General features: G+C 41.7%; 8 protein-coding genes and 4 long non-coding RNA genes across 17 annotated transcripts; 1 reads left to right on the top strand and 11 right to left on the bottom strand.

The window, feature by feature from the left end:
• Window positions 1-18,088: 18,088 nt before the first annotated feature.
• LOC113014404 (uncharacterized) lies at window positions 18,089-31,145 on the bottom strand. 2 transcript variants are annotated; one of them, XM_080292395.1, is made up of 11 exons: window positions 30,528-31,140; window positions 30,267-30,439; window positions 30,011-30,151; window positions 29,514-29,652; window positions 28,886-29,066; window positions 28,456-28,597; window positions 27,897-28,040; window positions 26,692-26,744; window positions 26,577-26,609; window positions 25,513-25,589; window positions 18,089-18,356 (listed from the first exon to the last, which is right to left on the bottom strand). In XM_080292395.1, the coding sequence occupies exons 1-11, from the start codon at window positions 30,717-30,719 to the stop codon at window positions 18,249-18,251; spliced, it is 1,383 nt and encodes a 460-aa protein (XP_080148521.1). In that variant the 5' UTR covers window positions 30,720-31,140; the 3' UTR covers window positions 18,089-18,248. The 2 variants fall into 2 exon arrangements, with proteins under 2 accessions (XP_080148521.1, XP_080148528.1); XM_080292402.1 differs by lacking the exon at window positions 26,577-26,609 and having other exon boundaries at window positions 30,528-31,145.
• LOC113019411 (uncharacterized) lies at window positions 19,705-25,459 on the bottom strand. 2 transcript variants are annotated; one of them, XR_013903085.1, is made up of 5 exons: window positions 25,217-25,459; window positions 23,626-23,888; window positions 23,361-23,532; window positions 22,856-22,976; window positions 19,705-22,551 (listed from the first exon to the last, which is right to left on the bottom strand). It is a non-coding gene; the product is annotated as an uncharacterized LOC113019411 (long non-coding RNA). The 2 variants fall into 2 exon arrangements; XR_013903084.1 differs by having other exon boundaries at window positions 23,626-25,459.
• Window positions 31,146-47,063: 15,918 nt separating the features above from the next.
• LOC113019412 (uncharacterized) lies at window positions 47,064-64,592 on the bottom strand. Of its 2 annotated transcripts, none has more exons than XM_026163131.2 (12): window positions 64,529-64,592; window positions 59,780-59,916; window positions 59,500-59,693; window positions 59,215-59,355; window positions 58,915-59,053; window positions 58,535-58,715; window positions 58,178-58,319; window positions 57,424-57,567; window positions 54,222-54,274; window positions 54,076-54,126; window positions 53,029-53,099; window positions 47,064-47,545 (listed from the first exon to the last, which is right to left on the bottom strand). In XM_026163131.2, exons 2-12 carry the CDS (start codon window positions 59,897-59,899, stop codon window positions 47,435-47,437), a joined length of 1,347 nt encoding a protein of 448 aa, XP_026018916.2. In that variant the 5' UTR covers window positions 59,900-59,916; window positions 64,529-64,592; the 3' UTR covers window positions 47,064-47,434. The 2 variants fall into 2 exon arrangements, with proteins under 2 accessions (XP_026018916.2, XP_080148540.1); XM_080292414.1 differs by lacking the exon at window positions 64,529-64,592 and adding an exon at window positions 60,045-60,232.
• Window positions 64,593-82,054: 17,462 nt separating this feature from the next.
• On the bottom strand, window positions 82,055-82,749 carry LOC145421721 (uncharacterized). The gene is made up of 2 exons (XM_080292419.1): window positions 82,700-82,749; window positions 82,055-82,605 (listed from the first exon to the last, which is right to left on the bottom strand). Exons 1-2 carry the CDS (start codon window positions 82,723-82,725, stop codon window positions 82,179-82,181), a joined length of 453 nt encoding a protein of 150 aa, XP_080148545.1. The 5' UTR covers window positions 82,726-82,749; the 3' UTR covers window positions 82,055-82,178.
• Window positions 82,750-82,803: 54 nt separating this feature from the next.
• On the bottom strand, window positions 82,804-85,818 carry LOC145423370 (uncharacterized). The gene is made up of 7 exons (XM_080295742.1): window positions 85,629-85,818; window positions 85,330-85,467; window positions 85,030-85,168; window positions 84,607-84,787; window positions 83,920-84,061; window positions 83,300-83,443; window positions 82,804-82,813 (listed from the first exon to the last, which is right to left on the bottom strand). The coding sequence occupies exons 1-7, from the start codon at window positions 85,667-85,669 to the stop codon at window positions 82,804-82,806; spliced, it is 795 nt and encodes a 264-aa protein (XP_080151868.1). The 5' UTR covers window positions 85,670-85,818.
• A 4,696-nt stretch (window positions 85,819-90,514) lies between these two features.
• LOC145421715 (uncharacterized) lies at window positions 90,515-92,945 on the bottom strand. Its single transcript, XR_013903078.1, has 5 exons — window positions 92,818-92,945; window positions 91,795-92,034; window positions 91,180-91,268; window positions 90,895-91,067; window positions 90,515-90,731 (listed from the first exon to the last, which is right to left on the bottom strand). It is a non-coding gene; the product is annotated as an uncharacterized LOC145421715 (long non-coding RNA).
• Window positions 92,946-101,399: 8,454 nt separating this feature from the next.
• On the bottom strand, window positions 101,400-107,326 carry LOC113019413 (uncharacterized). Of its 2 annotated transcripts, none has more exons than XM_080292335.1 (10): window positions 107,119-107,326; window positions 106,846-107,033; window positions 106,453-106,593; window positions 105,501-105,639; window positions 105,181-105,361; window positions 104,767-104,908; window positions 104,038-104,181; window positions 103,287-103,339; window positions 103,076-103,158; window positions 101,400-102,996 (listed from the first exon to the last, which is right to left on the bottom strand). In XM_080292335.1, the coding sequence occupies exons 1-10, from the start codon at window positions 107,245-107,247 to the stop codon at window positions 102,922-102,924; spliced, it is 1,275 nt and encodes a 424-aa protein (XP_080148461.1). In that variant the 5' UTR covers window positions 107,248-107,326; the 3' UTR covers window positions 101,400-102,921. The 2 variants fall into 2 exon arrangements, with proteins under 2 accessions (XP_080148461.1, XP_026018917.2); XM_026163132.2 differs by having other exon boundaries at window positions 105,181-105,358; window positions 107,119-107,322.
• Window positions 107,327-117,987: 10,661 nt separating this feature from the next.
• Window positions 117,988-154,485, bottom strand: LOC113019248 (uncharacterized). The gene is made up of 34 exons (XM_080292383.1): window positions 154,383-154,485; window positions 145,160-147,702; window positions 143,637-143,698; window positions 143,292-143,330; window positions 142,771-143,181; window positions 142,347-142,570; window positions 141,896-142,065; window positions 141,554-141,688; window positions 140,853-140,951; window positions 139,883-140,750; window positions 139,594-139,695; window positions 139,459-139,493; window positions 138,756-138,908; window positions 138,447-138,575; window positions 138,189-138,227; window positions 136,118-136,246; window positions 135,513-135,639; window positions 134,600-134,770; window positions 134,491-134,525; window positions 134,091-134,255; window positions 133,837-133,971; window positions 132,816-132,854; window positions 132,594-132,734; window positions 131,892-131,971; window positions 131,746-131,769; window positions 131,156-131,504; window positions 130,728-130,781; window positions 127,601-130,237; window positions 127,433-127,511; window positions 124,483-124,593; window positions 120,063-120,350; window positions 119,230-119,346; window positions 119,022-119,143; window positions 117,988-118,934 (listed from the first exon to the last, which is right to left on the bottom strand). The coding sequence occupies exons 2-34, from the start codon at window positions 147,419-147,421 to the stop codon at window positions 118,860-118,862; spliced, it is 9,606 nt and encodes a 3,201-aa protein (XP_080148509.1). The 5' UTR covers window positions 147,422-147,702; window positions 154,383-154,485; the 3' UTR covers window positions 117,988-118,859.
• Window positions 154,486-157,913: 3,428 nt separating this feature from the next.
• LOC113014294 (uncharacterized) lies at window positions 157,914-199,414 on the bottom strand. Its single transcript, XM_080295738.1, has 33 exons — window positions 197,921-199,414; window positions 197,213-197,389; window positions 195,696-195,757; window positions 195,351-195,389; window positions 194,773-195,240; window positions 194,349-194,572; window positions 193,939-194,108; window positions 193,592-193,726; window positions 192,890-192,988; window positions 191,920-192,787; window positions 191,631-191,732; window positions 191,495-191,529; window positions 186,900-187,052; window positions 186,616-186,747; window positions 186,285-186,332; window positions 185,617-185,757; window positions 185,024-185,150; window positions 183,407-183,577; window positions 183,298-183,332; window positions 182,940-183,104; window positions 182,686-182,826; window positions 181,674-181,712; window positions 181,452-181,592; window positions 178,745-178,824; window positions 178,597-178,620; window positions 178,007-178,355; window positions 177,274-177,327; window positions 174,520-177,054; window positions 174,352-174,430; window positions 166,365-166,652; window positions 158,533-158,649; window positions 158,325-158,446; window positions 157,914-158,236 (listed from the first exon to the last, which is right to left on the bottom strand). The coding sequence occupies exons 1-33, from the start codon at window positions 199,412-199,414 to the stop codon at window positions 158,162-158,164; spliced, it is 8,889 nt and encodes a 2,962-aa protein (XP_080151864.1). The 3' UTR covers window positions 157,914-158,161.
• Window positions 199,415-202,099: 2,685 nt separating this feature from the next.
• Window positions 202,100-222,263, bottom strand: LOC145421718 (uncharacterized). The gene is made up of 2 exons (XR_013903081.1): window positions 222,165-222,263; window positions 202,100-207,517 (listed from the first exon to the last, which is right to left on the bottom strand). It is a non-coding gene; the product is annotated as an uncharacterized LOC145421718 (long non-coding RNA).
• On the top strand, window positions 219,732-221,694 carry LOC145421716 (uncharacterized). Its single transcript, XR_013903080.1, has 2 exons — window positions 219,732-221,374; window positions 221,506-221,694. It is a non-coding gene; the product is annotated as an uncharacterized LOC145421716 (long non-coding RNA).
• A 4,595-nt stretch (window positions 222,264-226,858) lies between the features above and the next one.
• On the bottom strand, window positions 226,859-272,293 carry LOC113019247 (uncharacterized). Of its 2 annotated transcripts, none has more exons than XM_080292374.1 (34): window positions 272,200-272,293; window positions 266,142-268,551; window positions 264,626-264,687; window positions 264,327-264,365; window positions 263,546-264,223; window positions 263,107-263,333; window positions 261,804-261,973; window positions 261,459-261,593; window positions 260,758-260,856; window positions 259,792-260,659; window positions 259,503-259,604; window positions 259,368-259,402; window positions 256,151-256,303; window positions 255,868-256,002; window positions 255,536-255,583; window positions 254,861-255,001; window positions 252,915-253,041; window positions 251,222-251,392; window positions 251,113-251,147; window positions 250,713-250,877; window positions 250,459-250,593; window positions 245,364-245,402; window positions 245,142-245,282; window positions 242,424-242,503; window positions 242,278-242,301; window positions 241,688-242,036; window positions 240,920-240,973; window positions 238,058-240,700; window positions 237,890-237,968; window positions 231,046-231,156; window positions 228,529-228,819; window positions 227,478-227,594; window positions 227,270-227,391; window positions 226,859-227,181 (listed from the first exon to the last, which is right to left on the bottom strand). In XM_080292374.1, the coding sequence occupies exons 2-34, from the start codon at window positions 268,269-268,271 to the stop codon at window positions 227,107-227,109; spliced, it is 9,780 nt and encodes a 3,259-aa protein (XP_080148500.1). In that variant the 5' UTR covers window positions 268,272-268,551; window positions 272,200-272,293; the 3' UTR covers window positions 226,859-227,106. The 2 variants fall into 2 exon arrangements, with proteins under 2 accessions (XP_080148500.1, XP_080148503.1); XM_080292377.1 differs by lacking the exon at window positions 272,200-272,293 and having other exon boundaries at window positions 238,058-238,162; window positions 238,265-240,700; window positions 266,142-269,085.
• Window positions 272,294-288,358: the final 16,065 nt, after the last annotated feature.

Raw genomic sequence — 288,358 nt, 5'->3', positions numbered from 1 at the left:
TGGCAAAGTCTTACACTTTCATATTCAATTCAGCTTCTCCATCATGTACTTTTAGATGTGTCATACAGGGTTCAGCATATTAGTTGTTTTCACAGGTGTGCTCTATATCTCAACAATGGCTCATAATAAGACGACAGTCTTTCACACAGGTCAAGTGCCTCTATGCACTTCATTAGTTTAAATATTTATCTATATCACTTCACCTCATATGTCATTGTACTAAATTTGAGCAACTTTTAACAATTATCCACCTCAATTAAATTTATGGTCTGGAGCACAGGCTGTTGTCGATCAGGGCAAGCTAAAGAATAAACATTTTATGTCAGCAAGGGGTGGGGGAAAGCCATTCACCAGAGCATATCTTAAGTGATGTGGACTGGCCTTCTCCACACGCTCTTCAAGGCTGGTGTGTTTTCTGAAAACTTCTGACATTTGAATCTCTTCCATTTATAAGCCTGCGATTAACCGCACGGCTCAGGTCCACGTGAAACCCGCGCGACCGTGCTCGCGTGAACGCGCGCAGCTAAGGAGCCGTCGCTCTCTCTTTTTTTTTTTAAATACTTTGTGCTGCCAGGAGCAAAGTCCAGCATAAACATCTGTCACCCTCTGACATCCACTTTCTACATTAAAAATGTCATTTATATATTCTATAGGATACACTTTAACGTTGAGACAATGTAAATGTCCAACAGTACTTTGGAAATGTTTGGTCATGCCTAGACTGTCCCAAAGGTGAGTCATAGCAGGGAAAATGGTAGATGTACAGCGCTGTCCAACAGTATGTTATTGTCACACTGAAGCCTGTTTTTGGTTTTTATATTTGGATAAGGAACTAAACTGATGAATGTCAACAAAAAACAATGAACAACAAAGTTCTAAAAAGGTTATACAAACAAATGTTTGCATAGCTCTTTTCTATGACAAAATGTTTTAAATACTTTAACCTGCCATCAATGTTCTGAAGACAGTTAAACTTGTCAGGTAGTGATTTCCAGCAGGTGAAAATCCAAGCTGCATGAACACACACAGCTGTGGATTCCAGCTGTTTCAACGTTGCATTAACTGGCATTAACTCAGCCAGTTCTCGAGTCTACGGATGTATCCGTGTATTTCTGTGGTGCTGATGCTGTGCGGAGCGGACAGCTCCTGAAGCTTTTGAAGTGTCAGAATGTGGAAAGCTAACAACGACCCTCTCACCAGTAGGCTAAGTTATTTTTAGCCAATTAAAAGTTGAATCTGGTAGTTGGGGTTGTTAGCTAAGATACAGTCATTAAGAAGAGGCACAACTAATGTGTCTATGCGAGCTAATTTGCGATGTGCACCGCTGGTGCGGCCATTTATTTTTTAATGCACCTTCTCAGATTAATTCACTGCGTGTCGTGCCCAGGGCTGGACTGGGACAAAAAATCGGCCTAGAGACCGGCCACCCAGGTATTAAAGTCTTAAAGCCTTTGAATGAAAACAAACACTGTTGTGACAGTGATGTACTGTCTTGTTGGTATATGTATGATTTCTATACATTTTACATCAGATAAAAACTTTGGTTGTAAGCTTCAGATAATTATTTAATGACAGCCAGACATTTTAAATGAGAATAAGAAAGAAAAAGTATTTCTTTGTGCCCCCCTTTCCCTGTTAATGCCCTACCTGGCCCCTGGCAAAACTTTGCTAGACCCGCCCCTGCACAGTTACCAGCTGTCAGCTACTTAGAAAAGGATCCTGGTGCTATTTATCTCTCAGAAACAGTTCATAACTTCCCTTCAAATCATTCATGTCACCTAAAAGGTAAACCTGTTTCTCCATCACCTGTTCAGCTCTGATGATTCAGTAAGGACATCTCCTGGTATCATCTTCATGTTTCCCTCTCACCAGATATACAAACCGATATCATGACCAGCAGCTTTACAGCTGTGGCTCCAGCAAACATCAGCTGATACTAGAAATTAATATTAAATAAATTCTAACAACAGCTGATCAAGCTTAAAAGTGCTGCTGTTGTTTAAGTGCGACATCCGCTGGTTTCCTCTTTCTGGCGCAAAGCGGGCGATAAATTAAAAAAAGAGAAAAGCCGATCAGCTGATCATTGATCACTTTCATGATTGAATTAGCAACAGGAGAGAGAGAATGAGAGAAGATGCAGCAGCTGACAGCGCAACGACAGAATAAATCCAGCTTTGTGTCTTTTTCATTCCAGCTGAAGTACGGGGCAAACTGTGTTCCTTTTCAGCTCAATACGAAACGCATAATATTTTCTCTGAATGCGGGACGATTCCGTCTTTTTACGGGACGGTTGGCAACTCTACTAATTTATGAATAAAATAAAGTTCATGCTAGCTAGTAGGCAGTACAAGTTATTGTAACTGACTGTAAAAAGTCAGCAGAACGAAAATAAACTCCACCTAAACTTGGTTTATATCTGACCCAGATAGACTGCAGGTCATAACTTCTTACCAGAAGTTCAGTTCACCTGACACTCGGACAGGTGTTGTAACAGGCGGCTGCTTCGAGTCTCTCCTCTTGCCTCCCCTTTCTCTCATCCACCCGCTGGCCTCCACCACTTGCTAATGTTACTGAATCTAAACAAGAGAGAAAAGGAGTTCTCTCTTGAAATTTGTATAAACTATCAGCCTGATATTATACAAATAATATCAGGCTGATTCTGCCACGATTTGTTCCCCAGTTCCTACAGCTGTTTATGTTTTTAAACCTATTTTGCACAGAGAGGCATTTTTGGAAAAATGCATTGATAGCAATGTTGAATATTATTACACAGGAAAAAAAACAACTACATGTAAAATAATTACACCGTGATGCCTCTGCCTTTCTAAATGGAGGGACAGTAACTGCGTGTTTATATGTAAGCGTGTAAAACCTGAAGATAGATTAACAGTAACAGTATTTTGTCTCTATCTGCCATTCTGCAATTCATCTCATGTAAACAATAACGTGGCGCAAAGCGTGACGTTAAAAAGGCACATACCTTTGATGTTGCATGACAAACTCTGTATTCCTCGTCCACACGTAAACGCAAAGGAGTTTTAAAAAATCTCAGTTTTCGCTGATTCGAAACGCCGTTCACGTGTGGACGAAACAGCTGCGTTTTCAAAAATACCCGTGTAGGTGCGGACGTAGCGTAAAAGAGTTAGTAGTTTATTTTATTTCTACCTGTAATTTATTGCAGATTACTTTTTATTTGCTTAATTGTTTACTAAATGTTTGAGGTGTGAAATGAACCGCAATGGAGCAAAATATGGTCGTGTGTGGTTGGAGGATGTGTTTGTGCGTGCATGCGTGTGCACGCGCGTGGGGGGATGCGAACATTTTTCATGTAAAACGAAGGGGGGCCCAGGGGCCGGTCTCTAGTCAAAATGCCCAGGCTGATTTTTTGTCCCAGTCCAGCCCTGGGCACGACACGCATTGGATTAATCTGAAAAGGTGCATTAAAAAATAAATGGCCGCACCAGCGGTGCAAATTAGCTCGCATAGACACATTAGTTGTGCTGCTCCTTAATGACAGTATCTTAGCTAACAACCCCAACTACCAGATTTAACTTGTAATTGGCTAAAAATAACTTAGCCTACTGGTGAGAGGGACGTTGTTAGCTTTCCACATTCTGACACTTCAAAAGCTTCAGGAGCTGTTCGCTCAGCACAGCATCAGCACCACAGAAATACACGGATACATCCGTAGACTCGAGAACTGGCTGAGTTAATGCCAGTTAATGCAACGTTGAAACAGCTGGAATCCACAGCTGTGTGTGTTCATGCAGCTTGGATTTTCACCTGCTGGAAATCACTACCTGACAAGTTTAACTGTCTTCAGAACATTGCAGAGTCCTTATTGACAGTATTTGGCTCTACATATCTGTGTGAGCAGATTTTCTCCCACACAGTGGGAGACCAGAGATCACATTAACGTGTATCCCTGTATTAACAAACATGACATATTGGCCCAGTTTATTTTTCTTGTCATTGTTGTGAGGAGACTATAAATAGCATTTGTATTTTCTGTTGTACAGTTCATTTGCTGTTTTGGAGTTCTTGTTATGAATAAAAAGTGTCTTTTTTTGTTTAAAAAAAGCTGATAACTATTCGCTGATAGCTGCAAACATCTGCGAACAAATATAATTCTATAAAGTTCTTCTATATAGTGTGTAACTGTTAATATAGAGCGTTATTAAATTTATTGCTAATGCAATCATATGGCACACTGACTTCTGAGGAAATTTTAGAAGGCACTCGTCATCAGAAAGGTCTACCCCTACCCCTGCTGTAAACAGACTCGTCTACTAGCCAGGGTCTTTAAGTTTTAGTGCACGTTCTCATTAGTTTATGTAATGATTACTGTGATAACCCTACCATCACTGAAACGTGCACAGTTGCTGCATTCAGAAAGCGTCTGAACTTTTTTAATTGAGAAAATAGTTCTGTCTGATGTCAGTGACAGGTTAGGCTTTAGAGCAGGGATGGTAAACTCAAGGCCTCAAGGTGTGACCTTGATCCAACACAGCTGATTCAAATGGTTAAATTACCTCCTCAACATGTCTTGCAGTTCTCCAGCGGCCTGGTAATGAACTAATCATTTGATTCAGGTGTGTTGACCCAGGGTGATATCTAAAACCTGCCGGACACCGGACCTTGAAGCCTGGAGTTCTCCACCCCTGCTTTAGAGGGTTTAAAGTAAATGCTGCCCAGAGAGTGAGCTACTTGTTTTTCAGCTGTTTCAATGGTAAATGGCCTGTATTTGTATAGCGCTAGTCCCTAAGGACCCCAAAGCGCTTTACACATTCAGTCATCCACCCATTCACACACACATTCACAGACTGGTGAAGGCAAGCTACATTGTAGCCACAGCTGCCACAGTGATTTTAACCTGTTAACACTTGGAAAATACTGGTTCTAGTCATTTTTTAATATTGAGTCACCAGCAAACAGTGGTGGAATTAAACTCTGTGGGAACATGAAAAACCTGTACCTGTTATGGTTAGTCTGCAAGACAGGAATTCTGACATTTGAGAGGAGTGATCTGTGTACGGCTTTCTGTCATGTTGTCTGCAGACAATGTGAGTAATGAGGAAATCTTTCTTTTTTTCAGACTTACAAGAACTCCAAACACAGGTGTTGTTCTCAGTGCCAACATACCAAACATGCAGACTGTAAGGCAGGAGTGTCCAACTCCAGTCCTCGAGAGCTACTGTCCTGCAGCTTTTAGATGCATCCCTTCTCCAACACAGCTGAATCAAATGATTGAATTACCGCTTCAGGATGCCATCAAGTTTGGCAAAGGCCTAGTAACAAGCCATGCATTTGATTCAGGTGTTTTGAAACAAGGATGCATTTAAAGCTGCAGGACAGCTCTCGAGGACTGGTGTTGGACACCCCTGCAGTAAGGTAGTCTGACCAAAGCCCAGATCAGACAGGAAGTCCAAACATTCTGTTCATCTGTTCATCAATCTGCTAAAACAGTTGTGGAGCTAAACATTACTTACATTAGGACACAATTTAAGTTTTGTTCAAAGTAACCTGTCCTTCAACAACAAGAATCCATAGGAAATATATGGTCTTAACAAAAACTTAATTACTTGCTGTTTTCCCTCTTGGTTTCAAGCAACTTAATTTGTCTTTGTCTGTTTAATCCTAAAAATGGGCACCAACATCTTCAATTTAACAATTTGAATTATATTTTTAGTTTTTCTTTACTTGCTTTCATCTGGTGGAAAAGGGTTAAAATTGTCTTGAGTGCCACAAGAATACCTTTATTTAAGCAACATCATAGTTTTATGGTCTCTGCATTGCATTATCCTGTTTTTATTCTAATATTACAGATTGATATTTTTTGTAGAATATGTCACTGTGGTTCAAGGGGACCTGCCCATGCTTGTGATTGGCCTGTGGTGCTGCATTGTACTTTTTATATTAATATGTTTGATGCATTGACCTTTTGAACTGATGACCACTTCTGTGTGACTGCTTATCAGTGTTAGTGTAAGTGAAGCCAGATAAGGAAAGGATATGCAGTTTGTGTTGAACTTGCTGTACAGTACGTGCCCCTGAACAGAAATGGTGTCACGGTCTGGCTGGCAGACCGTGGGGGGTGTAGGGAAGGAGGACCCAGGCGCGGTGCTCTGTGTGCGAACAGTGCGTTTATTTACAGTGGTGTAAAACCAGACAACAATAAATCCCCCGTGCGATCCCAACTCCTGTCCCGTGTCTTCTCCCTAACCCCGTGCTCTGTCTCCGTTCCCTGTGTACTGTCCCTGTGCTGCCTCCTGGTCGCCTCAATTCCTCCTGAGGAAACATGCATACAAAAGGCAGCCGTGAGTACAAAACCTAACGACAGAATTGCACTAACCTTGCACATTAATCTAAGACTGACGGGAAGTCACTCAACGGTCCAGCGTCAAGGAGCTCTCAGCCACAGTGTCTTGAAGCTCCCCTGCCGAGGCTTGATCGGCGCCAGGTGTGTGTGGATTCCTGGGTGTGACCAGTCAGCTGGCAGGGCCACACCCATCACCATCATGCACACACCCATAAACACCTGACAGTACACAAACACGGAACACAGGACAGCAGAAAAAACCGTAAAAATAATAACAACAATAATAATAACAACAATAATAATAACAACAATAATAATAACGACAATAGTAGTCCAAACTGCTCATGGACCCCGAGTCCTCGGAACCGGGTCCGTGACAAATGGTTTTGTTGCCACTTAGCTTATTTAGCTATATATAGATCCAGAAACAGATTACACAGTGTAAATAACATTGATTTTGCTGGACTTATACAGGGAGTGCAGAATTATTAGGCAAATGAGTATTTTGTCCACATCATCCTCTTCATGCATGTTGTCTTACTCCAAGCTGTATAGGCTCGAAAGCCTACTACCAATTAAGCATATTAGGTGATGTGCATCTCTGTAATGAGAAGGGGTGTGGTCTAATGACATCAACACCCTATATCAGGTGTGCATAATTATTGGGCAACTTCCTTTCCTTTGGCAAAATGGGTCAAAAGAAGGACTTGACAGGCTCAGAAAAGTCAAAAATAGTGAGATATCTTGCAGAGGGATGCAGCAGTCTCAAAATTGCAAAGCTTCTGAAGCGTGATCATCGAACAATCAAGCGTTTCATTCAAAATCGTCAACAGGGTCGCAAGAAGCGTGTGGAAAAACCAAGGCGCAAAATAACTGCCCATGAACTGAGAAAAGTCAAGCGTGCAGCTGCCAAGATGCCACTTGCCACCAGTTTGGCCATATTTCAGAGCTGCAACATCACTGGAGTGCCCAAAAGCACAAGGTGTGCAATACTCAGAGACATGGCCAAGGTAAGAAAGGCTGAAAGACGACCACCACTGAACAAGACACACAAGCTGAAACGTCAAGACTGGGCCAAGAAATATCTCAAGACTGGTTTTTCTAAGGTTTTATGGACTGATGAAATGAGAGTGAGTCTTGATGGGCCAGATGGATGGGCCCGTGGCTGGATTGGTAAAGGGCAGAGAGCTCCAGTCCGACTCAGACGCCAGCAAAGTGGAGGTGGAGTACTGGTTTGGGCTGGTATCATCAAAGATGAGCTTGTGGGGCCTTTTCGGGTTGAGGATGGAGTCAAGCTCAACTCTCAGTCCTACTGGCAGTTTCTGGAAGACACCTTCTTCAAGCAGTGGTACAGGAAGAAGTCTGCATCCTTCAAGAAAAACATGATTTTCATGCAGGACAATGCTCCATCACACGCGTCCAAGTACTCCACAGCGTGGCTGGCAAGAAAGGGTATACCAGAAGAAAAACTAATGACATGGCCTCCTTGTTCACCTGGGCCCTGTGCTTCGTACGTCGCTTACTACATCCAAGATCAAATGAAACATCCAAGACCAAACCATCGCGCTAACCGTGAGCGCGCTAATCCGGTTCCCCGAACACACCTGCTGTTGACGATTAGTACAGCTGGACGCAGTAATGTGACATCACTGGGTGTCGTAAAAGGGGCTACGCATCGATAGTAGAAACATTGATCGGCAACCCTTTGATTGGTCGGCGAAAATGTCGACGGAGCGCGCTCGGCTCGGTATTTTTCGGCAGCAGAGCAAGAACTCTTGAGTGAGGGATTTCAGGAGTTTCAGAGTTTAATCAGAACGCAAGGGAACACTGCAAAGGCTGCAAAAGCAAGGAGCGAGGGCTGGCAGGAAGTTGCTGACAAATTAAACTCGTAAGTAATTTAATAATAACAATAATAATGGAGTGGATTGATATAGCGCTTTTCAAGGCACCCAAAGCGCTTTACAATGCCACTATTCAGTCACTCTCACATTCACACACTGGTGGAGGCAGCTACAGTTGTAGCCACAGCTGCCCTGGGGCAGACTGACAGAAGCCAGGCTGCCATATCGCGCCATCGGCCCCTCTGGCCAACACCAGTAGGCGGTAGGGTAGATTTATTATATTACACTATATTATCCAATATTATATTACATTATATTATAATATGTTATATTTTATCCTCTTTCACATTAGAGCCACGACAGGACCCACTAGAACATGGGAACAGGTAAAAGTGAAATATAAGAATATTCTACAGAATGGTAATATTTATCACTTATATTGCTTTTAGTCTCTTGGAAAGAGACCCTGGAATAATCTGTTTGTTTATAACAGCAACCAAGAAAAGGGCAGAGCAACAAAAGACAGGTGGTGGTCCTGCACCCCCTCGTCAACAAGTTGGTTAAGTAAATAATACCCTCACGGGAAAATCGATATCTCTCTATGAGCACACTGTCGCGCTGAGCTAAAGGATCCTGTCTGTCCCGCAATATACGCTGAATTCTGAGGACTCTCCTTATCAATCTTGCACCTTCCACAATGGGTTGCTCGCGTATACGGACAGGACATGGCTGCGACAGACTTCCCAAATCCACCTTCGCTTTTATAGCCGTGGTCTCTCATCTTGATTACACGAAGTAATTTACAATTGCTACTCTGAAATATGAATTAAATCTGTAATAATCACATACATGTAATAGAATGTTAATAGTACATTTCCCTTTTTTAGGAAATGACCTGTATGTATCTGTGTGAAATCAATAAATGGATCAGGTGCTGCATTGTCTTTAGTTACATTGATGTTATTTATTTATGGTGAAACAGTGGTGGAATATCGCTGTTGCTTTCGTATGAATGACGCGGACATACCTGCGTGGCCGCGATCTAATCCTGTTTACATAAAGTAAACCTGCTCCCCAGCAGGTTTACGCTTACGGCTCTGTTGCTATGACAGCAAGTCCCGGATGGGCTTCGGGGAACCGAACGATCCAGGATCACGCGAAATCGTCAACAATCTCATCCAGCTAACTCACTTAGCGCGGTACGAAGAACAGGCCCCTGATCTGAACCCCATTGAGAACCTGTGGTCCATCATCAAATGTGAGATTTACAAGGAGGGAAAACAGTACACCTCTCTGAACAGTGTCTGGGAGGCTGTGGTTGCTGCTGCACGCAATGTTGATGGTGAACAGATCAAACCACTGGCAGAATCCATGGATGGCAGGCTTTTGAGTGTCCTTGCAAAGAAAGGTGGCTATATTGGTCGCTGATTTGTTTTTGTTTTGTTTTTGAATGTCAGAAATGTATATTTGTGAATGTGGAGATGTTATATTGGTTTCACTGGTAAAAATAAATAATTGAAATGGGTATATATTTGTTTTTTGTTAAGTTGCCTAATAATTATGCACAGTAATAGTCACCTGCACACACAGATATCCCCCTAAAATAAACAAAAAAAAACTACTTCCAAAAACATTCAGCTTTGATATTAATGAGTTTTTTGGGTTCATTGAGAACATGGTTGTTGTTCAATAATAAAATTATTCCTCAAAAATACAACTTGCCTAATAATTCTGCACTCCCTGTAATTCTCTTAATGATTTTTGAGTCTTTATAATGATTTTTTCTTAAGTGTTTCTGCTTGTTATAGGATAACATTCAAATTGTTTCCAAACTACACACCTACAAATAAACCAGTGGTGCCAAAATGCTAAAGCAACAAGAGCACCACTATGACTGGAAACTACCTGGCAGCAGACATTATTCTCAAGCGGTTTTCATTCCCAGGAGATTGTTATCTCTCTTTTTTTGCTTTGATGATTATACAACTGACAGCTGACAGCTTGTAGTGTTGCTGTCTTGTCAGACCAGTCTTATGTGGGTGTTTCATAACACCACTGAGAAAATCGACTTCCTCTTCATCTGATCACCTAAATGTTAGTAAACCCTTGTGGGTATGCCCTGTTGTTTAACCAGAAACGGTCGGGTGATTCTCTTTTTGCGGCAACATTTTACCTTCATAACTTTTAAAAAATAAAGATTTATGTTTTTTGTAACAATTGTCAATGCTGACATGTTTAACTATACAGGGAGTGCAGAATTATTAGGCAAGTTGTATTTTTGAGGAATAATTTTATTATTGAACAACAACCATGTTCTCAATGAACCCAAAAAACTCATTAATATCAAAGCTGAATGTTTTTGGAAGTAGTTTTTAGTTTGTTTTTAGTTTTAGCTATTTTAGGGGGATATCTGTGTGTGCAGGTGACTATTACTGTGCATAATTATTAGGCAACTTAACAAAAAACAAATATATACCCATTTCAATTATTTATTTTTACCAGTGAAACCAATATAACATCTCCACATTCACAAATATACATTTCTGACATTCAAAAACAAAACAAAAACAAATCAGCGACCAATATAGCCACCTTTCTTTGCAAGGACACTCAAAAGCCTGCCATCCATGGATTCTGCCAGTGTTTTGATCTGTTCACCATCAACATTGCGTGCAGCAGCAACCACAGCCTCCCAGACACTGTTCAGAGAGGTGTACTGTTTTCCCTCCTTGTAAATCTCACATTTGATGATGGACCACAGGTTCTCAATGGGGTTCAGATCAGGTGAACAAGGTGGCCATGTCATTAGTTTTTCTTCTTTTATACCCTTTCTTGCCAGCCACGCTGTGGAGTACTTGGACGCGTGTGATGGAGCATTGTCCTGCATGAAAATCATGTTTTTCTTGAAGGATGCAGACTTCTTCCTGTACCACTGCTTGAAGAAGGTGTCTTCCAGAAACTGCCAGTAGGACTGGGAGTTGAGCTTGACTCCATCCTCAACCCGAAAAGGCCCCACAAGCTCATCTTTGATGATACCAGCCCAAACCAGTACTCCACCTCCACTTTGCTGGCGTCTGAGTCGGACTGGAGCTCTCTGCCCTTTACCAATCCAGCCACGGGCCCATCCATCTGGCCCATCAAGACTCACTCTCATTTCATCAGTCCATAAAACCTTAGAAAAACCAGTCTTGAGATATTTTTGGCCCAGTCTTGACGTTTCAGCTTGTGTGTCTTGTTCAGTGGTGGTCGTCTTTCAGCCTTTCTTACCTTGGCCATGTCTCTGAGTATTGCACACCTTGTGCTTTTGGGCACTCCAGTGATGTTGCAGCTCTGAAATATGGCATCTTGGCAGCTGCACGCTTGACTTTTCTCAGTTCATGGGCAGTTATTTTGCGCCTTGGTTTTTCCACACGCTTCTTGCGACCCTGTTGACGATTTTGAATGAAACGCTTGATTGTTCGATGATCACGCTTCAGAAGCTTTGCAATTTTGAGACTGCTGCATCCCTCTGCAAGATATCTCACTATTTTTGACTTTTCTGAGCCTGTCAAGTCCTTCTTTTGACCTATTTTGCCAATGAAAAGGAAGTTGCCTAATAATTATGCACACCTGATATAGGGTGTTGATGTCATTAGACCACACCCCTTCTCATTACAGAGATGCACATCACCTAATATGCTTAATTGGTAGTAGGCTTTCGAGCCTATACAGCTTGGAGTAAGACAACATGCATGAAGAGGATGATGTGGACAAAATACTCATTTGCCTAATAATTCTGCACTCCCTGTATGAAATCCATTATGATCAAGCTCAGGGATAGATATAATAGTAGTTACAGGTAGTTCTCTTAAACATCGCCTCTGAATGTGTTCCATCCTGTTAGGGGCATTTACATATAGACCAGAAATAGTTAAACATGTAAATATTGATCAATTGTGACTTTTTCTTGGCAGAGTATGTCCCTTTTGTTAATATAATGTTTTATACTTGAAACCGAAACAGGTACAGTAATTTAATTACAAATACTATAGGTCTGTGTTATGCAAAAAACAATTTGTTTTTAACACTTTTTTTTTTCTGAGGACATTGAAAATACTTGCAGTCTTAAAAACATATACATATTTGTGCATTTTAATGTTCCTGAGTTCTCAACATGGCACAACAAGTTTCAGAAGATTTCTGATTCTGCTCAATTATTTAAAAAAAAAAAAGTTTTTCCAAACAGGGTGGAATTGAACATAACAGGATGGAACAGAGTATAACAGAGGTGGCAAATCAGTGTTTGTAATTATGAAATCTGAACAAACATCTACAGTTCATTTTTGCTTGTTATATATTTTTTAATTAAAAAGTAGATCTGAATATAAACATTATGACACACAACATAGTACCACTTATAAATTCCCTGCTTGCATCTGTGGGCGGTCAATCCTTCAAGCTTTGGTCCTCTACCAGAGGCCTGGGAGCTTGAGGGTCCTGCGCAGTATCTTAGCTGTTCCCAGGACTGCGCTCTTCTGGACAGAGATCTCAGATGTTGGTCCCGGGATCTGGGGAGCCACTCGCCTAGCCTGGGACCACTGTTACCTTCACTCTCCACATTTTCTTGAGCTCTTCTCTGAGCCCTTGGTATTTCTTAAGCTTATTGTGTTCCTTCTTCCTGATGTTACTGTCATTCAGAACCGCTACATCGATCACTACGGCCGTCTTCTTCTGTTTGTCTACCACCACTATGTCTGGTTAGTTACCCACCACCATTTTGTCCGTCTGTATCTGGAAGTCCCACAGGATCTTAGCTCAGTCATTCTCCACCATCCTTGGGGGCATCTCCCATTTTGACCCTGGGACTTCAGGTTATACTTGGCACAAATTTTCCTGTATACTATGCTGGCATCTTGCACCCTGCTGTTATGTGCTGGATTGTCTCTGGGGCATCTTTACACAGCCTGCACCTGGGGTCTTGCCTGGTGTGATAGACCCCAGCCTCTATGGATCTTGTACTCAGAGCTTGTTCTGGTGCTGCCATGTTTAGTGCCTCTGTGCTGTCTTTCAGTCCAGCTTTGTCCAGCCACTGGTAGGATTTCTGGATATCAGCCACCTCCTCTATCTGCCGGTGGTACATACCGTGCAGGGGCCTGTCCTTCCATGATGGTTCCTCGTCTCCCTCCTCTTTCTTGGGTTTCTGCTGCCTGAGGTATTCACTGAGCATGCTGTCATTTGGGGCCATCTTCGTGATGTATTCGTGGATGTTCGTTGTCTCATCCTGGACTGTGGTGCTGACACTCACCAGTCCCCGGCCTTCTTTCTTCCGCATAGCGTACAGCCTCAGGGTGCTGGACTTGGGGTGAAACCCTGCATGCATGGTAAGGAGCTTCCGTGTCTTGATGTCAGTGGCTTCTATCTCCTTCTTTGGCCAGCTTATTATCCCGGCAGGGTACCTGATCACTTTTAGGGCGTAGGTGTTGATGGCCCGGATCTTGTTGTTACCGTTCAGCTGAATCCTCAGGACTTGCCTGACCCTCTGCAGGTACTTGCTCTAGACTAACTTTTTGCCATGGGCGCACTGGTGCGCCTAACTCGCACAAAAGTTAGGCGCACTCAAATTTTTCAACCACATCGCTTAATACCGCAGTTTTACACGTGCACTTTTTTTGGGGGGGGAATTGCAGTCCATACAGACAATATTCATTTCTAAATTATTAACCCTTTAGAGCCGATCGGAGCGGGCACGCTCTGTTTTGCGTAACTATTTTTAAATCCCGGTAGAACTGCAACCACGTAAGCTAGCGCAAAAAATTTTTTTGCAGATGAAACCGAAGGAGTTGTACTTACATCTTATGCCATCAGCTTGTCCTAGGTCACGGTTTCCTTCCACATAAAGCTTTGCAAAAACTGCATAAAAAGCGCTTGCAGGAACAAAAACATAATATTCCAGAAACACGCTTTGCCGATCCAATCAGCTGTTCATAACACTTCCTATGTTGGAATAGACGTCAGCGCGAACTTTTGCATTTCCGCCATTACCTGCCCGAAACTGGAAGTGACGTCATTTTCGCGGAAATGTAGTCTTTTTTACCATCAGGGCCTCAGGGCCTATACTGGTCTTTTTAAAAGTTATCTTTGACTTTATGACTTTCTGTGTCGTTTCTGGGATGCTTAGGACTCATATTGCACTGCTGGAAATAGTTTATTTTGATGCATATGCTGCTTTTTTGCAAATTTGCAGTATAATATTTATTTTTGTTTTTCCTGCAGTGTATAAAAATTGGTGTATTTCAAAAATAAAACTATGAAGAAACTCAAAATAAATTTCCTGTGGTGGGAAACTATTTTGTGCAACTTTTTTGTATTTACAGTTTTGAGGGATAAGCCTCTTAAATTTCTCTAACTAGAAATATATGTTAAAAAAGCAAAAACGATTTTCAATTTTTTTGTAGTTTATTGCACTTTTTTGCAATTTATGTAATTACTATGCACTTAATGAATACATATTATTAAAATCTGGGCTATAATGGTTGTATTGATGTATAGCAACTTGAAATGCTCCCAAAAATGGCTCCACAGCATGTAAAAATATAATATAAGCTCTGGCGGACTTGGTTCTATGGTAGGTCTTTGTCAATATTGTAGAAAATGTTAAACTTAATCATCATCTCGGTCTCCTCTGACGACCTGTTTGCTGTTGCATGCTGCTGAAAGGCCGTGGGGAGAGGGGACACTTGGGCAGTGCATTTATTGCAGCATATAATGTGTTTTCTGGATACACTGTGCTTTTTCAACGTTCAAAGATTGATGGCACCGTGTGAGAGCTGGCTATGAATTTCAGAAGGATCAGGCCTTAACTTAACAAAAAGTTATCAACAGTTCTTTTCATCTTTTCTTATTACCCACAGCTACATCCACTTCTGTTGGGCCTAGGCTGCTCACTAGGGCTGCGTATCATCACTGATTTCTATAATCCATTTGATTTCGATTCGATTCAATTTAGCCTCAGACAGTCAGAAATATTATAATTCTGATCATTTATCAGTACTGACTTCATCAGAATTGTGAACATCACAGCAGATGCTTTTGTGTCAAAGTAACTGAGAATAAAACAAAGAAAAACATGAAGGAGATTTTTCTGGCCTGGCTTTTTATAGCAGATAACCTTAAAAATATTCTGCAATTTTGCATAATTTTAAAAAGTTTAAATTTCTTCAGTATTTAACAGCAGAAAAAAATAGGCTTTCTTGTCCGAGGTCATTTAAGTGAAAAAAAGAAAAATAAAAGAAAAAGACAGCAGCCGACAGCGCTGTAATCAACGGTAGACTGGTGGGTAATAAGCGAATGAATAATGCAGAAAACAGAGATTGGAGACGGGAAACTGTTCTTTTTTTTTTTTTTTTTTTTTTTTTTTCTTAAATGACATCAGAAACAGCAGTATGCAACATTACGTGATGGCAGAGCTTCAGTTCATCCTTTGTCATTTTTTTTTTTTTTTTTTTTAATAAATAGGACAGGGGGAATGAATGAGAGAAAGAGGGGGAGAGAAAGAAAGAAAACCAAAGGGGAGAAGAGACGGTGAGAAGGGGGGGAAGAGAGAGAAAAAAAAAAAAAAAGAACTCCTGGGTCACCTGTATGGAGAAAAAAAAAAAACAAACAAAAAAAACAAACAGAGGAGACAGCAAACAACAAAGAGCAACATAATAATAGAGAAAACAAAGCACCATCACAATAAACTAGCTAGTCATAGATATCAATATTTACTAAATAATAAACGATATTGTGCAGCACGCAAGATAGACAGCGCACAGTGTGCTTTGAGCGCATGCATGTCTTAAAGCCAAGAAAGCTTTAGTCCGCGTCTGTGAATACCCATGTGTGCATACCTGTGTGGATCAGCATGCTTGCATTCCAAAGGTTTCTCCATGTAATGATCTGCTAGGGAGTGTGGGGGGGCCACTGCCCCGTCCTCCAGGGTGTGAAGCAGGTATGGAGGAGATCAAAACTCCAGACATCCAGAGGCCCCCAGAACACAAGAGACCATGGAAGACCAACAGAGGGGCAGCCGCGCCACTGTTCCAGTAAGAGCTGAGGAGAGTCCCAGATGAGGGCTCGCCCAGCAGCCGCGGAGCAGAAGTCAGGGGGAGTTGCAGTGACGCGCCCGTGAGCTCCGCCGGCCCCCAGCTGTGCCTGAGTGACCGAGCCCCAGGCCGAGAGGCCGGGGGCACCCCACCTCCAAAGGGGCCCGAGCGAGCCCCAGGCCCCAGGCCCCGACAAGCGGCCGCCAAGGAGTGAGCCGGTGTGTACCTGGACGCCCACCCCCAGACACAAAGAACCACCAACGCACCGATGTCTGAGGGGGTCCGCCACTGGCAGGGGAAGTGGTGGTGGGTGGAGATAGGCCTCCAAACCTTGGAGGGCCTGAGATGTCCCCAGAGAGGTGGTGCCTGACACCCAACCTGACATATAGACACAGACATACAGGCACACACAGATACAAACATCCATTCCCACCCTCATGCTCTCATATGCACTTACTCCACACTCAACCAACGTGGAGACATACATAAAGAGACGCTGTACACACGATCACACTCCCCAAGCGTACTCTACAAACCGGGTCTAGGTCTGTCTCGATCACTCTTGGCATACAGCTTGATGTCATCCATGTACAGGAGGTGGCTGACATCTTCGTCGTTCTGTAGTTGGTATCCGTAGCCAGTAGGGCCATATCATACCGTTCACAGTAATACCAATATAATGTCGGGCAACAATAAGAAAATGAAATATCACGATAGAATATGGATAAAACGCGCATGTGCAATGCCTTTGTTTTCATACGCACATGGCGGGAAAAAAGTGCCGCCGACAGAGAATGAGGAGGATGAAAGTGGATCGTTGAATGAAACGGATGAACCAAAATTGGTTTGTAAAAATGCTGCAACTTCAGTGGTGTGGGAATAGTTTAGCTTTCGTCCGTCAGATATACAACAAAGCACTATTTTTGGTAGAGCATGCACACTTAAAATCAATCCTTTGATTTTTCTGAAAATTATGTATGAATTCTGGCAGTGCAGGCTCATCAACCTAGTCTTGCAGTCTAGGCAGACTGCTTGGTCTACCAGATATCCTTACATCTTACGGTTTGGCTAATTTGCATTGCAGCAGGATTTTTAAATTGAAGTTGAAAAATGGGAGCCACATATAACGATATTCGTTTAAAATTTTGATAGAACAGTAGCAATATGATGTCCTAGTAAGTGGATATCAGGACCTTGCTGAGCAAAATTGAGTATTTTGGTCTAAATAACCCAAAATGTCATGTGTGGATGCCAGGTCCTAGGAGGTTAAAGCAAAATGATGTTAACTGACCGAACTTGTTGCTTCTGGGCTTAATAAAGTTTCTGAAATCGATAAACACAAACATAGACACTTCTCTGCAGAAAGTTAAGCATATTTGGTGTTTGTAGTTCCTCTTTTCTGATGTTTTTTCACCTGGTAAAAGAAAAATAAAATTTTTGCTAAAAAGAAATGGATGCAAAAACTGTTTTTCTTAACTCTGTGAGGTCTAAGTCATCAGTGATCCTAAGTCAGATGTTAAGTCTATGTTTTAGAAAACAAGAAAACGTTTGATTTAATTTGTAGGAAAAATAATTTGAAGTCAGAAATGTGACTGAGATTGTTTTTTTGTTTGTTTTTTCATTCCAGCCACTGGCTGCTATGACTTCGAAGAACAGCTTTCTAAAGCCAAACAAATAAACACGACTGTATAAGAAACTGATTCACCCAAAACCAGTTTACAAACCTTACACTCATGTAAAAAATATGATTAAAAAAATCCTCCACGACCACTTGCATACAGAACACAGCCCACCAGACAAGGATATTGGAAGAAAGAACAAAGAAGGATTAATCAATAGTAAACATAAATTTCAACCTTGAAAGATCCCTTTAAAAATTTAATATTATAAAGAATGTTATATGACAGACCTGTTTAGTGCAAAAATATCTGTTATAAGTAATATTTTTTATTATCTTTCCACATAAAAGTCTTGAACTAGTAAATACACAGTGAAGAAAGAGCATGCAGACGCAGGACTTCAGGTTCATGTTGTAGAATTAGAGGACACAGTTACACCAATCTGTGGCACACTGCTTATGAGGCGCAGACTGATGTCATCAGGTAGTCCGTATGACTGCAGTTTCTGTTTAATCTGAGGAGGAAGAAGGAACAGTGAGAAAACATCACCACACTCTCAGGTGTGGTTTTTCTTTGGAAAGTGGATTGAGAAACAATTCATCTACAAAACAGTTTTACTATTTTACACTGAGAAAATGTATATTTTGTAATGTATATCTTGAGTGAACAATTCAGGTTTTCTTAATTCTTGAGCATAAACAGGTGAAAGTCTAAAAGATGTAAAGCTAGATTCTCCCTCTGATTCTTTCACATTTAGATGCTACTTTATAGTTCTGCTAACTGTTTTATCTAAGAACAGTTATCAGTCCTAGATACATATGCATATATAAAGCTGAAGAACAAAGCAAAGACATTTAATTTTTGGGATTAAGATCCTACATTTCAATTAATTACTTGCATTCATGAGGAGACCAATTAGTTTTCATTGTTGATTTTCATGCTTGATTAATTTCAGATTTCTCAGAGAAGTTGGAATTGAAAAATATCAATCCCGATTTGCTTAATGAATAGCAATATTAATTTTAAACACATTTTGTTTTCTTGGTTTTATGACTGGTGGTCTAATACAATTGTTAGTCACTGTATACATGAATACACCACATTTCCTAAACATTTGTGCTGCAGGAAGTCAGTTAGGACATGGCTCAGTTTAGCCATGCAATAATTCCACAGGTAATTCTGATGGTAATTATGTAATTATTACAGTTCACAGTCCTGCTCCTCTCTACAGAAATTTTAACAAATTTAAAAATACTGAATTTGATATTTCAACTCAAAGTGTTTGTGCTGCCTGAATGCCAAAAAACAGCAAGTGAAGGCAAACAAAACAAAACAAACGTAGACAAAAGTTCAGACACACACTGTGATCTGAACTTTTTTTTCTGTAATCACTCACAGAAGCTGTTTCTATCGTAATGTCTACAACTGCACACAGCAAAATCGCCAGTGTAAAATTGACACTGTGAGTGTTAAATTTAACACTAGAAAAGTGTCTATATGTGTCCACTCTTTTGAGTGTTAAATTAACACTTTTCAAAGTGTTATATTTTTAACAACGAGCTAGTGTTATTTTAACACTGCACAGAGTTAAAAATTAACACTGAGTAACACTGACCAGTGTCAAAAATATTCTACACTGGTGTTAAGTGTTAAAAATTAACACCGAATAGTGTTGGTGGTACTTTACACTAGCCCTGGTGTTAAAAAATTCAACTCTGAATAGTGTTAATTTTCTAACACTAACACTAGTGTCAGTCAAATCATTAATACCACCAGATTACAATAAACTCCCATTAATCTCTGATATCTCTACTGCTACAATTAACCCCCAACATCCACCCATTACAAAGAAATACAAGACATTAACGTTCCAAAATACTTTGTATTCAGATACACCACAAGTAAACAAGTCATACAAAATTACAGTATGGGACAATGTACATTTTGTCATCAGTGCCATTTGAAAATTGCCTATCATAAGGTCTATAGTACACCAGATCATCTACAGAGATCAGTGCAAAGACATCTAATCCATCCTCAATAACAAATGCATTTAAGTGATCATTGAAATATACTGTTGAGACCTTACAAGTTAGAAGATAAGTATTGAAATCGCTAACAATTATACTGACAATCTTACTGAACAAAGGCATCTCATTTTCAACACCAGAACAAACATACATCGCAACTTGATATTCTGTACCATAACTTTTGACCCAGGAAGTTGTAGAAACAATAGAAGAAACATCAAACATTTTATTCAGTGCTTCACTGCCTTTTAAGCTGCTGGCCAAGACTTCATTAATGGGGCCGAACTGTAATCTTTTAAAATAAAAATTTTCAAAATGAAAGGCTAATTGATTCTGATGTTTTTTTACTAGTGTTTTTGTGATATTTTTAAAGTTCTTTACAGATCTTTTGAAGAACTTGTGCTTTGCTTCAAATCTCATGCACCACATATGTATGAGTGGCCCAATTTTTCTAATGCAGCGTGGGTAATGGATCATTAGGTGGTGCTTTGGAATCAAATTCCGTTCTGGAAAGAGAGATTTGAAAGCCTTGTGATGATCGGCAATCAGATGTTTCAAATAGCAAGTCATGCCATGAGTTATAATGGGTGAAAAAACAATGTTCACAATTTGAACTAACAAAAGTAGCAAGTTCCAATGTCCATCATTTCTGCAAACGATATCTCCAAAAATCAATGGGCTATTCCGCAAAAGACACCATGACTGCACAGCATTAAGCCCAAGATCTTTGCTGTTGTCATCCAGTTTTAGCCCACCTGGCCTGTTCCTTCTCTGTGCATATCCGTAGTTAAAGCTTATAATTCTCTGTGACAATGAATTCAAGGATATCAAAGAGGTCTTAATCAAGTACTGAAACACAAGCTTTAACTCATACTGCACCACTCCCTCTAGTAGATCATGCATTATGTCTACAGCATAGTTGTCTGAAATATGGAACAGCCGAAGTGAATTGAGTAAACAATTTCTTTTTACACCAAATGTTGAGCCCAAAGCAGGATTTTGTTGAATGGCACCACAGTGTTTGTAATGAAGTTCTTTGGAACGCAGTGTTAAGCCTACATGATCTTCACTAAAAACTGACTGCAACTCTGTCTTATCAGTTAAACAAAATCTACAACAATAGTTTGCACTAAATGATTCAACAAAACCAAAAATGCTATGTAAAGCCAAGTTGTCACCTGTAATCTGAAAAAGCGAACCTCTCACAGGTGTGGCTGAAAAGGGCACTTGCATTCCTTCAGTCTCTAAAATCTTTAGATCATCAACAAGTGGCTTTAGGATAGGATCAAACCCATATTTTTTTAAGTCTTCTGAATGAAAAAGGGCTACAAGATGAATGTTCATCACCACAGAATTTAACTCTGGTGGCAAATTTCTCAAAACAAAATAAATACAACCAAGTTTGTGCACCCCCTTTTTTGAGCCTAAAGGATTAGCAGTTTCAAAATCGTCATAGTAGAGCTGGATCTGGAGAGCATGTTCTTGTTGTGAGAATAAACTGTGATTTTTGAAGTAGGAGCCGTCATTTAAATCTCTGTACAATCCCTCCATGTTTAGTTTTTTTTTCTGGAAACTGCTACAAAGTTCACTGTTTCGAAACATAGATGAAAGGGATCCCATGATAGGAACGTACATGAATTTATCATTGACAGGAACTTGCCTGTATGTCCCTGTTGTTCTATCTTTGCGTACATCAAAACGCACACCAAGAACATGCTCTATGGGTTCAACTATTTTCCATTTTTGCTCAAAATATCTTATCCTTTTAGATTCTGTGTTAAGACATGAAAATGGATTTTCAAGCTGATCAAAGCAATCCTCAACTTTTTCTAAGGTTTCTCTTGATGTATCAGTTGACAAACAGTCGACAACAGATTGTTTTGCATGTGCATGGATGTCATTAACCAGTTCCTCCAATGAACCAACTAACTGTACAGTACTTTCAGGAACTCCTGATGATTGTACTTGAGCAATAACAGAGCTGCACATGTTCAGTATTTGCCTTTTTTCAACTGGAACCGGTGTAGTTATTGTCATGGGATGAGCCACATTTACAGGCTGTGAAACAGAGGTTCCATCGTTAGGTACAGGCTCAAAATTGTTGATGACCTCAGAGTGAACGCAGTCTCCATGTGCTCGGAATAAGTGCCGCTTGTAACCAGAGTACGTGTGAAAGATAAATGAACATCCAGGCTCTCCACAGGTCAAACGTAAAAACTTTCCTGGGTACAAACCATGCTGGAACTTCAAATGTCTAAATAACACTGAGCAACTTGTGTGGTGTATCTTGCAAATGTAACAGATGAACATTTCCAGTCAAAGTGCTGAATAGTGGATATCTTTAAACCGTACAGTGAAGACTTCCTCGTTTCATTGACCCGAGGACTGTCCTTCACGCTGCCAACATCAATGCCATACACTTGATGGTCTGGATGAATGTGTAGAAGTTGTCCAATGCCTTATCAAAGGACACGGCAAATTAAAAAATGTGCCTTGAAAAGTTTTGCCTTGTCAAAACCTGCATCTCCCATCTGTGTCACACAGGGAATGACCTTTTGATCTAGGACAATGTAGAAACTTTGGGTAGAAACTTTGGATGATGTTCTTTCTTTCTCCAACCCACAGGACGAATGGCTGAGTGGGGCCAGCCTTAAGAAAAGCCTCTGTGCTACCTCCCACCTGAGGGAGAGAAAGAAACCAAGTGATTCACATTAAACAAAATTGATAATCTGATGTTGAGGCATTGCTGTTTGAAATTATGACAATATTAAAATGTTTCACTCCGCGCGCACAATTATTTTTGTTTCAATGTGTACATTTAGTTTTAATAGAAACAATGACATGTCAGTCCTGCAACACCAAGCTTGTCTGGGATAGATACATCTGCTGCAGGTTGGATCACCTTGCCATCTTAAAATATCAGCCGTTGATAATTTGCATCTGTTCTCATCAAAAGAGAAATATACAATTCTAAAAAGCATACCTTGATGAATTTCATTAGGTGGTGAGCAGCATCTGATGTGCTAATCTTTGAAGACGTCCTTCCCTTAGATGATGGAGTGAAGTGAAGCAGCAAAAGAGGGCAGCCGCCTCGCAGTCCCAAACTACAGAATAGAAATTAAGATCATCACAATTACTGTCATTTAAAGGACCACAGCAGTCATTTTTCCACGTTATGTAATACCATGATGACATTTTAGACACCTGATAATTTTTCTAATAAGGCAGTTTTCCAGCGCCTTGGTATAAAAATTCATTTCTAGAGACTTAAAATCTTCTGGCCACCAAGTGAAGTAGATATCGAGTCATAACAATAGTAAGATTATGTAACTTTTTTTGTGTTCAAACTACATTAAATGTCATTTCAGGTTTAACATGTTTGTAAGCTTGTTTTCATACCATACAGAAATGAGTGATATATTGTGTTGTGGGAATTAAGCAAATGCTGTAAAGGCATGCAAAATCTACCATTTCCAACTTACACTTACCAGCCTCGTTAGAGTAACGCTGTGCAGAAATGAGCAGCTCATCCAATTCTGTACTCTGGGACAGATTTTTGCAATCTTTGATGATCCTTGGCTTGAAGAATGTTGGCCACTTTGCAAGGAACTTACCAGACACTTCCTCCCCAAAAAACAGCATTGTGAAGTCTTGGTCAATCTTAAACACAAAGTGTAACAACAGAAACAACACATTAACAAGAAAACAAACAAAGGAACCACAAAGCAGTCATTAAATTATTTTATGCCTTACCAAGCCAGGTGTATCCAGAAATCTTGGGAAAAGGTCCAGGACAGTAGAAGCTATGGCAGGTTCTTGAACCACTTTTTGCCTATGTTGAAATGTCACCTTCATGTTGTCTTTGACATGTTTCATGTCAGTTGAGTGCCTCTTCCTTGCATTTATCACCTGACAACGGCCTCACATTTGAACACAAGTTGCGAAGAGTCTTGGGGCTGTCTTGAAAAGCTGACTTTGATTAGTTCATCTCTTCTCGGGAACCAGCATATCACCACCTGCCAAGAGTAAAATAAGGTCCAGCATATAACACCATTTCTTTGCAAAATATCTAGCATGTCTAGTCCCTTTAGACTGAGTTAAAATTAATTTTGTTAAGAAAAACATCCTTGATCCATTTTTTAAGTAGTACAAGCTGTGTAACATGACTGCAATACAGTATTCTCTCAACTATCACAGGGGTTAGTAGGAACCATATTTCTATTTTATTATTTTTTATATATTTTAAGCGATAAAAACCCTCCCCACAAATATTCCTGACAATGTAGCGTTTGGTTTGTTCGTTTTTAAATTTCAAATATTGTATAACAAGACAAAACTGCAAATATGAACGCATCCCCCCCTCTCCCTCTTAACTAACCGATGCCTTTAATTGAACTACCAAATTAACACAATGGTCCTCTCTTTCTGGTCAGACACTTTGCAGCACTTCTGCTGTAATTTTATTCATATTTAACAAAATAAAAATGCAGAAATAAGTGTACACATTAGTTTTTGACTCTCACTGAACTAACAAAGCCAATCCCTCCACATGTTTGTACTCTCTTGTTACCTCGGCCAGGTCCGCGGCTCTGAACCGTGGTAATGACACCTCTGGCCAATACGCTGGGTTGTCGGGCTTGTAGCTTTACTGTCAGCGAACACAGTGTACAGTCGAATCTTAACAGCTTTCTTACAACCAGGCACTCATTTTGGCGGCAGTGGTTATTATTATATTTACATGCTCTCTTCTTCCATTTCTCATCGGTAACAGCTCTTACTTTCTCCCTCTCTCGCGCTCAAACACACAACGGGAGGGGCAGTTCCACACGTTCTCCCCGCAGCACGGACTACACTACCCATGAGGGCCGGTAACACTCTGCCCTCATTGCCTTTATATTAAATCATTTTTGGCTAATGACAAAAAAAGTCACTTTAAGGGCCAAATTGCATTATACTTCTTCACCTCACCTGACGTGGGCCGCAAGTGGCCTTTGGGCCACGAGTGGCCTCTGGGCCGCGAGTTTGAGACCACTGACCCTAAGGCTTTGGCAGTTTAATTCGAAAATAAATAAAAGGCATTTAATAAAAACTGTGAAATATATTAACATGTAATATTCATTACAGTCTGCCAATAGCCAGATTATGCTAAATGAATATTAGGAAAGAAACTGGTACTTTGCAGAGTTCTAGCTAGCAGTAGCCCAGCTTAACAAAAACAGTTAAAATTCAAATATGACACTTAAAGATGATGTATTTTGATATAAATACTATTTCTTTTACTAGTTATCATGTTACTTGTTCTAACATCAATCTAAAACTTAATATTTAACCGAATAAAACTTACCGCATCAGCAAGAAAAAATGGCGACCGAAGATTCTGGATTGCGAAGCTCCACAGGAAATGAAGGTGTGGTCTAATTTAACACCCACAGTGTTAAAATGCAGTAACGACTAAAATCTACACTTACACTTTTCAGGAATCAACTCCCGATGTGTTATTTTAACTCGATTAAGTGTTGAACTAACTCGGAACTCTGTTGAAATCTACTAACACTGAAAAATCAACACTGGCATTTTTGCTGTGCAGGGGTGTAGTTCACTGGTACGCTTATTTGGTTTCTGACTGGATATAAGTCTGACCTGATTTAGGAAGACATTGGTATTGATTTTAGATAAATCCATCGACGAGGAAAACTTCATTTTCAGCGCTGCAACATCTAGAAACACAAAGAATGTTAGAATGTCTCTAAACCAACAAGAATGTTTTTCTGACTTGATTTGTTTGAGTTATCTAATCATAACATTTCCTTTACAACTTTATGTTCATGTCATTAGAGATGGGTCATTTTTGTATTTTCAAACATAGTTTTGTAAAACTAATACAATTAGTTTTCTACAATATTTGTTTTTATTTATTTTCTGTCACTTTGTTTATCATTTCACAGTGTTTTTCCCATTAAGAGTACTGAGAAATTAAGATAAATTTTGTAAGAGTTTTCTCAAGGTCACTTTTGCTCATTTGGCAGCCCTGGAGTAAGTCATCTTACTCCAGGGCTCAACACTGAAATGCAGAACACTTTGCAGTCACAATCAAGTCTACTTTGTAGTTGTAATAAACAAAGTTCTTGACTACAATGTGCACTTGAGGCCATTGACTTTCATGTTCAGAAGCCAAACTTCAGAATTAAATTTAACATTTTTAAACCTGGTACAAATAAACACTTTGGTCTACAGCATCAATAATTAAAGGATATAGAGTTCTGCATGTTCTAGCCTATCCAAGAACTTTATGTTTGGCTTGAGGTGAAATTCTAATATTTTATTGGTCTCTTACATATCAATACATACATACATATCAATAATTACCAGGTGTGTGCATGTAGCCTTTTAGCTAAGCTTGCTAGTGCTAGTGGTTTAAATGCCACTCTGCCCTCTAGTGGATGAAGCTGAAAATTAAATTTCTGCAGTTAGTGGGTGGTTTGAAAGTGAGCAAATGTTTACCAAAGTTGAACTATGCAAAGAGCAATTATGCAGCGATTCCACTGGAATGAGGGAAACTATCAACAAGTTCTGGGTTTTTGGTTTGACTCATCCTTAACACAAGTACGAGATTTTATTCTTCTGCTATTTTCTATTTATTCACTAAATCTATCAAATAAGACTAACTTTGAGTGTTAAACATCACTCCACGCTTTTATACTCACACTCTGGTGTATTGGGTGATGGAGTTGGCAATGCTGTAAAAAGTCAAAACGGCGGTTACTCATGAACTGCATCAGTTGTGCAGTTGTTAGTAGTGGATGTTAATGCACTGCTCACCTTTTCTAACGGTCACAATGACACATCGAAGCTCAGAGTGGTACTTGGCTGCACTGTGAAAATAAATCAGTACAATAGAGCCATTATTAAATTGTGTTTTAAATTAAAAAAAAATATTTTCAATGTTTTAGTGTTGTAACCTGTTTAAATGATCTTTTTTAATGTTTAGAGAGTTTAACTTGTAGATATTTAGTTTGCTACAATTTGATTTATTTTGATTTTAAGTCAAACAACAAGAAAAATTAGTACCTTATGATTACCTTTTATAATTAGCATCAGTAACTTTACAAGTATAAGAAACACAAAAATATAATCCTTTGATGCAGTCACAACATCAAGTCTACAAACCATTGAACTTTAGTATCTTTGTTGGAAATGCTCTTCCGGTGAAGCAGGATTTCAGCAGATAAAATGTGTCCTCAGTACCCTTCAACCCTTAGCAGTCATGATCATGAGACACTAACAAAATAGTGTGCACCAAATAATGAATCAGCTATGAAAGGAAAGATAACGTGTATATGCCCTATTAAGGGGATATGTGTATGATGCTGTGGACTTGTTGTCCTACTGGTTTGCACAGACTGAATAATGACATTTTTAGCATTAAATGAGTTATAATTTGTCAAATTAACTGATATTCTATTTAGTACTTAAAGGTTTAAATGTGGAAACTGACTTGGCCAGTCTTAGATCTTCCTGTTCTTGTCACTAATAAAAGCTTTGTTTTGCAGCTGGACTATATATGATATCTGGACTCATTATGTTGCTCTTCTTTCTCTTCTCTTTTTCCTTAATCTTTAACTTGCTGAGGCAGCTCTTGGTAAAAAAAACAAAAAAAAAACAACAACAAAACATTGCATTTTGCAGTATTTATCTGTTTCTGCTCTACTTTCAAAACCAATCTTTTCACACCTACGCAGGTGTCTGCTGTTATGGAGTTATTCCTCAAAGGTATTTAAAAAACATATGTGTTCTGTCTTCAGTGAATTTCAGTTTCTCGCTATGTCTGCTTTGTGACTGTTTTGATGCTACAATTATAATGTCAGAGTGTGAAAAGGTTTACAGGAATGCAGTTTGGACACATATCATGAGTGAACAAAAAAGGGCAACATATTCAGCAAATTACAGTTGTTCCATTTCACTTTTTTTAATGTAAATTTCAATAGTTTTTGTATAGGATCATATTTATGAAACAGGATACTGACCCTAAAACTGCCTGGACAACAAAACAAATGGGGTGGCTTTGTTCAGCTACTGAATCAGATGGTGTCCACGTCAGTGTGAACTGTCCTGGGCCTGTTTGATTTTGAGTTACTGTGTGCGGCGCGCTGAACAGCAGCTCAGAGATCCTTTAAGAAAAAAAACAAAAACAAGAAAAAAGTTAGTTTCTCAAAAGTTCCCCATCTTCAAACAGAAAAAGGTATTTACCTGTGACATGGTTCAGTTTTGGCTTAAAAGATGTTTATTTTTATTCTTGTTTCTCTTTAATTGACTTAGCTTAACCTAGTGCTAGTACATCCTAACATCAGTATAAAACCGGTTGGGTTGCTGGCTTATCAAACCTGTCTGTAGAAGCGCAGTTAGAAGTGCTAAAGTTACACAACTCAGAAGATAAGATTCATGATCTGATTAAATGAAAAACAGGTTTGATTTGCGCATTAAAGCTACATTTTAATTTTAGAAACTGTCAGTGCTGCAGGATGTGTTAATCATTGGTAATTTAACAAATAAAGCCTTTAATTCTATATTTAGAGATCTACTTACGTGGAGTTAAGTGTCTGTGCCTTGATGCTGATAGCCAGAGTCTGATTGACGTAGGTGTAGAGCTGGGTTCTGTGGGCTGGGGTTGGAGGCAGGAACATGGGTAGAAAGAGTCCCTCTGTGCACGATGGCACTGCAGGATCCACTGAAACAACACACAAAGCAGTGATGACAATAATAAAGACTTTTTTTTAAGAACAGAAACTCTAACTGGTCCACCAGGATTGTTTTTCTCATCTACAGGTAGCCAAGCGAAAGCTTTTTCCAAGTTCATAAGCAGCCAAGTTGTAAAGTAAAGATAAGTTGTTTAAATCTTGACAAATTCTGGGTTTCTTGCAGTAAGGATAAAGTAAACGTTAGCTTCATGGTGGCCAAAATCAAAAGGCCAAAATAACAGGGCCATTAAGCAGGAGCCAGGAGAAAATATTTGTACCTCTCACGACAAACTGAACTGGCATTTTGCTGATAGCGTCGTTGGTTGTTATTATTGTTTGTGTCCCGTTGGTTTGAGTCAACGTTATGTTCTGTCTGGGAAAGTCCTCTATCATCAGCTGTACCGCATACGGACCTTCATCACTGCTGTTTGTGGGGCTGAATGACAGAGTACAAGAGGACTGCAAGAAGACAAAAATTGGGCCATGAAGACAAAATAGCACAAATATTTCCTACTTACTAAAAAGCAACATTTCACATAATTTACACTTATCTAAATGAACAAAAAGCAGGCTTTTTTTGTTTGTCTTTGCCAGATATATTGATCTGACATGATGAACAAGCATTGTTGTCTATGCCAACATGTCTCATCTTGATGCATGCTCAATCATCCAGGTAAGTAAATCTCCAAAAGTTGATTCTGTTCATCTGGACGTAGCGTTTCGTCACTCATCCAAGTGACTTCTTCAGTCTCAGCTGACTGCAGGTTTCTCCGAGCTTATAAACAGTACATTTGCATAATGACTGAAACCAGCCCAGTGAGGAACAATGGGCTGGGAGGTCAGTTCGTTAATCTGACACTGGAGCCAACATGTCTCCAGTGACAAAAAAAAATAGCTGTTACTTACTGGTGAAAGGCTGAGGACAGACGGTGGTGTGCAGGGACTACACTCTGAGAGTGATGCATCTCCATTTCTGCATTTCACTATGTCTCCATCAGGATCAAACATCAACAGGCTCAAATTTCTTGGACAGTTTGACGGAACTCTGAAAGAAAGTTAAAAAACCAAACAAACTCATTTTCCATTATTTGCATTCATTTCCATGAAATATCTGACACAATTTTTTATTCATTTTGATAGCTGCTCAGTACACCCACAGCCTGGATGCTGTTCTGGGTTTATGGTTAAAGTTTCACAACTGCAAAAATTAACTTGGACCAAAGATTAATTTTCACTTGTAGCATTCTCTATCTTTCTCCTTCTCTATGGTGAAACTTTCCATCTTAAAGCAAATTAGTCTGTGAAAAGCAATGAAAGTGCCAGACGTGACACATAAAATTGTATGAATGCATGTATCTGTGTATAAATACTAAAAAAGGAATGGAGGCACAAACAGGGCTGACCTGATAGCTGGTATGATAGTGGTCTGTGGTGATGTGTTGGCTTTGCCGATGTCAGAGCGGATCCTCAGTTCCACCAGAGCCTGAATTTTAAATGATACGATGCCATTTTTGATGCCAAAGATCCAGTCTATGCCAGAGACCCTGTGATAGAAATGAATGACTTTTCAGAGGAGGTTTTTTAACGTTCATTCCCCCTCAGACAACAAAAAACATATTTATGCATGTGTAATTATGTACAGCGTATGTGTGCACTCACGGAATTGAAAATATAGAGTTGCTGGAAAAAAGCCGAGAGATGACTCCTTCAGTTTGGCACCATTCTCCTATACTCTCCTCGTCGACCTTGTCTAAAACAAGTGTCTGACCACCGATGGAGTAGGGCAAACTATACAAGCAGGAGCTGTAGCCCAACTTGTAATAAAGGATGCCCTGCAGATTTACAGTGAAGATGTGTTTACTTAAACACCTTCAAAATTCACAAAGTAAATATACTTGTCTTTTGAGAAAGTGTACTTACAGTGGAAGATCCTGTTGAAACATTGCCACGTGGATAGTAGTTCACCACTATACTGTAAAAATTAGCCTGAACACTGCAGACCAGCAGCATCAACACCAGCGCAGAGAGCGGCATGATAAATGTGAGAACGTCTCTGCACAAAAGAAAGTCATAGTAGGCTGGGACATGTTGTAGTATGAGGAAATGTTTCATGGTTGTCTGTTTGACAGTAATTTGCAGTGAAGACAGGGCTAACCGGTTTGCCAGTAACAAAGAAATTAAATTCCTTTCCACATCGTACTGGGACTTCAAACATTATCTTTGCTCTGCATTACATTTGTCAAGTTTTTTTTAATTCTATATTTTATTTTTTTGTTAACATTTTCAGCAGTAGTTGGTGATACATGTCAGTGTGAGTTTTCTGGATGGATTAGTGCAGAGGTCGCGCTGTGTCCAAAACATCCGGGAGAGCGAACGAAAGCACACAAGGGGAGGCGAAAAGAAGGGAGACTACCCAAAACACAACACACAGACAACAAACATATTTACAAAGAAACAAGCCCTGGGTCCCAAGACTGCCCCTGGAGGAGAGAGAGAGAGAGAAAGAGAGGGAGAAAGAGCAAAAACAACAAAAACACATGTTGCCCAATACGGGATCAGCTGGTGAGACCATGACAATATCTTCATTTCAGCTAATCCTTGATCCCGCTTCTCCATTAAGAAAAAATTACAAGCACCCGTCAAATATCCCTTAAATGTGGCGCCTGGATGTGTTCCACTTTCTACAATAGCCCCCCTGTGAAGGTGCAATAAACAGGAGGCCCACTTGTGATAACATTCTACATGCATACAACTGGTGACAACATGATTCTACTATTGCTATAGTGAAATTGTTAAAATATGTGATCAATATATGGAATAAAGAAATCTGCCGTTACATCAGCCTGTGGCTTTTCGTCAGACTCTGTGAACGAGACACTCTCATGACACATCGAGTGACACGCAGCGTCTGTATAAAGAAAGCCAATTCAGACTGTATTTCCTCAGGAGGCCGAGGTCTTTCAACATCTGCTGGACGCTCCTGAGGATGTTTTATCTGTTTATCTGGGGGCTGGCGCCTATCCTAGCTACCATAGGGTGAGAGTCTGTCGCAGAGCTAACACAGAGAGACAGGTAACCATTTGCAACCATTTGCAATGATGTGATATTTTGGCATTTTGGTGTGAGCACCCCTTGAATTCAAGCAGTCTCACACTCAAATCTGTACTGAATATCCCAATACTATGGACTCAGTGTTTGCTATATGCTACTTCTTTTCATCACAAGTGATGTAGTAACTGGTGGTGTAGTTGATAAAGACTTGTAGGAATAGTAATTGGTGGCAGTTTGTTGTAGTACTAGTAGATTCAAAGGTTAGAATCATAATGCACCTTGACACGACTGCAATACAAATGAAACTAGACTGAATTTACGAAAATACGTATATTCACTAACCTAATGCAGGTGGGACACAATGAGGATTGGCTCTAATCACCACCTCCAATGCTCACATTGATGCAAAATATGTTAAAATAAATTAATATGGTAGCTACACTATTGACATTAAAACAAATGTTATTTATATAGTCTGTAGGATAAGCTTTCATTTTTAGACAATGTAAATGTCCAACAGCTCTTTGGAAATGCTTGATCATACCTCTACTGTGTCATGAACTGGCTGTGCGCAGCAGGCAGGATAGGACCCAAAAGCAGACTCACAGGCAGGGCTGACTCTCAAAAACACAACTTAATTACAGGCGTACAGGTTATACAAAATGAAACAAAACTAGAATTGCAAAACCTAAATATACAGCGAAACACACGAAGAAATACACATCCATGAATGAGGGAGAATGCGACACTGGACTGAGTGAAACAGAGACGAGAGAGACATGATAGGCGGGGGAACATGTAATGACACACATTATTTAGATACACTCAACAAAAATATAAACGCAACACCTTTGTTACTGCTCCCATTCCCCATGGGATGGACGTAGCGACCTAAAATTCATTCCAGATACACAATATAACCATCCCTCCCAAACAGTGGTCACAAATCAGTCCAAATGTGTGGTAGTGGGCACATCTGCTATATTGAGATAATCCATCCCACCTCACAGGTTTGCCACATCAGGATGCTGATCTGACATCATGAGTAGTGCACAGGTGTACCTCAGACTGCCCACAACAAAAGGCCACCCTGGAATGTGCAGTTTTGTCTCACAGCAAAATGCCACAGATGCCACAAGCAATGAGGGAGCGTGCAATTGGCATGCTGACAGCAGGAATGTCAACCAGATCTGTCGCCCGTGCATTGAATGTTCATTTCTCAACCATAAGCCGTCTCCACAGGCGTTTCAGAGAATATGGCAGCACATCCAACCGGCCTCACAACCGCAGACCTCGTGTAACCACACCAGCCCAGGACCTCCACATCCAGCAGGTTCACCTCCAAGATCGTCTGAGACCAGCCACCCAGACAGCTGCTGGAACAATTGGTTTGCACAACCAAACAATTTCTGCACAAACTGTCAGAAACCGTCTCAGGGACGCTCAACTGCATGCCCGTCGTCCTCATCGGGGTCTTGACCTGACTCCAGCTCGTCACCGTAACAGACTTGTGTGGGCAAATGCTCACATTCGATGGCGTCTGGCACGTTGGAGAGGTGTGCGCTTCACGGATGAATCATGGTTCACATTGTTCAGGGCAGATGGCAGCTGAGAATGTCCCAGTTCTTGCATGGCCAGCATACTCACCGGACATGTCACCCATTGAGCATGTTCGGGATGTGCTTGACCGGCGTATACGACAGCGTGTACCAGTTCCCACGAATATCCAACAACCTCGCACAGCCATTGAAGTGGAGTGGACCAACATTCCACAGGCCACAATTGACAATCTGATAGACTCCATGCGACGATGTGTTGCACTGCATGAGGCAAATGGTGGTCACACCAGATACTGACCAGTTCTGGGTCCCCAGACCCCCAATAGCGCAAAAAACTGCACATTCCAGGGTGGCCTTTTGTTGTGGGCAGTCTGAGGTACACCTGTGCACTACTCATGATGTCAGATCAGCATCCTGATGTGGCACACCTGTGAGGTGGGATGGATTATCTCAATATAGCAGATGTGCCCACTACCACACATTTGAACTGATTTGTGACCACTGTTTGGGAGGGATGGTTATATTGTGTATCTGGAATGAATTTTAGGTCTCTACATCCATCCCATGGGGAATGGGAGCAGTAACAAAGGTGTTGCGTTTATATTTTTGTTGAGTATAGATAGATAGATAGATAGATAGATAGATAGATAGATAGATAGATAGATAGATAGATAGATAGATAGATAGAAATTAACAGGAAATTTATTTTGAGTGTGTTCATAGTTTTATTTTTGAGATACAGCATTTTTATATACTGCAGGAAAAACGAAAAACAATCCTATGATGCAAATCTGCAAAGAAAACAGCATGTGCATCAAAATAAACTATTTCCAGCAGTGCAATTCGACTTCTAAGCATCCCAGAAACTATTCAGAAAAGCATAAAGTCAAACATGACTTATAAAAACACCAGTATAGGCTTTTAAGGCCTAAAAGTAAAAAGAACTACATTTTCCGCAAAAATGACGTCACTCCCGGTTTCGGGCAGGAAATGGCGGACATGCGATTGTTTGCGCTCAAGTCTGTTTAAATGGCTGTATCCCAATTCAGGGTCTGCAGCCTTAAAGGTCGCATTTTAAGGCCGATTACGTCACCGTGACGCAACGAAGGCTGTCCCAATTCGAAGGCTGCTCGAAATGCGGCCCTCAAATGCGTCCTTCATTTCCCTGAATTTTAAGGACGTGGCTCTGTATACTTCGTGGCCCAACATATCCCAGAATGCATAGCGCCACGGTGGGTGTGGATAATTTTGCCGGAATAAAACGGCGGATGGGGGGCGCCTGAAGAGTAAACTTTAAGTAAGTACTGAATATTATGTCACTTATTTATGTGCAAATGTTTAATAACGAAGAACATTAGAACATTACTGTTGGCCACATGTCGGCAAAGTTATGTGACATTAGTGACGTTTGCACTAACTTGGTTTTAAAGCCTTTACTTTAAAATATACGCCGTTCAATAGCTGACCTTAATTAGAGAATGATCAAAGCTCATGTAGAAACAAACAAATGAACAAAAGATTTTCTCCTTCATTTCTGTCAAACAAAGCTGTATGAAACGTTTCCAGCTGTTAGTATCATGGTTGCTAGGCAACCTGGGCAGCGCGACGGAGGCTAGACCGTCCCATTACACAAGCCTCGCACTTCTGGCCTTAGCGGTCTTTAAGTATGCGGCCCTTGAGGATTGTTGAGGCTGCGTACTTTAAGGCTGCAGACCCTGAATTGGGATACAGCCACTGTGAGAAGTGTTATGAACAGCTGATCGGATCGGCAAAGCGTGTTTCTGGAATATTATGTTATTGTTCCTGCAAGCGCTTTTTATGCAGCTTTTGCAAAGCTATATGTGGAAGGAAACTGTGACTTAGTACAAGCTGATGGCATAAGATGTAAGTACAACTCCTCTGGTTTCATATGCAAAAAAAATTATTGTGCTAGCTTACGCGGTTCCGGTTCTACAAGGATTTAAAAATAGTTACGCAAAACGGAGCGTGCCCGCTCTGACCGGCTTTAAAGGGTTAACCAGAAGTGGTCCTGCTGAACATATTGAACCTTTAGTGGTTTTAATATATTTTTCATTTTACTTCTGTGGATTTTATAAATTTGCTGATCTGCTTGACAGTGTTTTAGAATAGAGTGCTATTGGCTGCGGGGAGGGAGTGTTCGCCCAGGGCACCAAACAGGCTAGGACCGCCACTGGTTCAGGGCAACGATTATCTTGATGCTCTTAATTCTTCTGTTGAGTTTTAATTTTTCATGGTAATTCAGTAAAGTGTTTATTCACTGTTTTATCATCTTGTTCATGTTGTTATTGAAAACATTACCTTCATGTAAGGCTAGGTACTTGTTCCGTTAGCGGTATGAGTGGTTTACTTATTGTTTATTTATAAGGAACCCCATTAGCTTCCACAACAGTAGTTGCTAGTCTTCCTGGGGCCCAAACCATCAAATACAATCTACTAAAATATTACACAATAAAGTGGATGCAAAATGTCTGGATAATTTGGCTCTTGCACTAAGTACTTGGACCCCTGGATTTTCCCCTCACTGTATATATTCTGCACTGGTGTTGTAAATAAACTGCTTTTGGAAACGTCAACTATCGACCGTGACACCAACCAAGTTCCCATCATCTAGATGTTTATACCAGTTATCTGTCATAGCAATGAGTGCTGAGCTGGTGGAGAGACGCGGTTTGTAAGCATGTTGAAACTGAGTAGATGATTTTCTGTTAAGTAATGTTGAATTTGCTCATAAACAATCCTCTCCATAACTTTACTTAGAACAGGGAGTAGACTAACAGGTCTGCTATCAACACCATTAAAAATGTCATTCCTGTTTTAAGGAAAAGGAATTATTTTCTATTCTTTCCACTGCAATGAAAATCAAATCAAATCACTTTTATTGTCACATCACATGTGCAGGTACATTGGTACAGCACATGTGAGTGAAATTCTTGTGTTCGAGCTTCACAAGCAACAGAGTTGTGCAAAATACAATAACGTAAACAAGCAAAATACAAGAATGGCTACATCTGAAACTAATAAATATATGTACAATATATAATAGTATATGCATTTCTGGATGTGTATACTAAATATTTTTCTATGTGTGTGTGTGTGTGTGTGTGTGTACACATATTTTACAAATTAAATAGTAAACAATAAAATAAAATATATAAAAATATACAGAGTTGAGACATGTGCAAAACAGTGGCATTACTGTACAGTATGGAGTGCATAATGTTGAAGTTCCAGTAGTGAAGCTCAGGTGTCTATGACGTGTTCAGCAGTCTGATGGCCTGGTGGAAGAAGCTGTCTCTCAGTCTGCTGGTTCGGGACCGGATGCTGCAGAACCTCCTTCCTGAGGGAAGTAGTCTGAACAGTTTATGGCTGGGGTGACTGGAGTCCTTGATGATCCTCCCCGCTTTCCTCAGGCAGCGCTTCCTGTAGATGTCTTGGAGGGAGGGAAGCTCACCTCCAATTATCCGTTCAGAGCACCGCACTACTCTCTGGAGAGCTTTGCGGTTGTAAGCGGTGCTGTTGCCATACCAGGTGGTGATGCATCCAGTGAGGATGCTCTCAATGGCACAGTGATAGAAGGTCCTGAGGATGCGAGGGCTCATGCCAAATCTTTTCAGTCTCCTGAGAAAGAAGAGGCGCTGCTGCGCCTTCTTCACTGTTTTGTTTATGTGTACTGACCACGTAAGATCCTCAGCCAGATGTACACCAAGGAACCGGAAGCTGCTCACTCTCTCCACAGCAGCGCCGTTGATGGTGATGGGGGTGTTTACTTCTCTGCACCTCCGGAAGTCCACTATCAACTCGTTGAGGGTGAGATGGTTGTCTTGACACCAGTGGGTCAGGGCACTGACCTCCTCCCTGTAAGCCGTCTCATCACCATTGGTGATAAGACCCACCACTGTAGTGTCGTCCGCAAACTTCACAATGATGTTGGAGTTGTTAGTGGCTGTGCAGTCGTAGGTGTAGAGTGAGTACAGGAGAGGGCTCAGTACACACCCATGTGGAGCACCAGTGTTCAGTGTGATGGGGGATGAGGTGATGCTGCCCAGTCTGACCACTTGGCGTCTGTCAGACAGGAAGTTAAGGATCCAGCTGCAGAGGGAGCTGCTCAGTCCTAGATCCTGCAGTTTCCTGTCCAGCTTCGAGGGAACGATGGTATTGAATGAAAGAAATTAATGTCCATATTTATACTCACTGGGTAATGTGTTAGCAACAAAAGGACAAGACATTGTTTGATGGAAATTAAAATGATCCACGTAGATGACCTGCGGCATCCTTTAATGGTTATGCCTCCCAAGGTCATCACGTAGCACTCATAATTCTTATTCTCATGTATATATGTTTGGCACTGATCACCACCTGCACTCATGTATATATCTTTCTACGTAGCACTCATAATTCTTATTCTCATGTATATATCTCATGTATATCTCATGCACATATCTTTCTTTCTACATAGCACTTTAATTCTTATTGTCTGCACTGAAGCACCGCAGCAATTTCCTAATGTTGTAAACCTCAACATCTGGCAATAAACCCATTCTGATTCTGATTCTGATTCTGATTCTGACCCACCAACAAACCAGTCATGCAGAACATTTAACAGTATTTCCTGAAAAACCTGTTTTCCTAATAACATTTAAATTTAAAATAATAGATTACACAGCAGTCGGGGACAGATTTCTCTCTGAAAGCACTTTAAATAAGTCTAAGGATATAATTAATTCACTGTTATCTTCAGTACCAGCACAGGGCAGAGCAAATACCTGAATGCTACTCCCATAGAGATTATCTCGTTAATAAATTTCCTTCTTCACTGCATATGATACATGGATCCTGTAGATCCTGTGAAAAAGAGAGCCTCAAATCAGAAATACTTGTCTCTATTTCTCAAACGGGCACCAAAGTGCTCATGACCTGTAAGGTGGAGAAGAAATGTTATCTCACTAATTTAGAAGAACACTTCTCCAACTCCAACCCCCGACGCATGTGGCAAGGACTCCAGACCATCACAGACTACAGGACCACCAAACCCTCCCCCGCATCCTCCGATGCCTCAACGAGCTCAACAACTTTTATGCTCGTTTTGAGCGAGGGAACCCCACAACCACAACCAAAGCAGACATGACGCCAGACCACCAACCTCTGACTCTCTCCCCCACCGATGTAGGAGTGGTGCTGAGCAGGATCAATGTCCACAAGGCTGCAGGCCCTGATGGCATCCCCGGGCGTGTTCTCAGAGCGTGTTCTGGGGAGCTTGCAGGAGTGCTCACAGACATATTCAATCTGTCCTTGGCCCACGCTGTGGTACCGGCCTGCTTCAAATCCACCTCCATCGTCCCGATACCCAAAAACTCCAACCCATCTTGCCTCAATGATTACCGCCCAGTAGCACTCACCCCCGTCATCACTAAGTGCTTAGAGCGACTGGTCCTAGCACACTTCAAATCCTGTCTCCCCCCCACCCTGGACCCCCACCAATTCGCATACCGCCAGAACAGGCGCACAGAGGATGCAGTCTCCATCGCAATGCACTCTGTCCTCTCACACCTGGACAACAACAACACCTACGCCAGAATGCTGTTTATAGACTTCAGTTCAGCATTCAATACAATCCACCCCTCACAACTCATCAGGAAACTGACAGACCTGGGCATCAGTTCCCTCATCTGCAAATGGTTACTGGACTTCCTGATCAACCGCCCCCAACATGTCCGGCTGGATAACCGCTGCTCATCTACCATCACAATGAACACCGGTGTACCACAAGGCTGTGTGATGAGCCCTTTCCTCTACTCCCTCTTCACCCACGACTGCAGACCTGCTGATGGTTCCAACACCATCATTAAGTTTGCAGATGACACCACGGTGATTGGCCTCATCAGTGACAACGATGAGGCCGCCTACAGGGAGGAGGTGGATCGTCTGGCTGAGTGGTGCGACAGAAATAACCTGCTGCTTAACACCGAGAAGACCAAGGAGCTCATCGTGGACTACAGGAGGAATGCTGACCCACATCCACCCATCCACATTAAGGGGACGGCTGTGGAGCGTGTGAGCAGCTTCAAGTTCCTGGGAGTCCACATCTCCGAGGATCTCACCTGGATGACCAACTGCTCCAAGCTGGTCAAGAAGGCTCACCAGCGCCTCTTCTTCTTGAGGACTCTGAGGAAGAACCACCTGTCCTCAGACATCCTGGTGAACTTCTATCGCTGCACCATCGAGAGCATCCTGACCAACTGTATAACAGTCTGGTACGGGAACTGCTCTGCCTCGGACCGGAAGGCGTTGCAGAGGGTCGTGAAAACTGCCCAGTGCATCGCCGGAGCACCACTTCCTGCCATGAAAGACATCTACAGGAAGCGGTGTCTGAAAAGGGCTGGGAAAATCATCAAAGACCCCAGTCACCCATCGCATGGACTCTTCACCCTCCTGCCCTCTGGGAGGTGCTAGAGGAGCCTCCGGACTAAGACCACCAGGTACCGGAACAGCTTCTTCCCCACAGCTGTCAGACTCCTGAACTCTGCCTCCTGACATCTGACCCACGTTAAACTGATGGACTGAACATACACACACCCACAATGGACAACTGTACCCTCAAACACACAATAATAACATGGACTGAACCACCACTCACAACCACTAGCACTTTATATAGCCTCTGTAGAAACTATCTACACCCTCACTTTGTCATGATCCTGGGTCTGTTGACCCAGCGTTTTCAGTTTTAGTTTATGTAAGCCCGTCAGGTTTCCTAAGTTCATTTGTTATCATGCCTAGGTGTTTCTAGTTCTTATTATTTCCCCCTCGTGTTTCCAACTATGTTAAATCTCCCCTGCTCTTCATTCGTTTCATGTCTGTGTCTTACGTTGTCAAGTTCGGGTTGTCATGTCTATGTCTCTTTATGTTTCCTGTTTTATTGTGAAGAGGTCTGGTGTTTCTGTGTTCATCGTGTTCAGTTTTACTCTCCCACGGTGACGTCATTATGTTCATATGTGCCAGCTGTTTCCCCATGTGTTCCCACTTCCCTCATCATCCTGTGTGTATTTAGTCCGTGTGCTTTCAGTCATTTGTTGTCAGGTCGTCTGCTCATCCATGTCTCATCCCCAGGTACCCATGTCAGTTCACTATGGTTAAGCTTTTTCATGTTTTGTTATTAGTTCACCCAGTTTAGGTTATTGTTTAGTTTTCACCGATGCCCGATTATTTTTACCCTCATTGCTAGCCTCAATAAACGGCTTGTTTTGTTTATCCACACTACGTTTTGGTCTGCGTTTGAGTCCTCCTCTGCAACACATACGGTCTGCCCCAGCCAGACCGTGACAGTACGACCTGACCACTATGGACTCAGCAGACCGCGAGCTTTACGAGCGTCGGGAGGCAGCCTTCGCCCAGCTGGAGGAGGAGCTCCGCTGGAAGCCGTGGCGCGCCCCCAACTATGAGCGGATTTTCCACGGGACTCGGCTAGCTCTCGGAGGTCCCAAGAGCTGCCGTAAGTCCCCGCCTGTTTCCAAGCCTCGTCCGCTTCAAGTGGGAGTTTTTCGCGTGGCTACAGGCGCTCACGCTCCAGCCTCGTTGTCGCCGTGTTGTGCACCGGGGGCTCAGTCGCTCGCTCCGCCGGCTTCCTCCGCTCGAAGGAAGCGGCGCGCCCGTCGCCATAAACTGGACAATGCCGAGCTCACGGTGGTGAGTGACATTGACTTTTATTCTCACGTCCCGTCTGACATTAAAAGTAATCAGCTCACTTCTGATCCGTGGGGAACTTCCCTTATGGATGACGACGTGGACTGGGAAGAATCGTTTTGCTTTGCTCCCTCTACACAGGGAGAGATGAAAAACAATACCCGCTCGCCTAAGTCTGCACATGCGGTTAAAGGGAAAACTGTGAACCACTCTACCAGGTCAAACACCTTCAGTTCCGGTTCCGTCTGTTCGGGTTTTGTCAGGTCCGGTTCAGTCACCCCCGAGTCAACCCGCTCTGCAACTGTTAACCCAAGGATTTTGAAAACTGTTAAAACTAAGACTGCTATTGCTAAGACTGCTAAACATGAAGTGGACGGCGGGCTCATTTTTGATAGATCCGTTTTTGTCGACCCTATATATGTTGACCCTGAGCCTGCCGTTTCTGCGACTGTTTTATCTGAGCCTGCTCCCGTTCCTGCTCGTGTTTCTCCTCCCGGGGCAGCTCGGGCCCAGCGTACCTCTGCACCCGTGTCTGTTCCTCGGGTGGGGGAGACTGAGGCCCAGTTGGCTCCCGCTCTGGTTTCCAGGCCGGCTGAGGCTCTGACCCTTTCTGCACCCGTACCTGCTCCTCGGGTGGGAAGGGCAGTTGCCCAGCCGTTGCCGGGACCTGTTCCAGTCCCCAGGGTGAGGGCAGCCAGGATACAGCCCGTCTCCGCACCCGTACCTACTCCTCGGGTGGGAGTGGCTAGTGTCCAGCATGCTCCTGCACCCGTCCCTGTCTCTACTGAGGGCTCAGGAGAATTCGGTCTGCAATCCACGCCGCCATCGCTACTGCATGCCTTTCAGTCATTAGCTCAGTCATTAGCTCTGTTAGCAGCCCGGTCCGTAGCTTACATTCCTGTGCTTCCGTTAGCCCAGCCCTTTACCCACTGTGCAGCTCAGTCATTTGCTCCATCACCTGCTCAGCCTTCTGTCCAGCCGGTGGTCTCTACACCTGCTGGTCATGCCTCGACAGCTGGAGGGCCTGAGGGGCCCGCCCAGCCTCATGCCTCGTCAGCTGGAGGGTCCGAGGGGCCCGTTCAGCCTCCTGTCTCCGCTGGAGGGTCCGAGGGGCCCGTTCAGCCTCCTGTCTCCGCTGGGGGGTCCGAGGGGCCCGTTCAGCCACCCGTCTCCGCTGGAGGGTCCGAGGGGCCCGTTCAGCCACCAGCTGCTCCACCGGCAGCCTCGTCCACGTCTGCTGCAGCTCCAGCCTGTGCTTCGTCTGCTGCAGCTCCAGCCTGTGCTTCGCCTGCTGCAGCTCCAGCCTGTGCTTCGCCTGCTGCAGCTCTTGCCTGTGCTTCGCCTGCTGCAGCTCCTGCCTGTGCTTCGCCTGCTGCAGCTCCTGCCTGTACTTCGTCTGCTGCAGCTCCAGTCTGTGCTTCGTCTGCTGCAGCTCCAGCCTGTGCTTCGTCTGCTGCAGCTCCAGCCTGTGCTTCGCCTGCTGCAGCCTCTGTGTCTTCAGCCTCGTCTGGCCAAGCCTCCGTGTCTTCAGCCTCGTCTGGTCCAGCCTCCGTGTCTTCAGCCTCGTCTGGTCCAGCCTCAGAGCCTTCAGCCTCGTCTGGTCCGGCTTCGTCAGAGTCTTCATCTTCGCCTGGTCCGGCTTCGGCCTCTGCTACGCCTGGTCCGGCTTCGGCCTCTGCTACGCCTGGTCCGGCTTCTGCTTCTGCTTCGCCTGGTCCGGCTTCTGCTTCTGCCTTGTCTGGTCCAGCCTCGGCCTCAGCTCCTGCTTCGCCGTCGCCTGGTCAAGTTTCAGCCTCTGCTTCTGTGTCGGCCTCGCCTGGTCCTGCAGCTGTGTTGCCGCCGCCCAAGCCGCGTTTTGCCCCTTGGAATCGCCGGCCGCTTTCCGGGCCATTAGCTGGACATTGTTGCCATTGGGGTCGGCCGCCTGAGCTGTTGAACTGTGACCTGTGGTGCTCGCGACCTCCGGGTCGGCCCCCTGAACCTTGGAACTATGACCTGCTATGCTGTCGGCCTCCGGGTCGGCCCCCTGAGCTCGTGGACTATGGACTACTGGACCGTCACCCTCCAGGTCGGCCCCCTGAGGAGTTAGGAACTGTTCCCTGCGCTTCTGTGTTTTTGATGGACATTTTGTTTTTGTGGCCTTGTTTCTTTCACCCAGTTTAGGTTATTGTTTAGTTTTCACCGATGCCCGATTATTTTTACCCTCATTGCTAGCCTCAATAAACGGCTTGTTTTGTTTATCCACACTACGTTTTGGTCTTTGTTTGAGTCCTCCTCTGCAACACATACGGTCTGCCCCAGCCAGACCGTGACACACTTATCTTAACTGCACTACTGTATAGCTCTGTGTAAATAATCATTCTGTACATTCGATAATCTTTAATCCTACAACTGTTTACAACTTGCATAGTTCCCATTTCTGTATAGCTGTATATCTCAGATTCTGTAAAGTTATTTATTTCATATTCTGTATAGTTTTTCATATTTATATCCTGTTCATATCCTGTACATAGCTTGTACTCACTACAGCCTGTACATACTTATAGTTATAGAATATTCACAACATACTTCATACCGTGTACATTATAACATACCATAATAGACCCATTTCTGTAATATACTCACATATCTATATTATTGCTAATATATATTGTAATATATCTATATCACTAAAGCACTTCTGGATGGATGCAAACTGCATTTCGTTGCCCTGTACCTGTGCATGTGCAATGACAATAAAGTTGAATTCTATTCTATTCTATTCTATTTAGAAGATCATCATTTAGACTGGAAATATAGTTTGAAGCTTCATTTACAAAGCCCTCTGTAAAAACATATACTGGTCAAAATAACTCCAAGATTCCTAGATATATTCTGAGATACTGGAGCAAATAGAATATGGGATATCCAGGCTATTAAGTCTTTAAGACATAGCTGTAGCTTGATTGATTTATGTAATCTGGCTTCATGGATAAATAAAGCTGGTTAGCAATTAAATTCATAGCGATGATAAATGTATGCTATTCCTTCTAATTATACTGCCTAAGCAGGCGTGTATATCATAAACGGAATTGGTCCTAGCATGGAATACTGAGAAAGTCCTAACATTAATGTGTGAAGACTATCCATTCACATGAATGAACTAGAATTATCTGATAGATATGATTCAAACCATTGCTTTGCATTTTCTTTAATCCCTACTGTGTGTTCTAAGAGCTGCAATAAAACATTGCTTGATACTGTTGACCAATGAGAAAGTTGATATTGGATATCATTAGCTCCCACATGGACTACAATCCACTTCAAAAATTCAAGTGCCAGGAAAACAGTAAGTCTTTTCCATCTTCATCCTGATATTCCAGATATGTAGTCCTCCACAGAAAAGGTTGTGGAGCATGATGGTGTGAGAAACAAGACGCGATTAGCTGCAGTGTCACAAAACTCCCTGGCTGTGGATTAGAGCACGGCAGTGCTGGAGGCACTGAGTACAGAACAATAAAGAGTTTTTATTTACAGAAGCACCAGTTGATCTATTTACAAAGTGGGGAAAAGACGGGTTCTGGGAATCCACACACAAACAGGGGGGAAAGACACTTGCAGTCCACACACACTCCAAAGACCACACTCCGTCCACGCCTCACACTCCTCTTCATACTCCACAAGAAACACAAAAGCTCGCTCCAATCCTCACACACTTGATCTAGGGGGCAGGTCCACGGAAATCTATTCACAGCGATACAAAAGGTTACTATAGGAAGATCGCCAGGGAAACACGACAATAAACCGAGCTGGGGTTAACACTGACGAGAGTCGGCAACAGTCCAGCAACGAGAAACACAGAGCTGCCATCTTATAAAGGGACTGGAACACTGTTTGGTGATGAGCCACAGGTTTGTGATTATGACCAGGTGCGTGGGCCAAGGGCAAGAGCCCACAGGTGCGCTCCGCCCAGGCAGTGAGAGAAGGAGGGACAGAGCAGGAACACAATCAAAACAAAAACACATGTAGCCACACTGAGCCGACCGGGTCGACACAGGGACCCTGACAGTCTTTTACTTTTAAAGTGAATGTTCTCTTTTTCCTTTACTGTGAGCATTTAAGTCAAAGCAGTTTTAGTCTTTGAAGTATTTACTTTTGCTTGGATGCTGGAGTTTCATAGCACAAAATATACAATCACATAATTGACCGGGGCCCTATTTCAGGAAGCCGGTTTAGTGCAAACTCTGAGTAAGTATACCCTGAGTTAACGAAAACTCTGGGTTTTCGGTTTCACAAAGCGAGTTTAGATTAATTCTGAGTGAGTTACTATGACGACACACTCCGTGAAGCTAACCTGCCCCCTAGCAGGTTTACTTCAACTAACCCTGACTTTCTCTGCCTCTTTGTCGGAAACCTGACTGTAGGAAGTGTCAGACATGGCGTGTCCCTTCCTTGAAGAGCCAGTAGATGTTGAAGCCCAAATTCTCCGCAGAGCTCTCCGCCGGGAGAGAGTGATTAGAGCACGTTCGGACATTTTATCATTTCCTGATGATTTTCTGTGTGAACGTTACCGTTTTTCAGCACAATCTACAATTTATTTGAATAACATCCTCAGGCCTAATATTGCTCATGTGACACATGGCGGACATCCTCTCAGTTCTGTACATATTATTTGTATCGCACTTCGGTTTTTTGCAAACGGGAGCTTTCTGTATAATATTGGTGACGCTGAGCACGTTTCCAAGGCTACCGTCTGTCGGGCAGTCAGGAATGTTACAGTTGCACTGAAACGTCTCCTGTACTCGTTTGTGGTGTTCCCCAGTCATAGACCCACAAGATTTATCAAAGAGGGATGCCACAAAATTGCAGGTATCAGGATGAACGAAACTTAATTTATGATGTGGTGATATTTGAACTAGGCCTACTACTTAAATTTTACATTTATTTTCACGGTTCCCAGGCGTGATTGGCTGTACAGATGGCACTCACATTCCAATCATTGCTCCTTCAGTAAATGAAGGAGACTATGTGAACAGGAAGTCTTTCCACAGCATTAATGTACAGGTACATAGTTCCCTGTAGCATTTCAAACTAACAAATTATTTCATTATTAGTAATGGATGCTAATTTGTGTTCTCTGCACTGTGAATCATATGTGATGCTGCCAACATTATCACAAATGTGGAAGCCAAGTGGCCAGGCTCTGTGAGTGGTGGTGGTGGAGGACCCCCACCTGTTTTTCGGGCCTCCGCTTTTTTTCTAGTGGCCATAACGGGTCACATTTGAGCATACAGAGTAAGCAAATATGTACTTGTAATGCTCAGATAATTTCAATAAGTGCTTACAGAGGGGAAATTAATGTAGCCTCTAACTGCAATTGATTTACATCGGACAAACAGACCAAGCACTATGGCTCATAATACAATTACACCTTACCTGTTTGGACTATATTTTTATATTTCATTTTTACTTGCTGCCAGGAACGTTTGGGGCCTGTTGGGTTGCACCTGCGCTCACATCACATCACAAAATAAAATGTATGAAATAAAAAATAAAATATAATAAAATAACGTGTTAAATGGGTGGAAATCCCTAGATCAATGTTTAAATTAACACTCACGCATTGACTCTGTCGGCTATGTTTTGCCATGCATGCTCACTTTCTTTTGCAGCTGAGGCTGTGTTACTTTTTTTCTGCAAAATTTGCACGTTATCAGCATATGCTGCCATCAGAATTTCGGCCTCAAGCGCTGTAAAATACATTGACCGCGCCTTCTTTCCCTCCGTCTCCATGGTGACTCGCTTAATCTGTGCTCCACTAATCAGGGCTTTATGTATCCTCGTGCGCGCGCTTAACTTGGGGTTAAAGCAACTCCGCGTTGACTGAACTAATTGTTATCAGCCTTTCTGAAACCGAATATTCCGAGTTGGACAGTTCGGGGTTACTCAACCCTGAGTATCGTTTTTCACTCTGAGTTTTCTAAACCGGCTTCCTGAAATAGGGCCCGGGTCAACTGACGATATCCAAAGATGTTTGTATTTTGTGTTTGAACAGAGGCAGTTCTGCAGGATGTGATAAAACCTTAGTCCTTTTCCATTGTGCCATTTTAAAAGTTTCCTTTTAATTACCATTCATTTTAAAAATCATTCATATTAAATAACATTATTAACATAAATTATATCTTTATTTTCATATAACACATATCAAATCCAAACTGCAAATTACTTCAAACAGAAATTATAAATCTCAAAAAGCGTAATGAAAGTATATTGCACACAGTGAAGAGAATAAAATCAAATTTAAACAATTATTAAAATAAATAACAAAAAATATTTGAATTATACCACTTGAATAAAATAAAATGAGGATAGTAAAAAATAACACAGTACAAATTACTTAATTTTAGATCATAGCAGTGAAAAATCAGGTTCAATTTTTGCTTTTAAAATCTACTCTTAAGTTATTTAAAGAACAGTGAAGACAAAACTTCATTCAGCAGATGAAATTAAAATGTTCCAGAAGTTGTCAGTAGATGTTCATGTTGTGCCAGTAGAGGGCGCTGCAATTGCACCAATCTGTGGTTTGCTGCTCATGAGTCGTATGATCATGTCTTGGGGCAGTCCGTTGGATATCAGCACATTTTTGATCTACAGAGAGGGAAAAATGAAGACAGATATTCTCACTGATTTTTATTATACATGTGAGGGTTCTTTAGAAAGAAGCAGCAAAGGTTTTAAGAAACTGTGCTCGCATAAACAGTTTTTATGATGAAGGGTGTGCCTGTGTGGTTTTGCATGTCTATCATGTGTGAACAGTTTAAGATATGACCCCATACAGTCATTTCTCCCAGTGGGGTACTGTAGACCAGGGGCGTCAAATTCACTTTACATCACATTCACTTTCATCTAATGCGGGCCGGATCAGTGAAAATGTCGTGTTTACACTGTGTTTCTTATTTTCTTCATGGTTATTTCACTGAGTTTCATATTCTTTCAGTTTACACAGTGTTCACAGTCTTCGTTGTTTTCTTAGTTTCGTGTTATGCTACTGCTTACAGCCAAATAAAGGCTCGCCTTTTGTTAACTCCCACAAACTCCTCTCTGCGTCTGCTTCTGAGTCTTAAAAACAAACAGACCGGCGTACCCCCGCTGTGACAGCAACTCTGGTTTCTGTCAGTCTAAAAAGAAGTTAATTATTTTATTGGTTTTTTTGGATGATAAAAAAAACAATGCAGTGATGACAAATAAAAAAATTGTTAGCATTTCTGGACTTAAATTGGAAGAAATAACAACTCAGTCATAGAGTGGCAGACCATGTAAATGTACAGAGCAGGGTTATCAGATCAAATCAAATCAAATCAAATCACTTTTATTGTCACATCACATGTGCAGGTACATTGGTACAGCACATGTGAGTGAAATTCTTGTGTGCGAGCTTCACAAGCAACAGAGTTGTGCAAAATACAATAATGTAAACAAGCAAAATACAAGAATGGCTACATCTGAAACTAATAAATATATGTACAATATATAATAGTGTATGCATTTCTGGATGTGTATACTAAATATTTTTCTACGTGTGTGTGTGTGTGTGTGTGTGTGTGTGTGTGTGTGTGTGTGTGTGTGTGTGTACACATATTTTACAAATTACATAGAATAAACAATAAATAAAATATATAAAAATATACAGAGTGAGACATGTGCAAAACAGTGGCATTACTGTACAGTATGGAGTGCATAATGTTAAAGTTCCAGTAGTGAAGGTGAGGTGTCTATGAAGTGTTCAGCAGTCTGATGGCCTGATGGAAGAAGCTGTCTCTCAGTCTGCTGGTTCAGGACCGGATGCTGCAGAACCTCCTTCCTGATGGAAGCAGTCTGAACAGTTTATGGCTGGGGTGACTGGAGTCCTTGATGATCCTCCCCGCTTTCCTCAGGCACCGCTTCCTGTAGATGTCTTGGAGGGAGGGAAGCTCACCTCCAATTATCCGTTCAGAGCACCGCACTACTCGCTGGAGAGCTTTGCAGTTGTAGGCGGTGCTGTTGCCATACCAGGTGGTGATGCATCCAGTGAGGATGCTCTCAATGGCACAGTGATAGAAGGTCCTGAGGATGCAGGGGCTCATGCCGAATCTTTTCAGTCTCCTGAGAAAGAAGAGGCGCTGCTGCGCCTTCTTCACTGTTTTGTTTGTGTGTACTAACCACGTAAGATCCTCAGCCAGATGTACACCAAGGAACCGGAAGCTGCTCACTCTCCACAGCAGCGCCGTTGATGGTGATGGGGGTGTGTACTTCTCTGCACCTCCGGAAGTCCGCTATCAACTCCTTTGTCTTTGCGACTTTGAGGGTGAGATGGTTGTCTTGACACCAGTGGGTCAGGGCGCTGACCTCCTCCCTGTAAGCCGTCTCATCACCGTTGGTGATAAGACCCACCACTGTAGTGTCGTCCGCAAACTTCACAATGATGTTGGAGTTGTTAGTGGCTGTGCAGTCGTAGGTGTAGAGTGAGTACAGGAGAGGGCTCAGTACACACCCCTGTGGAGCACCAGTGTTCAGTGTGATGGGGGATGAGGTGATGCTGCCCAGTCTGACCACTTGGCGTCTGTCAGACAGGAAGTTAAGGATCCAGCTGCAGAGGGAGCTGCTCAGTCCTAGATCCTGCAGTTTCCTGTCCAGCTTCGAGGGAACGATGGTATTGAATGCTGAGCTGTAATCTACAAACAGCATTCTCACATACGTGTCTCTCTTCTCCAGGTGTGACAGGGCAGTAGTGTCAGGGCTATGGCATCATCAGTGGACCTGTTGTGGCGGTATGCGAACTGTAGAGGGTCCAGTGAGTCGGGTAGTGCAGAGCAGATGAAGTCCCTGACCAGCTTCTCGAAGCATTTGCTTACGATGGGGGTCAGGGCTACAGGTCGCCAGTCGTTCAATGAGGAGATGGTGGAGGATTTGGGTACAGGGACGATGGTGGCCATTTTGAAGCAGGCTGGGACTACAGACTACAGATGCTGAAGCGCATAGTGTTAAAGGGACTGCATTAACATCTGCACAAAAACTGTGTACCTGGAGCTTCATGTCATGGGTTTTCTTGGCAGATCAGCATTTCTAATGCGTTAGTGACCCAGTGTTTTTGCCCATGTAGTGTAATAAGGAGCCTGCCCTCATTCCCTTTATCATTATGTGTCAGTGGTCATAATAGGTGTGTTTTAACTCAGACCACCATCTTTTCTCTTTTTGATAGATAAACGAAAAACAGAAAGTAAAGCAAAGCTCAAAACACAGAGTTCCCAAACTGGATATATATACCTTACATGGCCAACACTATTTTAATCTTTAAAGCAGGATCTTTTGTTCTCTATATGCAGTATTATAGCAACCTGTGTGCTGAGTCAGCAGCTTTGTCAAAATGTCAGAATTTGGCACCCTGGGAATGAGAATGAGTTGGACAGTACAAGGATTTTAGAAATTAGAAGGACTGAATGGGCTCTGAAACAGATCCAAAGACTCGTTTACAATTCAGCCAGTAGCGTTTTTAGTGGGAAAAACGTTTCATCCAAGTAACTTTATCGGTCACTTGGATGAGTGAACAGGACAGGGAAGAACGCTGGTTTGAGTGGGGAGTCAAGGAGGTCTTTTATATGAAAAGGGAAATCTCTGAAACAAGGAGATCTTACATCATCATGCAATCACAGCATCTTACAATACTGTGATTACAGCCATTCCCCAACTCTCTGCGAATGGTACTCGTATCCATTGATCAATGAGCATTAATCAGTGGTTGTTGATCAATGGTAACAACAATTTGCATATTAATGATCAAGGAACTGACTAGAGGTGGCATGATACCACTTTTTAATGTCCGATACCGATTCCGATATCATAAATTTGGATATCTGCTGATACCAATATGAATCCGATATTTTGTAATCAATAAAACTTTTTTTTATAAATATCTTGCTGCATTTTGTAAAAGTTCATAATCAAGTTTTAAAAAACAAGAGACTGAAGCTATCCTGTCATACCTGTATGCAAAAAATACACTGCACCCAAAACATTTTATAGTTCAGCAATACTGATCAATCTAATAAATTTAAACCTACACCATCCCCCCTATTGTGGTATTTTAAAGAGTACTTAGTGGAAATATTAAGCAACCTAACTAATAGGGTTGCCAACTCCCAGCAAAAATATTAGGGAACCACCCCCCGCCCTCCACCTCATGATGCTTAATTGACTTTAACTTTAATTTAATGCAAGTGTAAGACAAATGCACAGAAATCAATTATTTTTCTACAATAATTAAATAGATTCAACATCTTTCTTCAACAGAATTGCAGACTTCACAGATGGTACCTTCCCAAAGGAAAAAGTACTATAGCTTACTAAGGTGTATATATGACTTATTACTTACCATATACAATAATGGATTTCTATACATTTAATGAGATGACCACTTTTGTTGTAAGATTCAGATAATTATTTATTCAAAGTTTTTAAATGACATAACAAAGAAGAGTATTTCTTTGTGCCCCCCTCTCCCTGTTAGGACCCGCCCCTGCACAGTTACCAGCTGTCAGCTACGTAAAAAGGGAGCCCGGTGTTATTTGTCTCTCGGAAACAGTTCATAACTTCCCTTCAACACACCTGTTCAGCTCTGATGATTTAGTAAGGACATCTCCTGGTTTTATCTTTAGGTTTCACTCTCACTACATATCCAAACGGACATCATGACCAGCAGCTTTTACAGCTGTGGCTCCAGCAAACCTCAGCTGATTCTAGAAAGTAATATTAAATACATTCTAACAACAGCTTATCACACTTAAACGTGCTGCTGTTGTTTATCCGCTGGTCTTCTCTTTCTAGCGCAAAGTGGGCGATAAACAAACAAGAAAGACGGACTTGCGGCAGAAAAGCCGATCAGCTGATCATTGATCAGTTTCATGTTTGAAGTAACAGGAGAGGGAGGGGGAGAGAATGAGAGAAGTAGATGCAACTGCGCAGCAAAGACAGAATAACTCCAGCTTTGTGTCCTATTTTTTTTTTTTTATTCTAACTGAATTACGGGAAAAATCGCTTCCCTTTCACCTCAGTATGGAACTCCAATGGCCAGTCCAGCTGAGGCTCAATATCATTTGTTAAGCTTAACGTGGAAATACTGTGCAAACATTCAGGGAACTTACACACTTGCTTTACTTCTCTGGGATAGTTTTCGCCGAGATGAAATGCCGCAGTTAGGAAGCATGTAGCGAGGCTCCAAGTGCTCCAACAGACCGACAGGTCTCGCAGACAACAGCCGCTCTATCACGTGACACATACTGCGCCGATGCGCCGAGCTGGGTTACACCAAGTAGCGCGTTTTGTGAGGCGATTTTGTGATACTTTGGATCGGATTACATTTTTTATGTATCTCCGATATCCGATCCAGTAATTTAGGTCAGTATCGGACCGATAGGTAATATCGGATCGGTCTATCTCTAGAACTGACCTCATATCCCGTTGTTATCCAGTTGTGCTAATCATGCAAATATTTTGTTTATAAGGTTGGGGAAACCTGCAGTCAGCTGAGCCTGAAGAAGTCACTTTGACGAGTAATGAAACATTTGTTCCACTGAAAACGTTCCGGATAAACAGAATCAACTTTGAGATTTCCTTACCTGAGTGATTGAGCATGTTTCAAGACATATTAGCCCTTTAAAATTTGAGCCATGAAATAACTGCAAGACATCTTAATTTTTTTGATAATGGAGTGTTTGCTGAATCTTTAGACAAAATATATAAAAATCTATCAATTTTTAATCTGCATATATACGAGTTTTAATTTGTATCATGTTTGCTACATATGCCATATTTTTGCAATTTAGTCACTAAAAATGTGTCACGCAATTTATATAATTTTTTGAGGATAAAAAAAGTCAAGCTGATGATCTAGAAGTCTCAAAACACATGTATCAAAGACAATACCCTGGGCGTTAAAGGGTTAAAGGGTAAATTTGAACAAACACGTTTATAGTCGAAAGGGTTAACGGTTTTGATGCTTCCTTAATTTGTTGTCGATCAGCTGTTTCCATACAGTCCATATGGTGCAGCTGTTTGACTCTCTGATGGGATTTCTGAATAAATACAAATATACTTACCTGTGTAAGTAAGTAATTTCTATCAACTTTTGACAAGTCCACCAAAGAGGTAATCTTCAATTTGAGAACATCTAGAAACACAAAGACATTGTCATGTATGGCTGTGTATGCTGGGGAAAAAAATCCACAAAATAAACTTACGAATAACAAACCAAAACTTGAACATGGAAACTAAGAAGTAAACATTGGAAACTAGAAACAGAAGCACTAGGAAACGAGGAGCATGAAACTAGCAACGATGGAAACAGAAACACAGAAACTTAGAGACATGGGACGACGCGATTGACTGGAGATGCACAAACAGAGGTCAAGGAGAAGAGACAGGAACTGTGTAACACAGGTGAGGCAACAAAACAATACCAAAGAACTAGAAATCACCAAAAACTAACTAAAAGAAAGAACATCAATAATAAAAACATAAACACTGGGTCGCCAGACTCAGGACCATGACAGACATGTTAGAATCCAATAGAAATCACTGTACTCTATTCAGTTCTCAAAGTTTTCAAGCAACGTCAAGTCTGTTGATGATTTTTTAATTCAGACCAAATACATTTTTTCTTTTTTGTGTTAGCAAAAAGAAATATGCACTGTGAATTTTAAGATGGTGGTGTAAAACTCATGTCAACCATGTTGTCCTACATGAAACATTAAGGTCCTGTGTTTGTCCACCAAGGCTTAGTTAGCTTTACTTAATCATCTATTTACTTCCTGCTGGCATTTTCGATCATCATTCTATATTTCTTGCTTTGCTGAGTTTGTTCACTAGTTCACACTGTTGATTGCAAAGGCAACCATTGGGTTTTGTGGCCTGGTGAAAATCACATCTTATCACCTGATGACTTTATTTTGGACTTTGGATTTTGTATGCAGTTAGTCAATACTGCAAAATTCACTCAATATACCTCAAAAGTATTTTGCTGGTTTTACAAATTAAGAATTGAGAGTATTGTGTAGTGATATAAAATTGGCATAATAATATGAAGTGAGAGTAATATATCTTGTACTGAGACAGTGTAAACATCATGTCATTTCATTCATACTCACAAGATGGTTCACTGGGTGTAGTCGTTTCGGGTGTTGTGGTTATTACTGGTCCTGTAAACAGTCAGAATTAGACCTTATAACTCTGTTACACTGATCCAGTAAATTAGATTTAAAATGTGGCTGAAATGATGACGGACTCTACTCACCTTTTACAATGGTCACAGTGACACATCGAAGCTCTGAGTGATACTTGGTCCCACTGCAGAAATAAGTCAGTGCAATAGATCTGTTATTAAGAGTACAAAATGATTCTTTCTGTAGTTTCACATCATCTTTCCTTTTCAAGTATACCAGTATACCTCTCCAACACTCCTTAATGATCATGCTTACACCACCCAAAAACAAGTATAAGCAGAAAAGTTGACACAGACACACTTAACAGTAAAGAGAAATCTGAGAATAAAGAGAAATCTGATGATTTGATGTTTTAAATGTGATCAAAATACAATAAATATGACAAAAATCCGACTTGTAGTCTGTTTAGGAAATACCTTGACTGAAAGATGTCAAAGCAAATAATAATAAAGTCTAATGTTTCATTATACAGGCGTCTGATTCCATGATAATTTGAAGTACCTTAACCACTGATACTTTGTATCTTAATTGAGCATGCTTTCATAACATTTTTTTCTTAACAATCCAGCAACTTTCTCCTTGTTATTCCTAGAGGTACTAGTTTAGGACAACCCCGTAAGTTGGCTCAGGTGGTACAGCAGGTCATCTACCAATTAGCAGGTTGGTGGTGGATCAATCCCCAGCTCTTTCTGTCCATATGCCACAGTATCATGATACTGACTCAGCACTAGGGCTGCCACGATTAGTTGACTAGTCATGATTACGTCGACTATCAAAATTGTCGATGACTAATTTAATAGTCGACGCGTCATTTGAAATTTTTTAAGCTCCCAAAAGACGCAGGAATAAGTGGTAGGATTTAAGAGTAATAACGGACTGAAACAGAAGATGGCAGCACTACATGTACAAGGATGCCAGCTGCCGTTAAACCCCGAAGAAGAAGCTGTGTCCCAGAATTCATAGCGCAGCCCAGCTCAGTTTCCAACAATGGCGGCAGCTAGTTAGTTTTAATATTACTCTTATTATTCTTTCTGGGTCACAGAATACACGTTTAACATATTTTCAGGCGAGAATGTAGCTGTGTAAACCTCAAATATCTGCTCAGTTTATCAAGACACCACATATGTCTGTGAAGGTTCTCAGTCATCCAGGTCATCGTAGTCAAAGGAGCTTGCAAAGAAAAGCGTCTGAACTTCTTTAAGTTACTTGAAGATGTTTCACCTCTCATCCGAGAATGATAAGGTTTTCGCATGATAAGGTGGGGCCAGGTTTCACAATGAACTCACCCGAAACTCTGGCTGATTGGGACCCACATCCAGTTTCACACCTTGGCTCAGGCGATTAGAGGATCATCAGGGGGTCCTTTTGTCCCTCTGTGGGGGGATACTCTCACTAGGTTTATATCTGGGACTCTCCATTTGACCTTAGAACTGAAGAAGCTTCTCGGATGAGAGGTGAAACGTCTTCAAGTAACTTAAAGAAGTCCAGACGCTTTTCTTTGCAAGCTCCTTTGAAGACACTACATATTTTCAAAAGCGCTCAGACATTTTCGGAGATGTCTGTTACCCACCACCTCGATAGCTAGCCGGGGTTCAAGGCTCACTAGAGCCGTGAGAACACCGGACTCCCGGCAAATCGTTTTCAAACCCACCGCCGTCTTTCGCTACTCATGTTAAACATGATATATAAGTAGGGTTGCCAGCCGTCCCTTAAAAAACAGAATCGTCCCGTATTTAGAACCACTGTACTTTTGTTTCTAAATACGGGATGATTCTGTTTTTCAAGGGACGGTAGGCAACCCTACATATAAGTCACTTAGATAGCTTAAAAATGTTATTGTTTGGCTTTTTTCAGTATTCTATTTGTTCCTGGCTAAATCGGTTTGGCTGAGATTAAAGTTATCATTTTTACGCAGCTGAATAAACATCAAGCAGACAACTGATTATCAGAAGTGTGAGATGCTCGAGAATATACTCCAGTGTCCTGTTATATTTTAGATAGCCAGGAGCAGACGACTGAGTTTATTAAACTCCAACGAAACAATCTGCAAATTTCATCTTGTCTTTATTTTTAGTTAGCACATACCTTAAACACTTAAAGCTGTAAGCTAATGATAGTTATATAAGAGCAGGTGCATGCTGGTGCAATAAGCTGTACGTTTTACATCCAATGGATGCATGATCTGATTAGTCGACTAATCGCAAAAATAATCGGTGACTAGTCGACTATCAAAATAATCATTTGTAGCAGCCCTACTCAGCACATCCATGTAAATGTTAGATAGAAAGTAATTTAGGTACAATATGTTTGTATAACACATGTCTGTCTGTATGTGTGATAGGGTGAATGAGACTTGTACTAGAAAGTGCTTTGAGTGCTCAAAATTGAGTAGAAAGATGTTATATTCTTCTTGTTTTAGCTGCACCTTTTACTACAGCAGAAGATTTACATTCATCTCACTCTGTTTCTAACATCCTCATCTGTCACACCAACCCTTTGGATGTCCTCCTTCACTACATCAGTGAATCTTCTTAAGTCATATCTCTCTTCTTCTCTTTTGATTTAAAGTCCCCAATGAGCATCATGATCCTCTACCCAGGTTCTTAGTGTCTTTTCCATTTTTTCTCTCTCTTGTTATCAGCTTTTTGGTTTTCATTTTGCCTTCTGCAATTGTAATCTCAAAAGACAAAAAAATATTTGTTGACTCAAAGGAGAGCTAACTACCTTTTAATGATGGAACAATCCTTAAAACAGGAAACTTGTAAGGCAACAAGTTAAAATTTTACTTTGAAACTTTTTCATTTCAGGAATTTCGAGCCCGTTCTTACTCCCGAGGCGTAACATGCGGATGTTTTGTCACGTCCCGCGGCGTTCCTGAGGAACGCGAAAGGGTTATGGCTGAAATCCAATGCAATGACGCTCCTGCGGTAACAGACGTTCCAACCTTGTATTCCAGCCCTAAACCTAACCTTATCCCTAGCCCTAACCATAACCTTTTTCCTGACATTAACCAGGACTTTAATGATGTTAAATAGTGTGTTTCTAAGCGATTTGAAGAAAAAGAGCGAACATGTGTAGATTGAGTCCATACGGTTCTGATATTTCCTCATTTTTCCGAGGTCATCATTTAGGAACGTGGTGGGTAGCCGAAAACGTAATATGTTGACGATTTGTCACCTAGCATAAAATGTTACGCTTTGGGAGTGAGAACGTGTTGGAATTTCAACTGCTGCAACTTTCTACAGAGTCATTTACATGAAACATGAGACTGACCGAGAAACTGCCTGGACAGCAAAACAGATGGGGAGGCTTTGTCCTTCTTCGCTTTCAGATGGTGTCCATCTCAGGGTGAACTGTCCTGGTCCTGATGGACTGCTGATTAAATTGTACGGCCCGCTGTAGAGCAGCTCAGAGACCCTTCAACAAACAGAATCAAAAATTCATCAACTTGTGTGTGGGGTTTTTTTTTTGTTTTTGTTTTTGTTTTTTTCCAAAATCTCCACATCTGCAAAAAGAGCATATTTCTTTTGTTTCCCAACTAAAGCACAGATTTTATCCGGCCATGTTTTATTTCTCAAACCAACCAACCTTGGAAGCAGGGGCGCTTTTAGCCCATTTTTAGGGGTACTGAAGCACATCAAACATCAATCAATCAAGACTAATGTTGGATCAGTGTTTCAATATTTATATCTTTTATTAGATGTTCATGTGGTTTACTTTTGTATTACCTAATCTTTTTGCATTCATGTCCTTACATCTGTGTGGCATTGGCTGTTTTATTTACTGTGTCGTCTAACTTGACTTCTGACTGTAATCTTGTACATCAGCACTGGAGATTTGTAATAATAAAGATCATCTCACATATGTAACCTGATAACCTGAAACATATGTCAAATTTGCATGTCACTCATTTCTCTTAGATTCATGACTTTGAGGCCTATATTTCATATCTACCCATAGGCTGCTCTGAATATAATATTTAAACTTTTATATATTCAGACAAAGTCTTTAACTGTGTTTTACTTACGTGGAGTTAAGTGCCTCTGCAGTGATGTGAATTTCCAGAGTCTGACTGACATTGTTGTAGAGCTGAGCTCCGTTGGCTGGTGTTGGAGGAAGAAACTTGGGCAGAAAGAGTCCTTCTGTGCAGGATGGCACTGCAGGATCAACTGGAAGAATACAGAGAAATTAAGGTGATTCTCACAGGATGCAAAGATGATCCACAGTAAAATATCTGCTGGACAGATTAATATTTGTTGGTCCAGAGAATCAGTCCTGATGACACTGGTGGTCAAACATCTCTGTACATCAGGCCGAGCACTAAGTTCATTGTCAGCAGCTCTTTAGTGCTTTCATTGTAAGATAATGAAACGTATATTGGTACCTTTCAAAGCAAACTGAATCGGTATTTTGCTGATGGCATCGTTGGTAGTTATTGTTGTTTGTGTCCCGTTGGTTTGAGTCAGAGTGATGGTCTGTCTGGGGAAGTCCTCCATCACCAGCTGTACTACATACGAACCTTCATTACTGCTGCTGGTGGGGCTGAATGACAGAGTACAAGACGACTGCAAGAGGACGAAAATGGGCTTGAAGTCAAAATAACCAAAATGTTTTCTGTTGCAGAAAAAACAACTTTTTTGGACAAACTTTCACTTTTGCAAAATAAATTGATCTGAACTGTAACTCAGTTAAAACCATTTAATCACTTTCTGTGCAAAATGTTTGCTTGTCTCATCTGACATGAGAGTAACAGTCATTGCTCACCGATGAGAGGCTGAGGACAGACGGTGGAGTGCAGGGGTTACACTCTGAGAGTGCAGAGTTTCCATATCTGCATTTAACTTCGTCTCCATCAGGGTCAAACATCAACAGGCTGAAATCTCTCTGACAGTTTGAAGGAACTCTGAGAGAGAAACAAAGATTGTAGCTCTATTTGCTGTATTCATTTTAATGTAACGAACGGGTGATAAATACTTTGTTAAATACATTTTAATATGAAAGGGATGAATGTAAAATATGAAATATATAAGAATACAAACATAGACGCACATTAAGTGGGCTTACCCCACAGCTGGTAGGATGGTGGTCTGAGGTGATGTGTTGGCTTTGCCGGTGTCGGACCGGTTCCTCAGTTCCACCCGAGTCACAGCTCTCCATGATGAAATGTCATTTTTGACGTTGGATATCCATTCACTACCCTCCAACCTTGATAGAAAATTCAGTTTTCAAAGTCTGAACATAACATGTTTTAGTCAATTATTAGTTTACCACGAGTGACCCATTTTTGTCGCCCTTCAGTGACAATTAAAAATTGTTTTTACAAATGACTTTTTCCTGTTGTACACTCACCGAAGTTCAAACGGAGCGTTGCTGGGAACCTGTCGAGTCATGATTCCCTCTCTCTGACACCAGTCTCCACTGCTCTCCTGTTTTACCACATGTAGAGTGTAGGTTCCAGTCCCACAATCACCACTGAGGCAATTCCATGTTTCATCATTTATGCAGGCAGCTGTGTGGAAGTTCAGTTTATACCGAACGGTCACCTGTAGAGTTACAGCCACAAAGTGTTTACCTAACATTTTCAAGTTTTCAAGTCTGGAAAATTATTTTAGATAGAAAATGTACGTACTGTGACAGATCCATTTTCAAAAGTGTCCTTTGGGTAGTAGGTCATAACTGTGCCTAAAAAATGTGAAGCCTGAGTGCCGCAAACCATCAGCAGGACCAACGATGTCTCAGAGAGCAACATGATGAAAGTGTGTGTCTCTGCACAAAGGTAGAAATCACTGAGAACACGAATACATGTACTTCCAAAGACAGCCTCACTTTCACTCTCTGTCCTTTTGTCTGATGTTTTTTGATTAGTTTATTTAGTTTGTAAACATGAAAATTACCTGGAATGAGCAAACACCTATTAGAAGATTACAATCAGATGGTGGTGGGTACTGAATGCACTTGTCTTATCCAACTTTAAGAAACACAAACATCAGACTATTTAAAAAATCGTATTTTCAATGAAGTTGTTTTGAATAAATCAAAACTTTCTTAAACTATTTTTTCATATTTGTTTTTATCTTTTAGTTGCAATAGTTCATCAGTTTATGAAACAGAAATCACTTTTGCTGCCGGGGGATTCCCATGATGCATTGAGTTTTTCCTTTTCAGTCACCTTTCTCACTCACTTTGGCTGTATCCCAATTCAGGGTCTGCAGCCTTAAAGTACGCAGCCTCAATGATACTCAAAGGCAGAAAAGTGATTTCTGTGCACAACAGATCACAGAACATTTATGCTTCGTTTATGTCTGTCTGCACATTTGGATGCATGTAAGAATATATGCATTCTAATATGCTTTCTTTAAGAGGTGAAACATGCCACACTTAATAAAAAGTCTCCAACATTCCACATACAAGAAGTAATTGTGTATTAATAGTATTGTCTTAATTTAGAAATAGAAACTTGACGGTTGGATTTTATTTTTTCAAGACGTCTCCTGTTTAACTCAGTTGTGCCATCTGGCTTTATACATGTACTGTTTGATAATAATTCAATTCAATTTTATTAATATAGCCCCAAATCACAACAACAGTGGCCTCAAAGCACTTTATATTGTAAAGGTAGACCCTACAATAATACATTCAGAGAAAAACCCAACAATCATATGACCTCCTATGAGCAAGCACTTTGGCGATAGTGGGAAGGACAAACTCCCTGCTAACATGCTAACTGCTAGCAATGCAGAGAGGTCTATTAACACATAGGCTGTATCCCAATTCAGGGTCTGCAGCCTTAAAGGCCGCATTTTCAGGCCGATTACGTCACCGTGACGCGACGAAGGCTGTCCCAATTCAAAGGCTGCTCGAAATGCGGCCCTCAAATTCGTCCTTCATTTCCCTGAATTTTAAGGACGTGGCGGTGTAGACTTCGTGGCCCAACATATCCCAGAATGCATAGCGCGGCGATGGGTGTGGATAATTTTGCCGAAAAAAACGGCAGATGAGGGGCGGCCGAAGAGTAAACTTTAAGTACTGAATATTATGTCACTTATTTATGTGCAAATGTTTAATAACGAAGAACATTAAAACATTACTGTTGGCCACATGTCGGCAAAGTTATGTGACATTAGTGACGTTTGTACTAACTTGGTTTTACAGCCTTTACTTTAAAATATACGCCGTTCAATAGCTGAGCTTAATCTTACAGAGAATGATCAAAGCTCATGTAGAAACAAACAAACAAATGAACAAAAGATTTTCTCCTTCACCTTCATTTCTGTCAGACAAAGCTGTATGATTTAGTATCATGGTTGCTAGGCAACCTGGGCAGCGCAACGGAGGCTAGACCGTCCCATTTCACAAGTCTCGCACTTCCGGCCTTAGCGGTCTTTAAGTACGCGGCCTTTGAGGATCGTTGAGGCTGCGTACTTTAAGGCTGCAGACCCTGAATTGGGATACAGCCAAAGTGAGTGAGAAAGGTGACTGAAAAGGAAAAACTCAATGCATCATGGGAATCCCCCGGCAGCCTACGTCTATTGCAGCATAACTAAGGGAGGATTCAGGGTCACCTGATCCAGCCTAATCTAACTATATGCTTTAGCAAAAAGGAAAGTTTTAACTGAAACTTAACTGAAGGCTCTCCCTCCCATTCTACTTTTAAATACTCTAGGAACAACAAGTAGGCCTGCAGAGCGAGAGCGAAGTGCTCTAATAGGGTGATATGGTACTACAAGGTCATTAAGATAAGATGGACCTGATTATTTAAGACCTTGTATGTGAGGAGCAGGATTTTGAATTCAATTCTGGATTTAACAAGAAGCCAATGAAGGGAAGCCAAAACAGGAGAAATATGTTCTCTATTTCTAGTCCCAGTCAGTACTTCTGCTGCAGCATTTTGGATTAGCTGAAGGCTTTTCAGCGAGTTTTTTGGACATCCTGATAATAATGAATTACAGTAGTCCAGCCTGGAGGTAATAAATGCATGAACTAGTTTTTCAGCGTCACTCTGAGACAGGATATTTCTAATTTTAGAGATGTTGCGCAAATGGAAGAAGTCAGTCCTGCATATTTGTTTAATATATGCATTGAAGGACATGTCTTGGTCAAAAATCACTCCAAGGTTGAATAATAGGACGAATAGTAAGATGTTCTGGCTTTGCAGAGAACACCTACAATAATTATTTTATCTGAGTTGAGCACTAAATCAGATAAAAAGTCTGAGAAATCAGACCGAAACTGTCATGGTCGGCTGTGTGGCAGGCAGGCAGGAGTGGTGGATCCAAAATGCAGGATTCTCAGGACACGAGGTTTAAACAGAAAATGCAGCTTTATTGCTGGAGCAGAACATCAAGATAAAATAAAACTCACAAAAGCAAACAAAACTCTAAACAGAGATGCAGGAGGACTGGAAATCCTAAACACGCAGCAAGTGAGGGTGAACAGCCGTTAACGACACGACGCTGACACAATGACACACTGGGCTTAAATACACTGAGGGAGTCATCAAGGAATTAGAGACAGAAGGGGGACACAGCTGGGAGAAATAAGACCTAACGAGACAGGGGAGAGGTAAAACTGAACACACTGACATGAGACATGAACTTTCAGAATAAAACAGGAAACTTAACAGACACAGAGAACCAGACAGGACACTGAACTTGACAGGCAGACTCATGAGCAGACACAATAACACCATGGACAGACAGAGGGAACACAGAGAAGTGGGAGCAGGCAGGCAAGGAACAGAAACCTAACAAATGGCAAAAATCACAACAGAATACACATTTGGAATGAACAAAAGCATAAGGAAATACAAAACACTGAGTCCTCAGACTCAGGACCATGACAGAAACTCTGTGTAAGGCCCAGGTGGACGATAGATGATAACAAGTAAGACTGGTTTCTGAGTTTTACAGCTGGGGTGGACGAGGCTAAGCATCAGGCTTTCAAATGAATGAAAAGTTAATAATGATATAATCAGCAAAACAAAAACAGACAATTTAAACATAAAATATTAACAGGTTGCCACCAGTTCATCACAAATCATTTAGTATAGATGGTCGATTCACAGACAATACACATTATCTCTGAAATTATATCTGAAACTGTTCTGATGAGAAGTTGAATGGTATTAATCGTATTATTCCTCATACCACAAAATACATTGTCAGAAGTGTTTCTGCTTCTATGCAGTGATTCCTGATGCTAGCTTTTTTGGTCTTTTGCGCAGAAACTGGGAAAACAGCCTACAGGGTGAGAGATTAAATGCAAAGCATGTGGGAACTATCAATAGAACAATGAAAAGCCTCTGCTCAGTACTGAGCAGTAGCCTATCCAGCCACTATTTTCTTTTTCCAACCTTCTGCCAGAGGTTTCTTGTTGTTAAAAGAGAGTTTCCCCTTCCCACTTTTGCCAAAGTGCTTGCTCACAGCGGGTCATCTACTTGTTGGAGTTTACATGTAGTACTGTCTTTACCTTACATTAAGTTCCCTGAAGTGACTGTTGTTGTCATTTGACATTAAATAAATAAAATTCCATTGTAAAAAATATTCACAAACTCTCACTACACAAATAGTGAACCCAGTTCACACGGGATTTTAGGGTCCCACTCAAGTCCTAAAGGAAGTTACTGTACCATCTTTAGCCCATACTATCTTGAGCATGGGTCCACAGGAAACCTGCTAAGATACCAGAGCTTTTCTGGCAATATGAGAGTCTGTATATCCCCATCGGGAGATGGAAAAATGAATGTGTCGAAGAGGACTTGACTTTACTCTATTCTATGACCCTGATAACATCTCTGATAACATGAGTGGTTATCTTAAAGCAGAGAACAGGGCTCATCTTAAATGATGAGAGTACTGCATCACCCCCTTTATTAGGGAGGACAGGGGGCTCTGACAACTGTAAAATGCTATTTTACAAAAAAGCTCACAATGCAGTTTTACTGTGTAGCCATGTATTATGAGCTTGTTTTTTCTCCTGCAGCTGGTATTGTGGGCTCCTCTCTAAATTTCAGGCATTGTTATAAACAGCATTTTCAAAATACTGAAATTTTCTGTTGTTTCTTACAGGAAAGTTCGAAACATTAGTACCATTTCAAAAAATAATTTGTATTTACAAATTAACTTTACAACATATTTCTGTTTACTATGTGATTAACTTAAAGATCTTCTAAGTAAATTATCTCTCACTAATAACTCTCAAGACACAGTGAGGCATAACGGTCCTGCTACAGTTTTAGAAAAATTGATCTATGTTAGATTAACTGATCCAGTAAAGTAGAATCAGGTCACATTACAGTCTTAAGCTCGGGGAACATTATACTCAATATTTGCTGTGAATTTAATTTCTAAATAAAGGATTATGAGCATGTTGTACTCACTAAGTTTGCTGTCCGGTCTGGAGAGCTGTTCAGAGAGCTATTGTCAGTGAAGAGCTGAGCTGATGGTAAATAATACAGAGCTGCTATATTTACACTGTCTGGCTGAAAATTAATCTATATGCAAAACGTGTAGCCAATAAAAAATGAAAATGTCTTCCTCATCAAGTGCAACAGACCAAACAAGAAAATAACCAACTTTAAATCAAACATTATAGATGTCTGGATGATCTCACCTGGTGAAAGCTGTGACCAGATGATCCATTTGTCTTGAATTAGATAAGCAGTCAAGAAAATGAATGAGTGGAAATTGAGTTATAAACTAAAAACAACAGGTTACATACAGATGCTGTTCGATACTCATAATACAACAGCTTAATTGCAGAAGAAAATTTAATTTACATGCTGTCTTTTTTAAATTTAATTTTACTTTTATTTTTGGCTACTTCAGCCTTTACAGGACAGTACAGAGAATATCCTAACATCACTGTACAACGCTTAGCCCAGCTACTGTTCTTGTCACAGCAAGCAGTGAACAGTGCCAGGATAGTGTTCCTACATGAAGTGCACTTTGCTTCCTCAAATATGATTTGCATTAAATACTCATGAAAATTGCAGATATGATGCTTCTCTGAATTGCAGAATGCTGTTAAGCCACTGACACAATGAGCTGTTTATAAATGTGACGCACACACCAGCAACACAGACCAAGGTTTGTACAAACTGCAAAATGTGGCTACAAACCCAGCACCACAAGAGAAACTGATAACTGAATGTGTTTGTGTGACTTATGTCTGTGAAGGTTCTCAGTCATCCAGGTCATCGTAGTCAAAGGAGCTTGCAAAGAAAAGTGTTGGGACTAAATTGCTTGAAGACGTTTCACCTCTCATCCGAGAAGCTTCTTAAATTCTGAGGTCAAATGGTGGGGAGTCCCAGATTTAAACCTAGTGGGAGCGACGCAACAACATTGTCATCCCCTGTGTAGCCGGTGTATCAGAAAAACTCAGGAGAGTTTTCTCAAAGCATGAAATCCTGGTGTATTTCAGACCCAGCAACACGCTCAGACAAAAACTGGTTCACCCGAAAGACAAAACTCCTAAACACAAACTTAACAATGTGGTGTATGCTGTACAGTGTAGCGAGGAATGCCGAGACCTCTACATTGGAGAGACCAAACAGCCACTTCACAAGCACATGGCACAACATAGAAGAGCCACCTCCACAGGACAAGACTCAGCAGTCCATCTGCATCTTAAGGAAAAAGGACAAAGGAGCTTGCAAAGAAAAGCGTCTGCACTTCTTTAAGTTGCTTGAAGACGTTTCACCTCTCATCCGAGAAGCGTCTTCAGTTCTAAGGTCAAATGGTGGAGAGTCCCAGATATAAACCTAGTGGGAGTATCCCCCCACAGGGGGACAAAAGGACCCCCTGATGATCCTCTAATCGCCTGAGCCAAGGTGGGAAACTGGGCGTGGGACCCAATCAGCCAGAGTTTCGGGTGAGTTCATTGTGAAACCTGGCCCCACCTTGTCATGCGAATTCCTGAGGTCAGATGGCCCAGGATGTGAGTGGGCGTTAAGGCGTCTGGGGAGGGAACTGAAAACTGGATTATAGATGGCAGAGAGTTGGTGTCGTAAACCCCCGCCTCTGTTCAAAGATGGTCGTTTACAGTGGACATAGATGGCTTCTTTCACTCCTCTTTCAAACCATCTGTCCTCTCTGTCCAAAATGTGAACATTGGCATCCTCGAAAGAGTGTCCTTTATCCTTAACACTAGATTTACTAAACCTGCGCAAATTTGCATAACTTCCCTAAACCCAACACCCCCTAGAATTACTTGTTTTTTTATTTTCTGGTGCAAGTCCCGAGGCACCCCTGCTGAGATTTTCACAGGTCATGTTGTGCAAACCACCCATTATCCTTGAGGTCTGGCACATTTGCATTTGCTCACTCAGAGTTGCTCAGATCCAAGTCAGTCCAAACCTCTATGTTACAACTTTCAGAAATGCCTGCCGTACCTATACAAAATATCCCACACATTGACTGACCTGCAAATATAAAAGACACACATTCACACCTTCCTTGACTCTCAGCACAGATCTTCCATTGTTCCATTGTCACTGTGTATGTGAGGAAGTGACATTGCTTGACTACAGCACAGTGCTGTGCATAAAAGCAGACCGACCCAGACGGGAGAATGATTTCTTGTTCCCATTTCTGAGAACATCAGGATGGCCTCCGTATCACCGCCACGCAGGAAGAACCTCTCCGCGCAACAGGCTTTGGCCTTGCTTCAGGAAATGGACGAAGCAGATTCTGATGGAGGAGAGGTTTCATTTGTCCAGCAGGCCACTGATACCTCCTCAGAAGAATCTGAAAAGGAGACGGAACAAGAACCCAACATGCCTCCTCGGAAGAGGCCCTGTGGTTCTGGGAAGCCCAGCCAGAGCCACACGGCAAAAGACGGCACTGTGTGGGTTGAGGAGGACATTGGAAAGCCCAGTGCAGTAGCAAATCTTTCATGCTTCACTTCACTGTCCATTCACACAGTATATTGCAACCAAGCCAGACAAATTTGGGATCAAGTTCTGGATGGCCACGGATTTGGACACCAAATATGTCTGCAGTGCATCTCCTTACTTGGGAAAGGACCCCAGTCGTCAGAAGGGAGAGAGGCTGGCAGAGAACGTGGTCATGAAACTGATGGAGCCGTTTTTGGATGATGGGAGAAACGTCACAACGGACAATTTCTTTACTTCACTGTCACTGTCGCACAGACTGCTGCAGCGCAAAACAACGTTACTGGGCACGGTGAATAAAGTCCAGCGTGAACTTCCTCAACTTGCAAAAGATACTGCAAAGCGAGAGGTATTCTCCACTTCAGTGCTTAGAAGTGGCGGTGTCTCCTTGACAATTTATGCACCTAAAAAAACCAAGACTGTGTGTGTTCTAAGTTCCATGCACCAAGACGTGATGATCGGTGACGGCAGAAAGAGGAAACCCAACACGATAACAGACTATAACCACATGAAGGTATGTGAATGTGTGTACAATTTTACACCAGTGCTACAATGTTTTCTGATGTGTGTTATACAGGCCTATAGAAAAAAAACATATACTCATGACTCTCTCTCTCTGCTTTTACAGTGTGGTGTAGACGTGTTGGACCAAATGGCGTGGATGTATTCCGTAAGAGCAGCAACACGCAGGTGGCCAGTAGCGGTTTTCTACAATATGCTGGACCTGGCGGCGGTGAATGCCTACATTTTGTACAAGGCATGTACAGGGTGGACAGGCAAAAGAAGATTGTTTCTGAGTCTTCTAGCTCAGCAACTTCGTTGCCGATTCATGCAGCTCAAGGAAATATTAGCACAGAGGCAGGCTGCTGAAGCTGCTGCAGCTGCTGTGCCAGGGACTGTAAAGACAACGCAGTGCCAGGTGCAAGAGAGCTGCAACAGGAATCGCAGCAGGTTTACCTGTGCAACATGTCAGAAATTCACCTGTACCAAATGCAGGGATGATGGACACTGGGTCTGCAAACGCTGTAAATTTTGAAACACTTTGAAATAAAACAGACTTGTGTACCCATATATTGTGAATGTGTGTCTTTTGTATGTAGGTTGTAACACAGAGGTTTGGCCTGCTTGGATCTGAGTAAACAAATGCCAATGTTGCACAAACACACACGCACGCACGCACACACACACACACACACACACGCGGGCGCGCGCGCACACACACACACAACAAATCTGCATTTATTTGTCCCACAAGTGGAAAATCTGCATTGTCATTGCAAAAAAGTGGACAGTGCAAGACAAAAGCAGCTAAATAAAAACTGTACAAAGAGCACGGTATAGAAAGTGCACTATACAAACAATCTGGAAACACAAATATGGACACGTGTATTCAAAAATATTGGTGTGTGTACACACACATGTAGCTATATAAATGTATGTACAACTCTGTGTATATATGTTTATGGACAGGCATGCAATGTAGTGACAAGCATTGACAAGAACTAATATTGCATATGAAAAATATTGCACATAGAAACTAACATGGTCTATTGTACGCTGCAGGTAAGGAAGGAAAGTAGCCTTGCAGGGAAGGAAAGACCTGAATCTGTCTTGGTTGGGGGTTGGGGGAGGGTGTCTTTGCACAACAAAAGCAGGAGAACAATGGAGCTGAAGACCTGTGAAAATCTCAGCGGGGTGCCAAGAGGTGTTAGGGTCGGGGGAATTTACGCAAATTTGCGCAGGGCTGGTAAATCTAGTAGTAGGGACTTGCACCAGGGGAAAAAAAAGGCTCAGTATTTCTAGTGTTAAGATGCAGATGGACAGCTGAGTCTTGTCCTGTGGAGGTGGCTCTTCTATGTTGTGCCATGCGCTTGTGAAGTGGCTGTTTGGTCTCTCCAATGTAGAGGTCTGGGCATTCCTCGCTGCACTGTACAGCATACACCACATTGTTAAGTCTGTGTTTTGAACAGAGGCGGTGGTTTACGACGCCAACTCTCTGCCATCTATAATCCAGTTTTGAGATCCCTCCCCAGACGCCTTAACGCCCACTCACATCCTGGGCCATCTGATCTCAGGAATTTGATGATAAGGTGGGGCCAGGTTTCACAATGAACTCACCCGAAACTCTGGCTGATTTGGACCCACACCCAGTTTCCCACCTTGGCTCAGGCGATTAGAGGATCATCAAGGGGTTCTTTTGTCCCCCTGTGGGGGGATACTCCCACTAGGTTTATATCTGGGACTCTCCACCATTTGACCTTAGAACTGAAGAAGCTTCTCGGATGAGAGGTGAAACGTCTTCAAGCAACTTAAAGAAGTCCAGACGCTTTTCTTTGCAAACTCCTTTGACTATGATGACCTGGATGACTGAGAACCTTCACAGACAAGGATAAAGGTCACTCTTTCGAGGATGCCAATGTTCACATTTTGGACAGAGAGGACAGATGGTTTGAAAGGAGTGAAAGAAGCCATTTATGTCCACTGTGAGCGACCATCTTTGAACCGAGGCGGTGGTTTACGACACCAACTGTCTGCCATCTATAATCCAGTTTTGATTTCCCCCCCAGATGCCTTTACGCCCACTCACATCCTGGGCCATCTGACCTCAGGAATTCGCATGATAAGGTGGGGCCAGGTTTCACAATGAGCTCACCCGAAACTCTGGCTGATTGGGACCCACACCCATTTTCACACCTTGGCTCAGGCGATTAGAGGATCATCAGGGGGTCCTTTTGTCCCTCTGTGGGACCGCTGAGTGGAAACAGCTGAGCCGCTGAACGAGGAAGCCTCCGTAGAGCCAAGGTGGGAGGTGAAGCCGTTGTTGCACAGCAAGGTTGAAGGTCTGGTGAGAGAAGCAGCTGGCTGTGCGAGAAGTGGGGCAGCGAGGGAGTGAGCAGCCGAAGCTTGGCCAGTGACGCCCACTCTCCGCGACGAATGCTCCGATGCAGGTGAGGCAGCTGGTGGAGGACCGTGGCGTCTCCGAGGCCTGCACAGAGCCAGGCGAGTCCCCTCGTTGATGAGTGACAAACTGAAGACCGTGTTTATTATAGAGAGTGGATGAACAGAACATGAAATGGAGGACTGACTGAATGACTGGCTGGATGGCTGGCTAAAAACACACACAGGAATGATGGCAGTGACAACATCAATGACACGACGGTGAACAAGTGGAAACAGAAGACTTAAATACACAGACTGATGAGGATGATAATGAGAGACCAGTGACTACACAGCTGAACTTAGTCTAACTAATGATGCATGGAATGAACTTACTTATAATGAACATGGAACACAATACACATGTAGACCAGCTGGCACAGAAACAGGAAATTAGAACAAATGAGCCAACTCTGGGAGTATTAACAACTAATAACAAGCATTTTCTTTCTTCATGTCAACAAATATAAAGAATAAAAATACAACATGTAAGACAATAAAATACAACATAAAAATAACAAATTAATTGAAAGCTTGTCTATATAAAAATGTATTCAGCTGCTTTTTAAAAGAATCAATGGAGTCAGTACAGCATAAAAACAATCGAAGAGTATTCCACAACTATGGCGCCACTTCCTGAAAGGCCCGATCACCACGAGTTTTAAATCAAGGGCGTGTGGCCACCAGCAGTCTCTGATTACCTTTCAGCAGGTTGATATGTATTGGGAAGCTTGACCAGGGACCCTAAAGGTTAGAACAAAAATTTTCAAATGAAACCTAAAATTTACAGGCAACCAGTAAAGGGAGGCTAAAACTAGAATAATATAAGATTCTCTGTTGGTGCTTGTTAAGAGTTGTGCTGCACTGTCTGAAGATGATTTAAAGCTGATTTGTTAAAACAAGTAAAAAGACCATTGCAATAATCCACACGGGAAGAAATAAAAGCATGAAGAATCATCTCAAGTTCGGCCTTTGACACCATTAGTCTGAGTTTTGAAATATTCTTAACTGTGTTAAAGAATAACACGGCCAGAGGGGCCGATGGCGCGATATGGCAGCCTCGCTTCTGTCAGTCTGCCCCAGGGCAGCTGTGGCTACAACCGTAGCTTGCCTCCACTAGTGTGTGAATGTGTGAGTGAATGAATAGTGGCATTGTAAAGCGTTTTGGGTGCCTTGAAAAGCACTATATAAATCCAATCCATTATTATTATTATTATTATTATTATTATCATTATCATTATATGTTCTTAGTGCTTATTTTCTGATTATATTGTTTTATGTGTTTTAACAATAAAGGCCTGTTTAAAGCAAAGCCAGCTGTGAGAGAGAACTAGGTCAGAGGGTGACAGGTCGCCTTAGCAGCAGAGGCTTAAGTTAGGGAAGTTTAAAAAACAGGAAGTTTACTGCAGAGATGCAGAGGCATATTGATAAAATACAGGAAACCAGTACAGGGAGAAAAAGAGGAACTAAATAACACACACACACACGCACATCAACTCAGGCCAGAAGAAGTTATTTTTATCGAAACTATGTGTGACGTGTAAAGGACCAAACTAACACCTGATATGATATACATTTTTGGTTTCTAATGCTAGGGTTTTGCAACTGGCTTTGGGCTGTGCAGGTATCTCTCTTCCAGAAGATGATTGAATAAAGAATTATAAATGTTTTGACCACTCTGAGTCGGGTTTTTCTCTGCCACAAAAGAATGAACAAAAATCTACACCTACACCGAAGAAACACAAGCTCCAGCGAACCAAGTGGCTCGTCCAAAACAAACACACATGCTGGAGCACAAGGACAAAACACAGTTCAGGAGGCCGGTCCGGAGGCCGACAACTCAGAAGTCCAGGACAGTTCATCTTCTGAGGCCGGCCATGTCGGCGACACAGATCCGAAAGCCGACCGAGCGGAAGGCAGCGGTGGCGGAGTGGAGGCAGTTCAGGGGGGGCGACCGTGCACACGGCAGCGGCGGCGACGGGGAAACCGTTCAGGCGGCCGACCGTGCGGACAGCAACGGCGGCGATGACACAAGTCTGGAGGCCGACCGTGCGGACAGCAATGGCGGCGTCTAGGAGGTCGTCCATAGTGACGATGACGCTCCACCAGCGGCCTGGCAGATGACCGCCGACGTCGAGGCGGCAGTTCGGGACCCGAAGGTGGCGTGGCCGTCGCAGCACCAGACGAGACCGAAGCAGAGGCTGGACCAGGCGAGACTGAAGCCGAAGCCGAAGCAGAGGCTGGACCAGGCGAGACTGAAGCCGAAGCCGAAGCAGAGGCTGGACCAGGCGAAGCTGAAGCCGAGGCTGGACCAGGCGAAGCTGAAGCCGAGGCTGGACCAGGCGAGGCAGATGATGATGCTGAAGCCGGGCCAGGCGAGGCAGATGACGATGCTGCAGCCGGGCCAGGCGAGGCAGATGACGATGTTGCAGCAGGGGGCTGGACGGGCTCCTTGGGCCCTCCAGCTGACGAGTCTTGGGGCTGGACGGGCTCCTCGGGCCCTCCAGCTGACGAGTCTTAGGGCTGGACGGGCTCCTCGGGCCCTCCAGCTGGCGAAGCAGGAGGCTGGACGGGCTCCTCGGGCTCCCCAGCAGGCGAAGCAGGAGGCTGGACGGGCTCCTCGGGCCCCCCAGCGAAAACAGTCTCTGGCAAACACAAGGCAGACTGCAGCTGCACGGAGCATTGGCTCAGCTCAGGCAGCGACAGCCGGATGCAGTCCTCAGCCGGCTTCTTAACCTCCAGGGGTCCAGAGTCGGCCAGGGGCTGGAACCCAGCCTCTGGGGAGGCCCTGGAGTGCGTCACAGTCTCAGAACTGGCCAGCTCTTGAGGAATGTTTTCAGTATTGTGTGGTTTGTCTCTCTGCTTGGAATGAACAGATGAAAAATAGTTCTCTTCAGGTTGGATGGACTCAACTTGAAGTACCGGAGGAGTTGGTGAAGATGATGGCTGAATAGGTGGCTGAGCTGATAAGGCTGATGAGTCTTCTATCAACTGAGCTATAGACTAGGCTATGGACTGTAACATAGTTTCCAATAAGTCTGGCTGTGGTAATGACTGAGCTATGGGTCGTGAGGCTGAATGTGATGGAGGTGATGACCGAGCGGCTAACTGAGCTACCGGCTGGGCAGCTGACTCAACAAACACAGCCCCGGAATAAACAGGCACACAGTCCAAAACAGAAAAAGGGTCCTTCTCACTCACCACAGCCGGCAGTTCCGAAATCTCCGGCTGTGGGGTGACGCGCCGACGGCGCAATCGTCGCTTCCTCCCGGGCAAAACCTCCGGCGGGCCGGGCAAAACCTCCGGCGGGCCGGGCAAAATCTTCACCGGCGGGCTGGGTTGGGAAGCGGTAGCGGCTGGAGGGCGAAGGTGCAGCTCGTGAAGGATGAAGTCCTGTGCAAGCGGGTGAAGAGAGTCGAGTAGCCAGCAGTGAGCAGACATCAGCTGCTGTAGCCTAGCTTCTACAGTGTGGTGAAGCTCTTCCTCCTCATGCTCGAGCCACAGGTTGACCAACCTGGAAATGCTGTCGATCACTTCCTCTCGAAACTCCTGGGACGGCGCGGATGCTGCTGGGTCCATGTTTGGTCGGCTCGTACTGTCACGGCTGGCGGAGAGCCGTGTGGAGTGGAGGAAAAGGAGGACCCAAAATGCAGCAAACTGATGATACGAGTGACGTTTATTTACAGGGTGGTAGTGGCAAAAACAGGCAGTGAAGCATGAGTAATTACAAACGGAAATCTAAACTGGGAGAAACTAAGTGACAAACCTGAGACCATACAAAAGGGGTGCGGGGCAGAGAGACGCAGAGACAGGAACACCATAGAACGCAGACGAGCCGACAAAGAACACAGACCGACACCCACTAAATATACACACACACACACGGTAATCAGGTAATCACACACAAGCGGGAAGAACAGCTGAACCTAATACACATGAGGACCAGAGGAGACAAGCTGAACACAATGACAACAGACAGACTTTCAGAACAAAACAGGAAATCTAGACCCGAACCGGACACAAGGGGGGAGGACACAGAATAGCTAGAACAGAGGAAAATAATCACAAAACACAAAACGCTGGGTCAAAATGACCCAGGACCATGACAGGAACAATAATTAAAGTTTCTGTTTTATCAGAGTTTAGCTATCTTCGTCTTCCCCAATTACCCTTCTGTGTCTTTATGTTCTCTGTCTTCCTCTGGTCAGTGTAGGATTGCATTTTTGTCTTGTGCCATGTCTCTCTAATCCTCAGGTTTATTTTATACTTCTGTTCAGGTTCATGCACCTGTTCAGATTCATGTTCATGTTTTTACAGTGTTCATAGTTAATACTAGTTTCAATTTAGGTCTTAGTTTAGTTTTTTCCCCTAGCTCGCTTTGCCTTGTTTTCTGTTTATGATATCAGCATTAATAAAGGCTTGCCTTTTGTTTAAACCTTACTCTCTCTCTCCTGTGTCTACATTTAGGTCCACACCTCAAACACCCCAAATGGTCTGCTGTAACACAAGGGAGGAAGCACTTTCAGAAAGACATCTAGTGAGTCCATTGTTTTCAGCATCTACATGAATCTTAAAATCTTCCACTATAATTATTTTATCTGAGTTTTTCCTTGTGTTTTCTAGTTGTGGATAAGCAGTGTTGGGAAAGTTACTTCGAAAAAGTAATTATAGTTACTATTTACTTCTTCAAAAGAGTAACTGAGTTAGTAACTGAGTTAGAAGATTCTAAAAGTAATTAATTACTTGAAAAGTAACTATTGCGTTACTTTTAAAAAAATGTTTAACCATATGGGGTCCATTTTTAACTGCTTTTGATTTTCCCTCCACATTTTACCTTTAAAAACTATTTACTTTGCCTTGTTTGGTATCATTCTTTTCAGCACAACCTCACGTGTCTGAATTTACAGTTATGTTTTCATTTTGATATACTGTATTAACACAACTGATCTAAAATCAGACAAAAAACATCCAAATAGAAAAAGTTATATTTTTTACTGTAACAACCACAAACATGTTTATTGAATCATATTTCATAACTTTAAATGCAAATGTAAATTGTCAATTTTAAAATCATATGCACAAGTTTTGCAAAGAATAAAGTTATTTGCAGCCATTTACTTTCTACACTTTTTTTAAAATAACCATTTCAAACTATTTACAGAACAATCAGCTGTTCTTTATTCAATAAGATGCCACACAAATTATTTGTGCCACTCCAAATATTTCTGTCCACTATAAAGGAGAACATCACAGCCTGACACCTGGAGACAGCAGTCACCTCATTGTTTTGACACACAACACAAAACTATCCACAACACTACACACTAACTACACAAGGCGCGCAGCTGCTTAAAGCTGTAGCGCCATGATTATTTACGTAGACAGCTACTTCCGTGTGTTAAGCTGAACGCAGCTTCAACCGTCTGTTGAAAAATACTAACGTGACCGCACTGCATTTTCTTGTTAGTAACAGTAATGGCGTTGTAACGATAGGAATAGTAATTGGTTAGATTACTTGTTACTGAAAAAAGTAACGCCGTCACTTGCAACGCCGTTATTCCCGTCACTGTGGATAATCAATCAGTGTATCTGTGCTAGACTAAGGATACTCAGTGCAAAATAACATTTAATCTTCACAATCTAACAAAAGTACATATTAATTCATTTCAGATTATAGCACTGGAGAGTCAGACTAATGTGTTGCTTTTAAAGGCTGCTCTTGAGAAGTGATTGTAATTATTAAAAATGTGTGTTAAAGAACAGTGAAGACAAAACTTCATTCAACAGCTGAAAGGAAAAAGCTCTTGAAGCTGTCAAATGTTTATGTTGTGCCAGTTGCACCAATCTCTAGTTTGTTGTTTATGAGTCGGATGACCGTCTGTTGGGGCAGCCCTTTGGATATCAGTGCATTTTTTATCTAAAGAAAGGGGGGGAAAAGAAGAGAGAGATATGATCATTTTCCCTTTTTTTAAGACGTGAGACTTCTTTAGAAAGAAGCAGCACAGGTTTTACAAAACTGTGCTCACAGAAAAAAAATTTATGTTGAAGTATGTACTTGTGTGGTTGTGCATGTCTATCATGTGTGAACACTGTGAAGAAAATCAGGATGTTTATAGTATGGCCCCATACAGTCATTACTCAAAGTGGGATCATGTAGACACTGCTCAACCAGACAAATGCTGTGTCCAAAGAAAACTCTGATTCTTACAAATTGTGTTAGCAATCTTATATGCAATAGTTTCACAGCTGAGTTTGGTTGTGTATTTTTACTTGTGTCCTAGCTCTTTATGGAAATTATTACTGTCGTTGTCCTGAATCTGGTGACTCAGTGTTCTGTGCTTCTTTATTATGATCTTGTTTATTCTGATTGTGTTTTCCATTAAGATTCGCCATTTGTTAAGTTCCTGTTCTGTCTGCCCTGGTCCCACTTTTTTGTGTTCCCTCTGTCTGTCCATGATGTTATTATGTCTGCTCATGAGACTGTGTATGTTAAGTTCTATGTCTCGTCTGGAGCTCTGTGTCTGTCGTGTACTTCCTGTTTTACTTTGTAGGTCAGTGCCTTATGTCAGTGCGTTCAGCTTTGTGCTCTCCCTGTCAGTGTAATCAGCGTCAGCCGTGTCTCCTCTTAGCTCGCTTCACCTTTTGTATTTAGTGTCTGCATCTTCCCCTGCTCGTTGTCCTGTCGTACCCTCACTTTCACTGTGTGTTCTGTTTCCCAGCCTGCCTGCTTGTTTAGTTTGTTCTGTAGTCTCAGTTTAGTAAATTTTTTGTTCAGTTGCTTTCCAGCAATAAAGCTGAGTATTTTGAGTTATGTAAGCCTCCGTAAGTCCAGCATTTTGGGTTCCAAAGGCACATAGTGGGTAAAGGTCTCTGGCATTAACATCAGCGATGTGCACATGGAGGTTCATGTCATGAAGTTGTCATGCAATGTACCCTCTAAGCTGCGCGCGTGCGCAATTGCGCACTGCTGGCACGGTCTCTGCGCAGAAAATATCTGTATTGCGCACAAAAAAAAAAAAAATCAAACCTAAATTGAAATTAAAGTAAATATGTTAACAATCCTGTTTTGCAGTGTTAGTCAGTGACTGGCTGCTCCAGTATGGGATTAGAAGAATGCCACCTTATCCCATAGTCCACCCACTGAAGCGATTCACATTCGTATATACGCAGCTAATCAACGTCGTCGACAGGCTGTGACAGCGTCCTTATGTGCTGACACCGGTGTTTTAGCTAGCAAAGCGGCGTGGCTGATGTGGAGTGAAGCCACGTTAATGACAACGTGTACAACCATTGGAGATGTGAGCAGGACAGACGGAACAATTGAAGGAAAAAGTGTTGACTTTATACCAGTTTTTAAATTGTGTTGATTGGCCACGTAAAACCAGAGTTCGCGTCCTCAGGTCATGCGCGGCTCAGCTGGCTGGAGTGTTCACGCACATCTTCAACCTTTCCCTCTCTCTGTCTGTAGTCCCAGCCTGCTTCAAAATGGTCACCTACGTCCCTGTACCCAAATCCTCCACCATCTCCTCATTGAACGACTGGCGACCTGTAGCCCTGACCCCCATCGTAAGCAAATGCTTCGAGAAGCTGGTCAGGGACTTCATCTGCTCTGCACTACCCGACTCACTGGACCCTCTACAGTTTGCATACCACCACAACAGGTCCACTGATGATGCCATAGCCCTGACACTACACACTGCCCTGTCACACCTGGAGAAGAGAGACACGTATGTGAGGATGCTGTTTGTAGATTACAGCTCAGCATTCAATACCATCGTTCCCTCGAAGCTGGACAGGAAACTGCAGGATCTAGGACTGAGCAGCTCCCTCTGCAGCTGGATCCTTAGCTTCCTGTCTGACAGACGCCAGGTGGTCAGACTGGGCAGCATCACCTCATCCCCCATCACACTGAACACTGGTGCTCCACAGGGGTGTGTACTGAGCCCTCTCCTGTATTCACTCTACACCTACGACTGCACAGCCACTAACAGCTCCAACATCATTGTGAAGTTTGCGGACGACACTACAGTGGTGGGTCTTATCACCAACGGTGATGAGACGGCTTACAGGGAGGAGGTCAGCGCCCTGACCCACTGGTGTCAAGACAACCATCTCACCCTCAACGTCGCAAAGACAAAGGAGTTGATAGTGGACTTCCGGAGGTGCAGAGAAGTACACACCCCCATCACCATCAACGGCGCTGCTGTGGAGAGAGTGAGCAGCTTCCGGTTCCTTGGCGTACATCTGGCTGAGGATCTTACGTGGTCAGTACACACAAACAAAACAGTGAAGAAGGCGCAGCAGCGCCTCTTCTTTCTCAGGAGACTGAAAAGATTCGGCATGAGCCCCCGCATCCTCAGGACCTTCTATCACTGTGCCATTGAGAGCATCCTCACTGGATGCATCACCACCTGGTATGGCAACAGCACCGCCTACAACTGCAAAGCTCTCCAGCGAGTAGTGTGGTGCTCTGAACGGATAATTGGAGGTGAGCTTCCCTCCCTCCAAGACATCTACAGGAAGCGCTGCCTGAGGAAAGCGGGGAGGATCATCAAGGACTCCAGTCACCCCAGCCATAAACTGTTCAGACTGCTTCCATCAGGAAGGAGGTTCTGCAGCATCCGGTCCCGTACCAGCAGACTGAGAGACAGCTTTTTCCATCAGGCCATCAGACTGCTGAACACGTCATAGACACCTCAGCTTCACTACTGGAACTTCAACATTATGCACTCCATACTGTACAGTAATGCCACTGTTTTGCACATATTCAACTCTGTATATTTTATATATTTTATTATTATTATTATTATTATTATTTTATTTTATTTTTTTTACTATTTAATTTGTAAAAATGTGTATACACACACACACACACACACACACACACACACACACACACACGTAGGAAAATATTTAGTATACACATCCAGAAATGCATACACTATTATATATTGTACATATATTTATTAGTTTCAGGTTGGCCATTCTTGTATTTTGCTCGTTTGTGTTGTTGTGTTTGCACATCTCTGTTGCTTGTGGGGCTCGCACACAAGAATTTCACTCGCATGTGCTGTGCCAGTGTGCCTGCACATGTGATGTGACAATAAAAAGTGATTTGATTTGATTTGATTTGATTTGAGTTATGATAAAAATATGCGATGTTTGGATTTCTTCCTGAATACTATCGTTGTTTATATTTACTGCGGGAAGAAACGTTAAAAACTGCGTTTTATAAGGAAAAAGGCTCGAAAGCCTGTGAGCAAAAACAAAACGAAAACTTCTGCAGGCACTTAGATGAATGAACAGGACAGGGAGGAACGCTTTGTGCAAGGAGTGAAGGAGTGCCATCTCTGAATCCAGGAAGGGGCCTAAGGGTACATCTTAAATGCTGTATAATGCTCCAACTCTCTGTGAATGGTACTCATGGCCATTGAATCAGTGGTTGTTGATCAGGGGTCACAGCAATTATTTATCCTGTGGCATATTATTGATCAAGAAACTGACCTCACACCACACTGTCAATTCATTGGGCTGGTTTCAGTCAATGGTGTGTTTATAAGATTGGGGAAACTGCAGTTAGCTGAGGCTGAAGGAGTCACTTGGATGAGTGACTTCACGTAAGCATTTACTTACCTGTGTAAGGAATGTATCTCTATCAATTTTAGACAAGTCCACCAAAGAGGTCATCTTCAATTTGAGAACTGTAACATCTAGAAACACAAAGACACTTTAGAATCCATTAGAAATCACTGAACTCTATTCAGTGCTGAGCTACAATTACAGCAAGTAGTTGCATTCATCAAAGTTTCCAAGTGACATTAACTCTGTTGATAATCTTTTAATTCAGACCAAATAAATTTTTTTCTGTTTTGTGTTTTGGTACAAGCCCTGTGTTTATCCACGAAGGCTTAGTTTGCTTTACTTAATAATGTACTTACTTCCTGCTGGCATTTTGATTGTGATTGTATATTTCTTACTTTGCTGATCTTGAGATTAGTCAGTAGATCACACTGTTGAGGCTATGTCCACACGTACCCAGGTATTTTTGAAAACTGAGATTTTTCTATGCGTTTGCACCTTTTGTCCACACGTAAACAGCATTTTCAGTCACTGAAAACGGGGATTTTTAAAAACACCTGCCAGGGTGGCTTTTTTTGAAAACTCAGTTTTTGCATTTACCTGTGGACGAGGAAAACGGAGAAAACACAGCATCAAAGGTGTGCGCCTTTTTGACGTCACACTGTGCTCCACGTTATTGTTTCTGTGAAATAAATTTCTACAGTGGCGGACTTAGACAAAATACTGTTACTGTTAATTGTACTCTCTGCAGTGTTTAAATGCTTACATATACACACACAGTTACTGTCCCTCCACACATAGGACTCGGTTCTGCTTCTATGCCCCATCTTTGTTTACTATTTCCCACCGAGGCTGATAGATTTGTATTGTTGATTGTCATTTATGCTTAGAAATATTTAACCATATATGCTTAGAGGTGTATAATCGATTGTGTAGTGATAGGATGTTTGATCCTTAATAGTCTGCAAAGGCTTTGTGTGCATTCCAGAGTGTTCTGGCATTCACACCTACATCCTGGGAGCATGAGAGAGGTCGTACCTTCTCTTATTGTTTTATGGTAGGATAAACGTATCTATATCTCTTTTAGTCTAAGTGCCTTTTGTTTAGATGAACTGCTGGACTTTCAGACCAGCAGAGGTAGGGAAGTCATTTATGGGGTCACACTCTGACCCCACACACACACACACACACACACACACACACACACACACACACATACTTACACAACGCACAGGCAAGGTACTCTTTGTTTGTATGTAGACGTCATATGTTAATGAACCTATGTATATTCATGTAACCTCAATAAAAGAGCAGTGTTACAGGGGAGCGGACGAGAGCAACTGGGGTCAAGCGAAGGAACGGCGTTTGTCTGGTTCTCTCCCGTGTACGAGAAACATAAAGAACTTTGCCTACTTCGTGTCTTGCTTGCTGTGTAATTATATTGTCTTCAATGTTCCAGCGAATAGGTTCAAGCTACAAACTTGTCAGAGGCTTCTAGACTTCTGATTGGCCAATATTTCTACACGGTTAGAAATCTGCTCCTTTGGCATGTTCCTAGCAGTGTTTTCCTTCATTTTTGCATTTAGGTGTGAACGGGATTATTTTTTAAAACGAAAACGGAAAATCTCTGTTTTCCAAAATACCCGTGTACGTGTGGACGTAGCCTGATTGTAGATAAAACCCCTGTGTTTTGTGACCTGGTGAAAATCACCTGTAATTAGTGCATGCCTTTATTTTGGACTTTTGATTTTGTATGCAGTTAGTCAATTCACTCAGCATACTTTAAAACCAAGTATTTTGCAACTTGTGAATTGAGAGTATTATGTAGTGTAAAATAAAGTGATATAAAACTGATATGATCACATTTGGGGCGTTCGTGGCTCAAGAGTTGGCAGTTCGTCTTGTAATCAGACGGTTGCCGGTTCGAGCCCTGGCTTGGACAGTCTCGGTTGTTGTGTCCTTGGGCAAGACACTTAACCTACCGCCTACTGGTGTTGGCCAGAGGGGCTGATGGTGCGATATGGCAGCCTCGCCTCTGTCAGTCTGCCCCAGGGCAGCTGTGGCTACAACTGTAGCTTGCCTCCACCAGTGTGTGAGTGAATGAATAGTGGAATTGTAAAGCGCTTTGAGGGTCTCGAAAAGCGCTATATAAATGCAGTCCATTATTATTATGAAATTTTACTGTTTTGATGTGACCAGCAATTAATAGACATGAACTAAAGTGAGAGTAATATATCCTGCACTAAGACAAAGTAGCTAAGTAAACATCACCTCATTTCATTCATACTCACATGATGGTTTACTGGGTGTAGTTGATGTAGGTGTAGTAATTGGAGTACTCGTGGTAGTTGTTGTAGTTGGAGTAGTTGTAGTAGTAGTTGGAGTAGTTGGAGTAGTTGTAGTACTAGTAGTAGTTGGAGTAGTTGTAGTACTGGTAGTAGTTGTTGTAGTTGGAGTAGTAGTAGTACTAGTAGTAGTTGGAGTAGTTGTAGTACTGGTAGTAGTTGTTGTAGTTGGAGTAGTTGTAGTACTGGTAGTAGTTGGAGTAGTTGTAGTACTAGTAGTAGTTGGAGTAGTTGTAGTACTGGTAGTAGTTGTTGTAGTTGGAGTAGTTGGAGTACTAGTAGTAGTTGTAGTAGTTGGAGTAGTGGTAGTAGTTGGAGTAGTGGTTGTAGTTGGAGTAGTTGTAGTACTGGTAGTAGATGTTGTAGTTGGAGTAGTTGTAGTACTGGTAATAGTTGGAGTAGTTGTAGTAGTTGGAGTAGTGGTAGTAGTTGTTGCAGGTACAGTAGTTGTAGTACTGGTAGTAGATGTTGTAGTTGGAGTAGTTGTAGTACTGGTAATAGTTGGAGTAGTTGGAGTAGTTGTAGTACTGGTAGTAGTTGTTGCAGGTACAGTAGTTGTAGTACTGGTAGTAGTTGTTGTAGTTGGAGTAGTTGTAGTACTGGTAGTAGTTGTTGCAGGTACAGTAGTTGGAGTACTGGTGGTAGTTGTTGCAGGTACAGTAGTTGGAGTACTGGTGGTAGTTGTTGTGGTTATTATTGGTCCTATGAACAGTCAGAATTAGAGGTTATAGCTCAGTTACACTGATCCAGTAAATTAGATTTAAATGTGGCTGAAATGGTGAAGGACTCTACTCACCGTTTGCAACAGTCACAGCGACACATCGAAGCTCTGAGTGATACTTGGTCCCACTGCAGAAATAAGTGCAAGTTTCTTTTTCAAATATACCTGTTCAACACTCCTTAAGGGATTCTGATGATGATGGTTAGATCACAAGACAAAATTCACACAGACACACTGCACTCAAAAAGAAAAGTTAACAATAAATGGAAATCTGATGGTTTGGTAAAAACTGCTCTTGAGAAGTGAATGTAATTATTTCAGTAAAAATGGTTGTGTAAAAGATCAGCGAAGCCAAAATGTTTTCAAGGTAAATGTGATAAATTTGATCAAAACACAACAAATATGACAAAAAAAAAAGACTTAAAGCCTTTTTAGAAAATAACGTGATTGAGCGATGCCAAGGCAAATCATGATAAAGTTTAATGTTTCATTATATAACCCTTCAATCACATGACAACTTCAAGTTACTTAACCAAGGACACTTTGTATTTTAATCGAGCATGTTTTCAAAACATGGAAGGTTCCTGGTTTATATGTTGCCTTCTGACAACAACTGTAATCTCAAAAGATAAAAAATATTATAACTTTCTACAGAGTATGAAACATGAGACTGACCTGAAAACTGCCTGGACAACAAAACAGATGGGGAGGGTTTGTCCATCTTCACTTTCAGATGGTGTCCATCTCAGGATGAACTGTCCAGGTCCTGATGTACTACTGATTAAATTGTACGGCCCGCTGTAGAGCAGCTCAGAGATCCTTCAACAAACACAAAAATCCAAAATTTGTAAATTTTCTTTTCCCAAAATCTCCACGTCTGCAAAAGGAGCATGTTTCTTTTGTTTCTTTTATCTAGTCATGTTTTTTTCTCAAACCAACCAACGATGGAAATGTTTCTTGTTGGTAACTTTCAATGTTTATTATTGTTGTTTTACCTAATCTTTAAGTATTTATGTCCTTAAATCTGTATGGTTTTGGCTGTGTTTCACTTACTGTGTCGTCTAAATTGACACCTGACTGTAATCTTGTACATCAGCACTGGAGTTTTTTATTACTAAAGATCTGGTCAGATATGTAACTTAATAACCTGAAACATATTTTAGATTTGCACATCACTCATTTCTATTAGATTCATGACTTGTAGGACTATATTTTATATCTACCTAGAGGCTGCCCTGAAATAAATATTTTACCGTTTCAGGCAAAGTCTTTTTTTTTTTTTCGTTTTTACTTACGTGGAGTTAAGTGCCTCTGCATTGATGTTAATTTCCAGAGTCTGACTGACATTGTTGTAGAGCTGAGCTCCGTTGGCTGGTGTTGGAGGAAGAAACTTGGGCAGAAAGAGTCCTTCTGTGCAGGATGGCACTGCAGGATCAACTGGAAGAATACAGAGAAGTTAAGGTGATTCTCACAGGATGGAAAGATGATCCAAGGTAAATTTTGTCATAGTCATGAGTCTGATGACTTTGTGTTTTGTTTATTTATAATATTTTATGTTCTTGTTTATTCTGTTTGTGTCTTTCATTAAGATTTGCCATTTGTTTGGTTTCTGTTCTGTGCCTGCCCTGGTGCCACTTCTCTGTGTTCGTACGACACTGTGTGTTCTGTTAGCCAACTTGCCTGCCTGTTAGTTTTGCTTTCCGAGATTAGTTAGTTTTCTGTTCTGTCTGCAATCTTACAATAATGCCGCATGTTTTGAGTTCACTTTGCCTCCTCGAGTTCAGCTCTCAGGTCCACTATTCCTGCTTATCTTCAACAGCCATGACAAATATCTGCTGGACAGATTAATATTTGTTGGTCCAGAGAATCAGTCCCGATGACACTGGTGGTCAAACATCTCTGTACATCAGGCCGAGCACTAAGTTCATCGTCAGCAGCTCTTTAGTGCTTTCATTGTAAGATAATGAAACGTATATTGGTACCTTTCAAAGCAAACTGAATCGGTATTTTGCTGATGGCATCGTTGGTAGTTATTATTGTTTGTGTCCCGTTGGTTTGAGTCAGAGTGATGGTCTGTCTGGGGAAGTCCTCCATCACCAGCTGTACTACATACGAACCTTCATTACTGCTGCTGGTGGGGCTGAATGACAGAGTACAAGACGACTGCAAGAGGACGAAAATGGGTTTGAAGTCAAAATAACCAAAATGTTTTCTGTTATGCAATTCAATTCAAGGATATAAAAAAATGTAGTTGTTGTTTGTTTTGGATAAACTTTCACTACTACAAAATTTAGATCAATTGTAATTCAATTAAAACATTCCCATCACATTATTGCATGACTGTCTGTGCCAGCTTTTAGTCTTTGCCTGTCTCATCTGACATGAGAGTAACAGTCATTGCTCACCGATGAGAGGCTGAGGACAGAGGGTGGAGTGCAGGGGTTACACTCTGAGAGTGCAGAGTTTCCATATCTGCATTTAACTTCGTCTCCATCAGGGTCAAACATCAACAGGCTGAAATCTCTCTGACAGTTTGAAGGAACTCTGAGAGAGAAACAAAGATTGTAGCTCTATTTGCTGTATTCATTTCGATGTAAAGAACATTTGATAAATACTTTGTTAAATACATTTTAATATGAAAGGGATGAATGTAAAATATGAAATATATAAGAATACAAACATAGACACACATTAAGTGGGCTTACCTCACAGCTGGTAGGATGGTGGTCTGAGGTGATGTGTTGGCTTTGCCGGTGTCGGACCGGTTCCTCAGTTCCACCCGAGTCACAGCTCTCCAGTATATGATGTTATTGATGTTTGATATCCAGTTACCACTATTCAACCTTGATAGAAAATTCAGTTCAGTTCAAACTCTGAAGACAACATGTTTTAGTAAATTATTAGTTATGAGTCACCAAAAAGATTATGATTAGTGAAGTTGCTGATGTTTTGGGGAATTTTTTTTGTCACACTTAAATTACTTTTCCTGTTGTTGTACACTCACCAAAGCTCGAACAGAGCGTTGCTGGAAACCCGTCGAGTCATGATTCCCTCTCTCTGACACCAGTCTCCGCTGCTCTCCTGTTTTACCACATGTAGTGTGTAGGTTCCAGTCCCACAATCACCACTGAGGCAACTCCATATGTTATCAGATGTGCAGTCGTGGAAGTTCAACTTATACCGAAGAGTCACCTTTAAATTTACAGCCACAAAGTGTTCACTTAGGTCTTGTAAGATTTTTAAAAGTAAGTACATTATTTTAAGAAAGAAAATGTACTCACTGTGACAGATCCATCTGCAAAAGTGTCCTTTGGGTAGTAGGTCATGACTGTGCCTAAAAAATGTGAAGCCTGAGTGCCGTAAACCATCAGCAGCACCAAAGATGTCTCAGAGAGCAACATGATGAATGTGTGTCTCTCTCTACAAAGGCAGAAATCACTGTCAACATGAACACCTGTACTTCCAAAGACAGCCTCACTTTCACTCTCTGTCCTTTTGTCTGATGTTTTTTCCCACATGGAAGTTGATTCAGTTTGTAAACCAGAAAATTACCTGGAATGAGGAAACGCCTATTAGAACAGAGGTTCCCAAAGTGTGGGGCCCGCCCCCTAAGGGGGGCCCAGAGCCATTACAGGGGAGGCGCGTTACGAAAAAAAAAAGAACTCTTGGACACTGTTAGCATAATGGACAGGTTTGTGACGGGACTGCTACACAAACACAAAGCAGGAGATGAAGCATCGCCAAATATGTTTCCAAACCAATTTCCTTCCAAGCCAAAGACTAGAAAATCAGACTAGAAATCAGGGATTTCTGTGCACAACAGATCACAGAGGGTTGACCCTCCATGCTTCATTAATCAAGTCAAGTCAAGTCAAGTCAACTTTATTTGTCAGTTCTGCCACATGTACAGGACATACACAGAATAGAAATTGCGTTACTCTCAAACCCTAGTGATTAGAAAAATGCAAATAAAATAATTAAAAAGTAAAAATTTAAATAAATACAATACAATTTTACGTATAACAAAAAAAAGCTATGCAATATACAATATACAATATTCAAGTAAGAAGGCATAGTGGTGCAAAATAGGCAAATAGTGCAAATGGGGATTTAGTAGTGTACGGTAAGAGATAGTGTAACAACAAAGGCTTATGAGGTCCAATGCTTAAGCAGTCCAATGCTCCACAAAGTGACTGGAGCAGGCCAGTGAGTGCGTCAGAGAGTGAGTGTGTGTGTGTGTGTGACAGAGTTCAGTGAGACCGTGGTGGAGAAGAGGGGAGAGGGGGGCAGAATCGGGAGGGAGTTTAGCTTCCTGACAGCCTGATGGATGAAGCTGTCCTTCAGTCTGCTGGTCCTGGCCTGGAGACTCCGCAGTCTCCTCCCTGATGGCAGCAGCTTGAAGAAGCTTTGCATTGGGTGCGTGGGATCAGCCGCTATGCAAAGGGCTTTTTTAGTGAGACGGGTGCTGTAAATGTCCTGGAGGGAGGGGAGAGAGACACCAATGATCCTCTCTGCAGCTCTCACTATGCGTTGGAGGGTTCTATGACAGGACGCATTGCAGGCTCCAAACCACACAGTGATGCAGCTCGACAGGATGCTCTCGATGGTGCCTCTGTAGAAAGTGTACATGATGGGGGCTGGAGCTCCTGCTCTTCTCAGTTTGCGGAGAAAGAAGAGACGCTGCTGTGATTTCTTGGCCAGTGCTGTGGTGTTGTACGTCCAGGAGAGATCCTCTGTGATGTGCACACCCAAGAACTTGGTGCTGTATGTATGTTGTTTACATTTGGATGCATGTGGGAATATATGCATTCTAATATGCTTTCCTTAAGAGGTGAAACGTGCCAAACCGCAATGGATATTTCCCATTCTGCAAACTGCTGCTAAATGGTTTAAGCTTGTTTGTCCTGGTGCTGGTATTTGGGTAACCTGTATGAATTCCAGGCATTGTAATATAAACAGCACATTCAAAATACTGAAATTTTCTGTTGTGTCTTGCAGGAAAGTTGGAAACATTAGGACCTTTTCAACAAAGTAATTTGCATTCATTGGTTAACTTTGCAAGATATTTCTGTTTACTCTGTGATGACCTTAAACATCTCCCAAGTAAATCATCTCTCAGGACACTGTGAAGCCAGCAACAGTCATAGAAAAATTTATTTAGTATATTACATTAACTGATCTAATAAATCAGAATCTTTAGAAAATCACATTAAAGTCTTACGCTAGCATTATACTCAATGTTTGCTGTACATTTCATTTCTAAATAAAGGATTATCAGTGTGTCGTACTCACAGTTTCCTATCCGGTCCGCAGAGCTGTTCAGAGAGTTGTTATCAGATCTGGATTACAGTGAAGAGCTCAGCTGACTGTGAATCAAACAGAGAGCTGTTGTTTTTACACTTTATGGCTACAAACTAATGTGTATGCAAAATGTATAGCCAATGGAAAAATCTTCCTCCTCAAACAGGCAAAACAAGGAAATAACCCTACTTTTGCCTGGATGATCTCAGCTGGTGACAGCTGTAACCAAATGAGCCATTTGCCTGGAATTAGATAAACAGAAAGCTGATCGCCTTCTCCTTTCACTTGCTTCCAATCAAAAGCCAGTATTCCTGACTTGCATGTGATGTTGCAGAGGTGCATCAACCACGATGGCCTCACAATATTTTGTGGGTCTCTAGGTCTCTAGGAGAATCTCCTCGGGGACAGCTGCCAGGGAGTTTTTAACTACCTTTGGAGAGAGGAAATAATCAGATTAAAGAGGTGTGAAAGCAAAAAGTTAAGAGGAAAAAAAGCCTTTTTTAACTGTTTCACTCATGCTCACAGGGCCTGTTCAGTTCACTAAATCTAAATCTTAAAGCTTACAGCTCCTTCCGGGGGGGTTGGGAAAGGATGCTGCTTCGCTCTTTGGCTGTAAATCCCTGTTCTCTTTCATGGCAGAATTATCTACATATCCATATATATTACAGGTGTATTTCAGAGAAGTCCTGGTGAGTTCATGGAACCAGATTTTAGCTTGGCAAATCTTCAGGTGACTCAGAATGCAGAAGCATTTTCCTACCCACGCTGTATATGTTGGGGATGGACTGCTGCTAAACTGCACTAAACTAGGATATTGTCAGGAGGTGAAAGTGGTTTAATAATAAAGTAATAAAAAAAAAAAATAAAGTAATTAATTTAAAATAATGGAAGATAGTTTTTAGAGAATTTTAGGTTCTCCAGAATTGCAGGGGAAAGCCCTATAATCTACTTTAAAAGTCTGTAGCTCTGTCCACCGTTTTGTGATATGAAAATTCATCAATACATCTTCCAGCAGTAATGTCATTGAGGCTTGAGATCCTGGTGGAAGTGACATCAACATTGTGGTCTGGTCCTCTGGGATATTATGCATAAAGTTTACCATTTTAAAAAAGGCTTGCTTTCATTTCTTTTTTGAAACCTTACATACGGTAAACTTATGGGTCAATTGGCTTTATTGTATTTAGCTTTTAAACTTTTTAAAATTTATTTCTTCTAATGAAAACATAATTAGTGAGGTAATTTCCTGTCACATATCGAGGCCCACCTATGTGTCTGCACTTATTTGCTCTGAAATGTGAGTTATAAGTATTCAAATTTTCTTTTAGATTTCCGGTTTCCACTTTAGTGAAATGTCAGGAAAGCAATTCTCACTCAGCAGCACAGTTAGCTAACAATTAACGAGCTAATACTTAACAAACTAACTAAACCACTTCACCAAGTTAGCTGATTGAGTTCATTACAGTAGCTGCAAAAGAATTTTTCTCCATCCATTCATCCATTTTCTTCCGCTTATCCGGGGCCGGGTCGCGGGGGCAGCAGCATCTCTCCAGCGTGTCCTGGGTCTGCCCCAGGGCCTCCTCCCGGTGGGACATGCCCGGAAAACCTTAACCAGGACCACATCATCTGCGAAAAGCAGAGATGAGATCCTGAGAAGTGGAAGCCTTCCGCCACTTGGCTACGCCTAGAAATTCTGTCCATAAATGTTATGAACAGAATCGGTGACAAAGGGCAGCCCTGGCGGAGACCATCTCCCACCAGGAACGAGTCCGACTTATTGCCGGCTATACGGACAAAGCTCTCGCAATGGTCATATAAGGACTGAATGGCCCATAGCAATGGGCCAGACACCCCATACTGCCGGAGCACCCCTCACAGGACCCCTCAAGGGACACGGTCGAATGGCAAACTCCCATGCGCCATCGAGTATCCTGGAGAGGGTAAAGAGCTGGTCCAGTGTTCCAAAGCCAGGAGGAAACCCCCCCCCCCCCCCCCCACTCCGTGAATCGCTACCTTATCGTGGGGGAGGGGTTTGTGTGTCCCAGGGGCTATTCCCAGATAGCAAGGAAACATTGAAACACTGTTGAGTCAATATCAGGCTGTGTCATTGAATCAACGTTGAAGTGTGACGTTGACCTAACGTCACTCTTGCACCTTTTTTAATGTTGAAACAACATCAGGTTTTGATGTTGAATCAATGTTGAAACCTGACGTTGATTCAACGTTATATTTTCTAATACTGCTGACATTGAAACAATGTCAGATTCTGATATTGAAACACTGTTGAGCTATGGTGTTGATTTTCCACCTCTTTCGCACAGTTGCTTTTTATTAAAACAACAGTTAAATCATGACTGGAAATCTACCTCTCTTTATAGGTATTTTAACCAATACTAAACTACTGCATGTTTCCATCAATACTTAAACCACCTAAACACATAATTGTACTTATTCCTTAAATTGGACACCCTTTATAAAAAAAACCAAATGTCTCACAATGTATCATGTCAATATTATTATCCTAAAATAAGAAAGCATTGCATGTGATGTAAGAGAGAAAAACAAATAAACAAAAAAAGGTCAATAGGCATGTTTCGTTTGCTAAATACTTTATTAAAAGACAGTTTCCTATTTACGTTTATATGATTCACAGAAGTTTGTAATTTTTTGCATGATGTGCGTCCTGCACCACCCAAACGATCTGGGGCGTATCGGAGCCATTTCTGCACTGCTTGTGCAAAGACAAACTCGGACATAGAGTTTGCCCCTAACTGCTGCGTCAGGCTCCAATCAAGGCAAAGCGTCTCACCTATAGACACATTTTAAGAGATGGAATTAGCGTGTCTCATGTCTTAAATGTGTATGCAAGTGCTTGTGTGTTTAACCAACAGGCCGTTGTTATGTATTTAAATCACATCTGACAGCTATTACACTTTATAGTTACAAAGTGTACATAACCTTTATATACTTACCATTGCCTTATTTGCCTCTTGTGATTGAAGAGCTGGCTCTGCATTGTTTAGCTCCTCAATGTTGTGCAAGGGCAAATCCAGAGCCAGTACCCCAGCATCTACCGATTCATTGCAGCCGGTATTGCGGATGGCTCTGACCTCCTCACGGAGTTCGTTAACAGCTCTCGTCAGGTCTGACAGAAAAAGATAATTTTTTTTAAGTATTTAAGAATACAGACAACTTGTCAAACGTTTCCTTGTGTCACACACAGATATGTACAAAGACACTAGACAGTATTTTATTACCTGGTATTTTCACTCGAGGGGCCTGGGGAAACCATTTATTTGTGGGCTGCTCATCCTCTGAGTCACTATATGTGTACAGGGGATTTGGTCTAAAGAAAAAAAAGTTGAAAACGGTCATAAGTAATTACAAATGTGCTTTTGGAATATTTTTTCCTAAAGTTACAGTTTGATTTATAACAACACACACAGGAAACGGAGATGTGCAAGAAGGTACAGTATACAAGGAATTTTTGAAGTGCACAAGTGTACACGGCTTTGCATTTATAAAAAAGTTTACAAGCTTCCACTTTTTGGACTATATTATGTGGTGATATTGCAGTATGCAAGCACCACAGATATGTATAAAAGACAAGATCATAAATTCTTAGCAATCAAAGATATGTTTGTGAAATTAAAAAAGTTTTACTTGTGCTTTCTTTTATGACTGGTCTGAGTTTCAGCTTCGGACTGAAGGTCAGACGTATCACAATGTTCACTTAGATATTTCTGAAGACTGCGTTCTGCTTCGTGAAATGTGTCTGGAAGTACAAACACAATGTATGGCCAGACATAAATTAGGACACGAAAAACTTGTTATTGTTACATTTATACAACACCAATCCAGATGATACCCACCATGGCTTATTAGAAGTCGGACTGGTGCATAGGTGAGCCATGTTGCACCAGGATGAACTCTCCTCTTTACTGCGTCGTGGATCCTGAATGTGTCTCACGGAGGATATGGAGGCCATGACAATTTCTCCCCATTTATCCATGATCTAGGGACTATTTCTGTACCACCAGTGCTAAACTGCACAATGCACCAGTCTTTCATTTTTATCTTTTTTTTTAATTTGGAGTCCTTTTTTGTCCTGTCTAGGATAAACAGGAAACAGATAATTACAATATATTTCATAGTCACTACAAAACTTGATCTATTGATTGAACTAAATAATAAATAATAGCAAACCCGTATATGTAAGCATTTAAACACTGAAGATAATAAAATTAACAGTATTTTGTCTAAGTCTGCCATTGTAGGAATTCATGGCACCGAGACAAAAACTTGGCGCACAGTGTGGCGTCAAAATAGGCGCACACCTTTGACGCTGCGTTTTCTCCGTCTTCCTCGTCCACACGTAAATGCTAAACGCAGTTTACGTGTGGACAAAAGGTGAAAACGCAAGTTAGGTGAGCGTGCAGCGTAAAGTTTGAATTGAGTGCGAATCGAAGCGGGTGCTCACCAATCATTAAAAGTAACAAAGTCATTGAACACATTTATACAGTTACCTTTACGTTTATCAATCATATATCACAGATTTACAATTTTTTGTAGTACTATGCTAAAAAGCAACTACAGAGCGAAAGTCTGGGTCAAGCGCCGAGGCGACGGCAAGAACAAAGGAACCCTCGAAGCGTTAAAGCTAGCTTTGTAAGGGAATATAACGGAAAAGTATGAAACGAAAATGTTTTCTTTGTTGATAGACTTTGTTTGCAGTGCAATTTATTTGTTGCCGGATTGTAAGATGAAAGTAGACACAATTTCGGGCTCCCACATTTTATCTGAAACTTTACATTAACAAGTTTGTTTGTTTTTTTTACTGTTATTCAAATGCAACCGTGGAAATAACGAATAGAACAAAAGTCATTCATTCTTACCTTATACTAATCGTGGTGCAGGCCAGTGCAGTGCATGAACTGATGCCTTCTCCGGTCAATTCCGCTGAGAGTAAATCTAATGTCCCGCTCTACTGTACAAGACAATGGTTACCTGGAGGGATGTACCAATGTGATAATAATAATAATAATAATGGATACTTTATTGATCCCCATGGGGAAATTACTTGTTTTTCTCTGCATTTGACGCATTTACTCAGTGAAGCAGTGGGCAGCCCACTAAGCAGGCGCCCGGGGAGCAGTGTATAGGGACGGTACCTTGCTCAGGGGTACCTCAGGGTAACCGTTAAGTGGATTCGAACCGCCGACCTTCCGATCATGGGGTGACCACTTTACCTACTGAGCTATCCCTGCCCACTGAGCTATAGGGGTGCTGCGGAATAGTCCAAGTGGTAGCAGCTTTAATTTCCCGCTCAACCATAAATCGATGGTTTTTCAACGTGATTGTTGTCACCTTGTCAACTATAAATAGATCAACAATCAACGATGACAGAACAACAGTGAATCAATGTTATTTCAATGTCAGTGTCAGGTTTCATCAGTATTTCAATGTTGTTTCAACATTGGTTTTGTGTTGACATTTCAATCCTGACGATTCTGATGGTTCAGATGGAAAATCAACATCTGTTCAATGTCTCCTTGCTATCTGGGTTTTATCTGGGGGATTTTGCCCCCTGGTAGGGCCTCCCATGGCAAATTGGTCCTGGGTGAGGGACCAGACAAAGAGCAATTCAGAAGATCCCTATAAAAAGACCATCGAGGGAACAGTTCACCCTGCCCGGGATAGGGTTACCGGGGCCCCGCCCTGGAGCCAGGCCCATGGAGGGTGCCCAAGGGCAAGTGTCTGGTGGCCGGGCCTTAGTCCATGGGGCCTGGCTGGGCACAGCCCAAAAAAGGGACATGGGCCCATCTTCCTGCAGGCCCACCACCCGCAGGAGGCACCATAGGGGTTGGGTGCTATGTGGGTCGGGGGGCAGCCAGGAGCGGAGACCTTGGCAGACCGATTCCCGGCTACCAAGACTGGCGATTGGGAAGAATTTTTCTTCTTCTGAAAAAAAAAACTTGCATACATGACAAAAACATTACAATTTGAATATATTCACAATTTTCCTGAATGATTTTATGTAAGCTGAAACTTTCAATCATGTACTATATGCAAGTATATGAAAAAAATTAATAAATCAAAAAAAGATCTGATCTAAATTCAGATCCATATGTCTATTTTTATATGGTATAAAAAGCATATGCATATCTAAATAATATTTCAAATAAAGTATAAAGCCATCTTTTTATGTATATTTCCAAGCTCATTGTGCCACAAAAATTTTTACAAATCTAAACTTGCTTCAAACCTTCTCTAGAAAACTTACTGAAAAACTACCAAACTAAAGTGAACACATTTTCCTGCAGTGCATTTTGATAATTCACTCAATAAATAATAATAACTAAACCCTTTTTTTATTACTGTGTTATTTTGACTTATTTGCCATGATTTTTCCACAAATGGATAGATCCCCCCCCCCCCCCTTTAAACATAATTTATAAGAACGCCCAGAAGAGAGACTCTTAAAGCAAGTTAAGGAATTACAGAAAACACTTGCACTTTCATAATTAAACAGCAGGGGCCGCTGTGGTTGTAATTTAAATATAATATAAATCATAAGATGAAACAAAACTAAGCTAGAGCTGTTAAAAAAATGAGAAAAATCTCACCTGCTGTACTGCGATAACATTGATGTCATCCGCAGACCAAGGCAATGAAGAGGTAATCTTTGCATTTAGAGCACAACAGCAGCTACAAGGAGAGAAAAATAGCGATGTGTCTGTGAAAATGAAACGGCTCTTAGAACCGACTCTTTGAAGTGTTTTTTTTTTTATCTTACTCTCTCACTTTTTTCGCTTCACGCCACACTTGAGCCTTGTGTTTGCGCTGAGCAGAGGGGGGAGGGGTGGTAGTTACACTAGCAGTAGCACAGGAACATAGCAGGAGGAAGAGAGAAAGAGAGCCAGGGACAACAACAAGAGACAACATGTCTGTGAAGGTTCTCAGTCATCCAGGTCATCGTAGTCAAAGGAGCTTGCAAAGCTCCTTTGACAACAAGAGACAACATAATCACATTAGAAAGGTATAGTAATCATCCACAGCTAGTTGTAACTGGGGATGATAAAGGATTCAGAAAGTTTATTCCTGCAGTGAGTCCTATGTATGCAATTCCAAGTAGGAAAACACTCTCTTAAAAAATCATCTCAGGCCTATATAAGAGAGCATGTGCATCTTCTTTTTCTTTTACATATTTTAATTTGTATTTTATTGTGTTGTGGTTTGCAGTGTTTTGTGTTCTTTCACTTTAAATTAGTTTAAAAGGAAAAAGCTGAAAATTTGAATATTTAAAATTTTAATTTAAATAGTTGTTTTTTGTATTTTATAATTTATTTATTATATTTTATGTGGAGTGAATAAATAAAAATATATTTACGGTGGCCGCTAGAGACAAAGCATGTACAAAATCCGAAGAATGTGAAATCTCCAAAACTCCAAAACACAACCGAAGTGCTCCAGGATGCTAGAGACAGTGTTGAGCTTTTGTTACCTAGTGGCTAATCGCCCCCTGGTGTCTGGCTGCAGTATAGGACATAAACCCCGCCTCCTCCATGTTAGCGGATGGGACTGGGGTCAGACTAAAATAAATAAATTCTCCTCAGATACATTTTTCTTTCTTTTGTTTTCAATAGTTCTCATCACGCTGATTGATGTCCAAGGGGTCTCCTCTCCCATAAGTTTGATTCTAATTCCTACCGCAGTGATGTTAAATTGGGGTGTAACGTCATCATAACAGCTTTGACTGGCAGCTGCAGTCACGGAGAAACTTGCGTATCTCTGTTTGTAAATAGCAGATAGAGCGTAGGCTCTGAGAGGGGGGCCAGCGTGTGCGTTATGAAAACAAAACCGACTGTCTTAACCTGACAGCCTGAGGTGTTCTTCAGTAAACTGGACTACCCGACAGAAGGACCCGAGGCCCCGCTGCACTTTTTCGGTAAGTTAAACATGTTTGTAAGCTAATCCGTAACTACCGTCCTTAGCTCGGTCCTGAGACCTAGCTAGCTAAGATGAGCGCTCGGCTGTTGGGAAACTGTGGGGAAACTTGTTTTGTAAAGTTCATTTAGCTAACCCGTGCATTTACACCGACTAAAGAAATCAAGAGATATATACAAGTACAATACAAGTATTATACTGTAAAAGCAACAGGCTGCACTCTGCTTCAGCTCCTGTACAGAGCTGATTATCAAATATGTGCAAACAACAGTATGTTTTCAGTCTCCACATGTGTAAAGACAATAACACAATTTTTTAAGGTTGTACTTCAGTAACTCCTCATTAATCAGTAACTATGGATTAAACTGTAGAACTGAAAAAAATGTAAGAGAAGAGCTTCAGATCCTGAGTGTGGGACAGAGAAGGATCAGCTTTATTTCAGATTTGAGGGATAAAATTTATATTTGAGTTTGTTATGGTTCTGTTCTTTGTGACTACAGGGGCTGCCCTCAGATTCAGACCTCAGCACCACCCAGTGACAGCAGACAGATCATCCGACATGTTCACATGTTAACTGCAAAATGAACTGATGAAAACAGTACAAAGGTTAAAGTACCACATGTGCTGTAGTGAAAGCTGCAGCTGTTTTATTGATAAAGTTAAAGACAAAAAACAAAAGGATTAATCACTCATGTAACCGTGTCACTATATATCAGCATTAACAGGACCTCAGTTTGGTGTTTCACTTAGCTGCTGATCTCAGACCTGCACAGCTTCCATTTTAAACACTTTATGTACTCAGCTGCATGAAGAGCACGTTTGAGTTTCTCTGACACAATTAAATAAAACCTGATGAAGGTCAAAGGTCGTCACTTGTATGTTTAACTATAAACTTGTGATCTGGAATTCTTTCACAGTTTTTTGCAGATACTGTGTTATTTACCACAAAGTGATTCAAAGTTATTCATACCAGAGTAACCAGAGAGGATCATATATTTTTCTACAGGACTGAATATAATATCTTTATGTAAAAGTCCGGAGCCTCTGGGGAGTATCCGAGTATTTATAACATTACACAAACCAAAGGTCTCCATCACAGTGTTCATGAAATGCTGGGTTTATCCATCTCCTGGGGCGGGCCTATGGAGGAGTGCTGAAGATTTCCCTGTGGGGGAGCTGCTGGTGAAGGCCATGAGTCCTGTTGATCAATGCCATGACCTTCAGTGTTCCTTGTGTTTCTTAAATGATGCCTCTCTCAGTGGGTCAACAGAACTTCTGGCACAGGACAACTGTGATGAAAGAAAGGGAAGAAGTTTCTCCAAACCTCTGGACCCAGGAAACCCAGCTTCGTCCTGATGGTCTCCCTCACTGGTTTCTCCCCAGGGTGAATCTAGCTGTTAATATAACATGGACTGTATTATTAAATGAAAAGAACAAATAACACTACGCTACTTAAACCTCATGCTGCTGTTTTTAAAGTTTCCATGTTACCAGGCTGGAGAGGGCTATGAAGATTTAAACCATTACACTCACAGTCTTAAATGTTAACATCTCAAAGGACAGCATTACATTTTTGATATTAACAGTAACTCTGGGCCTCTGTAGAGTGTGCAGATGATCTCATTGCTGTTTAAAAATAGATAACAAAACCTAAGAAGTCCTGAATCATTCAATAACACAGACTATTAGAGTAACAGGTGTGTAGCATCGCAAACTAGCTAGTGACAAGCCTCCAACACAGTACTTATGGTAGCGGCTAATCTAGCAAACAAATTAACAACAGACTGATTTTAGATGTTGTAGAACTATAAGATGATAAGCTGTGTGTCTTTTTCATAACAGTAACGTGATTGTATTTACCTTAATTGAATGAGTCCTCAGTCGCGGTAAACCCATCAGCAAAAAAATGGAGCAGCCGGGCTTCGTAAAAAAGTGTAGGGGGGCGTGTTTACGGTCACGTCTAGCGGGTGTGTGGGCGGGAGTGTGACGCAGTCGTTCCACCTCAAGTCACTACTAGCAGACTTTAGCTGTGTCCCAAAACGTCGGCTGCTTCCTTCGGAGGACCCGGCCTTCGTGGTCAACGTGGGCTGGGTCCTTCGAAGACCGAGAAGGCCGGAAGTGCGAGGCTGTGAAATGGGACGGACTAGCCTTCAGATTTGCGTCACCGCTGTGTCGGTGGAGTTTAATAGAGATTGACAGACCACGTGACTTTCATGCATTGCATGCCGGTAACTCGTGGCAAAACAATCCAAGTACCCCATCAAATGCAAGCATTTGCAGCACCGCAAAACGTTCATTCTTCGGTTCCAATAAATTCTTGCTTTTTCTTTGTCCCCCAAAAAAGTTATGTACAAAACGAAGGAGAACCATGCCGGTCCGTACAAAGACAGACTTGATGAAAAGTCAAAGAAAAGATACGAGGAAAAAAATCAAACCAGTGAAAGTGTTAGATCCTTGCGAGCACACAGAGGGACAAGATACGTTAGCGTGCTGCCCAACTTTCACCACGCTCATATTTATAATTATACGGTTCTTGGAGTGAGTGCATACACTCATGAAGTTTAGTAACTTCAGGTCACTGCAACAAGCCCAGGTACAGTTTACCGACGGATGGGTGCAGGACCTTGAAATGCACCGTGTAGAAAGTAAAGACCATCGTACGTATCATAAGTTTACCAGTCTCACAAATCGTCTTCATAAATACACATTCGTTAACGTTTATTAATATAACCTTTGAGCTCAATGGTAATTAATTAGTAGTAGAAATAATTTCTGGTTCGCGTTACAGAAATGTAGCAGTGACAATAATATTGTATGCTGTAATTGCACTGGACAATTAGTGATACAAAAAACCTGTTTTATCCTGTGAATAAAAGTATATGTTTTTGTCAATGTACCATAATAACAGAAGCGAAACGCAATATTGTGTCAGGACAATTCACTATTTATGCACAATAAATAAAGGAGCATAGCACGACAATTTCTGTTCAGCGCCAGACTTGCTTGTAACCTATATCACCAATTATGTTATGAAAATGACGTATTAACTACTACAGCAGACTGACCTTTGTGGGAATGCTTGGAGCAGACTAACCTGTGAGCTGGAGTGTTCTGAGACGTTATATTTTGTCTTTGAATGGCTGCAATCCAGGCCATCCGTCGCCACTTTGTTACTTCGGAAACATGGCTGAACAATTTCTCTTCAACGACGTAATCCGATAACAATCGATCTCTTTACCCGTCGGCTTTCCGTGGCTGTCATGCGACCGGCTATTGCAGTTAATAATACAACAGCTTCTTGCCATTTTTTGTGTTTCTTTTTATCGCTGTATAACTGAGTTCAATTGAAAGCCTGCGTGCGCTAGTACCTCTTGCCACAAGTTCCCAGAATTCTTTGCGGTTTTACCCCTGAATGACGTCACATTTTCAATCTCTATAAACTCTGCCGTCTGCTCCTTGCTATCTAAAATATAACAGGAGACTGCCATAAATTCTTGACCGTCTCACACTTCTGTTCAATCAGTTTTCTGTTTAATGTTTATTCAGCTGTGTGAAAATCCCGGAGGAACCCACCCGATGGATTAATAAAGTTGTATTTAATCTAATAATCTAATAACTCTGATCTCAGCCAAACCGATTTACCCCGGAACAAATAAAACACAGAAAAAAGGAAAATAATTACATTTTAAGTCATTGACTTATATGTCATGTTTTAACCTGAGTAGCGAAAAAGCGTGGGTCTGAAAACGATGAAGCCGGGAGTCTGCTGCTCTCGCCGGCTGGAGTGGCCATTGAACCCCCCGGCTTGCTATCAAGCGGGTGGGTAACAGACGTCTCCGAAAACGTCGGCACACTTTTGCAAATATGCGATGTCTTGATAAACCAAGCAGATATTTGAAGTTTACACAGCTACTTTCTCGCCTGAAAATATGTTAAAATTTTATTTTGTGGCCCAGAAAGAATAATAAGACTAATTTTAAAACTTAGTAGCGCCTGCCATTGTTGGCAGCTGAAATTTGGCTGGGCCGCGCTATGAATTCTGGGATATGGTGGGCCACGAAGGACACACCCGACCCATCCTTCAAATTCGGGGAAATGAAGGACGCATTTGTCGGCCGCATTTGAAGGAGTCGACGAATTGGGACAGCCTTCATCGCCTGGCTGTGACGTAATCGGCCTTCAAATGCGGCCTCCGGAGGATGCAGCCGACGTTTTGGGACACAGCTGGCTCCAAAAATGCAAGATGGCAGCCTCCACAAGCGGGATATTTTGGCTTCATTTTTGCACAATGGGAGGACTTGCTGTCGCGTCAGCCATGTTTTCTACAGTCATTGGGAAATACCAACGACCGGATTTGGTGTGTTGTAGTAACAGGTAAAACAATATTTTTATTTTATTTTTATTAAATTTAATGAGTGTTTGTATATAAATACACAAACAATACACATATGCTTTCAATTGTGTAATTTAAGTGATCTAGGTAGTTTTGTACATGCTTTGGAATTTGTACTTGTTTTGGAGTTTGTATGTCTTTTGTCTCTAGGGGCCACCGTATATATTTATGTATAAACATACATAAATATATATATAAATAAAACAACATTTTTTTTTACATTAGTAATTCATTTTGTGCATAATTTTGTATTGCTGTTGATAATAAATTAAATAAAGCAACAAAAGAACCTGAAGATCCGGTTGGGAGCCCAAAGAGCCTTTTTAGTGAGCTGAACCGAAACAGCCAGTTCTCTAAAAAGAGCCATAATTCCCATCCACTATACTGGAGAAACTAACAAAACTGACCTGAAACCTTTAAACAGAGATACAGGGAGACTCAGGGAGACAACGAACCAGCAACGAGATAGAATAGAATAGAATAGAATAGAATAGAATAGAATAGAATAGAATAGAATAGAATAGCTCTTTACTGTCATTGTTACAAAAACAATGAAAGGCAGTTTGGCATCTCTCCATGTAGCGTAAGTATTTACACAATAACACAGACAAATTTACATTCACACAAGAGAGATATGTACAAGGTATACATTCACCTGCATACATACGGATACACCCATACGTACATATAAATTGGTTATGTGATTGGTTTAGCATGACTACTTCATTTCTCCTTAGTCAATCAGCAGTACTTAGCCACCCCCCCAGCTCCCTAACCTGAAGACAACTTCAACTGTGTGTTGAAAAACAGTAACGTGTTCGCACCACTTTTTCTTGTTAGTAACGGTAATGGTGTTGTAACGACAGAAATAGAAATTAGATTACTAGTTACTGAAAAAAAGTAATACCGCTACTTTTAACACCATTATTCTCATCACTGTTTATGATGCATGTGTTTTTCAGTGCACAGCCTGCAGATTGCAACCATGTTGTGCTGAGGGATTATAAACCTATGTGCACCTGGAAGTTTCTTTGTGTTGAAGTGTGCAACGTTTGTAGTGTTTTTGGTCTTTGTGTCATGAATTTGGCTGTGCAGCAGGCAGGAAAGGTCCCAAATGCAGACTCACGGAGGCAAAAGTAACTCAAACAGAGCTTTATTGCCAGACCAAAGGAAATACAAACTAAACCGGAAATGTATATGAACAAAGGACACAAAGAGGCACACAGGGAAACGCACAAAAATAAGGGAGATCGCAACACAGGACCAAGGGAAAAGCTGACATAAAAACACCGAAGGATAATGAGGAAGTGAGAACACACGGGGAACACACTGACACGAATAAACATGATGTCACAGGGGAAGCATACCAAACATGGAAACACCGGACTTTCACAGTATAGGAAACTGAGGAACATGACACACGAATAGAGGAAAGGCAGAGGAGAGGGAGCGAGGGAACACGAAGGAACATGAGGGGGACAGAGAGAGACTCTGAAAAAATGGATGAAACACGAGGAGAGGAACAAGTCACAAGAACTCACACAACTGATTTAAACAAAGACACACAGAAGGCAAAGACACAAGGGGAAATTACTAAATAATCAATGAACTAAACAGAACAATTTAGGCAATGTAGGAACGAACTCAAGACAAACCAAATGAACTTAGCCATAAACTATAAGACAAAATGACATAAAAATACAACAACACAAAACACTGGGTCACATGACCTGGGACCACGACACTTTCTTCACTTTGTCTTTTGTGTTTATTTATGTTCATATTTCTTTTAGTCATTTTGAATTCTTTGCAGATATTTAATTGTCTAACTAAATGTTTTAAATGCCTCATTATTAAATACTTAATACAGCTAAAGAACAGCAACTTCTTCAACACCTCCACCAGAAGTTCTTTTGCAGTGCTCCACAGAGATAGAGTCAGCTCCTGTGTTGAGTTAGGCATACTCTCCCTGTGCCTGCCTCGAGTTCATGTACTCAGGCTTCCTCCCACAGTCCATAAACGCACATGCTCGGTTTATTGGTGATTCCAAGTTAGCTATAGGTGTGTCTTTTTGTGTGATGGAGCGGCTACCAATCCAGGGTTTACTCTGCCTCTTATTCACTGACAGATTGTTCTCCAGCTCTCACACAACCCTGAACTGGATAACTCGTAATGATGGATATTTACTCAGAATTCACCGTGAGCATCTTAACATCAGTTATTGTAACACTGAATCCTCAAGGCCCAGTTTAATTCATTTCAGATGCAGAAGAGAGCCTCACGGTGATTAAAGAAATTAGAGAAAGATGCTGCAAAGTGCAGTTACCTATATATGAAATCCACCAGATATACACATGCAACACATAATCAGCTGAAACCAATGCGATACAATAAAAAATATTCTTTAAAAAATTACATTTTAAAAACCGGAGAAAAACATTTCAGGTACAAGTCTGATCAGTTTACATCTGTTATTAAAACAGAGTTACAGACTCAAATACCAGATATGCTCATAATCTGGTATTTATTTTTCTGAACAGAGTGCAGATAATAAACATAATCACCCTGAGAAGTGTCACATTATAACACCCAGGAGAAACACTCTCAGGCTATTGAGCTGTGCACTCATGTGCAGTGAGAGGGCGCTGTGGTTGTTTTTTTATACTTGGTCTCCTCTCACTAGGCGTAGACTCGCATCTGGCGGCAGACCTCGTTTCTCCAGTTCTTCTTTAATCTGCAGCAGGAAACACGCAGTGGTGCTAATTATTACTGTCACTGTTACGAGTACTTCTGACAGATGAAAAGGGACTCACCTTCTGTATGATGACACTGTTAACGTTGTCTGCAGTAAAAGGCAATGAGAAAGAGATCCTCGCACTCAGGGCAGCGACATAAACTAGAGACAAAGTAGAGGTGTGTTTAAAAATTAACTGAAATATGAAGCGAGTGCAGAAAAATGATGAAGGAAATCGGCAATGGCATTTTAAAAGGTGACTAACGAAAATCAGGAAAAACTCAACTCACCCTCTTCAACAGTCACAATGATGCATCGAAAGTCAGAGTGATACTTCGCTATACTGTAAAAAGTAAATCAGCCCCATTAGTTTTATGTAGTAAAAATATGTTTTATATATTTTAAAATTCCTGTTTAAAGCAGCATATAAAGTGTACATGTGATCACACAACCTTGCAAGCACGCAACACAGTATTTTATTTATGGATGTAAGTGAGGCTTTCTCTGTTTTATAGTACTAGACTGGAATTATGCACATCTACTTTTTTTTGCTAGGTCTTTCTTTTGTTTTCCTGTTTAAAATGTATTTTTTTTATTTATTGTTTTGGTTTATTTATTTAATTATGTTGCTAGGAACTGAAGAACTGAGAACTCAGTACCACTGTTATTGTCTATGTCCACTGATTCCCGTTAGTGGGTTTTTTTTTCCATAAACATGGGTGTAATTCACATACTTGACTTACTTACGTCCTTACAAACGTGGCACATTAAGGCACAGTCAGGCTTTCCAGCATTAAAGTTTATGAATGCATCTTGACAAAAGAAACAAATTCACAACTTTCAAATATGATAACCTCATAAAAGCCAACACGGAGGTCACCAAAACACTACAATTAAAGCAGAGTCCAACAACCAATGGTTCACTTCCCAGAGGCTGCATCCATCTTTTATGCTGTTTAATGTTGCTTTTTTTTACTTTTCAAATACTGCTTACAGTGTTGTATTTCTCTATGGGATAATATTTATGGACAACATACTGACCCAGAAACTGCCTGGACAACAAAACAGATGGGGTGGCTTTCTCCCGCTTCGCTCTCAGATGGCGTCCACGTGAGGATGAACTCTTCTGGTCCTGTTTTATTTTGAAATATAGTGTAGGGCCCACTGTAGAGCAGCTCAGAGATCCTTCAACAAACAGAATACGTAAGATTTCTACATTAAAGAAGATTAAAGTGTTTTTCAAAAGGTTTGAAAGCTGCAGTAGATAAAATTTTCATGTGTTGCTGTTTTTTTTTCACTTTAAGCCTTTTTTTTTACAACTTAAATGTAGTCAAATCAACATTTATCAAGTTTTTTATGTATCTGAATTAGTGCTGTCAGCGTTATTCTCGTTAAAATGACGTTAATGTCATAACTGCATTAATGTGGCAAATCTCGAGGGCTGCATGGCGCCAATGCGTTAGCACGGTTAACGCGTTAGCTCCTCGCAGCACCTCGCATGGGGCAATCCGTGTTAACTCGCTAACAGAGATTTGTCACGTTAATGCAGTTATGGCGTTAACACCATTTTAACGAGATTAACGCTGACAGCACTACTCTGAATGTTAGGTGGTATTCAAGTTTGTGCTTGGTCTTGTCTTTTCCTGTATCACATTTTGGAGAGTATAGAAAGTCTTCCAACGTAGAGTGGTATTTCTTGTCCAACCACTGCCAGTAACAAAACCTATCTTTAAACTTTGGCATTCTAATTTTGTTTTCTCTTTCACGTACATGGAATTTGTTGCCTCTGCTTTGATGCTGATTTCTAGAGTTTGTCCAACAGGGGTATATAGCTGAGCTCCGTTGGCTGGAGTTGGAGGCAGGAACTTGGGCAGATATAGTCCGTCTGTGCAGGATGGCACTGCAGGATCCACTAAAATATTACAGAAAAGAAACAATGTTCAGCCGGTCTTCATAGGATGGAAATGAAAACTGATCCATCAGATGGTCCAAAGTAGAATATCTGTTCAACTATTGCTCCTGAAGATTGTGCCTAATATTTTTGGTAACAGACTCAACACTGCAACACCAACTAAGACAAACACACCTACATGTTTTTGCTCAGTTCAGCAACTTTCATCATTTCTTATTTCAGAGCAGCTCTTTGTGGTTATAAATTTAAGCAGCCAAGAAACGAAATCTTACCCCTTATAACAAACTGGACCGGTATTTTGCTGATTGCATTATTGGTAGTTAAATTAGTCTGTGTCCCATTGGTTTGAGTCAGGGTTATGTTCTGCCGGGGAAAGTCCTCCATCACCAGCTGTACTGCATATGGACCTTCATTACTGCTATCAGTGGGTCTGAATGACAGAGTACAAGACTCCAAAAAAGAAAAATAAATTGATGAGATGTTGGGTCCTTGGTAGCTGCCTCAATTCGGTCTCAGCCACCAGTGTCTATCGCTAAAAAAAAAACAAAAAAAACAAATGAGAATAACATAAGGAGCTGTTCTAGTTACTTACTGGTGAAAGGCTGAGGACAGATGGTGGAGTGCATGGATTACACTCTGACAGTAATGCATCTCCATTTCTGCACTTAACCACATCTCCATCAGGGTCGAACGCCAACAAGACGAAATTTCTCTGACAGTTTGAGGGAACTCTGAGAGAGAAATAGAAAAGGATTATCAGAATTGTTTTTTTTTTTATGTTGTTCAGGTTTCCTATCTTAACCTTCTTTCAGCCAGGTGGATTTCTTGAGGGCTTTCTAGACCTGCCATTCTCCATCTATCCTCAGATGCCTCCAGGCTTTTCCACAGAATTTATACCATCTCCATTGGCTCTTTCACAGATTAATTCTGCTTATGTGTCATTTAGGTTTTTAACCTGCTGGTTTTAACACACTTGCTGTTCACTTCTATAAATTGCATTTTAGCAAAATGCAATTATTATTATTATGATGCCATTAGTCAATGGAAGTCAGACTACAGCTACACTAACACAGGACCTAGAAAACTTGATATACTACAAATCTGGTACAGATTTTACACATTTACATTTACTGAATGTAAACTTGATCAGCACCAGCACTCACCTGTTTAAGGGTTAACTGCCTGCATTTAGTCTGCATTAAAAAGAGTTGTTGACAGTCTTTGTTCACACTAATAAAGCAGAGATTCAATCTCTCTTCACTAGACAAAGGTATGTCTAGGTATATTTTAGTTTTCAGTTGAGTGAAAGTATTTAGCTTGGCATTTTTTACTGTACGTTACTCAATTCACAAGTTCCTAAAGGAGTTCAGAGGAAAGTCACCAACAATAATTCTGTGAATTTAAAGCACACTTTAACAGAATTCAATTCTAAACTGATAAAGTTTATTTACAAGTGATTCTTTTGAATTATTTTGTAATTTCTTTGCAGTAATTAAAAATACATACCGTACCTATATAAATAAAACAACAGTGCGCAGGCTTACCTTACAGCAGGTATGATGGTGGTCTGGGGTGACGAGTTGGCTTTGCCGGTGTCAGATCTGTTCCTCAGTTCCACTAGAGTCACAGCTCTCCATGATACAATGCCATTTACAATGCCATTAATCCAGTTACCACTATCCAACCTTCGTTGAAAATTTATGGGAAAGTTAGTCAGAGTGAACTGAATGTGTAGATATTAAGACCTACCCCAAACCCCAATAATTTGTTTTTTATAAATCTCCCAGATTAAAAACGCATTTGAAGGAATTCTCAAAAAGCTCAGTTCAGTTTAATTATTATGTGAATGAGTTGCTTTGGATTTTGTCACCTTCTGCTGATAACTTAGAAAACAAGTGCAACAAATTTAATTTTGTTAAATGGCGATCTATACTCACCAAAGCTCGAACGGAGCATTGCTGGGAGCCCGTCGAGTCATGATTCCCTCTCTCTGACACCACTCTCCACTGCTTTCCTGTTTTACCTCATATAGTGTGTTGTTCCCAGAGCCACAGTCACCACGGAGGCAACTCCATGTGTCACCATTTGTGCAGTCGTGGAAGTTCAGCTTGTATTGAATATTCGCCTGCAAATTTACAGTGGAAAGAGTACTTGAGCACTGTCAGATTTCAAAAGCTAAGTAAATAGTTTTATGAAGAAAATTTACATACCATAACTGATCCATCTGCATAAGTGTCTCCTGGGTAATAGGTCATCACTGTCCCATAAAAATGAGTAGCTTGCGTGCTGCAAACCAGCAGCAGCAGTAGCAAAGAGAGAGACATGGTAAATGTGTTCATCTCTCTGCGCAAACACCTCCAAACACAGCCTCACTTTGACTCACACACATTTTATCTGCTTTCTATTCACTGAATGATTTGGTATGAGGAAGTGTCTCATGGCACTGTGGTAATTCATGACAGGTGGTGATGTGCAGGGAATGTTAATCTCTTAACCACCTGTCATTGCAACAATGACATTCCTTTGCAAACCAAAGATAAAAATGTTTTTAACTGAGACACGAATAAAAATCTTGATTTTTGTCTTTCACTTTTCATTTTTCATAATCACCTTCTCATGAACAGCCCGTGAAGCGTTAGGTGAAACCTACACTATATTGCTGAAAGCATCGAATCACCCACACATCCGCAAATGCAAGAAAAATAGATAGATAGATAGATAGATAGATAGATAGATAGATAGATAGATAGATAGATAGATAGATAGATAGATAGATAGATAGATAGATAGATATTAAATGCCATTTTCCACTGATTATTTTCATTTCATTTGATTCATGTGGTATATTTTCATGCCTTTTGTTATTAATTTGAATGACTATCTAATGTCTCAGTGCTTTGTGGACATTCTCCTGTAGATTTCTTCTGTACTGGCTTCTCTTCATTGACTTCCTGTTGGCAAATAGTGACTGGTTGGGGTGAGGAGATGAAGGAGGCTTCTTGATGCATGCTCAGTGATCCAGGTAAGTAAATGTCCAAAAGTTGATTCTGTTCTTTAAAGAAGCTTTTTTGAGTGGTTCTTTAAAGAACCATCTTAAATCTTTTAAAATAAAATGTATCAGAAATTGAATTTGAGTAGGGTAAAATAAATACGAGCACAGCATAGACATATATTACTGGTTTATTTTCATTTTGTAGGATCACTGAGCATGCATCAAGAAGCCTCCTTCATATATATATATATATATATATATATATATATATATATATATATATATATATATATATATATATATATATATATATACCTCCTCAAGCCAGCCGCTTGAGGAGGTACACCAGAGAGATAGAAGGCAGGAGAATAAACCAGCTGTTCTCCACAGAACCAGCAAAGGTGTACTCTCAGTGGCAAGGGAACAATAAGAGAACAGCACCACCAAGGCTGGAGACGGAGCAATACTGGAAGAGCATATGGGAGAAGGATGCAACCCATAACGGCAATGCTCAGTGGCTAGAGGATCTGAGGGCTGACCACAGCGACCTCCCTGAACAGGGCCCAGTAACCATCACAGTGGCAGATATCCAAGAAAGGGTCTCCAGTATGAAGAGTTGGACAGCACCAGGGCCCGACATGGTTCACGCCTACTGGCTGAAGAAGCTGACTGCACTCCACGAGCGTCTGGCAGCACAAATGAACCAGCTGCTAGTTAACGAGAGACACCCGGAATGGCTAACTGAAGGCCGGACGGTCCTGATCCCCAAGGACCCCAAGAAGGGACCGGTCCCCTCCAACTACCGACCAATAACCTGCCTCAGTACTACATGGAAGCTCCTGTCAGGCATCATGTCGGCTAAGATGAACAGGCACATGGGTCAATACATGAGCGGGACACAGAAAGGAATTGGCAAGAATACCAGAGGCGCAAAACACCAGCTACTGGTAGACAGAACAATCAGCCGAGACTGCAAGACCAGACTGACCAACCTGTGCACTGCCTGGATTGATTACAAGAAGGCCTATGACTCAATGCCCCACAGCTGGATACTGGAATGCCTAGAATTGTACAAGATCAATGGGACCCTAAGAGCCTTCATCAGGAACTCAATGGGGATGTGGCGTACAACACTAGAGGCCAACTCCAAGCCCATAGCACAAGTCACCATCAAGTGCGGGATCTACCAAGGAGATGCTCTGTCCCCACTGCTGTTCTGCATAGGCCTGAACCCCCTCAGTGAGATCATTAACAAGACTGGCTACGGATACCGACTACAGAACGGAGCAGTTGTCAGCCACCTCCTGTACATGGATGACATCAAGCTGTATGCCAAGAGTGAACGAGACATCGATTCACTGATCCACACTACCAGGCTATACAGCAATGACATTGGAATGTCATTCGGACTGGAGAAGTGTAGTCGGATGGTAACAAAGAAAGGGAAGGTAGTCAGAACTGAGGGGATTGAACTACCAGAAGGCAACATTGCAGACATAGAGGACAGTTACAAGTACTTGGGGATCCCACAGGCGAGTGGGAACCATGAAGAGGCCGCTAGAAAAGCTGCAACCACCAAGTACCTGCAGAGGGTCAGGCAAGTCCTGAGGAGTCAGCTGAATGGTAAGAACAAGATCCGGGCCATCAACACGTACGCCCTGCCCGTGATCAGGTACCCTGCTGGGGTAATAGGCTGGCCAAAGGAGGAGATAGAAGCCACTGACATAAAGACAAGAAAGCTCCTTACCATGCATGGAGGGTTTCACCCCAAATCCAGCACCCTGAGGCTGTACGCTAAGCGGAAGGAAGGGGGCCGGGGACTGGTGAGTGTCAGCACCACAGTCCAGGATGAGACAACGAACATCCAAGAATACATTGGGAAGATGGCCCCAACTGACCGAGTGCTCAGTGAATACCTCAGGCAGCAGAAACCCAAGAAAGAGGAGGGAGACGAGGAACCATCATGGAAGGACAGGCCCCTGCACGGTATGTACCACCGGCAGATAGAGGAGGTGGCTGATATCCAGAAATCCTACCAGTGGCTGGACAAAGCTGGACTGAAAGACAGCACAGAGGCACTAATCATGGCAGCACAAGAACAAGCTCTGAGCACAAGATCCATAGAGGCTGGGGTCTATCACACCAGGCAAGACCCCAGGTGCAGGCTGTGTAAAGATGCCCCAGAGACAATCCAGCACATAACAGCAGGGTGCAAGATGCTAGCAGGCAAGGCATACATGGAACGCCATAACCAAGTGGCCGGCATAGTGTACAGGAACATCTGTGCCGAGTATAACCTGGAAGTCCCGAGGTCAAAATGGGAGATGCCCCCAAGGGTGGTGGAGAATGACCGAGCTAAGATCCTGTGGGACTTCCAGATACAGACGGACAAAATGGTGGTGGCTAACCAACCGGACATAGTGGTGGTAGACAAACAGAAGAAGACGGCCGTAGTGATCGATGTAGCGGTTCCGAATGACAGCAATATCAGGAAGAAGGAACACGAGAAGCTGGAGAAATACCAAGGGCTCAGAGAAGAGCTCGAGAGGATGTGGAGGGTGAAGGTAACGGTGGTCCCCGTGGTAATCGGAGCACTAGGTGCGGTGACTCCCAAGCTAGGCGAGTGGCTCCAGCAGATCCCAGGAACAACATCGGAGATCTCTGTCCAGAAGAGCGCAGTCCTGGGAACAGCTAAGATACTGCGCAGGACCCTCAAGCTCCCAGGCCTCTGGTAGAGGACCCGAGCTTGAAGGATAAACCGCCCGCAGGGGCGTGCTGGGTGTTTTTTATATATATATATATATATATATATATATATATATATATATATATATATATATATATATATATATATATATATATATATGCACAAAGCTCCACGTAAGTCAAAGAAAAACACACAAGTTACATGTTACAGTAAGGTTAACTACTATGTACTACTGTTTCAGGTTAGACAAGAAATACATTCACACATCAGTGGGTTCCTGTCATGTTTCTGTCAACTTATCAAGTCAAGATTCTATCAGTTGCTTTGTGTTTAATCTGTGCATCAGTCCTGCACTGGCACACAATATAGGTTTAACAAGACACATACGAGCGTAACACGGTCAGATATATACAAGGCTGTATGAGATATAAAAATACAGCAACATATATCAAGAGACACACATTTAACCTAATGAGAAATCAAATGCTTTTTACGTTTAATAGTACTTTAATGCATCTATCATCCTCTGCTTCTCATTAGCCACAATACGGCGAGAGACAGGGTACACCTGCCTGATGCAGGGCTAACACAGAGAGACTGACAACCTTTAGCATTTACTCACACCTATGGGCAACTTAAATTCACCAGTTAACCTAACCCCACTGACTTTTTGTCTTTGTACTGTGGGAGGAAGCCGCACTAACCAGAGAGAACTCACACACGGGAGCAGAATGCCAGATGGTGGAGTCAAAGTCAGGACCTTCAGTGCTAACAACCAGCTCACCATACTGCTATTTTTTTTATATAAATGAATAGCAAAAGTACACTAGTAAAACCTAGCTCATTAACTTAGCCATACATAAATGTGCTTAACCCTTGTGTTGTCCTCGGGTCAAAAATGACCCCTAGGTGAATGGCAAACAAGTATATGGGAATCCCGAGGACAACACAAGAGTCAAATTACTCAGCTCGCAGGAGAAAAGAAGAGATGTAGTGCTATTTCACAGAAAAACACTTTGTTTGTAGTTGAGGAGGCTTTGAAAATTAAGTTAATGAATCTTTTGCTTTTCTTTTTGTTGAAACGTCTCTGAGCTGCTGATCGCTGGACCGTATAATACAATTCTGAGTACAACTGGACCAGGACAGTTCACCCTGAGATGGACACCGTTTGAAAGACAGGATGGAGAAAGTCAGCCCTTCTGCTTTTTTGTCCACACACTTTCCAAGTCAGTAACTTTTACCTTACTTTTACTTTAACCTTAAAAAGTCCCAACGAGGATATGTGAAATCATTCAGAGAAAGTAGAAAGTTTCTTTATGAATGTGATATGTTTAATTGTCTTATCATACAAAACTGAGGCTGAAAAAAACAGGCTGATGCCATTTCTTCATTTTCCAGCCGTAAACTACATTCAGGAATGTTAAAGTCTTACTTTATCAGAAAACCATTCTGTCCCAATCATAGCTAGAAAATTACCCAAATATCAAACAGTAAAATGATGACCACTCATGCTTTTCTTGAATAGTTACTTGTCTCACACTTGATCAGTGAGTTATCAGAAAATAAAAAGAGCATCCAGGACGCCAATGCTTGTTTATGTTACACTGCATCGTATACATTAAATGGGAGTTGTGCTGTTGAAGCTATGATGTGATGCTTTTATGCTCCAATTTGGTTATACATGGTTAAATTTTAACTTTAGATCATGATATTTGGAGTACGTGTGAATTTACTGATAAGCCCAAACACGTTTTCAGAAATGATATCCACATGAAAATTTCATGAGGATTAAGGTTGTTCCACCCCTTTCCTCCTGACATCAGCTGGTTACAGTGCAACTATGGTGGGGAAAAAACCCAAAAACGTTTTGCTTAATTTTTTTAAATTTTAGTTTTCAAACAATTTAAAAACCTTAGTAACAACATTGTAACTATATATGTTATTACTAAATTTAGAACAGTAAAATATATTATTGCTTTAGTGAAAAATACAATCTGATTACAGTAACACGTTACTTTGGAATGTGTTGCACCCAAGGCTGCTGACTGACTGGTTTAGCTGTCCTCACAGTTTTTTTTATCTGAGCAGATTACAAGATTACGTGAAGACAAGTAAACATACTAAAACAGGAAAAATATCTTACCTGTTAGAAAGGAAAGCAAAAGTGTCTGTGAAGGTTCTCAGTCATCCAGGTCATCGTAGTCAAAGGAGCTTGCAAAGAAAAGCGTCTGGACTTCTTTAAGTTGCTTGAAGACGTTTCACCTCTCATCCGAGAAGCTTCTTCAGTTCTAAGATCAAATGGTGGAGAGTCCCAGATATAAACCTAGTGGGAGTATCCCACCACAGAGGGACAAAAGGACCCCTGATGATCCTCTAATCGCCTGAGCCAAGGTGTGAAACTGGGTGTGGGTCCCAATCAGCCAGGGTTTCGGATGAGCTCGTTGTGAAACCTGGCCCCACCTTATCATGCGAATTCCTGTGGTCAGATGGCCCAGGATGTGAGTGGGCGTTAAGGCGGAACTCAAAACTGGATTATAGATGGCAGACAGTTGGTGTCGTAAACCACCGCCTCTGTTCAAAGATGGTCGCTCACAGTGGACATAGATGGCTTCTTTCACTCCTCTTTCAAACCATCTGTCCTCTCTGTCCAAAATGTGAACATTGGCATCCTCGAAAGAGTGTCCTTTATCCTTAAGATGCAGATGGACTGCTGAGTCTTGTCCTGTGGAGGTGGCTTTTCTATGTGGCTCTTCTATGTTGTGCCATGCGCTTGTGAAGTGGCTGTTTGGTCTCTCCAATGTAGAGGTCTCGGACTTTTGCAGCATTCCTCGCTGCAAAAGTCCTTTAAAGTTGCAGTGCAGAAAATGCTTTAATCAGGCAGATCAGTGTATGAGTCTTCTATTGGCATCAAACTAAGGGTCATCTTGAAATGTTCAACAAACAGACCCAAACTACATGTCATTTGTGTCTTTAACTGGAAAGACAATCTTAAAATAATAATAAAAATGGAATCTGAAAGAAATAATGGAATCACTGTTCTGATTCATGTCCATAGGTAAACCAAGTATCACTCAGATATTCGATGTGTCAGTGTGACTGTTTGAAATGGTGCCCCAGCCAGTGCTTCAGCTTCTAAGTATCAATGACAGGAAGTAACTGTTAACAAATATATAAAAACAGCAACATTTTTTGTCAGTTTCAATTAATTCAACTCAAACTACGGTAATTTGGGTATTTCTAAATAATTTTGATATTGTTGCAAGAGTCAATAATTAGAAATGAAAAGATATACAGTTAAAAATCATACACAGAATGCATATATCCATATCTCGCAGACATCAATATAATCCTACCATTTCACCCATGTGCCTCAAATGTAAGACAGAAATTGGTACCCTAACTCACAGCTTCTGGTCATGTTTGAAATTGCAAGAATATTGGTCTAATGTGTTATCTGAAATGGAGAAGATTTTCGGTTGTGAATTGGAGATGGACCCTCTGTCTGTCATACTGAGTCTCCCCAGCCGGCGGTTAATATCCAAGAATAATATGAGATTGTACTGTGTTCTCACCTATGCGGCGAGGAAGAATATACTACTCCAATGAATTTATGAAAAAGCACGAACTATTAAAGGTTGGCAAAGAGTAGTGTTGGATCTAGTGCCATTGGAATATCTTACATGTATACTGCACTCAAAAACAGATCAACTCTTTAAGGTGTGGGAACCATACTTGAATTATGTGGAACCTAATGTTTCTAATATTATGTCACAAGGATTCTCTTGAGTGTTCAAACTGCAACGTACTACTGGGACCACAGGTATTGTACTGTATTGTATTCTCTCTTTATTTATTTATTTATTTATTTTTTAGATGGAACTGAGCTGGTGTTCTGTGCTTAGTTATCAGTCTGTTTGTTTTTGTTTTGTTTATTTATTTATTTATTTTTATTCATTTATTTTTGGTTCTGAATTGTACACTTTATTATGTTATGTAATTATGTACTATTTGTGAAAACAGAAAAACTAATAAAAATATATATTAAAAAAAAAAAAGAAATGAAAAGATAAAAAAGCCTAAAATCATTGTCGATTATGAGATGATGAGAAGAGATAGCCTTTATTTGTCAGTTGCAGTTGCCCACAACCGAGATGACAGACCTTGCCAACCATACATGCAATACACATCATCACATTGGGGAGACAGGTCAGGCTAGGTAGCAAAAAAACCAAAAAAACAGTGAAATGTGTAACACAAAAGGATAATCCACTTATGCACAGATATCATCATACTATAACACAATAAAACAGAGACAAGCAACATGGGAGAGTATTCCAGAGTGCACAGCTGGATCTGGGACCGCTGCAATCTTTGATCACGCCTCCAGCTGATCCGCTGTCCACATCGGATGGTAAGCATGGGAGGAGGCGTTGGATTTAGAGGAGGGAGGCTGATAGTGCATATCAGTATCAGTGTACATGTGTGTGCGTGTATCCCATGTTCAGCTGAGAGAAAGTGTCACCACGCTTGGTTAAGCGAAGGTCAACAGTCTCCAGTGGACCCAAGTGGCCTTGAAGGTGGGACAAATAGTTCTCACAACAGTCCTGTTATCATGGGAAGAATTTTTGTTGTTCCAGTCAGCTTCAACTTGCCAGGCCTTCAGCTGGTGCCAGTGAGATAGCCGCATGAGTGAAGATGGTGAATGTTTTGTTTTAGTGCGAACAACTGCATTCAGTTTTTACAGTTGGTCTAATGTCCATCACTAGTCACCAATTCTCTCAATTCCCGTTCTTCTTCTCCAAGATGTTATTCATATTGCGTTCAATAGTAAACACAGTCTGAGTACTGACAGCCCTGCCCATCGTCTATCATGTCGGCCAGCCTTGTGGGATTTTGAACAGCTCTAGCCGCTTCTTGTTCTTCGATAAACCAGGTCCGAGCCAGCTCCAATCAGCCAGAACTCTGTTATAATGGTTTCAAATTGGTAGATGTCATTCATTGTCCTTCATCGAGAGTGTCGCCAGACACACAATGCAAACGACCATCGAGTATCCAGCAGCAAACATCTCTGCAGGACAATGGGCTCTCCAAAGCCCAGGAGGGTGTCAATTTCGTTACGGGACCAGTTAATCGAATCCATAATTCTTTAGGTTTTAGAGAACAAGACTGAGAGACTCTTTGAGGGTTAGAGTTAGAGTTAGACGAGACTAGACAAAAGAAATAGAAGTAGCAGCAGGGAAGATAAGGCAAGGAGAGGGTGAAAGATGCGTCCACCTCCTCCAAGAGCCAAAGCAAGAAAAAAATGTTCAAATTTTAAAATATTCAAATTGTTAAACACTTAACATTTTATTCCCTGGTCAGAGGATTCAAAATTAAACAGAAAACACAATACCTAAATTCAATAAATCTATACAAATGCCACTGATTTGTTCTCAACCTGTTAGCTAAAATCAAACTGTAGCTAAGACTAAAAAGAAGTAAAGTTCCACACTAGCAAACACCAGACTGTTCAACAAATAGCTAGCAAATAGCTAACAGAAAATCATTTCTGCCTCCAAGAAAATAGATTATCATGCTCAGGAATTATTTTCTGTTAGCCAGTTTTGGAAAGATCTGGTGTTTACCAGCTAACTTGCTAGTAGCGCATTCTGCTGTTAACAGGCCGTTATCATATTTAACATTTCATCACTAACTTAAATGGAGAACACTGACTGTTAAAAACATTATAGACTTGATACCAAATTTAAAAAGTCGCTGCTAAAGGTGCGGCACACTGTTGCCATTTTTAAATTCACTGTTCCTCCTCTAACAGGGGGATCATTAAGCATTAAGCAACATGGTTTCCTTGTAGCCCAATTACAAATAAAAACATGTTTTTGGTGGTTCAAAATAATTTCCAGATCAGCACAAATCTACACCACTAGTGTTCCTGAATATCTGACCGTTGAATTTTAACTGGGAGAATACTAACAAGGCTACACCTAACTAAAACTGAGTTTATTTTGAATCAACTTTATGGCTGATTGTGAATATTACCTGCTAATAAAAGGATTTGTGTTGCCATGGCCCTGCTTTTATAAAAGAACCACCCAGACTTTATTTTATCTTTAATTATGTATTCAGCACCTTTTTAAATGTAACCAGAGGTGATATAAATATAATTCTTAACTTTGTGACAGCATTTGTCAGCCAATCAGGTTGACTAAATCTTTGTGTGCTTTTAAAAGAAAAATCTGTTTTGTTGATCAGAAGTTCTTTAACGATTTTCTGCTTGTTTTAGTTGTCCTGGTCGTGGGATCTTTCATTTCAGCTCTGATTCTTCCCTTCCCTTTCATGTTTCAAAAAAAGCACCTCACAAAACTTTCGACACGGCGTAACTCGGCTCATAACCGTAGCACGTCGGAGCAGTGTGCTCACGTGATAGAGCGGCTGTGTGTATTTGTAGCCTCATCCAGCATTTCATCTCCGAGGAAGTGATCCCAGAGAGAAGTAAAGCAAGTGTGTGTAAGTTCATCTCTGAATGTTTGTAAAGCATTCTGGCATTAAGCTTAACAAGCGATATATGGAGCGATTGCCTCTTCTCTCCTGCTGCTACTTCAATCATGAAACTGATCAGTGATCAGCTGATCGGCTTTTCTATCGCAAGTCCGTCTCTCGTTTGTTGTTGGCCCACTTTGCACCAGTAAGACGAAACCAGCGGCTAAACAATAGCCGCACCTTTAAGCTTGATAAGCTGTCATAGAAATTATTTAATATTACTTTCAGGATCTTTTTCTACGTAGCTGACGCTGGTAACTGTGCAGGGGCGGGTCTAGCAAAGTTTTGCCAGGGGGGCCGATAGGGCATTAACAGGGAAAAGGGGGCACAAAGACATACTTTTCTTTCTTATTCTCATTTAAAATGTCTAGCTTTTAATAAATAATTATCTGACACCCAAAGTTTTAATCTGATGTAAAATGAATAGAAGTCAATTACTGTATATAGTAACTATTAAGTCTAATATACCCTAGTAAGCTATAGTACTTTTTCCTTTGGGACGGTACCATCTGTGCAGTCTGCAATTCTGTTGAAGAAAAATGTTGAATCTATTTAATTATTGTGGAAAAATAATTGATTTCTGTGCATTTTTTTTCCACATGCGTTAAAGTTGATTACCCCGATTAAGTATCACAAGGTGGAGGGTGGTTCCCTATTTTTTTTTTTTTTTTGCTGGGAGTTGGCAACCCTATTAGTTAGGTTGTTTAATATTTCTTTTAAGCACTCTTTAAAATACCAGAATAGGGAGGATGGTGTAGGTTTAAGTTTATTAGATTGATCAGTATTGCTGAACTATGAAATATTTTGGGTGTAGTGTATTTTTTACATACAGGTATAACAGCATAGCTTTAGTGTTGTTGTTTATTTAAACTTGAGTATGAACTTATACAAAATGCAGCAATATATAAAAAAACATTTTATTGATTAAGAAATACACTATATCGGATTCATATTGGTATTGGCAGATATCCAAATTTATGATATCGGTATCGGACATTAAAAACTGGTATCGTGCCATCTCTAATAAACACTTGAATAAACAAACTAATTGGTTTATTGATTCATTGATAATAATAATAATAATAATAAAGCAGGCCCAATGCAGCAGTTTATACAATATGCTAGGATTCAAGTAACATAAAAAAATAAACTGGCTAGAGAAAAAACTTGCAAACTGAGCTGTAAAACTAATCCTCTCCAAAAAGAAAAGCAGAGCATTTCTTGATGTCCAGAAAACTATGAACACAACAGGCACAAATGTCTCGATGAATTTGGTGGTTTGTTCAGGTTTTAATTGATGTTTAACAGAACAGCAGCAAACATATAATGCTGGAACCTTTTCTTTTTAAGAAACTGAAGCCAAAGATCTAAATGAGCAAAAAAAAAAAAAAAAAAAGTTTAATATACTATCAACACCTGTCAGGTACCTCCTGATGACCTGTTAACTAAAGTAATAGGGACAATTTTTCAATAATATTTTCACATAAAAGATAGAATAATAGAAAACAGAAAATTAAAACTGTGCTCTTCACCAGCCTGTACAAACAAAAACAAAACATTAACTGAAAGGCTGCGAGACAATTTATGAATGAAGACATATCATTTACAACAAAAGGTACCACACGGTGATTAGTTTAGTTTCTGAACTAGTAGGATCAAAAACATTGGCTTGTTCTCCACAGTGATGTGTTAAAATAATCAGTAGATCAGGTCCATCAGTCAGAAACGGAGCCTTGAGACATCTGAGATGACGTTGTTGACGCTCTTTGTCGACGTTTCTCATAATATTTCTACAAAAAAACAGAAAAGTGAGAAACCAAACATTGTTAGGCCAAGAGTGTGATTTTGTGTACTGAATGGTGTGTGCGCATGCGTACCTGCAGGTTGTTGTAGTGTTTCTGGCTGCAGCAGTGGAGTTCCTTGGCGGTCTTCTCATTCAGGTAGAAAACAGAGCAGATGTTACAGAAAAATCCTGATTTTGGGATCACAAACTCCTGACCTGCAGAGGAGTAGAAACAGGAAAATTAGACAAGTGTTAACACAGCATTTGAATCGCGTGCGTGTGTGTTTATGTGTGTGTCTCACCGAGGGGGCTATTGGGGTTGAACTGAGGCAGTCTGAAGTCTGCTACAACACACGGAGACTGAGAGCGAGATCGCTTTGCCTCAGGTCCAACAAGCTCCCTCCTGCGTTTACCCACAACTGAAAATGGAAAGAGCGACACATTAATCATCAACAAATCTGCTGCAGGAGCCACCGGGTTTATAAAATATTAAAATATAACTTAAGTAATTAAACAAATGATTTTTGATTTATTTGAAAAGGTGAAATGTTTGTCAGCCACTTTATTAGGTACACTTGTTTGACTGCTCATTAATGTAAATCTCTAATCGGCCAATCACATGGCAGCAACTCAGTGATCTAGGTATGTAGACATGGTCAGATGACCTGCTGAAATTCAAACTGAGCATCAGAATGAAGAAGAACACTGGGTTCAACTTCTCTAAGTTAAGAACGCAAAACTGAGGGCACAATTCACACAAGTTCAGCAACGCTGTAAAAGAAAAAAAAAAGTCTCAATTTCTGCTGTGACATTAGGATGGCAGGGTCAGAAAGCTTGGATCCATCCTCCCTTGTATTATTCTTGGCACACACTGGGGCCCTTAGCACCAACCACATATGTAAAACATATTACTACCACCACAAGGTAGTGGAAATGCATCTCAAGGCTGTTGGTAATCACTGAAGAAGGAAAAAAACTACCAGGCATCACGCAGGCTGAATGTATGTAGCACAGTGAGGAACACAAACATGAGATCAGAGCCATAAAATATCACAATTTTTCTTTTTATATTCAGTTTACTGTGTTTTCGCTGTCAGAGTGATGTATTTTGTTGATTTAAAGCAGCTCTTTGTACCTTTAATGCCAACCGTGCTCCATCCATCCTTCTCCTCTCCCTCCTCTGTCTCCTTATCAGGACACGTAGACTCTGGCTGCTGTCCAGCAGAGGCAGGTGCAGCATCAGGCTGGGTCTCTGCTTCCTCTTCGGTCCTCTGGCTCTCCGCCTGGCCGTCACCTGGTGGCGCAGATGAGTCTCGGTCCTGTGATAAAGTGGGATTAACAGAAGCTGGAGGCAGTGGTTCTGTTGTTTCCTCCTCTTCCGTCTCTTTTGTGCTCTCTGGTTTCCCTCTAGCAGATTTTCTCACTGTGGGAGGAAACAACAGATTAATTAAGCTTCATGTCTCAGAGCTCTGACACGACTTTATCCCAGATGCCAGCCACTGGAGAATATATGTACGGATGTTACATATTTAAAATACAAAATATGAGTAACTGTATTCCATTATAGTTACCGCTTAAATAGTAGGGGTGCAACGATATTCGTATCGATATTGAACCGTTCGATACAGTGCTTTCGGTTCGGTACGCATATGTATCGAACAATACAACATTCGTAATTTATTTTATCAATTTTCCTTCTGACGATGCTGTCTGTGTTGAGCGCTCAGTGAATCTGCGTTCGACTACTCCGCCTAGGCTGCACTGTCGAGCGCAGATCCACTGAGCGCTCAACACAGACAGCATGGAGAAGGAGGAGCACAGGGCAAGCTAGCAAGACAGAAGTTAAGCTCTCCTTGCAACATGGACCTCCCCACCCTCATTCAGATCTGGCGTTTGGAATTATTTTGGTTTTCATGTGACGTATGACCCTGAAGGTAAGCATGTCATGGACTAAAGTAAAACAGTATGTTGGATGTGCCATGCAATGCTCAATTACATTGGTGTGAACTAGTGTGCTAGCGCAGTTAGCTCGTTAACGTGTTTGCCGTCTAGCCCCATGCACGGAGCGATCGGCGGTAGCTCGTTAACGGAGATTTGCCGTGTTGTGGCGTTAAGGTCATTTCAACGAGATTAACCTGAAAGCACTAGTGGGAACACAACGAATATGACTGCACATTTACGCCGACATCATCCTAGTGCAAAGACAAAAACAACAAGCATGCTACTAACTTTAGCCGAGTCATTTAGACAGCTGTTAGCACATGATTCTCCTTATGCTGCTGAGAATATAGCCCAGAAGAAGCGGATAGTATAGCTTTTATTTTGGAAAGAGCCATTTCTCTGTAATAAACTCTCTTTTCCAAAGATGAGTGATTCCTCAATCAGATACAGGGCTTGCAATATCGCTAGCCCGACGTCCCGGAGCTAGCGATTTTTTCAGTCGGGCTACCAAAATCTATCTCTTCCCTGCCCGTCGGGCTATTGTAGGAAGGAAAAATATATGTCAATGCTTTTGCATTCTTTCAGAAATGTAGCTGGGTAATTATGTCATTGGGTGAGCCACTGTCAATATGTGACATATTGAAGTCGCGTTTGAATTTGCGCTTGTTTTTTTGCTTTCACTTTGCAATCGTGCGAACTGTGTATAGAGAGCGACAGCACTGATCTGTGAATGATGATAATTTGCGCACCAATTCCTCTGACATCGTCTTATCAATCGTTAGCTTACTATGCAAACATGACAAGTGAAATCTCCGGCAGCAAGCTTAAACATGTGAGAGGTTGATCGCGCAGAGAATCGCTGAGCTTATGTGAGTGCGTGTGTAAAAGCAGCAGGATATATATTTCAGTTCTGCTGAGCCAAATAAGACAGGTCAGGGTGAAGAAGTGACAGCCAAAGAAAAGCTTACCACAAAACACAGAAGTTATGACAAATCAGACTATAAGGCAAAAAGAAAGTGCAGCTTTATGGTTTCATGGACAAAAGAATTTCTGTGGCTGCAATATGACGAGCTAAATAACCAGGGCTGCACATAAGTGGTCCGCAGCTGCGCATTCGCTGTCAAAATAAAAAACACGCACAAGGGTTAGGGTTAAATTTAAAAACTGTACTTTTGAGTTAAAATATATATTTATAATTTTAATAAATGACAAATTAAAAATGCATGAACATTTTTTTGTATCGAAAAAATATCGAACCGTGACACCAAAGTATCGAACCGAACCGAACCGTGAATTTTGTGTATCGTTGCACCCCTATTAAATAGGTGATAATTTATTGAAATAAATGGATTAAACTGCCGTATTTTTCTGTTTCATATGTTAGGCCCTCTCTACTTTTGGTACATTGCTGGAAACCCAAACAAAACACACAATAAGAGGGTCTAATGTAAGCATCCTGTGTATGTGCGTCAGTTACACGACCCGGAGACAGCACAACGGAACCAGCAGTGCATGGGCAGGAATGCATTTCTTACTTGGAAATTCCTACACCACTTCATAAAGAAGAAAGGGAATTTGAAAGTGCAATGCAAACTCTCTTTGCCAGCAACCAAGGTGCTCTCAGCATCCAAAGACTGCAACCTAAAGAAAGGTCTGGAAGTTCTTTTTTAAAAACTAACGTTAGCCTGCTGCAACTACCTTGCTTTAGTTGTGGTAGCTTCCTGGGTTATGCACCACTTCAGTATCTACGTGACTTATTACTATTACTGAAGACTACTCGCCACTGAGCAAACATCTTATCTTACAGGGAGTGCAGAATTATTAGGCAAATGAGTATTTTGTCCACATCATCCTCTTCATGCATGTTGTCTTACTCCAAGCTGTATAGGCTCGAAAGCCTACTACCAATTAAGCATATTAGGTGATGTGCATCTCTGTAATGAGAAGGGGTGTGGTCTAATGACATCAACACCCTATATCAGGTGTGCATAATTATTAGGCAACGTCCTTTCCTTTGGCAAAATGGGTCAAAAGAAGGACTTGACAGGCTCAGAAAAGTCAAAAATAGTGAGATCTCTTGCAGAGTGATGCAGCAGTCTCAAAATTGCAAAGCTTCTGAAGCGTGATCATCGAACAATCAAGCGTTTCATTCAAAATAGTCAACAGGGTCGCAAGAAGCGTGTGGAAAAACCAAGGCGCAAAATAACTGCCCATGAACTGAGAAAAGTCAAGCGTGCAGCTGCCAAGATGCCACTTGCCACCAGTTTGGCCATATTTCAGAGCTGCAACATCACTGGAGTGCCCAAAAGCACAAGGTGTGCAATACTCAGAGACATGGCCAAGGTAAGAAAGGCTGAAAGACGACCACCACTGAACAAGACACACAAGCTGAAACGTCAAGACTGGGCCAAGAAATATCTCAAGACTGGTTTTTCTAAGGTTTTATGGACTGATGAAATGAGAGTGAGTCTTGATGGGCCAGATGGATGGGCCCGTGGCTGGATTGGTAAAGGGCAGAGAGCTCCAGTCCGACTCAGACGCCAGCAAGGTGGAGGTGGAGTACTGGTTTGGGCTGGTATCATCAAAGATGAGCTTGTGGGGCCTTTTCGGGTTGAGGATGGAGTCAAGCTCAACTCCCAGTCCTACTGCCAGTTTCTGGAAGACACCTTCTTCAAGCAGTGGTACAGGAAGAAGTCTGCATCCTTCAAGAAAAACATGATTTTCATGCAGGACAATGCTCCATCACACGCGTCCAAGTACTCCACAGCGTGGCTGGCAAGAAAGGGTATAAAAGAAGAAAAACTAATGACATGGCCACCTTGTTCACCTGATCTGAACCCCATTGAGAACCTGTGGTCCATCATCAAATGTGAGATTTACAAGGAGGGAAAACAGTACACCTCTCTGAACAGTGTCTGGGAGGCTGTGGTTGCTGCTGCACGCAATGTTGATGGTGAACAGATCAAAACACTGACAGAATCCATGGATGGCAGGCTTTTGAGTGTCCTTGCAAAGAAAGGTGGCTATATTGGTCGCTGATTTGTTTTTGTTTTGTTTTTGAATGTCAGAAATGTATATTTGTGAATGTGGAGATGTTATATTGGTTTCACTGGTAAAAATAAATAATTGAAATGGGTATATATTTGTTTTTTGTTAAGTTGCCTAATAATTATGCACAGTAATAGTCACCTGCACACACAGATATCCCCCTAAAATAGCTGAAACTAAAAACAAACTAAAAACTACTTCCAAAAACAATCAGCTTTGATATTAATGAGTTTTTTGGGTTCATTGAGAACATGATTGTTGTTCAATAATCAAATTATCCCTCAAAAATACAACTTGCCTAATAATTCTGCACTCCCTGTATGTTAACATAAGTCTTTTCTCCCCTACAGTAAATATATTGTCTATTCAGACAGATTTGGGCTTACAAGCTAAAAACAAACAGGAATTGGCAGGATGTGATTGCTACATTCATGTAGTTGTGAAAAGCAATGACAGTATATTAAGTAATCCAAAGTATTCAGAATACATTACAAACTACATTTTGGTGCATGTATTATGTAATCTGTAGTGGAATACATTTTAAAAGTAACCTTCCCAACACTGACCCGGGGTCTGCCTGGTTCTCTTCCTGGGTCGACCTCTTGTCCTGGTAATTACCGCCTCCTTCTCCACAGTCTCTCCCACCTCGTCCACCATCACAAAATTGAAACTCTCCTCTAAAACAAGAAATGAGAGGTCACAGGCAGTATTGACAGTAAAAAGTTTCATTTCGTGTTGAAATATACCCAAGTTAAATGCTGTCTTCTAAGAGGGCGATGTGGGAAAATCTCCATTTAAATAAAACTATTTCTGTCAAGCATAAAGTTTCCTGTTTCTCCTAAGAGATGATATAGGATTAAGTTTAATCTAAATGCTTTTGTTGAAGTTGAACTAGTTGAATGAGACAATTCTTAGCAGGGTAGATGACTACCTTGCTCAGAAGCAAGACAAATCCTGTTTTTCCAACTTTCCTAGAGGACTTCCTAACTCTGGTCTAACCACATGATTAGGTTAGTGTCTGATTGTCAACAGTCTTTTGTGTTGTCTGTCAAAACACGGATGAATCAAACTTTGTTGACTTTACTGTGACTGTATTTCACGTCGCTGTAGAGCAATGTTTTTGCACACTAATACTTTTTATTGCTTTATCAGCAGATCCTGCTCTTTATTTCTATTTCATTGTGCTCTGGATCAGTAAAATATCAATCTAACTCACTTTTGGAAGCAGGGATTGCTCTTAATGTCTCTATTAAGTTTGATGAAAGCAAACTGATTTAAACTTCAGATTTTCTGGTTATTCAACCCATAAATCGTAACCCGGCTTCCACACAAACTAATGTTGTCTTTTAACTTCATGTTCTTTAGTCTTTTAGATTCTTCCTTTGGATCAAATACACAGAAAAAGTGAATTTGAACAGCCTTTAAACACCTGAAGATACTTTAAAATTATTTAAATGGACTGATAAATCCAAATACATGACACCAACCAGGGCTCCACACTAACTTGTTTCCACGGTTGCACTGGTGCCAGCACAAAAGTTAGGCGCACCCACATTTTTCAACTGCATCACTTAATGTGCATTTTTTTTTTTGGGGGGGGGGGGGGGGGGGATTGATGTCCATACAGACAATATTGATTTGTATAATGATTAACTAACAATCTTGTGCTTGTGCTTAAAGTTCTTTGGCAATATTGTAGACAACATTAAACTTAATCATCTCGGCCTCCTCTGATGACCTGTTTGCTGCTGGCTGCCGCTGAAAGGCAGTGGGGAGAGGGGACACTTGGGACGTGCATTTATCACGACATATGTGATAAATAATAAAAATAAAAAAACAATGTGTTTTCTGGATACATTTTTCAACGTTCAGAGGTTGATGGCTCTGTGTCAGAGCACTGGCTATGAATTTCACATGGATCAGGCCTTAATAAAAAATGTATCAATAGTTCTTTTCATCTTTTCTCATTACCCACAGCTACATCCACTTCTGTCAGGCCTAGGCTGCTCACTAGGGTTGGGTATCATCACTGATTTATATAATCCATTCGATTACAATTCACGAGGTCCCAATTCGATTCGACTCATTTTTGCCTCAGACAGTCAGAAATATTATAATTCTGATCATTTATCAGTACTGATACTGTGAGACTTTATCAGAGGTGTGAGCATCACAGCAGATGCCTTTGTGTCAAAGTAACTGAGAATAAAACACAGAAAAACATGAAGGAGATTTTGCTGGCCTGGCTTCTCATAGCAGATAACCTTAAAAATATTCTGCAACTTTACATAATTTAAAATTTTTTAAATTTCTTCAGTATTGAACAGCAGAAATTAGGCTTTGTTCTCCAAGGTCATTTAAGTAAAAAAAAAAAAAAACAGACAGCGGCCGACAGCGCTGTAAACAACTGTACACTGGTGGGTAATAAGTGAATGAATAATGCAGAAAACTAATTTGAGATGGGAAACTGTTCTTGAAGTACAGAGAGAAAGAGAGTGTGTACATGACGTGCGATTTTTATTGTGGTGGAAGCAAAACGGCAAAAGTAAGAGGGAATTCATGACGATGTTTATCAAATCTGTAGCGTAGTTTGGATCTTCTTTTGCTGCTGGTTCAGTGAATTTTGGTTGGACAGAGACAAAACCTGCAGCTCAGAATCTAGAAAAAAAAGACGTAAACACAAAGCGCAAACCCGACGCATCAGAATCAGTGAGCTGTCGGCTCCCAGTCCTGACTGCATATCCGTCTACGTGCCGTCGGTGAGAAAGCCGAGAAAGAGAAAGCTGATTCTGATACGACGGGGTGATACGTGTGTTTACATCTTTGTGTGGAATCCATTTACCTGCTCTCTTTTACTGTTTGGTGGTTGTTGAAATAGTTTTGTGAGCTTTAACCTGAGATTCTCGCGTTTCTGGCAAAATACATTTATATTTAAAACTCTATTCAGGATTTAATGAATCAATATCGCTTTATTCAAGCTACTCACCTCTCTCTATCCACCTGCACTTTCAAACGTACACGAAGGACTATCTGGACCATAATGTGGGCATCATGTGTCTGTTGTTGACCACACGGAGACTTTAAGAGTTGCAGACTTTTTTTGTTACTCGAACAGCTGGTCGCACCGGTGTGACCTAAGGTTTATTTTAGTCGCACCATTGAAAAATTTGGTCACATTTGTGACGCACTCTAGAGCCCTGCCAACAAAAACTATGCTGTACACATTCGCTTCTCCTCCACAAAATCTGACCGTGCAAATCGAACTCTATTCAGGTGGTTTGAGTATGTGACTAGGATGCCTCCTGGGCAACTCCTAGGTGCTTTGGTTTACATTTGTTCAGTACTGAACAGCAGAACAGGCTTTCTTGTTCAAGGTCATTTGATGTCCTATTGGGAGGAGGCCCCGGGGCAGATCCAGCAATGAGACTATCAGGGAAGTCTGAACTTCCGACTGCCCCCACGACCCGAACTCGAACAAGCAGTTAAAAAAATGGATGGATGGAGAATGAAACTGACCTGTTTCATCATGTTTGCGTTTAGCAGATCCTGATGTCTTCTCTGCTTCCTCTTCTACCTCAGCTGCTGTCGCAAAAGTCTAAAAACAAAGACACGAAATCACGACCATCGAGTTTTCTGTTTTTACTAAAGAGGAAACAAAGATGCTCAAATAAATCTCAACATTACCTCTATGTCTGCGGCCTCCACCGATTGGCTCTCCTGTGTTGGTGGGCGGGGCTCCACTGTGCTTTCCTCTGCCTTTTCCCCCTCCTCCTCTTCTTCTTCTTCAACAATCTCATCCAGAGTGATGAGCTCTGCAGGTTCTCCCTTGGTGATCTCCCTCCTCCAGTCCTGACCCTCCACTGCTCTTTCCTCCCCAGCATCATCTGCTCCCACCTCATCCAGAGTGACCAGCTCCAGGGTGTCTTCCTCCAGATTTGTTTTTTCTTCTGGTGCAGCAGCCTCACTTTGGGACCCAGTGGCCTCTTTAGTATCTGTTTTTGGCTTCTCTTCCTTCGTTGCTGTACCAGACTCGTCTTCAGCAGATAGAGCATCACTAACCTCAGCAGTGTGATCCAAACACTCCTCTTTATCGACCACCTCCTCATCATCTGCATTTTTTGGTGATGCTGAGTCTTTATCGTCTTTAGGCACTGTTGGCTCTTCTGTATTCTGGTCTTTCAAAGGCTCATTGTCAGCCGTCTCATCCTCAACTGAGTCAACAATCTGATAAATGGCCTCCTCCTCATCAACCACTTTACTAGATGCAGCATTCTTCATGGCAGCTTGTTTTTTAGTTACTTTAGTATCCTTCTTTGGTCTTCCCCTTTTTCTTTTTTCTGGAGTTATGGCCCATTCATCCTTAATAACTTCATCCTGCACTGGGTATACTATTGTAAAGGTGGCATTCCCCTCGCTCTTCTTTGTTGGTGTGCTCTCTTTCACTTGCTGAGGTTCCTCCTTGTTTGGTTCCTGAGAATCTCTGGCAGGTGTCGGCCGCCTCCTCGTTGGTGTCTTGTCTTTTTTTGAGACGTCTTCTTTAGTTTCTCTTCTTCCTCTGGTTGACCTTGTTGTGATGGTTGGTTCGTTCATGGCAGCCTTACCCTCCACTGAGTCTAGGATCTCAGACGTAGATTCCTCTTCCCTGACGGTTTTTATACATGCAACTGTGGAAGTTGGCGTCTTTTTATTGTCTTTGTTTCCTCTGGCCGACCTCCTTCTACCAGGCCTCTCTGTGGTGGAGACATCTTGAACAAATTCATCTTCAACAGAATCCACTACCTCAAAGATCATCTCCTCCTGTGTCTCTTTCTCCTCTCTTTTAGATGTTCTTGTTCTCGGTCTACCCCTTCTTGTTGGTCTTTCAGCTTGTTTAGCCACTTCAACGTCTTTCTTGGTTTTTTCCTCCTTGTTCTCAGCCTCTGCCTGGGTCTCTGTGGTCGGTGGCTCTTCTTCCACAGAATCAATTACCTGGTAAGCTTCTTCCTCTTCTTCAGTTCCTTCAGTGACTGCTTTCGAAGTATTAAGTTTCTTCTCGTCATCTTCTCCTCTGGTGTAATCATTGACTGAATCTAACTTCTCAGAGGCTTTCTGTTTAGTAACATCTGCTGAACTGCCTTTGTTTTCTTGTTCTTCATTATTTGGAGTTTGGCAAAATGCTTTGGAAGCTTTGCTTGATTTTTCTGAGAGCATCTCCTCATTCATTTCTTTTCCATCTCCACTGGACCTTGGAGTTTGGTTCATGCTTGGATCCAACCCTTCTTTTTTATCAGCTGCATCTGGTTCTTGAATCTTTTCCTCAGACGGCTGCTTTGCTGTGGCAACTTCATCTTTGACCAGATGACTGTCCTCTTGGACTGTACTGGCTTGGTCTTCACTAACGTTGTCTATCACATAGAGAGGAGCATCCGTTTCTGTTTTACTGGACTCCTCTGAGCCTTTATCATCAATGCTGTTCAAGACCTGACTTTCCCCCTCATGCAAACTCTGGGTTTGCTCAGGCCCTGATGACTCTGTTTTAGTCTCTTGGTTTGAGTCTTCATCTATCTGTTCATCTGTTGGCTCATCGATCGAATCAAGGATCTGGTAACTTTCACCATCATCCTCCTCCTCCTGTGGATATTTCCCCACATTGTCTTTTTCCCCATCTCCTTTGCTTTTCTTTGACTCTTTGTGTGCGTCCTTACATTCAGTCTCCAGAGTCTGTGTTTGGCTCTTCATCCCTAATCCCTCTCCCTCTGCAGGTGGCTGTGTCTCTGATGATGTTTCCACTTTAGTTTGATTTTCCTTTGCTGACACTTTGAGGTCAGACTTTGTTGCTGCACTCTCCTCTGTTAGCTCTGCAGCAGTGGTTGATGCCATTTTTGAACGGGTCCTATAACCCGAGGACGAAGAATGCGGCAATTTGTCTGGAGGTTTGCTTGGCTGCGTTTTCTCACCAGAAAAGGAAACAGGCTTACTGACACTCACAGAGGATTCGGGTTTGGTGGAGTCAAATGAGTCTTTACTTTTTCGTAGTGAGGAGGTTGAACTGCTTTTCTCAGAAGATTCCGTGGGCTTGGATGAGGGAGAGACTGAGCTGCTGGAGTCTTTGGAGGACCCTGCTGAGGTTCGTTTGGAAGCAGGAGATGCAGCTGAGCTTTGACTTTCCGCATTCTCTGTGGACTTTGGCTTAGTTGAAGAGGAGCTTTCACCATTGGGGTCTGCGTCTGCTGCGTCATCGTTAATTTCATCAACAGTGACAAAGTCGTCTACATTGAAATCCGGCTCACCAAAAGGGCGGCTCTCTGAAGAAACTTTCTTCTCTAAATTATCAACTTGAACCTAGATGGAAAAACCAAAAACAGTCTGTGGAGCCATGAAACAGCTTACCCTATAATCAGAGTGTAACTATCACAAATATAACCTTACTGACATTGTATATGGTTCCTTGTATGTAGAAAACTTACTATAATATACCAAATGTCTCCTCCTATATGATCAGGATGTCAGTAAACAAATTATGCCCCTCAGAAATGGCCATTTTGTAGCATTTACATACCTATAACACCTTAGAAAAGCATCACATTTTAATTTAACAACAATAATGGTTAAGAGGCCATGTAAGAATAGGCAGTGAAAGACAATCTACACTGAAAAAACAGCATTGAATTTTGTCAGTGTGATTAAGTGTTTGAGTTAACCAACAACCCCCCCCCACAATAACCAAACAAAACAAAACAAAAAGAAACAGCAAACATTAATACTTCATTACTATTTTAAATAGGCCACCAACAAGGGGTAAGAAATCCTCGTGGGTCTGATGAACGTTTACCTTTCTGTTTGGTGTGTCTTCATCCTGTGCCCTACTAGGGCTGCTGCTTTTGCTCTAGAAATGAAGATAAGATAAGAAAAAAGATTAAACCGAACTGATTTTGCGTTATTCTGTGCTGGTTTTGGCAAGCACTAAAATATGGCCTAAAATGTGTTTAGTGAGTGGTGATGCTAAGGACTGGACATGCACAAGCTTACAAAAAAATAAATAAGACTATATGTAATGATGACCTTCGCTTTAATTTATCAGTTCCAGAAATAATGCAAATCTAAAAACTGTATCATCAGCATTAGTTATTCACACAGCCTGCAGCTTTACCGCAACAATCGACAGTGTACTACTATACAATGCTCACATGTAATCTCCAAAATAAGGCTTTTAGTGTCTTAAGATATTTTGGGACAACACAGTGAAATTTAAAGTGTTACCTCTCTGTCCTTGCTCTGTGCCCTACTTTCTCGACCCTGTCTATGCTCACGAAGCGCCGCTGTAATGGCCATGAAAACGTCCTCGTTGATGTGAGGAAGTTTTGAGTCTTTTTCCTCAGACTTGACTGGGCTTGTTGCTGAAGGAGCAGCGCTAGAAGCGGCGGGGGCGGCGTTTGCATCAGGAGTAGTGACCAAAGTTTGTGGTGGCCCCTCTTCCTTCACTGCTGCTTTCTGGCCTTGCTCACTTGGCTGCGGGACAGCGGTCGATTCTGCGGCCTTCTCGGTTTCCAGTTCGAGGTTAAGTGTGTTCTCACCCGAGTCTTGCAGACGCTGTTTCAGACTCTTCAAACTGAATTTAAAAGCAAAGATGCCAGTAGGTTACTATGAAAAGAAGTTTGTTGTCACAAAATGTTAATGTGAAATAAGAAATTCCATTTCAAATTTCTAATCTAGAGTTGCTTATGTCTAAATCACACTCTTCTCTTTTTGCATCTTTGGGAACTGTTTACTATAGCACAACCTTGAGGAGTGTAGCAGTCATCATGACTGTTTTGACTCTGCCACTAAACCTGAAAATGAAAGATACTCACGACTCAATACGTCCGACTTTACTCCTATGAAGAGGAGAGAAAAAAGCACAAGGTCAGACAAGCATGAAGACACTTTAAAGAAAAAAAACACACAATCTAAAATCAATTTCCTCTTTGTCTCACTTCTGATTGTGGAACACACTTACCAAGAAGATAAATAGTCCTTGGTGACATTGCTCTCCATCACCTGTGTTAATCCACCAGGTTCAGCCATCTCAATGCATATCTGAGAAAACAGAAAGATATTACATCAGTGACAGTACAATTGTTTTCTTCCTGAGGATATTCGAGCAACACAGTGGTACTCAAAGGGTGCGCTACAGGCCCAATTTGTGAAAGTAACAGGACAGAGGTCCTGGCGAGTTTCTTTACTGCCCTCTACGATAGTACAAGGCAAAGAAAAAAAATCTTGGTGTTTTAAAATTGCAAATGGAAAATAAGTGCAAACATATTTCTATACTTTTGCAAGTTTTTGATTGAACAATAAAACCACGGAACAAGAAACACTAAAAGAATAACTTAGTGCTGCCTCAAACTGCAGGCATCTTCCCTGCTAGATGGGCCAGGACGAAAGGCTGAACAGGTCATAAGATTATCACTTGGTTGAGAACTTAGTGCATTTCAGGCAGTCCTTCACCAGTATTTGCAAAGGCATGTAAAATTCAGATTGCCTGCTGCAGGGACTGGCTGTACATGGAATATTTAAACTTGCTCAACTAGTGTTAAAAAAATATAGTCTCCTTCAGACTCATTTAAAAAGTTTCTCAATATTAAAAGAGCAGCAGACACCATGACAAGCCTTGCAGATGTAAAACGTGAAAAATTTGCAGGTGTTTATGAAATCGTACCCTGTTGGCAAGCGGCAAGAATCTGACAAAAGCAGCAATGGACGCCACCACTTCCATGATCATCATGACAAGGTCCACATTCACCTCGGAGACCTCCACAATCAGCAGCCGGTCCTCCAGAGACTCAGACTGTGGAACATGCTGAAAAACAACCAGTGTTAAGATCAGGGAGACCCGAGCCTGCTGCTTTTACAGGACAGATTTATGTGACTGCTGACTTACAGTGCTGCTCCATTTCATCATGCTTCTGTACATGCTCTCCTGTGAAAAGAGTAGAAGATGAAAGCGGCTCACATCAATTACTTATCCTCTGTTTGTAAAATAACTATTGAATAACTCTCCTCCTGGTTAGAGTGTTTTTAATGTTCTATTGACCCCATTTAATAAGATAAAGATTGGACTCCACTGTAAGTGAGAAGTAACTCGATCCTGGTTTGCATCTTTGTGGCAAAGGATTCATACTTCAGGACAGTAACGACATAATATATAACCAAAGTTTTGCAGGAACTATTTGATGCTTTTTGAGTCTCAGTGACTTTCCGCAACAGTCGTCAGACCTCAATTCCTCTTAACATGTAGCTGTGGAGAGAGATCTCACAAAGGGCCTGAATAGCTAGCCCGCAAGGAACCTTAAGATGGGAAACGCTGAAGCTAGAAGGTTAGCAGCAACTGAAGTTTCAAAATAAGTGAGGGCATTGCTTAATAGTCAGTGAAACACTCCATAACCTATGTCTGGGTCTTTAACGTTTACACAGGACTGACTTCACAAGAAGCTCTGTGGAAACTTTAAAGTGGTGGTGGAATGACGTGGGCTGTCGTCTATGAACAGAAAAGTGGATAAAGTTCATGCAGCTTTTGTGCTGCTGTCGCAAAAAGGAAGGAACAAATACAGACAAAATAATAATAAATACTTGATATGAAATTCATGCATATTTTTAGTTTTTCCATTTCTTATTCAGATATTTATCAATAAGTGACTTATATGTATGTATATATTGTGCTATTTCTTACTTCTTGTATTATCTGTCTTTGTTACCGTTTGTACTGTAACCAACATAATTCCCCCTAGGGATCAATAAAGTATTCTGAGTCTCATTCTATTAATATTAGCCCAGAGAAGGATGATGCTGTGCTCACTCCTTAGAGGAGAAATCTTTTTTGATTGGGATCTGTATAGTTTGAGTGAAACAGGAGCATGCCCCTGATTTAACAGCCCCCGATTTTTCAGCTCCAATATTAATACCTCACTTGAACCAGGATGCACGTCTTGTAAAACAACGTGGATTTTGAGCATCCACTCTCCAACTGTAACTGGATCTTTGAGGTAATCTCTGGCGAAATCGCAGCACGCATCCCAGCTGTTAAAAAACACAAAGGCCTGGAGAGGAAGAAAGGGGAAAAAATGACGCAGAGGAAACATTCAATATTAATCATTAAATTGAATTAAATTTGCAAATGCAAATTTCTCTGTATCAGCCTGCTGGGTCTACTCCTCACCCTCCTCTGCAGTGATAAAACGATTATGTTGTAGTACAGAGTCTGAACAGTCTGATCAGGGAAGTAACGCCACACCAGCTTGGTGACATCCTCCTGTCTGTAGTTTCCTTCTGGCAAACCAGTCAACATGATCGTGGAGAACGTAGAACCTTGAGATTGGGCTTTCTACAAGACACAAGGTTCAAGAACCAAAGTTTATGTGAAGAGAAACTTTGCAGCACTTTTTAAAAAAATATATTACTATAACTGACCACATAGAGAAGACAAAATGAAACCAAGTTTAGCAGAAAAAGAGAAATGTGGCTTTTGAGGTCGGTATTTGGAAAAATGGACGCCTCTTGGTATTTACTCAAGGATTCCTGTTTAACACATGAAACCTTGGTTTATAAAATGCACTCACCTCAATGTCATCAGGTTCCCTGACAGTTAAATACTCTAGAAGTGTAAAACACACACAGTTAGTAACAGTCAACACTTTATATCTGGAGGTTAATTTTAGTTTCTCTCACCTGGGATTGTGAACCAAGGAGCGACAGTGGGGAACACAAAGGGACTAGTTGTCATTGTGATCCAATATGGTGAAGTGCTGCGTTGTGGGATGATCACATCTTCTGTTGGGACAGCTGCCCCGTCAACAGCAACATCGCTGTCTGGCAAAGCTTTGTGTGGCAATCTTGGTGCTGCACAAGCAAAAATACGTTTTGTTTAATTTTTTGTGGGGGAAAGAAAAGGAAAAAGCACAACAGGTTTTTAATGTTTACAGTGATCCAGTAATTTCAATGTTTTGACTTTTATTTTAACTTTAAGCACCTTTACAGATACCCAAGGTATCATAGGCATCAGAAAAAAAATGATTAGAGAGTTAGACCAAATGCCAGTCTGAAAAAGTGGAGTTTAAGTAATGGCTCTGGTTCATGTGTCTAGGGCAGAGACAAGCAGAAGGGAATTGACCGCTGATGGAGCAAAGACTTCTGGAGGGACCAGAAAAGAGGTCAGAGAGATAACGAGGCAAATGAGCATCAAAGGATTTGTGGGAAGGAGAATCACAGTGTTAGTGAATCAAAGTTGAAGGAATGTGTCACAATAATTTATTGTGGACAACAATAAAGCAGGAGTTTTTCTTCACTTTATCCACAGTCCAGGGGAGAACTGACAAATATATTCAAGAGAAAAATATATTCTTCTCGGATGAGAGGTGAAACGTCTTCAAGCAACTTAAAGAAGTCCAGACGCCTTTCTTTGCAAGCTCCTTTGACTACGATGACCTGGATGACTGAGAACCTTCACAGACATATATTCAAAAGTGTTTCACAAACAGAAAGCTAAAGAAAGGCCTTACCAGATGACCTTCCATTAACTTTACCTATCTTTAAAAAAAAAAAAAATCATATTTGTTTAAAATCCCATTTAAAACACACTTACGCAGTGAGGTACATCCACTATGTGGTATTTCCAGCCTTGACAATTTGTGGCCGGTGGCCTGTTTTAGAAGGCTGTACCAAACACCAAGGCGATCAGCATCACGAAGAGACTCAAATTCGATAAACACCTGAAACACAAGAAAGAAAATTTATTCTGAACATTTTAATTTTATCTTCTAAATGTTAAAAATAAGTGCTAAGCACACGTGGAAAGAGTGAACTAAGCACAGCTTTATTGTGGAGTTCACTGGATTCAAAAGTCAGAAATCCTGGCTCAATGATGCACTGGAGCCGTGCTCAACGTGACCCCTGCACGAATGCTCTAATGTGATGAACACTAGTGCTTCACAGCAATCTGTCTTTACTATCTCTATAGTTTTGCGGTTGTGCTTTCCTCAAGATAAGTAGCATCCAAATCCAGACACATTATCTCTTTTTAAGGATGGATTTATGAGGGTTGGTGCATGTCATTTAGTTTGGTGTGTAAGCAGTTAATCTGTCAATTTTTCTGTATGGTTAAGAATACACTTACACAAGCACATATCTCATTCGGCCTTTCACAAACTTCTAACACATGCACTTGTTGGCATTTATGAGTGTTTATACCTTGTTGAGAAGAGGCAGGTAGTTTCTTATAAAATCCATTTTTTTCAAAGCTTCTCTGAGATCCCGGGACTCGCCTGGTGAGATGTTCCTGATGTAGATTGTTCGTGCTCCATTATCAGTCACTTGCTGCTTCGAGAAAACCGGGTTAACGTGAAAAAAACAAAAAACCCACAAACAGTATGACATTCGAAACATTCTCATACTACAGTTCCAAGATCAAGGTCATAAGTTTGCACTTATATTCACACAGCAGGTATGCACCCTGGCAGCTATCTTCTTTATTCAAATTTATAATTGCAGCTCGTGCTGTTTTTGATAACACTGGTTGAAAAAATATTTAAACCAATGTACACACAGTGCTGTGAAAAACGCATTTGGCGCCTTCCCAATTTTGTAGTTTTTTTGCACACGTTTCAAATCATTAAACAAATGTTTAAAAAAAAAAACATACAAAATGCAGTTTTAAATTTTTATTCCAGGAAAAAAAGTTCTCCAAACCTTTCCTAACCCTGTCTGAATATCTGAAAAAACGGGTATGTCCCCATTTTTCAAGGTGTTTTGACTTGGATGTGAGTGCTTCCAGTTACGACTTTATACTCTGACTAGAGCTGGGCGATAGAACGATAACGATATGTATCGCGATATAACTTTTACTCGATAGAGAAATTAAGCTATCGCGATAGACCTCGCCGCTCTTGTCCTCTTAAAAAAAAAAAAAAAAAAAAAAAAAAAAAAAAAAAAAAAAGGTCAGCCAATCCAAATTAAGTAGCGCAGAGCCGAACCAATCACAGCCGCAGCGTCACGTCGCGTGACTTGTTACGTACAGCACAAGTGCCAAGCCGCACATGTGTTTGTTTGGGAAGCAGCCAGCGGGTAATGGAGGAAATGAGTGTGCCGACTAGAAAAATCAACCGAGCATGACCGAAGAGAAAACAGATGATGGTTCCAATGCCGGAGAGATTGTCGAACGGAAGAGCCATAGAAGTTCCGTAGTGTGAAGGTATTTCGGCTATTTCAAGTCTGACAAAAAACAGAGTAGCGTGCACTGTAAATTGTGCCGAAAGCAAGTCTGGAAATACAATGAACTGGTGCATGCGTCACACTGTGCGCCACGTTATTGTTTCGGTGAAATGAATTTCTACAATACTGTTACTGTTAATTCTACTCTCTGCAGTGTTTAAATGCTTACACATACACACAGTTACTGTCCGTCCACACATACGACTCGGTTCTGCTTCTATGCCACAGCTTTGTTTACTTTTTCCCACCGAGGCTTCTAGACTTCTGATTGGCCAACATTTCTGCACGGTTAGGAATCTAGCTCCACCTGCTGCTTTGGCATGTTCATAGCAGCGTTTTCCTTCATTTCTGCCTTTATGTGTGGACGGGATTATTTTTTAAAACGGAAACGGAAAATCTCCGTTTTCAAAAATACCCGTGTACGTGTGGACGTAGCCTCAGTCTCTGACTGGAAGCGCTAATTCGTCATTCGGCTTTTGTCAGACTAAAGTAACTGTTAAAAGTGTTTGAAAAGCTCAGCTATACAACAAGGAGAGATTGAGAATTTCCTTTTAGTTCTCAGTTTATTTGATATTGACAAAAGTTAGTCAGTTTTGTCTGTTCTTCTGTAAAACAAACTAAGATTTATTTTTAGAATTAATACTTTATTTCTAAGTGGAATTGACAATTTAGTCTGTTTCGTTTGTTCTATTTTGAAACTTAGACGCTTTAGCGGCTGCCTTTTGTGTAGTTTGCAATATTTGCCTTTATTTATCTGAAAAAGTCTCATGTTCCTTAAGTACATCTACCCTGTTGAACTTATTATGGGAAATAAATATTTAAATAAAAACAAGCTGCTGATTATTTCACATTTTACTTGTGAGCAACGGCACATTTAAATCTTACAAATATAGTTATTTGGCTTATATCGTGATAGATATCGTTATCGCCTGAAATGAAAAAAACATATCGTGATATGAAAAAATCTCATATCGCCCAGCTCTAACTTTGACCAATAAATCTAAAGGTATTCTAGCGTAGTCTTTGTTCCTGAGATATGTGTGTTACTTACATAGCACAGCCGTTTCATCAGAGACTTATAAAACTCAAGCTGAAAGAAAAAGAAAAAAAAGTTAAAAATCATTACATCACTTTGGATTCTGTTTGATTTATTTCAGCTTAAAGATGTTTTTGTTCTACAAAAAGAAAATATTTTTAAAAATTTATAATCACACTTTAAAAAAAGAAGAAGCAGAAACCGATTATTTTCGAATAATTTTAATAACATCTGTCACAACAGTAAAGTGCATTATCTACACACATTGCTTACCGGCGTCATTAAAATGTCGCCCTTCTCAACCTGCAGTCGAAGTTTAGACCCATTGAGAATAAAATCATGATTTTCTGATGCTAGCACGATGTTTTTAGCTGCCACTGCTGTTGGCATGAGGGCAAAAGCCTGAAGGAAAAACAAACCACCAAACACTGATTTCAACTGAATAATCATGAAGACAGGCACTCACAAAATATGTATTAACTAACTAAATGTTAGTTAGGTCGTCTTAGAAAAGACATTTAGAATCCCATTAAAATGAAGGTAATAATCCAGCCCAATGCAAATTCATGGCCTGGTGCTTACCATGCGCGCCTGTGGTATAACGTAGATCGTATCGTCGTAATATTCAAATCTGTGTCGAGTGAGCAGACCGGCGATGTCCTCCTCTGCGTAACAGCCATCGTGATACTCTGGCAGGTTGCTTATTAACAGCACCTTGTAATCAAGCGAAACAAGCTGTGCAAAAGAAAAGAAATTCAGAATCTGTTTACAATTGCAATTGAAGAAATTCCAGACAGAAATCTGAAAAATGCAAACATTAACTTATAAACTGTGCCTCACTTTGAGCACTGTCTACAACTATGAACACAATGAGGTACATCAGAATAAAATACCTATTACAAAATGTTTCTGATGGTAACTTTCTTTTTACTGTGCATATAATTTGCATATAATTTGAACATTTTAAACTAGCTTTTTAATAAAGGAGTTTTAGTATGTGTTAGTACATGAGATAATTGTTTTATTACAATACTAAATTGGTAATCAAGAATCGTGCAATTCTATTAAGTGTCTATACTGACTACAAAATCTCTGTTATTGCGACATCCCTACTGAATTTTTAACATTTTTCTACATTTACACCTACTTGAGTGTCACCTGACAATGAGATATAACCCAACTATAAACTTTTAAAACAAATTGAACTATTTCAGATCAAAACTTAACCACTTTGACAAAGCATGTTTTTCTTACAGGTATAATTTAAGTGTTTTTTTAATGTTACCTTTGAATGGGGAAGTCTGACTGTCTTGAGACAACCTGTAAAGTGCAGAGCAAAAGAAAAACAGAAAATAATTATAAAATAGAAAATATCTTCACATTGAGAAATCTTTCATACAGATCTTTGGGGATTTCTTACGGATTCTTTCTGGACGCAGTTGCTCTTGTATCCGTTCCCCAAATGTTGGGTGGGTAGGAGCGACCGGCTGATCCTTTGAGATCTTCTTTGCAGTCACAGAGACTTAGAATAAAGGAAATGTAGTTAAGTTAAATAGTGGTAGTTTAGATAGGATGCAAATTACCCAGCTGATTTAAATAAAAATCTGAAAACTGTTCTCGTCATGAAGCACAGTCTTTAGCTTTTGATTCCGTCCAACATCCTGCTGTCAAAGATACTCCACACTTGAAGGTGTTTTCTGTCCACTTACCTTTGTCCTTTGTAACCGTTTCTACACTTTCAACTCTTTGCTTTGCCTCCACAGAAATCTCAGGTGATTTTCCTGCAGTCTGCTGTTGTGTTTCTTCTTGTAGAGCAGAATCTGAGCTCTGCTCGGTCTGTTCTGAAGCTTTGAGTGAATCTTCTGGACTTTTGATGACAGTTTGTGGTTTCTGAGGTGGATCAGTGGGTTTTGGTGGCGATGTATTTGGCTTGGTCTCAGCTGCACTAGTTGGTAGTTGATTCTCACTCGATATAGTTGGTAACGTCTGATTATCTTTGCCGTCAGTTGAAGTTTCAACTTCTGTGTGGTCCTCCCTTTCAGAAGCTGATGCTTTTCGTGCTTCACCTTTAGGCCCCATCGCAGATTCATGAATCTTTGTTTCAGGTTTCTTGTGTTTTGTCTCTACATCAGGCTTATCCTCTGACGTTGTTGATTTAGAAGGATCCACTTTTTCTTTTTTCAGAGTTCCTGCTGTTTTAGATTTCTGCGTCGTTGAGGCCGTTTCTCCTTTGGAAGTCAAGACTTTTGGCTCACCATCAACTGCAGCACCTTTAATTGGTTCAACAGCCTTCATAGTATTGGCTGTATTTTTAGGTGCCACCACAGCTTTTTTAGCACCGGTTTGAGACCCTTTGGGTTTACGTTTTCCTTTCAAATCACTGGTGTTATGCTGCTTTTCGGGACTCTTCGTAGATTTACTCTTAGATTTTTCGAGGCTTGAAGCTGCTTCTTCGGCCTTATCACCAGTTTTTACAGTTTTAGCTTTTTGCTCAGCTGAGATGTTTTTCGCTTTGGAAACAGAGACTTTTGCTGTAGTTTCCAGTTTAGTTTTTGTGGTTTTCTTGGATGCAATTTCCTGTGAACAAAGATAATTTTGGATTAATCAGATTACTGATCATTTTGCCACAGAAGAGCAGTGATGTTAATATTTGTATTTCTCAAGGGAAAACAAAGTTACCTTTTCATTAACAACACTGACAGTTACTTCTTTTATGTCAAAGTTCTTTAAGCTCTTCAGTTTCTCAGCATCTTCCTGTTTCTCGAAACACACAACTGCCTGGGTGTGCACAAACACACACACACACACATTAATTTGGATTACTACCAAAACTATTACGTTACTACATTCACACTAAAAATCATATATGAGCACTTGTCAGTAGCTTACAAGTATTTGATGACAAGTTTGAGTTTTCCAAGCAAACTACAAGCAACGGTGACAACTTGCAAGCAACCAATGTGATTCCAAGGATGTTTTTAGTGCAATGTGTATATATAGATTAAAAAAATGCATAATGCAAAGCAGCAAAATAAAAACAAAATACATTGTGTATGCTTTCATAGGATTAGACTTGAGCAGAAACTTTCTGACATTGCGATGTCTATATAAAAGCTCAGTATAATCCAAAGTAGCCATGAATGTGAGGGCTGCAAGACCACAGAAGAAAAGTAAGGATAACCAACTGACTTTAAACCGCATGATGAATGCATGACTACAACTAATGAATGGACAGTACATTTATAGAGAATTGTAGCTACGGTGCATAAATATCTATCTTAGATTGCAGAAGCAAACCAGGAGACACATTTTCTCTAGATTCACAAGCAGGTCAATGAACTCATCCATCTATAACAGTGAGCAAATTTCAGTGTACATACCTGTAATCTTGACCTAAACAAAACAACTGACTTGGTTTTTCCAAATTTCTCCACAGCAGAAATCACTTCACTGTGAGAGAGACTACTGACAATCCCTTGTAGCCTCACCATGGTTGGAGGGGAAGATTTAGCAGCCTGTGGAAACACAGCGAAGAAAAATATGAACAAACCAAATGCAGATTTCATCATGACAACTGGACTCAAAGTTTGTGCTTGTATAAATTTGTGTTGAAGGATTTAATCTTGGTTTTGTGGCATCAACAATCACGTCATCTGTCACTGACCACATTATAAATTGTCCAAAACTGTCCATTCATGAAAAAAGGCATCATGTGAAGTCACCTTGGTCTTCTCTGTGCTAGGCCTCCCTTTAACTGATTCTGGAGATGCAGAACGTGAGGACGATGATGTTGATGGGGACGACTTCATCTTGGCTAGCTCAGCCAGCAGGGCGGGAGCCAAAGTTTTGACGACAGTCTCCAGGTCAGACTGTTTTGATAAGGACTGGAGAGCTAAAAGACCACAGGTACAAAAGAGATTCGCACATTGGTGGGTCCCAAGTCTCAAAAATCATCTACTGCTTCTGAAAGTTTTATAATCGTAGAAAAAACTATACTGACATTTTCTGGTGGTACTGGTCTTTATTTATAATTTGCATTAGTAAAGTTAATGTTGTGTGTGTGTGTGTGTGTGTGTGTGGGGGGGGTGGGGGGGGTGGGGGGGGGGGGCAACCTTGATCTTAGAAAAACCTAATGAGTACATACCAAAAAATACCATGAAGCAATTTTCAAACCTGATGTTTCCAGCAGTTTCTTTGCCAAGATCTTCGAGCTGCTCAACTTTCGCATAGGAGATGACCTCTCTGTCGACGATCGCCTCTCCCAGCTTCTCCTTGGTGATGAACGTTTCTCATCTCTTCTTCTCGGCGAGGATCGTCTCTCGCGTCCCCTTGAGCGTGATCGATATCGTGAAGAGGAAGGACGGTCATACCATGAGGAGTCAGAATGAGACCGGGACCTGAAAAAAGTATGGATCAAAGAACTTAATGACTCATAAACATCTCAAAGCACACATCCAGCATGGATACAAAAGGTAAATAGTCCACCAATTAAGTGTTTTTAAATTTACATTATTAAATAAATTACTTTTCGCCCTCTCCACTTGAGAGCTAAATCTTTTTGATTGATCCTAGTTCTCAAAATGTATGTTGGACAGACCTGCGATTACGTCTGGAGCTGTAGGGAGATCGTGATCGGCTTCTGTGTCTCTGCCTTCGGGGGCTACGTGATCGAGAACGGGAATGACTAATTCGTCTGTCCCTCCTACGCTCCAAGTCACGGCGGCGACGTGGACTGCCGGAGCGGGAACGGCTACTTCGTCTGTCCCTGCTACGCTCCGAGTCATTATGGCTGCGGGAGCGGGAACGGCTACTTCGTCTATTTCTTCTTCGCAACGAGTCACGATGAGTGCGGGGGCTGCGAGAGCGGGAACGGCTACTTTGCCTGTCCCTGCTACGCTCCGAGTCACGATGGCTCCGGGGGCTGCAGGAACGGGAACGACTCTCATGTCTGGTTTTCTTCTGGGAAGTCTCAGCAGAAGTTGAGGGAGAGGGCTTGGCACCTGATGCACTAACAATTGCATATAAAAAGAAAGGCACATGTTAAATCAAAGAAAATGAAAGCCTCCAATGCTGGCATGTTTTTTTATTCGCCAAATGACTTGAAATGAAGATAATTACCCTGGCAGTGATGCAATTTCACCGTTCCATTCTGGGTATCTGTGGAAAAACACAGATACATTTTTGTCAGATGTTGCAAGATAGAATGTCCTTAAAAATATATTATTGTTCATTAATCCAGAAACTCAGAAATGTATTCAGCCTTTCAACAATTTAGGTTAGGGAAAATGGCTCATGGTAAATGCTGCAAATCATTAAGGTGCTTTAAATTAAAAAAATACAAATGAACAGTTCTTAGGGAGCTATCCTAGCATTACAACCCCGGCATCATTTTGGCACACCCATGGTTGTGCTGCCCCAAAGATATCGGTTCATAATCACGAAGTACAGAGAAGAAAGATTGACCGCTTTCGCAGAAGTTTGCAGTTCTCGATGTGAAGGCTGGTATTCTGGTGGGAGACCCAATCCTAGTGGTCACAACAAAAAACAAACATTTAGACAAGGTTTGTTATTATCAGGAGCAACGTTTGTCATTGACATCACTTGCTGATAAAAGGTCACTAAACTTTGCAGTGGCCTTAAAAAAAAATTCTTAAAATATTAACAGTTAGTCCTTCACTGAATGCAGAAGCATTATAACATTAGCCAGGAGCCTGGATTGTATTTAAACCTTCATAGGCCAAAAACCAGGAACAAATAAGCGTGACACATCATACCTTTCCTGGGATAAAATTTTAAAAGTGAAATTATTTAGTATATATAGAAAACACAAGTCAAACATCTGATTACAAACAACCAAAACAAAAGGTCAATTAGGCTCTGGATTCTGGACTCTCAGGCTCTTCTTATGGCATCAAACTTTCCCGAAGCTCCAAGAAGGTCGTCTCAGGAGAGGCCAAGTTTGGATTAGGACAAAATGCACCACCTATGACGATCACAGTTGGAGTAGCGACAGGAAGATGACGTTGAAATAGACCAGAAGAGGAAGGTGCTGTTTCTTTGACGAGGAGCTCAAATGTGAAATTTGATGCAGCGAAGGAAGGCCAATCCATAAAGAGAGATTCAACAACAAATCAAATCAAATCTGGTGCTTGTGTAGCTCATGACTGGGCGCAGCGGGTGCTTATGTTTGTGGTAGTAAATGATGTTGCCTTTTGGGACACAGAAACACTAACTTAAAAAGAAAGTATGAGTAAAAAAAAAAAAAAAGAAGAAGCGAGTATTACACAAAAACAAGGTGCCCACTAATGTGAAATAAAGGACAAAACACACTATTCTTAACTCTAATGACAAAAGACAAAAAGGGGAACTTTCACATTCAGCAACAGTTCCAGAAAAAGCAAAGCTGAATGTGCACTGTGGAACAGCAGCCCAAGAACAGAGACAAATGAAAAAACAGCCGTCTTCCAACATTTTCTGATGCACAGGCTCTTCAGGTTTGCAGGTTTCTCCTCATCACGTCATCTGAGGCCTTGGTTCCATTGTTAGCAAAAGCCTTGAATGTCTTCGCATCAGTTTATGTCAATTTAAAAGAGATTAAATCTATCAATTGCAAGTACAGACCACTGAAGATTCTGAAGGTCTCTTATTAGTAGTGTTTTTCAATTACAATATCTGATAGACATATAGTTAAGTTTAGTCTGCACTGTAATCCTTCAGAAATTCTGGTACAGAATACTGAATTGCAGAAATATGTGAAAAATTTGTCCAAATGTTTGTATTCCAAGTTGGTAGTCTTCCTACAGTCATCATTATGCAGGAATAGTGTATAAAACAAACCAAATAGACTTTAAAGTAGCATACATGAAGTTTTTCCCAAACCACAATCCTATAATGGGATCCAAAATCAAATCAAAAACAAAAAACATTGCATGTCAAATAAATAAAAACCGACAGAAAGCAAAAACATCGAACAATCTTCCACTTACCTTCATCAGAGTACATTCCTTGTTACATAGAGAGCAGGTATGAGGAAAGACCCTAGGTGAAGCGGCAGTGTAGTCTTGCATCTGGGCCAGCACTGGGATATTCCCTGTCACTTCTACCTTTGCTGGAAGCTGCTTGGTGGAAGCGGGCTGCGGTATATGAATGAAATTCATGAGGTTCTGCATTAGGGGAGAGAGACCCGGAGGAACGGGCATCGTGAGCCCTGGCATGAGGGACGGCTGTGGAACTGGCTTTGCAGCCGAAAAAACTTGAGACTGCAAAGCTTGTCCCATATGCACAGCTGGCTGATTCTGCATCTGCTGCAACCCAATCGGCAGGTTAGGTACCTGGGCCATCTGCTGCTGCTGCTTCAGTTGCTGCTGTTGTATCTGCTGCTTCAGTTGTTGCTGCTGCTGCTGCTGCTTCAGTTGTTGCTGTTGCTGCTTCAGTTGTTGCTGTTGCTGCTGCTGCTTCAGTTGTTGCTGTTGCTGCTTCAGTTGTTGCTGTTGCTGCTTCAGTTGTTGCTGTTGCTGCTGCTGCTTCAGTTGTTGTTGCTGCTGCTGCGTCTGCTTCAGTTGTTGTTGCTGCTGCTGCGTCTGCTTCAGTTGTTGCTGTTGCGTCTGCTTCAGTTGTTGCTGTTGCGTCTGCTGCTGCTTCAGTTGTTGCATCTGCTTCAGTTGTTGCTGTTGCGTCTGCTGCTGCTTCAGTTGTTGCGTCTGCTGCTGCTGCTTTGGTGGTGGTTGTTGCATTGTCTGTTTCACCTGTTGCTGTTGTACCTGCTTCTGCTGCATTTGCTGTTTTTTCATCTGCTCAGAAACATTTGATACTTGCCCGTGAGTCTTACTCTTTTCTTTGATGTGACTGTCGCTGCTGCTGCTGCCAATGAGTACAAGGCCAGGTCGGCTTGGATGCACACTACGAACTATATTAGGAGTTAGTTGGCTTTTTGATGCTGAATGGCGATCTGGCTCTGGATTTTTCAACGGAAGGGCTTTAGTGACTTCTGCTTTAAGAGGTCTTATGTCTGTGTCTGTCTTTGGCAGAGAGAAACCTTTGAAGATTTCTTGAGATGACTGGTTCGGTTGGGTGTGCAGTTGTTGAGCTGGATCGCTGCTTCGCATTGAGCCATGACTGGTAAAAGAGCTGCCTTGATCACGGGAAGAAACCAAGGTGCTGTTTTTCACCTCTGTCATACTTTTTTGCAGTGGTTCTCGACTGTGACCGCTACTATCATAGGAGCCCATCAGCAGCGTACCTCCACTTCCACCACTACTAGCTCCACTGCTGCTCCTTCCAATTTCATCCCCAAAGCTCCCAGTATATTTTCCAGTATGTCCATAATCAATCACTTTACTTGGTTGGACAATAGGTGACAATTCATCCTGACGCATCCCTTCCCCTCTTGAAGTACTCAACCTTTCCCTTCCACTCATACTTGTGGTGGAATGAGGATCATAGTAGGATTTTGATGGATCTGCTGTGGCAGATCTCTTTGCCTTTTCCATGCGGATTTGTCGTAAGATAAAAGGCAGGTTGTCAGGAGTCATCTGATCTTCGGGATATGAGATCAGATGTTCCAGGTCCTCTTTTTCAAGTCCAAACTGCATAAGGATGTTCACAGCTGTTTCTGAAGTGTACTTGGGACGAGTAGACTCTGCAGAACCCACAGGTTTGCCTGGCACTGGGTAGTCATAATCACCTAAGCCTGGAATGGATTGCACATTGCGCTCTCTTTCATTCGAGGCATTAAACCTACCGTCACCAGTGCTTAGATAGCTCAATGAAGCAGATGATGAACAGTATTTAGACGAATCATCCTCAGTTTTCCGTTTGTAGCTTGGCAACCAGTCCATGGAGCTAGTGCTACTTGCAACATCAGGAGGTCTTTGAGAGTTTGAGGACAACATGTAGGAAGTCACATCTTTGCCTGAAGAATCATACTCATGTCTTTGAGTAAAATGACTGCTCTTGTCTACAGGCTGATTTCTCACCTCCTCTCTGGCTCTGCTTATATGCATGTCTATGGACCTCTTTATGTCCTCTTCCATTGAAGTCTTACTCCCTTCTGGCCTGTAGCTCATTATTCCCCCAGATTTTGCAGGAGTCGCAGATGAAACTCCAGAAGAGCTAAAGCTGGACCCAGGCCCAAGATGAGGAGATGTCTTATGAGAGTCTCTCTCTGCCTGCATACTGGACTGTCCATAGCGCCCCTGGGCTGAACTTTGATTCCCAGAGGCATAGGGGTTATATGAGGGATGGGACATGGTGTTAGCAACCTTCAGAAGGTTTAGTGGACTGATGGCTGCAGCTGTCGGGCAGGGGGGTGTTGTGGGTATAAATGGGGCAGGTGTGTTGGTTCGACCATCAACAGCAATAGCGTTATTTATCTGTGTCAACGCAAGGTGGGTTTTCAGCTGAGCCAGCCGCAAGCATGCAGCTTGCTGTCCGATCAGTAAAAAGCTCCCTGGGAGCCCACCCAGTAGGGGGCTCTGTTGGGGCCCTGGTGCAGGAGAAGGGGCGTAACGCTTCAATGACAATGGAAAAGCTGGAAAGTTAAAAATAAAGAAAACAAAGAATAAAGGTTAATCAGTTGTACTGGGCCTCAGAATCTTGGAAAGATGAAATCCATCGTCCGGGAGGCCTTTTCTTAATTTGCAGACTCTGCTTCCCGAAGATCATTCATTCATACGATTTATTCTGTTAGTATCATCTTCAGGTCTTCACTAGTAAGAAGGAAAGGTGGAAACAAAAGCATCAAAAACAGAGAAACAGAGAAAACATGAGATTTAAACAATAGAGACACAGGAGACAACAACAACAAAATAGAAAGGAGGTGTTAATCTTAGAAGAATAAGCTTAATAGATCTTCCAAAGCAGCTTATCTTATCCTCCTCTATCTTTTGCATGTCCCTGATCTGTGGATAGAGACACAGAACATACACGCTAGCCGTCCAACATCTAGATGTTTCTAACAAGACCCATGATTAGTACCCATTAAGGTCGAACTAACATATGCACACAAATTTTGCTACACGGGTGTGGTTTTTTATTATGACGATCTCCAAGTCCAGTCCACAAGTTGCAGTGCTGTGCTGGGTAGGCAGCATTCAGAAGAGAGATGACGTATGGCTTGGAAAGTTGGTGAAGGAAGCTGGATCTGCTGTTGACTTTCTGGTAATGACAGCACACAGATGGACCTCAACCGGTGCAAACTGCCATTGTCATGAACACATCCTCCTACCCCCTAAACATGATCGCATAAACCAAAGGAGCATGCTCAGTGGCAGGTTGGTGGCATAGAGCAGCTTATGATGATCTTCTGTCTCCTCAGAGGACACGATTAGACTCCTCCGCTCATCTTGAATTACAGCAGATAAGGGACTCAAGTTGAGTACCATAATTGATGCTCTGTTGTCTGCTTGCACTTAATTTAACTGGTTATATAAGCTCTCTGCACTTTCAGTGACTTTAGTGTCACTGTAAAATCATTTTGCACCGTGGAATAATTTAATTAATCCGTACACTATCTGCACAGACCGTGTACCTGATCATTATGCAAGTACTTTTTACAAACTTTTCACATATGCAACAGGCTATGTTCCGAGAAGTGCAGTAAAAGCGTCCCAACAATTCTTACATTAAACAACAGCAACAGTGAGAGAAAGCATTGTCACGAATGAAAACCAATGACGATTTTCTGAAAACCTTTGCAAACCTCAAAAGAAAATTAGTTTGTAAAACTGCAGCTACAAACTACTGAACGTTTGCTGTTTGCTCCCTTTGTGCTATGATGGCTCTCTAATTTTAGGGACAAACTGTTATCCAGTGCAAAACTGGACTGGTGCATGTCTTCTATATAGATCCTTGCTACCAAAGTCATCAATGATGACATCAATGATGACATCAATGCCAAAATAAGAGACAATGACAATATTTGGAGGCCAAAAGTGAACACAACAGATTTCCCTCAATGTTACTGTTTTTTTTTTTTTGTTTGTTTGTTTGTTTGTTTGTTTTGGGGGGTGGGGGGGCGGTTGTATTGCTTGTGTTAGCTAGGTTATGCTTAAAAGTAATTTAAGAGAAAGTGAATTGCATAGATACACACACCTACCAGATGTAAAGAAGAATAACGCAATAGGAGAAAAGAATGAAATAAATGTTTAAAAAAAACATAGATCCTTAAGTGGTAATATAGAACAACACAACTAACCAACAGCTCAGCTAAACACAACATGATTAGTTGTTAATGACATTAGGGCTGCACAATATTAGGAAAACCTGCGATGTGCGATAACTATGATCAATACTGCGATAACGATATGACTTGCGATAAAATAAATATAAAAAAAACCAAATACATAATTTCTGTTTTACTGCAAGTTTTATTTAAAGAAAGCTGCTGTATTAGCAGTGTAACAACAAAGTGCACTTTAACATTGAAACATTGCCCCCATAAAAAGATTTCTGAGGCTTGAATTCTGAAAGACATCCTTCCTGGTCTCTAGAATTAGTTTTAAATACATAACTTAAATTATACTGCAAATTATCTCAATGCAGTTGTTCATCATTTTACCACTCACCAAGTAGTTATGATGTAAGTCAAAACTGGAGAGGAAACTTTACTGTAGTGCTTGCGTAGTTTTCCGCTTGGCTCAGTTCAAACATGACGGTCTTGCGACATGTTTCGTACATTTGTGGAATGGCGACATGTGAAAAGTAGTTTCGTGAGGGGATGCGGTATCTCCGGTCCACTTTATGTATCAGACTGGTGAAGCACTCTCTGCTAACTGTATTTATAGGCATCATGTCTTTGTCAAAAAATGTGTAATGGCCTCTGTTATTTCTTTGTAGCGCTTTGACGTTTTCTCATAAGGAGTCCCACTTGAAAAACTCTAATACAGAGACGGCTGTTGGACTGCGGTGCTCTTTGTCTTAACATTAGCAACCTTTGTTTGGCTAGCCCTGTCTTTCTGGAACTCTTCAAACAGTTCTCTGTGGTTGTATTGAAGATGATGGTTCAGATTAGTCACGTTTCCTCTGGTGGTTGCCACGAGTGTTCGGCAAGTTTTGCAGAGTACCTGTGTTTGGAGAACGTCGTCTTTATCAAATCCAAAGTACCTCCAAATAAGCGAGGTACTATTTTTTTTTTAGGCACGAGGGGTTTCTTTGATTGGTAAATTCTTTAAAGCACGTGTGTAAACATTTTAAGGTACCCAATTATCGCAGTTTACGTCGTCTTTTGCGATGGGCCCATCGCGCAGGCTGATATCGCGATGACAATAAATTTTCAATTTATTCTGCAGGCCTTAATGACATCTGTAGTTTTAGTCAGCCTACCCTACATTGCAGCCGTCTTTACACTGCCTTTAAGTAAGCACCTGCAGCAGTGGAAAAGTGATTTTTGCTCACTGCACATGCGTGGAAGCAGGTTAATGACAGGGGATCTTTTCCATAGTCTGAGCGTCCAACTGTCTTAATGTCTAATTACAGCTGGGCGATAGAACGATAACGATATGTATCGCGATATACCTTTTACTCGATAGAGAAATTAAACTATTGCGATAGACCTCGCCGCTCTTGTCCTCTTAAAATAAAAAAAAAAAAAAAAAAAAGGGTCAGCCAATCCAAATTAAGTAGCGCAGAGCCGAACCAATCACAGCCGCAGCGTCACGTCACGTGACTTGTTACGTATAGCACAAGTGCCAAGCCGCACATGTGTATTTGTTTGGGAAGCAGCCAGCCACCGTACCGCCCGGGTAATGGAGGAAATGAGTGTGCCGACTAGAAAAATCAACCGAGCGTGACCGAAGAGAAAACAGATGATGGTTCCAATGCCGGAGAGATTGTCGAACGGAAGAGCCATAGAAGTTCCGTAGTGTGAAGGTATTTCGGCTATTTCAAGTCTGACAAAAAACAGAGTAGCGTGCACTGTAAATTGTGCCGAAAGCAAGTCTGGAAATACAATGAACTGGTGCATGCGTCACACTGTGCGCCACGTTATTGTTTCGGTGAAATGAATTTCTACAATACTGTTACTGTTAATTCTACTCTCTGCAGTGTTTAAATGCTTACATATACACACAGTTACTGTCTCTCCACACATACGACTTGGTTCTGCTTCTATGCCCCAGCTTGGTTTACTTTTTCCCACCGAGGCTTCTAGACTTCTGATTGGCCAACATTTCTGCACGGTTAGGAATCTAGCTCCACCTGCTGCTTTGGCATGTTCATAGCAGCGTTTTCCTTCATTTCTGCCTTTATGTGTGGACGGGATCATTTTTTAAAATGAAAACGGAAAATCTCCGTTTTCAAAAATACCCGTGTACGTGTGGACGTAGCCTCAGTCTCTGACTGGAAGCGCTAATTCGTCATTCGGCTTTTGTCAGACTAAAGTAACTGTTAAAACTGTTTGAAAAGCTAAGCTATACAACAAGGAGAGATTGAGAATTTCCTTTTAGTTCTCAGTTTATTTGATATTGACAAAAGTTAGTCAGTTTTGTCTGTTCTTCTGTAAAACAAACTAAGATTTATTTTTAGAATTAATATTTTGTTTCTAAGTGGAATTGACAATTTAGTTTGTTTAGTTTGTTCTCTTTTGAAACTTAAACGATTTAGCGGCTGCCTTTTGTGTAGTTTGCAATATTTGCCTTTATTTATCTGAAAAAGTCTCATGTTCCTTAAGTACATCTACCCTGTTGAACTTATTATGGGAAATAAATATTTAAATAAAAACAAGCTGCTGATTATTTCACATTTTACTTGTGAGCAACGGCACATTTAAATTTTACAAATATAGTTATTTGGCTTATATCGTGATAGATATCGTTATCGCCTGAAATGAAAAAAACATATCGTGATATGAAAAAATCTTATATCGCCCAGCTCTATGTCTAATGCCAGGCCACTGATAACCAATACCATCACATCTGGGATGAGTCTTAAGAGCGGGGTTAACGTCAGGGCTCGCAAAATCGCTAGCCCGACGTCCCGGGGCTAGCGATTTTTCCAGTCGGGCTACCAAAATCTATCTCTGCCCTGCCCGTCGGGCTATTGTAGGAAGGAAAAATATATGTCAATGCTTTTGCATTCTTTCGGAAATGTAGCTGGGTAATTATGTCATTGGCATCAGTGAGCCAGAATTTGCGCTTGTTTTTTGCTTTCACTTTGCAATCGTGCGAACTGTGTATGGAGAGCGACAGTACTGATTGGTGAGTGACGATCATTTGCGCACCAATTCCTCTGACATCGTCTTATCAGTCGTTAGCCTACTATGCAAACATGATAAGTGAAATCTCCCGCAGCTTAAACATGTGAGAGGTTGATCGCGCAGAGAATCGCTCAGCGTTATGTGAGCGCGTGTGTAAAAGCAGCAGGATATATATTTTAGTTTTGCTGAGCCAAATAAGACAGGTCAGGGTGAAGAAGTGACAGCCAAAGAAAAGCTTACCACAAAACGGAAAAGTTATGGCAAATCAGACTATAAGGCAAAAAGAAAGTGCAGCTTTATGGTTTCATGGACAAAAGAATTTCTGTGGCTGCAATATGACGAGCTAAATAACCAGGGGTGCACATAAGTGGTCCGCAGGTGCGCATTTGCTGTCAAAATAAAAAACGCACACAAGATAAGAAGTTGCAACGCGTGTTTGCGCACATAGGATTTTCTGGAGGAGGACAGACATTTGTTTAGAACTCTTAAAGATGTCAAGAAGCTCCTTTAAGCAATTACTTTGGTGTTCCTCCACCTCCAAAGAAATGTCAGAAGGAGTCCGAACCACAAAAGAAGCACGTATTCTCAGAAAAGTGGTTGCAGGAGGTGAGCTGGCTTCAAACAAATGATGAACGCACAGAGATGTGGTGCGGAATGTGCCGTGAAAATCCCACTCTAGCAGACAAAAACAGTATGGACGCAAACGCGCGTTGCAACTTCTTATCTGGTGCGCGTCTTTTATGTTGACAGCGAATGCGCACATGCGGACCACTTATGTGCACCCGTGTAAATAACATAATGTTCTGCCGGGTGTGTTGTTGGTTTTCTCTCGATTTCTGAGTCGACAAGCGCCTTTGTTACTGGGACCAGTAATTTTAAGAAAGGCCCCCATTAGAACCCATGAGAAATGCAAGAAATGCATTATTGCTCAGTCTGCAATATCTTTCCCAGAACAAACACCAATTGCAAATAACATACTAAAAATAAACCTGAAAAATCTCTTTAGAACAGCGTACTATGTTGCAAAGAGTGAACTACCACTGGCAAAATTTAGCAGTCTTTGCAAACTTTAAAAAAAAGCAAATGTCCTCGATCTTGGTTCCACTTGCCTCTTACCTGTGATTTCAGTGGAAATTTCAAATTCAGGATCTGACACAGACTGATTCATGTTCTACACAGTTCTTACAAGTTTATAGAAATTTCTGTTCAATTAGAACCAAGTATTTGAGTTGATGATTGTAATTTTTATACAATGTTGTAATTTGTGTTTCAACAATTTTTTGATTGTTTTGGTTCCGTTACAATATTATACATTAAAGTATAATATTGTAAAGGAAACAAAAAATGAAACAAAACATCAATCAAAAAATTGCTCGCTTTTTTATTCGGGCTACTTAAATTTATTTTGGGCTACCAAAAACTGAAGAGTCCCTGCCCGAAGGGCTACCAGGGATTTTGAAATTTTGCGAGCCCTGAACGTGCATCACTAAAGGAGAGAAAACTTTAATACAAGCCAGGTCTGTGGAGTGGGGGCTTATCATAAGTGAAGGACAAAGTGAAGGACAAGTGGTTGTTTTTCTCAATCAGTAGAATTCATATTGTCAGTATTTGTTGTAAATGCTGCCTTTTATGAATGCATTTAAAATGTGTTGTGGGATTGTGTAGTGTGGCTGTTACCGTGGGTTCTCCCACCTAACTAGCTTGGAATGAAAATAAAGGAAAACGGTGGCTGTGGGGATACGTTGGATAACGACAGTCATGCCACTGAGTTAAGTCGGATTGCGCAAAATCCGTGCAGCAGTGAGATATGAGGCGAGACCATAATCCACCAGTCCAGCCACAAGGAGGCAAAAAAGGCAAGGCAATGTATGCAGCTACCGAGGAGCACCGCAACCTCCTGCAGGCCCGCTTACAAACTACCACCACAACTCGACAAACAGCGGCTGTAAGGAAAAGCTGATCGCTTGCAGGTTTGTTTGGGTTTTTTTTTTTTTTTTACAACAACTCGGGGTACATACCGTGCTTTATATGTGTGGAATCCGTTTGTTCTGATGTGCTCAAATGAATCCTCACGAAGAACTTCTTGCAATCTACAGCGTTGCTAACGGAAAGGAAACGCTAACCACGTGACCCACCGCAACGTGTTCCGTTTCAATGGTCTGCCTTCAAAATAAAAGGACGAAGGGAAACGACAACTTTCAAGATACTGTCGTAATTCCACTAACGCATTCCATGCATCATATCATTATTATTATTATTATTATTATTATTATTATTATTATTATTATCATAAGGAATTAGCACTTGTTTTTCTTTTTTAAAATTTGTTTACTTTTTAGAAAAATACAACTGTGAGTTCTAAATGTTTTATTGAGTGTGTTATTGGAAGTTTCACTACATCTTTCTCTGTGATGGCTTATAGTGGCCGCAGGATAAGTGTATTATAATTAATTTTTCACACGGTGGCGCTATTTCCATAGGAAAACAACTCATATATAAATGTCCTTGATGATGATCTATCATATCTTTTTTTACTACTATAACACAGCCTGAATTTTAATATGTGAAATTACTTTTACACCCCATCACCAATGCTGCACAGATTAATTTTACATTATAAAAATATAGTTTATGTTGTGACTGTGAGACATGAGTAAGTTTGCGAAAAGGAAGCATGGGAAAGGGGGGAAATAAGGTATAATTCTCCCTGAAATAAACTTTCTGCCAAATAATTATAATACTAATGCAGTCACAAGTAATAATATCACAAGTTCCCCTTTTATTCATAAAATTTTAATATATTGAATGATGACTGCTTAGTCCTCCGTAAAGATGAAAGCCCCGATGTGCGCAGAGGTTCGGGACCATAAGTCTTATTGTAAACATACCACGGCAGACCCGACGATGTTTCCATCAACATGCTTTTCAGCATCTCTTTATTGACCACTTTTCACACACGGTTGCTGTACGCATACAGCCGGCTGTAGCTTTTCAGCTCACAGCCTGACAACACAACAGCAGAGAGAGCACAGACATTAAGGCGGCGAGGCGTGATTGCGCCTCAGGTGCGTCCGACTCCCCTGCAGACCACGCCCCGCCACACACATTAACCAGGTAAAATACATATTTAGGCAGAATTTTGGAAACATCTAGTTTTTTTAGAAGCATAGTGCTTTTTTTTCCAATTACTTTTTAAAAGTCAGGTCAAGGCTCCAAAAGCCCAAAGGCGAAATGAGGGTGGCAGCTCACAACAGTTTTTGTTTGCTACATGGATTAGTTCAGCTGGGTGTCTTTCCTTTTGTTATATTCCTTTAAGAGTTCAAAATGTGTTAATTACATAAATAAAATGTAATTTTCTCTGTAGCGCTTCATGGATTTCATAAGCAACACACCTTAGTTGCTCTGTGGATTATTTTAAAAAGCAGTTAAAAACTTTTCTGTTCAAACAAGCCTTTTGTTGATCTACATATTTTATATTCTTTACATCATTTACATTTGATCTTTTACATTGTGTACAATGTCTATTGATTGTATTGTTTAATTTAATATTTGTGTACAGCGCTTTGACTGACTGTCTGTGAAAAGCGCTTAATAAATAAACTTTACTTACTTTAGTTGTTCACACAAAGCATAAAGGTAAAAAAACAACAATATATACAGTGTTATCTTCATTTTAGATTTCAAAAAGTATTTGCGGCTCCCAGTGGGGTTTTTTTGCGTGGAAACCCGGTGGCTCTTTGGGTGTTAAAGGTTGCTGACCCTTGGCCTAGGCCATCTGCTACGGTGTTGTCTGCGGGGGCGGCAGCATCTCTGCTGGGGACAGGAAGAGAACAGGCTGATATGGAGGGCCAGCTCTGTTCTAGGATGCCCTCTGGACCCAGTGGAGATGGTGAGTGTTAGGTCTAAACTTGCAGACCTCGCTGTCTCAGTGGCCTGTTACTGTGAAGGAAGCAAGACACTCAGAGCTCCATCGGTTTTTACTTGCAAGGGAAGTCCGGTCAGGTCTAGAGTTGTAAACTTAGCCAACTCTGAATTCGGCCTCCCCTCACAGTCCTTTTATCAAGAACAGTAGTTACACAAACATTTCATTTATCATATGACAGTTAAGACACTCACATGTGAACATGTACGTCTGTGATGTGTGTGTGTGACATTTTCTGCTACACCACATATCACTGTGACCTTTCACTGATGTCCCTAGTCACCCCATGTATGGCGTAACCTTTTAACGAACCAGTGTGTAGAAAACAGAGGTGAGCATTCTTGCTAAAGATCTAATCATCTTGCACAATGACAACCATATTGATCTACAATTCTCTAACAGTGAGTGACAGGAGAATGGAGGCTAAGCCGTCATCCCTGTTGGACAGCATCTCCCAGCCCATGCAGGAGACTCTGACAGCACTGAGCAGCTCCTTCAGTGGCAGGCTCTGGCACCCATGATGTGGGATGGAGAGATTTTGCCGGTCTTTTCTTTCCTACTGCTGTCAGACTCCACAACAAAGATTTTGCAGCTGACCAAACACACAAATCCACACATGTGCAATAACACGAAGTGCAATTCTCTTTTTCTGACTAAATTGTATTTTATTCTGTTTTATTGTGTACAGTATCTTATTCTTATTATCATATATTCCAGTATTTTTTCTAAATTTTCGCTGCTGTAACATTGCACTGTCCAGTTTTGGCTGTAACGAAACAAATTTCCCACGTGTGGAACTAATAACGGTTATCTTATCTTATATAAAAATAATAAAATTATAGCACACCAGAAAGATAGTCAGGAATTCTGTGTCATCAAAGATGAAAAAACAGGGTGACACAAAACAAAGGTGCGTGAGAAAGAATCATATACTCTGATGAGGGGACTGATTTATTTTAAATAAATGTACCACTGATGGTCTACTTGTCCTGTTTGTGTTTTGGGGTCTTTGTGTCCGGTTGTCTGAGTGCTTTCCCATTCTCATCTCCAGCCCCACACCTACTATGAGAGGAGGTTAAGCAGATGTGTTGTTCTCACAAGGCACTGCTCCACCTCCGCACAGTGTATTTACATCTCAGTGCCTTCAACCAGCCTCAAACAAACTCTGGGCTTTATTTACTGACCTCTAGTGGCAGTAAGGTGACATTGTTTTTTTGAAATTAGATTTTGCCGTTTTCCATTTGGCATCGTAAACCAAGATTTTGTGTTCTTCTCCGTTAAGCACACTGATTTGCCATGTAATGAAATGTGGTATGTATAATATTACTGTCTCAATGTTAAAATGCTGGGTTAAAGAGTGAAAACAACGACACAGACACTTAAAATTCTCTTAAGCCTTAAACCTCTCTTATCAAGAGTTCAGCTTTCTCATTTTGAACCTCACAGCTTCTTACCGAATTTGGTGGTTTGTTCAGCTTCAAACTTGAGCCAGTGAGTCTGGAAAGTGTGAGACACACTCAGGTTGATGGACCCTTTTCTTCTAAAGAAACTGAAGCCAAAGATGTAAATGACCAAAAAAAAAAAAAGATTTAATATACTATTAACACCTGTCAGGTACCTCCTGATGACCTGTTAAGTAAATTTATTAATTTTTCAATAACATTTTCACATAAAAGATAAAATAATAACAACATTTTAAAACTGTTCTCTTCACCAGCCTGTACAAACAAAAACAAAACAATTTATGAATGAAGACATATCATTTACAACAAAAGGTACCACACGGTGATTAGTTTAGTTTCTGAACTAGTAGGATCAAAAACATTGGCTTGTTCTCCACAGTGATGTGTTAAAATAATCAGTAGATCAGGTCCATCAGTCAGAAACGGAGCCTTGAGACATCTGAGATGACGTTTTTGAAGCTCTTTGTCGACGTTTCTCATAATATTTCTACAAAAAAAACAGAAAAGTGAGAAACCAAACATTGTTAGGCCAAGAGTGTGATTTTGTGTACTGAATGGTGTGTGCGCATGCGTACCTGCAGGTTGTTGTAGTGTTTCTGGCTGCAGCAGTGGAGTTCCTTGGCGGTCTTCTCATTCAGGTAGAAAACAGAGCAGATGTTACAGAAAAATCCTGATTTTGGGATCACAAACTCCTGACCTGCAGAGGAGTAGAAACAGGAAAATTAGACAAGTGTTAACACAGCATTTGAATCGCGTGCGTGTGTGTTTATGTGTGTGTCTCACCGAGGGGGCTATTGGGGTTGAACTGAGGCAGTCTGAAGTCTGCTACAACACACGGAGACTGAGAGCGAGATCGCTTTGCCTCAGGTCCAACAAGCTCCCTCCTGCGTTTGCCCACAACTGAAAATGGAAAGAGCGACACATTAATCATCAACAAATCTGCTGCAGGAGCCACCGGGTTTATAAAATATTAAAATATAACTTAAGTAATTAAACAAATGATTTTTGATTTATTTGAAAAGGTGAAATGTTTGTCAGCCACTTTATTAGGTACACTTGTTTGACTGCTCATTAATGTAAATCTCTAATCGGCCAATCACATGGCAGCAACTCAGTGATCTAGGTATGTAGACATGGTCAGATGACCTGCTGAAATTCAAACTGAGCATCAGAATGAAGAAGAAAAGTAATTTCGTGGACTTAAATGTGGCATGTTTGCTAATCTTAGCATTTCACTGATGGGATTTTCCCAAAGAAGCATCTCTAGGGTTTACACAAAATCGTCTGAAAGACAAAATGAGCAGCAGTTCACTGGAAGAAAATGCACTTTTGAGTTCAGATGAGAATGTAATAACTCAAATAAACACTTATTACAACCAAGGTATGCAGAGGAGTATCTCTGAACACACAGCACATCCAACATTGAAGCAGATGAGCTGCAACAGCAGAAGACCACACTGGGTTCCACTTCTCTAAGCTAAGAACGTAAAACTGAGGGACCAATTCACACAGGATCAGCAACGCTGTAAAAGAAAAAAACGTCTCCATTTCTGCTGTGACATTAGGATGGCAGTGTTAACTGAAAAGACACGACGTCGTACTCTCATCCACAGCGCTTTATTCGTTCCGCCATTTTTCACTCACAACAACAACAACCCTCTCGCGGGCAACAGAACTCTCGCGATAAAACAGAAAATAACAAGTTAACAATCTCCCTCTTTCTTAAAAAATAAATAAAATAAAAGTATAAACACATCCCTGTAAACATTTGTATACATATATGTATATATTTATATAAACAAAAAAACATTTCAAAAGTGCTTTGCTTTACTTGAAGCATACTATCATTGCACACAATAAACAATGGTACATTTGAATGCAAAGACAACTTTGTAAATAAAGGATTACAGTATCCAGAGTCCTTCATCTAGCGCCTTTAGAAGGGCTAAAGGTGAAACTCCCTTTTTTGTCAGACAATCAGCAAGTTGAGATTTTGAATCTGACCAACAAACCTGTCTGATTTTCTTGGCTTGTATGAGCTCTTTAATGCTGCTCATTTCTAGCCTCAGTCTCTTCTCTGTAACCTGCTTAGTAGACTTGAGTGCATCAAACAAGGAATGATTATCAGTCACACAGATCAAAGGAAGAGCGTTCAGACCAGTGTTACCAGTTGTAAGCTCAGAAAAAAGTGTTGCCAGGAAGAGCGCACTGTCTATTCCATCTGACATGGCAAGAGTTTCTCCTGCCAGTGTACTTCTGACCATGCGCCTGATTTTTTTACCCATAAGGACGATTAATGCCCCTCCTTGAGTACCGCCATCAGGAAGGTTGCCAAATGAAGCATCACTGAAAACAATCAATGCCAGATCCTCACTGTTACCCAAGTGCTGAAACTTAAGAGTCACTTTCTCTGCCTTAAGTTTACGGATAACTTTGTTCACTTCATGAATAGACTGTACAGTTGCATCTTTGATATTAGATCCAAGGCTACATGTGTCAAACATAACATCAGGCCTTGTTTGTTTGGCAACCCACAAAATCTGTCCTATTTTTGACCTGAGTTGCTCACGTTCTGTTTCACTTAAGGAAGCCTCCCTCTGTACAGCCCGTGCTGCTTGTAACTGAACCGGTTGTAGGTTGTCAATGTAAAGTTGTTGATGCACCTCTATTACATCATTAACTGTACAAATGTCCATACCAACATAAGAAAAGCTGTCATGTTCTTCACGGCCCACAAGGAAGGTAGATTTCAGTACAGGAATGATATGAGTTGCAAAGTGACTTGAACCAGCCCAAAGGAAATCATCAACGTGACATGCAAGCACTCCTGTAACCTCAGATTGTTCATTCTGCCAATAGAACACTGCAGGATCAACCTGTGATATTTTACCACCAGTTTTGAGCATAATGTCTTTGACCTTATTGTACCAATAAAGTGAAGCATCTGCAAGTCCATAAACACACTTTTTCAGTTTCCATAGAACATTGTCCTTGCCAGCTTCAGGTGGGGGACGAAGATGGACGTCTCTTGACAGTTCCATTCCCTGCAAGAAGGCAGATTTAATGTCCATTGAATTTACTCTCCACTTGTTTTGACATATCACAGCTAGCACCAGTCTGAGGGACTCAGACGCACATGTTGGAGACTCTTTCTGTAGTTCTTTAGTATTTACCTCTTCAAACCCCCGTGCCACAAGTCGAGCCTTTGGGACAACACCATTAGTAGTTTCTTTGAGTGTACAGACCCATCTAGTAGACACACATTTTTGACCCAGGTCTTTCACTTCATCAAACACACCATTACTTTGCCAGCTCTCAATCTCCTGCTGCTTAGCAGAATCAAAGGAAATATCTTTTGTTATGAGTACATCTGCATCTCTGTTTTCAGCTTCAGTGCAAAGACCATCAACAAGTGACATGTCTACAGCTTTCTTTTCACCTTCACTACCATCATGCTCAAGATATTGCACATTGTACCAGTTTTTGTATTGCCCTTTTGCTTTTCCCGCTCTGCCTAGCACTCTGGCTGTGTGTTGAACACCGTTGTCTCTGTTGGTAAAAGCAATCAGCTGTCCTGATCTTAACTTTACATTAGCAGAGACATGATCAGTGGGTGTAGAGGGCTCATTTGCAGTTTGTGTGACAGACATGTTTTCTGTAGTGTTAGTTTCTCTGTCAATAGTGATGTCTTCTTCCTCACTAATACTCTGTTCACCATCGGGTGTGTCAGTGTCATCATTTTCAACTGCGTCTTTGTTGTCATCATCAGTAGTACTGTGTGGTTTTTGTTTATCTCCAGTCTGTGAATCCACTTTAGTCAATCTTGACTGGTGTACTCTTACAAGAGTCCCCCCATGTCTTACAAATACAACAGTTCCATCCTGCCCAATAACTACACCTGGACCCTTCCACTCTGTACAGTCGACTCGTTTGTAGTATACTTTATCTCCTGCCTCATATTTGTCATCTGTAGGCCTAAGTTGTTTGCGTAGTGCTCTCCTGATCCTTTCTGAACACTCTGCCTCAGTAAATGCTTTCCTGGAAGCATGTAATGCTGAGATATGTTCAGCTACTCTTGCACTTACAGTTGTGCCCTCTAAGGCAGGTGGCTTATCCATCAACACAGAAGGTTGGTTGGGGTTTTGGCCAAACACAAGTTGATGTGGACTATAACCATGTACATTAAGCATACTGTTTTTGGCCATAAGGGCCCAGTCTAGCGCAGTGTGCCAGTCACATCCACGTTCCTTTTTTACCTTCAGGAGGATTTCTGTAAGTGTCATGTTATGTCTCTCCAGTAGTCCGTTGCTCCAGGGACTATACCCCGCCGTTGTTTTTACCTCAATGTTGAAGTTTTCAGCCATGTCCCGAATGTCTGTGTTGTTGAACTCTCCGCCGTTGTCTGTGTAGAGCCGTCTGGGGGCACCGTGAATGCTTATCCAGGTGTGAATGAAGGAGTTGACGATCTCTGCAGCTTTCTTTGTCTTTACGATGCTGCCGGCACTGAAGCGTGTGAAGTGGTCGATGATGTGAAGGTACCACACATTGGGCTCCAGCTCATGTAGATCCATCGCTACTGTCTCATTATACTCAGAAGCCAGGGGTAGACCAACAGCAGGTCTCGGCTTGGTTTTGCAATATTTCTGACAAATGTCACAGTCACGAACTATCTCTTGTAGAATAACTGCACATTGTTTATCTGTATTGCCAGAGCTTTGGATGAGCCTCAATAACCTCTCTGCAGATGCATGACCAAACTGCTTATGAAGTTTCACAAGGACTTTCTGTTTCTCTTTTGTAGACATTTCAGCAGTTACCATGAGAACTTCATTTTCATTGCAGTTTTCTGTAGTATTTTCATCTCTAATGTCCACGCAATAGTGTCCCGAACTAGTGAGCTCTAGGGGAACAGGCTGCTTGAACATGACAACACTGTCATTCTCCATGTCTAGAACAGTCCCTGCTTTCTTGAGAGACGTTTTGCTCAGTAGTAGTGGAATGTCAACAGGAACTACTTCACTTTCAATGTCACATTTTGTTTGTCCAATTTTGACTGGAAGTTTCACTTTTCTGCTGGAATACACTACAATACCATCCCCAAAGCGAAATGGTCTGGAGCTGGGGGTTTCTGATTGCAACAGCTTGTTTACTTGGCCTTGGCTGACGTCACGCATGTAACTATCTAGCCACTTCTGACCACAAACTGTACGTGTACATGCAGTATCAATAATGGCTGACCCCAATGCCTCAGTCAGGAAGATTTCAGAGTCTGTCATTGAGGCTTTAGTGTACAAAGTAATGTTACACTCCTCCACTTTCCCATCTTCAGTTAGCTTTACTTGGTCACCATTACGATGAGGACAGTCTTTCGCCCAGTGGTATCAGAATCAGAATCAGAATCAGAATACTTTATTGATCCCTGGGGGAAATTATTTTTTGTTACAGTGCTCCATTTTAAACCAACATTAAGACAAGACAGACAATACGCTAACTAAGAATAGTACAATATATACATATATATACATACATACATACATAAGTCACTTATAAATAAATATTTGGAAAAGAAACATGTGTAGTTGTAGCAGCAAACAGTGTGTTAAGTGGATGCGTTGTACAGGGAGATGGCCACAGGCAGGAATGATTTCCTGTGTCGTTCAGTGGTGCTTTTTGGTAATCTCAGTCTCTCACTGAACGAGCTCCTGTGACTGACCAACATGTCATGGAGTGGGTGGGAGGTGTTATCCAACATTGTCTTTATCTTGGACAGCATCCGCCTCTCCGACACCACCTTGAGGGAGTCCAGCTCCATCCCCACAACATTGCTGGCCTTACGGATCAGTTTATTAAGTCTGTTGGCATCTGCGACCCTCAGCCTGCTCCCCCAGCATGCAACAGCATAGAGGATCGCACTGGCCACAACAGACTCATAGAAAATCCTCAGCATTTTCTGGCAGATGTTGAAGGACCTCAGTCGCCTCAAAAAATAGAGACGACTCTGGCCCTTCCTGTAAAGTGCTGTGGTGTTTTTAGCCCAGTCCAGTTTATTGTCAATGTGTACTCCAAGGTATTTATAGTCCTCCACAATGTCAACACTGACCCCCTGGATTGAAACAGGGGTCAAGTGTTTCCTGGTCTTCCTGAAGTCCACGATCAGTTCCTTGGTCTTTGCCACGTTGAGCTGCAGATGATTCTGCTCACACCACGTGACAAAGGAGTCGACCACAGCCCGGTACTCTGTCTCATCATCCCTGCTGATGCATCCAACCACCGCAGAGTCATCAGAAAACTTCTGAAGATGGCAGGTCTCTGTGCAGTGGCTGAAGTCTGTGGTGTAGAGGGTGAAGAGGAAGGGGGAGAGGACAGTCCCCTGTGGTGCCCCTGTGTTGCTAATCACCTTGTCAGACACACTGTGGGAGACGTACATATTGTGGTCTTCCTGTCAGGTAATCAACAATCCAGGACACCAGAGAAGCATCCACCTGCATCGCTGCTAACTTATCACCCAGGAGGGTCGGCCTGATGGTGTTGAAAGCACTGGAAAAGTCAAAAAACATGACCCTCACAGTGCTCGCCGGCTGGTCCAGATGGGTGAAGACACGATTGAGCAGGTAGATGATGGCGTCCTCTGTTCCGAGACGAGGCTGATAAGCGAACTGAAGGGGATCCAGATGTGGTCTTACTATGGGTCGCAGCTGGTCCAGGATGAGCCTTTCCAGGGTCTTCATGATGTGGGAGGTCAGTGCCACGGGCCTGTAATCCTGGGGGCCACTGGGACGAGGCGTCTTTGGTACAGGGACGAGGCATGATGTCTTCCACATCACCGGGACCCTCTGCAGACTCAGACTCAGCATAAACAGTTTATGAAAGACTCCACACAGCTGGGGGGCACAGGCCTTGAGGACAAGGGGACTCACTCCGTCTGGTCCAGCAGACTTGCCTGAGTGAAGTCTCCTCATTTGCATCTCAACCTGGTATTGAGTGAAGGTGATGGGTGGGGGAGGGGTGTCAGGAATCTCACAGGAGGCAACATGTGAAGAGAGAGGCTGGCACAGTGGTGTGGCTCTGGATTCCAGGCTGACTACAGGTGAGGTTGTGGGGGTGGGAGCAGACGCTGTGGTGTCGAATCTATTGAAAAACAGATTCAACTCGTCGGCTCTATTCTCACCTCCCTCAGCTCCCCTGCTGTTGGTTGGCCTGAATCCAGTGATGGTCTTCATGCCCCTCCACACCTCTCTCATGCTGTTCTGCTGGAGTTTCCACTCCAGCTTCCTCCTGTAATTGTCCTTAGCCTCTCTGATCTTGTCCTTTAGTAACACCTGGATCTTCCTCACCTCCTCTTTGTTGCCCCCTCTGAAAGCCCTCTTCTTGTTGGGCTTTCATATATATATATATATATATATATATATATATATATATAAAACATATATATATATATATATATATATATATATGTTTTATATATATATATATATATATATATATATATAACATATGTAAGTGCTCTGACAAATAGCACATCTTCTTCGCTTGCCAAACTTGTCAAGTGGGTTGGTACCTTGTAGTGGTTGTCGCTGTCCACTCCGCGACGAAGTACCGTTGTTTTGTTTGTATTTGGGACCTTTTTGTTCCGTAAAGAAAACTGCTTCTTGGTTCAGTTGAATTCCGCTGAAAACTCCGGTTACTTTCCCTCCGAAAATCCGTTTCAGTGCAGACTTCATAGACGCAAATGTTAAGTCCGTGCACGCTGTCAGTGCAAGCTGTCGACTTTTCTCATCAAGACTAGCTGTATCTAGAAGCTTAAATGCTAGCACAGCGTCAGGCAGCGTCATGTTGTACTTTTTCATCCGGTTATAACGCTGTTCAAAGTCTATAATGTAGTCTGCCATGGACACGCTGTGGTTCTTTGCAATGGAGTCAAAACACGAGTAGGCTTCATAAGCGCGGTCTTTCTCTTCTCTCTGAAACACCGCGTCAAGTTTTGCAAGCAGTATTTCCATACCGTCATCTTTGTCCAAATCTTCCACGGGTATCTCCATGGCCATTTCTCTGGCTCTTCCCTCGAGCCCCAGCGCCACCGCGAGTGCCTGTTTCTTTTTATCCAGCTCCGTAACTCGTCTCCAGATATTGACTTCATTCTTCCAGCATTCGTATGGCCTGGCTTCATCAAGCTTTGGTGGTACTTTGTAATTGGAAACCATCCTCTGCTACCAATGTTAACTGAAAAGACACGACGTCGTACTCTCATCCACAGCGCTTTATTCGTTCCGCCATTTTTCACTCACAACAACAACAACCCTCTCGCGGGCAACAGAACTCTCGCGATAAAACAGAAAATAACAAGTTAACAGGCAGGGTCAGAAAGCTTGGATCCATCCTGCTTTGTATCAAAATTTCAGGCGGATGATGGTGTGGGATATATTCTTGGCACACACTGGGGCCCTTAGCACCAACCACAAAACATATTACCACCACCACAAGGTAGTGGAAATGCATCTCAAAGCTATTAGTAGGCTAACAGAAGCAGGCTATACAATTTTTCTTTTAATATTCAGTTTACTGTGTTTTCGCTGTCAGAGTGATGCAGTTTGTTGATTTAAAGCAGCTCTTTGTACCTTTAATGCCAACCGTGCTCCATCCATCCTTCTCCTCTCCCTCCTCTGTCTCCTTATCAGGACACTTAGACTCTGGCTGCTGTCCAGCAGAGGCAGGTGCAGCATCAGGCTGGGTCTCTGCTTCCTCTTCGGTCCTCTGGCTCTCCGCCTGGCCGTCACCTGGTGGCGCAGATGAGTCTCGGTCCTGTGATAAAGTGGGATTAACAGAAGCTGGAGGCAGTGGTTCTGTTGTTTCCTCCTCTTCCGTCTCTTTTGTGCTCCCTGGTTTCCCTCTAGCAGATTTTCTCACTGTGGGAGGAAAAAAAACATTAATTAAGCTTCATGTCTCAGAGCTCTGACACGACTTTATCCCAGATGCCAGCCACTGGAGAATATATGTACGGATGTTATGCATTTAAAATACAAAATATGAGTAACTGTATTCCATTATAGTTACTCCTTAAATAGGTGATAATTTATTGAAATAAATGGATTAAACTGCCGTATTTTTCTGTTTCATATGTTAGGCCCTCTCTACTTTTGGTACATTGCTGGAAACCCAAACAAAACACACAATGAGAGGGTCTAATGTAAGTGTCCTGTGTATGTGCGCCAGTTACACGACCTGGAGCCAGCACAAGAGATGGAAAGTTGATTCTGAAAGCAGAGCCTTTCAGCGCCGGCAGCGGGAGACTGAATATATGTTCACAGACATGCTGGTAAACCCGTGTGTCTTATTAGTGGAGCTAATGTGGCTGTAATTAAGGAATTTAATTTAAGACGGCACTACGAGACAAAACGTCAGGATAAGCTGAAAAACCTAAATGCTGAGCAGAAACTACAGAAAGTAGAAGAGCTAAAGAAGAATCTGACATTTCAGCAGACTTTTTTCACCAGAGCAAAATCACAAAGTGAAGCTATTGTGAAAGCAAGTTTTATTGCATCAGAGGAGAAAGCCACATCAGCCCGCTACCACTCTGAAGAGCTGCATGATGGAGGTGTGCAACGTCTTGTGTCCAGACAAAACGCAGATTTTGGCAAATGTGAGCCTGAGCAGAAACGTATGTCAAAGTGAAACTGCCCTGGGACAAACTTGTTGGACTTACAACAGATGGAGCGCTGGTGTTGTGCGGTGAAAAAAGCAGACTAATCAGCAGGATGCTGATGCAGGAGGAGAAATGTACCGGTGAGTTGACAGCATATCACACACCAGGAAAGGCTGTGTGGTAAAGTCCCAAAAATGGAGCATGTAATGATCACCGTAACACAAACCGTAAATTTTATCTGAGCTAAAAGTTTAAATCACCGTCAGTTTCAGTCTTTTATGTAGGAAATAGATTCAGAGTTTGCCGACATTCCTCATCATACAGAGGTCTGCTGACTGAGTTGGGGAAAAGTTCTCAAAAGAGGTTTTGAGCTCAGCAAGGAAACCTGTCAGTTCATGGACATGACATGTATGATGCGGTGAAGGCATTTCAAGTGACTTGCAAAGAAAAGCGTCTGGACTTCTTTAAGTTAAGAGACGTTTCACCTCTCATCCGAGAAGCTTCTTCAGTTCTAAGGTCAAATGGTGGAGAGTCCCAGATATAAACCTAGTGGGAGTTTCCCCCCACAGAGGGACAAAAGGACCCCCTGATGATCCTCTAATCGCCTGAGCCAAGGTGTGAAACTGGGCGTGGGTCCCAATCAGCCAGAGTTTCGGGTGAGTTCATTGTGAAACCTGGCCCCACCTTATCATGTGAATTCCTGAGATCAGATGGCCCAGGATGTGAGTGGGCGTTAAGGCGTCTGGGAAGGGATCTCAAAACTGGATTATAGATGGCAGAGAGTTGGTGTCGTAAACCCCCGCCTCTGTTCAAAGATGGTCGCTCACAGTGGACATAGATGGCTTCTTTCACTCCTCTTTCAAACCATTTGTCCTCTCTGTCCAAAATGTGAACATTGGCATCCTCGAAAGAGTGTCCTTTATCCTTAAGATGCAGATGGACTGCTGAGTCTTGTCCTGTGGAGGTGGCTCTTCTATGTTGTGCCATGCGCTTGTGAAGTGGCTGTTTGGTCTCTCCAATGTAGAGGTCTGGGCATTCCTCGCTGCACTGTACAGCATGGAAAATTACGACACTGAATGGCCCTCGGGTTATTAGTTCCATTCCTGAAGCAACGCCCCAGCTCCGTCTACATGCGGCTCCAACCTTGTGAATGCTTTCATTTATTTTTTCTGGGGTTTTGGCAGCATGTTCATATTTCTAAATTGCAGAATTTTGACAGGATATGTTTTTATGGAGAGCAAAATATTTAAAATTAAAGTTGTTTTTTTTTTAAGTTTATTTAATCTGGAATAATATTCCTGTCTGTTTTTAATTCATATTCATGTTTAAAAAACATTGTTTTAGTGTTCAATAAATGTTTATCTTGTTTGGCCCGCGACCTAAAGTGTGCCTTGATGTTTGGTCTCCTGTGCAATTGAGTTTGACACTCCTGGTCTAAAGGCTCCAACCTAAAGAAACATCTGGAAGTTCTTTTTAAAAAACTAACGTTAGCCTGCTGCAACTACCTTGCTTTAGTTGTGGTAGCTTCCTGGGTTATGTGCCACTTCAGTATCTACGTGACTTATTACTATTACGGAAGGCTACTCGCCACCGAGCAAACATCTTATCTTATGTTAACATACAGTGGGGCAAAAAAGTATTTAGTCAGCCACCGATTGTACAAGTTCCCCCACCTAAAATGATGACAGAGGTCAGTAATTTGCACCAGAGGTACACTTCAACTGTGAGAGACAGAATGTGAAAAAGAAAATCCATGAATTCACATGGTAGGATTTGTAAAGAATTTATTCATAAATCAGGGTGGAAAATAAGTATTTGGTCAATAACAAAAATACAACTCAATATAGGGCTGGGCAATATGACCCAAAATTCATATCTCGATATTTTTTAGCTGGATGGCGATATAAGATATATATCTCAATATATTTTTTTAAAGCCATAAAGTAAGAACAAAAAGAGAGTTCTTAGACAAAGCTGTGTCCCAGATGTCACACAGGCACTTTTATTAACATAGAGCAGATGTACATAAAATTTACTCAAAAATAAATTATGAGCATTTATTAAATAATAACAACAATGTTGTTTTTGTGCATAACAAAAAGCTCACAATTGTGCAACCACGTCTCTTAACAGGTGCTATTTATGGTCCCTAAACACAGTAAGGTAATATTACGTTGAAGCACGTCAACTTTTGAGAAAATGAAAGGATTTTAGTCCGTGCAGCACCTCTGGGCTGCATGGCATTAGCGTGGTTAGCTCGTTAGCGTGGTTAGCTCGTTAGCGTGGTTAGCTAGCTAACACGTTGACGGCGTCCAGCCCCACGCACGGGTCGATGCGCGCAGTAACTCGTTAACGGAGATTTGCCGTGTTGATCTTGTCGCTTCCTGCAGGTGAAGCGATGGGAGAGGAGGGGAGTTGTGTTCAGTGAAGGAGAGGCGAGGCCGAGTAACGTTGTAAAGACGAAAGTGGAGGAAAGAGACGCAAACTTGCGGCTCCACAAGTATAATTATAACGTAACAGACTATATCAATATAAAGGATATTGTCACATCTTATATCTCGTATAAAAATATATCGATATTTTTTAAAAACTCGATATATCGCCCAGCTCTAACTCAATACTTTGTAACATAACCTTTGTTGGCAATAACAGAGGTCAAATGTTTACTATAGGTTTTTACCAGGTTTGCACACACAGTAGCTGGTATTTTGGCCCATTCCTCCATGCAGATCTTCTCGAGAGCAGTGATGTTTTGGGGCTGTCGCCGAGCAACACGGACTTTCAACTCCCGCCACAGATTTTCTATGGGGTTGAGGTCTGGAGACTGGCTAGGCCACTCCAGGACTTTCAAATGCTTCTTACGGAGCCACTCCTTTGTTGCCCGGGCGGTGTGTTTTGGATCATTGTCATGTTGGAAGACCCAGCCTCGTTTCATCTTCAAAGTTCTCACTGATGGAAGGAGGTTTTGGCTCAAAATCTCACGATACATGGCCCCATTCATTCTGTCCTTAACACGGATCAGTCGTCCTGTCCCCTTGGCAGAACAACAGCCCCATAGCATGATGTTTCCACCCCCATGCTTCACAGTAGGTAGGGTGTTCTTGGGATGCAACTCGGTATTCTTCTTCCTCCAAACACGACGAGTTGAGTTTATACCAGAAAGTTCTACTTTGGTTTCATCTGACCACATGACATTCTCCCAATCCTCTGCTGTATCATCCATGTGCTCTCTGGCAAACTTTAGACGGGCCTGGACATGCACTGGCTTCAGCAGCGGAACACGTCTGGCACTGCGGGATTTGATTCCCTGCCGTTGTAGTGTGTTACTGATGGTGACCTTTGTTACTTTGGTCCCAGCTCTCTGCAGGTCATTCACCAGGTCCCCCCGTGTGGTTCTGGGATCTTTGCTCACCGTTCTCATGATCATTTTGACCCCACGGGATGAGATCTTGCGTGGAGCCCCAGATCGTGGGAGATTATCAGTGGTCTTGTATGTCTTCCAGTTTCTGATGATTGCTCCCACAGTTGATTTTTTCACACCAAGCTGCTTGCCTATTGTAGATTCACTCTTCCCAGTCTGGTGCAGGTCTACGATACTTTTCCTGGTGTCCTTCGAAAGCTCTTTGGTCTTGGCCATGGCGGAGTTTGGAGTCTGACTGTTTGAGGCTGTGGACAGGTGTCTTTTATACAGATGATGAGTTCAAACAGGTGCCATTCATACAGGTAACGAGTGGGGGACAGAAAAGCGTCTTACAGAAGACGTTACAGGTCTGTGAGAGCCAGAGATTTTCCATGTTTGAGGTGACCAAATACTTATTTTCCACCCTAATTTACAAATAAATTCTTTACAAATCCTACCATGTGAATTCATGGATTTCTTTTTCACATTCTGTCTCTCACAGTTGAAGTGTACCTCTGGTGCAAATTACTGACCTCTGTCATCATTTTAAGTGGGGGAACTTGCACAATCGGTGGCTGACTAAATACTTTTTTGCCCCACTGTATGTGTGTGTATGTGTGTATGTGTGTCTCGACCTCAAATGCATTCTGTCTCCCCTCGCCAACTAAACTCATGACCTCTTAGCAGATAGAAGCCACTCTCATATGTGTAACAACCTAACTGAAACTATATACGAAATGTATTGAATAAATGCTTTAATCAAATGCCACTAGATACAGTTTGTAACTATATACATCCAGAGAGATGGCAATTGAAAAGCCAACACACTAAGTAGCTGATTAGTACGTTATTATAAACAAACAAACAAAATAAACAAATATTTAAACAGCCATTCCTTCAGTGATGAATATCAATGATATCTGGCCTTATGGAACTCACACAGTGGAGCCATTTTCCCCAGTGTTTTACATATTTCTCATACTCAAAATTCACTAAAATAAGTAATCTTTTCCATATTATGAATCTCCAAAGTTACATCAATACAGCTGTTTAATGTTGGTGGAACCTTTTGGTCAGTGCCTTTTTATTTGCAGCTAGCAGCACACAAAGTAAGTATTTATACATACCCTTTATGTCTGAGGGTATGTATTCTAAAAATATGGATTTGAAATCAAAGTGTAAATATGTACTAAATGTGTTTTGCATCACTGTATGGACGTCTATCCAGTAATTCTTAATATTCTTACAAACCGAAATTATATGGTAGTGGTGTGAGGTTTCGTAGCCACAGTTCCTCCAACATTCACAACTTCCATCATCATAATGCGCCTTTAAAGCTGGGGTAATGAAAAAACAAGCAAAACCTTTCTAGCTGAACTTCCAAATATGTGATTTTGTTCTTCTCCAATGAAAAGAACAAATGTTTTGCCATTCCTCTTCTGTAATCACCAGACCTCCCTCTTTCTCCCATCTTTCTTTTATATACTTGGTTGAATAATTGCTGAGATCATGAAGACTTTTGTATATTTGTGAGATTACACCTTTCCTAATTTCTGACTTATGAGCATTTAAAAAGAGTTGGATAAATGGCCTCGCTGTAGTGGGTATTTGGTTTTTAATGTTTCGAGTATAAAAGTTTCTTAACTGTAAGTATCTATAGTGGTTTTGGTTTTCTAAATGAAATGTTTGTTTTAAAGTTTGGAAACTCACAATTTCATCTTCCTTTACAATACCGCATATGAATGTAATTCCTTTACCTATCCAGTTTTTAAAACTAGGGTCTACATGATTTGGTGTAAATTCCGAATCATATGCACACCATTTTAATATTTTTATATTCTTCTGCAGCTTATTTTCTTTTGCCACCATTTTCCAAACACCTAGTGTGGCCTTAAGCCAAGGATTTCTTATTTTGGAAATGTAGTCCTGTAGATTTCTACCTGTATGTGCATATTGGTTATTGTTTTGCATTCAATTTCCTTCCAACACTGCCCTGCTCATTGCTGAAGTATAGTTTTGGGGGGGAAATTGATGTCCATAAAGACAATATTGATTTGTAAATGATTAACTAACAATTTTGTGTTTGTGCTTAAAGTGCTTTGGCACTCTTTGGCAATATTGTAGACAATATTAAACTTAATCATCACATCAGCCTCCTCTGACGACCTGTTTGCTGCTGCCTGCCGCTGAAAGGCAGTGGCGAGAGGGGACACTTGCGCAGTGCATTCATCACGACATATGTGTTTTCTGGATACATTGTGCTTTTTCAGCGTTCAGAGGTTGATGGCTCTGTGTCAGAGCACTGGCTATGAATTTCAGACGGATCAGGACTTAACAAAAAAGTTATCAATAGTTCTTTTCATCTTTTCTCATTACCCACAGCTACATCCACTTCTATTGGGCCTAGGCTACTCACTAGGGCTGGGTATCATCACTGATTTCTATGACATGAAGGAAATTTTCCTGGCCTGGCTTTTTATAGCAGATAAATATAAGAGAAATATTAAAAAATATTACCGTAAACCGTTTATTTTGCGACACCACGAAACAAACGATAGCGTAAAATGAAACGATAGATGTTTTTATATCGTCATCCGATATATATCGTTATATCGAACAGCCCTAATGTCAGAGGGAATTCATGACGATGTTTATCAAATGTGAAGCGCAGTTTGCTGCTTCTTTTGCTGCTGGATCAGTGAATTTTGGTCTGAGAGAGACAAAACCTGCTACTCAGAATCAAGAAAAAAAAAAGACGTAAACACAAAGCGCGGACCCACCAACGCATCAGAATCAGTGAGCTGTCGGCTTTCAGCCCCGACGGTGTGTCCGTGTACAGGCCGTTGGGTGAGAAAGCCGAGAAAGAGAAAGCTGATTCTGACGTGTCGGGTCCGCTCTGTGTTTACGTCTTTGTGTGGAATCTGTTTACCTGCTCTCTCATTTGCTGTTTGGTGGTTGTTGAAATAGTTTTGTGAGCTTTGACCTGAGATTCTGGTGTTTCTGGCAAAATACATTTATATTTAAAACTCTATTCAGGATTTAATGACTCAATATCGCTTAATTCAAGATACTCAACTCTCTCTATCCACCTGCACTTTCAAACATGTACTAAAGACTACAGGAATATCTGGACTTTCAGAGTTGCAGAGACTTTTTTTTCTTTTTTTTTTTTTACTCGAACAGCTGGTTGCACCGGTGTGACCTAAGGTTTATTTTAGTCGCACCATTGAAAAATTTGGTCACATTTGTGACGCACTCTAGAGCCCTGCCAACAAAAACTATGCTGTACACATTCGCTTCTCCTCCACAAAATCTGACCGTGCAAATCAAACTCTGTTCAGGTGGTTTGAGTATGTGACTAGGATGCCTCCTGGGCAACTCCTAGGTGCTGTGGTTTACTGTACTGTACTGAACAGCAGAACAGGCTTTCTTGTTCAAGGGAGGAGGCCCCTGGGCAGATCCAGCAATGAGGCTATCAGGGAAGTCTGAACTTCCGACTGCCCCCACGACCCGAACTCGAACAAGTAGTTAAAAAAATGGATGGATGGAGAATGAAACTGACCTGTTTCATCATGTTTGCGTTTAGCAGATCCTGATGTCTTCTCTGCTTCCTCTTCTACCTCAGCTGCTGTCGCAAAAGTCTAAAAACAAAGACACAAAATCACGACCATCGAGTTTTCTGTTTTTACTAAAGAGGAAACAAAGATGCTCAAATAAATCTCAACATTACCGCTATGTCTGCGGCCTCCACCGATTGGCTCTCCTGTGTTGGTGGGCGGGGCTCCACTGTGCTTTCCTCTGCCTTTTCCCCCTCCTCCTCATCTATTTCAACAATCTCATCCAGAGTGACCAGCTCCAGGGTGTCTTCCTCCAGATTTGTCTTTTCTTCTGGTGCAGCAGCCTCACTTTGGGACCCAGTGGCCTCTTTAGTATCTGTTTTTGGCTTCTCTTCCTTCGTTGCTGTACCAGACTCGTCTTCAGTAGATAGAGCATCACTAACCTCAGCAGTGTGATCCAAACACTCCTCTTTATCGACCACCTCCTCCTCATCTGCATTTTTTGGTGATGCTGAGTCCTTATCGTCTTTAGGCACTGTTGGCTCTTCTGTATTCTGGTCTTTCAAAGGCTCATTGTCAGCCGTCTCATCCTCAACCGAGTCAACAATCTGATAAATGGCCTCCTCCTCATCAGCCACTTTACTAGATGCAGCATTCTTTAAGGCAGCTTGTTTTTTAGTTACTTTAGTGTCCTTCTTTGGTCTTCCCCTTCTTCTTTTTTCCGGAGTTTTGGCCCGTTCATCCTTAATAACTTCATCCTGCACTGGGTCTACTATTGTAAAGGTGGCATTCCCCTCGCTCTTCTTTGTTGGTGTGCTCTCTTTCACTTGAGTCTGCTGAGGTTCCTCCTTGTTTGGTTCCTGAGAATCTCTGGCAGGTGTCGGCCTCCTTCTCGTTGGTGTCTTGTCTTTTTTTGAGACGTCTTCTTCAGTTTCTCTTCCTCCTCTGGTTGACCTTGTTGTGATGGTTGGTTCGTTCATGGCAGCCTTACCCTCCACTGAGTCTAGGATCTCGGACGTAGATTCCTCTTCCCTGACGGTTTTTATACATGCAACTGTGGAAGTTGGCGTCTTTTTATTGTCTTTGTTTCCTCTGGCCGACCTCCTTCTACCAGGCCTCTCTGTGGTGGAGACATCTTGAACAAATTCATCTTCAACAAAATCCACTACCTCAAAGATCATCTCCTCCTGTGTCTCTTTCTCCTCTCTTTTAGATGTTCTTGTTCTCGGTCTACCCCTTCTTGTTGGTCTTTCAGCTCGTTTAGCCACTTCAACGTCTTTCTTGGTTTTTTCCTCCTTGTTCTCAGCCTCTGCCTGGGTCTCTGTGGTCGGTGGCTCTTCTTCCACAGAATCAATTACCTGGTAAGCTTCTTCCTCTTCTTCAGTTCCTTCAGTGACTGCTTTCGAAGTATTAAGTTTCTTCTCGTCATCTTCTCCTCTGGTGTGATCATTGACTGAATCTAACTTCTCAGAGGCTTTCTGTTTAGTAACATCTGCTGAACTGCCTTTGTTTTCTTGTTTTTCATTATTTAGAGTTTGGCAAAATGCTTTGGAAGCTTTGCTTGATTTTTCTGAGAGCATCTCCTCATTCATTTCTTTTCCATCTCCACTGGACCTTGGAGTTTGGTTCATGCTTGGATCCAACCCTTCTTTTTTATCAGCTGCATCTGGTTCTTGAATCTTTTCCTCAGACAGCTGCTTTGCTGTGGCACCTTCATCTTTGATCAGATGACTGTCCCCTTGGACTGTACTGGCTTGGTCTTCACTAACGTTGTCTATCACATAGAGAGGAGCATCCGTTTCTGTTTTACTGGACTCCTCTGAGCCTTTATCATCAATGCTGTTCAAGGCCTGACTTTCCCCCTCATGCAAACTCTGGGTTTGCTCAGGCCCTGATGACTCTGTTTTAGTCTCTTGGTTTGAATCTTCATCTATCTGTTCATCTGTTGGCTCGTCGATCGAATCAAGGATCTGGTAACTTTCACCATCATCCTCCTCCTCCTGTGGATATTTCCCCACATTGTCTTTTTCCCCATCTCCTTTGCTTTTCTTTGACTCTTTGTGTGCGTCATTCTTACATTCAGTCTCCAGAGTTTGTGTTTGGCTCTTCATCCCTAATCCCTCTGCAGGTGGCTGTGTCTCTGATGATGTTTCCATTTTAGTTTGATTTTCCTTTGCTGACACTTTGAGGTCAGACTTTGTTGCTGCACTCTCCTCTGTTAGCTCTGCAGCAGCGGTTGATGCCATTTTTGAACGGGTCCTATAACCCGAGGACGAAGAATGCGTCAATTTGTCTGGAGGTTTGCTTGGCTGTGTTTTCTCACCAGAAAAGGAAACAGGCTTACTGACACTCACAGAGGATTCGGGTTTGGTGGATTCAAATGAGTCTTTACTTTTTCGTAGTGATGAGGTTGAACTGCTTTTCTCAGAAAATTTCGTGGGCTTGGATGAGGGAGAGGCTGAGCTGCTGGAGTCTTTGGAGGACCCTGCTGAGGTTCGTTTGGAAGCAGGAGATGCAGCTGAACTTTGACTTTCTGCATTCTCTGTGGACTTTGGCTTAGTTGAAGAGGAGCTTTCACCATTGGGGTCTGCGTCTGCTGCGTCATCGTTAATTTCATCAACAGTGACAAAGTCGTCCACATTGAAATCCAGCTCACCAAAAGGGCGGCTCTCTGAAGAAACTTTCTTCTTTAAATTATCAACTTGAACCTAGATGGAAAAACCAAAAACAGTCTGTGGAGCCATGAAACACCTTACCCTGTAATCAGAGTGTAACTATCAACAAATGTCCCTCTGTCCACAAAAACCTCCTATATGACCAGTAACCACATGACCAATATTCTCAGAGTGATTAAGCGTTTGAGTTAGCCCAGCCGCCCACCCCCACCACCCACAAGAGAAATCCTCGTGGGTCTGATGAACTTTTACCTTTTCGTTTGGTGCGTCTTCATCCTGTGCCCTACTAGGGCTGCTGATTTTGCTCTGGAAATGAAGATAAGAAAAAAAATTTACTGAATTAATTTCGTATTATTCTGTGCTGGTTTTGATAAACACCTAAAATATAGCCTGAAATGTGTTTAATGAGTGGTGACGCCAAAAATTGGACATACACAAGCTTGCAAAAAATAAATAAGACTATATGTAGTGATGACCTTCGCTTTAATTTATCTGTTCCAGAAATAATGCAAATCTAAAAATGTTATCTTCCTCATTAGTATAGTGGACAGTATCTCCGCCTGTCACAATGGGGAGTGAGTAATCTCCTTCTCTGCTCTGCCTTCGGCTGATCAGGTGTCACAGACGTAAACTGCCAGTCTACTACTTATGTGAAATACAGACTTCAAAAACACTTTCCCCGTGATCGGAAGGTCGGGGGTTCAAATCCACTAAACGGCTACTCTGAGCAAGGTACGCCTGCTTAGTGGCTGCCCACTGCTTCACTGAGTGAACGGGTCAAATGCAAAGAGAGTAATTTCCCCAGGGGGATCAATAAAGTATACATTATTGTTATTATTATCAGCATTAATTATTCATACAGCCTGCAGCTTTACCGCAACAATCAACAGTGTACTACTATACAATGCTCACATGTAATCTCCAACATAAGGCTTTTAGTGTCTTAAGATATTTTGGGACAACACAGTGAAATTTAAAGTGTTACCTCTCTGTCCTTGCTCTGTGCCCTACTTTCTCGACCCTGTCTATGCTCACGAAGCGCCGCTGTAATGGCCATGAAAAGGTCATAGTTGATGCGATGAAGTTTTGAGTCTTTTTCCTCAGACTTGACTGGGCTTGTTGCTGAAGGAGCAGTGCTAGAAGCGGCGGGGGCGGCGTTTGCATCAGGAGTAGTGACCAAAGTTTGTGGTGGCCCCTCTTCCTTCACTGCTGCTTTCTGGCCTTCCTCACTTGGCTGCAGGACAGCGGTCGATTCTGCGGCCTTCTCGGTTTCCAGTTCGAGGTTAAGTGTGTTCTCACCCGAGTCTTGCAGACGCTGTTTCAGACTCTTCAAACTGAATTTAAAAGCAAAGATGCCAGTAGGTTACTATGAAAAGAGGTTCGTTGTCACAAAATGTTAATGTGAAATAAGAAATTCCATTTCAAATTTCTAATCTAGAGTTGCTTATGTCTAAATCACACTCTTCTCTTTCTGGATCTTTGGGAACTGTTTACTATAGCACAACCTTGAGGAGTGTAGCAGTCATCATGACTGTTTTGACTCTGCCATTAAACCTGAAAATGAAAGATACTCACGACTCAATACGTCCGACTTTACTCCTATGAAGAGGAGAGAAAAAAGCACAAGGTCAGACAAGCATGAAGACACTTTAAAGAAAATAAAAACACACAGTCTAAAATCAATTTCCTCTTTGTCTCACTTCTGATTGTGGGACACACTTACCAAGAAGATAAATAGTCCTTGGTGACATTGCTCTCCATCACCTGTGTTAATCCACCAGGTTCAGCCATCTCAATGCATATCTGAGAAAACAGAAAGATATTACATCAGTGACAGTACAATTGTTTTCTTCCTGAGGATATTTGAGCAACACAGTGGTACTCAAAGGGTGCGCTACAGGCCCAATTTGTGAAAGTAACAGGACAGAGGTCCTGGCGAGTTTCTTTACTGCCCTCTACGATAGTACAACATTTTGTTAAAAGAACAAAAAAATCTTGATGTTTCAAACTTGCAAATGGAAAATAAACGCAAACATATTTCTATACTTTTGTAAAGTTTTTGATTAGAGAATAAAACCACTGAGCAAGAAACAATAAAAGAATAACTTAGTGCTGCCTTAAACTGCAGGCATCTTCCCTGCTAGATGGGCCAGGACGAAAGGCTGAACAGGTCATAAGATTATCACTTGGTTGAGAACTTAGTGCATTTCACCAGTATTTGCAAAGGCATGTAAAATTCAGATTGCCTGCTGCAGGGACTGTCTGAATATTAAAACTTGCTGAACTAGTGTTAAAAAAACAAAGTCTCCTTCAGACTCATTTAAAATGTTTCTCAATGTTAAAAGTCTTGCTTAAAGCTGGAAACAGAATAAAATAAGACAAACTTAAAAACACAGTTTAAAAACCACTTGATCATCACAGTATAAGAAAGTTACACCACTTAAACTTTTTTAATGTCTTCATTTTCCATGTTAACCACTTATTGCTCTCTTTATCCTCCCTGATTGAATTTTTTCTGATTTTCACTGTTGGTGGAATTGGGCATGCAGCTCACTCAGGTTGCATAGGCAGTCCAGCTCCTCCTGAATGGCAGTCACAAGAAGATCTGCCGTGTCTAACAGTGCGGCCTCAACAGTGTGGAGAAAATATTAGGAGATGGTGTGTTATAATGGTTTGTAGTGATGGGATTTCCAACTCTTTTTAGAGAACCGGTTCTTTCGGCTCGGATCACTAAAAATTTTGAATTTTTGTAATCATCTTGTCCTTTTGGGGTATAATAAAACCCATTTTTTGAAGATTACATTTGTGCCTGTGTGTTCCTGGCTGCTTGGTTCATGACAGGGCCATAGAAGAGCAATGACCATTCAGCAGGTATCCTCTACTTTGTACAAGGAGAAGGACTGCTAAAGCCAAACTGAAGTTCTCTGAATTCTAACTGACTGTTATTCTGCAATGATGAAGTGCAATGTTCCCTCTAATTTTTCATGTGTCTGAGCGAACGCACAAATTCCATGAACGGTCCCTTGGACCACTGTGAGCAACAGCAGACGTGTGCACTGTGGTCATGCCAGCAACGAATCCATCCAAGTTACATGGTTTATTAAAAATAGTCAAATTACAGCATTTACATTTATGTTAGACTACTTTTAATTAACTGCTTTAGCCCACTTATAATGACAATTAGAAAAGAAATCGTGTTCATGATCTGTGTAGTATGTTAACGCTATTGGAAGTAAAAATAACGTTTTGAAAACAACTTTCTTTTTTGTTAGATTATAAAGCTCTGACTTGTATTATGAGTCTGTGGTCTGGTAGAGAGTCCTGTAACTCTCTGACTGCAAAATACAGTAAATAATGACCAATGTTGGGCAATTAATTATATAGTTCTTCACAAAGTAACTGAGTTATGCAAACAAAGGTTTTTGCAGCTGTTTACCCCAAAATGCAGTCCAGGCTTCTTTTAAACAAACATTTCAAACTATTTACAGAACAATCAGCTGTTCTGCATCAAATTTGATGCCAAACAAATTTTTTGTGCCACTCCAAAACATCCCCCTTCCTAAACAACTAAATGCCATGTTGCCATATCATTTTTTGATTGGTCTAGATGGTACATTTTTCCACCAATAGGAAAGGGTAGGGTTTTTTTGGTTTTGTTTTTGCTCACAGGCTCAGAGTGCTTTCAAATGTTTTCCTTATAAAACGCAGTTTTTACCGTTTCTTCCCACAGTAAATATAAACAACGGTAGTATTCAGGAAGAAAACCAAACATCGCATATATTTTATCATAACTCTGGTTTTACGTGGCCAATCAACACAATTTAAAAACTGGTGTAACGTCCACACGTTTTCCGTCAATTGTTCCGTCTGTCCTGCTCACATCTCCAATGGTTGTACACGTTGTCATTAACGTGGCTTCACTCCACAGCAGCCACGCCGCTTTGCTAGCTAAAACACCGGTGTTGGCACATAAGGACGCTGTCATAGCCTGTCAGCGACGTTGATTAGCTGCGTATATACGAATGTGAATCGCATTATTGGCTGGACTATGGGATAAGGTGGCAGCCAGTCACTTACTGACTAACACTGCAAACCACAATTGTTAAAGCTTTAATTTAATTTCAATTCATGTTCGATTTTTTTTTTTTAGGTTTTTTCTAACCCTAACCCTAACCCTGTGCGCAGAGACCGTGCCAGAAGTGCGCAATTGCGCACGCGCGCAGCTTAGAGGGAACATTGATCAAGTGTTCCCTTAATTTTATTAAGCAGTTTAAATTGAACCAAACTGTACCAGCTTTGCGGGTGAAATGTAAGGCTTAAAACCTTCTGAAGACTTTTCAGAAAAAGCTGCATTTTAAGAGCAGCAGACACCATAACAAGCCTTGCAGATGTAAAACGTGAAAAATTTGCAGGTGTTTATGAAATCGTACCCTGTTGGCAAGCGGCAAAAATCTGACAAAAGCAGCAATGGGAGCCACCACTTTCATGATCATCATGACAAGGTCCACATTCACCTCGGAGACCTCCACAATCAGCAGCCGGTCCTCCAGAGACTCAGACTCTGGAACATGCTGAAAAACAACCAGTGTTAAGATCAGGGAGACCCGAGCCTGCTGCTTTTACAGGACAGATTTATGTGACTGCTGACTTACAGTGCTGCTCCATTTCATCATGCTTCTGTACATGCTCTCCTGTGAAAAGAGTAGAAGATGAAAGCGGCTCACATCAATTACTTATCCTCTGTTTGTAAAATAACTATTGAATAACTCTCCTCCTGGTTAGAGTGTTTTTAATGTTCTATTGACCCCATTTAATAAGATAAATATTGGACTCCACTGTAAGTGAGAAGTAACTCGATCCTGGTTTGCATCTTTGTGGCAAAGGATTCATACTTCAGGACAGTAACGACATAACATATAACTGTTTTCCAGGAACTATTTGATGCTTTTTGAGTCTCAGTGACTTTCCGCAACAGTCGTCAGACCTCAATTCCTCTTAACATGTAGCTGTGGAGAGACATCTCACAAAGGGCCTGAATAGCTAGCCCGCAAGGAACCTTGAGATGGGAAACGCTGAAGCTAGAAGGTTAGCAGCAACTGAAGTTTCAAAATAAGTGAGGGCATTGCTTAATAGTCAGTGAAACACTCCATAACCTATGTCTGGGTCTTTAACGTTTACACAGGACTGACTTCACAAGAAGCTCTGTGGAAACTTTAAAGTGGTGGTGGAATGACGTGGGCTGTCGTCTATGAACAGAAAAGTGGATAAAGTTCATGCAGCTTTTGTGCTGCTGTCGCAAAAAGGAAGGAACAAATACAGACAAAATAATAATAAATACTTGATATGAAATTCATGCATATTTTTAGTTTTTCCATTTCTTATTCAGATATTTATCAATAAGTGACTTATATGTATGTATATATTGTGCTATTTCTTACTTCTTGTATTATCTGTCTTTGTTACCGTTTGTACTGTAACCAACGTAATTCCCCCTAGGGATCAATAAAGTATTCTGAGTCTCATTCTATTAATATTAGCCCAGTGAAGGATGATGCTGTGCTCACTCCTTAGAGGAGGAATCTTTTTTGATTGGCATCTGAATAGTTTCAGTGAAACAGGAGCATGCCCCTGATTTAACAGCCCCCGATTGCTCCATTTTCATACCTCACTTGAACCAGGATGCACGTCTTGTAAAACAATGTGGATTCCTAGTCTCCGTCTCCGCTCTTCAACTGTAACTGGATCTTTGAGGTAATCTCTGGCGAAATCGCAGCACGCATCCCAGCTGTTAAAAAACACAAAGGCCTGGAGAGGAAGAAAGGGGACAAAATGATGCAGAGGAAACATTCAATATTAATCATTAAATTGAATTAAATTTGCAAATTTCTCTGTATCAGCCTGCTGGGTCTATTCCTCACCCTCCTCTGCAGTGATAAAACGATTATGTTGTAGTACAGAGTCTGAACAGTCTGATCAGGGAAGTAACGCCACACCAGCTTGGCGACATCCTCCTGTCTGTAGTTTCCTTCTGGCAAACCAGTCAACATGATCGTGGAGAACGTAGATCCTTGAGATTGGGCTTTCTACAAGACACAAGGTTCAAGAACCAAAGTTTATGTGAAGAGAAACTTTGCAGTACTTTTTAAAAAATATATTACTATAACTGACCACATAGAGAAGACAAAATGAAACCAATGAAAAAAATGGACGCCTCTTGGTATTTACTCAAGGATTCCTGTTTAACACATGAAACCTTGGTTTATAAAATGCACTCACCTCAATGTCATCAGGTTCCCTGACAGTTAAATACTCTAGAAGTGTAAAACACACACAGTTAGTAACAGTCAACACTTTATATCTGGAGGTTAATTTTAGTTTCTCTCACCTGGGATTGTGAACCAAGGAGCGACAGTGGGGAACACAAAGGGACTAGTTGTCATTGTGATCCAATATGGTGAAGTGCTGCGTTGTGGGACGGTAATATCTTCTGTTGGGACAGCTGCCCCGTCAACAGCAACATCGCTGTCTGGCAAAGCTTTGTGTGGCAATCTTGGTGCTGCACAAGAAAAAATAAGTTTTGTTTATTTTTTATTTTCTGTGTGTGTGTCAGGTTTTTAACTGACTTTCAGTTTAACTTTAAGCACCTTTACAGATATCCAAGGTATCATAGGCATCAGAGAAAAATGATTAGAGAGTTAGACCAAATGCCAGTCTGAAAAAGTGGAGTTTAAGTAATGGCTCTGGTTCATGTGTCTAGGGCAGAGACAAGCAGAAGGGAATTGACCGCTGATGGACTAAAGATTTCTGGAGGGGCCAATGAGCATCAAAGGATTTGTGGGAAGGAGAATCACAGTGTTAGTGAATCAAAGTTGAGGGAATGTGTTGCAATAATTTATTGTGGATGACGATAAAGCAGCAGTTTTGCATATGTTGCAACCTTTCTCGGACTTCACTTTATCCACAGTCCAGGGAAGAACTGAAAATATATTCATGACTGTTTCACAAACAGAAAGTGAAGGAAAGATTATTATCCAGACTCTGTGTGATAGATGTGATGTGTTTCCATGATGGTGGAGATGGGAGCAGCTGGTGCAGCACTGGAGACAAAATAGATTTTGCAATATCTGGTAGTGAGGAGCCACAGCCCTGAGCTCAATCATACTGTTGAAATTTTTGAGGAAACTTCAGAATAACCGGGGTTACTGGCAGTGTTAGTTATTTCGGACCTGACTACTTGTATTTCAGTATTGATAAAACTGAACTCCGAAAATATCTCTAAGTTCCTCTTTTATGACTTCAGACAGTTCTCCTCGCAGGGGGTTTAGTGTTGGCTTTCAGTTCTTCAGCAGTCATGCCTGCCGTTTCAGTTAGGTCGGATGAGACTTAGTTCGATTCATCTGTATCACGTTGGCGCGTGGTTCTTCAGGCCGTGAGGTGTCTTCTTTCCACCAGAAAGTCTCACAGTAGTCTGTGGTTCAGCCCAATAAGTCCTTATTTTGTTCTCTAAGCAAACTTTAGGAGTTCAGAAAGTGACATTTATAAGAGAATTTTTCAGAATTCTGCAGCTCTACTAAGTTGTGTGTTACACCATGTCTTGCTCTATAGCGCCCCTGATTAGATGGATTTTAATCTGTCTCTAGTATCAGTATGCTTTTGCCACTCCTTGTAATCTTCAATTCACTTGCTTCTTTTGTGCATCACCCACTAAGACGACAATATTTGCCGTATTGTCCAAAGACAAGAGTCTCTTTGGACAATACGACCAATGTATAAAAAGTATAACTCTTAAGCTTGCCTTGTAGAAGACCACGTAGATCTCCAAAGCAATCCCACAGTACAGGAAGGCCAGCAGGACAAAAGCAGCTACCCTTACCAGACACGATTTACAGCCAAAAAACAACCCACCATATTCAGTGTATTACCAGATGACCTTCCATCAACTTCACCTTTTTTTCCCCGTTTAAATCACATTTATTTAAAACCCCATTCAAAACACACTTACGCAGTGATGTAAATCCACTGTGTGGTATTTCCACCCTTGACAATTTGTGGCCAGTGGCCCGTTTTAGAAGGCTGTACCAAACACCAAGGCGATCAGCATCACACACAGACTCAAATTCAATTAACACCTGAAACACAAGAAAGATAAAATTTACTCTAAACATTTTAATTTCACATTCTAAATGGTAGAAAATGGAACACATGGAAACAGTGAGCTAAGCACAGCTTTATTGTGGAGTTCACTGGATTCAAAAGTCAGAAATCCTGGATCAATGAAGCACTGGAGCCGTGCTCAACGTGACCCCTGCACTAATGCTCTAATGTGATGAACACTAGTGCGCATGAGCATATGAAGAATCATGTGCTACAGCGAACAGATTACCTGCAGTCTCTCTTTACTATCTTTATAGTTTTGCAGTTGTGCTTTCATCAAGATAAGTAGCATCCAAAACCAGTCACATTATCTTGTTTTAATGTGTCTGTCAATTTTGGGGGGATAGTTAAGAATACACTTACATAAACACATACATCTCATACAGCCTTTCACAGACTTTTAAAACATGCACTTGTTGCTGCTTATAAGTGTGTTTATACCTTGTAGAGAAGAGGCAGGTAGTTTCTTACAATACCGATTTTTCCCAAAGCTTCTCTGAGATCCCGGAACTCGTCTGGTGAGATGTTCCTGATGTAGATTGTCCGTGCTCCAATATCTGTCATTTCCTGTTCCGAGAAACCCTGGTGAACATTAAAACAAACCAGAAACAGTATTTAGTTTAACAATATTTCATGCTTTCTTAAACTACAGTTCCAAGATCAAGGTCATACGTTTGCACATATAGTCACACAGCAGTATGCACCCTGGCAGCTATCTTCATTATCCAAACAATTTATAATTGCAGCTCTTGCTTTTGTTGATAACATTGTTTGAGAAAATATTTAAACTTAGCTGTGTACACAGAAAACCACTTTTGTCCCTTTCCTGGGTTCTTAGTTTTTTGCATGTTTCAAATAAAAAGACAAAAACAAAAAAAACAAAAAATAAATAAATTTTTTTTAAAATACAAAATGCAGTTTTGAATGAGGATTTAACTTATTGCAGGAAAAAAGTTATCCAAACCTTTCCTAGCCATGTGTTAATATATGCTCATATTTTTCAAGGTGTTTTGACTTGGATGTGAGTGCTGCCAGTTATAACTTTATACTCTATACTTTATAAGGTATTCTAGTGTAGTCTTTGTTTCTGAGATATGTGTGCGTGTTACCTTCTTAACATAACACAGCCGATTCATCAGATATATATAAAACTCAAGCTGAAAGAAAAACAAATAGTTAAAAGTCATTACATCAAATAAATGTTGGATTCTGTTAAATTGATTTCAGTTCAAAGAGTATTTTTTATTACTTATAGCCTCTACAAAATATTACTTTTTTTTTTTTTACTTACAACCACATTTTAAATAGATTGAACATTTAAAAACATCAGCTTGCTTTTAAGGATACTGTTTCCATCAACAAGCAGAAACAGATATTTTCAATTATTTTTAATAACATATCTCACAACAGTAAAGTGTATTATCTAAACACAGTGCTCACCGGGGTCGTTAAAAAATTCTTGCTCTTCACAACCTGCAGTCGAAGTTTAGACCCATTGAGAAAAAAATGTTTATCTTCTGATGCTAGCACGATGTTTTTGGCTGCCATTGCTGTCGGCATTAGGGCAAAAGCCTGAAGGAAAAACAAACAAACACTGACACACTGCGCTCACAAAATACGTAATAACTAAATGTTAGTTAGGTCGTCTTAGAAAAGACATTTAGAATCCCATTAAAATGAAGGTAATAATCCAGCCCAATGCAAATCCATGGCCTGGTGCTTACCATGCGCGCCTGTGGTATAACGTAGATCGTATCGTCGTAATATTCAAATCTGTGTGGAGTGAGCAGATCGGCGATGTCCTCCTCTTCATAACAGCCATCACGATACTTAGGCAGGTTGCTTATTAACAGCATCTTGCATTTAAGCGAAACAAGCTGTGCAAAAGAAAAGAATAAAGTCAGAGTTTTAGATTAGTTTACAATTGAAGAAATTCCGGACAGAAATCTCAAAAAGGCAAAACATTCAGTTAGAAACAGTGCCTCACTTTGAGCACTGTCTACAACTATGAACACAATGAGGTACATCAGAATAAAATACTGAGTACAAAATGTTTCTGATGCGGATTTTGGTTTGATTTCTTTTTTTTCTTTTTTCTTTTTTAAACATAGTACAGCTCAACCTTGACTCACTGATAAAAAAAAAGGCAGTAAGAGTCAGCTATGAAAGTACTTTTCATTTAAGGTGGATCCTTAAAGAGTGATAACTGATTCACAAAAGGCAATGTGTAAACAGCACTATTGCGCTTTTCAAACTCAGGAAGGAAAAACTGTTTCTGTAGTAGACTGTTTAAAAAGAAAAGCTGGGCTTCTATTAATTTGTGAGGAACTTTCATCTCTTATGCTTCTTAAAAGGTTCTTTAGTTTTAAAACAACTTGCTGAGGTATTCAAGCCCCCTACGTAAACCCCTATTTTTTTAAGCACTCAAAACCACCATGTCCTGGATGATTGTGCATATAATTTGAACATTTCAAATTAGCTTTTTAATAACAGACTTTTTTTTTGCCTGTCCCGTTTGGCTCTTTTGCCATCAGAATTATTGTCTAAAGGCGAGGAAAGATGCCCAACGGATTTACTTTACGGATTTACCAAATTGACCATCCCAGCCTTGCCATAATGGTCCATTTGATTCACCTTTTATTGTTTATTTTATTTTCATTTGCTGAATACGGGACAGACTTGACTGGGGGAAAGAAGGGGAGAAGGAAAGGGGGAGAGAAAAAAAAACAGCTGAGAAGAGGGACGGGGGGGGAAGGGCAAAAAAACCCCCCCAAAAACCAACAGAATAAGCAGAGAGAAAAAAAAATGCATATATCGATCACCTGTTGAGAAAGAAAAAAGAAAACAAGCAGAAGAGAACAAGAGTAATATAATAAACAACATCACAATGATATATGGGAATATGACAGTAAATACTAAATATTAAACATTATTGTGCAGCACATAAGATCAACAGAACACAGTGTGCTTTGAGGTAGGAGCCAAAAGGGGTGTAGTTTGTGGGTGTGATCACCCGTGTGTACACCTGTGAGCATGGACGCGCTTGTTTTTTTAAAAGGTTCCTTCTTGTAATAATCTGCTAGAGGGTGTGGGGGGGCCACAGCCCCGTCCTCCAGAGCATGAAGCAGGTATGGAGGAGATCAAAACTCCAGACATCCAGAGGCCCTCAGAACACAAGAGACCAAGGAAGACCAGCAGACGGGCAGCCGCGCCACTGTCCCAGAAAGAGCTGAGGAGAGTCCCAGATGAGGGCTCACTCAGCAGCCGCGGAGCAGAAGCCAGGGGGGGTTGCAGTGACGTGCCCATGAGCTCCGCCGGCAGCCAGCTGTGCCTGGGTGACCGAGCTCCAGGCCAAGGGGCCCGGGGCACTCCACCTCCGGAGTGGCCCGAGCGAGCCCCAGGCTCCAGGCCCCGATAAGCGGCCACCAAGGAGTGAGCCGGTGTGTACCTGGACGCCCTTCCCCGGACACAAAGAACCACCAACGCACCGATGTCTGAGGGAGTCCGCCACCGGCAGGGGAAGTGGTGGGGGGTGGAGATAGGCCTCCATACCTTGGATGGCCTGAGATGTCCCCAGAGAGGTGGCGTCTGATACCCAACCTGACATATAGACACAGACATACAGGCACACACAGATACAAACATCCATTCCCACCCTCATGCTCTCATATGCACTTACTCCACACTCAACCAACGTGGAGACAGACATAAAGAGACGCTGTACACACAATCACACTCCCCAAGCGTACTCTACGAACAGTGTTGGGGAGTAACGGAATACATGTACCGCCATTACGTATTTAAAATACAAAATATGAGTAAAAATTCAATTTAAAATTTTGTTGTTTACTTTTAAAATTACCAATAACACTGCACCAAGCTATCTTAAGGAACTTTTAAACCCATATGCTCCTGCTAGGGCTTTAAGGTCATCCTCACAGTTACTGTTGGTTCAGCCCAGATCTCGACTGAAATCTAGAGGTGATCGATCGTTTGCTCTAGTTGCACCGGAGCTGTGGAACAATCTCCCGATTGGCATCCGGGCGTCTGATTCTATTCATTCTTTTAAATCACGGCTCAAAACATATCTTTTTAAACTTGCCTTTTCTACCAGTTAAATGCTGGCTTGCTTGCAGTGACCTATTGTATTAAATTCTCTGCTTTCTTTCCATTATTGGTGTCTTTTATCATGGTGGTACAGTCTTACCTTGCTATAACCTATGTGTTGCAGTTTACTCTTATTGGTGGCTTTTACCTGTGAACATAATCCGTTACTTTTATGAATTTGATGTTAATGTGTGAACTGTTTTATTTTTTATTGTTTTATGTAAAGCACTTTGGTATGCCCAAGGCTTTTAAATGTGCTCTATAAATAAAGATTGTCGTTGATTGTTGTTAACTGTATTCCGTTACAGTTACCGTTTAAAAAGGTGGTATTTAGAATACAGTTACTTTGTTGAAATAAATGGATTACACTGCGGTACTTTCCTGTTTCATATTGTCGCGGGTCAGGACTGTTTGGGTTTTGTTTGACAGCTACGTTCTGTTGTTCCAGGCGGCAGCGTTACGGTTGCCATGGTTACAGGGCAACGCTCTCTCTCTGCAACTGTGTGTTTCCTGGGTGAGAGAGCGCCTTTTCGTTGTTGTTGTTGTGCTAAGCTAACAGGCGGAATGCTACAAGCATAGCTCTAAAGAATGTAGCATCATGGGCAGTGTAGTCCGTGTTGCAGGGAGAATGGACTGCCATACACGTTATGGGTCTGTGAGCGCGAGGAGGGAGAAAAAGGGGAGTGGAAAGGTACGAGTTGTCATCGAGGAAAAACGGGAGCTGGAAGCATGTAAATATAATAATAACCACTTCAGCCAAGAAGAGTGGCTGACGAGCCCAGTTGTAAGTAAGCTATTAAGACTCGACTGTACACCGTGTTCGTGTTTTCCTCCAAAACAATAAGTTCCGTTGGAGCAGCCTTTCGACGCCTCTCTCTGTCTCTCGCAAGAAAAGTTGACCCACACAACAAAGTAAAGCTATTTTTTGGCTACGAGCCGACAGGGACCCCGCCGTATTAGTCAGAGGTCCTTTACTACAGTTCGGAGTCGCGGACCTTCAGTAATAGTAATAAATCACACAGCAATAGTACATTCACGTAGTTGTAAAAAGCATGATAATATATTAAGTAATCCAAAGTATTCAGAATACGTTACTGTCATTGAGTAACGTAACGGAATACGTTACAGAATACATTTTGGGGCATGTATTCTGTATTGGAATACATTTTAAAAGTAACCTTCCCAATACTGTCTATGAACCAGGTCTAGGTACCCTTGCCCCTGGAGGGGGGAACTGCACCCAGACCCAGGTGGTGTTACCCTTTTCCCTGTGGTGGGGAGAAGCAGACCGCCCGACTCCACAGCAGCAGGGAGGCCCCACATTCCAGGCCGCAGTTGGACGGCCAACTCCTCCTCCTAGCCCCCCCGCTCCAGCAGGCCGCAGAGAACAGGGGTGAGAGAAGACTCCAAACCTCCCTCCGGCCGCTTATATGTAGTGTTGATGCATATGTGTTCTAAGGTGCATTTAAAACCCAGGAGGGCATGGAGCTACCTGCCAGAGAGCAGCAGGTAAGCGCATAGCCCCTCCTGCTAGCCCTCAATGTATATGTGTATTTAAAATTGAGAGGTGGGCAACGACGCCAGGGGTGAGGTGTACAGACTTTTAATATGTGTTAGTATACAAGATAATTTTTCGCCATCTTACAATGCTGTGATTGCAGCCATTCTCCAACTCTCTGTGAATAGTACTCATGGCCATTGATCAGTGAGTTTTGATCAGTGGTTGTTGATCAATGGTCATGAGAACTTGCATAATTAAAATTAAGGGACTGACTTCCCAGCCCACTGTTCTTTCAGTGGGCTGGTTTCAGTCATTATGCAAATGTACTGTTTATAAGATTTGGGGAAACCTGCAGTCAGCTGAGACTGAAGAAGTTGGATGGGTGACAAAACGGTTCTCCCACAAAACGCTACGTCCAGATGAACAGAATCAACTTTTGGAGATACACGATAATTATTTTGTTTTGGTACTAAATTGGTAACCATGCTTTGTGTAATTCTATTAGTGTATGTAAATCTCTGGTATTGCGACATACCTACTGAATTTTTAACATTTTTCTACATTTACACCCACTTGAGTGTCACCTGACAATGAGATATAACCCAACTATAAACTTTTAAAACAAATTGAACTATTTCAGATCACAACTTAACCACTTTGACAAAGCATGTTTTTCTTACAGGTATAATTTAAGTGTTTTTTTAATGTTACCTTTTTACGGGGAAGCCTGACTGTCTTGAGACAAACTGTAAAGTGCAGAGCAAAAGAAAAACAAAAAAGTAATTATAAAATAAAAATTATGTTCACACTGGGAAATCTTTAATACAGATCTTTCGGGATTTCTTACGGATTTTTTCTGGACATAGTTGCTTTTCTATCAGTTCCTCAAATGTTGGGTGGGTAGGAGCGACCGGCTGATCCTTTGAGATCTTCTTTGCAGTCACAGAGACTTAGAATAAAGGAAATGTAGTTAAGTTAAATAGTGGTAGTTTAGATAGGATGCAAATTACCCAGCTGATTTAAATAAAAATCTGAAAACTGTTCTCGTCATGAAGCACAGTCTTTAGCTTTTGATTCCGTCCAACATCCTGCTGTCAAAGATACTCCACACTTGAAGGTGTTTTCTGTCCACTTACCTTTGTCCTTTGTAACCGTTTCTACACTTTCAACTCTTTGCTTTGCCTCCACAGAAATCTCAGGTGATTTTCCTGCAGTCTGCTGTTGTGTTTCTTCTTGTAGAGCAGAATCTGAGCTCTGCTCGGTCTGTTCTGAAGCTTTGAGTGAATCTTCTGGACTTTTGATGACAGTTTGTGGTTTCTGAGGTGGATCAGTGGGTTTTGGTGGCGATGTATTTGGCTTGGTCTCAGCTGCACTAGTTGGTAGTTGATTCTCACTCGATATAGTTGGTAACGTCTGATTATCTTTGCCGTCAGTAGAAGTTTCAACTTCTGTGTGGTCCTCCCTTTCAGAAGCTGATGATTTTCGTGCTTCACCTTTAGGCCCCATCGCAGATTCATGAATCTTTGTTTCAGGTTTCTTGTGTTTTGTCTCTACATCAGGCTTATCCTCTGACGTTGTTGATTTAGAATGATCCACTTTTTCTTTTTTCAGAGTTCCTGCTGATTTAGATTTCTGCGTCGTTGAGGCCGTTTCTGCTTTGGAAGTCAAGACTTTTGGCTCACCATCAACTGCAGCACCTTTAATTGGTTCAACAGCCTTCATAGTATTGGCTGTATTTTTAGGTGCCACCACAGCTTCTTTAGCACCGGTTTGAGACCCTTTGGGTTTACGTTTTCCTTTCAAATCACTGGTGTTAGGCTGCTTTTCGGGACTCTTCGTAGATTTACTCTTAGATTTTTCGAGGCTTGAAGCTGCTTCTTCAGCCTTATCACCAGTTTTTACAGTTTTAGCTTTCTGCTCAGCTGAGATGTTTTTCGCTTTGGAAACAGAGACTTTTGCTGTAGTTTCCAGTTTAGTTTTTGTGGTTTTCTTGAATGCAATTTCCTGCAAACAAAGATAATTTCGGATTAATCAGATAACTGATTATTTTGCCACAGAAGAGCTGCAATGTTAATATTTGTATTTCTCAAGGGAAAACAAAGTTACCTTTTCATTAACAACACTGACAGTTACTTCTTTTATGTCAAAGTTCTTTAAGCTCTTCAGTTTCTCAGCATCTTCCTGTTTCTTGAAACACACAACTGCCTGGGTGTGCACAAACACACACACACACACATTAATTTGGATTACTAACAAAACTATTACGTTACTACATTCACACTAAAAATCATATATGAGCACTTGTCAGTAGCTTACAAGTATTTGATGACAAGTTTGAGTTTTCCAAGCAAACTACAAGCAACGGTGACAACTTGCAAGAAACCAGTGCGATTCCAAGGATGTTTTTAGTGCAATGTGTATATATAGATTTTAAAAAATGCATAATGCAAAGCAGCAAAATAAAAACAAAATACATTGTGTATGCTTTCATAGGATTAGACTTGAGCAGAAACTTTCTGACATTGCGATGTCTATATAAAAGCTCAGTATAATCCAAAGTAGCCATGAATGTGAGGGCTGCAAGACCACAGAAGAAAAGTAAGGATAACCAACTGACTTTAAACCGCATGATGAATGCATGACTACAACTAATGAATGGACAGTACATTTATAGAGAATTGTAGCTACGATGCATAAATATCTATCTTCGATTGCAGAAGCAAACCAGGAGACACATTTTCTCTAGATTCACAAGCAGGTCAATGAAGTCATCCATCTATAACAGTGAACAAATTTCAATGTACATACCTGTAATTTTGACCTAAACAAAACAACTGACTTGGTTTTTCCGAATTTCTCCACAGCAGAAATCACTTCACTGTGAGAGAGACTACTGACAATCCCTTGTAGCCTCACCATGGTTGGAGGGGAAGATTTAGCAGCCTGCGGAAACACAGCGAAGAAAAATATGAACAATATGAACCAAATGCAGATTTCATCATGACAACTGGACTCAAAGTTTGTGCTTGTATAAATTTGTGCTGAAGGATTTAATCTTGGTTTTGTGGCATCAACAATCACGTCATCTGTCACTGACCACATTATAAATTGTCCAAAACTGTCCATTCATGAAAAAAGGCATCATGTGAAGTCACCTTGGTCTTCTCTGTGCTAGGCCTCCCTTTAAGTGATTCTGGAGATGCAGAACGTGAGGACGATGATGTTGATGGGGACGACTTCATCTTGGCTAGCTCAGCCAGCAGGGCAGGAGCCAAAGTTTTGACGACAGTCTCCAGGTCAGACTGTTTTGATAAGGACTGGAGAGCTAAAATACCACAGGTACAAAAGAGATTCACACATTGGTGGGTCCCAAGTCTCAAAAATCATCTACTGCTTCTGAAAGTTTTATAATAGTAGAAAAAACTATACTGACATTTCTGGTGGTACTGGTCTTTATTTATAATTTGCATTAGTAAAGTTAATGTTGTGTGTGTGTGTGTGTGTGTGTGGGGGGGGGGGGGGGGGGGGGGGGCTGGGCAAAAATACCAAGAAGCAATTTTCAAACCTGATGTTTCCAGCAGTTTCTTTGCCAAGATCTTCGAGCTGCTCAACTTTCGCATAGGAGATGACCTCTCTGTCGACGATCGCCTCTCCCAGCTTCTCCTTGATGATGAACATTTCTCATCTCTTCTTCTCGGCGAGGATCGTCTCTCACGTCCCCTTGAGCGTGATCGATATCGTGAAGAGGAAGGACGGTCATACCATGAGGAGTCAGAATGAGACCGGGACCTGAAAGAAGTATGGATCAAAGAACTTAATGACTCATAAACATCTCAAAGCACACATGCAGCATGGATACAAAAGGAAAATAGTCCACCAATTAAGTGTTTTTAAGTTTACATTATTAAATAAATTACATTTCGCCCTCTCCACTGGAGGGCTAAATCTTTTTGATTGATCCTAGTTCTCAAAGTGTATGTTGGACAGACCTGCGATTACGTCTGGAGATGTACGGAGATCGTGATCGGCTTCTGTGTCTCTCCCTTCGGGGGCTGCGTGATCGAGAACGGGAATGACTAATTCGTCTGTCCCTCCTACGCTCCAAGTCACGGAGGCGACGTGAACTGCCGGAGCGGGAACGACAACTTCGTCTGTCCCTGCTACGCTCCGGGTCATGATGGCTGCGGGAGCGGGAACGGCTACTTCGTCTGTCCCTGCTACGCTCCGGGTCATGATGGCTGCGGGAGCGGGAACGGCTACTTCGTCTATTTCTTCTTCGCAACGAGTCACGATGAGTGTGGGGGCTGCGAGAGCGGGAACGGCTACTTTGCCTGTCCCTGCTACGCTCCGAGTCACGATGGCTCCGGGGGCTGCAGGAACGGGAACGACTCTCATGTCTGGTTTTCTTCTGGGAAGTCTCAGCAGAAGTTGAGGGAGAGGGCTTGGCACCTGATGCACTAACAATTGCATATAAAAAGAAAGGCACATGTTAAATCAAAGAAAATGAAAGCCTCCAATACTGGCATGTTTTTTTATTTGCCAAATGACTTGAAATGAAGATAATTACTCTAGCAGTGATGCAATTTCACCGTTCCATTCTGGGTATCTGTGGAAAAACACAGATACATTTTTGTCAGATGTTGCAAGATAGAATGTCCTTAAAAATATATTATTGTTCATTAATCCAGAAACTCAGAAATGTATTCAGCCTTTCAACAATTTAGGTTAGGGAAAATGGCTCATGGTAAATGCTGCAAATCATTAAGGTGCTTTAAATTAAAAAAATACAAATGAACAGTTCTTAGGGAGCTATCCTAGCATTACAACCCCGGCATCATTTTGGCACACCCATGGTTGTGCTGCCCCAAAGATATCGGTTCATAATCACGAAGTACAGAGAAGAAAGATTGACCGCTTTCGCAGAAGTTTGAAGTTCTCGATGTGAAGGCTGGTATTCTGGTGGGAGACCCAATCCTAGTGGTCACAACAAAACACAAACATTTAGACAAGGTTTGTTATTATCAGGAGCAACGTTTGTCATTGACATCACTTGCTGATAAAAGGTCACTAAACTTTGCAGTGGCCTTAAAAAAATTCTTAAAATATTAACAGTTAGTCCTTCACTGAACGCAGAAGCATTATAACATTAGCCAGGAGTTTGGATTGTATTTAAACCTTCATAGGCCAAAAACCAGGAACAAATAAGCATGACACATTATACCTCTCCTGGGATAAAATTTTAAAAGTGAAATTATTTAGTATATATAGAAAACACAAGTCAAACATCTGATTACACACAACCAAAACGAAAGGATCATCTTAGGCTCTGGATTCTGGACTCTCAGGCTCTTCTTATGTCATCAAACTTTCCCGAGGCTCCAAGAAGGTCAGCGCAGTAGAGGCCAAGTTTGGATTAGGACAAAATGCACCACCTATGACAATCACAGTTGGAGTAGCGACAGGAAGATGATGTTGAAATAGGCCAGAAGAGGAAGGCGCTGTTTCTTTGACGAGGAGCTCAAATGTGAAATTTGGTGCAGCGAAGGAAGGCCGATCCATAAAGAGAGATTCAACAACAAATCAAATCTGGTGCTTGTGTAGCTCATGACTGGGCGCAGCGGGTGCTTATGTTTGTGGTAGTAAATGATGTTGCCTTTTGGGACACAGAAACACTAACTTAAAAAGAAAGTATGAGTAAAAAAAAAAAGAAAAAGAAGCAAGTATTACACAAAAACAAGGTGCCCACTAATGTGAAATAAAGGACAAAACACACTATTCTTAACTCTAATGACAAAAGACAAAAAGGGAAACTTTCACATTCAGCAACAGTTCCAGAAAAAGCAAAGCTGAATGTGCACTGTGGAACAGCAGCCCAAGAACAGAGACAAATGAAAAAACAGCCGTCTTCCAACATTTTCTGATGCACAGGCTCATCAGGTTTGCAGGTTTCTCCTCATCATGTCATCCGAGGCCTTGGTTCCATTGTTAGCAAAAGCCTTGAATGTCTTCGCATCAGTTTATGTCATTTTAAAAGAGATTAAATCTATCAATTGCAAGTACAGACCACTGAATATTCTGAAGGTCTCTTATTAGTAGTGTTTTTCAATTACAATATCTGATAGACATATAGTTAACTTTAGTCTGCGCTGTAATCCTTCAGAAATTCTGGTACAGAATACTGAATTGCAGAAATATGTGAAAAATTTGTCCAAATGTTTGTATTCCAAGTTGGTAGTCTTCCTACAGTCATCATTATGCAGGAATAGTGTATAAAACAAACCAAATAGACTTTAAAGTAGCATACATGAAGTTTTTTCAAAACTACAATTCTATAATGGGATCCAAAATCAATTCAAAAACAAAAAACATTGCATGTCAAATAAATAAAAACTGACAGAAAGCAAAAACATCGAACAATCTTCCACTTACCTTCATCAGAGTACATTCCTTGTTACATAGAGAGCAGGTATGAGGAAAGACCATAGGTGAAGCGCCAGTGTAGTCTTGCATCTGGGCCAGCACTGGGATATTCCTTGTCACTTCTACCTTTGCTGGAAGCTGCTTCGTGGAAGCGGGCTGCGGTATATGAATGAAATTCATGAAGTTCTGCATTAGCGGAGAGAGACCCGGAGGAACGGGCATCATGAGCCCTGGCATGAGGGACGGCTGTGGAACTGGCTTTGCAGCCGAAAAAACTTGAGACTGCAAAGCTTGTCCCATATGCACAGCTGGCTGATTCTGCATCTGCTGCAACCCAATCGGCAGGTTAGGTACCTGGGCCGTCTGCTGCTTCAGTTGCGTCTGCTTCAGTTGTTGCTGTTGCGTCTGCTTCAGTTGTTGCTGTTGCGTCTGCTGCTTCTTCAGTTGTTGCATCTGCTTCAGTTGTTGCTGTTGCGTCTGCTGCTGCTTCAGTTGTTGCTGTTGCGTCTGCTGCTGCTTCAGTTGTTGTTGTTGCGTCTGCTGCTGCTTCAGTTGTTGCATCTGCTTCAGTTGTTGCTGTTGCGTCTGCTGCTGCTTCAGTTGTTGCATCTGCTTCAGTTGTTGCTGTTGCGTCTGCTGCTGCTTCAGTTGTTGCGTCTGCTGCTGCTGCTTTGGTGGTGGTTGTTGCATTGTCTGTTTCACTTGTTGCTGTTGTACCTGCTTCTGCTTCTGCTGCATTTGCTGTTTGTTCATCTGCTCAGAAACATTTGATACTTGCCCGTGAGTCTTACTCTTTTCTTTGATGTGACTGTCGCTGCTGCTGCTGCCAATGAGTACAAGGCCAGGTCGGCTTGGATGCACACTATGAACTATATTAGGAGTTAGTTGGCTTTTTGATGCTGAATAGCGATCTGGCTCTGGATTTTTCAACGGAAGGGCTTTAGTGACTTCTGCTTTAAGAGATCTTATGTCTGTGTCCGTCTTCGGCAGAGAGAAACCTTTGAAGATTTCTTGAGATGACTGGTTCGGTTGGGTGTGCAGTTGTTGAGCTGGATCGCTGCTTCGCATTGAGCCATGACTGGTAAAAGAGCTGCCTTGATCACGGGAAGAAACCAAGGTGCTGTTTTTCACCTCTGTCATACTTTTTTGCAGTGATTCTCGACTGTGACCGCTACTATCATAGGAGCCCATCAGCAGCGTACCTCCAGTTCCACCACTACTGGCTCCACTGCTGCTCCTTCCAATTTCATCCCCAAAGCTTCCAGTATATTTTCCAGTATGTCCATAATCAATCACTTTACTTGGTTGGACAATAAGTGACAATTCATCCCGGCACATCCCTTCCCCTCTTGAAGTACTTAACCTTTCCTTTCCACTCATACTTGTGGTGGAATGAGGATCATAGTAGGATTTTGATGGATCTGCTGTGGCAGATCTCTTTGCCTTTTCCATGCGGATTTGTCGTAAGATAAAAGGCAGGTTGTCAGGAGTCATCTGATCTTCTGGGTATGAGATCAGATGTTCCAGGTCCCCTTTTTCAAGTCCAAACTGCATAAGGATGTTCACAGCTGTTTCTGAAGTGTACTTGGGACGAGTAGACTCTGCAGAACCCACAGGTTTGTCTGGCACTGGGTAGTCATAATCACCTAAGCCTGGAATGGATTGCACATTGCGCTCTCTTTCATTCGAGGCATTAAACTTACTGTCGCCAGTGCTTTGATAGCTCAATGAAGCAGATGATGAACAGTATTTAGACGAATCATCCTCAGTTTCCCGTTTGTAGCTTGGCAACCAGTCCATGGAGCTAGTGCTACTTGCAACATCGGGGGGTCTTCGAGAGTTTGAGGACAACACGTAGGAAGTCACATCTTTGCTTGAAGAATGATACTCATGTCTTTGAGTAAAATGACTGCTCTTGTCTACAGGCTGATGACTCACATCCTCTCTGGCTCTACTTATATGCATGTCTATGGACCTCTTTATGTCCTCTTCCATTGAAGTCTTACTCGCTTCTGGCCTGTAGCTCATTATTCCCCCAGATTTTGCAGGAGTCGCAGATGAAACTCCGGAAGAGCTAAAGCTGGACCCAGGCCCAAGATGAGGAGATGTCTTATGAGAGTCTCTCTCTGCCTGCATACTGGACTGTCCATAGTGCCCCTGGGCTGAACTTTGTTTCCCAGAGGCATAGGGGTTATATGAGGGATGGGACATGGTGTTAGCAACCTTCAGAAGGTTTAGTAGACTGATGGCTGCAGCTGTGGGGGGTGTTGTGGGTATAAATGGGGCAGGTGTGTTGGTTCGACCATCAACAGCAATAGCGTTATTTATCTGTGTCAACGCAACGTGGGCTTTCAGCTGAGCCAGCCGCAAGCATGCAGCTTGCTGTCCGATCAGTAAAAAGCTTCCTGGGAGCCCACCCAGTAGGGGGCTCTGTTGGGGCCCTGGTGCAGGAGAAGGGGTGTAACGCTTCAATGACAATGGAAAGCTGGAAAGTTAAAAATAAAGAAAACAAAGAATTAAGGTTAATCAGTTGTACTGGGCCTCAGAATCTTGGAAAGATGAAATCCATCGTCTGGGAGGCCTTTTCTTAATTTGCAGACTTCCCGAAGATCATTCATTCATTCGGATTCATTCTGTTAGTATCATCTTCAGGGCTTCACTAGTAAGAAGGAAAGGTAGAAACAAAAGCATCAAAAACAGAGAAAAAGAAAAAACAAGAGATTAAAACAATAGAGACACAGGAGACAACAACAACAAAATAGAAAGGAGGTGTTAATCTCAGAAGAATAAGGTTAATACACTCAACAAAAATATAAACGCAACACCTTTGTTACTGCTCCCATTCCCCATGGGATGGACGTAGAGACCTAAAATTCATTCCAGATACACAATATAACCATCCCTCCCAAACAGTGGTCACAAATCAGTCCAAATGTGTGGTAATGGGCACATCTGCCATATTGAGATAATCCATCCCACCTCACAGGTGTGCCACATCAGGATGCTGATCTGACATCATGAGTAGTGCACAGGTGTACCTCAGGCTGCCCACAACAAAAGGCCACCCTGGAATGTGCAGTTTTGTCTCACAGCAAAATGCCACAGATGCCACAAGCAATGAGGGAGCGTGCAATTGGCATGCTGACAGCAGGAATGTCAACCAGATCTGTCGCCCGTGCATTGAATATTCATTTCTCAACCATAAGCTGTCTCCACAGGCGTTTCAGAGAATATGGCAGCACATCCAACCGGCCTCACAACCGCAGACCTCGTGTAACCACACCAGCCCAGGACCTCCACATCCAGCAGGTTCGGGATGTGCTTGACCGGCGTATACGACAGCGTGTACCAGTTCCCACGAATATCCAACAACCTCGCACAGCCATTGAAGTGGAGTGGACCAACATTCCACAGGCCACAATTGACAATCTGATAGACTCCATGCGACGATGTGTTGCACTGCATGAGGCAAATGGTGGTCACACCAGATACTGACCGGTTCTGGGTCCCCAGACCCCCAATAGCGCAAAAAAACTGCACATTTCAGGGTGGCCTTTTGTTGTGGGCAGTCTGAGGTACACCTGTGCAATAATTATGATGTCAGATCAGCATCCTGATGTGGCACACCTGTGAGGTGGGATGGATTATCTCAATATGGCAGATGTGCCCACTACCACACATTTGGACTGATTTGTGACCACTGTTTGGGAGGGATGGTTATATTGTGTATCTGGAATGAATTTTAGGTCTCTACGTCCATCCCATGGGGAATGGGAGCAGTAACAAAGGTGTTGCGTTTATATTTTTGTTGAGTTTAGATCTTCCAAAGCAGGTTATCTTATCCTTCTCTATCCTTTGCATGTCCCTGATCTGTGGATAGAGACACAGAACATACACGCTAGTCGTCCAATGTCCAGATGATTCTAACAAGACCCATGATTAGTACCCAATAAGGTTGAACTAACATATGCACACAAATTTGTGTGCATATGTTGCTACACGGGTGTGTTTTTTTATTATGACGATCTTCAAGTCCAGTCCACAAGTTGCAGTGCTGTGCTGGATAGGCAGCATTCAGAAGAGAGATGACGTATGGCTTGGAAAGTTGGTGAAGGAAGCTGGATCTGCTGTTGACTTTCTGGTAATGACAGCACACAGATGGACCTCAACCGGTGCAAACTGCCATTGTCATGAACACATCCTCCTACCCCCTAAACATGATCGCATAAACCAAAGGAGCATGCTCAGTGGCAGGTTGGTGGCATAGAGCAGCTTATGATGATCTTCTGTCTCCTCAGAGGACATGATTAGACTCCTCCGCTCATCTTGAATTGCAGCAGATAAGGGACTAAAGTTGAGTACCATAATTGATGCTCTGTTGTCTGCTTGCACTTAATTTAACTGGTTATATAAGCTCTCTCCACTTTCAGTGACTTTAGTGTCACTGTAAAATCATTTTACACCGTGGAATAATTTAATTAATCCATACACTATCTGCACAGACATTGTCCTGATCATTATGTAAGGACTTTTTACAAACTTTTCACATATGCAACAGGCTATGTTCCGAGAAGTGCAGTAAAAGCGTCCCAACAATTCTTACATTAAACAACAGCAACAGTGAGAGAAAGCATTGTCACGAATGAAAACCAATGACTATTTTTTTGAAAACCTTTGCAAACCTCAAAAGAAAATTAGTTGGTAAAACTGCAGCTACAAACTACTGAACGTTTGCTGTTTGCTCCCTTTGTGCTTTGATGGCTCTCTAATTTTAGGGACAAACTGTTATCCAGTGCAAAACTGGACTGGTGCATGTCTTCTATATAGATCCTTACTACCAAAGTCATCAATGATGACATCAATGATGACTCAATGATTTCCCTCAATGTTACTATTTTTGTTTGTTTGTTTGTTTTGGGGGGTGGGGGGGCGGTTGTATTGCTTGTGTTAGCTAGGTTATGCTTAAAAGTAATTTAAGAGAAAGTGAATTGCATAGATACACACACCTACCAGATGTAAAGAAGAATAACGCAATAGGAGAAAAGACTGAAATAAATAAATGTTTAAAAAAAACATAGATCCTTAAGTGGTAATATAGAACAACACAACTAACCAACAGCTCAGCTGAACACAACATGATTAGTTGTTAATGACATTAGGGCTGCACAATATTAGGAAAACCTGCGATGTGCGATAACTATGATCAATACTGCGATAACGATATGACTTGTGATAAAATAAATATAAAAAAAACAAATACATAGTTTCCGTTTTACTGCAAGTTTTATTTAAATAAAGCTGCTGTATTAGCAGTGTAACAAAAAAGTGCACTTTAACATTGAAACATTGCCCCCATAAAAAAAATTCTGAGGCTTGAATTCTGAAAGACATCCTTCCTGGTCTCTAGAATTAGTTTTAAATACATAACTTAAATTATACTGCAAATTATCTCAATGCAGTTGTTCATCATTTTACAACTCACAAAGTAGTTATGATGTAAGTCAAAACTGGAGAGGAAACTTTACTGTAGTGTTTGCGTAGTTTTCAGCTTGGCTCAGTTCAAACATGACGGTCTTGCGGCATGTTTCGTACACTTGTGGAATGGCGACATGGGAAAAGTAATTTTGTGAGGTGTCTCCGGTCCACTTTATGTATCAGACTGGTGAAGCACTCTCTGCTAACTGTATTTATAGGCATCATGTCTTTGTCAAAAAATGTGTAATGACCTCTGTTATTTCTTTGTAGCGCTTTGACGCTTTCTCATAAGGAGTCCCACTTGAAAAACTAATACAGAGACGGCTTTTGGACTGCGGTGCTCTTTGTCTTAACATTAGCAACCTTTGTTTGGTTTGCCCTGTCTTTCTGGAACTCTTCAAACAGTTCTCTGTGGTTGTATTGAAGATGATGGTTCAGAGTAGTCATGTTTCCTCTGGTGGTTGCCACGAGTGTTCGGCAAGTTTTGCAGAGTACCTGTGTTTGGAGAACGTTGTCTTTATCAAATCCAAAGTACCTCCAAATAAGCGAGGTACTATCTTTTTTTTTAGGCACGAGTTCATATTCAGTAGCGTTCTCGTCATGCGTCTCGCTCTCAGCCTTTACAACTCTGACTCGTTGCTGCAGCATTGTTCGCTCACCACCTGCGTAGGAGGCGGGCCTCTAATCCATTTAATTGGTTAATGCCGTGAAGGGCTCTATTCGACTGGTCAAATGTATAAAGGGGTTTCTTTGATTGGTAAATTCTCTAAAGCACGTGTGTAAACATTTTAAGGTACCCAATTATCGCAGTATACGTCATCTTTTGCGATGGGCCCATCGCACAGGCTGGTATCGCGATGACAATCAATTTTCAATTTATTGTGCAGGCCTTAATGACATCTGTAGTTTTAGTCAAGGATTTAGTTAGCCTACCCTACATTGCAGCTGTCTTTACACTGCCTTTAAGTAAGCACCTGCAGCAGTGGATAAGTGATTTTTGCTCACTGCACATGCGTGGGAGCAGGTTAATGACAGGCGATCTTTTCCATAGTCTGAGCGTCCAACTGTCTTAATGTCTAATGCCAGGCCACTGATAACCAATACCATTACGTCTGGGATGAGTCTTAAGAGCGGGGTTAACGTCAGGGCTCGCAAAATCGCTAGCCCGACGTCCCGGGGCTAGTGATTTTCCCAGTCGGGATACCAAAATCTTTCTCTGCCCTGCCCGTCGGGCTATCATAGGAAGGAAAAATATATGTCAATGCTTTTGCATTCTTTCGGAAATGTAGCTGGATAATTATGTCATTGGCATCAGTGAGCAAGAATTTGCGCTTGTTTTTTGCTTTCACTTTGCAATCGTGCGAACTGTGTATAGAGAGCGACAGTACTGATTGGTGAGTGACGATCATTTACGCACCAATTCCTCTGACATCGTCTTATCAGTCGTTAGCTTACTATGCAAACATGACAAGTGAAATATCCCGCAGCAAGCTTAAACATGGACAGACATTTGTTTAGAACTCTTAAAGATGTTGAAGCAAGCTCCTTTAAGCAATTACTTTGGTGTTCCTCCATCTCCAAAGAAATGTCAGAAGGAGTCCAAACCACAAAAGAAGCGCGTATTCTCGGAAAAGTGGTTGCAGGAGGTGAGCTGGCTTCAAACAAATGATGAACGCACAGAGATGTGGTGCAGAATGTGCCGTGAAAATCCCACTCTAGCGGACAAAAACACTGCCTTTTATAAGGACGCAAACGCGCATTGCAACTTCTTATCTGGTGAGTGTCTTTTATTTTGACAGTGAATGCGCACATGCGGACCACTTATGTGCACCCGTGTAAATAACATAATGTTCTGCTGGGTGTGTTGTTGGTTTTCCCTCGATTTCTGAGTCGACAAGCGCCTTTGTTACTGGGACCAGTCATTTTAAGAAAGGCCCCCATTAGAACCCATGAGAAATGCAAGAAATGCATTATTGCTCAGTCTGCAATATCTTTCCCAGAACAAACATCAATTGCAAATAACATACTAAAAATAAACCTGAAAAATCTGTTTAGAACAGCGTACTATGTTGCAAAGAGTGAACTACCACTGACAAAATTTAGCAGTCTTTGCAAACTTTAAAAAAAAAAAAAAAGCAAATGTCCTAGATCTTGGTTCCACTTGCCTCTTAACCGTAACTTCAGTGGAAATTTCAAATTCAGGATCTGACACAGACTGATTCATGTTCTACACAGTTCTTACAAGTTCATAGAAATTTCTGTTCAATTAGAACCAAGTATTTGAGTTGACGATTGTAATTTTTATACAATGTTGTAATTTGTGTTTCAACAATTTTTTGATTGTTTTGTTTCCGTTACAATATTATACTTTAATGTATAATATTTTAACGGAAACAAAACATCAATCAAAAAATTGCTCTCTCTTTTATTTGGGCTACTTAAATTTATTTTGGGCTACCAAAAGCTGAAGAGTCCCTGCCCGAAGGGCTACCAGGGATTTTGAAATTTTGCGAGCCCTGAACGTGCATCACTAAAGGAGAGAAAACTTTAATACAAGCCAGGTCTGTGGAGTGGGGGCTTATCATAAGTGAAGGACAAGTGGTTGTTTTTCGTCAATCAGTAGAATTCATGTTGTCAGTATTTGTTGTAAATGCTGCCTTTTATGAATGCATTTAAAATGTGTTGTGGGATTGTGTAGTGTGGCTGTTCCCGTGGGTTTTCCCACCTAACTAGCTTGCAATGAAAATAAAGGAAAACTGTGGCTGTGGGGATACGTTGGATAACGACTGTCGTGCCACTGAGTTAAGTTGGATTGCGCAAAATCTGTGCAGCAGTGAGATATGAGGTGAGACCATAATCCACCAGTCCAGCCACAAGGAGGCAAAAAAGGCAAGGCAATGTATGCAGCTACCGAGGAGCACTGCAACCTCCTGCAGGCCCGCTTACCACCACAAGTCGACAAACAGCGGCTGTAAGGAAAAGCTGTTCGCTTGTGGGTTTGTTTGGGATTTTTTTTTTTACAACAACTCTGGGTACATACTTTATTAGTATTTTCCTTAAATGTGTTAAATATATATTTTCTCATCTAAATGTCCACTGAGCTGTGAGCCAGGGGGCGGTAATGCACCTTAACATTGGTTGCCAACCAAGAAGAAGAAGAAGCTGTGAGCCAGGAGGGAGAGAGGGGGTGAGTGAGTGAGTGAGTGATTCGTTCGCTCTATGATTCTGCACAGGAGGGAGGGGGTGAGCGAGTCCTGAGTGATTCGCTTATGCTTACGATTCAGCACAGGAAGGGAGGGGGTGAGTAGCTCAAATGTGCTGTTAGCATGTTAGCAGAGCGATGCTAGCAGAGGAGCTATTTTCTTGATGTGAGCTTCTACTCGGGGTTTTTTCTTCCAGTTCAGAGCAGAAATTTTTTTGTTACGATACTGGATGTTGTGTTTTTCTCCACAATTGTAATTATAAGCTAGATACATTGTTGCTAACAGCAACAGGGATGAGTCAGTGAGTCACTTGAGCTTGTGAATCATGATTCATGAGTCAGTAAAGTGATTCTCAGGTATTGAACGAATCGCTTCGCGCATCACTACTATCATATCTTTTTTTACCACTATAACACAGCCTGCATTTTAATATGTGAAATTACTTTTACACCCCATCACCAATGCTGCACAGATTAATTTTACATTATAAAATTATTATTTATGTTGTGACTGTGAGACATGAGTAAGTTTGCGAAAAGGAAGGCAAGGCAAGGCAAGGCAAGTTTATTTGTATAGCACAATTCAACAACAACATTAGAAACAAGAACAAATAAAAAGCATGATTTAAAATTGAATAAAACAAGCAAATAAACTAACTAACTAATTAACAAACAAACAAACAACAGTATATAAAATCAAAACAGATAAAATCAGAACAGTAGATAAAATCAGTAGTTAAATGTAAGTTTTGAAATTTAAGCTTAAAGTGTGGATTTGGTGCTTTATTCAAATGCAGCTGAGAACAGGTGAGTCTTCAACCTGGATTTAAATAAACTGAGTGTTTCAGCTGATCTGTATGGAACGCCAGGACTGCCATAATGAATTAATTAAATACACCATTAAATAATTAATTAAATGTGTCAATAATTAATTAAAATTGGAATTCATTAATTAAATAAATAGTTATGACACATGTAATTAATTAATTATTGTCACATTTAATTAATTATTTATGTATTTCACATTTTAATTAATTATTGACACATTTAATTAATTATTGACACATTTAATTAATTATTTAATGATATATTTATTTATTTCATTTTGGCAGTCCTGGCGCCTGGCTCTCGTCATGAAATAATTTTATCTGTCAGCCTCACCCATCAAACTCAGGGGGCGGGGTTAACGCTGCCCATGCAGCTTCTCTAACATTTGATTGGTTGCCGTGCAAAGTAAGTCAAAACAGGTCGATCCTAGATAATCGATTGCTTGTGTAGACTTGGGGCAGCCAGGTATCCCAGAATGCAGATCAAATCACAGGCAGCAATGGTGGTGGTGTAGTTTTAAAATACCCCGTTTTTCTGTCACCAGCTACACTTTTAACAGTGTTTTAGCCGCGAATGTCGCGCCGTATGTCTGGTCAGGTTGTCAACATAGAACATGCTTGCAAAAGTGCTCAGATGTTTTCAGAGATTTCACTAGCTCTGCTAACAGTTAGCATGCAGAGTGCACCGAGGGGGTACATTAACCGGTTTGTTTACATATTCCACTCTCCGTGTTCCACATGTTGCATTCGCAGATTCTCATTTTCACCGAACGATCGTCTCTTTCCGCCTGGTCTTGTGTCTCTGTGCTTCTGTAACATAAAGAACGAGCTGACATTTTTCTCACAAAACCAGCGATCAGCTCAACAGACCCTCAGTTTACCTGCATGCATCCTCCTCCTCATCTGTCAGCTGTTTAACACCTGCTGTTAATTCAAGAAACACGCCTAGTTACCTGGTGATAGTCACAGTTTAACTGGGCAGCCGGTGCTCGATATAACGCAATGTCAGCGCATTTTTCTGCACAAGATAAGTAAATATAGTATTTTCCCCGAGCGCAGAGCTGCTGGAGCTCGTTTCCTTACAGAGCACTTTATAGGCGAGCCAGCTTTATCAGCGGCTGATGTCCAATCACCAGCACACAGCTTTCAAACCTCAGCTGAGTTTTAGCTCTCAGTGGTTAAACGCTGGACTTCATTCACTCAGGTTCTGTCTGTCGGGTCACGTTTACTTCGCTGTTTTATTTACAACTGAGCAAATCAGTTTGGCTGAGGTTAAAGTTACGTTTCATAACTGCATAGTTTCACAGACGTTTAATGGTTCACTGGCACATGTGTTAGACTGAACTATCATCTAAATATCATCTGTTTTTTAATAGTTCTTCAACTGTATTCTAAGCACCAGCTGTCTGTTAGAATGTGATTTTTTTTCTCTCTCTGTTGGCAGAGGTATAAAAATGCGCAGGAAAATCTGACGTGCATGGCGAACTTCACCGACAATATTTAGGGAGGAATAAACACACATCAAACATAAATGAACCATTTGCCTGTCTCCATAATTGAGAGCATTTTCTCTTCTTATGTCAACACTCTCTCTCTCTCTCTCTCTCTTTTTTTTTTTTTTTTTTTTTGCTTTTTCGGTCATGTTATGTTTACCTGTCAAAGGCTTGTTACAAACTATGAAACACATTGTGCAGACTTCTGGATGTTAGAAGAAAACGAATACTGCTCATGAATGATACTAAAGGCAGGAAGGTGTCCTTTAAAACTAAACATGTTAATAGGACCTCCCTGTTTATATCATAGTTTATGATATAGCATGTGTATTTCAGTAATAGCCTGCTGAGGCCACTATACGTGCTGGCCTCATATCAAATGTGAAGGCAGACTGAGTCTACGTTTGACGTTTGTTTATATCTAATCTTCCTTTTCAAACATTTAAACAGCAGCGAGTCTGCAGCTGAGGGAATACAAACTCAAATTGTCGGAACAGGTTTGCTCGTTTCTTGGATTCATTTGGTGATTTATTAAATGTATAACTGTTATTCTAATCTGCTGCTGAGTCTCTTACACTTTTCTTTATGCTATATATTTTCACGTCTCTGGAATAGTTGGCAGTTAGATAGTCAGCTGGGAAACTTTGTGTTAACTCATGGAGCTGAGGATATCGTGGATATGCTGACCTCGCTGCGTGGTGTACAGAGCGAGGTCAGCATGATTAATATTCACAATAAAAATATTAGCCGAACATCATGAAGTCTGTATGTGTTTCATAGTGTCGAACAACCTTTGTACAGTTAAAGCCAGCAGTTACTACATGACGGAAACACCAACGTTATCTCTTTTATGTGTTTATACACAGGTCACGCTGATTACTGAACAAAAACCCAAAGATCAGATGTTAAACAGATTTATTTGCTCTCTCTCCTCCTTAAACATGTTTTTAATGTTAGTTATAATTCAGAATTGGCGACTGAAACACGTAGGACACATAAGAACATCAGGAAATAAAACACCGATAAATATAACCTCAGTAAAAGAAGTCAGCGGGGGTTACTACAGCTGTGTACCGGGGCCTGCGCTTTGTCGGTGGGATTGCTTGCGAGGCGAGCGGGTCTATCCCACGCTTTGCCGTGAGACTGGGACGACATCTCCGAAATCATCGAAACACTTTTGCAAAGAGGCTGTATCTGTCAAGGCTCGGCTGTGTGGCAGGCAGGAGGAGGACCCAAACGCAAAACTCACAGACACGGGGATGAACTCAAAATCACAGCTTTAATGCTGGAATGGCAGAACATAGGAAATACAAAACTAAACTGGGAAAAGTAAACTAACATACGCAGAGAGACACAGGGAGATCCACACAACATGAGGGACGACGTCACGCTGAACAGAGGGAGACGCAGACAGAAATACACAGAGGGTTAACGAGGGAAGTGGGAACACACGGGGAACACAGGTGACACTGATAATCATAACGAGACAGGGCGGGGTGAACTGAACACTGACGGGAGAGGTGAAACAGGAAGTACAGAGGTTCAGACAGGAGGAGAGAGAGCACGAGTAGAACACCAACGTAACAGGCAGGGGAGACACGGAATAAACACGAAAGGGGACGAGGGCTCATAAATACATAGAGGGCACACAGGGGGAAGAGAGAGCACGGGGAGAACACTTAGGGAACAACACAACAGGGCAACTCAGAAAACATGGCCTAAGCAAGGAACAAAATACAAACATACAAGGAAACTAAGAACACTGGGCCAACATGGCCCAGGACCATGACAGTACCCCCCCCCTCAAGGGCTGGCTCCAGACAGCCCAAACACAGAAAAACAAAACCAAACAGAAAACAACCCAGGGCGGGCGGCGGGGGCCCAGGACGGAGGGCTCGGAACAGAAAACAAAAGAAGAGCACAGCAAACACCGGAGCCCAAGAAAACAACCCAAACACAGAGCAGTTCAGGGGGCCGACCGTGCGGAAGGCAACGGCGGAGACGCGGAAACAGTTCAGGAGGCCGGCCGTGCGCAAGGCAACGGCGGCGACGCGGAAACAGTTCAGGAGGCCGGCCGTGCGCAAGGCAACGGCGGAGACGCGGAAACAGTTCAGGAGGCCGGCCGTGCGCAAGGCAACGGCGGCGGTGAAGGAGACGACGGAGCAGTTCAGGAGGCCGACCGCGCGGGAGGCGGCGGCGACGATGACAGCGCTGGTCCGGGGGCCGACCGTGCGGAAGGCGACGGCGGCCACCCAGGAGAAGAGGGTCCGGGGGCCGGCCGTGCGGAAGGCGACGGCGGCCACCCAGGCGATGACGGTGCAGTTCAGGGGGCCGGCCGCGCGGAAGGCAGCGGCGGCGGCGGCTCTCCAGTGTCAGGCGTACTGGCCGAGGCCCGGTGGGCACAGGACCAGTCGAGACGGGACCAGGCGAAGCACAGGCTGAGGCTGCAGCAGACGAAGGCTCTGAGGAGGCTGCAGCAGACGAAGGCTCTGAGGAGGCTGCAGCAGACGAAGGCTCTGAGGAGGCCGGGCCAGACGAGGACGAAGGCTCGGAGGAGGCTGCAGCAGACGAAGGCTCTGAGGCCGGGCCAGACGTAGCAGAAGCAGAGGCTGAGACTGGACCAGGCGTAGCAGAAGCACAGGCTGAGACTGGACCAGGCGTAGCAGAAGCACAGGCAGAGGCTGGCCCAGGCGATGACGAAGACTCGGATGCGGCTGGCCCAGGCGATGACGAAGACTCGGATGCGGCTGGCCCAGGCGATGACGAAGACTCGGATGCGGCTGGCCCAGGCGACGACGAGGCGGTCGCGGATGCAGCTGGACCAGGCGACGACGAGGCGGTCGCGGATGCAGCTGGACCAGGCGACGACGAGGCGGTTGCAGATGGCGGCTGGACAGGCTCCTCGGACCCTCCAGCGGAGACAGGAGGCTGAACGGGCCCCTCGGACCCTCCAGCGGAGACGGGAGGCTGAACGGGCCCCTCGGACCCTCCAGCGGAGACGGGAGGCTGAACGGGCCCCTCGGACCCTCCAGCGGAGACGGGAGGCTGAACGGGCCCCTCGGACCCTCCAGCGGAGGCCAAAACAACGCCAACAGGCATGAAGTCCTTCGGCCGACATGAGGACAACTGGTGCTGCACTGAGCACTGACTCTGCCCAGGCAATGCGAACATGGTGCAGTTCTTAGGGGGCTGCTTAAACTTCAGGGGTCCAGAATCAGCTGGTGACTGAGACCTAGCCTCTGGGGAAGCCCTGGAGTGGCAAACTGTGCCAACGGCGGCTAAACCATGGAAAGTACCCTGAGTAGAAATCCAGTTACCTCTCTGCATGGAGTGAATGAGCAAAACTGGCGACACAGGAGACTGAGCGGAGAGTGGCTGCTGGGCAGCTAACTGAGTTACTGGAGACACGGGTGAGAGCGGGAGCTGAGCTGCTGGAGACACGGGTGAGAGTGGGAGCTGAGCTACTGACGGTGGTGAAGTAGATAACTGCACGGGAGACTGAACTGAGGGCGTCTGCACTGGCACAGGGGACTGAACTGATGTCTGTTGTAACGGTGGTGGTGAGAGTGGAGTAGGTGGTGACGGTTGTGGTGCTGGTGGTTGAGTGGGTGACTGTGCTAAAGGAGGCTGCACTGGGGACACTGGAGACTGCACTGGGGAAAGCAGGGCTGCAGGTGACTGCACTGGGGACACTGGAGACTGCACTGGGGACACTGGATACTGCAGTGATGGTTGTAAAGTTGGAAACCGAGCTGACGATAAGGCCGATGATTCCTCTACCAACTGAGCTATTGACTGGGCTAAGGATTGAAATAAGGTTTGTAGTAAGTCAGACTGTGGATGTGACTGTGCTATGGGAAGCGAGGCTGAATGTGGTGGAGGTGGCGACTGAGCTTCGGGCCGGGCGGCTAACAGAGATTCATGGCGAGTCACTCCTGGCAACTCTGTAGGCCTTAAGCTGTCCATGTTAGGAGTAGTAGTCTCTAAAACAGTCACAGCACAGGAAGATCCAGGTTTAGCAGAGTCAGTAATACCGAGCACAAAGGGATCCGTTGCGGACACAGGAGCATTCACACAAACGGTTTCTAAATATATAGGTTGGAGAGCAGCATAGTCCAGGAGTGAAGAAACACCATTCACAGTCTTATACTCAGCAGGTACAGGGACCTCAGAACTGTTAACTTCACGGTGTTGTTCATGAGTATGCAGCTCAACAATAGTCTTTTGCTTCTCTAAGGTGAGATTATCAGTCTGTGTGTTAATTGCTGCTGACCTGGGAGGAGCACAGGAAAAATAGTCACACTGAAACATGGGCGTGAGGGTAGGCAATGCAGGTTCAGGATTAACCGACCCAGAATTACCAGACACGGAGTTAATGGCCTCTGGGATGACGCGCATGGAGCTTACAGTGCCAGGATTCTTTAATTCAGCATGAACAGCAGTCTCTGGGGGGGTAATGAACTCAGTCTTGTGCTTAAAAGGTGCGGAGGTGAACTTAGAAACATTATGAGCCCTGGAAACACAGTCATATTCAAACTCGCTATTCGTTTCTGATGTGTTACGGACCTGAAAAACAGCGGACTCAGGAGCAGAATATTGTCCGAGTTGGTCCGACTTGGAAGTGGTATGGAAGAAACAGTTAGTGTCACTCACCACCGGAGTTTGCTCAGAAACGTTAGGGCGGCGGCGGCGTGAGCGCCGTTTTCGCCGAGAGGGGGGAGGAGATGAGCCGGGCCGCGAATCCTCCAGCGGACCGGGCTGAACGTCCTCCGACCCCTCACACTGGAGAGGCAGCTCCGGGCGGACGCCTACGGTGGAAACAAGGAAGTCCCGGATGTGGGGGTGCAGCGCGCCGAACAGCCACGGGAGTCCGGACACCATCCGCTGTAGACGGGCAGCTACGACCTCCCGGTGTTCGTCTCCTGGCAGCGCCTCCCACTCCTGACAGTGGTACTCCACCGTATAGATCAAATCCTCCCGGAGCTCAGCGGAGGGGTTGTGAGTTGCTGGGTCCATTACTGGTGACGTCGTACTGTCAAGGCTCGGCTGTGTGGCAGGCAGGAGGAGGACCCAAACGCAAAACTCACAGACACGGGGATGAACTCAAAATCACAGCTTTAATGCTGGAATGGCAGAACATAGGAAATACAAAACTAAACTGGGAAAAGTAAACTAACATACGCAGAGAGACACAGGGAGATCCACACAACATGAGGGACGACGTCACGCTGAACAGAGGGAGACGCAGACAGAAATACACAGAGGGTTAACGAGGGAAGTGGGAACACACGGGGAACACAGGTGACACTGATAATCATAACGAGACAGGGCGGGGTGAACTGAACACTGACGGGAGAGGTGAAACAGGAAGTACAGAGGTTCAGACAGGAGGAGAGAGAGCACGAGTAGAACACCAACGTAACAGGCAGGGGAGACACGGAATAAACACGAAAGGGGACGAGGGCTCATAAATACATAGAGGGCACACAGGGGGAAGAGAGAGCACGGGGAGAACACTTAGGGAACAACACAACAGGGCAACTCAGAAAACATGGCCTAAGCAAGGAACAAAATACAAACATACAAGGAAACTAAGAACACTGGGCCAACATGGCCCAGGACCATGACAGTATCTTGACAAACCGACCAGACACATGAAGATTAAACCACTACATTCTCGGCTAAAAAAATATTAAAACGGTATTTGGTAACACACAAACAGGGTTTTTCAAAGCTCAGTTCTGTTAGCTTCCACATGCCGGTTGTTGTGTGCTAGAAACAATGGCCACCAGGCCAAAGCAATGGTTTTGACTCGATCAGCGTTAACCCCGCCCCCTGAGTTTGATGGGTGAGGCTGACAGATAAAATTATTTCATGATGAGAGCCAGGCGCCAAGACTGCCAAAATGAAATAAATAAATATATCATTAAATAATTAATTAAATGTGTCAATAATTAATTAAATGTGTCAATAATTAATTAAAATGTGAAATACATAAATAATTAATTAAATATGTCAATAATTAATTAATTAAATGTGTCAATAATTAATTAAAACGTGAAATACATAAATAATTAATTAAATGTGTCAATAATTAATTAATTACATATATCATAACTATTTATTTAATTAATTAATTCCAATTTTAATTAATTATTGCCACATTTAATTAATTATTTAATGGTGTATTTAATTAATTCATTATGGCAGTCCTGGCGTTCCATAGATCTGAGGCTTTCTGGGAGTTTGTTCCAGATATAAGGAGCATAAAAGCTGAATGCAGCTTCTCCGTGTCTGGTTCTGACTCTGGGAACTGATAAAAGACCGGATCCAGATGACCTGAGGGATCTGGATGGTTCATACTGGGTCAGGAGGTCATTGATGTATTTTGGTCCTAAACCATTCAGAGCTTTATAGGCCAGCATCAGAACTTTAAAGTCTATCCTCTGACGGACAGGCAGCCAGTGTAAGGACCTCAGAGCTGGACTGATGTGGTCCACTTTTTTGGTCTTAGTGAGGACTCGAGCAGCACAGTTCTGAATGAGCTGTAGTTGTCTGACTGATTTTTCAGGTAGACCTGTAAAGATGCTGTTACAGTAATCAAGCCTACTAAAGATGAATGCATGGACTAGTTTTTCCAGGTCCTGTTGAGACATCAGATCTTTTATCCTTGATATATTCTTGAGGTGATAGTAAGCTGACTTTGTTATTGTCTTAATGTGTTTTTCTAAGTTTAGGTCTGCATCCATCACTACACCCAAATTTCTCGCCTGGTTTGTGGTTTTTAGATGTATAGATTGAAGTTCTCTGGTGACCTGTAATCGTTTTTCTTTGGCGCCAAAGACTATTACCTCAGTTTTGTTTTTGTTTAGCTGGAGAAAATTGTGGCACAACCAGTCATTGATTTCCTCAATGCATTTACCAAGAGCCTGTACAGGGCCTCGGTCTCCTGGTGACATTGTGATATATATTTGTGTGTCATCTGCATAGCTGTGATAGTTTATTTTGTTGTTGTTTATAATCTGTGCCAGTGGGAGCATGTAGATGTTAAACAGAAGGGCTCCCAAGATGGAACCTTGGGGAACTCCACATGTGATACTTGTCTGCTCAGATGTGAAGTTACCTATTGATACAAAGTATTTCCTGTTTTCTACGTATGTTTTGAACCAGTTTAGTACAGTTCCTGAAAGACCTGTCCAGTTCTCCAGTCGTTTGAGTAATATGTTGTGGTCAACTGTATCAAATGCTGCACTGAGATCCAGTAAAACTAGGACTGACATTTTTCCACTGTCTGTATTCAGACATATGTCATTAAACACTTTGGTCAGAGCGGTTTCAGTGCTGTGGTTCTGTCTAAAACCTGACTGGAAGGCATCGTAGCAATTATTCTGTTTTAAGAAGTAACTGAGCTGTTGGGAAACTGCTTTTTCAATGATCTTACTTAAAAACGGGAGATTTGAGATCGGCCTGTAGTTGTTCATTTGTGTCTTGTCAAGATTGTCCTTTTTCAGTATAGGTTTGATTACAGCAGTTTTTAGTGATTCTGGAAACACACCTGATAATAAAGAAAAGTTGACGATCTGTAACAGGTCTGACTCTAAAGTCTTTGAGACCTTTTTGAAAAAACTTGTTGGCAGGACATCTAAACAGCAGGAGGAGGAGTTCAGTTGACCTAAGATGTCCTCCAGGTCTTTGCTGTTAATAGGTTGAAACTGTTTCATGGTGTTTAAACAGTTTTTTGGTGGACACAGTACATATCCTGGATCTGCTGTTGATGTACCAATTGCTTGTCTAATTTTTTGGATTTTTTCAGTGAAGAATTTGGCAAAGTCATTGCAGGCCATGGTCGAATGAAGTTCAGCTACCACTGACACAGGAGGGTTTGTTAGCCTGTCAACTGTAGAAAATAAGACCCGAGCATTATGGCTGTTTTTAGTGATGATGTCAGAGAAGTAGGACCTCCTTGCATTCCTCAGTTGTAAATTATAATTGTGAAGTTTCTCTTTATAAATGTCATAATGAACCTGGAGGTTTGTTTTTCTCCATCTGCGCTCAGCTTTCCTACACTCTCTTTTTTCATTTTTCACCAGTGTGGAGTTTCTCCATGGAGACTTTTTCCTTCCAGAGATAACCTTCACCTTAATGGGAGCAATAGTGTCCATTACATTTAACATGTTAGCATTGAAGCTATTGACGAGCTCATTGACTGACCCTCTGGGCAGGTCAGGTGTTAATGGGAAGACCTGGTTAAAAATTGCACTACTGTGTTCAGTTATACACCGTTTTGTGATCACTGTTGTTGATATATTTGTGTGGGCTGAGATTTTACTTTCAAAGAAAACACAGTAATGATCAGACAGGCCCACATCAGACACAGTAACCTTTGAAATGCTCAGGCCTTTGGAGATCAGTAGGTCAAGAGTGTGTCCTCTATTATGTGTGGCCTCTGTTACATGCTGAGTCAGCCCAAAGTTGCCCAGAGTGTTACTCAGGTCTTTAGTCCCTTTGTCCTGAGGGTTGTCCACATGAATGTTAAAATCCCCAGCAATAATTACACAGTCAAAATCAACACAGATCACAGACAGCAGTTCACTGAGGTCATTAAAAAAGTCTGTGCAGTATTTGGGAGGCCTGTAAACATTAAGAAACACAACTTTGGATGGGGCCTTCAGCTGTAAAGCCACATATTCAAAAGACTGAAAACTTCCAGGAGATAGCTGCTTACATTGAAATGATTCATTAAATAAGACAGCAACCCCTCCTCCTCTCCTGCTCGCCCTGACCTCACTGATAAAACTGTAGTTAGGAGGGGTCGTCTCGATGAGAACAGCTCCACTGTTACTTTGGTCCAACCAAGTTTCAGTTAAAAACATAAAATCAAGGCTGTGCTCAGTGATTAAATCATTAATTAAAAATGTTTTCCCAGCTAGAGATCTAATGTTTAATAAAGCCAACTTAAGTGTTTTAGAGGTATTACTTGTCCCCTCATGTTTGGGAGCAGTCTGTGGCACACAAGGTATGTTTACTATGTTTAAAGATCTTTTAGAGTGCAGCTCTCTGTGTTTTGACCAGGCCACATGTCTCCTGTCACCTAAAAGTACAGAAATTTTAAAACCTTCTAGTAAACAGGGTCCCAGCTTCTCCTGGGAAAAGTCATCACTGCCATAATCCTCACAGCCCGGACCCTTCACATATCACATATCAGACTGCGGAGACAGGGCATGAAGAGGAACTAAGGGGGGCGAGGCTGGGCAATGTGACTTCGATTGCTCTGTTGAGGGTGGGGCTCGATGGCGAACCTTTGGCCGCTCTGGTGGGGGGTTTATGGGGGACAAAAAGGGATTGGGACGGGGGGTAGATCTGAGCCCAGCATTGACCTGCTCCATCATCTCCTCAGTGAATTTCAGGTGTGGGGAGGAGGGAGAAAGGGAGGGGGAGGAGGGTGATGGCCTGTCAGGGGTTTGGGGGACTGGGGAAGGTCATGGTCCCTTGTCCTGGTCGTTGGTGTTGTTGAGAGAGTTGGAGGCAAATAGGGACCCCTCTTCTTGCCTTAGATGTCTCTCCTTTCTGAGGCTCTTCCTCAGATGCCATGGATGTCTCTCCTTTCTGAGGCTCTTCCCGGGTGGGGGCAAATGGAGCTCCTCCTCAAGGTTTCTGCTGGGCTTTGTCTGTTCTTGGAGTACTGTTTGTTCCTCTTTATGAGATAACTCCTCGTTTATCTCAGCCTTGGCACCAAGCACGGATGGATGACGTATGGAATAAAACAAGTTGGAGGTGAACAGTTTCACCCCTGACTTGTTAAAATTAAATCCATTTGCTTTGAACAGATGCCTGCGTTCCCAAAAAATATTAAAGTTGTCGATAAAATGCACTGAGTGGTCAGCACATGCTGATATAAGCCATTTATTCAGTGTAAACAACCTGCTGAATCTCTCGTCTCCTCCTCTGACCGGCGGTACAGGTCCACTGATGAATACAGCTGCATTCAGAGAGTTTACAGTATTTAATAATCCAGTAAAGTCCCGTTTCAGAACCTCCGACTGTTGTTTGGACACATCGTTTGACCCTGTATGCAGAACAATGTTTGTCACAGTTGGATATTCATCTGCAATTTGAAGAATTCTCTCCTTCAGGTTGTTGACCATATCGTTAGGAAAGCAGAGGACTTTAGTGTTCTTACCGCACATCCTTTGTACATCCTTTACGGCAGAGTCACCCACAATCAGTTTCAGGCCTAGCCTTTAGCTTTCCCTGTGGCCTTTCACTTTTCAACAGATTTTCAGACCTTATTTCGCTGCTTTTAGATGGATGGTTGTCCGATATAGATCCAGGGTCCTTTGATAGTGGAGCAAATCTGTTTTGCAGTTTCACATTCAGTTGTTTTGGAGGTTTGTTGTTAACCTTCCTATTCACGGTTGTCCAGTCCTGTTTCCTCCCGTATACAGGGGTAGAAGAGCTTCTCTGTCTCGTAGGAAGTGAAGGCCAGTCGGTTTCAGAGATTTCAGCTCGCTGTGCCCTGCCTGTGATACGTCCTCCCCCTTCCAGGAGACATGATTTATGTCTTGGTTTTGCACCAAGACAGTCTAAGGGGGGATTATCACTTGAGGATTTATAATAATGCACAGAGTCTACTTTCTTGGTCATGTTATCTGTGCTCCTTAGCTGTGTACTAGCTTGCTCATCGCCATTGTTTTGAATCAAAGGCAAGGTTGTTTCATTTCCACACAGTCCATTTACCTCCACGTTTACTTCTAAGCGATGAATTTTTGTCTCCAGTACTGCAATCTTCTGCAGGAGGCTGTGGTAGTCATCTGTGGAGAGGGAAGGCATCTTGTTGCTAGTTAGCCTAGCGGTTAGCACCTTTCCAGGCTATTGAGGCTGCTCGGTGCCCAGACGCTGTAATCAGGCTTCAGCTGTGTCTAGGCCACAGACACACGGAGCGCTGAGGATAAGGTAACCATAAAATGTTGCTGTTTCTGTTAAGAACACTCTAGTCCTAATGATCTACAAGTGTCCAGAAGTTATCGCAGGTAAGCTCACACGGAAAAAAGGGAAAAAATCAGCATAAAAATCAATAAAAATCAATATAAGAAGCAAAGCATTCAAGAGCAAAGAGGTGAAGCGTCCACACAAGGAAGCATGGCAAAGGGGGGAAATAAGGTATGATTCTCCCTGAAATAAGCTATATGATTCTCCCTGAAATAAGCTATATACCAAATAATTATAATACTAATGCAGTCACATAGTGTAGTATGGCTGTTCCCGTGGGTTTTCCCACCTAACTAGCTTGCAATGAAAATAAAGGAAAACGGTGGCTGCGGAGATACGTGGGATAACGACAGTCATGCCACTGAGTTAAGTCGGATTGCGCAAAATCCGTGCAGCAGTGAGATATGAGGCGAGACCATAATCCACCAGTCCAGCCACAAGGAGGCAAAAAGGCAAGGCAATGTATGCAGCTACCGAGGAGCAATGCAACGTCCTGCAGGCCCGCTTACAAACTACCACCACTAGTGATGGGACGTTCTGTATCGAGGCTTCGGAGCGTGTGTCGAGTAATGGAGGGGGCGTTTCCGCGAAGCGCGTATCGAGTAGGGCTGGGCGATATGACCCAAAATTCATATCTCGATATTTTTTAGCTGGATGGCGATATAAGATATATATCTCGATATATCTTTTTTTAAAGCCATAAAGTAAGAACAAAAAGAGAGTTCTTAGTCAAAGCTGTGTCCCAGATGTCACACAGGCACTTTTATTAACATAGAGCAGATGTACATAAAATTTACTCAAAAATAAATTATGAGCATTTATTAAATAATAATGCTCCATAAATAAAAGAAAACAATGTTGTTTTTGTGCATAACAAAAAGCTCACAAATGTGCAGTCAAAATGTAAAGTAAAAGACGAGCACTATAACAAAGACAGATTTCACAGCTGTTCTGTTCCCAACTTGTACTGCGTGACTGACAGCCTGGAGTTTGTAATCCGCTTCGCAACCACGTCTCTTAACAGGTGCCATTTATGGTCCTTATACACAGTAAGGTAATATTACGTTGAAGCACAGTACGTATCACTCCGCGAGGCTCAGCCGTAATGCTCCGACAATCCATCAAGCGGTGCAGCTCCGTAGCTTACCAAAGTCGTACTAAAACATTTTTTGACAGATTGCTGAGCGCCGTGTTCCACATAAAATCGGTTCGCGGCCATCAAGCACAACCAGAATTCATACATAAGGCGCGCTGTCAACTTTTGAGAAAATGAAAGGATTTTAGTCCGTGCAGCACCTCTGGGCTGCATGGCGTTAGCGTGGTTAGCTCGTTAGCGTGGTTAGCTAGCTAACACGTTGACGCCGTCCAGCCCCACGCACGGGGCGATGCGCAGTAACTCGTTAACGGAGATTTGCCGTGTCCATCTTGTCGCTTCCTGCAGGTGAAGCGATGGGGGAGGAGGGGGAGTTGTGTTCAGTGAAGGAGAGGCGAGGCCGAGTAACGTTGCGTAAAGACGAAAGTGGACGAAAGAAAGGCAAACTTGCGGCTCCGCAAGTATAATTATAACGTAACATAGACTATATCGATATAAAGGATATGGTCACATCTTATATCTCGTATAAAAATATATCGATATTTTTTAAAAACTCGATATATCGCCCAGCTCTAGTATCGAGGCTTGCTTCATTTATGGGAGGAGCTGAAAATGATGACGTCCGAAGCCTCGCTGCCCGGCTGTACCACGTGACTGGTTCATGAAGTGGTTCGAACTTTGCCGCGAGATATGACAGCGATATAAACCCCTCAGACTTCATTCAAAAATGTGGGTGTTTGATGGAGAGTTGCGGTTAGTGAGAGTTTGGAGACCGTTTGGAGGTTTATGAGAGTGAGGAGAGAAAGTCAGGAGAGAATGGAGCCGGCTAAGAAGAGGAGGATGTCCTCCCCTGTGTGGGAACATTTTGATCTTATTCCTCCCAACAAGGTATGTAAATTTCTACAGAAGATGTATTTTCATGATACTGATGGTGCAATACAATTTATGTTGAGCTGTCTTGACTTTTGTACAAGGTGAAGTGTTTGCTATGTGCCAGGGAGCTGGGCTATAACAACAACACCTCATCCATGCTTAGGCACTACAGAGCTTTGCATGAGAATAAGGGGGACACCGATTGTGGAGCAAGACCAGGTGAGCCATCAAATGCAATGATAATATAGGATGCAGTAATGTTACTAAATGATATAACAATATTATACAACTGTTATAAGTTACGTATGTGATATTTATATTTGTGCTTTATCTTTATTGTCTTTCCTCAGGAGAACAATCTCAAATAGATGAAGACCTGGTCAGCATGGTGATTGAGGACTCCCAGCCATTTAGCATTGTGGAGGACAAAGGATTCAAAAGATTTGTTAAATCATTAAATCCTAGCTATGTTCTCCCCACTAAAAAGGTCATAAAAGCAGTGAAAATTTAGTTTTTACAGAATAAAATGTGAACAGGTAGTGTGTAGCTGTCCATACCTCAACGTTACAAAAGCACAACCACTGTCCACACCCCAACCACACCTCACCTCACAGTAAATGATCATTTCCATTTCAAGCATTTCCAAATAATCATTTCCCATACTGCCACTATAAATATACACAGTATACTGCCATCACTACAATATACATGTTTTACACACTCCTTTTGTTGTTGACATTTACAGGCTGTGTGCAAAATGCCACACTCTTCAAATTCATGCCAGCTATTATTTTTACGTCCAGTAGGTGTCCTGCTAGAGCAAATGAAGCTTCATGAAGCTTCGCGTTGGGGTGAACCAATTGGATGAAAAGCTTCAGTGCTTCATGGGGCTTCATCTGCCCATCACTAACCACCACAACTCGACAAACAGCGGCTGTAAGGAAAAGCTGATCGCTTGCAGGTTTGTTTGGGATTTTTTTTTTTTTTTACAACAACTCGGGGTACATACCGTGCTTTATATGTGTGGAATCCGTTTGTTCTGATGTGCTCAAATGAATCCTCACGAAGAACTTCTTGCAATCTACAGCTTTGCTAACGGAAAGGAAACGCTAACCACGTGACCCAGCGCAACGATTTCCGTTTCAATGGTCTGCCTTCAAAATAAAAGCACGAAGGGAAACGACAACTTTCAAGATACTGTCGTAATTCCACTAACGCATTCCGTGCATCATACTATTGATATTATTCTTATTATTAGAAGGAATTAGCACTTGTTTTTCTTTTTTAAAATTTGTTTAGTTTTTAGAAAAATACAACTGTGAGTTCTAAATGTTTTATTGAGTGTGTTATTGGAAGTTTCACTACATCTTTCTCTGTGATGGCTTATAGTGGCCGCAGGATAAGTGTACTATAATTAATTTTTCACACGGTGGCGCTATTTCCATAGGAAAACAACTCATATATAAATGTCCTTGATGATGATCTATCATATCTTTTTTTACCACTATAACACAGCCTGCATTTTAATATGTGAAATTACTTTTACACCCCATCACCAATGCTGCACAGATTAATTTTACATTATAAAAATATAATTTATGTTGTGACTGTGAGACATGAGTAAGTTTGCGAAAAGGAAGCATGGCAAAGGGGGGAAATAAGGTATGATTCTCCCTGAAATAAGCTTTCTGCCAAATAATTATAATACTAATGCAGTCACAAGTAATAATATCACAAGTTCCCCTTTTATTCATAAAATTTTAATATATTGAATGATGACTGCTTAGTCCTCCGTAAAGATGGAAGCCCCGATTTGCAGACGCTATGCGCAGAGGTTTGGGACCATAAGTCTTATTGTAAACATACCACGGCAGATCCGACGATGTTTCCATGAACATGCTTTTCAGCATCTCTTTATTGACCACAAGCAGAAAACAAGCAGAAGAGAACAAGAGTAATAGAATAAACAACATCACAATGATATATGGGAATATGACAGTAAATACTAAATATTAAACATTATTGTGCAGCACATAAGATCAACAGAACACAGTGTGCTTTGAGGTAGGAGCCAAAAGGGGTGTAGTTTGTGGGTGTGATCACCCGTGTGTACACCTGTGAGCATGAACGCGCTTGTTTTTTTAAAAGGTTCCTTCATGTAATGATCTGCTAGAGGGTGGGGGGGGGGGGGGGGGCACAGCCCCGTCCTCCAGGGCGTGAAGCAGGTGTGGAGGAGATCAAAACTCCAGACATCCAGAGGCCCCCAGAACACAAGAGACCAAGGAAGACCCACAGAGGGGCAGCTGCGCCACTGTCCCTGAAAGAGCTGAGGAGAGTCCCAGATGAGGGGTCACTCAGCAGGAGCGGAGCAGAAGCCAGGGGGAGTTGCAGTGATGTGCCCGTGAGCTCCGCCGGCAGCCAGCTGTGCCTGAGTGACCGAGCCTCAGGCCGAGGGCACCCTACCTCCGAAGTGGCCCGAGCGAGCCCCAGGCTCCAGGCCCCGATAAGCGGCCGCCAAGGAGTGAGCCGGTGTGTACCTGGACGCCCATCCCCAGACACAAAGAACCACCAACGCACCGATGTCTGAGGGAGTCCGCCACCGGCAGGGGAAGTGGTGGTGGGGGGAGATAGGTCTCCATACCTTGGAGGGCCTGAGATGTCCCCAGAGAGGTGGCGTCTGATACCCAACCTGACATATAGAAACAGACATACAGGCACACACAGACACAAACATCCATTACCACCCTCATGCTCTCATTACTTTTGAAAAGTCAGGTCAAGGCTCCAAAAGCCCAAAGGCGAAATGAGGGTGGCAGCTCACAACAGTTTTTGTTTGCTACATGGATTAGTTCAGCTGGGTGTCTTTCCTTTTGTTATATTCCTTTAAGAGTTCAAAATGTGTTAATTACATAAATAAAATGTAATTTTCTCTGTAGCACTTCATGGATTTCATAAGCAACACACCTTAGTTGCTCTTTGGATTCTTTTAAAAAGCAGCTGAAAACTTTTCTTTTCAAACAAGCCTTTTGTTGATCTACGTATTTTATATTCTTTACATTCTTTACATTTGATCTTTTACATTGTGTACAATGTCTATTGATTGTATTGTTTAATTTAATATTTGTGTACTGCACTTTGTGACTGACTGTCTGTGAAAAGCGCTTAATAAATAAACTTTACTTACTTTAGTTGTTCACACAAAGCATAAAGGTAAAAAAACAACAATATATACAGTGTTATCTTCATTTTAGATTTCAAAAAGTATTTGCGGCTCCCAGTGGTTTTTTTGCGTGGAAACCGGGTCCAAGTGGCTCTTTGGGTGTTAAAGGTTGCTGACCCTTGGCCTAGGCCGTCTGCTATGGTGTTGTCTGCGGGGGCGGCAGCATCTCTGCTGGGGACAGGAAGAGAACAGGCTGATATGGAGGGCCAGCTCTGTTCTAGGATGCCCTCTGGACCCAGTGGAGATGGTGAGTGTTAGGTCTAAACTTGCAGACCTCGCTGTCTCAGTGGCCTGTTACTGTGAAGGAAGCAAGATCTCAGAGCTCCATCGGTTTTTACTTGCAAGGGAAGTCCGGTCAGGTCTAGAGTTGTAAGCTCTTCACCCGAACTCAGCCAACTCTGAATTCGGCCTCCCCTCACAGTCCTTTTATCAACAACAGTAGTTACACAAACATTTCATTTATAATATGACAGTTAAGACACTCACATGTGAACATGTACGCCTGTGATGTGTGTGTGTGACATTTTCTGCTACACCACATATCACTGTGACCTTTCACTGATGTCCCTAGTCACCCCATGTATGGCGTAACCTTTTAACGAACCAGTGTGTAGAAAACAGAGGTGAGCAGTCTTGCTAAAGATCTAATCATCTTGCACAATGACAACCATATTGATCTACAATTCTCTAACAGTGAGTGACAGGAGAATGGAGGCTAAGCCGTCATCCCTGTTGGACAGCATCTCCCAGCCCATGCAGGAGACTCTGACAGCACTGAGCAGCTCCTTCAGTGGCAGGCTCTGGCACCCATGATGTGGGATGGAGATGGATTTTGCCGGTCTTTCCTTCCTACAGCTGTCAGACTCCACAACAAAGATTTTGCAGCTGACCAAACACACAAATCCACACATGTGCAATAACACGAAGTGCAATTCTCTTTTTCTGACTAAATTGTATTTTATTCTGTTTTATTGTGTACAGTATCTTATTCTTATTATCATATATTGCAGTATTTTTTCTAAATTTTCGCTGCTGTAACATTGCACTGTCCAGTTTTGGCTTGTTAGATTATAATATTATTTTATGCCATGTTAGATCCCTAATTAAAGATTGTGAATTATTATGTAGTTTTAGTTTGCATTATTCTCCTGAATTAGAAGAAGCTGATAACTATTGCATCAGTTAAACTGATTTGCATTAAAGTAGACTGCTGATTTATTGTGAATGAATGATATTGTTTTATGATGCATTATACTGCTGAGTTATAAGAAATACTGTTTGCAGAAAGTCATCGCCTTATTTGTCTGATTAGAAGAGAACAGAATATGCTGGAGTTTTCTGCCCCATCTCAGCAGGAGCAGATAAACAGGGAGCCAAGGTCGTAGCTTAGGCGCTGTGTGAGAGAAAGCATGTGAATGTTTAGGCTTTTATGATAAGGTGGAGGCAACAGAGGCTATAAGAGTTTGAGCAATGCTCCACCATTTTGAGATCTGAGACTGTCTGCATCAGTGTCCATCTCCCACGCGTGTGATCATTAAAATCATCGTTTGACTCAACCCGACCGGACCAGTGTTGTTATTGTGGTTTTTCTCTTGTCTCCATCCCCAATAATTTTGAACCTAACAGGCTGTAACTAAACAAATTTCCCACGTGTGGAACTAATAACGGTTATCTTATATAAAAATAATAAAATTATAGCACACCAGAAAGATAGTCAGGAATTCTGTGTCATCAAAGATGAAAAAACAGGGTGACACAAAACAAAGGTGCGTGAGAAAGAATCATATACTCTGATGAGGGGACTGATTTATTTTAAATAAATGTACCACTGATGGTCTACTTGTCCTGTTTGTGTTTTGGGGTCTTTGTGTCCGGTTGTCTGAGTGCTTTCCCATTCTCATCTCCAGCCCCACACCTACTATGAGAGGAGGTTAAGCAGATGTGTTGTTCTCACAAGGCACTGCTCCACCTCCGCACAGTGTATTTACATCTCAGTGCCTTCAACCAGCCTCAAACAAACTCTGGGCTTTATTTACTGACCTCTAGTGGCAGTAAGGTGACATTGTTTTTTTGAAATTAGATTTTGCCGTTTTCCATTTGGCATCGTAAACCAAGATTTTGTGTTCTTCTCCGTTAAGCACACTGATTTGCCTTGTAATGAAATGTGGTATGTATAATATTACTGTCTCAATGTTAAAATGCTGGGTTAAAGAGTGAAAACAACGACACAGACACTTAAAATTCTCTTAAGCCTTAAACCTCTCTTATCAAGAGTTCAGCTTTCTCATTTTGAACCTCACAGCTTCTGACCGAATTTGGTGGTTTGTTCAGCTTCAAACTTGAGCCAGTGAGTCTGGAAAGTGTGAGACACACTCAGGTTGATGGACCCTTTTCTTCTAAAGAAACTGAAGCCAAAGATGTAAATGACCAAAAAAAAAAAAAGATTTAATATACTATTAACACCTGTCAGGTACCTCCTGATGACCTGTTAAGTAAATTTATTAATTTTTCAATAACATTTTCACATAAAAGATAAAATAATAACAACATTTTAAAACTGTTCTCTTCACCAGCCTGTACAAACAAAAACAAAACAATTTATGAATGAAGACATATCATTTACAACAAAAGGTACCACACGGTGATTAGTTTAGTTTCTGAACTAGTAGGATCAAAAACATTGGCTTGTTCTCCACAGTGATGTGTTAAAATAATCAGTAGATCAGGTCCATCAGTCAGAAACGGAGCCTTGAGACATCTGAGATGACGTTTTTGAAGCTCTTTGTCGACGTTTCTCATAATATTTCTACAAAAAAAACAGAAAAGTGAGAAACCAAACATTGTTAGGCCAAGAGTGTGATTTTGTGTACTGAATGGTGTGTGCGCATGCGTACCTGCAGGTTGTTGTAGTGTTTCTGGCTGCAGCAGTGGAGTTCCTTGGCGGTCTTCTCATTCAGGTAGAAAACAGAGCAGATGTTACAGAAAAATCCTGATTTTGGGATCACAAACTCCTGACCTGCAGAGGAGTAGAAACAGGAAAATTAGACAAGTGTTAACACAGCATTTGAATCGCGTGCGTGTGTGTTTATGTGTGTGTCTCACCGAGGGGGCTATTGGGGTTGAACTGAGGCAGTCTGAAGTCTGCTACAACACACGGAGACTGAGAGCGAGATCGCTTTGCCTCAGGTCCAACAAGCTCCCTCCTGCGTTTGCCCACAACTGAAAATGGAAAGAGCGACACATTAATCATCAACAAATCTGCTGCAGGAGCCACCGGGTTTATAAAATATTAAAATATAACTTAAGTAATTAAACAAATGATTTTTGATTTATTTGAAAAGGTGAAATGTTTGTCAGCCACTTTATTAGGTACACTTGTTTGACTGCTCATTAATGTAAATCTCTAATCGGCCAATCACATGGCAGCAACTCAGTGATCTAGGTATGTAGACATGGTCAGATGACCTGCTGAAATTCAAACTGAGCATCAGAATGAAGAAGAAAAGTAATTTCGTGGACTTAAATGTGGCATGTTTGCTAATCTTAGCATTTCACTGATGGGATTTTCCCAAAGAAGCATCTCTAGGGTTTACACAAAATCGTCTGAAAGACAAAATGAGCAGCAGTTCACTGGAAGAAAATGCACTTTTGAGTTCAGATGAGAATGTAATAACTCAAATAAACACTTATTATAACCAAGGTATGCAGAGGAGTATCTCTGAACACACAGCACATCCAACATTGAAGCAGATGAGCTGCAACAGCAGAAGACCACACTGGGTTCCACTTCTCTAAGCTAAGAACGTAAAACTGAGGGACCAATTCACACAGGATCAGCAACGCTGTAAAAGAAAAAAAAAGTCTCCATTTCTGCTGTGACATTAGGATGGCAGGGTCAGAAAGCTTGGATCCATCCTGCTTTGTGTCAAAATTTCAGGCTGATGATGGTGTGGGATATATTCTTGGCACACACTGGGGCCTTTAGCACCAACCACAAAACATATTACCACCACCACAAGGTAGTGGAAATGCATCTCAAAGCTATTAGTAGGCTAACAGAAGCAGGCTATACAATTTTTCTTTTAATATTCAGTTTACTGTGTTTTCGCTGTCAGAGTGATGCAGTTTGTTGATTTAAAGCAGCTCTTTGTACCTTTAATGCCAACCGTGCTCCATCCATCCTTCTCCTCTCCCTGCTCTGTCTCCTTATCAGGACACGTAGACTCTGGCTGCTGTCCAGCAGGGGCAGTTGCAGCATCAGGCTGGGTCTCTGCTTCCTCTTCGGTCCTCTGGCTCTCCGCCTGGCCGTCACCTGGCGGTGCAGATGAGTCTCGGTCCTGTGATAAAGTGGGATTAACAGAAGCTGGAGGCAGTGGTTCTGTTGTTTCCTCCTCTTCCGTCTCATCTTTTGTGCTCTCTGGTTTCCCTCTAGCAGATTTTCTCACTGTGGGAGGAAACAACAGATTAATTAAGCTTCATGTCTCAGAGCTCTGACACGACTTTATCCCAGATGCCAGCCACTGGAGAATATATGTACGGATGTTACATATTTAAAATACAAAATATGAGTAACTGTATTCCATTATAGTTACTCCTTAAATAGGTGATAATTTATTGAAATAAATGGATTAAACTGCAGTATTTTTCTGTTTCATATGTTAGGCCCTCTCTACTTTTGGTACATTGCTGGAAACCCAAACAAAACACACAATGAGAGGGTCTAATGTAAGTGTCCTGTGTATGTGCGCCAGTTACACGACCTGGAGCCAGCACAAGAGATGGAAAGTTGATTCTGAAAGCAGAGCCTTTCAGCGCCGGCAGCGGGAGACTGAATATATGTTCACAGACATGCTGGTAAACCCGTGTGTCTTATTAGTGGAGCTAATGTGGCTGTAATTAAGGAATTTAATTTAAGACGAGACAAAACGTCAGAATAAGCCGAAAAACCTAAATGCAGAGCAGAAACTACAGAAAGTAGAAGAATGAAGAAGAATCTGACATGTCAGCAGACTTTTTTCACCAGAGCAAAATCACAAAGTGAAGCTGTTGTGAAAGCAAGTTTTATTGCATCAGAGGAGAAAGCCACATCAGCCTTGCACTCTGAAGAGCTTCATGATGAAGGTGTGCAACATCTTGTGTCCAGACAAAACGCAGATTTTGGCAAATGTGAGCCTGAGCAGAAACGTATGTCAAAGTGTAACCGACATGAAACTGCTCTGGGACAAACTTGTTGGACTCACAACAGATGGAGCGCCGGTGTTGTACGGTGAAAAAAAGCGGACTAGTCAGCAGGATGTGAGTAAAGATGCAGGAGGAGAACTGTACCGGTGAGTTAACAGCATATCACTGCATCACACACCAGGAAAGGCTGTGTGGTAAAGTCCTAAAAATGGAGCATGTAATGATCACCGTAACGCAAACCGTAAATTTTATCTGAGCTAAAAGTTTAAATCACCGTCAATTTCAGTCTTTTATGTGGGAAATAGATTCAGAGTTTGCCGACATTCCTCATCATACAGAGGTCTGCTGGCTGAGTTGGGATAAAAGTTCTCAATAGAGTTTTTGAGCTCAGCAAGGAAACCTGTCAGTTCATGGACATGACATGTATGATGCGGTGAAGGCATTTCAAGTGAAGCTGTCACAAATGCACCAGTGCAGCCTGCCTCACTTTCCCTGTTGCCAAGTAATGTTGAACCAAGTCAGCGCACTTTGCTGATAAACTGAGCGCACTGAGCACGCACGGTGCTTTGGTGACTTTGAAGAATTTCGAGCTGCTTCACAACCCACTTACAATTGACGTGGAAACTGCACCTGTGCAGATTCAGATGGAGCTGCATTCTAATGGGAGAGTTCTCAAGGAAAAGTACGACACACCATCAACTAAACACTGAATGGCCCTTGGGTTATTAGTTCCACTCCTGAAGCAGTGCGCAGCTCCGTCTACATGCGGCTCCAACCTTGTGAATGCTTTCATTTATTTTTTCTGGGGTTTTGGCAGCATGTTCATATTTCTAACTTGCAGAATTTTGACAGGATATATTTTTATGGAGAGCAAAATATTTAAAATTAAAGTTGTTTTTTTTTTAAGTTTATTTAATCTGGAATAATATTCCTGTCTGTTTTTAATTCATATTCATGTTTAAAAAACATTGTTTTAGTGTTCAGTAAATGTTTATCTTGTTTGGCCCGCGACCTAAAGTGTGCCTTGATATTTGGTCTCCTGTGCAATTGAGTTTGACACCCCTGGTCTAAAGGCTCCAACCTAAAGAAACATCTGGAAGTTCTTTTTTAAAAACTAACGTTAGCCTGCTGCAACTACCTTGTTTTAGTTGTGGTAGCTTCCTGGGTTATGTGCCACTTCAGTATCTACGTGACTTATTACTATTACTGAAGGCTACTCGCCACTGAGCAAACATCTTATCTTATGTTAACATAAGTCTTTTCTCCCCTACAGTAAATATATTGTCTATTCAGACAGATTTGGGCTTACAAGCCAAAAACAAACAGGAATTTGCAGGATGTGATTGCTACATTCATGTAGTTGTGAAAAGCAATGACAGTATATTAAGTAATCCAAAGTATTCAGAATACATTACAAACTACATTTTGGTGCATGTATTATGTAATCTGTAGTGGAATACAATTTAAAAGTAACCTTCCCAACACTGACCCGGGGTCTGCCTGGTTCTCTTCCTGGGTCGACCTCTTGTCCTGGTAATTACCGCCTCCTTCTCCACAGTCTCTCCCACCTCGTCCACCATCACAAAATTGAAACTCTCCTCTAAAACAAGAAATGAGAGGTCACAGGCAGTATTGACAGTAAAAACTTTCATTTCTTGTTGAAATATACCCAAGTTAAATGCTGTCTTCTAAGAGGGCGATGTGGGAAAATCTCCATTTAAATAAAACTATTTCTGTCAAGCATAAAGTTTCCTGTTTCTCCTAAGAGATGATATAGGATTAAGTTTAATCTAAATGCTTTTGTTGAAGTTGAACTAGTTGAATGAGACAATTTTCAGCAGGGTAGATGACTACCTTAGTTAGGCACACTCAAATTTTTCAAGCGCCTCACTTAACACTGCAGTTTGACATGTACACTTTTTTTGCAAACTAGGCCTGAACTTTTACCTAGAAATGAGTCTACCTACTGTGTGTGTGTGTGTGTGTGTGTGTGTGTGTGTGTGTGTGTGTGTGTGTGTGTGTGTCTCGACCTCAAATGCACTCTGTCTCCCCTCGCCAACTAAACTCATGACCTCTTACCAGACAGAAGCCACTCTCATATGTGTAACAACCTAACTCAAACTATATACGGAATGTATTGAATAAATGCTTTAATCAAATGCCACTAGATACAGTTTGTAACTATATACATCCAGAGAGAGGGCAACTGAAAAGCCAACACACTAAGTAGCTGATTAGTACGTTATTATAAAAAACAAACAAAATAAACAAATATTTAGACAGCCAGTCCTTCAGTGATGAATATCAATGATATTGATGATCAATGATGGCCTTATGGAACTCACACAGTGGAGCCATTTTCCCCAGTGTTTTACATATTTCTCATACTCAAAATTCACTAAAATAAGTAATCTTTTCCATATTATGAATCTCCAAAGTTACATCAATATAGCTGTTTAATGTTGGTGGATCCTTTTGGTCAGTGCCTTTTTATTTGCAGCTAGCAGCACACAAAGTAAGTATTTATACATACCCTTTATGTCTGAGGGTATGTATTCTAAAAATATGGATTTGAAATCAAAGTGTAAATATGTACTAAATATGTTTTGCATCACTTTATGGACTTCTATCCAGTAATTCTTAATATTCTTACAATCCCAAATTATATGGTAGTGGTGTGAGGTTTCGTAGCCACAGTTCCTCCAACATTCACAACTTCCATCATCATAATGCGCCTTTAAAGCTGGGGTAATGAAAAAACAAGCAAAACTTTTCTAGCAGAACTTCCAAATATGTGATTTTGTTCTTCTCCAATGAAAAGAACAAATGTTTTGCCATTCCTCTTCTGTAATCACCAGACCTCCCTCTTTCTCCCATCTTTCTTTTATATACTTGGTTGAATAATTGCTGAGATCATGAAGACTTTTGTATATTTGTGAGATTACACCTTTCCTAATTTCTGACTTATGAGCATTTAAAAAGAGTTGGATAAATGGCCTCGCTGTAGTGGGTATTTGGTTTTTAATGTTTCGAGTATAAAAGTTTCTTAACTGTAAGTATCTATAGTTGTTTTGGTTTTCTAAATGAAATGTTTGCTTTAAAGTTTGGAAACTCACAATTTCATCTTCCTTTACAATACCGCATATCAATGTAATTACTTTACCTATCCAGTTTTTAAAACTAGGGTCTACATGATTTGGTGTAAATTCCGAATCATATGCACACCATTTTAATATTTTTATATTCTTCTGCAGCTTATTTCTTTTGCCACCATTTTCCAAACACCTAGTGTGGCCTTTAGCTAAGGATTTCTTATTTTGGAAATGTAGTCCTGTAGGTTTCTACCTGTATGTGCATATTGGTTATTGTTTTGCATTCAATTTCCTTCCAACACTGCCCTGCTCATTGCTGAAGTATAGTTTTGGGGGGGAAATTGATGTCCATAAAGACAATATTGATTTGTAAATGATTAACTAACAATCTTGTGTTTGTGCTTAAAGTGCTTTGGCACTCTTTGGCAATATTGTAGACAATATTAAACTTAATCATCACATCAGCCTCCTCTGATGACCTGTTTGCTGCTGCCTGCCACTGAAAGGCAGTGGTGAGAGGGGACACTTGCGCAGTGCATTCATCACGACATATGTGTTTTCTGGATACATTGTGCTTTTTCAGCGTTCAGAGGTTGATGGCTCTGTGTCAGAGCACTGGCTATGAATTTCAGACGGATCAGGACTTAACAAAAAAGTTATCAATAGTTCTTTTCATCTTTTCTCATTACCCACAGCTACATCCACTTCTATTGGGCCTAGGCTACTCACTAGGGCTGGGTATCATCACTGATTTCTATGACATGAAGGAAATTTTCCTGGCCTGGCTTTTTACAGCAGATAACCTTAAAACTATTCTGCGATTTTGCATAATTTTATAAAGTTTACATTTCTTCAGTACTGAACAGCAGAACAGGCTTTCTTGTTCGAGGTCATTTGAGGTATAAAAAAAAAAAAATAGACGGCGACCGACAGCGCTGTAAACAACGGTAGACTGGTGGGTAATGAGCAAATGAATAATGCACAAAACAGAGATTTGAGACGGGAAAGTGAGAGAGTGAGAGAGACAGCTGTGCATGAAGTGTGATTTTTATCGTGGTGGAAGCAAAACAGCCAATGTCAGATAGGGCTGTGCGATATGACCAAAATCTCATATCCCGATATAAGAATTCTATCGTCCGATAACGATATAAATCACAAAAATGTTACATTTTCTGTAAATTCTGTGAATCTCGGGCAGCTCGACTTGCGTGAAGCGTTTCCAGCTGCGCGTCATGTAGCTGGAGTCGAGTGTTTTAACTGATGCATGAAACTATACATTTTTAGACATAAGTTGTAACGGCCGCCGTTTTCTTTGTGAGTATTTATTACACGGCGTGCTGCGGGGAAAAGCCTGTTCTAGCGTTTGAGTCTAAGGTTTATTTTTTAGCACCTGGCGGCTCTTTTTTAATTCTCATCCGTAAATACTCTGCTCTTTCACGTGATTCAGTTTATTTTGAAAAGTCTCAACAGGATCTTGAGCTTTATTGTGAAAGGTTTATGTGGAACATAAACAAGCGGACACGCGATGGTGTTACCGTCGTTGTTGCTAACGACAACGCATAAAAACAGGCGCTTGTCCGTACGTAGTGTGGTTATATTAAATATAAGAGAAATATTAAAAAATATTACTGTAAACAGTTTATTTTGCGATACCACGAAACAAACGATAGCGTAAAATGAAACGATAGATGTTTTTATATCGTCATCCGATATTCGGTGCTGGAAGGTGCTCCACCTGGAGACTCTGTTGTCCTGCTGGGAGACTTCAATGCTCACGTGGGTAACGACAGCGAGACCTGGAGGGGCGTGATTGGGAGGAACGGCCTCCCTGATCTGAACCCGAGCGGTGCTTTGTTATTGGACTTCTATGCTAATCACAGTTTGGCCATAACGAACACCCTGTTCGAACATAAGAGTGTCCATAAGTGCACGTGGCACCAGGACGCTCTAGGCCGTAGGTCGATGATCGATTTTGTAATCGTATCACCAGACCTGCGACCATATGTTCTGGACACTCGGGTAAAGAGAGGGGCTGAGCTGTCAACTGATCACCACCTGGTGGTGAGTTGGATCAGGTGGCGGGGGAGGACACTGGACAGACCTGGTACACCTAAACGCGTAGTGAGGGTGTGCTGGGAACGTCTAGCAGAGGCCCCAGTCCGTGAGATCTTCAACGCACACCTCCGGCAGAGCTTCAACAGCATTCCGAGGGAGACTGGGGACATTGAGTCCGAATGGACCATGTTCAGCGTCTCCATTGCCGAAGCTGCTGCATTGAGCTGCGGCCGCAGGGTGGTTGGTGCCTGCCGTGGTGGTAATCCCCGAACCAAATGGTGGACACCAGAGGTGAAGGGAGCCACCAGGCTGAAGAAGGAGTCCTATCTGGCTTGGTTAGCCTGTGGGACTCCGGAGGCAGCTGACAGGTATCGACAGGCCAAGCGGAATGCGGCTCAGGCAGTGGCTGAAGCAAAAACTCGGGTGTGGGAGGAGTTCGGAGAGGCCATGGAAAAAGACTTTCGGACTGCCTCGAAGAGATTCTGGCAAACCGTCAGGCGTCTCAGGAGGGGAAAGCGGTGCTCTACCTGCACTGTGTATAGTGCTGGTGGAGCGCTGTTGACATCGACTGAGAAAATTGTCAGGCGGTGGAAGGAATACTTCGAGGACCTCCTTAATCCCACTGACACGTCTTCCGAGGAGGAAGCAGAGTCTGGGGATGAGGGGAATGACCCGCCAATTTCCGGGGGCGAGGTCACTGAGGCAGTTAAACAACTCCTTGGTGGCAGAGCCCCTGGTGTTGACGAGGTCCGCCCCGAGTTCCTGAAGGCTCTGGACGTTGTAGGGCTGTCCTGGTTGACACGCCTTTGCAATGTTGCGTGGAGATCAGGGGCAGTACCTGTGGACTGGCAGACCGGGGTGGTGGTCCCCATCTTTAAGAAGGGGGACCGGAGGGTGTGTTCCAACTACAGGGGGATCACACTCCTCAGCCTCCCTGGGAAAGTCTATGCCAGGGTGCTGGAAAGGAGAGTTCGTCCGCTAGTCGAACCTCGGATACAGGAGGAACAATGCGGTTTTCGTCCTGGTCGCGGAACACTGGACCAGCTCTTTATCCTCTCGAGGGTACTTGAGGGCGCATGGGAGTTTGCCCAACCAGTCTACATGTGTTTTGTGGACTTGGAGAAGGCATTCGACCGTGTCCCTCGGGGTGTCCTGTGGGAGGTGCTGCGGGAGTATGGGGTGTCTGGCCCATTGCTACGGGCCATTCGATCCCTATACAACCGTTGCAGGAGCTTGGTTCGCATTGCCGGCAATAAGTCGGACTCGTTCCCGGTGGGTGATGGGCTCCGCCAGGGATGCCCTTTGGCTCCGGTTCTGTTCATAATTTTTATGGACAGGATTTCTAGGCGCAGCCAAGTGGCGGAGGGCTTTCGCTTTGGTGGCCTCAGAATCTCATCTCTGATTTTTGCGGATGATGTGGTTCTGTTGGCTTCATCAGGTGAGGGCCTCCAGCTCGCACTGGAACGGTTCGCAGCCGAGTGTGAAGCAGCGGGAATGAGGATCAGCACCTCCAAATCTGAGGCCATGGTTCTCAGCCGGAAAAGGGTGGAGTGCCCTCTCCGGGTCGGGGATGAGTTCCTGCCCCAAGTGGAGGAGTTCAAGTATCTCGGGGTCTTGTTCGCGAGTGATGGGAGAAGGGAGCCGGAGATTGACAGACGGATTGGGGCTGCAGCTGCTGTAATGCGGACGCTGCACCGGTCCGTCGTGGTGAAGAGGGAGCTGAGTGTAAAAGCGAAGCTCTCAATTTACCAGTCGATCTACGGCCCTACCCTCACCTATGGCCACGAGCTGTGGGTAGTGACCGAAAGAACGAGATCGCGGATACAAGCGGCGGAAATGAGCTTCCTCCGAAGGGTGGCTGGCCTCTCCCTTAGAGATAGGGTGAGAAGTTCGGCCATCCGGGAGGGGCTCAGAGTAGAGCCGCTGCTGCTCCACATCGAAAGGAGTCAGCTGAGGTGGTTCGGGCATCTGACAAGGATGCCCCCTGGGCGCCTCCTGGGTGAGGTGTTCCAGGCATGTCCCACCGGGAGGAGGCCCCGGGGAAGACCCAGGACACGCTGGAGAGATTATATCTCTCGGCTGGCCTGGGAACGCCTTGGTATTCCCCCGGATAAGCTGGAGGAGGTGGCTGGGGAGAGGGAGGTCTGGGCCTCTTTGCTTAGGCTGCTGCCCCCGCGACCCGGCCTCGGATAAGCGGTTGAAGATGAAGATGGATCCGATATATATCGTTATATCGAACAGCCCTAATGTCAGAGGGAATTCATGACGATGTTTATCAAATGTGAAGCGCAGTTTGCTGCTTCTTTTGCTGCTGGATCAGTGAATTTTGGTCTGAGAGAGACAAAACCTGCTACTCAGAATCAAGAAAAAAAAAAAAGACGTAAACACAAAGCGCGGACCCACCAACGCATCAGAATCAGTGAGCTGTCGGCTTTCAGCCCCGACGGTGTGTCCGTGTACAGGCCGTTGGGTGAGAAAGCCGAGAAAGAGAAAGCTGATTCTGACGTGTCGGGTCCGCTCTGTGTTTACGTCTTTGTGTGGAATCTGTTTACCTGCTCTCTCATTTGCTGTTTGGTGGTTGTTGAAATAGTTTTGTGAGCTTTGACCTGAGATTCTGGTGTTTCTGGCAAAATACATTTATATTTAAAACTCTATTCAGGATTTAATGACTCAATATCGCTTAATTCAAGATACTCAACTCTCTCTATCCACCTGCACTTTCAAACATGTACTAAAGACTACAGGAATATCTGGACTTTCAGAGTTGCAGAGACTTTTTTTTCTTTTCTTTTTTTTTACTCGAACAGCTGGTTGCACCGGTGTGACCTAAGGTTTATTTTAGTCGCACCATTGAAAAATTTGGTCACATTTGTGACGCACTCTAGAGCCCTGCCAACAAAAACTATGCTGTACACATTCGCTTCTCCTCCACAAAATCTGACCGTGCAAATCAAACTCTGTTCAGGTGGTTTGAGTATGTGACTAGGATGCCTCCTGGGCAACTCCTAGGTGCTGTGGTTTACTGTACTGTACTGAACAGCAGAACAGGCTTTCTTGTTCAAGGGAGGAGGCCCCTGGGCAGATCCAGCAATGAGGCTATCAGGGAAGTCTGAACTTCCGACTGCCCCCACGACCCGAACTCGAACAAGTAGTTAAAAAAATGGATGGATGGAGAATGAAACTGACCTGTTTCATCATGTTTGCGTTTAGCAGATCCTGATGTCTTCTCTGCTTCCTCTTCTACCTCAGCTGCTGTCGCAAAAGTCTAAAAACAAAGACACAAAATCACGACCATCGAGTTTTCTGTTTTTACTAAAGAGGAAACAAAGATGCTCAAATAAATCTCAACATTACCGCTATGTCTGCGGCCTCCACCGATTGGCTCTCCTGTGTTGGTGGGCGGGGCTCCACTGTGCTTTCCTCTGCCTTTTCCCCCTCCTCCTCATCTATTTCAACAATCTCATCCAGAGTGATGAGCTCTGCAGGTTCTCCCTTGGTGATCTCCCTGCTCCAGTCCTGACCCTCCACTGCTTTTTCCTCCCCAGCATCATCTGCTCCCACCTCATCCAGAGTGACCAGCTCCAGGGTGTCTTCCTCCAGATTTGTTTTTTCTTCTGGTGCAGCAGCCTCACTTTGGGACCCAGTGGCCTCTTTAGTATCTGTTTTTGGCTTCTCTTCCTTCGTTGCTGTACCAGACTCGTCTTCAGCAGATAGAGCATCACTAACCTCAGCAGTGTGATCCAAACACTCCTCTTTATCGACCACCTCCTCATCATCTGCATTTTTTGGCGATGCTGAGTCTTTATCGTCTTTAGGCACTGTTGGCTCTTCTGTATTCTGGTCTTTCAAAGGCTCATTGTCAGCCGTCTCATCCTCAACCGAGTCAACAATCTGATAAATGGCCTCCTCCTCATCAGCCACTTTACTAGATGCAGCATTCTTCATGGCAGCTTGTTTTTTAGTTACTTTAGTGTCCTTCTTTGGTCTTCCCCTTCTTCTTTTTTCCGGAGTTTTGGCCCGTTCATCCTTAATAACTTCATCCTGCACTGGGTCTACTATTGTAAAGGTGGCATTCCCCTCGCTCTTCTTTGTTGGTGTGCTCTCTTTCACTTGCTGAGGTTCCTCCTTGATTGGTTCCTGAGAATCTCTGGCAGGTGTCGGCCTCCTTCTCGTTGGTGTCTTGTCTTTTTTTGAGACGTCTTCTTTAGTTTCTCTTCTTCCTCTGGTTGACCTTGTTGTGATGGTTGGTTCGTTCATGGCAGCCTTACCCTCCACTGAGTCTAGGATCTCAGACGTAGATTCCTCTTCCCTGACGGCTTTTATACATGCAACTGTGGAAGTTGGCGTCTTTTTATCTTCTTTGTTTCCTCTGGCCGACCTCCTTCTACCAGGCCTCTCTGTGGTGGAGACATCTTGAACAAATTCATCTTCAACAGAATCCACTACCTCAAAGATCATCTCCTCCTGTGTCTCTTTCTCCTCTCTTTTAGATGTTCTTGTTCTCGGTCTACCCCTCCTTGTTGGTCTTTCAGCTCGTTTAGCCACTTCAACGTCTTTCTTGGTTTTTTCCTCCTTGTTCTCAGCCTCTGCCTCGGTCTCTGTGGTCGGTGGCTCTTCTTCCACAGAATCAATTACCTGGTAAGCTTCTTCCTCTTCTTCAGTTCCTTCAGTGACTGCTTTCGAAGTATTAAGTTTCTTCTCGTCATCTTCTCCTCTGGTGTAATCATTGACTGAATCTAACTTCTCAGAGGCTTTCTGTTTAGTAACATCTGCTGAACTGCCTTTGTTTTCTTGTTCTTCATTATTTGGAGTTTGGCAAAATGCTTTGGAAGCTTTGCTTGATTTTTCTGAGAGCATCTCCTCATTCATTTCTTTTCCATCTCCACTGGACCTTGGAGTTTGGTTCATGCTTGGATCCAACCCTTCTTTTTTATCAGCTGCATCTGGTTCTTGAATCTTTTCCTCAGACAGCTGCTTTGCTTTGGTACCTTCATCTTTGACCAGATGACTGTCCTCTTGGACTGTACTGGCTTGGTCTTCACTAACGTTGTCTATCACATAGAGAGGAGCATCCGTTTCAGTTTTACTGGACTCCTCTGAGCCTTTATCATCAATGCTGTTCAAGACCTGACTTTCCCCCTCATGCAAACTCTGGGTTTGCTCAGGCCCTGATGACTCTGTTTTAGTCTCTTGGTTTGAGTCTTCATCTATCTGTTCATCTGTTAGCTCGTCGATCGAATCAAGGATCTGGTAACTTTCACCATCATCCTCCTCCTCCTGTGGATATTTCCCTGCATTCCCTGCATTGTCTTTTCCCCCATCTCCTTTGCTTTTCTTTGACTCTTTGTGTGCGTCATCCTTACATTCAGTCTCCAGAGTCTGTGTTTGGCTCTTCATCCCTAATCCCTCTCCCTCTGCAGGTGGTTGTGTCTCTGATGATGTTTCCACTTTAGTTTGATTTTCCTTTGCTGACACTTTGAGGTCAGACTTTGTTGCTGCACTCTCCTCTGTTAGCTCTGCATCAGCGGTTGATGCCATTTTTGATGAACGGGTCCTATAACCCGAGGACGAAGAATGCGACAATTTGTCTGGAGGTTTGCTTAGCTGCGTTTTCTCACCAGAAAAGGAAACAGGCTTACTGACACTCACAGAGGATTTGGGTTTGGTGGAGTCAAATGAGTCTTTACTTTTTCGTAGTGAGGAGGTTGAACTGCTTTTCTCAGAAAATTTCGTGGGCTTGGATGAGGGAGAGGCTGAGCTGCTGGAGTCTTTGGAGGACCCTGCTGAGGTTCGTTTGGAAGCAGGAGATGCAGCTGAGCTTTGACTTTCTTTATTCTTTGTGGACTTAGTTGAAGAGTCGCTTTCACCATTGGGGTCTGCGTCTGCTGCATCATTGTTAATTTCATCAACAGTGACAAAGTTGTCTACATTGAAATCCGGCTCACCAAAAGGGCGGCTCTCTGAAGAAACTTTCTTCTCTAAATTATCAACTTGAACCTAGATGGAAAAACCAAAAACAGTCTGTGGAGCCATGAAACAGCTTACACTATAATCAGAGTCTAACTATCAACGAATGTCCCTCTGTCCACAAAAACCTCCTATATGACCAGTAACCACATGACCAATTTTCTCAGTGTGATTAAGTGTTTGAGTTAGCCCAGCCGCCCACCCCCACCACCCACAAGAGAAATCCTCGTGGGTCTGATGAACGTTTACCTTTCTGTGTGGTGCGTCTTCATCCTGTGCCCTACTAGGGCTGCTGATTTTGCTCTGGAAATGAAGATAAGATAAGAAAAAAAATTAACTGAATTAATTTCGTATTATTCTGTGCTGGTTTTGACAAACACCTAAAATATAGCCTGAAAGGTGTTTAGTGAGTGGTGACGCCAAAAATTGGACATACACAAGCTTGCAAAAAATAAATAAGACTATATGTAGTGATGACCTTCGCTTTAATTTATCTGTTCCAGAAATAATGCAAATCTAAAAATGTTATCTTCCTCATTAGTATAGTGGACAGTATCTCCGCCTGTCACAATGGGGAGTGAGTAATCTCCTTCTCTGCTCTGCCTTCAGCTGATCAGGTGTCACAGACGTAAACTGCCAGTCTACTATCACATGTGAAATACAGACATCGAAACCACTTTCCCCGTGATTGGAAGGTCGGGGGTTCAAATCCACTGAACGGCTACCCTGAGGTAACCCTGAGCAAGGTACCATCCCTACACATGGTACGCCTGCTTAGTGGCTGCCCACTGCTTCACTGAGTGAACGGGTCAAATGCAAAGAGAGTAATTTCCCCAGGGGGATCAATAAAGTATACATTATTGTTATTATTATCAGCATTAATTATTCATACAGCCTGCAGCTTTACCGCAACAATCGACAGTGTACTACTATACAATGCTCACATGTAATCTCCAACATAAGGCTTTTAGTGTCTTAAGATATTTTGGGACAACACAGTGAAATTTAAAGTGTTACCTCTCTGTCCTTGCTCTGTGCCCTACTTTCTCGACCCTGTCTATGCTCACGAAGCGCCGCTGTAATGGCCATGAAAACGTCCTCGTTGATGTGAGGAAGTTTTGAGTCTTTTTCCTCAGACTTGACTGGGCTTGTTGCTGAAGGAGCAGCGCTAGAAGCAGCGGGGGCGGCGTTTGCATCAGGAGTAGTGACCAAAGTTTGTGGTGGCCCCTCTTCCTTCACTGCTGCTTTCTGGCCTTCCTCACTTGGCTGCGGGACAGCGGTCGATTCTGCGGCCTTCTCTGTTTCCAGTTCGAGGTTAAGTGTGTTCTCACCCGAGTCTTGCAGACGCTGTTTCAGACTCTTCAAACTGAATTTAAAAGCAAAGATGCCAGTAGGTTACTATGAAAAGAAGTTTGTTGTCACAAAATGTTAATGTGAAATAAGAAATTCCATTTCAAATTTCTAATCTAGAGTTGCTTATGTCTAAATCACACTCTTCTCTTTTTGCATCTTTGGGAACTGTTTACTATAGCACAACCTTGAGGAGTGCAGCAGTCATCATGACTGTTTTGACTCTGCCACTAAACCTGAAAATGAAAGATACTCACGACTCAATACGTCCGACTTTACTCCTATGAAGAGGAGAGAAAAAAGCACAAGGTCAGACAAGCATGAAGACACTTTAAAGAAAAAAAACACACAATCTAAAATCAATTTCCTCTTTGTCTCACTTCTGATTGTGGAACACACTTACCAAGAAGATAAATAGTCCTTGGTGACATTGCTCTCCATCACCTGTGTTAATCCACCAGGTTCAGCCATCTCAATGCATATCTGAGAAAACAGAAAGATATTACATCAGTGACAGTACAATTGTTTTCTTCCTGAGGATATTTGAGCAACACAGTGGTACTCAAAGGGTGCGCTACAGGCCCAATTTGTGAAAGTAACAGGACAGAGGTCCTGGCGAGTTTCTTTACTGCCCTCTACGATAGTACAACTTTTTGTTAAAAGAACAAAAAAATCTTGATGTTTCAAACTTGCAAATGGAAAATAAGCGCAAACATATTTCTATACTTTTGCAAAGTTTTTGATTAAAGAATAAAACCACTGAGCAAGAAACAATAAAAGAATAACTTAGTGCTGCCTCAAACTGCAGGCATCTTCCCTGCTAGATGGGCCAGGACGAAAGGTTGAACAGGTCATAAGATTATCACTTGGTTGAGAACTTAGTGTATTTCACCAGTGTTTGCAAAGGCATGTAAAATTCAGATTGCCTGCTGCAGGGACTGTCTGAATATTAAAACTTGCTGAACTAGTGTTAAAAAAACAAAGTCTCCTTCAGACTCATTTAAAAAGTTTCTCAATGTTAAAAGTCTTGCTTAAAGCTGGAAACAGAATAAAATAAGACAAACTTAAAAACACAGTTTAAAAACCACTTGATCATCACAGTATAAGAAAGTTACACCAGTTAAACTTTTTTAATGTCTTCATTTTCCGTGTTAACCACTTATTGCTTTCTTTATCTTCCCTGATTGAATTTTTTCTGATTTTCACTGTTGGTGGAATTGTGCATGCAGTTCACTCAGGTTGCATAGGCAGTCCAGCTCCTCCTGAATGGCAGTCACAAGAAGATCTGCCGTGTCTAACAGTGCGGCCTCAAAAGTGTGGAGAAAATATTAGGAGATGGTGTGTTATAATGGTTTGTAGTGATGGGATTTCCAACTCTTTTTAGAGAACCGGTTCTTTCAGCTCGGATCACTAAAAATTTAGAATTTTTGTAATCATCTTGTCCTTTTGGGGTATAATAAAACCCATTTTTTGAAGATTACATTTGTGCCTGTGTGTTCCTGGCTGCTTGGTTCATGACAGGGCCATAGAAGAGCAATGACCATTCAGCAGGTATCCTCTACTTTGTACAAGGAGAAGGACTGCTAAAGCCAAACTGAAGTTCTCTGAATTCTAACTGACTGTTATTCTGCAATGATGAAGTGCAATGTTCCCTCTAATTTTTCATGTGTCTGAGCGAACGCACAAATTCCATGAACGGTCCCTTGGACCACTGTGAGCAACAGCAGACGTGTGCACTGTGGTCACACCAGCATCGAATCCATCCAAGTTACATGGTTTATTAAAATAATCAAATTACAGCATTTACATTTATCTTAGACTACTTTTAATTAACTGCTTTAGCCCACTTACAATGAAAATTAGAAAAAAAATCTTGTTCATGACTTGTGTAGTATGTTAACACTATTGGAAGGAAAAATAACTTGAACTCCAATTTTGAAAACACAACTTTCTTTTTTTTTTTAGATTATAAAGCTCTGACTTGTATTATGAGTCTGTGGTCTGGGAGCAAGTCCTGTAACTCTCTGACTGCAAAATACAGTATATAAAGACCAATGCTGGGCAATTAATTATATAGTTACTTCTTCAAAAAAAGTTACTGAGTTATGCAAACAAAGTTTTTTTGCAGCTCTTTACATAAAAATGCAGCCAAGGCGTTTTTTAAACAAACATTTCAAACTATTTACAGAACAATCAGCTGTTCTGCATCAAATTTGATGCCACACAAATTATTTGTGCCACTCCAAAACATCCCCCTTCCTAACCAACTAAATGCCATGTTGCTATATCACTTTTTGATTGGTCTAGATGGTACATTTTTCCACCAATAGGAAAGGGTGGGGTTTTTTGGTTTTGTTTTTGCTCACAGGCAGAGAGTGCTTTCAAACGTTTTCCTTATAAAACGCAGTTTTTACCGTTTCTTCCCGCAGTAAATATAAACAATGATAGTATTCAGGAAGAAAACCAAACATCGCATATTTTTATCATAACTCTGGTTTTACGTGGCCAATCAACACAATTTAAAAACTGGTGTAACGTCCACACGTTTTCCATCAATTGTTCCGTCTGTCCTGCTCACATCTCCAATGGTTGTACACGTTGTCATTAACGTGGCTTCACTCCACATCAGCCACGCCGCTTTGCTAGCTAAAACACCGGTGTTGGCACATAAGGACGCTGTCATAGCCTGTCAGCGACGTTGATTAGCTGCGTATATACGAATGTGAATCGCATTATTGGCTGGACTATGGGATAAGGTGGCAGCCAGTCACTTACTGACTAACACTGCAAAACAGAATTGTTAAAGCTTTAATTTAATTTCAATTCAGGTTCGATTTTTTTTTTTTTTGTGCTCAACACAGATGTTCTGTGCGCAGAGACTGTGCCAGAAGTGCGCAATTGCGCACGCGCGCAGCTTAGAGGGAACATTGATCAAGTGTTCCCTTAATTTTATTAAGCAGTTTAAATTGAACCAAACTGTACCAGCTTTGCGGGTGAAATTTAAGACTTAATACCTTCATAAGACTTTTCAGAAAAAGCTGCATTTTAAGAGCAGCAGACACCATAACAAGCCTTGCAGATGTAAAACGTGAAAAATTTGCAGGTGTTTATGAAATCGTACCCTGTTGGCAAGCGGCAAAAATCTGACAAAAGCAGCAATGGGAGCCACCACTTTCATGATCTTCACGAGAAGGTCCACATTCACCTTGGAGACCTCCACAATCAGCAGCCGGTCCTCCAGAGACTCAGACTGTGGAACATGCTGAAAAACAACCAGTGTTAAGATCAGGGAGACCCGAGCCTGCTGCTTTTACAGGACAGATTTATGTGACTGCTGACTTACAGTGCTGCTCCATTTCATCATGCTTCTGTACATGCTCTCCTGTGAAAAGAGTAGAAGATGAAAGCGGCTCACATCAATTACTTATCCTCTGTTTGTAAAATAACTATTGAATAACTCTCCTCCTGGTTAGAGTGTTTTTAATGTTCTATTGACCCCATTTAATAAGATAAATATTGGACTCCACTGTAAGTGAGAAGTAACTCGATCCTGGTTTGCATCTTTGTGGCAAAGGATTCATACTTCAGGACAGTAACGACACAACATATAACTGAAGTTTTGCAGGAACTATTTGATGCTTTTTAAGTCTCAGTGACTTTCCGCAACAGTCGTCAGACCTCAATTCCTCTTAACATGTAGCTGTGGAGAGAGTTCTCACAAAGGGCCTGAATAGCTAGCCCGCAAGGAAACTTGAGATGGGAAACGCTGAAGCTAGAAGGTTAGCAGCAACTGAAGTTTCAAAATAAGTGAGGGCTGACATACTTAAAGAGGCAGAGTGTAGATGTCGCTTTTATCCAGGAGAGCCACCTCACAGACGCTGAACATTTAAAATTACGAAGAGATTGGGTAGGCAATGTTTTTTACTCATCATATACTTCAAAAGCAAGAGGCGTTACCCTGCTTATTAATAAACACCTGAACTTTCAACTAAATTCAGTTGAAAAGGACAAAAATGGCAGATTCTTACTTGTAGATTGTGAAATAAATAGAAATAAGATAACTTTGGTAAATATATATGGGCCCAACTACGACGACCCTTTATTCTTTAACAACTTAATAATGAAAGTGGCTACAATTGAGGGCCAGTATATTGTGGGTGGAGACTTTAATTTGGTCCTAAACCCCTCTTTGGATCGGTCCTCACCCAAAACAGCTTCACTATCCAAGGCAGCAACAGCACTGAACCAAGGTATGAAGGATATAGGTATAATTGATTTGTGGCGAAACCTCCATCCAGGCCAGAGGGACTTCTCCTTTTTTTCACCAGTACATAATACATACTCTAGAATTTATATGTTTCTTGTACCACAAAATATGATGGCAACAGTGATAGATTGCTCCTACTTAGCAGCTACTTTTTCAGACCATAATCCCATTAAACTTTCCTGGGCTACCAATATGTCGCAAAGTGTAAGAGTTTAAACGGTTCTATGAAGATCTGTATAAATCTGAGCAAGGGGTCGACAGTACTGCTGCAAAAAGATTTATAGATGGAATAACCCTTCCTAAATTACATAATGAGGACAAAGAACTGCTTGATGCAGATATATCTGAGATGGAGGTTCTTCGAGCCCTCAAGTGTTTACAAAATAATAAGACCCCTGGACCAGATGGATTTCCAGTTGATTAATATAAGGCTTTTTCTAATAAATTATTGACACCACTTACAAATATGATTAAAGAAGCTTTAGAAAATAATAAATTACCAGAATCATTGGAAATTGCAACAATCACATTATTGCCAAAACCAGGCAAGGACAAACAGAGATGTGACTCTTACAGACCCCTCAGGCTTTTAAATGCAGATTATAAAATATTATCTAAAATAATTGCACTTAGATTGGAGGACATTATGCCTAAGATAATAAATGCCGACCAAACAGGCTTCATTAAAAACAGACATGGAGCAGATAATGTGCGGCGTTTGCTCCATATACTGAATACTGCTCAAAAAAACCAAAACCCACTGCTAATAATCTCCATGGACGCTAATAAAGCATTTGACAGGATTGAGCCAAACTTTCTATTCCAGGCAATGGAAGCCATGGGCTTCGGAGAAAAGTTCACCCGCTATGTTAGGACACTTTTTAATGCCCCCAGAGCCAATATCATAACAAATAATGTGCTTTCTGGCACTTTCTCTTTAACTGGAGGTTGCAGACAAGGTTGTCCAAGTTCCCCCTTGCTCTTTGCGATTGCGATCGAACCACTAGCAGTTGCCATCCGTACTAATGCCTCCATATCTGGAATCAAATTCGGCACAAGTGAACATAAACTTTCTCTATACGCAGATGACCTCCTACTGTATATAACGGACCCTCTTAAATCAATTCCCTCTTTAATGAAGTGTCTTAAAGAATATAGTGCAGCCTCAGGATACAAGTTAAACTATACCAAAAGTGAGATTATGTCATTAAATATACAAGATAGCCGTATTACAGCTCTTACTGACCCATTACAGTGGTGTAATAATGGATTTACGTATTTGGGTATACAAATTGGTAAATCCGAGGATCAAATATTCAAATTAAATCATATCAAACTGTTGGAGCAAACCAAACTTAATATTCAGAGATGGATGGATTTTCCATTATCTCTTATAGGGAGAATTAATGTTGTTAAAATGAACATTTTGCCTAAGTTTATCTACTTATTTCAATGTCTCCCTACAAATGTTCCTAAAAGTTTCTTCAAAGAGCTTAACAAACTCATAACTTCTTTCATATGGCAAAAGAAAAATCCAAGAGTCAAACTCTCCTCACTACAGGCCTCATATTCAAGGGGAGGACTTAATTTACCAAACGTTAGGAACTATTATCTTGCCTCCCAGTACCGATCAATTTGGATCTGGCTACATGCAGAGAGGAGTGAGGTTCGATGGGTTCCAATAGAACAACATGAGGTGAACCCCATACCATTAAAAGATGTTCCATTATTAGGTACAAAAAAAATGTCTATCCAAGCTCACAAACAATTTGATAATATTAAACACCTTCTGTGCCTGGCAGGAATCCCACTCACTTCTGAAAGTAAATATCTCTTTTCTTAGAAGGACACCCTTATGGGGCAACCCTGATCTCTCTCATCATATTGCTGACCCAATATTGCGGGGATGGAAGGACAGAAATATTCGAACTGTTGCCGATTTATACAATAATGATACATTTATTGACTTTCAACAACTAAAGGAAAAATTCAAACTTCCAGGACAAAATTTCTTCAAATTCCTACAAATAAGAGATTGGGTCAAAGAGAAATCCAAAGTGGGTGGCTGTAGCTCAGGTGGCAGAGCAGGTCAGCCACTAATCAGAAGGTCGGTGGTTCGATCCCAGGCTGCATCCTGGCTGCATGCCAAATATTCTTGGGCAAGATACTAACCCGATGTTTGCCTACTGGTGGTGGTCAGAGGGCCCGGTGGTGCCTGTGTCCGGCAGCCTCGCCTCTGTCAGTACGCCCCAAGGCAGCTGTGGCTACAATGTAGCTTGCTATCGCTATCGCAGTGTGTGAATGTGTGTGTGAATGGGTGGATGACTGAATGTAGTGTAAAGCGCTTTGGGGTCCTATGGACTAGAAAAGCACTATACAAATGCAGGCCATTTACCATTTACCAGGATTATTCCCCGAGATTCCCAAAGAAACTCCTCTTGAAACGCATCTTTGCACCAAACCATGGAAGTCAATAAAAGGAATAGCATCTTCTATATACACTATTATCAATGAAAAGTTACCTGACTATAATAAAGCATCTTTAAAAAGAAAATGGGAGACAGACCTGGGCTATGTCTATGAAGAGGTAGAATGGCACCATTTATTGGAACAGGCACAGACCATGTTAATTTCTACAAATCACAGGCAAATGCAATTTAATATATTTCATAGGATATATTATACCCCTTATAGGTTACATAAAATTGATATTAATTACTCCCCCAAATGTTTGAGATGTAAGGTGACAGATGGTGACCTCCTCCACATGCTGTGGAATTGCCCAGTGATAGAAGAGTTCTGGAGACGGGCGATTGAAATAATCTCAATGGTAATGGGGATCCAAATCGAACTGGACCCAAAACTATGGATTTTAGGTGACACAGGTTCTATAAATGTGAATTATCACAAGAAATATTTTATTTTACTTGCGAGTACTGCAGTGAAAAAATGTATTCTGCTACATTGGAAATCTGAAAACTCTCCAACACTGAGACACTGGATTAATGAGCTAGCGTCCTACTGCACACCTGAGAAGATATTGCATAGTGTAAAAGGGAAATATGGAACCTTCGAAAAAGTTTGGGGCCCCTTCCTGTCAGTACTACCGTCTTTGGACCTAACAGATCATAGAGATGATGCAAATCCCCCTGGGTCTGCCTTGAGTTGATCCCCGGTTAGGCCCTTCTGACTTGATTTCCTGAATGCTGTAGTTTTATCTTGTGGGATGTTCATTCCTGTGTATGAGAGTTTCTATAGATAGGTGTAAATATGGGCTGTCTGGATACACGAATGTGATGAGGTTGAGAGCCATACAGGGGTAAAGGGGTGGGGGGATGGTGGGAGGGGTTCACATGATGTGTTTTCTGTTTTGCTCAATTTTTTTTTTTTGAATTCTTTGTTCTTTGTTTGTTTGTGTGTTTGTTTTAAATTTCTGTATTTACCAATATTGTCATTATTATTATTATTATTATTATTATTACTATTCCTGTATTTTCTGTGTTTGGTTTTTCAGATGTTTGAGGTTATCCCTGAAAGGCATAGATACAAGAGTGTGCACCTGGGAGTGCTTTTGTGGTCACAATGGCCTGCCATGCTGTGGTTATTTGATGATACTTGCTCTGTCCCATAGTTGTGAGTTTTCTGTTTGTTTGTTTTTTGTTTTGTTTTTTTTCTTTCTTGCTTTGTGTGTCTGTTTGTTTTTTTTGTTCGTTTCTAATTTAAAAATGAAAATAAAGCTTAGAAAAAAATAAATAAATAAGTGAGGGCATTGCTTAATAGTCAGTGAAACACTCCATAACCTATGTCTGGGTCTTTAACGTTTACACAGGACTGACTTCACAAGAAGCTCTGTGGAAACTTTAAAGTGGTGGCGGAATGACGTGGGCTGTCATCTATGAACAGAAAAGTGGATAAAGTTCATGCAGCTTTTGTGCTGCTGTCGCAAAAAGGAAGGAACAAATACAGACAAAATAATAATAAATACTTGATTTGAAATTCATGCATATGTTCCCTGTTTTTCATTTCTACTAAATTGGGCAATTCCCTAGTGAAGGATGATGCTGTGCTCACTCCTTAGAGGAGAAATCTTTTTTGATTGGCACCTGAATAGTTTGAGTGAAACAGGAGCATGCCCCTGATTTAACAGCCCCCGATTGCTCCATTTTCATACCTCACTTGAACCAGGATGCATGTCTTTTAAAACAATGTGGATTCCTAGTCTCCACTCTCCAACTGTAACTGGATCTTTGAGGTAATCTCTGGCGAAATCGCAGCACGCATCCCAGCTGTTAAAAAACACAAAGGCCTGGAGAGGAAGAAAGGGGAAAAAATGACGCAGAGGAAACATTCAATATTAATCATTAAATTGAATTAAATTTGCAAATGCAAATTTCTCTGTATCAGCCTGCTGGGTCTACTCCTCACCCTCCTCTGCAGTGATAAAACGATTATGTTGTAGTACAGAGTCTGAACAGTCTGATCAGGGAAGTAACGCCACACCAGCTTGGTGACATCCTCCTGTCTGTAGTTTCCTTCTGGCAAACCAGTCAACATGATCGTGGAGAACGTAGAACCTTGAGATTGGGCTTTCTACAAGACACAAGGTTCAAGAACCAAAGTTTATGTGAAGAGAAACTTTGCAGCACTTTTTAAAAAAATATATTACTATAACTGACCACATAGAGAAGACAAAATGAAACCAAGTTTAGCAGAAAAAGAGAAATGTGGCTTTTGAGGTCGGTATTTGGAAAAATGGACGCCTCTTGGTATTTACTCAAGGATTCCTGTTTAACACATGAAACCTTGGTTTATAAAATGCACTCACCTCAATGTCATCAGGTTCCCTGACAGTTAAATACTCTAGAAGTGTAAAACACACACAGTTAGTAACAGTCAACACTTTATATCTGGAGGTTAATTTTAGTTTCTCTCACCTGGGATTGTGAACCAAGGAGCGACAGTGGGGAACACAAAGGGACTAGTTGTCATTGTGATCCAATATGGTGAAGTGCTGGGTTGTGGGATGGTAATATCTTCTGTTGGGACAGCTGCCCCGTCAACAGCGACATCGCTGTCTGGCAAAGCTTTGTGTGGCAATCTTGGTGCTGCACAAGCAAAAATAAGTTTTGTTTAATTTGTGTGTGTGTGTGTGTGTGTGTGTGTGTGTGTGTGTGTGTGTGTGTGTGTGTGTGTCAGGTTTTTAACTGACTTTCAGTTTAACTTTAAGCACCTTTACAGATATCCAAGGTATCATAGGCATCAGGAAAAAAATGATTAGAGAGTTAGACCAAATGCCAGTCTGAAAAAGTGGAGTTTAAGTAATGGCTCTGGTTCATGTGTCTAGGGCAGAGACAAGCAGAAGGGAATTGACCGCTGATGGAGCAAAGACGTCTGGAGGGACCAGAAAAGAGGTCAGAGAGATAACGAGGCAAATGAGCATCAAAGGATTTGTGGGAAGGAGAATCACAGTGTTAGTGAATCAAAGTTGAGGGAATGTGTTGCAATAATTTATTGTGGATGACGATAAAGCAGCAGTTTTGCATATGTTGCAACATTTCTCGGACTTCGCTTTATCCAGAGTCCAGGGAAGAACTGAAAAATATATTCATGACTGTTTCACAAACAGAAAGTGAAGGAAAGCTTATTATCCAGACTCTGTGTGATAGATGTGATGTGTTTCCATGATGGTGGAGATGGGAGCAGCTGGTGCAGCACTGGAGACAAAATAGATTTTGCAATATCTGGTAGTGAGGAGCCACAGCCCTGAGCTCAATCATACTGTTGAAATTTTTGAGGAAACTTCAGAATAACCGGGGTTACTGGCAGTGTTAGTTATTTCGGACCTGACTACTTGTATTTCAGTATTGATAAAACTGAACTCCGAAAATATCTCTAAGTTCCTCTTTTATGACTTTAGGCAGTTCTCCTCGCAGGGGGTTTAGTGTTGGCTTTCAGTTCTTCAGCAGTCATGCCTGCCGTTTCAGTTAGGTCGGATGAGACTTTGTTCGATTCATCTGTATCACGTTGGCGCGTGGTTCTTGCAGGCCGCGAGGTGTCTTCTTTCCACCAGAAAGTCCCACAGTAGTCTGTGGTTTGGCCCAATAAGTCCTTATTTTGTTCTCTAAGCAAACTTTAGGAGTTCAGAAAGTGGAATGTGACATTTATAAGAGAATTTTTCAGAATTCTGCAGCTCTACTAAGTTGTGTGTTACACCATGTCTTGCTCTATAGCGCCCCTGATTAGTTGGAATTTAATCTGTCTCTAGTATCAGTATGCTTTTGCCACTCCTTGTAATCTTCAATTCACTTGCTTCTTTTGTGCATCACCCACTAAGACGACAATATTTGCCGTATTGTCCAAAGACAAGAGTCTCTTTGGACAATACGACCAATGTATAAAAAGTATAACTCTTAAGCTTGCCTTGTAGAAGACCACGTAGATCTCCAAAGCAATCCCACAGTACAGGAAGGCCAGCAGGACAAAAGCAGCTACCCTTACCAGACACGATTTACAGCCAAAAAACAACCCACCATATTCAGTGTATTACCAGATGACCTTCCATCAACTTCACCTTTTTTTCCCCGTTTAAATCACATTTATTTAAAACCCCATTCAAAACACACTTACGCAGTGATGTAAATCCACTGTGTGGTATTTCCACCCTTGACAATTTGTGGCCAGTGGCCCGTTTTAGAAGGCTGTACCAAACACCAAGGCGATCAGCATCACACACAGACTCAAATTCAATTAACACCTGAAACACAAGAAAGATAAAATTTACTCTAAACATTTTAATTTCACATTCTAAATGGTAGAAAATGGAACACATGGAAACAGTGAGCTAAGCACAGCTTTATTGTGGAGTTCACTGGATTCAAAAGTCAGAAATCCTGGATCAATGATGCACTGGAGCCGTGCTCAACGTGACCCCTGCACGAATGCTCTAATGTGATGAACACTAGTGCGCATGAGCATATGAAGAATCATGTGCTACAGCGAACAGATTACCTGCAGTCTCTCTTTACTATCTTTATAGTTTTGCAGTTGTGCTTTCATTAAGATAAGTAGCATCCAAAACCAGTGACATTATCTTGTTTTAATGTGTCTGTCAATTTTGGGGGGATAGTTAAGAATGCACTTACATAAACACATACACTCAACAAAAATATAAACGCAACACCTTTGTTACTGCTCCCATTCCCCATGGGATGGACGTAGAGACCTAAAATTCATTCCAGATACACAATATAACCATCCCTCCCAAACAGTGGTCACAAATCAGTCCAAATGTGTGGTAGTGGGCACATCTGCTATATTGAGATAATCCATCCCACCTCACAGGTATGCCACATCAGGATGCTGATCTGACATCATGAGTAGTGCACAGGTGTACCTCAGACTGCCCACAACAAAAGGCCACCCTGGAATGTGCAGTTTTTTGCGCTATTGGGGGTCTGGGGACCCAGAACCGGTCAGTATCTGGTGTGACCACCATTTGCCTCATGCAGTGCAACACATCGTCGCATGGAGTCTATCAGATTGTCAATTGTGGCCTGTGGAATGTTGGTCCACTCCACTTCAATGGCTGTGCGAGGTTGTTGGATATTCGTGGGAACTGGTACACGCTGTCGTATACGCCGGTCAAGCACATCCCGAACATGCTCAATGGGTGACATGTCCGGTGAGTATGCTGGCCATGCAAGAACTGGGACATTCTCAGCTGCCATCTGCCCTGAACAATGTGAACCATGATTCATCCGTGAAGCGCACACCTCTCCAACGTGCCAGACGCCATCGAATGTGAGCATTTGCCCACACAAGTCTGTTACGGCGACGAGCTGGAGTCAGGTCAAGACCCCGATGAGGACGACGGGCATGCAGTTGAGCGTCCCTGAGACGGTTTCTGACAGTTTGTGCAGAAATTGTTTGGTTGTGCAAACCAATTGTTCCAGCAGCTGTCTGGGTGGCTGGTCTCAGACGATCTTGGAGGTGAACCTGCTGGATGTGGAGGTCCTGGGCTGGTGTGGTTACACGAGGTCTGCGGTTGTGAGGCCGGTTGGATGCGCTGCCATATTCTCTGAAACGCCTGTGGAGACGGCTTATGGTTGAGAAATGAACATTCAATGCACGGGCGACAGATCTGGTTGACATTCCTGCTGTCAGCATGCCAATTGCACGCTCCCTCATTGCTTGTGGCATCTGTGGCATTTTGCTGTGAGACAAAACTGCACATTCCAGGGTGGCCTTTTGTTGTGGGCAGTCTGAGGTACACCTGTGCACTACTCATGATGTCAGATCAGCATCCTGATGTGGCACACCTGTGAGGTGGGATGGATTATCTCAATATAGCAGATGTTCCCACTACCACACATTTGGACTGATTTGTGACCACTGTTTGGGAGGGATGGTTATATTGTGTATCTGGAATGAATTTTAGGTCTCTACGTCCATCCCATGGGGAATGGGAGCAAAAACAAAGGTGTTGCGTTTATATTTTTGTTGAGTGTAGCTCATACAGCCTTTCACAGACTTTTAAAACATGCACTTGTTGCTGCTTATAAGTGTGTTTATACCTTGTTGAGAAGAGGCAGGTAGTTTCTTACAATACCGATTTTTCCCAAAGCTTCTCTGAGATCCCGGGACTCGCCTGGTGAGATGTTCCTGATGTAGATTGTCCGTGCTCCAATATCTGTCACTTCCTGATTCGAGAAACCCTGGTGAACATTAAAACAAACCAGAAACAGTATTTAGTTTAACAATATTTCATGCTTTCTTAAACTACAGTTCCAAGATTAAGGTCATAAGTTTGCACATATAGTCACACAGCAGTATGCACCCTGGCAGCTATCTTCATTATCCAAACAATTTATAATTGCAGCTCTTGCTTTTGTTGATAACATTGTTTGAGAAAATATTTAAACTTAGCTGTGTACACAGAAAACCACTTTTGGCCCTTTCCTGGGTTCTTAGTTTTTTGCATGTTTCAAATTAAATAAAAAAAAAAAACACACACACACACACAAAAAAACCACATTTTTTTTTAAATACAAAATGCAGTTTTGAATGAGGATTTAACTTATTGCAGGAAAAAAGTTATCCAAACCTTTCCTAGCCATGTGTTAATATATGCTCATATTTTTCAAGGTGTTTTGACTTGGATGTGAGTGCTGCCAGTTATAACTTTATACTCTATACTTTATAAGGTATTCTAGTGTAGTCTGTGTTTCTGAGATATGTGTGCGTGTTACCTTCTTAACATAACACAGCCGATACATCAGATATGTATAAAACTCAAGCTGAAAGAAAAACAAATAGTTAAAAGTCATTACATCAAATAAATGTTGGATTCTGTTAAATAGATTTCAGTTCAAAGAGTATTTTTTATTACTTATAGCCTCTACAAAATATTACATTTTTTTTTTTTTTTACTTACAACCACATTTTAAATAGATTGAACATTTAAAAACATCAGCTTGCTTTTAAGGATACTGTTTCCATCAACAAGCAGAAACAGATTTTCAATTATTTTTAATAACATATCTCACAACAGTAAAGTGTATTATCTAAACACAGTGCTCACCACCGGGGTCATTAAATTCTTGTACTTCACAACCTGCAGTCGAAGTTTAGACCCATTGAGAAAAAATTTACGATCATTTTCTGATGCTAGCACGATGTTTTTGGCTGCCACTGCTGTCGGCATGAGGGCAAAAGCCTGAAGGAAAAACAAACACTGACACACTGCGCTCACAAAATACGTAATAACTAAATGTTAGTTAGGTCGTCTTAGAAAAGACATTTAGAATCCCATTAAAATGAAGGTAATAATCCAGCCCAATGCAAATCCATGGCCTGGTGCTTACCATGCGCGCCTGTGGTATAACGTAGATCGTATCGTCGTAATATTCAAATCTGTGTGGAGTGAGCAGATCGGCGATGTCCTCCTCTTCATAACAGCCATCACGATACTTAGGCAGGTTGCTTATTAACAGCACCTTGTAATTAAGCGAAACAATCTGTGCAAAAGAAAAGAATAAAGTCAGAGTTTTAGATTAGTTTACAATTGAAGAAATTCCGGACAGAAATCTCAAAAAGGCAAAACATTCAGTTAGAAACTGTGCCTCACTTTGAGCACTGTCTACAACTATGAACACAATGAGGTACATCAGAATAAAATACTGAGTACAAAATGTTTCTGATGCGGATTTTGGTTTGACTTCTTTCTTTTTTTTTTCTTTTACACAGTACAGCTCAACCTTGACTCACTGATAAAAAAAAAGGCAGTAAGAGTCAGCTATGAAAGTACTTTTCATTCATTTAAGGTGGATCCTTAAAGAGTGATAACTGATTCACAAAAGGAAATGTGTAAACAGCACTATTGCGCTTTTCAAACTCAGGAAGGAAAAACTGTTTCTGTAGTAAAATATTTAGTATACACATCCAGAAATGCATACACTATTATATATTGTACATATATTTATTAGTTTCAGGTTGGCCATTCTTGTATTTTGCTCGTTTGTGTTGTTGTGTTTGCACATCTCTGTTGCTTGTGGGGCTCGCACACAAGAATTTCACTCGCATGTGCTGTGCCAGTGTGCCTGCAAATGTGATGTGACAATAAAAGTGATTTGATTTGATTTGATTTGATAGTAGACTGCTTAAAAAGAAAAGCTGGGCTTCTATTAATTTGTGAGGAACTTTCATCTCTTATGCTTCTTAAAAGGTTCTTTAGTTTTAAAACAACTTGCTGAGGTATTCAAGCCCCCTACTTAAACCCCTATTTTTTTAAGCACTCAAAACCACCATGTCCTGGATGATTGTGCATATAATTTGAACATTTCAAATTAGCTTTTTAATAACAGACTTTTTTTTTTTTTTGCCTGTCCCGTTTGGCTCTTTTGCCATCAGAATTATTGTCTAAAGGCGAGGAAAGATGCCCAACGGATTTACTTTACCAAATTGACCATCCCAGCCTTGCCGTAATGGTCCATTTGATTCACCTTTTATTGTTTATTTTATTTTCATTTGCTGAATACGGGACAGACTTGACTGGGGGAAAGAAGGGGAGAAAGAAAGAGGGAAAGAGAAACAGCTGAGAAGAGGGACGGGGGAGAAGGGCAAAAAACAAAAACCAACAGAATAAGCTGAGAGAGGAAAAAAACAAATGCATCTATTGATCACCTGGATCACCTGTTGAGAAAGAAAAAAGAAAACAAGCAGAAGAGAACAAGACTAATAGAATAAACAACATCACAATGATATATGGGAATATGACAGTAAATACTAAATATTAAACATTATTGTGCAGCACGTAAGATCAACAGAACACAGTGTGCTTTGAGGTAGGAGCCAAAAAGGGTGTAGTTTGTGGGTGTGATCACCCGTGTGTACACCTGTGAGCATGGACGCGCTTGTTTTTTAAAGGTTCCTGTAATGATCTGCTAGAGGGTGTGGGGAGCCACTGCCCCGTCCTCCAGGGCATGAAGCAGGTATGGAGGAGATCAAAACTCCAGACATCCAGAGGCCCCCAGAACACAAGAGACCAAGGAAGACCAACAGAGGGGCAGCCGCGCCACTGTCCCAGAAAGAGCTGAGGAGAGTCCCAGATGAGGGCTCACTCAGCAGCCGCGGAGCAGAAGCCAGGGGGAGTTGCAGTGATGCGCCCGTGAGCTCAGCCGGCAGCCAGCCGTGCCTGAGTGACCGATCCCCAGGCCGAGGGGCCGGGGGCACTCCACCTCCGGAGTGGCCCAAGCGAGCCCCAGGCTCCAGGCCCCGATAAGCGGCCGCCAAGGAGTGAGCCGGTGTGTACCTGGACGCCCATCCCCGGACACAAAGAACCACCAACGCACCGATGTCTGAGGGAGTCCGCCACCGGCAGGGGAAGTGGTGGTGGGTGGAGATAAGCCTCCAAACCTTGGAGGGCCTGAGATGTCCCCAGAGAGGTGGTGTCTGATACCCGACCTGACATATAGACACAGACATACAGGCACACACAGATACAAACATCCATTCCCACCCTCATGCTCTCATATGCACTTACTCCACACTCAACCAACGTGGAGACAGACATAAAGAGACGTTGTACACACGATCACACTCCCCAAGCGTACTCTACAAACCGGGTCTAGGTACCCTTGCCCCTGGTGGGGGGGAACTGCACCCAGACCCAGGTGGTGTTACCCTTTTCCCTGTGGTGGGGAGAGGCAGACCGCCCCGACTCCACAGCAGCAGGGAGGCCCCACACTCCAGACGGCCAATTCCTCCTCCTAGCCCCCCCGCTCCAGCAGGTCGCAGAGAACGGGGGTGAGAGAAGACTCCAAACCTCCCTCCACCCGCTCATTGTAGTGTTGATGCAGCAGGTAAGCGCATAGCCCCTCCTGTTAGCCCTCAATGTCTATGTGTATTTAAAATTGAGAGGTGGGCAACGACGCCAGGGGTGAGGTGTACAGACTTTTAATATGTGTTAGTATACAAGATAATTTTTCGCCATCTTACAATGCTGTGATTGCAGCCATTCTCCAACTCTCTGTGAATGGTACTCATGACCATTGATCAATGGGTTTTGATCAGTGAGTTTTGATCAGTGGTTGTTGATCAATGGTCATGAGAATTTGCATAATTAAAATTAAGGGACTGACTTCCCAGCCCATTGTTCTTTCAGTGGGCTGGTTTCAGTCATTATGCAAATGTGCTGTTTATAAGATTTGGGGAAACCTGCAGTTAGCTGAGACTGAAAAAGTCACTTGGATGAGTGACGAAACGTTTCTCCCACAAAACGCTACGTCCAGATGAACAGAATCAACTTTTGGAGATACACGATAATTATTTTGTTTTGGTACTAAATTGGTAACCATGCTTTGTGTAATTCTATTAGTGTATGTAAATCTCTGTTATTGCGACATCCCTACTGAATTTTTAACATTTTTCTACATTTACACCTACTTGAGTGTCACCTGACAATGAGATATAACCCAACTATAAACTTTTAAAACAAACTGAACTATTTCAGATCAAAACTTAACCACTTTGACAAAGCATGTTTTTCTTACAGGTATAATTTAAGTGTTTTTTTAATGTTACCTGTTTACGGGGAAGCCTGACTGTCTTGAGACAACCTGTAAAGTGCAGAGCAAAAGAAAAACAGAAAATAATTATAAAATAGAAAATATCTTCACACTGGGAAATCTTTCATACAGATCTTTCGGGATTTCTTACGGATTTTTTCTGGACATAGTTGCTTTTCTATCAGTTCCTCAAATGTTGGGTGGGTAGGAGCGACCGGCTGATCCTTTGAGATCTTCTTTGCAGTCACAGAGACTTAGAATAAAGGAAATGTAGTTAAGTTAAATAGTGGTAGTTTAGATAGGATGCAAATTACCCAGCTGATTTAAATAAAAATCTGAAAACTGTTCTCGTCATGAAGCACAGTCTTTAGCTTTTGATTCCGTCCAACATCCTGCTGTCAAAGATACTCCACACTTGAAGGTGTTTTCTGTCCACTTACCTTTGTCCTTTGTAACCGTTTCTACACTTTCAACTCTTTGCTTTGCCTCCACAGAAATCTCAGGTGATTTTCCTGCAGTCTGCTGTTGTGTTTCTTCTTGTAGAGCAGAATCTGAGCTCTGCTCGGTCTGTTCTGAAGCTTTGAGTGAATCTTCTGGACTTTTGATGACAGTTTGTGGTTTCTGAGGTGGATCAGTGGGTTTTGGTGGCGATGTATTTGGCTTGGTCTCAGCTGCACTAGTTGGTAGTTGATTCTCACTTGATATAGTTGGTGACGTCTGATTATCTTTGCCGTCAGTAGAAGTTTCAACTTCTGTGTGGTCCTCCCTTTCAGAAGCTGATGCTTTTCGTGCTTCACCTTTAGGCCCCATCGCAGATTCATGAATCTTTGTTTCAGGTTTCTTGTGTTTTGTCTCTACATCAGGCTTATCCTCTGACGTTGTTGATTTAGAATGATCCACTTTTTCTTTTTTCAGAGTTCCTGCTGTTTTAGATTTCTGCGTCGTTGAGGCCGTTTCTGCTTTGGAAGTCAAGACTTTTGGCTCACCATCAACTGCAGCACCTTTAATTGGTTCAACAGCCTTCATAGTATTGGCTGTATTTTTAGGTGCCACCACAGCTTCTTTAGCACCGGTTTGAGACCCTTTGGGTTTACGTTTTCCTTTCAAATCACTGGTGTTAGGCTGCTTTTCGGGACTCTTCGTAGATTTACTCTTAGATTTTTCGAGGCTTGAAGCTGCTTCTTCAGCCTTATCACCAGTTTTTACAGTTTTAGCTTTTTGCTCAGCTGAGATGTTTTTCGCTTTGGAAACAGAGACTTTTGCTGTAGTTTCCAGTTTAGTTTTTGTGGTTTTCTTGGATGCAATTTCCTGTAAACAAAGATAATTTTGGATTAATCAGATTACTGATCATTTTGCCACAGAAGAGCAGTGATGTTAATATATTTCTCAAGGGAAAACAAAGTTACCTTTTCATTAACAACACTGACAGTTACTTCTTTTATGTCAAAGTTCTTTAAGCTCTTCAGTTTCTCAGCATCTTCCTGTTTCTCGAAACACACAACTGCCTGGGTGTGCACAAACACACACACACACACATTAATTTGGATTACTACCAAAACTATTACGTTACTACATTCACACTAAAAATCATATATGAGCACTTGTCAGTAGCTTACAAGTATTTGATGACAAGTTTGAGTTTTCCAAGCAAACTACAAGCAACGGTGGCAACTTGCAAGCAACCAATGCGATTCCAAGGATGTTTTTAGTGCAATGTGTATATATAGATTAAAAAAATGCATAATGCAAAGCAGCAAAATAAAAACAAAATACATTGTGTATGCTTTCATAGGATTAGACTTGAGCAGAAACTTTCTGACATTGTGATGTCTATATAAAAGCTCAGTATAATCCAAAGTAGCCATGAATGTGAGGGCTGCAAGACCACAGAAGAAAAGTAAGGATAACCAACTGACTTTAAACCGCATGATGAATGCATGACTATAACTAATGAATGGACAGTACATTTATAGAGAATTGTAGCTACGGTGCATAAATATCTATCTTAGATTGCAGAAGCAAACCAGGAGACACATTTTCTCTAGATTCACAAGCAGGTCAATGAACTCATCCATCTATAACAGTGAGCAAATTTCAGTGTACATACCTGTAATCTTGACCTAAACAAAACAACTGACTTGGTTTTTCCAAATTTCTCCACAGCAGAAATCACTTCACTGTGAGAGAGACTACTGACAATCCCTTGTAGCCTCACCATGGTTGGAGGGGAAGATTTAGCAGCCTGTGGAAACACAGCGAAGAAAAATATGAACAAACCAAATGCAGATTTCATCATGACAATTTGACTCAAAGTTTGTGCTTGTATAAATTTGTGCTGAAGGATTTAATCTTGCTTTTGTGGCATCAACAATCACGTCACTGTCACCTGTCACTGACCACATAAATTGTCCAAAACTGTCCATTCATGAAAAAAGGCATCATGTGAAATCACCTTGGTCTTCTCTGTGCTAGGCCTCCCTTTAACTGATTCTGGAGATGCAGAACGTGAGGACGATGATGTTGATGGGGACGACTTCATCTTGGCTAGCTCAGCCAGCAGGGCAGGAGCCAAAGTTTTGACGACAGTCTCCAGGTCAGACTGTTTTGATAAGGACTGGAGAGCTAAAAGACCACAGGTACAAAAGAGATTCACACTTTGGTTGGTCCCAAGTCTCAAAAATCATCTACTGCTTCTGAAAGTTTTATAATCGTAGAAAAAACTATCCGGTTGTTCAGTCTGACGTCACTAGCCGTGTCTGGGTCTAAACTCCGCTGCAGGTCCATATATCAAACGATCACTGTGGCATTACTGAGAGTTGAAAAACTGTCTAAAGTCTTTCATCTTTAATAAAATGATCAGCGTTCTGCTCTACCAGGTGTAAAAATTGAGTTTAACATCCAGGCATCCATGAAAACGGAATTTATGACATTTAACGGAGTTAGAAGTTAGCAGGAAGTTAGCTCGCTAGCTTCTATCTAAATACAATATAGCATGTCCTGACTGCGGGGTTTTGGAAACAAATTAAAACGTACAGCTCTGTTATCACTTCCAGCATAAATGAAGACAGAAAACTAAAGTGACGTTTGCAGGGTTACTGAAGTTGGGCTAGCTGGTATATAATGATGTGCTACGTGACCGCTAGCGACACAGCTATGTTAGCATAATATAAACAAGCTAACTTTTTTCCCACTCGATAAAAGTTAACGTGAGTGTTCTCGGTGGTCAGGAACAAATGTAATCGCATGGCAGGATGCTGTAAAAGGACCAAACTTCAGCCAGGAGAACAACTGAGATAATCCATCCACAATACAAGGTTAGTCATTCATATACTGCTGCATGGGCTGGGCTGTAGTTACATCCTAAGGTTTTAAAAACTGAGCTTAAATAAATGATTAGTGGTAATAAAAGCCGAGGGAGGTCAACAGGGATCACCGACTGTTTTAGGAGCTTTTTGAGATCAAATAGAAGAAAATACATAACATTAAACATGTTAACAACACAAAAGCCATATTAAACGCAGACTACTTTAGACCCGGAAGTAGGATTCGTCGCGTCATCACTGAACAACCGGATACTGACATTTTCTGGTGGTACTGGTCTTTATTTATAATTTGCATTAGTATAGTTAATGTTATGAGGGGGGTTGACAAGTGAACATAACTTTGCTTTTAGAAAAACCAATGAGTACATACCAAACCCCCCCCCCCCCCCCCCCAAAAAAAAACCCCCAAATACCATGAAGCAATTTTCCAACCTGATGTTTCCAGCAGTTTCTTTGCCAAGATCTTCGAGCTGCTCGACTTATTTCGCATAGGAGATGACCTCTTTGCCAACGACCGCCTCTCCCAGCTTCTCCTCGGTGGTGAACGTTTCTCATCTCTTCTTTTCGGCAAGGATCGCCTCTCACGGCTCCTTGAGCGTGATCGATATCGTGAAGAGGAAGGACAGTCATACCATGAGGAGTCAGAATGAGACCGGGACCTGAAAAAAGTATTAATCAAAGAACTTAATGACTCAAAAATAAAAATAAAACATCTCAAAGCACACACCACCATGGATACAAAAGGTAAATACTGTCCACCAATTAAGTGTGTTTAAGTTTACATTATTAAATAAATTACATTTCGCCCTCTCCACTGGAGAGCTAAATCTTCTTGATTGATCCTAGTTCTCAAAATGTATGTTGGACAGACCTGCGATTACGTCTGGAGCTGTAGGGAGATCGTGATCGGCTTCTGTGTCTCTCCCTTCGGGGGCTGCATGATCGAGAACGGGAATGACTAATTCGTCTGTCCCTCCTACGCTCCGACTCATGGCGGCGACGTGAGCTGCCGGAGCGGAAGCGGAAGCGGGAACGGCAACTTCGACTATCTCTTCTTCGCTCCGAGTCACAATTAGTGCGGGGGCTGCGAGAGCGGCTACTTGGCCTATTTCTTCTTCGCTCCGAGTCACGATGAGTGCGGGGGCTGCGAGAGCGGGAACGGGAATGACTAATTCGTCTGTCCCTCCTACGCTCCAAGTCACGGAGGCGACGTGAACTGCCGGAGCGGGAACGGCAACTTCGTCTGTCCCTGCTACGCTCCGGGTCATGATGGCTGCGGGAGCGGGAACGGCTACTTCGTCTGTCCCTGCTACGCTCCGGGTCATGATGGCTGCGGGAGCGGGAACGGCTACTTCGTCTATTTCTTCTTCGCAACGAGTCACGATGAGTGCGGGGGCTGCGAGAGCGGGAACGGCTACTTTGCCTGTCCCTGCTACGCTCCGAGTCACGATGGCTCCGGGGGCTGCAGGAACGGGAACGACTCTCATGTCTGGTTTTCTTCTGGGAAGTCTCAGCAGAAGTTGAGGGAGAGGGCTTGGCACCTGATGCACTAACAATTGCATATAAAAAGAAAGGCACATGTTAAATCAAAGAAAATGAAAGCCTCCAATGCTGCAGGCTTTCGCCAGATGACTTCAAATGAAGATATTTACCCTGGCAGTGATGCAATTTCACCGTTCCATTCTGGGTATCTGTGGAAAAACACAGATACATTTTTGTCAGATGTTGCAAGGTAGAATTTATTCAGCTTCATAACAATTTAGGTTAGGGAAAATGGCTCATGGTAAATGCTGCAAATCATTAAGGTGCTTTAAATTAAAAAAATACAAATGAACAGTTCTTAGGGAGCTATCCTAGCATTACAACCCCGGCATCATTTTGGCACACCCATGGTTGTGCTGCCCCAAAGATATCGGTTCATAATCACGAAGTACAGAGAAGAAAGATTGACCGCTTTCGCAGAAGTTTGCAGTTCTCGATGTGAAGGCTGGTATTCTGGTGGGAGACCCAATCCTAGTGGTCACAACAAAACACAAACATTTAGACAAGGTTTATTATTATCAGGAGCAACGTTTGTCATTGACATCACTTGCTGATAAAAGGTCACTAAACTTTGCAGTGGCCTTAAAAAAAATTCTTAAAATATTAACAGTTAGTCCTTCACTGAATGCAGAAGCATTATAACATTAGCCAGGAGCCTGGATTGTATTTAAACCTTCATAGGCCAAAAACCAGGAACAAATAAGCGTGACACATTATACCTTTCCTGGGATAAAATTTTAAAAGTGAAATTATTTAGTATATATAGAAAACACAAGTCAAACATCTGATTACAAACAACCAAAACAAAAGGTCAATTAGGCTCTGGATTCTGGACTCTCAGGCTCTTCTTATGGCATCAAACTTTCCCGAAGCTCCAAGAAGGTCGTCTCAGGAGAGGCCAAGTTTGGATTAGGACAAAATGCCGATGACGATCACAGTTGGAGTAGCGACAGGAAGATGACGTTGAAATAGACCAGAAGAGGAAGGCGCTGTTTCTTTGACGAGGAGCTCAAATGTGAAATTTGGTGCAGCGAAGGAAGGCCGATCCATAAAGAGAGATTCAACAACAAATCAAATCAAATCTGGTGCTTGTGTAGCTCATGACTGGGCGCAGCGGGTGCTTATGTTTGTGGTAGTAAATGATGTTGCCTTTTGGGACACAGAAACACTAACTTAAAAAGAAAGTATGAGTTAAAAAAAAAGAAGAAGCGAGTATTACACAAAAACAAGGTGCCCACTAATGTGAAATAAAGGACAAAACACACTATTCTTAACTCTAATGACAAAAGACAAAAAGGGGAACTTTTACATTCAGCAACAGTTCCAGAAAAAGCAAAGCTGAATGTGCACTGTGGAACAGCAGCCCAAGAACAGAGACAAATGAAAAACCAGCCATCTTCCAACATTTTCTGATGCACAGGCTCGTCAGGTTTGCAGGTTTCTCCTCATCACGTCATCTGAGGCCTTGGTTCCATTGTTAGCAAAAGCCTTGAATGTCTTAGCATCAGTTTATGTCAATTTAAAAGAGATTAAATCTATCAATTGCAAGTACAGACCACTGAAGATTCTGAAGGTCTCTTATTAGTAGTGTTTTTCAATTACAATATCTGATAGACATATAGTTAAGTTTAGTCTGCACTGTAATCCTTCAGAAATTCTGGTACAGAATACTGAATTGCAGAAATATGTGAAAAATTTGTCCAAATGTTTGCAAGCCAAGTTGGTAGTCTTCCTATAGTCACCATCATGCAGGAATAGTGAACAAAACAAACAAATAAACTTTAAAGTAGCATACATGAAGTTTTTCCCAAACCAAAGTCCTATAATTCGATCCAAAATCAAATAAAAAACAAAACAAAAAACATTGCATGTCAAATAAATAAAAACCGACAGAAAGCAAAAACATCGAACAATCTTCCACTTACCTTCATCAGAGTACATTCCTTGTTACATAGAGAGCAGGTATGAGGAAAGACCCTAGGTGAAGTGGCAGTGTAGTCTTGCATCTGGGCCAGCACTGGGATATTCCCTGTCACTTCTACCTTTGCTGGAAGCTGCTTGGTGGAAGCGGGCTGCGGTATATGAATGAAATTCACGAGGTTCTGCATTAGCGGCGAGAGACCCGGAGGAACGGGCATCGTGAGCCCTGGCATGAGGGACGGCTGTGGAACTGGCTTTGCAGCCGAAAAAACTTGAGACTGCAAAGCTTGTCCCATATGCACAGCTGGCTGATTCTGCATCTGCTGCAACCCAATCGGCAGGTTAGGTACCTGGGCCGTCTGCTGCTGCTGCTTCAGTTGCTGCTGTTGTATCTGCTGCTGCTGCTTTAATTGTTGTTGCGTCTGCTGCTGCTCCAGTTGCTGCTGTTGCGTCTGCTGCTGCTGCGTCTGCTTCAGTTGTTGCGTCTGCTGCTTCAGTTGTTGCGTCTGCTGCTGCATCTGCTGCTGCTCCGTCTGCTGCTGCTGCGTCTGCTGCTGCTTTGACTGTTGTTGCTTCAACTGTTGCTGCATCTGCTGCTTTGGTGGTGGTTGTTGCATTGTCTGTTTCACCTGTTGCTGTTGTACCTGCTTCTGCTGCATTTGCTGTTTGTTCATCTGCTCAGAAACATTTGATATTTGCCCGTGAGTCTTACTCTTTTCTTTGATGTGACTGTCGCTGCTGCTGCTGCCAATGAGTACAAGGCCAGGTCGACTTGGATGCACACTACGAACTATATTAGGAGTTAGTTGGCTTTTTGATGCTGACTGGCGATCTGGCTCTGGATTTTTCAACGGAAGGGTTTTAGTGACTTCTGCTTTAAGAGGTCTTAAGTCTGTGTCTGTCTTTGGCAGAGAGAAACCTTTGAAGATTTCTTGAGAAGGCTGGTTTGGTTGTGTTGGCAGTTGTTGAGCTGGACCACTACTTCGCATTGAGCCATGACTGGTAAAAGAGCTGCCTTGATCACGGGAAGAAACCAAGGTGCTGTTTTTCACCTCTGTCATACTTTTTTGCAGTGGTTCTCGACTGTGACCGCTACTATCATAGGAGCCCATCAGCAGCGTACCTCCACTTCCACCACTACTGGCTCCACTGCTGCTTCTTCCAATTTCATCCCCAAAGCTCCCAGTATATTTTCCAGTATGTCCATAATCAATCACTTTACTTGATTGGACAATAGGTGACAATTCATCCTGACGCATCCCTTCCCCTCTTGAAGTACTCAACCTTTCCCTTCCACTCATACTTGTGGTGGAATGAGGATCATAGTAGGATTTTGATGGATCTGCTGTTGCAGATCTCTTTGCCTTTTCCATGCGGATTTGTCGTAAGATAAAAGGCAGGTTGTCAGGAGTCATCTGATCTTCGGGATATGAGATCAGATGTTCCAGGTCCTCTTTTTCAAGTCCAAACTGCATAAGGATGTTCACAGCTGTTTCTGAAGTGTACTTGGGATGAGTAGACTCTGCAGAACCCACAGGTTTGTCTGGCACTGGGTAGTCATAATCACCTAAGCCTGGAATTGATTGCACATTGCGCTCTCTTTCATTCGAGGCATTAAACCTACTGTCGCCAGTGCTTTGATAGCTCAATGAAGCAGATGATGAACAGTATTTAGACGAATCATCCTCAGTTTCCCGTTTGTATCTTGGCAACCAGTCCATGGAGCTAGTGCTACTTGCAACATCAGGTCTTTGAGAGTTTGAGGACAACATGTAGGAAGTCACATCTTTGCCTGAAGAATCATACTCATCTCTTTGAGTGCTGGTAAAACGACTGTTCTTTTTTACAGGCTGATTTCTCACCTCCTCTCTGGCTCTGCTTATATGCATGTCTATGGACCTCTTTATGTCCTCTTCCATTGAAGTCTTACTCCCTTCTGGCCTGTAGCTCATTATTCCCCCAGATTTTGCAGGAGTCGCAGATGAAACTCCAGAAGAGCTAAAGCTGGACCCAGGCCCAAGATGAGGAGATGTCTTATGAGAGTCTCTCTCTGCCTGCATACTGGACTGTCCATAGCGCCCCTGGGCTGAACTTTGATTCCCAGAGGCATAGGGGTTATATAAGGGATGGGACATGGTGTTAGCAACCTTCAGAAGGTTCAGTAGACTGATGGCTGCAGCTGTCGGGCAGGGGGGTGTTGTGGGTATAAATGGGGCGTGTGTGTTGGTTCGACCACCAACAGCAACAGCATTATTTATCTGTGTCAAAGTAAGGTGGGCGTTCAGCTGAGCCAGCCGCAAGCATGCAGCTTGCTGTCCAATCAGTAAAAAGCTCCCTGGGAGCCCACCCAGAAGGGGGCTCTGTTGGGGCCCTGGTGCAGGAGAAGGGGTGTAACGCTTCGATGGCAATGGAAAGCTGGGAAGTTCAAAATAAAGAAAACAAAGAAAAAAGGTTAATGAGTTGTACTGGGCCTCAGAATCTTGGAAAGATGAGGTCCATCATCCGGAAGGCCGCTTCTTAATTTGCAGACTCTGCTTTCCAAAGATTCCTTCATTCATACGGATTCATTCTGTCAGTATCATATCTTATCATGGAAACAAAAGCATCAAAAACAGAGACACACAGAAAACAAGGCATTTTAACAATAGAGACACAGGAGACAACAACAACAAAATAGAAAGGAGGTGTTAATCTTAGAAGAATAAGGTTAATAGATCTTCCAAAGCAGCTTATCTTATCCTCCTCTATCCTTTTCATGTCCCTGATCTGTGGATAGACATGGAACATACACGCTAGTCGTCCAACATCTAGATGTTTCTAACAAGACCCATGATTAGTGCCCAACAAGGTCGAACTAAAGTCAATCTGTAACACGAATTTTCTCCTGAAACATTATGTTATAAAATAAAGACTGAAACACCAATACGAGCATACACAATATTGAATTGCAACCCAAAAAACTGATACGTTTTCATCTCTTTGCCTGTTTTGCCAGAGGCTTCAGTTACACAATTCACAATAAAGCGTATGCACACAACTTTGAAGGTTTGGTAGTTTTATTATGATGACCTCCAAGTCCAGTGGTGGTGTGCTGAGTAGGCAGCATTCAGAAAAGAGACGACGTATGGCTTGGAAAGTTGGTGAAGGAAGCTGGATCTGCCGTTGACTTTCTGGTAATGACAGCACACAGATGGACCTCAACTGGTGCTGCCATAAGTCATGAATGCATGCTCCTGCCCCCTAAACATGATCGCAATAAATCAAAAGAGCATGCTCAGCGGCAGGATTTTGGCATAGAGGAGCTCATGAAGATCTTCTGTTTCCTCAGGGGACAAGATTGGACTCCTTCGCTCATTTTGAATTGCAGGAGATAAGGAACTAAAGTTGAGTACCATTACTGATGCTCTGTTGTCCGCTTGTGCTTAATTTAACTGGTTACATTAGCCCTCTGCACTTTAAGTGACTTTAGTGTCACTGTAAAATCATTTTGAACAGTGGAATAATTCAATCAATCTGTACGCTGTCTGTACAGACATTGTACCTGATCATTATGCAAGTACTTTTGACAAACTAAGTTTTCACATATGCAACAGGTTATGTTCTGAAAAGTGCAGTAAAAGCGTCCCAACAATTCTTACATCAAACACAGCAACAGTGAGAGAAAGCATCGTTATTGCTTTTCATTCATGACAATTTTAGTAGTTGGGTCAAAAATCTTTGCAAACCTCCAAAGAAAACTAGTTGGTAAAAGTGCAGCTACGAACTACTGAACATTTGCGGTTTGCTCCGTTCGTGCTACGATGGCTCTCTAATTTTAGGGACAAATTGTTATCTAGTGCAAAACTCATCAATGATGACATCAATGATGACATCAATGGCAAAATCAGAGACAATGACAATATTTGGAGGCCAAAAGTGAACACAACAGATTTCCCTCCCTGTGACTGTTTTTTGTTTTTGTTGTATTGCTTGTGTTAGCTATGTTATGCTGAAAAGTAATTTAAGAGAAAGTGAATTGCACAGATACACACACCTACCAGATGTAAAGAAGAATAACGCAATAGGAGAAAAGAAGGAAATAAATAAATGTTTTAAAAAATATAGATTTTTAAGTGATAATATAGAACAACACAACTAACCAACAGCTCAGCTGCAGACAACATGATTACATCTTTGACTACATTGCAGCAGTCTTTATACTGCCTTTAAGTAAGCACCTGCAGCAGTGGATAGGTGCTTTTTGCTCACTGCACATCAATGGTATGGGAGCAAGTTAATGACAGGCGATCTTTTCTATAGTTCCATCTTAATGTCTAATGCCAGGCCACTGATCACCAATTAGTGATGTTTCGGTCGCGAACGAAACAGCTCTTACGAGTGTAGGTAGTTCCACTCTCAGTAGCACAGGAACAGAGCAGGAGGGAGAGACAGAGAGCCAGGGACAACATCACATTATAAAGGTATAGTAATCATCCACAACTATTTTCAGTTGCAGATGACAAAGGATTCAGAAAGTTTATTCATGCAGGCCCATATGACAGAGAATGTGCATCTTCTTTTTTTTTTTCCATATTATAATTTATATTTAATTGTGTTGTGGTTTGCAGTGTTTTGTGTTGTTTCACTTTAAATTTGTAAAAGGAAAAAGCTGAAAATTTAAATAGTTAAAAGTTGAACTGTGAATAGTTGGTTTTTGTATTATATTATTTAGTTATTACATTTTATGTGGAGTGAATAAATAAAAGTATATTTATGGTGGCTCCTACAGACAAAGCACGTACGAACTCCAAAACACGTACGAACTCCAAAACGTGTACAAACTCCAAAACACGTACAAACCCCGAAGCACATACCAATTCCAAAGCACGTACAAACTCCAAAAAGCACGTACAAACTCTGAAGCACGTACAAACTCCAAAACACGTAAAAAAGACAGCAGAATGCTAGGTGCAGTGTTGAGCTTTTGTTACCTAGTGGCTACACAAGCCAGGAAGTAACAATAACAGGAAGTAACAATTGTGTATAAATACACAGACAATACACATATGCTTTCAATTGTGTTATTTAAGTGATCTAGGTAGCTCTGTTTTGGAAGCTCAGTTAATGCTAGAAATGTGTTTTGGAGTTTGTACGTGCTTTGTCTCTAGGGGCCACCGTATATATTTATATATAAACATATAAATAAAACCATTTTTTTACATTAGTAATTCTTTTGTGCATAATTTTATATTATTGTTAATAATAAATATGTAAAATTGTATTTATTTAAATTTTTACTTTTTAATTATTTTACTTGCATTTTTAATCACTTTTATATTTAAATATATTTAAATGTTCATTTGCTATTTATCTAGGGATTGAGAGTAACGCAATTTCTATTCTCTGTATGTCCTGTACATGTGGCAGAATCGACAAATAAAGTTGACTTTGACTAAAGCAACAAAACAACCTGAAAGAGCTGGTTGGGAGCCGAAAAAGCTGGATCTTTTTAGTGAGCCGAGCTGAATTTTTCTAGATAATATTCACAAAGGTAGGACGGTTTGCCACTTAATTTCGTGTGCGCAGAAACAGCGGGTAAGATGGTTTGTCAGGTAGGATGGATTCCCAGGACACCGGTTCTCCAAAAAGAGATGGAAATCCCACCACTGTAACCAATACCATCACGTCTGGGAAGCGTCTTAAGAGCGGGATTAACGTGCATCACTAAAAGAGAGAAAACTTTAATACAAGCCAGGTCTGTGGAGTGGAGTGGGGGCTTATCATAAGTGAAGGACAAGTGGTTGTTTTTCTCATGTTGTCAGTATTTGTTGTAAATGCTGCCTTTTATGAATGCATTTAAAATGTGTTGTGGCCACTGAGTTAAATCCGGCAGATTGAGCAAAATCTGTGCAGCAGTGAGATATGAGACGAGACCATAAATCCACCACTAAAGCAACACTCCTCCAGGCCCGTTTACAAACTACCACCACAGGTCGACAAACAGCGGGTACAAGGAAAAGCTGATCGCTTACAGGGTTTTGTTTTTTGTTTGTTTTTTTAAAAACAACAACTCGGTGTACATACCGTGCTTTATATGTATGTAATCCCTTTGTTCTGATGTTCTCAAATATATCCTCTCGAAGAACTTCTTGCAACCTACAGCTTTGCTAAGGGAAAAGAAACGCTAGCCACGTGACCCAGCGCAAAGTGTTCCGTTTCGATGGGCTGCCTTCAAAATAAAAGTACGAACAGAAACGACAACTTTCAAGATACTGTAGTAATTCCACTAACGCATTCCATGCATATTATTATTATTATTATTATTATTATTATTATTATTATTATTATTATTATTATCAGGGATAAGCACTTTCAATTTTTTATTTACGTTTTAGAAAAATACAACTGCAAGTTTTAAATATGTTATTGAGTGTGTTATTTTTATTGTTACAACCATATTATTAACCATGTATACTTCAGTTTCAGTGAGACAGATTTTGAAAAGTTTCGTTACATCTTTCTCTGTAATGGATTATGGTGACTGCAGGATAAGTGTACTATAGTTAATTTTTCACACGATGGCGCTCTTTCTATAGGAAAACAATTCCTATATTAATGTCCTTGATGATGATCAGTTATATCTTTTTTTTTTACCACTATAACACAGCCTGAATTTTAATACACATGTTTATGTGAAATGTGTCTTACACCCCATCACCAATTCTGCACAGATTAATTTTACATTATAAAAATAATATTTATGTTGTGACTGTGAGGAAGCATGGAAAAGGGGGAAATAAGGTATGATTGATGTTTCTCCCTGAAATAAGTACGGAGCCCTGTCACTACCCGATCTGAAGAGGGGGGCCAAAAGGGCAGAATAAGCGGTTGTACAATCTGCAGGTCTGATTAGGAAACGTCATTTTGATGTCATGAAAAGTACTTTATCGACAAACAGTTACTCCAAAAGGAAGTAGAAGGCAAGCGAAACCCCCTGGAAGTTACTTTGAAAGACCCTTAGACGGACACAAAGATAAACATAGAGCGATAAAAATGGCTAACCCCAAGCTAGCAGGTAGCCTTTCCGATCACAATTACAACCTTGCTGCTATGAAAGAAGCATGTGAGGAGGAAGATATAGAAGAGATGGAACTTCAACAAGAAATCGCAAGACCCAATGTCAAACGTAAGGCCATGTTTCTATTCTGCAAAGAAATTAAGGAAAACATTCTGTTTTTACAAGAAACACATTCTAGTAAGGAAGAGGAAATGTTTTGGAAACATCAATGTGGAGAAAGTATTCTTTATTCACATGGCACTACTCACTCAGCAGGAGTGATGATTTTATTTAACAAATTTGCAGGGAAGGTTATTGATCATAAAAGCGATGGAATGGGACATTGGCATTCTATCATGGTGTTGGTAGAAGTCTGTGAACAGAAAATTATTCTTATCACCATGTATGGATACAATAACAGGTCTCTAAATAGAAATATGATGTTAAACTTAAGTAAATTAATTGCAAATTGGAGTAATACATATGGTTCTACCCAGGTAATAACTGGAGGCGATTTTAACCTGGAACCTAACTCATGGCTTGACAGGCAACCACAGAGAGGGAAACAACCAGAACATGCTAGCATTATTTGTGACTTTTGTACAACAACTAATATGATGGATTATTGGAGGATGACAAACCCAAATACGAAGAAATACATGTGACTTGTTGGACTTGTTGGTTTAGTCCAACAAATAAGAACGTATGTTCAAGACTAGATTATTGGCTTGTCTCCCAAACAGTATCATCATATGTTACTAAATGTGAAAGCCAATCAACCCCACTTACTGATTATTGTCTGATAAGTCTCTCATTATATCTACGTAAACAACAAAGATATGAGAACTTATGAAAATTTAACAATAGTTTATTACAAAACGAAGATTTCTGTACACAAGTTTTAAAAAATTCATTTAGAAATTAACAATATGATGATGACTAATGTCAGTAAATGGGAATGGTTTAAATATAGTGTCAAACAACTAGCTATAGAAACGGGAAAGAAAGTGTCTGCCCTACCCATATGTAAACAGAAAAATCTAATCGAACAAATACATTTATTATGTGGTAAGCCTTGTATGACTGCAGAAGAGTCAGAATGCTTACAATCTTTACAAAGTCAACTAGATGAGGTGTACATGATAGCCTTAGCATATGCAAATAGGATTAAGAGCGTCTTAACCAAACTAACTGATGAGTGTCCATCAGTGTTTATTAAAGGAAGGCAGATTCATAATAACATAAGATTAATATTAGATATGATTGACTACCGATCCTTTATCAATTCAGAAAGTTTACTATTATTTATTGACTTTTTTAAAGCATTTGATTCAATAGACCATAATTTTCTATTTAGATCTTTAGAACTTTTTGGATTTGGAAACAAATTTTGCAACGTGATCAAACTGTTCTACAAGCAGATTTACAGTTATGTTTCGCTCAATCCAGGTATAACACCTAGGATAGACGTATTCCGTGGAATTCGACAGGGTTGCCCAATTTCTCCAAAATTATTTATTCTTTGCACTCAATTAATGGCCTACCTCATTGTGAACCATTCAGGCATCGAAGGAATAAATATTTTTGGTACTGAACTGAAAATAAGTCAGTTTGCAGGTGACACAGTAATATTTTTAAAGGATAAATTAATACCCGAGAAAGCGTGGAATGTAATTTAAATTTTTTCTAAAGCTTCAGGCTTGTGTCTGAATCTAAAGAAGTGTGAACTTTTGCCACTTTATGATTGTTTGGAAAATAACACGAGGACAATTCCAGTGAAAAATGAAGTCAAATAACCTAAAAGACAAAATTGATGGTATGTCCAAAACACTAAATCATTGGTTAATGAGAGATATCACAATTTTTGGACGCAATATATTATCCAAATCAGAGGGTGTCTCAAAGATGGTTTATCCACCTTACTCATTATACATTACCTCAAAAAGTATTAAAAAGATTAACTCCATAATCTATCAATTCATTTGGCGCAATAAAACACATTACATTAAAAAAATCACAACTCGTCAAAGATTACACCAAAGGTGATATAAAGACAATTGATTTTCAATCAATGGTTGGAGTATTTAAAATTAACTGGATAAAAGCCTCCCTCTTGAAACCTGACTCCATATGGTTCCATATCCCTAAAAATATTTTCAAAAAGGTGGGAGGGTTGGATTTTCTCCTGAAATGTGATTTTGATATATTGAAGTTGCCTGTGAAACTGTCAGAATATCATAAGCAGGTCTTGTCTTATTGGAAAATGTTTTTTGCCCATAACTTCACGCCACATTGCTCCACCTTGTGGAATAACAGGACCATTAAAATTAATAGGAAGTCATTGTTCATTAAAGAGTGGTATGAAAAAAACATAATCTTTATAACAGATTTACTTAATGAAAGGGGGCGGTTTCTCCCAGTGGGTGTTTTCAATGCAAAGTTTAACATTCAGTGTTCCCTTAGAGAATATAACAAGGTCTGTAAGGCGATCCCCTTACCTCTGTTAAGTTTGATACAAGGCTATTTATATTACTCTAAGGGACAAATTAGTTTACCTTCTTTACAGCTAAATCAGATTCCTTTAACTAATAAAAAGTGTAATAATAAAATCATAAACAATATATTTAAAAATGAATTATTTCACGATTTTAACAGTAACACAAAATTAAAAGGGAGTAACGTTAAAATAACATACACACTTTTTAAAATGGCCTATCCCCCCCAAAGTCAAAGAAATGCAATTTAAAATAATTAATGGATATTACCCAGCAGCTGAAATGCTTAAAAAAGGTTTGGGTTTGAGGTGGAGCCATGTGGATTTTGTTTGCAAAATGAAGAAAGTATTGATCATTTGTTTTTTTTCCTGCTCAGTAACGACTGACTTCGGCAGGATTTGGTAGACTGGTTGAGTGTAAGAATAGATGGGATGACCCCACTGACTCTAACACAGGTTTTATACAATAATGGCGAGGAACTTGCCATGCTCCACAATATGGTAATAATTATGGGCAAATACCACATTCATAAGTGTAAATGGCAAAACAAAAGACCTTCCCTAAGTGCATTGAAGATTGAATTAAAGTCTTTTTTGTCATCTTTAGAATTACTGAAGGATTCATGTAAAGATGCTGCTTTGATATGTGAAAATGGGACCCAGTATCTATCCTTTTAATGAATATGTTTCGTTTGGTGTACCAAATAAGCCGCATGTATGTTAAAGTGTGCACGGAAAGGATATTGTTAAATGTCATAAGAATGGCCTTCACGCATATTTATATTGTTTTTTTGTTTTTTTCTGTTAGTCTTCTCCTATTTCTTTTGTTTTCTTACTCAACATTTCAAGATGTTGTTGCACCAATGTTGTCTCCCAATGAGAGATTGTAAATGTGTGCAAAATGTAAATGAAAAAAAAAAAGTCACTACCCGATCCGTACCAGAAACCCGATCAGTACCCCGCATGCGCGAAAGATGTCTACTTCCGATCGAAGCGTTTTACGATTTTTACGGGTCAGAGTATCTGTTAAGATGTTAAGAATAACAAATATCTCTTAAAATGTTTCGAGTAATCAAACATTTCAATATAATGTAGACAAAAATGAAAAATAAAAAGATAGTTATGGATCAGAAGTGGAAGCGCATGTGCAAAGTCGGACCATACTGTCACTACCCGATCCGTAACCCGATCGTTACCCCGCATGCGCAAATCTTACGTCACTTCCTCTCTTTGCCAACATTGCGACATTCAATCGCGCATGTGCAGGGGTTTTCTTCTTCTTCTGTTCGTTTAATGGCAGTTTACGAGGATACTGCCACCTGCTGACCAAGCGAATGAACCCTATTGTAAACTGAATTAGCGTCATTACAAACATGTGTTAAATTTGATTTAGTTATAGTCGAGTGTGTTTATGCTTGTCTGCAGTGTTGAGGAGTAACGGAATACATGTACCGCCGTTACGTATTTAAAATACAAAATATGAGTAACTGTATTCCGTTACAGTTACCGTTTAAAAAGGTGGTATTTAGAATACAGTTACTTTGTTGAAATAAATGGATTACACTGCGGTACTTTCCTGTTTCATATTGTGGGGGGTCAGGACTGTTTGGGTTTTGTTTGACAGCTACGTTCTGTTGTTCCAGGTGGCAGCGTTACGGTTGCCATGGTTACAGGGTGACGCTCTCTCTCTGCGTGTTTCCTGGGTGAGAGAGCGCCTTTTTGTTGTTGTTGTTGTGCTAAGCTAATAGGCAGAATGCTACAGGTATAGCTCTAAAGAATGTGGCCTCATGGGCAGTGTAGTCCGTGCTGCTGGGAGAATGGACTGCCATACTCGTTATGTGTCTGTGAACGCGAGGAGGGAGAAAAAGGCGAGTGGAAAAGTACGAGCTGTCACTGAGCAGAAACGGGAGCTGGAAGCATGTAAATATAATAATAACCACTGCAGCCAAGAAGAGTGCCTGACGAGCCCAGCCCGTGTTTTCCTCCGAAACAACAAGTTCCGTTGGCCTTTCAACGCCTCTCTCTGTCTCTCGCAAGCAAAGTTGACCCAGACAACAAAGTAAAGCTATTTTTCGGCTACGAGCCCGACACGGACCCGACGTATTAGTCAGAGGTCCCTTTACTACGGGTTCGGAGCCGTGGACCTTCAGTAATAGTAATAAATCACAGCAATAGTACATTCATGCAGTTGTAAAAAGCATGATAATATATTAAGTAATCCAAAGTATTCAGAATACGTTACTCTCATTGAGTAACGTAGTGGAATACGTTACAGAATACATTTTGGGGCATGTATTCTGTATTCTGTAATGGAATACATTTTAAAAGTAACCTTCCCAACACTGCTTGTCTGTGTGGAGAGGATTGATTAGAATAGTGATGATGATGTCCGCTATCACTGTCAATTGTTAGTAAACACTTCATCTGGCTGATGAATCTTCACGTGACATATTACAAAGTCTGTATTATTAACTCTGTAATTAGGCGCCATTCTTCTTATTTTACGGCGCTGTTGTTCAATCGGGGAAAGCTCTCTGCTGAGGAGAAAAGCGTGAATTTGTTTGTATACAGATTATCCATTGTTTTAATGTCCCGGTAGTCGAAAAGGAGGCAGAGCTGTTAAGAAATGCTAGGAGCTAACTGGGCACTAACCGTATCATTCAAATATATTGAATGTCGCAATGTTGGCAAAGAGAGGAAGTGACGTAAGATTTGCGCATGCGGGGTACCAATCAGGTTTCCGGTATGGATCGGGTAGCGACAAGCCCCGCAAGTAGGGATGGGTAGCGGTATCCGGTGCCATAATGGCACATAAACGGCAGTAACCAGACTGAAAAGACCGAAAAGCAGCGCACATTTCGGTGCTTTATTTCGGTGCTTTTTTTTCGGTGCTTTTTTTTCCCTGAGATGTCACACTTTGAATTCTAGCCAATCATTTTACCTTTCCAAGGATAGTAGGTGGGCCCAGGTACGTACGTTCTTTTAGAGCAGAGCTACAGATTAAAAATGCCCAAGGCGAAGCGGTCAAAAGTCTGGCTGTACTCCACAGCAAAAGATGCAAACTCAGCAGCCTGCAACAAGTGCTTTAAGCTGATACTGTGCAAAGGAGGTAACACCTCGAATCTGATGAAACACATGGCAACGCATAGCGGGGGTTTTTTAAAGCCGAGAAATGCACCGTATTTGATAGCTTGCTGCAAGAGCTAACACCTAGCACATCTACTGCGGGTGGGTTGCCTGTTATTGACCCGGAGTTAGCAACATCCCCCCAAGAACCCGAAGAATAGAGTCCTGGCCCCTAGCCCTGCCAGTGTAGCAGAAATGATGACGGATGATGATGGCAGACACAGCCGTTCTTCTCTGGGTGAGTCGCTTAATGTTGTTCGTGTGTAACTTATGTTGAGTAGGCTAACCGCGTTATTACATTAATGCATGTAAGGTGAACTAGCAAACACCGTCGTAGTTACATGCGGCTGTCTTCTTGTTTTTGGACAAAGTCTGTGTTTTTTCCATTGTTTAAGCACTGCTTCCAGCCAAGAGTGATACCATATATCCCCTATAGCCAGTGTTGGGGAGTAACGGAATACATGTACCGCCGTTACGTATTTAAAATACAAAATATGAGTAACTGTATTTCGTTATGTGGATCAGGGAAATTATTTTACTGCTATTGTTAAATAATCATCATCATTACCATTGCATTAATAATATAATCTGCAGCATTGATATTGCATTCAGAGGTTTAAACAGTGTGTGTGTCTTTCAGAAAGACTAAGTTGCAGGAGTTGACAGGAAGTTGCAGAGAGTTTGCAGAAGTGAAAGCAGAGTCTAAGTTATTCTGAGGAGCAGGTTAGACGAGGCTATTTGAATTACTAGGTTATTCAAATTGTCTGTTATACTTTTATATTCTTTTATTAAGCTTTTAGTAGAAGTTCTTGATTAAAACCTTTATTCAACATAGTACATATAGTTTCAGTTAGGTTATTACACATAAGGATGAGCCTCTGGTCTGGTAAAAGGTCAGAAGTGCAACGGGTGAGATGAGAGAGCATGTAAGGTCAACACACACACACACACACATTAGTTAGACTCATTTATAGGTGAGAAGTTGGTCATGTTTGTCTCTGGAAAGAGGAACAGCGTCTGGCAGGATGTGGGGCTCGTGTTCCAGACGAGATAGAAGACAACGTTCTTTTAAACCGTGTTAAAAGTCATTGTGGTTTTGATTTGACGTATGTATATATTCTGTCTGTGACGTATGAAGGGGCGTCATTAATTCAAACCCTGATGCTATAAAAATCTGTGTATGCTTTGATTAAGTCGAAGATTAATTCCTGTCTGCGTACAGAGTGGTCTTCCCACGCGTGTATTCATTAAAATCAATTCTTTGATTCTTTCGTTTAAAAAGGTGGTATTTAGAATACAGTTACTTTGTTGAAATAAATGGATTACACTGCGGTACTTCCCTGTTTCATATTGTGGCGGGTCAGGCCTGTTTGTGTTTTGTCTGACAGCTATGTTCTGTTGTGTCAGGTGGCAGCGTTACGGTTGCCATGGTTACAGGGTGACGCTCTCTCTGCGTGTTTCCTGGGTGAGAGAGCGCCTTTTTGTTGTTGTTGTTGTGCTAAGCTAATAGGCAGAATGCTACCGGTATAGCTCTAAAGAATGTAGCATCATAGGCAGTGTGATCCGTGCTGCTGGGAGAATGGACTGCCATATTATGGGTTATGGGTCTGTGAGCGCGAGGAGGGAGAAAAAGGAAAAGTACGAGCTGTCATCGAGCAAAAACGGGAGCTGGAAGCATGTAAATATAATAATAACCACTGCAGCCAAGAAGAGTGCCTGAGGAGCCCAGTTGTAAGTAGGGATGGGTACCGGTATCCGGTGCCGTGATGGCACCGGTTCTGACATATACAGAAGTAACCAGACCAAAAGCAGCGCACATTTCGGTGCTTTATTTCGGTGCTTTTTTTCCTGAGCTGTGATACACTTTAGATTCTAGCCAATCATTTTACGTTTCCGAGGATAGTAGGTGGGCCCAGGTACGTACGTTCTGTTAGAGCAGAGCTACAGATTAAAAATGTCCAAGGCGAAGCGGTCAAAAGTCTGGCTGTACTTCACAGCAAAATATGCAAACTCAGCAGCCTGCAACAAGTGCTTTAAGCTGAAACTGTGATACTGTCAAAGGAGGTAACTCCTCAAATCTGATGAAACACCTGGCGACGCATAGCGTTTTTTTTAAAAGCCGAGAAATGCGCCGTATTTGATAGCTTGCTGTGAGACCTCACACCGAGCACATCTACTGCGGGTGGGTTGCCTGTTATCGGACCCGGAGTTAGCAACATCCCCCAAAAACAGGAAGAGGAGAGTCCTGGCCCCTAGCCCTGCCAGTGTAGCAGAAATGATGACGGATGATGATGGCAGCAGCAGCCGTTCTTCTCTGCGTGAGTAGCTTAATGTTGTTCGTGTGTAATTTACGTTGAGCAGGCCACATTATTACATTAATGCATGTAAGGTGAACTAGCAAACATCATCATAGCTACATGCGGCTGTCTTCTTGTTTGATGGCAGATACTCCCTTCACCCTGGCCAAAAAAGCTAAAATGACCAAAGAAAAAGTGGGAAACAGTTAAACATGAGAGGTTTTTGGACAAAGTTTGTGTTTTTTCAAATTCAAATTCAAATTTTATTTGTCACACACACACAACCATACACAGTATGACATGGGTGTGAAATGCTTTTAGCTGTACAATGCCCGACCATTAAATGACAGAAGAAAGTTTTACAATATTTACAATTTACAGTTTACTACAAAAATTTACAAATTAACTTAGGAATTTACAGTAAAGAATGTGCAAATAGCAGAAGAGATTATAAAGATAAGGATTATAAATTATAGGAATTATAGGATTATAGGAAATGTGTGGTGACGTGTGTGAGAGTCCAGTCTTATAGTGACGTGTGTGGGAGAGTCCAGTCCTACACCTGGTTCAGGCCCCGAATAGCCTGGGGGAAGAAGCTCCTCCTCATTCTCTCTGTTTTGGCCTTAAGGGAGCAGAAGCGCTTCCCAGACCTCAACAGTGAGAAGAGTCCATTGTTGGGATGGGAGAGGTCCATCATAATCTTCCTAGCTTTGGACTTGCACCGCTTGGTGTAGATGGACAGCAGGTCAGGGAGCTCTGATTGAATGATGCGTTCTGCCGAGCGCACCACCCTTTGCAGATCTCGTCTGTCCTGCTTGGTGCTGTTCCCAAACCAGGTGCAGATGTTTGCCGTCAGGACGCTCTCGATGGTGCAGGAGTAGAAGTTCTTGAGCACCTTCAGTGGCAGATGGAAGTCTCTAAGTCTTCTGAGGAAGAAGAGACGCTGACGGGCTTTCTTAACCAGGGTGTTGATGTGGCAGGACCATGACAGGTCCTGAGTGATGTGGACACCCAGGTATCGGAAACTGTCCACTCTCTCCACTGGCGTGCCACTGATGATGAGGGGTTTGTAATTCCTCGCCTGCTTTGTAGTGAAGTCCACGATCAGCTCCTTAGTCTTGCTGATGTTTAGGAGGAGGTTATTCTCCTGGCACCAGGTCTCCAGGTTCCTAATCTCCTCCAGGTAGGCCGTCTCGATGTTGTCGGAGATCAGGCCCACAACAACAGTGTCGTCAGCAAACTTGACAATGGAGGTGGTGTCGGATGTGGCTACACAGTCATAAGTGTACAGTGAGTACAGCAGGGGGTTTAAAACACAGCCCTGAGGCACTCCAGTGCTGAGTGAGATGGAGGGGGAGACTTGTTTTCCCACCCTCACTGATTGGGGTCTGTCTGTGAGGAAGTTGAGGATCCACTGACACAGTGATGAGCTGAGTCCTAGATCCGTCAACTTGGTGGAAAGCTTAGAGGGAATTATTGTGTTGAATGCTGAACTGTAGTCCACGAACAGCATCCTAACATAATTCCCTCTGCCAGTGTCCAGGTGACTCAGGGATGTGTGGAGCAGGTGAGATATGGCATCGTCTGTGGAACGATTAGTCCGGTAAGCAAACTGAAGTGAGTCGATGGTGGCAGGAAGTGAAGAAGTGATGTGATCTCTCATCAGTCTTTCAAAACACTTCATTTTCCATTGTTTAAGCACTGCTTCCAGCCAAGAGTGATACCATATATGCCGCATAGCTGCAGAAAAGGCTAACATTGTTATCTTTTTACAAAAAAACAGTTGAACATGAGAGGTTTTTGGACCAATTTTGTGTTCTCCATTCTTTAAGCACCGGTTTAAGCACCGGCACCATTTCAAAAGTACCGGTTTGGCACCGGTATCGGATAAAACCTAAACGATACCCATCCCTAGTTGTAAGTAAGCTATTAAGACTCGACTGTACACTGTGTTCGTGTTTTCCTCCAAAACAATAAGTTCCGTTGGAGCAGCCTTTCAACGCCTCTCTCTGTCTCTTGCAAGAAAAGTTGACCCAGACAACAAAGTAAAGCTAGTTTTCAGCTACGAGCCCGACACAAACCCGACGTATTAGCCAGAGGTCCCTTTACTACGGTTCGGAGCCGCGGACCTTCAGTAACAGTAATAAATCACAGCAATAGTACATTCATGTAGTTGTAAACAGCATGATAATATATTAAGTAATCCAAAGTATTCCGTTACGTTACTCTCATTGAGTAACGTAACGGAATACGTTACAGAATACATTTTGGGGCATGTATTCTGTATTCTGTAATGGAATACATTTTAAAAGTAACCTTCCCAACACTGCCTATAGCTGCAGAAAAGGCTAACGTTGTTATCTTTTTACAAAAAAACAGCTAAACATGAGAGGTTTTTGGACAAAGAGTGTGTTCTCCATTCTTTAAGCACCGGTTCGAGCACCGTTTAAGCACCGGCACCGTTTCAAAAGTACTGGTTTGGTACTGGTATCGGATAAAACCTAAACGATACCCATCCCTACCCGCAAGGGACATGGGAGAAAAAAAATTAAGATGGGCTTTTGCGACATCTCGCAAAAGTTTTGCGCGTTTTGCGACATCTCGCGAAAGTTTTAGCCGCATTCTTCAGAGGCTGCCAGCTCGAAGCCGACCGGGAGGTAGAGGCACGATGTGCCAGGAGAGCACCGTTCCACCCGGCTGTAGTAGGTCTCGACCTCCCGTTAGCTTCGAGATGGTGGGTGTCAGACATCTACGGAAACGTCGGAGCACTTTTGCAAATATGTGATGTCTTGTAAACCGAGCAGATATTTGACGTTTACACAGCTGCATGTACGCCTCAAAATATCTTAAAAGTTTATTTTGTGACCCAGAAAGAGTAATATTACAAATAAGTACCTGCCGCCGCTGTTGGAATTCAACTTTTGTGAGATCCCGAGTTTGTTTTGCGAGATCCCGAGTTAGTTTTGTGAGATGTCGGAAAAGTTCATCATAATTTTTTTTTCTCCCATGTCCCTTGCGGGGCTCCGTAAATATGCATTCTGCCAAATAATTATTATACTAAGTCATAAGTAATAATATCATAAGTGCCCTCTTTGTTACTAAAATTAGGGGTGTGTTTTGATTATCGATTTATCGATTAAAATCGATTCTGGCTTGGATAACGTGATATCGATTCATTAAAATCCTGAATCGATTTTTTAATATAAATTTATTTTGCCGGAAACGCCAGAATCTCAGTTTAAACCTCACAAAATTTCAACAACCACCAGACAGCTAAAACAGTAAAAATGTTAAATGGTAAATGGCCTGCATTTGTATAGCGCTTTTCTAGTCCCTAAGGACCCCAAAGCGCTTCACACTACATTCAGTCATTCACCCATTCACACACACATTCACACACTGGTGAAGGCAGCTACATTGTAGCCACAGCTGCCCTGGGGCGCACTGACAGTAAATGAGAGCAAGTACACAAAGACGTAAACACAAAGTGCGGATCCGCCGACGGATCAGAATCAGTGAGATGTCTCACCCAATGGCACGCACACGGTCGGGGCTGAAAGCCGACAGCTCGCTGATTCTGATGTTTCGGCGGGTCCGAGCTTTGTGTTTACGTCCTTTTTGCGCTGATTCTAAAGCTGTTAGTTTTATCTCTCTCCAAACGATATTGACTGAACCAGCAGCAAAAGAAGATCCAAACTACGCTTCACATAAACATCGTCATGGATTCCCTCTGACTATTGCTGTTTTGCTTCCACCACGATAAAATCACACTTCATTCACAGCTCTCTCTCTCTCTCTCTTGCTTTCTCCGTATACTCCAAGAACAGTTTCAGTCTAAAAATCTATTTTCTGCATTATTCGCTTGCTTGTTACGCACAAGTCTACCGTTGTTTACAGCGCTGTCGGACGCTGTTTTTTTCCTTTTACTTGCTTCCGAAAAGAAAGCCTAATTTCTGCTGTTCAATAGGCTTCTGAACAAATGTAAACTTTTTAAAAGTATGCAAAATGCAAAACACTGTGTCTCTAGTAAAACCGCTGTAACTTCAGAGGTAATGTTCATATGTTCATCAGTGTTGGGACTAACGCGTTATTAAGTAACACGTTACAGTAACTACGTTATTATTGTGGTAACAAGCACGGTAACTAGTTATTATGCCAAAACCAGGAACGCATTACTCATTACTGGGATTTAGATAGGCTCATTATTCGTTACTTCGTGTGGTGGCTATCGCGGAGCTTCCACAGATTCAATAACATTAGCAAGTGGTGGAAGCCAGCAGGTGGATGAAGGAAAAGGGAGGCAAGAGGAGAGACCCGAAGCGGCCGCTGGTCCGAGAGTGTCAGGTGAACTGAACTTCAGGTAAGAAGTTATAACCTGCAGTCTATCTGGGTCAGATATGAACCAAGTTTAGGTGGAGTTTATTTTCGTTATGCTGACTTTTTCGTACTGCGTGCTAGCTAGCATGACGGAGTTTCTATACAGCTGGGTGGGTGCTATATTACTGATGTTGAACTTTATTTTGTTCATAAGGTTAATTATTAGAGTTGTCAACCGTCCTGTAAAAAACAGAATCGTCTCGTATTCAGAGAAAATATTACGCGTTTCGTATTGAGGTGAAACGGAACACAGTTTGTCCCGGACTTCAAATACAATGAAAAAGACACAAAGCTGGAGTTACTCTGTGTCTTTGCTGCACAGCTGCCTCTTCTTCTCTCATACTCAGGATGTTTTACCAGTCGGTGGTTGCTGGAGTACTTTTCTATGCTGTTGTGTGCTGGGGGAGCAGCACAGCAAAGAAGGACTCATCCAGGCTGGAGAAACTGATCAGGAGGGCTAGCTCTGTGGTCGGCATGAAGCTGGACACTCTGGTGACAGTGGCAGAGAAAAGGACATTAAAGAAACTGATGGACATTATGGACAATGCCAGGCATCCTCTGCACACGGCCATAAACAATCAGAAGAGTCTGTTCAGTGACAGGTTGCTTCTCCCAAAGACAAGAACTAACAGACTCCTTTGTCCCACACGCCATCAGACTGTTTAACTCCTCTCTGGAGGGGAGAGGGAGGGGGGAACAACTAAGCTGTAGTGCCTCTGCACCTCACTGTACAATACCTTTTGTGCAATACTTTTGTAAATAGTCAACAGTGCAATAGACTCAATACTTGAAATGTGCAATTCACTTGTATTTTTATTTTTTATTCCTATTTATTCTATTTATCCCCTTCGTATATTTTATTTATATTGTCTCTGTATTTATATATGTGTGTGTGTGTGTGTGTGTGTGTGTGTGTGTGTGTGTGTGTGTGTGTGTGTGTGTGTGTGTGTGTGTGTGTGTATATAATATTCTGTAACTCTGTAACTTCTGTCGGTGCTGTGCTTTTTTGGAAATCGAATTTCCCAGAGGAACCCACCCGAGGGATTAATAAAGTTCTATCTTATCTTATCTTATCTTATCTTACTCTCCCCCTCCCTCTCCTGTTTCTACTTCAATCATGAAACTGATCAATGATCAGCTGATCGACTTTTCTCTCTTGTTTGTTTATCGCCCACTTTGCGCCAGAAAGAGGAAACCAGCAGATGTCGCGGTAAACAACAGCAGCACGTTTAAGCTTGATCAGCTGTTGTTAGAATTTATTTAATATTAATTTCTACTATCAGCTGATGTTTGCTGGAGCCACAGCTGTAAACCTGATGGTCATGATATCAGTTTGGTTATCTGGTGAGAGGGAAACATGAAGATGAAACCAGGAGATGTCCTTACTGAATCATCAGAGCTGAACAGGTGATGGAGAAACAGGTTTACCTTTTAGGTGACATGAATGAGTTGAAGAGAAGTTATGAACTGTTTCTGAGAGACAAATAACACCAGGATCCTTTTTTAGGTAGCTGACAGCTGGTAACTGTGCAGGGGCGGGTCTAGCAAAGTGTTGCCAGGGGGGCATGTAGGGCATTAACGGGGAAAGGGGGGCACAAAGAAATACTTTTCTTTCTTATTCTCATTTAAAATGTCTAGCTTTTAAAAAATAATTATCTGAATCTTACAACAAACGATTGATAGATTGATGCATATATACCATCAGAACAGTGTACATCACTGTCACAACAGTGTTTGTTTTCATTCAAAGGCTTTATGATTTTTCCTATAATGGTGTACTGCAGTCAAAATGCCCGGGCCAATTTTCTGTCCCAGTCCAGCCCTGTATGCAGCTCATCTGCAGTCTGGTGTTGCCTACATCTTCCTATTCAGAATGCAGAATTTCTGAGTTCTGAGTACAATCGAAATCACCACGACTGCAGTTTTTGTGTTGGATGTAAAAAGCAGTCTAGAATCATGCGGCGGTCAACGACGGTCCAGGTGTGGGATTTCTCTCGTGGAAATGTGCACATTATTTTTTCCTTTCTATTGGTAGGTGGCACAGTGCACTGTGGCAAGTAAGCAAGCTAGAAGACTGGCAATCTTGCTGGGTATCCAGTTACGGAAGCAACACATTAACAAGAGAATTCTGAGTAAAACCAAAGTTACTTTCCCTAGTAACTAGTTACTCTGAAAGTAACGAGTAACTTGAAGTAACTGAGTTACTTTTGATAGAAGTAACTAGTAATGTAACTAAGTTACTAATTTAAAGTAACTTACCCAACACTGATGTTCATTAATGGTTTTCTTTCGTTTTTGATGTACTGCAGAATATTTTTATAAAATCCCAGGCCAGGAAAATCACCTTCATGTTTTTTCTGTTTTATCTTCAGCTACTTTGACACAAAGGCACCTGCTGTGATGCTTACACCTTTGATAAAGTCTTGCGAGTGTCAGCTTCCTTTTTATAGATATAAAAATATGTAAATGTACTGATCTGAATTATAATATTTCTGACTGTCTGAGGCAAAATTTCCCAGATTCAAATCGAATTGAATCGAATCGTGGATCGAATAGATTCAGGACCTTGTGAATCGGAATAGAATAGATTCTAGAAATCAGTGACGATACCCAGCCCTACCTAAAATATATTGAACCTTTATCTCTCAAGAAGGATTTCAGTATTAATATGTAATACAGTTCATAGCTTAACTCTCCTCTAATCTTTTTGTTTTGTTTTGTTTTGCTTTGTTTTGTTTTGTTTTGTTTCACTGCTTATGTACTTACATTTTTGTTTACTTACATATTCATTTACTGTTTTGGGTTGTTTTTTTTTGTATGCATAAAGTTAACTGTTGTGTAATGTTTTGTTGACTCGATATGATGAAAGGGGATATCTGACCTGTACAGTTA

The sequence above is a fragment of the Astatotilapia calliptera genome, chromosome 3, assembly GCF_964374335.1.
Source record: "Astatotilapia calliptera chromosome 3, fAstCal68.1, whole genome shotgun sequence".
Classification (NCBI taxonomy): Eukaryota; Metazoa; Chordata; class Actinopteri; order Cichliformes; family Cichlidae; genus Astatotilapia; species Astatotilapia calliptera.
This window is presented reverse-complemented; position numbering and strand designations above follow the sequence as displayed.

What these genes read in the sequence shown, in the direction of transcription:
- LOC113014404 (XM_080292395.1), bottom strand. Translation starts at nt 30,719, where the DNA reads ATGAAACATTTCCTCATACTACAACATGTCCCAGCCTACTATGACTTT. An exon ending in AACTCTATATTTTCAATTCC is followed by an intron (nt 30,152 to 30,266) that starts GTGAGTGCACAC and finishes TTTCTATCACAG; the next exon opens with GGTCTCTGGCATAGACTGGA. An exon ending in CATTGTGACCGTTAGAAAAG is followed by an intron (nt 26,610 to 26,691) that starts GTGAGCAGTGCA and finishes GACTTTTTACAG; the next exon opens with CATTGCCAACTCCATCACCC.
- LOC113019412 (XM_026163131.2), bottom strand. Translation starts at nt 59,899, where the DNA reads ATGTTGCTCTCTGAGACATCGTTGGTCCTGCTGATGGTTTGCGGCACT. An exon ending in CACTGTGACCATTGTAAAAG is followed by an intron (nt 54,127 to 54,221) that starts GTGAGTAGAGTC and finishes GACTGTTTACAG; the next exon opens with GACCAGTAATAACCACAACA. An exon ending in TACACCCAGTGAACCATCTT is followed by an intron (nt 53,100 to 54,075) that starts GTGAGTATGAAT and finishes TTGTGTTTCTAG; the next exon opens with ATGTTCTCAAATTGAAGATT.
- LOC145421721 (XM_080292419.1), bottom strand. Translation starts at nt 82,725, where the DNA reads ATGTGTCGCTGTGACTGTTGCAAACG. An exon ending in CGCTGTGACTGTTGCAAACG is followed by an intron (nt 82,606 to 82,699) that starts GTGAGTAGAGTC and finishes GACTGTTCATAG; the next exon opens with GACCAATAATAACCACAACA.
- LOC145423370 (XM_080295742.1), bottom strand. Translation starts at nt 85,669, where the DNA reads ATGACTCGACGGGTTTCCAGCAACGCTCTGTTCGAGCTTTG. An exon ending in AACGCTCTGTTCGAGCTTTG is followed by an intron (nt 85,468 to 85,628) that starts GTGAGTGTACAA and finishes TTTTCTATCAAG; the next exon opens with GTTGAATAGTGGTAACTGGA. An exon ending in GCAGAGGCACTTAACTCCAC is followed by an intron (nt 83,444 to 83,919) that starts GTAAGTAAAAAC and finishes TGTTTGTTGAAG; the next exon opens with GATCTCTGAGCTGCTCTACA.
- LOC113019413 (XM_080292335.1), bottom strand. Translation starts at nt 107,247, where the DNA reads ATGAACACATTTACCATGTCTCTCTCTTTGCTACTGCTGCTGCTGGTT. An exon ending in CTGTCCTCAGCCTTTCACCA is followed by an intron (nt 105,362 to 105,500) that starts GTAAGTAACTAG and finishes TTTTCTTTTTTG; the next exon opens with GAGTCTTGTACTCTGTCATT. An exon ending in CATTGTGACTGTTGAAGAGG is followed by an intron (nt 103,159 to 103,286) that starts GTGAGTTGAGTT and finishes CTTTGTCTCTAG; the next exon opens with TTTATGTCGCTGCCCTGAGT.
- LOC113019248 (XM_080292383.1), bottom strand. Translation starts at nt 147,421, where the DNA reads ATGTCCCATCCCTCATATAACCCCTATGCCTCTGGGAATCAAAGTTCA. An exon ending in GAAACTGCTGGAAACATCAG is followed by an intron (nt 142,066 to 142,346) that starts GTTTGAAAATTG and finishes GTGGTCTTTTAG; the next exon opens with CTCTCCAGTCCTTATCAAAA. An exon ending in CACAGAGCAAGGACAGAGAG is followed by an intron (nt 130,782 to 131,155) that starts GTAACACTTTAA and finishes CTTCATTTCTAG; the next exon opens with AGCAAAAGCAGCAGCCCTAG.
- LOC113014294 (XM_080295738.1), bottom strand. Translation starts at nt 199,414, where the DNA reads ATGTCCCATCCCTCATATAACCCCTATGCCTCTGGGAAACAAAGTTCA. An exon ending in TCAGTGTTGTTAATGAAAAG is followed by an intron (nt 192,788 to 192,889) that starts GTAACTTTGTTT and finishes CTTTGTTTGCAG; the next exon opens with GAAATTGCATTCAAGAAAAC. An exon ending in CAACCCCAATAGCCCCCTCG is followed by an intron (nt 158,447 to 158,532) that starts GTGAGACACACA and finishes ACTCCTCTGCAG; the next exon opens with GTCAGGAGTTTGTGATCCCA.
- LOC113019247 (XM_080292374.1), bottom strand. Translation starts at nt 268,271, where the DNA reads ATGTCCCATCCCTTATATAACCCCTATGCCTCTGGGAATCAAAGTTCA. An exon ending in GAAACTGCTGGAAACATCAG is followed by an intron (nt 261,974 to 263,106) that starts GTTGGAAAATTG and finishes GTGGTCTTTTAG; the next exon opens with CTCTCCAGTCCTTATCAAAA. An exon ending in AACACTACAACAACCTGCAG is followed by an intron (nt 227,182 to 227,269) that starts GTACGCATGCGC and finishes TTTTTTTTGTAG; the next exon opens with AAATATTATGAGAAACGTCG.